The sequence below is a fragment of the Candoia aspera genome, chromosome 14, assembly GCF_035149785.1.
Source record: "Candoia aspera isolate rCanAsp1 chromosome 14, rCanAsp1.hap2, whole genome shotgun sequence".
Lineage (NCBI taxonomy): Eukaryota > Metazoa > Chordata > Lepidosauria > Squamata > Boidae > Candoia > Candoia aspera.
In genome coordinates, this window is record NC_086166.1 from 17328669 (window position 1) to 17614273 (window position 285605).

Consider the following 285605-nt stretch of genomic DNA (forward strand, 5'->3'; position numbering starts at 1 on the left):
GATGGTTTTGTTAACAATTTTGTAAATTGCTGTGAGTCTGTATAAAAGTAGAATAAATACATACATATTGAATAGAATTGTTTAAAACAGGCCAGCCAAAATAATGTTTTATATAGCATCACAAAACACCCTGGATAAAATTTTACTCTCACGGCTACCAGCTCAGCCCAGCCTATAAGCCTGGGACTACAAGCCATCTAACATACTGAGGCTGGCAGGCGGCAGAAGATACTTTTTCCACAATATTACCTGGTTGATTTCTTGGCTGCAAACTCCATTATAAGCATTAGAAAAGTGCAAAAACAAATGCATTGAGATAAAATGTTTATTTTAAATCCAAGTTTTGAAATAAAAAACTCTGAAAAAAAAGAATTCTAGGCCAAAGGATTAAGAAAATAGGAAAACACAAAACCAGAAGAAATCCCAACAGGCAAGAGACTAAAATACCTGAAAGTTTAACTGATTTTCCACCATGTGGTTTTCCAGAGCCTGAAAAACCAAACAGCTGAACAAGATCACTTTAGACTGAACTTTCATCTTTGGTTCCTGCAACAGGCATGTAACCTGTTTACCTTGGTTTCAGACAAGATTATGTGGGCTGTAAAAGCCTGTACGCTGCTCTGCTCTAGGGAGGATGGTTTCCCTTACTGCCCTAGATTCTAGTTCTTGTAGACTCTGGCTGTGAAATCTCACGGCTGCATCAGTGTTTTCTGGAACATAATCCAGAGTGCCAGGATGGACCCTGGCTCATGAACTGCACAAGAATCCACCTTGTTCCATGCAAGATTGCTCAGGCTCCAGGTCAGTGGGCTTCTGGGAGAGTCTTTGACATGGATATGAACCTAGAAACTTCGTAAGCTGTCTGGATAAATGGCTTTGTCTGCATAGGAGTTTTACAAAACAAACAAAAAAAAAAGGAAAGGGGGAAGAAGAGACATCAATATACATCAGGGGCCTAACTCAGTCGTGATTATCATGTCTTGCATTATCTGTTATCTGACATTTCAATATCATCTCCAGTCATGGCCCTTTATAGAAGTCAAAGTCCTTGATTTCGAACCTCAAAGAGAAGGATTTAAGGCCTTTCTCTACATCTACTTTTAAAAAATATCCTGTTTGTTCCTTGCAGGAGAGCCTGGAGGGGAAATTCAGTAGTGCAGCCCTCCTAGAAGGTTTATGCCCACAGCCAGATGAAATCAGTTGCTCAGGTGTTGCTGCCCTGCCCCTCCCACGACAGCAGGGCCCTGTTGTCCTACCCTCCTTCCTGAGCATTTAGGTCAGACGGAAGAGGAGAAGAGTTTTTGCTGGAGGGCTGCTCCACGACAGAAGATTAAGTCTGTTCTATTGCAGCCACCAGCAAGAAGCCTGGGGCCTGAGGGCCTTTTAGATTCTTTTATTTCAGTATGCATTTTTTGATTGTCTGAGGAATCCTTCTTTGACTATAAATAAATAAATAAACAAACAAATAAACAAACAAATAAATAAATAAATAATTGCAACAGAGCCGAAGGCGAACCAACTTACCGAGCTACTGAGGAACTGGCCAACCTGCTTTGCCCACAGACACCTGGAAGAGGGAAGGGAAGGGGTTAAGGCCATGATCCTCCTCCTCCCCTTAAAGCAACCCACAGTGGCCACCTTGTTGAGGTCCTGGACTGCAAATAGGAAATCTACACTTGACCATAGTTTAAGGCATTCGCTTTGCCTCTTAACTTCCCCCCAAAACAGGGCCTGGAATTACAGCCTCCCCACTTTGGGTGGGGGGCACATGCAGGCTGCTGCTTCCTGTGCTAAAGTGTTGGTGCAGCACCACTATCGCAGCACCCAGTCCACAGAGCTCCAAAGCCAGCTACACGAGTGGTAGCTTCGGCCAAAACAGCTACACTTCAGCCCGAGGCCGTCCAGATGAGGACTCTGCAATGTTGGGGGCAAAAGGACCCAACTGGAAAGCAAGAAGGCTAATGCTAGAACAGAATGGCTGAGTTGGCACATCACGTCAGAGGAGGCTAAGGTGGGGCTGCGTGCTGTGGTGCAGCTGTTGTGGGAACCCAGATCTTGTCCCTGCATCTTGTGGGCACCAGGTCACCCCATTAAGCCATCAAAATATTTATTTGTTTGTGTGTCATGAGAACACAGTAACTGAGGTGTAGGATGTAGCCAATCTATCCATGAACAAGAGCATCTCAGGTATCATTGGCATATTTATCTTTTAAAAATATTTTTCTAATTGTATCCAGCTGACAGAAGAGAGAGGTTACTGTTGTCATCACACCACTCTCAAAGGAGTTCTGCAGGGATAAACACAACACACTGGGGAATGGGGAGGAATCAAGAGAAACGTGTACCAAATGGAGGGAGAACAGAGAGTGCGCCACACTGTGCATATTACCCACTATCTTCAAGGGGGTCACACTCTGAGATGAAATGAACAATGCAGACCATTTATGCACTGCAGCAGGTTTGCAAAAACGATACACCAAAATGTATGAGTGGTCATTTGTAAGAGAAATGTTATTCTGAGAGTAGATTGCAAGAAGTGCAGCTGTTTCAGCCAAAGCTACCACTGATGTCACTGGCTTTGGCTGACAAAAAGAAGGGGACTTAGAAAGCTAGAAGTTACTTGGCCTAGGCCACCAGGATGGGCTGATGTAATAAATTACACCTACCATTTGAATATGGTTACCAGCTTCTGGAGGAAGTCTGCCCCCTCCCTATTTTGAAGCTGAAGAAGTGGACAAAGGTCACTGTTTCATTATTTTGATTTATATCTTGCCTATGGAGCTTATCGGGGCAGTTGGCTGGCAAGTCCATTGCCCAGCGAAATGTCAGCACCATCTTTCAGGGACAGAACTAAACAGCTTGTCCAGCCAGCTACACCAAGAGTTTGCTCTGAAGTTCACATTTTCAGTGCCAGATTCAGTCTGAGTTGGACAATCCCACCCAGATTCCAAATGGCCTTGCTCCACATTTTCTGAAGATTTTGTCTCTATGTTCACTGTACATGTAATCTGGATCAGTCATTTGGGAACTGACTATGACATATTTGGGAGTGCCACTTTCCAGTTTAAACCTTTTTATTGGGAAAGTAGTTTGTTCACTTCCTTTCTAAATCCAGAAGTGACCACCTAAAACCACGTTCAGAGTCCCCACACCATATATACATTCTTGGACAGCTCTCCTGTCACTGTCACTCCATTTTGCTGCCTGCCTTTTTTGCACACAGGACTGCAATTCAACTCCTTTCAAGGAACCTTGGTTGCCAAGAAGGCACCACACTTTAAGGCTGACAATCGTAAAATGCGACACTCACTTGTGCATGTTTTCCACAATAATGTTGATGATGGCCATGCCAACAGATGGCAGGATTCTGCTTTCGGATGTCAGGAAGAAGCACAACAATTGGCCCACGTACTGAGTGCTGGATCGGGCCCATCTGAGCACCAAGAAATGGGCAGAGTGAGCAACAAGACAGGCATCAAATCTGATGGCTATGGAAGCATCTCACACACAAGTATGACAGGCGTGAGCCCTGCTAGGGTGACTTGAGGCCTCAGTCAGTGGCTTCCAGCCTTTTCCTTTAGGCAGATTCCAACATCATCACACTGCAGCATGTGTGATTACCCTCAACGTGGCACGTATAAGATCCCAACGTTTTTAAAAGAAGCTACATTTTAAAAAATGACTGCAATCTCACAAGATCAACACGCCTCACAAGAATTTGATATTCCCCTCTGAAATTTCAGGAGATCCTGGAAAAGCGTTGAGAATTCAAGAAGGCCAAATTCTTGTGAGGTTTTCAGAATTTTAAAAACGATTTTTATGTTTGTTTATTTATTTATCAAATTTGTCACCGCCCATCTCTGACCGGAGGGACTATTTTGTTGTCTATACCATGGAGTACCTGCAATATTCCTATGGACCACATGTTTGAAACCACTGCCTTAAATCCTTGTTCAAACTGTATTAGACTTACATGAGCTTTGCAAAAGGTCTAAGCAGAAGAGCATATATGGGTAGTCCCCACTTAACGACCGTTCAAAGTTATGACAACCTTGGAAAGGGTGCTTTACAGCCCATAAAGCACTTCTGGCTGTCGTGAAATGTCATGCACAACCCCGCGGTCAGGTGACTGAATTTCGGGCGCTTGGCAACTGGCTCGCATTTACGACTGGTTTCCAAGCACCCCACGATCATCTGCTCGCCACTGGATGGCTTCTCTGCTGGCTTCCCCAGAACGTCAGTGGGGAAGCCAGCAGGGAAGGTTGCAAGCGGAGGGGACGGAGCTCTTTGGAGCTCCTAGGAGGGGGCGGGGCCTGAGCGGAGAGGCAGCGCGGCAAGGTAAGGAACGTGGGGTCCCGGGGGGGTGGGTGAAAGCCTTTGAGATTCCTGCGCCGTGCAAGCAGGCATGAAGGATTTAGTTAAATCCTTCGTGCCTGCTTGCACGGCGCAGGAATCCTTTGGCAGGGAGCTCTTTAAATAGCCCTCAGAGATGAGAGGGAGCCGAGATCGCAGCAGGATTCTCAACCCAAGTGCAGAGATACTCACGCACGGCCTGCGCCAGGCCTCCCAGGGTCTCCCCCACCCCCCGAGGCCCCTGCGCTCCTTACGTGGGCCTGTCCACTTAATGACCCATGAGATCGCTTAACAACCGCAACTGGGAGCGCTGATATTGTGGTCTTTGAGCGAAGGAATCATGTGCCGTCTTGCTTAATGACAGCTTCGCTCAACAACCAAGATTCCAGTCCCAATTGTGGTTGTTATTTGAGGACTCCCTGTATATCCTCATTTGGGAAACCTGAATAGGTTAGAGCATGAGGAGTAGAGACATTTGAAGGTGAACTCCAACTATTTTGGAGACCGCCAGGTCAGGGAAAGTTGGGCCAGAGAGATTTTTTGGTTGATCGTTTGCTTGTTTGTTTGAGGAACAAATTCTTCCTCTGAGCCAGGTGAAGTCACAGCAATTGCCATCAACAGAGAATGCAAATCATCCTCAAGGCATTTCTGGTCATCCAACAAGGGATGTCTTGTCCTGAAGATTTAACTTTCAGGTTGCTGGGAATACATTCCCAGGGACACAGTCCCTAAGGAGGACCAAGGCTCTAGGGCTCCAAGTCACAGAATCCACTGCTTACAACCTAAGGCAGGCACACTGAACTAAAGACCCAGAGCCCTGAAACATAGGGAACGGGCAGCAGGGCTTCCCCGGACATACACAAACAGAAGCGGTCAGCCATTTGCCAGAGACGTGGAATAAAGTTCCTGTCTTGGGCAGGGCTGGACAAAAGGGGCTCCATGGCCCCTCCCAACCTCTGCAATTCCATTATGTTCCCTCCGTGGCTGCCCTGACAGGTATCCTCAGATGAAGGGATCTTGAAAACCACACAAGCCAATGCAGGTACCAGGCCAACTTACAATTCTAACAGTTCAGCTTCCCGATAATGGAGATCGGACAGAATCAGGTGAACGATGTGGTACAAGATGTCTTCTTGATCATCCAGAGATTCAAACAGGAGCTGCAGCACCCAGAAGTTATTCTGTGGGATGGAAGAGAGAGAGGAGGAGCAAAGAATGCTGGCTCAAAATTCAACAACACATGCATTGACACTCCACAACTGTGTCAATCTCACACACTGGGTTCAGAGTGGGAGAAGGATTAATTCAGCCCATAACACACCAATCCACAGAAAAAAAGACTAATTTCCACAGAAGGTAGAGTTCTTTCTCCTCCTCATTCATTTTTGCACATTTGGGTATAAATGTGCAATGCTTGCCCTATAAATACCCAGGAAAAATGTTTGTCCAAATAGCTCTTCCAAAATCCACAGAACAAGATTTTGGGTAGCCCTGGGTAAGAATCTGATGTGGGCCAATCCTTTAAGAACCAGTAAAGTTGGGATTGATTGATTGATTGATTTATATTCGATTTCTAAAGCTGCCCATCTCAGCAAGTGACTCTGAGATATGGGTGATCAGATCCCAGCTCTGGTCTTATTCCAACCTGAATTTACCAAGTGATCTCAAAAATCAAGAGAAGACTTGGCTGCTGCTGCTGCTGCTGCTACAGAAATCAAATATTTGCCTGACTGAACTGAAGAAAAATAAAATGAGTGAATAGGCAAAGACTTGGGCAGAAGGCAACCCTGAGTACTTCTAAGAACCTGAGGTTTCATTAAACCAAAAAAGCAAGGTTTCTTAAATGAAGGAAGGAATTGCATTCTGGGCCAGTTCACATAACATACTAAGCCAAAAGACTGCCGAAGCTGTTAATATGAGAGCCAGTCTGGTCTAGTGCTTAAGGCAATGGGCTAGAAGCCAGGAGTCTGTGAGTTCTAGTCCCGCCTGAGGCACGAAAGCCGGCCAGGTGACCCTGGGCCAGTCCCTCTCTCTCAGCCCAACTCACTTCACAGGGTGGTTGTTGTGGGGAAAATAGGAGGAAGAAGGAGAATTTGGTATGTTTGCCACCTTGAGTTATTTATAAAAATTAATAAATAATAAAGGCGGGATAGAAAATAAACGAACATCAGTAGCCTCACCCTCAAGTAGGTGTGGCTAACAGTCCATCTGTTAAGCTCAGCTAACTCAGAAAAGGTCAGAGAATGAATAAAAACAAACCATGGCTTGGCTAGCCAGTTTCTTCCAGGTATACATAGCTAGAGTCCTCTCTTTGCACGTATAGCTGGCCACCCAAACCAGATAACCCAGCCACAGCATTTGCCCTGCCATCACTAAGCCAACCCTCTGATAAGCAAGATATGCACATCCAGAGTTTAAATCATTAGACAAAGACTCACACCCAAAGCCAGGATGATTTCTAAAAAGGAGTTCAGAGAAAGGTACTCCTTGGAGATCATCTGCTGTGCTGCCTGGATTATAAAAATCATACTTGATTCCAACTGTAGCTGGAAGGAAAGAGAAAAAAAGTTGAGACTAGGTCTGTGGTGTTTATATTATCTATTTTACTTGTATCACACCGTTCTGCTCAATTTGATTAAATTGGTTAAAATGCATCCAACTTACAGATACCCTCCCTCGCTACAGAAAATGAGACTTTACTAAAACCACAGGACCACAAGGTCCATTCCAGAGGCTGCAATTTTTCAAACCTGAATAGAAAAAACAAGTTTGCATTTTGCCTATTCATTTGTGTGAACCAGAATTTTTGTTCCTATTTCTGTAATCCTGACAGTACAGAATAAAAGGACCACTGAGACACAGCACTAAAGTTTACTTTAAGGTAAATCACAACCTGGTGATCTCTGCTGTGGTAGAACAACACCTCCCAGAATTTCCCATCATCAGGGCCACTGAGAACATTAGGCCAGGGAAGGTGTCTTTGGGTTCTTAATTCTGGGCTCTTTCTTGACAGAGGAGTCTCTTACGGTGTAAATATGTCACAGTAATTCCTTATTTGTAATATTCTTTTGGTAGGGATGGGAGGAATCCTACTAAGGCAACTCTTATTTATTAGGAGATAACTATCTCATCTAGGCATTTTTCAGATTCTGTCTTTTTCCTCTAGAATTCAGAAAAGCTAGGAAGAAACCCAGTTGAGTATATTTAACTGATTTCAAAAATACAGTAATGTAAAAACTATGAGGTAACTTTTATTATGTTGCCAGTACTGTCATACACGAGCAGCTTTGGTATTTTTTTTTAATTGTATGGCATAGCAGTTCAGTGTTCATGCTTTTTTTTTTCTTTTCTTGCTGGGAAATCCTTGTGAGGTCCAGCAGCCAGATGTGTAGACTATTTAGCTGTGACAAGTCACGTTGCCTGGGCTGCACCACAAGGAGGCAAGAGCCAGTTTGGTCGAGTGGCTAAGGTGCTGGGCTAGAAACCAGGAGACTGAGAGTTCTAGTCCCGCCTTAGGCACAAAGGCTGGCTGGGTGACCTTGGGCCAGTCCCTCCCTCTCAGCCCAACTCGGTGCAACGCAGACTAGCCTCCTCGTGGTGCACCCCGGGCAACGTGACTTGTCACGGCTAAATAGGCTACACATCTGGCTGCTGGACCTCACAAGGATTTCCCAGCAAGAAAAAGCAGCATGAACACCAAACTGCTATGCCATACGATTAAAAAAAACCTTTGGTATTAAGATTGTATTTTGGAAGTGGGACATCAACTCAACAGAGGGTCCTTTCTAGCTTGAACAAGGATGGGGAAACTGAAACACACCAAATGTCGCTTGACTACAGTCCCTGGCCAGCTTAGCCAAGCCAGCTGAGGAGGAGGAATGCTAAGCAATGTCCTTCAGAAATCTGCTACAGTATCTCCATGTCCTTTTGAAAGGGAACCAAAAGGAGATGAAGATAGTCAAAACAAAGGGTTATCCACCAAACATGTTACACAGAAGCTGCAGACTTTTTTTTTTTTTAGGAAAAAGAACCAGTAGCACGACAGCAACAGCACTCCATAATTTACTTGTATTGTGAAAACACATGAAGGCCATCCAGTTCACCAGGCCTTTGGAGAAGGAATTGGCAGGAATTGCAGTTGATGGACTGTCTCTGGCATTTGTGGTTTTACAGTTTGGGTTTTTAAATACATTTTGTATTTAAGGATTTTACTGTTTTTGGTGTTCAGAGCCTTGCAATGGTTGTGGCACAAGATGAGGGTGAATGAGTGAGAGTGAGAGATTCTGTGCCCATGGACTGAGTTGTAGCTGCCAACCCCCATCCTCCTTCTATCCCATCCCCTTCTCAAAAGTTGAAAGCCTGTCCCTCTCCAGCAGGTTTCAAGATTTGCCACTAAAGGCAGACCAAACTCTGATCTTGGAAGACGGCACATTAGGAAGCATTTACCTCAGAAAACCCTTCTGAGAAGACAATATTAGCACTGGTGTTCTTGGAGAGTTCTTTCACAATGTAGCAAGAGTCTTGGAAGATCTTCTGCAAATGAAATCACAGCCAGACAAAAAAGGTACCTGAACACACAGCACAGCACTGACTGGACCAAAGTCCTCTCTAGTGCAGCAGTTTCCCAAACCACGACAGAAAATGGGGACATTAAAACAGGAACAAACACATGGTCACCTCATCTCTTCCAGAGCAACCTTGAGTTGGTGAGTTTGCCCCCATTTCTGGAAGTGAGTCTCATCATTTCACTAATATTTTGCTCTATCAGTTCTGATTCTTTCACTACCTGGACTCCCTGCATAATCCCAGGTTCTAGTATCATATACTAGATATACACTCTCTTTACACCAGGCAACACTTTATATACCCCACTGCCTTCATTTTCTAAACTAAAAAGCCCCAGATATCATGACTTTTCTTTACATGAAATTCCTCCATCCTCTGAGTCATTCTGCATCTCCCCTTTTTTAAAACATTGCCCCAAGAAGGGAAGGGGAACCAAGACTCCAGCAGATATGGTCCACATATGTCACACATTGTTTTCTGTTTCATTAGAGGCAGGGAGGAGAAAATTCACAGGAAGCTTAATACTATACCTGAAACCATACTCTGGTTTCTGTGATTTGCAACACAAAATCAACCCATACCACTTCAGGCAAGGATGGAACTGAATGCTGAGCTCTTATTTGGAGGAAAGGATATAATCACTTTGGCAAACAATACAGTTTTGCTGTGAACAAAATGGCCCATGGGCTCTGGAAGATAGCCCTTCCCAGGAAAAGTATTTCAGGAACCTTCCCAGTGGATACGCGGCTTCCCATTGAAGATTTCTCACCAGTTGGAATTTCTGGGTTGGTTCCTTCAAAGAGATGGCTGTGAGATGGCCATCCTCTCCCACTGTCGGGTGGCTACTGAAAATCTTTATCACACTACTCCAGCATCTGAGCTAAAACAGAAAACAACCAAGGGCATTGTCAGAATAGAATCAGTTCTCTATGAAGAATCTGATTGAAGGACACTGGAGGCCTCTCCCTGGAGGCCACACTGGTGCCACTTTTAGATCCCTTTTGTGGCCAAGGGAAGCCTTAGCTTTTTAAGCTCCCATTTGGGCCCTTGGGTCTACAGAGTACCCTTTCACCTGTTAAGTGCTTCTCTTTGGGTATTACTTTGTCTACTTTTATTTGCCTTAAATTATTACTTGAGCTCTACAGAATGTAACCCATGGCAAAATCCTCCAGACTGTGGACAGCCTAGAAATGTTTTAAACCAATATATGAATTATCCTCCCAAACTTCCTGGATAGGGCACAGCCAAGTGGCTAGCCTACAACTGGGCAAAGGAATGAGGGGTGGCTGCACCCCTGGCAACACTAAAATCATTGAGGGAGAGGGAATGCAGAGCAGCTGGAGTAACATACACTGTGCGCACAATTATTAGGCAAGTGAGTATTTTGACCATATCATCATTTTTATGCATATTTTCCACCTCCAAGCTGTATAAACCTGAATGCTTATTGGATATAAGCTTATCAGGTGATGTGTATTTGTGTAATGAGGGAGGGTGTGGCCTAAGGAGATCAACACCCTATATCAAGGCAGCTTCTTTTCCTCAGGCAAAATGGGCCAAAAAAGAGATTTAACTGACTCTGAAAAGTCAAAAATTGTAAAAAGTCTTTCGGAGGGATGCAGCACTCTTGAAATTGCTAAGATATTGGGGCGTGACCACAGAACCATCAAACGTTTTGTTGCAAATAGTCAACAGGGTCGCAGGAAACGTATTGAGAAAAAAAGATGCAAATTAACTGCCAAAGATTTGAGAAGAATCAAACGTGAAGCTACCAGGAACCCAGTATCTTCCAGTGCTGTCATATTCCAGAACTGCAACCTACCTGGAGTGCCCAGAAGTACAAGGTGTTCAGTGCTCAGAGACATGGCCAAGGTAAGGAAGGCTGAAACTCGACCACCACTGAACAAGACACTTAAGTTGAAACGGCAAGACTGGGCCAAGAAATATCTGAAGACAGATTTTTCAAAGGTTTTATGGACTGATGAGATGACAGTGACTCTTGATGGACCAGATGGATGGGCCCGTGGCTGGATCAGTAACGGGCACAGAGCTCCACTTCGACTCAGACGCCAGCAAGGTGGAGGTGGGCTACTGGTATGGGCTGGTATTATTAAAGATGAGCTAGTTGGACCTTTTTGGGTTGAAGATGGACTCAAAATCAACTCCCAAACCTACTGCCGGTTTTTAGAAGACACTTTCTTCAAGCAGTGGTACAGGAAAAAGTCTGCATCTTTCAAGAAGACCATGATGTTTATGCAGGACAATGCTCCATCGCATGCATCGAAGTACTCCACTGCGTGGCTAGCCAGTCAAGGCCTCAAAGATGAAAGAATAATGACATGGCCCCCTTCCTCACCTGACCTAAACCCTATTGAGAACTTGTGGGCCCTTCTCAAACGGGAGATGTACGGTGAAGGAGAACAGTACACCTCTCTGAACAGTGTCTGGGAGGCTGTGGTTGCTGCTGCACAAAAAGCTGATCGTCAACAGATCAAGAAACTAACAGACTCCATGAATGGAAGGCTTGTGACTGTTATTGCAAAGAAGGGTGGCTACACTGGTCACTGATTTTTTGTTTGAAATGTCAGAAATGTTTATTTGTAAATCTTGAGTTGTTTGTTTATTATTCTCACTTTAACAGATGAAAATAAACAAGTGAGATGGGGGAATTTTCGTTTTTCATTTAGTTGCATAATAATTCTGCACACTGATAGTTGCCCAATAATTGTGCAGACATAGATATGCTCCTAAGAAAGCCAAAACCTCACTTTTACTTTCGTAAATATTCAGGTTTGAGATTTATTAACATTTTGGATTGACCAAGAGCGCTGCAGTTGTTCAATAATGAAATTCATCCTCAAAAATACAACTTGCCTAATAATTGTGCACGCAGTGGAAAGTGGAGAAGCAAAATTAGCAGCCTCCTGCCCTATTTAGACTGTTGCATGTGACTACAGGGCCCCCAAAGCAAAGATCTTCAAGAGCAGAGCGAAGTCCCCCAAAACACAACCAGGAAGCAAGCCCCAGGTGCGAAGGTTGCACCAGCAAGCCCCAGGTGCGAAGGCTATCCTAGCAGACAGCAAGAGTGCCGAAGAGTTCTGGGCCACTAGATGGCAATGGAGTCACTCAGGCCAAAAGGAAAGATGACACTTACATCCTTATACAAGGACTGGTTCCAGTTAAGCAGTTTGAGTGTCTGCCTGAGCAGAACAACCAGCTCCAAAGGGGTTCCTAGAGAAAAGAAGAGAACTCAGGTCCTAACTCCCTACAGCAGGGCCGGGCAACTGACAGGCCATACAGGAACCCACCAATTCTAGTTTGGCAAACACCCAGACTGAGCCAGAAAAATTCAGTGGGAAGTTGTATACATATCTCAGCTGCTACATATATTTATTTCTTGTAGTGTGTTTGTATTTGGTCTTAAATGATTTATGACTGTTCGCTGCCAGAGTCACTTGTTTGAGATGCGTGGCCATAAAAACCGAATAAATAAATAAATAAATAAATAAATTTTCAGGGATGCTTTTTGAAAGTTTAACCCGAAAAAGCATACTCACTCCCCAAACGTGTGGGCTCACATGCATATACTTTACTGAACTGCCACCCCCCCACCCCCCACCAGCAGCCTGTGGAAGCCAAAACAAAACACAAACAAGAAAAACAAGAAAACGAAAGGCAGCAGATGCCAGTGCAAAGACTGCCAGCCTGATACATGAGAGCTACAACCATTGTTTGGTGCTCAATAAAGTCAACTAGCAGAATCCAGAGTGAAGTCATGGGATACTTGCCTACAGAAATCCACGGAGGAGCCGAGTCCTCCAAGTTCTTCCCTGAAGGAATCTGCCCCGTTCGGAAGATCTTCAGGTAGACCTCAAACTCGGCTGGGGTGAGGCGAAATGCCGCGCAGCACGATGTGGAGCAGGAATCAAAGAGGCCTTGTGCAGCGCTCACGAGGTCTCCCTTTTGGCACAGGTAGAAGGGCACTCTGTCCCTCCGCTTCTGCAGCCTGGTTGCACAAAGAGGTACAGCAGTCATTAAATCAACAGCCACACTCCAGCAGGCTGGATCCGGATTCTGAATCTACCCATTTTCTGGGCTCACGCAAGACACTGAATCATCCACTAACCAAACAGCTTGAGTTTCCAGATGTCAAGTAACCCAGCTTAGCAGGCAGGCCTTTGCATGATTAAGTATGTGGTGTGAACACCGCTCCTGTCAAGACAGTCACTCATCCTTCCCTTTGCCGTAGCTGGAACCCTTCCCTTCAGTCCCCACTTTTGTCAAACGTAATGGACCCCGAAGGAGATAACTGCTGTTTCACAACTGCAATGTCTCCCTTAAGGTGCCTGTCCTCCCTTTCTTGGCAGGAAAGAAGGCACAGCTGCTCACCACCTCTTCTTACCACTTCCAAGGCTCCTTCTCTCTCACACCATTTGGAGGGGGGGAACTTTCCACTATATCTCCATCACCTCACTGCCGATTCCCCCTCCAGACATGTCAGGCCTGAAATTCCCAGAATTCCCCCATCAGCACCAGACCCCCAAGATCTGCCAGGTAAAAAAGGTGCTCTGGCAATGGCTTCCCCACGCTCCTGACTGGCTGTTGTAATGCCACCCAACCTTCCGAAGGTTGGCAGCTGCTTCCAGGATAGGGAGTACAGAAGCTTCTCTGTCTCATGCAGGATCTTCTGGACTGAAACACGGCTGTGTGGCACATAGCAAAAAGAAACGCTCCTCAATCCCTCCCTATTCAGGCAGAAGAGCTTCCGTTCTTTTGGAAAAACTGCAGTCAGGAGAGAAGAAGCAGAAGCTGGATACTGGGGCGCACACTGCTTTATATGCCAGGGTTAATGGGGAGAATGCCAGGCAAAGGAATTCCTCTGGAAGATGGGGAGCAGCAACTACACCAAGGCAAGGCCAGGGCTGGTTAAGCCACTGAGGGCTTCTGGAGAGGGGGCTTGAGTCTCCAAACATTTTCCCTACAGGCTCAACCCTGCCATGATTTTGCCCGGTGAGCTGGATCCCTAATCCCAACCCCAACTCCAGGGATGACTTTGCAGGAAAGCAAAACCATTGCCTTGGGAAGCATGGTGAGCCTGCTGGAGATCCTCCAAGGGATCTTCCCCCTGCTCTCCTATAGCTTTCTCAAGATTTGCTTTCCCCTTTACTCACTGACCACTGGGAGCAACTTCAAACCCCATACCATTGGGAATCTCTGCATTTCACTGCTTTCAAATAATGGATCAGCTCCGTGTACCTAAGGAAGAAGATTAAACATTCAGAAACAGGAATAATGCATGTTTCCTTACTGAGATGCTCTTCCCCCAAGACCTCTGGAGGACTCCTGTCTCCCCTTGGAGAACACAGCTACAGCAGCAGCCACCCTTACTCTCTGGAGAAGACTGGCCCTTATTTTCCATACCTTGCTGGCAGACTAAGAGAACCTCAATCTCAAGCTATGAAAAGCAAAGTAAAAAACTGCCTTGTTTTACTTATTTATTTATAAATTTATTCACCGCCCATCTCCCCCTCATGGGGGACTCTGGGCGGTTTACAATAAATGACGGGGCATAGAACAGGAAGCAATAAGCAGGATGAGGAGAGAGAGGAGATAAATGGAATCACCCCAGGAATTCCTGCCTCATTTTGTTTATATGGCAGCAACAGAAGCTGTCAGTTATGCCAGTATCTCTGGATGTTAGTCCAAGAAGGGAGGAGATGTGAGGTCAACACCACCTGAAACCCTCTGAGGACAGAAAGTCTTACTAGGAAAATGTCTACACTTCTCCAATGTCTCCAAGAAAGCACTGTGACCTCTCTCAAGTATGGAACTGAGGTGAATTTGGGCAGGGCAGGCATCCTTAGGGCTTTCAGCAAAACTGCCCAGACAAACCTGTGAAGTCGGTTTCCTGATCTGGCCTACCTGAAAGGGCTGACAAATATATATTGAATAAGAAATAAATATAAATCATAGTTTGGGGCAGATCTAAACTGAAAAATCACCAAATACTGAGTGTCAGCTAGGGATGTGCCTTTGCCATAGCATATCTCAGCACTTTGGAAAATCAAATTCTGGAACAGAACTATCCTTTGATATCAAAGGCACTTAACATTTCCATTGTGCCTTTCCTCCATGAGCAAAGAAGTGACATTCATAATCCCACCCCCTGCCCCCTGCCCATTTTATCCTCCTATGGATTTACCGCTGATGATCTTCCATCCTATCAATCCGGGCTTCTATCACTGACACCGTTTCCCAAAGTTGCTCATTCTTTTCTTTCTGTGTCCCTTGACTGGAGATGTTTTGTCCTTTCAAGATGGAGCTCAGCAAACCATGATCCCAAGGCATGAAACTCAGGCTAGGGAAAAAAAATGAAATAGCAAGCTCCTTTTTTATGAGTTGAGAGCAAGATGGCACTGTGCCAAGCATCTTCTCTTCCTTTTTGAGCAGTGAGTAAAACTGGACGCCTTCTCGAACATGACTTGAGCAACAACAGCCAAGACTTTAATCAAGATACACTCTTCTCTTCATGTGTGTCTCGCCACAGTATAATGTAGGATACTGAGAGAGAAGAGAGAGGAACAGATTGACCACCCCCCAGGAAAGGAAAGCCAAGATCAAATCAACTCTGGAATTTCAGAGACCTGGAAATGACAAAAGGACTTTGTTGTCCTTCCAAAGATAGGATGAGACAAAGGGGGGAAATGGTATTAGGTGGCCACCCTGTTTTTTAGGACACAGGACAAGAAAATTAGAAACAAGGTTCCAGAATGTTTATAGTTTAATTATAAACCTAACACCTTTTAAGTCCAGAAACAGCTTTCTTCAAATGCCACATAGGTCTCTAAAATATTCCACAACTTCTGTGCAGCACTGCATTTTTATAGGCATCTTTTTGTCTTTTTTATTTCCAAGTGATTGTGCTGTATGCTTTCTTGTTTCCCAGAAACTTTATACAATAGTTAGCACGAGAAGCCTGAACTGACTATAACTGTATGGACTGTTTGGTCCAAACCCAAAATTGAAGAAAACATACCTAATTTCGCTAGGGTAGCAGTGGCCTGGAAACGGAATGGACTGGTAAAAGTTCACAAGTTTGTTGTGTAAAGTTTTTGGGAAGTCGTTCAGTATCAGAAGCTTCTGAAGTCGACTCGTGATCCTGAAACATCAGGAAAAACCAAAATGATTTCTTTGAGCAGAAGAACAGCTTCCAAAGGTAGCTGAAAAAGTCTGCAAAGCTGAAGGGGGAAGCAGATTTCCTTGGGTTAGCCATGGCCAGCGTGTGGTAGCAGGAGAACCTCAACGTTCTGTTTCTGCTCTATTCCTTGGACAGAACCAGGAACTGGGGCCACAAATCCATTCTCACCTATTTTGGCCAAAGTTTCATTTAGGAAACTTGCTCCCACCCCCACCTAATCAAGTACCAGCACATGCATGGGAGGAATTTTTTAGAGGGTTGTATACGGACCCTGCTTGTGATATGAAGGAAAGTCAGATTAATCTGGACAAAATTCCTCACTGGCCTCGTTACAGCACAAGAGGTATCCCGGCTGATCGAATCCCTTAAGGTTCACAAGGCTCCCGGTGCTGACTGTGTCTTCCCCGAAATATTTAAAAGGAATTCTAGTTGGTGGGCACCTTTACTAGCATCTCTCTTCACATATATAGATCAGACTGGTTATATGCCAAAGGACTGGGGAATGGTGATTATTGTTCCAATCTAGAAAAAGGGCAACAAAAATGACCCTTGTAATTATAGGCCCATTAGCTTATTGAGTGTAATTAGCAAGTTATATGCTAACCATCTAAACAATAAATTACAATATTGGAATTTGTCAGAGGGCATAATTAAAGATGAACAGGCTGGATTTAGAGAGAGGAGATCAATAATTGATCATATCCTGGTGCTTCATCATCTTGTATTAAAATATATATATAAAAAGAAATCTTCCCTCTTTGTGGCCTTTCTTGATTTTAAACAGGCTTTTGATTCAATAGCCAGAAGTGTTCTTTGGGAAAAATTAAAAAATACAAATATTGATAGACGCCTCCTCTATCTAATACAGAAATTATATTCTAATTCTACTTTAAGAGTGAGGTGTAATCCCCTTGGGAGCTTATCTGGCTCAGTAAGTGTGCAGAAAGGAGTATGCCAGGGATGCATTCTTGCCCCCTCCCTTTTTAATCTATACATTAACTCCTTGATTGATCTCCTTCACTCCTTCAATCTGGATTCTCATCCTCCCAATCTAGCACAACGTAAAGTACCAATACTTCTTTATGCTGAGGATGCCATTATCATCTCACAAATCCCAATTGGATTGAAAAGAGCTATAGCAGCAACATTAAATTAGGGTAAAGGTTTCCCTTGACATTAAGTCCAGTCGTGTCCGACTCTAGGGGGTGGTGCTCATCTCCGTTTCAAAGCCGAAGTGTCCATAGACACTTCCGTGGTCATGTAGGGTTAATGACTAAACAGAACGCCATTACCTGCCCACCGAAGCGGTACCTATTAATCTACTCACATTTGCATGTTTTCGAACTGCTAGGTTGGCAGGAGCTGGGACTAGCAATGGGAGCTCACCTCGTCACACAGATTCGAACCGCCGACCTTCTGATAGGCAAGCTCAGCAGCTCAGTGGTTTAACCCGCAGCGCCACCGCATCCCTTAAACATTAAATTACTGCATACAAAATAAGCTGGTTCTTAATTTTGATAAATCAAAAATCCTGGTCTTTGCCAAAAAAGCTATTCAATATTCTTGGAGAGTTAAAGGGCATAACCTAGAACAAGTCAATGCATTTAAATACCTGGGAGTGATTATCCACTCAAAAGGCACTTGGAATGCACATTTGATCTATGCGGTGCAATTAGCCCTTAGGTCCTCAAATGCTATCGAACGCTTTTTTTACACAGGAGGAGGACAGTTAGGCCCTGCAGCCTTAAAACTTTTTGAGGCCAAAATGTTGGCACAAATTCTTTATGGGGTGCAAGCAGGATTTTTTTTTGGAAAAAGCGTCACAAGAAATTCTACAAATAAAATTCCTGCCATCAATTTTAGCTGCACCTGGTGGAACATCAAATGCCCAGCTGAGACTGGAAACAGGAATGCCACAAATTCACATTAGGGCTTGGAAGATGATGTTAATATTTTGGTTGAAAATTCAATTTTTCCCAGTTGGTTTGACCCCTATAGTCCTGATTGATAACTTTTCCTCTCCCTGGAAACAGGTGACAGAGCATAAGTTGGCTCTATATGGGCTTTCCCCAATATTTCTACAATCCTTAGGTTATGATCAAGCCAAGCAGGTGGTTATTAATAGAATAAAAGACATGGAATTCCAGTCAGAAGTTAATAGGATACCCCAGCACAGTAGAAATCAGATAAGATGGGGTACATGGGAACCATCAAGTTATCTGAAAGACCCAACCTTTCCTAAGATTAGAATAGCATTTTTTAGAGCTAGACTCAATATCCTTCCATCAGCACTCCTGCAAGGCAGGTATAATAAAACTCCCTTAGCAGAAAGAATCTGTATATGTGGCATTAAGGAGGTTGAAAACATCTCTCATGTTTTATTATGCTATAAATATTACAGGGATATAAGATCAATATATATATTCCCCTTAATAGAAAGATTCCCTGGGAGACCTGGTAGTTTTTATGAGAACCATCTTCTTCAGGATTTAAATCCAGCCATCACACGTGCAGTAGCTAAATTTTGTGCTGCCGCAATGATAATAAGGCAAAACCGGTTAAAGAAGTAGGGATCTCTGCTTATTTTTCTATTTTTACGAAGATTTTGATTAGCTACTTTTAATGTTTTTTTAAAATAATTTCTTGAGGATATACATTTGACAAAATAATATAGTATTAATATATCTTTTAATGTTTAGATAAACAAATGTTACTATTTTACTAGCGATTTAGAGATTATATGGTAATTGTTTGATTTATAGTTGTCTATGTATAATCCTATTCATTTGATTTAGTTTGATGCTGTTTATTCTTATTAATTTTATGTTGCTGGTCATTGACCAAATTATCTATCTATCTATCTATCTATCTATCTATCTATCTATCTATCTATCTATCTATCTATCTATCTATCTAACGAGGCAAGGTGCATCTCAGGAAAGTTTCTGCCTTTTGATAACATTTGTGAGTTGGAAAAGGTGCTCCCAGACTCCTTCTGGGATGGAAGTCTAGGCCTTCTTGACTCCAAGAAGATGCTCTGCCACCAAGCAGTGGAAAAGTAGACTACAAATACAAACATGTACAAATCAAGCAGCACACACACCCCATAACCAACCAACCAACCCATGTCTCACCTTCTCATCAGAAGAGGAACAGCCTGTTTCATCGATCCTGAAGGATCCAGGTTTTTTGAGGAGCTGGCCAAAAACGGAAAGCAAATAACAAATCCTATCACTCATATTCTCCAGTACTGTAAAGGCATGCAAAAGTTTTGATTCACATTTTTCGGAGCAGAAAATTTCCCCATTTCAAGCTGGAAATGGGCTCTTTCAAGCAGTGTCTGAACAGACCCAGTGACTGTCAGAACGACACCTCTGTCCTGTCACAAGCCACAGATCCAAGTCCTGGCCTTTTCTAGTTGTCTGTCCATTAGCCCCAGCAAGAAAAGTTCTGGTTGCAGTTGAATATTAATATTTAAAATACTTCGTATTGCTGTATGTATTTGAATCCAAAATTTTCCAGCTTTTTTTAAGTCCACCAAGCATGATAAAATGACTCTTCATGTTTTCCACATTTCCACCACAGATTTGAAGTACCTTTACACATTCTAGATAGTTTTTCTGGTGTCGTATAGCAATGGTGCATCTTTTTATTTATTTCTATTCCACCTTTATTTTTTATAAATAACTCAAGGCGGTGAACATTCCTAATACTCCTTCCTCCTCTTATTTTCCCCACAACACCACCGTGAGGTGGGTTGGGCTGAGAGAGAGGGACTGGCCCAGGGACACCCAGCCGGCTTTCGTGCCCAAGGTGGGACTAGAATTCTCAGTCTCTGGTTTCTAGCCCATTGCCTTAACCACTAGACCAAAGTGGGTCTTTTAAAAATTATCTTTTAAATTATAACATAATGTGAATTTCAGTCCTTTCAGACACATATTTTACCATTATTCCATCTGTATGTTATAACCAAAGTTCTTAGCCCAATTTAGTATACAATCTTTAACACATTCTTCTTCCATTTTAAATTTCAGTAAAAGCTTAAACATTTTAACAATCACTCGCACATAATTCAGTTTCAAGTTGTCTTATGTAGTTCAATTCCAGATGTCCTTTTGTGTACTTTAAATCTTTCTCTTTAGCTGTACATATGAAAACCACTAAAACAAAATCCCTCTGAAGTCAACTGAATCCCATCCCAAAAACTCTGTTAAAGATTGAACCACCTTTTCTCTGGGGTCTTTGCCAGGGTGCTCGGAACTGCTCTGAATCTCACACTAAATTCTTTTACTCTCAATTCCAATAATGCCAGATTGTCCAAATCCTTTTCCATCTGTTTATTATTTCTGTTTTACTAAGATTTCAACTTCATTTTACTTCTCCAATCAATTGACCTACAGATTCTTCCATTTTTTTAAACCTCTTCTTTCATTTCCTTTCATATTTACAAATCTTTCTTCCATTCTCCCTTCAGATGCAACCAAATCTTTCTTGTGAGATTCAGATAAATCCTTCCCTAATTCTTCCAACATTTTTTGTAGTATTTCTGGAGTAATCCCCTTTTCTGTTGGTTGCTCTAACGATCCTCGACTCCCTTCTCCAAGTTTTACTGCTTTCCTAGTAGTCACCATTCTTTTATCTGTAATCCAGAAAGCGAAAGTGAATCAATTATAAAGGTGAAAGTAAAAGGGAGGCTTTTCTCATTTTGTTTTCTCTTTTGTCTTTTCTGTATCCTTTTTCTCCCACAAGAACTTTATTAATTTTCAAAGTAGCCTTTTCTGTATCCTTAAGGCTTTAGTCCTTTCTGGCACTCCGTAGTTCTGGTCACACAGTCTGTCTCAAATTTCCTTTATCTCTTTATTTTGCAAAATCCACCAATTGTCTCTTCACTATAATTCTAAACATTCAACATTCCCACAAAGGTATGGTTTATTTATTTCAAAATTATTTCAAAAGCACTTTCAGCAAAATATGAATGTTTCAAATTGTAATGACCAGAACGCTCGAGCATTCACTCAATGACAGTCCGTAGGCGTTGGCTCATTTAACTGTTTAATGAAGTGTAGCGTTTGATACAAAGTAAAAGTTATGAATGGCATTTCCCGTGCATTCTGCAGTTTAAAATTACAAAAGCCTCTAATTCCCCCCCCCACTACCCTCAAAGGTATGCACCTCCCCGTGCCAGCAGATGGCTTGGATGGTATGCTGGCCATTAACCTTGGGCAGAAGCATCTAACCCAAACAAAATAATTCACACTCCAGTCAAACTCCCCCTCCCTGCTGGTGACTCGCAGTCTGCTGACACGGGTTGCTTGAAGATGGATGCAAGTTCGATAAAAGTGTTCTAGGAACATTTGATCGGGGAGTCTGACATACTGCCCCCGTGGAATAAAAACTTGAAACAAGTTAGCAACAAAGAATGTCAGGGGAAGAGGAAGGGGGGGAGAAGGAAAGGGAGAGTTAGTTAAGGAGAAGTTTTATCAGGATATTTAGAATGAAACTTGCAAGTTAGTGCAGGAGAATTTACATAACAGCTTCAGACCCATTCATGGTCAGGGAAGTGTTTCCATTTAATCAGGTATTGTAAAGAGCCACATTGAATGCGAGAGTCCAGGATCTCCTTGACTTCAAAGTGTTGCTGACCATCAATCATGAGGGGAGCAGGTGGAGGAGGAGTAGGATGCCATTTGGAGGAATCCTGGGCAGGTTTCAGCAAGCTGTAATAGAAAACAGGATGAAGCCTCTTTAAGTTATGAGGAAGTTGAAGTTGTACAGTCACTGGGTTTATAATTTTAACAATTGGGAAAGGACCAATAAATTTGGGTCCCAATTTCTTGGATGGCTGGTGGGACTTAAGAAATTTGGTAGAGAGGTACACTCTGTCGCCTACTTTCATGTCCCACTGAGGTCTGTTGCAGTTGGCAAATTTTTTGTAAGTTTGCTGCGCTTCACTTAGTGCTTGCTTAATCACTGGCCGGTTAGAAGCGACTTTTGCGCACCAGTCACCAGCTGAACAATCAGAGGACGGCTTCAGGGGAAGCTCTGGAATTGGCACAAAGTCCTGACCAGAAACAACTTGAAAAGGGGTAAACCCTGTGCTCTGGTGAATGGAATTATTGTAGGTTACTTCAGGAAATGGAAGGTCTACCCAATCGTCTCGTTGGAAGTTTATATAGCAGAGTAAAAATTGCTCTAGAGTAGCCTGAACTTGTTCAGGATGGCTCGCAGAGCTTAATGATTGTTGCACCCCAATTAATTTTAAAAAGGATCTCCAGAATTTAGAAGTAAATTGTACTCCGCGATCTGAAATTACACGCTCAGGACATCCGTGCAAGCGGTAGACATGTTGCACAAAGAGTTTGGCCAATTGCTAGGCTCAATAAATCCCCTGGCTAGGTTCTTATCTATGAACTCTCTCAACACTTTCTTTTCCATTTCTGACATGGCATACATTTTTGGCTTTGGCAATTTGGCTTTAGGGTCAATTTCAATGGCACAGTTTTTCTATGGGCAGGCAACTGATCTGCTTCCTTTTCATCAAAAACGTCAGAAAAGTCTCAATATTGGCTGGGGATCAAAGATTCAGCTTTGGTGGCTAGCATTTGGCATCGCTTAATCAGGATCCCAGCGAACTGGCTTGGGGGGCTGCTTAATCTCCCGCTCTGAAGTAGCGTAAGCCCCATCAGTGAACTTCAACTCACTAGTCTCTCATTGTACTTGTGGTTTCCTGCTCTTCAACCAAGGGAGAACCAGAATAATCTAATAATTTGCAATAGGGGCCACTATGAATTGCAAAGTCTCTTTGTGGCCACCTATGCACATGGCAACAGTTTCAGTACAGAATTCTACAGGTCCCCCATGAGCCAAAGTTCCATCCATCTGGGTAAAAACTATGGGTTGAGTTTTTTCACTTTAAAATTCAGGGTACTGATGAGAGCTGGGTGCATTAAGCATTTGGTGCACCCCGAATCTAGCATACCAGTTAAATTGGCTTTGTGCCAGGTTCTTGGGTTTTTTAGCTCAACCTGAATGAGTAAAGCGGAACAGTCATCACTCACCATTGGGTCCTCGTCGTCCTCTTCCTCGGAGGGGGGAGTTTTGCGCCTGGGATTCTCCACCTGTTTGTTGGCATGACTCAGAACAGCTGCTCCTTGTTTCCCACCAGCTGTGGAACTCCTCCTCGGAGTCTCTTCCAAAGTCCTCAGGGATTTCAGGCGCTGGTCCCTCACATGCCATCACAGCAGCCACTGACCCTTTGTGCTTTGCTGGAGGGGACTTGGCTGATTTTCCACTAGGTTACTCCGCTGCCCCAACTCCTCCTCGCGGGCACTCCGAGGCTCTATGGGTGTCCTTCCCACACTTGTAGCAGCTCCCCCTCTTCCAGCCTTTGTCCTTGGCTTCCTCTCCGGATCTGAAGGGTTTCCTTGGGGCCAATGATATCTGGTTGGGGGCCACAATATTTCTGCTGGCAGCTTGGGCTCACAGCTGTCTGTGGAACTGACACTATTTTCCATCTCTTGCCAAACAGATCCATTCTCTTAGTGTGAGTGGATCACCTCGGCCAAGGGTCCATTGTAGGATTTCAGGTTGCAGCCCCCCTTTAAAGTAATCCACTTTAGTAGCTTCGGACCAGTCAGGTATTTTGCCCGCCAGAGCCTTGAACTCCATGGCATACTCCGCTACATTTTTCTCCCTTTGCCTCAGCTGCTGCAATGCTGTCTTCGCTCTGAGCTTATCTAACAGGTCCTCAAACCTCTCTCTCATGGCCCTCATAAATTCCTTCAGGCTGTGTAGTTCAGGGGCCATGGCATCATGGAGTCGCACAAACCAATCCGCCGCAGCACCCCTCAGCTTAGCTCCCACTTGGCTCACCTTGGAGTACTCAGTCAGGAAGGAGTCCCCAAATTCTCACATGTAGATCAACACATTCGTCATGAATGACAATTGCTGGGGATCTCCGTTAAATTTGACTTAGAGATCTCTTGGCACACTCCTCACAAGGGCTAGACTTACGTGTCCAGCTCCCAGATCATCCCAGGTCACTGACTGGCCTCCGCTCCTTCGGGCCCCAGGCGGCGAGGGGGATAGTCTGGGCAGCATTGCGGGTCGGTGCCCCCCGCTTTAGTCAGGCAAGGTTTTCCTGGAGTGTGTGGCCAACCTCTCATCTTGATGGAACACCAAGTAGTTGATTGCCTTCGACATGTGCTGCATCATCTCTTCCATAGCAGACATTCTTGCTTCCAAACCCCAGACTTTCTGGGTTGTAGCCCCCTTCTCACTCATGGACCCTCACCCAGGCCTCAATGGGATGGGGAATCCTCACTTTGCCCCCACTCTTGGCTGTCGCAGCCGGTCCCGAGTCCAGGCATGGCCCCTTCGTCTCTGACATCCGAGGTTCATAGACCAGATCCAGAATGATGAGCGCAGTCTCTAGCTCGGTGGCATAATCTGTTGCAGCCTCCGGGCTCTCCTTGACCACATCGCTCCCACCATCTTCTATCAGCTCCTCCATCTCCTCTACTGCTTTGGCATAAAGGATGGTTTTGTCAGTGTCCTCTGAGGGTGAGGACTCCTTGGCCCTCGGTCTCAGTTTTCTGGACATTTTCCTCAACTCTCAACTGGGTATTAAGTCACCAGGTAGAGTCTCTAGATGCAGCATTCGTAACTTTATGTAATGACCAGATTTAACTGTGTCTGTTTAAAACTTTCTTAGAACAGAGTCTCATTAAGCTCTTTGCTGCTGATTTTTAACTCTTAAAACTGTTATTTTACTCTTTCCTTTTCTATGATCTGGAATGAAGGGTGACTCACCAAGTGGTTTTTGTCCTACTGGTCTGAAGATCTTTCTTTAACTTTAAAATTACTGTATCCAAATGTGTTTAAGAAAGTGAGGTTTGGGGCAAATCCAGGGTCCTTAAAGGTTCTGCTGCGGCTGCAAGCTAGTTGTCTCTTCCTCACAAGCCGACTGCAAGGACCTTCAAGTCCTGCAGTCTAATCATGAGGAACAGCTGTCCAGAGTGCAGGTGGGCAACCTCCCAGTCTCTTCTTATCCAGAGAGGCTCCACTGGCCCAGACCTGTCGCCTGGCCACTGGTCTGTGCCACAACACCGTCTCTGCTCCCTCAGAGACATCTTAGTCCACCATAGTCCTCACCTGGAAGCCTATCTTGACAATTATTGGTGGAGTTGTGTATCATCTATAAAACATTTTATACCAGTTTTCTCTTAAATTATAACTTGGGGTAAACTTTATAAATTTGTTCCATAATTCTTCCCACTGTTTCCGCAAAGACCATTTCTGTAAAATTGCATCCATTTTATCATGCAATTTTTTATTTGCTCTGTCTCCATGTCATATCTGAGGAACAGTTTATATATATGCCTGTGAAGTCCAACAAAAATATCTGTTATATTGTGGATGGCTGACTCTTGCATTCCTAATTTTGTTGGTAAATAGGTTTTTATCACATAATCTGACCCAATGCTCTTCTCCAGGCCATGGAGTAATGATCTTAGGTTATCAGAAGCCAGATTCCATTGGAAGGGTACAGAAAAGCACCCTACTGTTAGCAGTATAAGGATAGAGTTCCCTCTTGCTGACATCTCCCAGCAGAGGCTAGACAACTCCTGATTCTTTAATTTCACTGACTTCCACCCTTTGAAGTCTATTGGTCAGGTTCTACAAAAAGTCAATACCAGATAATTGGGAGGGTTCTTGGTCTACTCCACCAATGGCATCTAGACTGGAGAATGTCTTGTTTTGGAAATTGATCTTGCTCACACATCCTGCTCAGGCATGATTGGTTTAACTGCAGTTTATTGAATTAAATAGAGTTGGCTGAGTTTATATATTATAAACCATAAACCAGGGTTGAAAAACCCTCAATGGCTTGGAGAGCTAAGCCACAACAAAACCCATTATGTCTTGCTTGATGGTAATAGGCAATCCCCTGTACTCTAAGCCTCAGTGTAAGGTCTGCTATTCTCAAATCTCAAACAAAGTAACTTCACTCATTCTCATTGCAGAAAAGGAAAGCTCTTTATTTAGAAGATTGAAGTAACAGTCCAGGGGAAAGCTGCAACTGTTGAATTTGGCGCGCAATTTCTAATTAAAACATTCCTCTCTCAGTGAGTTCATTTTCCCCCTCCCACATCTGGCTGAAGCCATTACTTTGGCCTTGGTTCCCAGTGTTCCGCTCCTGCTGGAATCCAACTGGATTGACTCCCTCCATGCAGCACAAACAATCATGACAAGTATTTAGGCTTCTCAGTCTGACTGGCACTGACAGGAACCAGCAGTCAAATGCACTGAGTTCATTTGATTGTACGATCCTGACACTCAGCCCTTTGTCATTCCTACCTTCAGAGCTGATGTAAGGATTTCTGAGACTGTGATGTCTAAATGACCTTACTATCACCTTATACCATTGTATGGTATCAATATTTAGTGATTCTGGATTGTTTTCAACATTTTATAAACTTTATACCTGAGAAAGTAAAATGTGATCAAGAAATAAATACAACCAATATACTTCCTTACAAGGGACATGATAATACAAGAGTTGAAGTGATTCCTTTAGTACATGGGTTACAACCTGTAAGCCACATTTACAGTAGTCAAGTTGGGGGGGGCAAATTTGGGCAACCATGTGTTGCATATCAGGAAAGGGCTGGGACAGGAGCTACTCTGGAATCCTCCAGGAGTCATGCCACCAAATATTGGCAAGCAAAGCACCGAGAATCAGAGAAACAATTTCCCACTGTTTTTCAACAGAAACTAAGATAACCGCCTAGAGCCCCTCTCTCAGGGGGAGATGCGTGGTGGTGAAATTTGATAAATAAATAAAAATATGAAAGGTGTTAAAATGCGTGGCACCTTAAATATTGAGACATAAACTTTATAATCACATAAGATTGAGGATCTCAACTGAATTAATTAGCTGCATGGGGAATGGTCTCATAAGAAGAATATGTGCACATGTGACTATACACTACTATTACAATAATAAAAGATGTTCTCATATTTTTGCTCCAAGTGTCTCTGGAAGCCGTTATGAGAAGACATATAAACCTTCTTTTAGGTTTAACACCCACACATCACCCCAAACCTCAGAAATGTTGACCTTGCCATTCTCATCCTGTTCACCATCTCCCCCACCCCACCTTTTTGTTGAAAAGCAGCACTTGGTTCCTAAGTACTGCCTGGAAGACCAACATTGGTCCATGGACCTCTGGCGCTGCCCTGGAAATGGTCACAGATGGGCTGTTGGGTTACTTACGGTGCAGGATCCTTGTGAAGAGCAATATCTCTGGCGGCTCCCAAAAGCATGATGGCCTCTGCTTTGGGTGGCTCTTTTTCAGCCTGGTTTAGGAAGGCCGTGACAAGTTCAAAAACAGAAGTATAGCTAGGAAATCAAAACATTTCAGAACCATGACTGGTTTACTGATTTGTAAAACTGTCAAAAGTCAGAGGATAAGAAATCAGTTAATCAAGTTTTATTTACAGCCATAGACCAAAATTCTGCACAAAACATCGAACAACTAAATATATAATAAAGCTAAAATATAAAATGTATAGTTGTTTTGTAACATAGAAAGTAATCTATCAGGTCTACAAATCTATAACTATCTATGAATATCAAAAAAGAGATTAGAAAAATTTGCATCTGGTATCTGTCCTGCACATAAGCATTAAAAAATCTTTCAATTCAAGATCAACTCATAATTTTATTAACAAATCAATGCAGGCTTTTTGGCAGTGTTATGAATGTGGTTTGCTATTGTCTTCCTCCAGGATCCTTTTTAGATTTTCCCAGCCTAGCCTACACAGCCTGCCCTACATCCCTGGAATTTCCAGGTGGTCCACCACCCAAGTATTAACTGAGGCCAGCCCTGCTTAATATTTGAGATCAGCCAAGATCACCTAGGTGCTGCATATACCTGTAAATACTTGGATAGGGCACCACTTGAAAATTCCAGGGATATACATAGACAAGGAAATTCTAAAAAATATCCCGGAGGAAGACGATGGCAAATCACATCCATAACACTGCCAAGAAAACTGGATTGACTCCAATGGCAATTCCTTTACATAAAAAAGGTCTTAGGATCAGTCTCAACAGCCTCTCTAGCAGAACCAAGGAAGACTCAGTTCTGAAACTCTGGAAGGCTGGGGCCAGTTCACTTAGTGGATCTCAAACATCCTACTCAGCTGAAAGTGATTTCTTACAATCCCCAATTGGTATCCCAAGAATTCATCTGCATAGCAGATTCCCAAGTACATGTTCAACCTCTGACAGTGTTGCCCAGGAAACCTCTCTGAACATTACCTGTACATGACAAATAGATGCTGACAGCATTCCTCACAGGGTTCAGGGTTCAGCTTCAGAGGACAAAAACATCTGCGGTGATCTGAAGAAATTCTCTCTCCAAACAGATACTTATTATATTCTATTGAAATGTTACGCAGGAATTCCTGAAGGAGGGCTCCTATGGTAGAAAATAGGGGAAATTTTAAAAAATTAATCAAAACATTTATCTTTCCTTATTTATTTTGCAATATACACACTCTCACTTTAAAAGGTCAGGTGCCGCCTTGTGACATCTTCCTGAGTTGCTGGATGGTGTCTGACCTTAGAGATTCCAGACAGGCTGCCATTCACACCATTCAGGGTTCAAGACTATCTGCTGCTCCCATCTGCCTCCTTACCAAGTGTGATTCAATTGCTCCCAAAACAGAAGAAGCAGACTTACTTGCTCACTGAGAAGGCTTTCCCAGAACAGGGACTCCCACAGATGTAAAGTGGGTGCCTTCCTCTCTGAGTAGTAATTCCAATTATTTTATGTTCTGTTAGACTACTACTACTATCAGATCAAGCTATTCTGTTTTGGATTCAACCGCTGCAATCTGAGGACAGTCAAACTGTTCCTTGAATTGTTTGTTGATTTAGGTCCATTTGGACTCTTTCACAGAACTAAGAAATTCAAGGAGACATATATTGGGGTCACCGCTCATCTCCCCCCGATAACAATCCTGTGTGTAGGTTGTGAGAGGAGGTGCCTGGCTCAAAGTCACCCAGTGGGCTTTGCAATCAAAGAGAGACCTGAAGCTGGGTTACTCAAGTCAAATTCCATGTTCTAACTACACACCATTATGGGTTACCTCTGGCAACCAGTTGGGTGGGAGAATGTCCAGGAATCTTACCTAAACTCCAATGAATAACTTGTTTTTAAATTAGTGAATCCCTGGCAGCAATTAGGCACCCACTGCCACCTCCCTTACCTGCATGTTGAACATCTGCATCTATTTCTGTCAGTTCCAAGTTAAAGATGCCAAGGCTGCCGGTGAGGACAAGATTCCGCTGATCCTTCCAGTAGCTGCTTTTGTTGTGTGCGTTGCAGTGGCACAGAGAAGGAGTCACCCAATCTCGGCACTAGGACAGGAAGGGGAAAGGAAAACTCAACTTCCAAAAGACAGGATATTTCGATCCCATTCTGATCTCTCCCGAAGGCACGAGGCTAGACTGAGGATTTGCAATGTTAAAAAACATGCAAGCATCTGCTCTGAAGGTCCCCTTGTTTTTCTTCCCTAAATTTTTATTATTTTATTTTATTATTATAGCCATGCTTAATGGTTATTTGGTTATGCTATTCCTTATGTTGGCATTTATTTATTTAATTTATATTGCTGCCCATCTCAAACTAGTGACTCTGGGCAGTTAACAACAATAAAAACAGTCATGATATAAAACAATAAAAACAATAACAAAAGTTAAAAATAAATATAAATACAGCCGAGTGATCTAAAGCCATGGTGTTAACATAACCATGAAATGGGGCCCTTCCCACATTTGGGGCCCCTGGCCCGGGCACAAAGCCAGGTTTTCAAGGCCTTCTGGAAAGCCAACAGGGTCAGGGTCATCCTAATATCAGGAGGGAGGATGTTCCAGAAGGCAGGTGCCACAGCAGAAAAGGCACGCTTCCTGGTCCCTGCCAGCCAATATTCCTTGGCTGATGGGACCCGGAGCAGGCCCATCCTGCCAGACTGGATTGGACAGGCAGAACTAACTGGGAAAAGATGGTCCCTCAGGTAACCCAGTCCCAAGCCATGAAGGGCTTTAAAGGTGACAACCAGCACCTTGAATTGCATGCGGAAACACACTGGCGATCAATGCAGCTCCCGAAACAGGTGTTACATGTGCCGAGTAGCCGACGCTATTTACAACCTGGGCAGCTGCATTTTGTACCAGCTGAAGCTTCCGAATGCTCTTCAAGGGCAGCCCCATGTAGAGCGCGTTGCAGTAATCCAAACAGGAGGTCATGAGTGACAGTGGGTAGTGCCTCCCGGTCCAGCAATGGGTACAACTGGCACACAACTTGAAGGTGTGCAAAGGCCCTTAGCCATGGCTGCCACTTGCTCTTCCAGCAGGAGCCATGAGTCCAAGAGGACCCCCAAATTGCACACCAGGTCTGTCTGGGGCAGTGCAATTCCATCCAGGACCAAAGATGGAAGAACCTTGGTACCAGGCGGCCCAAACACCCAAAACCACTCAGTCTTGCTTGGGTTCAGCTGGAGCCCACTGCACCCCATCCAGGCCCCCCCAGACTCCAGGCACTGAGATAGGACATCCACAGGATCACTTAGACAGCTCAAAATGAAATGATGCCATCAGTTTATTACTGTTGCTCTTTTTGTTGCTTGGTTTTATTTTATTTGAAAAGTAAGGCCATTAGTGGCATATCAATGTTTTCAAAAACAGTTTGGGCAGAGTTGAAAAGAAATCACTTTTTTTCCATTTAAAAAAGCATTAGAGGGATAACGGAGTAGGCAAAGTTTAGACTTTTTTCACAATGTTTTATTTTATAACATAGATGTTTTACTGTTCTTCTATTGTATCATTGACTGCCATATCACTATTGTTAACCTACAAGAATCTATGGGCAGCCATGGGAATCAGTCGTGCAAATAATGCATATTCAGAGACTAAGGGGGCACCATCTCTCCCCCTGTCAGGGGCTCCTTAAAGCCAGGACTTTTCCTTGGCTTGTGCAGAAGCCACTAATAGCCACACAGGCAGGAGGCATGATGTGTCACCACGTGTTTTCATGGGCCTGAGGGGTTATCCTAAGTCCAGGAAAACGTGCAGTTTCTTTTAGGCACAGCTGAAAGTTGAGAGAAGCCACCCATGCCACAAGTGAAGCATGCCTGACCACTTCAGATCCGAATACCACATCTCTCTAAAACCCCGCAATATACAATGATCGTGATTTCTACCTTCCTCCACGTTCTGCGCCTCCTTGCAACAGCACTGTACCCAGCAAGCTGCTAACGGAACACCGTGACTTGCCAGGTTTTGGGGCCTGAGCTGGGCTAGGATACGTCTTGCTCACCCTCACGCACAATAATGAATTAAACCAACAAGCTGGCCGAACCAAAAGCAAGGGTAACCCCAAAAAACTGTTTTTATTGTATTCCAGGAAAAGATGACCAGGTACGAAGTTGACAATTTCTGAGTAGTAGGAGTTCAGCATCTGTTTATCCCCAGTCAGATCTCAAGACCTCGCTCTCTTACCGGCTTCCTCTTTCAGAAGAGATTTGGATCTCCTCTTAACTGTAGCCCTCCTAGCATCCCTTTATGTTCTCAATATTACTGCTGTCCAGGTCAGGTAAGTCCCCCAACCAACTCTGAACTGAGCCAGCGCAAGTTTTTTCCCCACCCCCAAATACAACAATCACTCCCCACCGCCAGGTGAGGCTGGCCCCGACCTCGATGGTCTTCAGAAAGGCCCAAAGGCCTGGCTTTGTCATCTGGCCTGGGACTCAGAGTGGTGTGGAGCCCATAAAATGGCTGTACTGTTCTTGAATGATGTGCTGTATTGTATGGTTTTTAATCATTTTTAACATTTGTAATGTTGCTTTATTTTTTGTTTTTTTTGGTACTGTTTAATTGTAAGCCTCCCAGAGCCACGAATGTGAGATTGATTGATTGATTGATTGATGGAGTGAATGAACGAACGAACGAACGAACGAACGAACTCCAAGACAGAGGAATAGGGTTACATAAACCCAAGCACTAGAGGGGGATCAGTGAGAATTGCAGAGGAGGAGCCCCGCTTAAGTGCTTTCACATCAACAGCCCTCCTTACCTCAGCAGCAAGCTTATCGCAAACATAGCAGTAACACTGGCAACACGTCTCTGCGTTTCTCCCAAGAGGGCACGAGGGCTCACATTCAGCACGCCTGGAAACAGTAAGAAGCAGGTCTGGATTGTTAAATGCAAGCAATGCCCAACCCCCATTTCGGTTTTGTCCTACAGCAGGTAAGGCAGCAAGTAAGGCAGGGACAATGTGACTGTGCTCATGGCCTAAACGGAATGACAAACAGGACTATTAGTATCGTAGATGTGCATGATAAAGAAAAAAACAAATGAGAAGAGGCACATGGGAAATGTTAAAGCACTGCATTAAAACTGGGAAAAGTAAAGGACATGCAATGGTTTTTGGATCAACCCCTGGCATTGCATCAAAGTCCTAGGGAATCACTGCTACTCTAGAGTATACAGACAAGTAGACAGCTTCCTTTGCTGGATGCTGTCCTGCAAACTCACTTGCAGTCTTAGTCCCTCTATCTGCACTGACACACCTTGCAGGATTTCTCTAAGATGTATAACAACAGAGCAAACAATAATAACAATAACAACAACAATTTATTATTAAACTTGCATGCCACCCGATTCTCAACAACTGACACATTCAGTGTGAAGCACTTGGGAACTATTCAAATGGCGATGCAGGTGATATGCAGATCCCTGTGGTCTCTGGAAGTACAGGAGCAGAGGCTGAGCAGTCATTGGTCAGGGATACTGCAGATACCAAATTCCAACACTGAGCAAGGACTGGACTCCAAGACCTCAGTGTCCCCTTTTAACTTCAATGCTGAATGTCATTGACATGGATGTCCTGAGTTTTCACTGCTGAGAATTGAATTGAATTAACCATTCAGTCATATCCGACCCTTGGCGATTTCCATAAGCCAGCTCTCTCCATGATTTCCAATCATGTTGATCTCATGACATGATCAGAGTAACTAAGTCTAAGTTTTGTTATTTTTCCTTCTAGTGACATGTCTGGTTTTAAGCACTTCAACACTTCTTTATTATCTTTGCAGTCCAAGGGATGCGCAAGAGCCTCCTCTAACACCGTAGTGCAAACGAATCAATTTTCCTTCTGTCCAACCTTTTCATCGTCCAACTTTCACAGCCATATGTAGTCACAGGGAACACGATAGTGCGGACTAGTCTACACTTAGTCATCAAGCTGACATCCTTGCTTTTCCAAATTTGATTCATACTCATCATTGCTGTGCAACCCAGCATGATTCGGCGTTTAGTTTCTTGGCTGCATTCGCCATTTTGATTGACCAGTGATCCTAAAAAGGTGAATTCTTCCACACATTTCACCTCCTCTCCATCAATTACTATTCTGATGTTTCCATTCCTTACAGTTGTCATGAGTTCGGTCTTTTTGATATTCAGAAAGAGGCGAAACTTCTTGCTTTCTTCAAGTTTCATGATTAGGTGCTTTAGGCCTTTCTGGGTTTCTGCTGAGACCTCTCATCAAAACTCCTGAAATGGCGTACCTCCACCAAGACATTTCACCCAGATTTGGGTTCCCCAATTATCAAATTATTAACAAGACAGACAACACAGACTTGGCTCAAACTACCCATGGATTATGCACTCTAGAACATACCCCAGAATTCTGTGCAACATGTGAGTTTTTTTGGCACTGCCCTGCAAAAGCAGGTAAGCCAAAGCCAACTGGTGTAGAAGGGCGGGAAACCTGGAGTCACCGGATGTTGCAGCACCGCAACTCCCACTGGCCCTAGCCAGTATGGCCATGAGGGAGTTAGTTCAGCAACGTCTGGAAGACCATATTCCCCTCCCACCCTAGATCTTTGCTGGAGATGCGCAAGAAGTCAGATGGCCAACTGTCTGGAAGCATACAGCTGCATTTTGCACTGCAAATTTTGTGTAGATGGATTATTGGATCTCTAAGTCCCCCCCCCACCCCCAGCATATGACTTCATACACAGAGATACAGAATAAATAGCGTGGAACAGAATACCCGCAGTATCCTTGCCTCAGCCCTGTAGAACCTGATGTGTGATTACTGTAAAAAAATGAATCCCATGCTTGGATTCATTAGGAGGGATGCTGAAAATAAAACCACCAACAGAGTTATAGCCTCATATAACTCTATGTCATGTCTACTATTCTGGGATTCACAACTGAAAATAGTCATGATAGCTGTTTGCTCCCTCTAGACGTTTTGCTACAGGAAACAAGAAAGGAGAGTATTTGCCTCTGTGAGTTGCCTGGATACCCCTAACAGACCACTGAAGAACTGAAGGCTGAAGGAGTGGCCTTTGGCCCGATCCCCTCAGGGCTCTTCAGATGTTCTTTTGTTGTTTATTTGTTCAGTCGCTTCCGACTCTTCATGACTTCATGGACCAGCCCACGCCAGAGCTTCCTGTCAGTCGTCAACACCCCCAGCTCCCCCAGGGACGAGTCCGTCACCTCTAGAATATCATCCATCCATCTTGCCCTTGGTCGGCCCCTCTTCCTTTTGCCTTCCACTCTCCCTAGCATCAGCATCTTCTCCAAGGTGTCCTGTCTTCTCATTATGTGGCCAAAGTATTTCAGTTTTGCCTTTAATATCACTTCCTCAAGCGAGCAGTCTGGCTTTATTTCCTGGAGGATGGACTGGTTTGATCTTCTTGAAGTCCAAAGCACTCTCAGAATTTTCCTCCCACCACAGTTCAAAAGCATTGATCTTCCTTCTCTCAGCCTTCCTTATGGTCCAGCTCTCGCAGCCATATGTTACTACAGGGAACACCATTGCTTTACCTATGCGGACCTTTGTTGTCAGCGTGATGTCTCTGCTCTTAACTATTTTATCGAGATTGGTCATTGCTCTTCTCCCAAGGATTACGCGTCTTCTGATTTCCTGACTGCAATCAGCATCTGCAGTAATCTTCGCACCTAGAAATACAAAGTCTTTCACTGCTTCTACATTTCCTCCCTCTATTTGCCAGTTATCAATCAAGCTGGTTGCCATAATCTTGGTTTTTTTGAGGTTTAGCTGCAGGCCAGCTTTTGCACTTTCTTCTTTCACCTTCATCATAAGGCTCCTCAGTTCCTCTTCGCTTTCAGCCATCAAAGTGGTATCATCTGCATATCTGAGATTGTTAAAGTTTCTTCCAGCGATTTTAACCCCAGCCTTGGATTCCTCAAGCCCAGCATGTCGCATGATGTGTTCTGCATACAAGTTGAATAGGTAGGGTGAGAGTATACAGCCCTGCCGTACTCCTTTCCCAGTCTTAAACCAGTCCGTTGTTCCGTGGTCTGTTCTGACTGTTGCTACTTGGTCGTTATACAGATTCTTCAGGAGGCAGACAAGATGACTTGGTATCCCCATACCGCTAAGAACTTGCCACAATTTGTTATGGTCCACACAGTCAAAGGCTTTAGAATAGTCAATCAAACAGAAATAGATGTTTTTCTGAAACTCCCTGGCTTTTTCCATTATCCAGCGGATATTGGCAATTTGGTCCCTAGTTCCTCTGCCTTTTCTAAACCCAGCTTGTGCATCTGGCAATTCTCGCTCTATGAATTGCTGAAGTCTACCTTGCATTACCTTACTGGCATGTAGTTTGAACATTCTTTAGTGTTTCCCTTTTTTGGTATAGGGATATAAGTTGATTTTTTCCAATCTGATGGCCATTCATGTGTTTTCCAAATTTGCTGGCATATAGCATGCATTACCTTGACAGCATCATTTTGCAAGATTTTGAACAGTTCAGCTGGGATGCCGTCATCTCCTGCCTTGTTATTAGCAATGCTTCTTAAGGCCCATTCAACCTCACTCTGCAGGATGTCTGGCTCTAGCTCACTGACCACACCGTCAAAGGTATCCCCGATATTGTTATCCTTCCTATACAGGTCTTCCGTATATTCTTGCCACCTTTTCTTGATCTCTTCTCCTTCTGTTAGGTCCTTGCCATCTTTGTTTTTGATCATACCCATTTTGGCCTGGAATTTACCTCCGATGTTTCTAATTTTCTGGAAGAGGTCTCTTGTCCTTCCTATTCTATTGTCTTCCACTTCCGCGCATTGCTTGTTTAAAAACAATTCAAACTTTGCATTTAATTGGGCATATCTCCCCCTGTCACTGTTGCCTTTTGCTTTCCTTCTTTCTTGGGCTACTTCTAGTGTCTCAGGAGACAGCCACTTTGCCTTCTTGGTTTTCTCTTTCTTTGGGATGTATTTTGTTGCCGCCTCCTGAACAATGTTGCGAACTTCTGTCCAGAGTTCTTCCGGGACCCTATCTACTAAGTCCAGTCCCTTAAATCTATTCTTCACCTCCACTGCATATTCCTTAGGAATATTAGTGAGCTCATATCTAGCTGATCTGTGGGTTTTCCCTAATCTCTTTAGTCTGATCCTAAATTGTGCAAGAAGAAGTTCGTGATCTGAACTATAGTCAGCTCCAGGCCTTGTTTTTACTGACTGTATAGATGCCCGCCACCTTTGGCTGCAAAGGATGTAGCCAATCTGATTTCGGTGTTGTCCATCTGGTGAAGTCCATGTATAAAGCCGTCTCTTAGGTTGTTGGAATAGAGTGTTTGTTATGCAGAGTGAGTTGTCTTGGCAAAATTCTATCAGCCTATGTCCTGCTTTGTTTTGTTCTCCCAGGCCATGCTTACCTGTAATTCCAGGTGTCATTTGACTGCCCACCTTAGCATTCCAGTCTCCTGTGATGAAAATAACATCTCTTCTAGGCGTGTCAGATGTTCTTAGCAGGGCATTATGGGAGAGACTCCCAAGCTAGTAGGGTTGATGCACAACACCCAATGACTTCTACCAATGAAATAGGTGCAAATGCCATTTTTTTCCTCCCCTCAGACCAGATACATACTCAAAGGGGTAGCCTGGACAATCATATCTTGCATGAGGCATCACATCTGCTCGTCTGCAGAAAGTAATTCTCAGATCACATTCCTCATCCAAAACTTCATCCACATCATTCTCTGGCAAGGGATATTCTCCTGAAAAAGATCAATACTAGAGGTTCAAGTTGCAATTAAAAGTATCTAAAAATTTAGAATTAAAGTGGTTTGTCCAGGATTGAGTCAGGGCAATTCAAAAATCACTTTAAAATGTTTGGTCTTGGGCAAATTAGGTATCTCAGAAGTAAACAAAGGTTACTACTTTGGATAGAGCACAAACTGAAATATTTACTATGATTACTGATTACACAATTAGCAGCATGCAAATATAACTCACCATATGGCTCTAACCAAGTTTTGTAGTTTATGTGTTAAATGATCATAAAATGTTACTATCAACCACATGACAGAACAGGACTTCTTACACATTCAACACTCTGAAAATGTATTGTCTTTCCAGAAGACAATCTTCAATCTTATTTCAACCCATGTATTTTTTTAAAATTCACAGCATCTTTTTTTACCTTTGTTTAGCAACCAGTCTAAAATAACAGAGATTGGCTGTTTCTTTTCATAATCTACTTCTTTGGAGGTAAACCCTATTGGATTAAATGGGACTTACCATTTTGCATATGCGCAGGGCCATGACTGAAACGACATTGAACCAAGAGCTTTTGCATGTATCATTACATTTATTTCAATTTACAAGTGGCAAGTTAAGTTGAGAACTAAAAATGTTCTGGAGTATTTGAAAACTTCCTGTTTTGCAGGTTATAGGTTGGTGAAACAAAAGTACTTCCCTAATTAGATTTTTGGAATCCTTATTCCAACACCCAATATACTTTATTTTACTTTTAGATTGCTCAGCAAATTATAAATGATGGAGAACAGATTTGAATCTGAATGTTGGAAGCTCAAACTTTATACTTTTATCAAAACAAAAAATTGCGTATCTCTGTCCATACCCAAGTGTCTGCATCAATACTGAACCATGCATTGTGGATAAAAATGACAGGAACTCCTTTTGTGAGTGCATGTGTATATACATTATATATATATAACCTCAACCAAAAAGGAAAAGGTAAGGAAGGACTGATTTGCATGGCATTAAAAATTACTGCATAGTTAGACTTGCTGTAATGTGTGAACCTGGACCATAGGTTAACCTATGGTTACAGAGGAATGCTCAAAGGACAGTTTGTGCTTATGGCTTATTTATCTCAGCTTCTTAGCTACAACTCCCAGTGGGTAAGTTCCTCAACCATGGCTATCACTAAGCCAAGTTTAGCCTGTTGTGGAAACATGCTCCAGAACATCCACAGATTGCAACTATATGCAGAGAATAGGTTAATATCACTCACTGATTCAGTCAGAAAGCACTAGCTTTTATTCAGACTTAACAAATGGATGCTTTAGATTTGCAACATCTAAAAACTAAATTGGGTGCAAGATATTCAAGAAAATCACACAGCTCTGCAAATAGCTACGCAACTGGGAAACAAAGGAATCTCTCTGAGGTGCAATGCATTGATCCACAATGATGTTTTTTCGAAGTATTTTACAAAGTCGTACAAAGAATCCGAGACGCTTTTGAAAACATAAAATGTGAAAGGAAAGTCCCAGCGGTAACTCGCAGCAATATCATGGCAGAGGAAGGGAAGCGGTTACCTGAGCAGCCAACGAACAAGAGAGACCGGTCCTCGGAATCCTCGGCATCCTCCTCATCGACCAGAAGGACGCCCTCCTCCTCCTCCTCGCCCAAGGAACACATCGGCAGCAAAGGCCGGAGGGGGCGGTCTGCCCACCGGAGCGAAAGGCGCGCCCTACGCGCAGGCAGAGGGAGCGGGAACCGGTCAGAGGCGCCGCCACAGCGCTTGGCTTCCTCCGCACAGCTGGCCCACCAGCTCCAGCCCGGCTCCGTCCTCCAGAGGCCACAGGAAACGCCGCCGCCAGTCCGGCTGTCCCTGCGCCCCCGGCCCGGTCAGCTTCGGCCCATGCCGGGCAGAGTCCGAAGCGCGCCCCGGCCCCGTGCTCGATCGCTCCGGGCAAGCCGGGCCCTCAGCCGGAGACTCTGGCAAGCCGGCTCCCCGGCCCAGCTCCCCACAGCCGGCCCCGGCGCACCCCCAGGACGCCGCGGCGCGCGGGGCTCGCAGGAAAGGCTCCGCGGCCCCTTCTCGAGGCCAAAGGGACTCGCCTTCCCCCCGGTCCCCGGCGCTTGCGAGGCGATCTTGCGGCCCCAGGAACGGAGCGAGGGTCAGCCCGGGAAATTCGGAGTCCGGACGCCTCCCCTGCCCGGACTCGCGAAGGCGCTCTCGGTCTGGCGCTTCGCGCTTCGCGCTTCGAAAAACGTCACTTCCGGCCGTCCCCGCCTCCTCCCCTCTAGTCCCCGCCGGGCTGCCGGCCGACCTTCCTCTCTATGATCTCCTGCTGACGCCGCTCCAAAGGATAGAGACACGAAAAACGGAGGGAGGGGAAGTGCCTCCCAGAGGTCGCGTCAGGCCACACCCCGCAGCGCCCTCCGCCCGGCCGTGCTGGCGCCGGCTGCGGCACCCACCCCCGCGCCGCTTAGTGATGGCAATGACGGCCCCAATTGCCATTGTGACCCGAGGACACCTGTATCGCGCTTGTCCTGTGGAAGTTGCCTTGTGAGTGAGTCTCCTCATTTGATCCCCACAACTGCCGTATGAGGTAGATGGCCAAGGTGCCAGGAAACACCACTGTGGCAATGGGGGATTTCAACTGGCCGGACGTCAACTGGGAATCCAACTGCGTGTCAAGTGGAGATCCATCTGGTTCTCAAAGTGCTTTGCAAAAAATGTCATTCAAAGGAGGGAACCAGAGGAGCAGCTGCTTTGGACTTAGCCCTTACTAACAGGGGAGACGTAGATGAAGAAGTGGAGGCAGCAGGGGCCTGGGAGAGAGTGGCCAGGTGACCCTCGGAGTCACCGGATGGCAAGCAGGGAGAGCTGAAGGTAGCCAGATCAAGCGAGCGGACCTCAACAAGTTAAGAGAAAAAGAAGGAAGGGTTCCCTGGATGGAAATCCTGAGGAGAAAAACATTTCAGGAGAATTGGGAAATTCTCAAAAATAAAATAATTGAGGGCCAGACACAAAGCATGCCAAAGAGAGCGGGAAGAGAGAGAAGGGAGACGCCTAATGAAACTGGCATGGTTGCACGAAGAGCTCTGTGGTAAACTGAGAAGCAAAATGGGCAAGTTTAAAGACTGGAAAGGGGGACCTGAAACAAAGGCAGAATATCAGGAAACAGCCCGAATCTGCAAGGTGGGGGTCAGGAAGCACGAGAAACAAAAGGCTCCCTTGGGTATGTCTGGAAGAAGAGAAAAGTCAAGGAAACGGTTGCCCACTGGCTGGAGAAGATGGCAAGATGGTGACAGACAACAGGGAGAAGACTGAACTGCTTAATTCAGTTAATTGCATCTGTCTTTTCACAAAAGGAAAAAGCAGTCCGACTTCTCGGAAGCGGCACTAAGGGGAGCAGAAAAGAAACGCAGATCAAAATAGGCAAGGAATTGGTGAGTTGCTCTGAAAGAATTCAGATCTCCTGGATCAGATAGATTACATCCCAGGATGTGAAAGGAACTGGCAGACGTCATCTGAGAGCCACTGACTGAAATCTCTGAGAAATCCTGGAGTATAGGGAAGTGCCAGAAGACTGGGGAGAACCAGCGTTGTTCCAGTATTTTGAAAAAGGGAAGAAAAGTGGACCCAGGAAACTACAGACCAATCAGCTTAAGATCAATACCTGGGAAAATCCCAGAAATGATCATCAGGCATTGGGTTAACAAGCACTTCTAAAAGAACGGGGTGATTACCAAAAGCCAGCATGGATTTGTTAAAAACAAGTTATGCCAGACCAATCTGTTGCTTTCTTTGACAGTGATGACTAGATTAGTGGACCAAGGGAGTGCTGTGGATGTAGTGTACTTAGACTTCAGCAAACCATTCGATAAGGGAGACCATGGCCTCCTCCTTGATAAGCTGGAACAATGTGAGATGGGTGGCCCCACTACCAGATGGATTCGCAGTTGGCTGAACAACCATAGCTAACCCGTGGCCCTTAACCGATTATGTCCATGTGGAATGGAGTATGCAGTGGGATACCTAAGAGTTTGTCCTGGGCCCAGTACTCTTCAAATCTTCATAAATTACTCAGATGAGGGAATAGAAGGGATGCTCATAAAATTTGCAGATGACACAAAGCTGGGAAGATAGCTTATCACCCAAAAGACGGAGATAATATTAAAAAGGAACTTGATAGACTTGATCATTGGGCCCTATCCAACAAAACGTTATTCAGTGGCGAGAAATGTAAGGTTCTGCACTTAGAAAGGAAGAACAAGCTGCACAAGTACAAGATAGGAGTATCTGGCTTAGCAGTAGGTACTTGCGCAAAGATCTGAGTGTTTTGGTAGACCACAGATTAAGGATGAGCCAGCAATGTGCCACAGCTGCCAAAAGAGCCAATGCAGTCTATCTATAATGGCAGACACTCTTAAAACTAACTTCTGGGTTCATTGTTCACAAATATTCTTGTCCAGTGTCAAAGTATTTTGCTCCATTCTGTATTAGCAAGTCAAATTTAAGTGTTCGTCTCCTTTAATTGTAATCTTTAGTTCCTTCTGGTTCCCTCTAGTGTCCAACTTTTGAAGTCCCATCCTATCATGTTTTTTTTAAAGAATTCAAAACAAGCATTTTCCCAAGGGAAGAGTTCTTAAAATTAATTCCATACTCTTATTTCAAATCCATCTGGGCCCTTAGTCTGTTTGTAACTTTCCAAAATCAAAGTTCTTATCACTCTTTTGCTGTTCATTATTTTTTTTAACCCTTAAACTTGTATTTAAAACTTATTTCACTAAGGATTGAAGGAAAATCACCCAGTGTATTCAGACTTGTCAATCCAAATTGACAAGCATTATTGAAGAGACAGTCTACTCACCAGCTCTTCATTCTACCACAGTCATCAGCTCCACTTTTCGTGGAGCCGTCTTCAGTTCGCCATTTCTTCCCCAGAAGTCTCACAAATCAATTAGCACTACAGAGCTCTGCAGCAATATTGAGTTTCTTTTGTGCCCAAGGCAAGGAATGTATCCCTGCAGCATCTGAGGCCCAGGTGATGGCCCAAATGCTGTACGGAGCACACGTAGGCCCGTTCCCCAGTTATAAACCTATAGGAACAGTTTAAAGTAGGTTCCTATGATCAGTTTTCCAGGCACCAAAGTGTGTAGCAAATGCATTGTTAAGGCTAGAGGTAGGATCACTGAAAGCAGTGACAGAAAGCAGGCATTTAATTATTGGCCCAAGGGCCATTTTTTCCCAACAGGATTGATTCCTCTAGTTTTGACAGATCAATTTCAGTGCTCCTAGTATCTGTCAGCATTCAAAAAACTTTCCTTCCTTGGCCTTCCTCTCGTTCTTAGCTTTCAAATTATTAAGACTAGGTTACTTGACACTGAACAACAGAATGAATTTCACATTATATCAAACAGTGCTGTACTTAAAATATCCTAGATAGGAACCAAGTAAATACTGTATTTAATCACACAGGTCCCTTGCTCAGCAGTGAGATTTTTTACAGCCAATGTCTTATTTCCCCTTTGTTGGAACATGTGTCAAGACAGTTAAGTTTTGCCTTCTTTTTCTCAAGTCACAAGCCTAAAGATACATTTAACGCAGCTAAATTTTGGATCAGAGCTATTCAAGCAGGCAAACAAATTACCACAGAACTAGATCTGGGGAAGCAAGGAACAAACATCTCCAGGTGAATTATGCTACGTCCTCTGCATTAGAATTTTACATATGGTTTTAAATTGGTTTTATTATGCTATGTTATTTAGTGTAATTCTGCTATGCAATTTTTGTATTTTCCTATTCTGATTGTTGATCAAATAAATCTTTGTCTCTCTACCTGTCTTTGTAAATGCAAGAACTGGAGGTATAATGGAAAGAATATCAAGTACCATCATCATCAGTGGCACATTTCCCAAGCATATTTTCTCTGGTAACTAATTACCAGGGCAGACCTTACAGGTTGGAGGTGAGGTGACTGAAGGTTACCCCCCCCCCTCTTTCAGGCAGAGAGACCAGGATCATGCCTTACACTGCATTATCTTGCTTCACTGGTTTCTGAACTCAGCCAATAAACCACAGTTCAGAGACTATGGCTAAGTGTACATTAGCCAATATTTTCCCCTCCCCAAAAATCCCAGTGCATTTTAGTGATTTTGCCATTTTTCAATAACATGAGAAATAGAAGAAATAGCCTTGGTCTTCAAGATTTTATTTATTTATTTGTTATCAGCTTCATCTTCGTAAAACTAGGATGAGACCTGCCAAATCCAGCTGTTAAGCTGGAAAGCTACATACAAATGTGCTTTTTAAATCACAATTTTTCCACTTGTGCCACATTAACCAGGAGCACAAACTCCCAAGAGAACATCCTGGGAAAAAAAATCACCAAACTTCTGAACGAGATGTCAAGACTTGTATTTTATGCACCACAGCTGAATTGCAACCCTCTTTTGTAATATGACTTCAAAATCTCTTGAAAACTAAGAGATCCAGTGGTTATTTTCAAGATCTTGGGAGATCATTACAGGTATGCATATGTTCATCCCACTTTCCTCTGCATTCCTAACATTTTGTAGATGGTATTGAAACCTGCTGTATCCATCAGAGAGGAGACAACAATAGAACAAGACAGCAAAACCACCCAAGCTATTTTCAGCTCTCTTCAGAGCAAATTTAGAGTGCAAGTTTGCCTGCTCCTCCATGTTGGAAAGCCTTTGGGACTGTAGGAAAATTAGCAAAGCAGGAGAACCCTTTGAACTATTTCTCACATGCCAGACTGATCTTTTATGGGACAACAGTCCAACAGGTCAGCTTGTCACAAGACAAGACAGGAGGGTAGCTGGTTGTTCCCTCACTTTGGCTCTGCCTTGCAAAGCATAAACTCTCTGTTAAAAGGCTAGGCAAGGTGATTAGCACTGGCCCTACACAAAGTGGAGTCCATATACCCTGTCCTCAAGGAGCCATGCACTTGAACCTGAAGTTCTTGCCTTTTCTGGCTCCCCACAGACATCCAAGGCAGGAGCGTCCACAGGACAGTAAGAAAATATGGTAGTTGAGGCCATGCAAGTAGAAGCCCTGCCCTTTTTGTGTTTTGTGTGATGCATGTAAAAAAAGGGCAGGGCTTCAGTTGCAGTCATGGCTGCTACCTGAAGCCAAAATGGAATCATCTACCCTTCCTTGTAGCCATCCAGTTGAACCCAAATTCTTACTGAATTTAAAAGAAAGAGCAAAAAAGGCACATACAGTATTGTTTGGATAAAATGTCAATAGCACTGGTAGACACTAATAAACCCAAACTGAAAAATAATTGCTATGATTTCCCAAAGTAGTTTCAGAGAGAAGCAAAGGATTTGCCCTTCCACAAAGGTCTGATTCTTGAAGAGCTGGAGGGTGGGGGATGTCCTGATGTTAAATCGTGAGGAGGTTTGGGAACTGAAGATGGCAGGGGAGATTTTGCTGCTCATCATGGTCTCCTTATAATTCAGTTACTGGATTGTTCAGGTTTGGGGATACTTTAAAAGCTTGCAAACTTTGCTGGACAATATCTGGCAGCACGTGCAAGAAAAAGAGATGTGAACACATGGGAAAAAAACCCTTTGTCTCACTTTAGCTCTCTGAAAGTTCATTCTCTCCCTCAAGCTAAAGCTCGAGTAATGGCCAAAGGTGGATGGTCACAGTTGGATGACCAGTGAACAAAGCCCAGGCTTCACCAGACTCCTGTCTTCAGGCAGGATGATCATCACAAGGCAAGGCAAAGAAGTGAAAGTTGCTGATTCCTGTAATATTATGTAGTTAGCCCTTTGAGCAGAGAGGTACACTGGTTTCTTCTGTTAACATTTAGAGCCCATGTAATGGGATGCAATTTCTGTCTCCAGAGAACTCACGGCCATCAGCCCAGTTACGTTTTCCTTAGCCATAGAGTGCAGAAAGGCAACTAAATTCTAATTCAGATCCAACTTTGTCACCCTCAATGTGCTCTAGAACTGTACGTGACCTCAACAGGTTCCAACACAAACAAGATCGACAGCCTCTCCCTTCTTGTATTTCTCATTCATTAGCAGCTGTCAGAACCGAGGCTCTCATTCACCTTCCGGTGGCTTCTGCTTCTGATGGAGATGCACAGTGGGTCCTGATGGTGGGTCAAATTGAAGTCAAAAGGATACCCGGTTCATCTGTTTCTGAACCCATAATTTTAAAAGTTGGCAGTTCATTTCTGCTGTATGCAAACGTTAAATTACAACTAGGTTGCTCATTTTCTTTTCTGAGAGCTCTGTGGGTCCAAAGGTTGCCATGCAGGTGATACTTGCTCTGGTATCGCATACAAAAGCTCGGGAATTCCCCTGGGGCATTTTCTGGGAGGCTCATATAGACTTTCCTTACCCCTGCTTTCCAGAATGGGTTTACATGGGGCAATTCATACCATGATGCTATGCCAGAAAATGCCCCAAGGCTAAGTGGACATGGGGCGTCTGGGGGGAGGGTCAAGTGACATCATGACCTCATTATGGAAACAATGGGAATTAAATAATATGCAGCAGAAGCCACAGTGATGCTTGTGCTGCAAGACATCACCACAATCTACATGCAGAAATTACATAATTCACATCCTTTGTGAGATGTTGTCATGACAACTGTGGCATCCACCAGATTCTTATGTTATGCCAGGGTGTGGGAAGGGTGCCACTCGTTTGCCTTGGCAAGGATGGTTTCAGATGCCAGAAAGTCTTGCTCACAAACAGTGGAAGAGGAGGTCAGTCTGTAGGATGTTTCTGAGGATGTGTGGAAGGGGGCACAAGGAAGGTCTTTGGAGCAGCAGCATTTTTAGGGTGCTCCACAGTGCATCACAGTGCAAGGGACACAGGAATGCAGGCTGTCTGCTGTGGGGAAGAGGGTGGGCCCCTGGAGAACCTAAATCCAGCCCATTTCGTAAATCTTACAACAGGGATGGCAGCTTCTTCTGGTCAGGAGCAGATTGTTAACATTATTACCTTGTTTAACGTCCAGGAACTGCAAGAGCAGAGTGATAACAGAGGAATGTGATTAGAGGGGAGATGGTTGGTGGGATTTGATGCAACACCGGGGTCTTAAGCTCCACTAGAAGTCTCAACACACATCTTAAAAATTCCCAAATGATGGATCAAAATATTCCTCCAGTGACATCACTGCTTCCTGCTACACTCTTGTGGGCTTCAGAAGTCGAAGAAGTTTATAAAGGCACGCCCAGTCTCTTTGATTCCATGTGGGCATGAGGGCTAGGACTGGCTCACTCATGACCCATTACCCAGCGAGGAAAGAGAGGGGAAAATATTGGATTGCAGTTGGTAGTACCTTCCCTCTTCCTGGCATAACATAAGCAGTGGGAGCAAATAAATAATGAGAGGGGAGGAAGCCAGAAAGCCTGGCCTGGCTTCATTAAAGCAAGGGTCTGTTCACCTGCAACTCACTTTAAGCCAGCCCTGGCCTGCTAGCTTAAGCAGGCTAGCTGGAATGAGTCCAGTTCAATCTGAATCAGGAGCAAGTTACTTTGGAATATGGAATTCCTGGGGAAATTCTTCCGAGGGAGTGGCTTTCCAGCACTTGGAGCACACTGTGCCAAGAGGGAAACAAGCATCTCATGGCTGGACCAGGTGCTGGCTACTCAGATCTGAATGGAAGAAGAGGAGAAGCCCAGCAGTTGTTTGTTTTGTTCAGTTCACAATAACGTTGCAATGGAAGGTTCCCATCCAACACCAAAGGCTCATGAGTGGGGTTGGCCCAAAATCTGGTCGGTGGGGAGGTGTCTCAGCCTGTTTACTCTCTCACGTCCTTCCCAGACTGATCTGGAAAACGGAGAGAGAGAGAGAGAGGGTCCAACAGTTCTCATTTCAAACAGATTTTTAGAACTACTTTGCTACAGATGAAATTTGAAGCATGCTTCCTTGGCAGCAAGCCACAGTAGATTCAGTGATCTACTGAATGTCAAAATGTACATTGCACTTGACTTTAACAGCTGGACTTTCCACTGTGAAAAATTGGGCAACTAACAAACGTTGACTTGTCACTTCTTTTCACCATGTTTGGGGAGAATTACAAGGGTTAATTGTCTGGAGAATTTGCCGGTGAGGAATGAATCATATAAATAAAGATGAAACACATACAGGGGTGCACAGTTTTTCTAAGTTGGGGATGATTTTATTTTATTTTATTTATTTTATTTTATTTTTAGAAAAGGGAATTCACTTGAGAGGGCTGTAGGAGATGGCCAGGGATAGTAGGCCGGTTCCCATGTTTCAATTATTTTGAGGGAGTAGGTGGGGGTTATGGGGCTTAAGGATTGTGCAGTTACCTCTGCCCCAGCCTGGGAAAAAAACCCAACGGTGGAGGGATTTGGACAGTTTATGGATCAAATGAAACCTTTAAATATCAGTCCTTAAATGCTATCCTGAACCCGCCCCCATTCTGAAAAAAGAAAACGAGCTAGAAGGCCACTTGCACTAATGCAGCTTAAACACTTAGTACCCAATCAAAACCACTTTGCATGTCTGAACGCTCTCCACTCTTCCATTTAAGAATGCCACTGGGTTCAGACACAGCTGTAGTCCAGCACATTTTTTTCCTATTTATCTCATATTTTGTTCTGGCTTTCAAATATTTTGCCATTCCTTCTCTGGATTTTTTCTCCTAATAGCCAACACAACTACTCTGAGGCATCCTTAGGGGAGGGGCTTGTCAAAATCTGCAAGTTAGCAGGTGTGTCATTGCAACTGATGCTCTTTCATGCAAAGGGGTGGGGCTTTGATCACAGTGCCACACCACCTATCTTTAAGATTTTTACCCCCTCATGGATGCCCCTGCAATACAATGCCGCCAGAGTTGTTGAGAATCAGGCAGCATACAAGTTGAATAAATTATTATTATTAGAATTATTATTAATAATAATAAGAGCCAGTTTGGTGTCATGGTTAAGGTATCAGGCTAGAAACTGGGAGACCGTGAGTTCTAGTCACGCCTTAGGCACAAAGCCAGCTGGGGGACCTTGGGCCAGCCACTCACTCTCAGCCATGCGAAGGAGGCAATGGCAGTGGCAAACCACTTCTGAAAAACCTTGAAAAAGCCAAGAAAACTGGAGTGACTTGTCCATGCAGTCTCCGAGGATCAGACACGACTGAGCGGATTAAAAAATATATATTAATAATACTTTTTCCTTTTTACTATAATCCATGTGGAGTTATTAGTAACTGAGGAGACATAATTGGCTGGATTGTATATTCTCCAATAATATAAATATATGCTTAATAATTGTGGAAGAATGGACAGCCTCTAATACAATTCTGGAAAGTCTTGCTGTGTTCCTGAAAGCTACTGGTATATTTTCTGTTCATTTAGAACTCTGAATTTCACTGCTTTCACAATGAGACTGCATGGGATCCACAGAACTTTGCAGCCCAAACTACTCTCTTTCCAAATATTACATCGTAAGTTAGTATTGAAAATAATTTCACAAGGAAGGGCAGGCAGGCAGGTTTACGGTACCTTTAGGGACGAACGTGAGAGAATGACTAAATATTCAGAAACGAGACTGGCCCTTTTTTGGGCCGTCGTTGAGGAATTCATGGCCCAGACCATTGCCACACTTGCCACATGAGACCTGGAAGGAAAGTAGAGGGAATTAAGAGTAAAAACTCTCTGCTCTCATATTGTCAGGCCCAGCCCAAGAATGACAAAGAATCAAGCCAACCAAACTTCAGTTCTTTATCTGCTCACACCGAGTAGACAGAATCTTGCCAGACTACCTAACCTCAGGGGGAATAATCTGGGAAGGCTCTAGGGCAGGGCTATTCTGAACCTCTCAGTCTTCTCACATTCCATCCCTGGACTGTGTTTTCCCTTGTCTTGGCCCACTCCTTGGAATGTGCTCCCTCCTTCCTGAGAACCAGCAGCATTACTGAAGCCCATCACACATATACCAGCGGCTTCTATACTAGGGCCCCTTTTCAGAATTATAACCCATAATACAAAATAATATTTAGCCAGCAATGTCCATTCCCAGTTTTTCTACAATGTTTGTTCAAAAGGAAATGCTATTTCCTCTGCACCTCCCTAATTATAACTTTCTTCTACTAATTGCTTCCTTAGTATTAATTAGTTGGTTCTTTTGTCTGCAGTGGAGGGAGGGACTTTAATTATTGACAATATTTAATTATTGAGCAATACAATCAGGAAGCTTCTAATTAAAAATATAGCATCTCCAAAATACCTCAAAAGCACTTTGTTAATATTTTCTGAACGTACTCCCCAAATTAAGTTTTTAGATCTGATTTTAAAAATAGGAGAGGAAAGACAATCAAGAAATGTCTAAACTGTAATCAGCTCGCATCAACATTGGCTGTAAAAAGTAAGTGAAAACATGAGGATAATTCTAGCTCATACCATTATTATGGAAGCTACCCACATTAGAGACATTGCTTACATTCTGAATAGACAGGTCCTCAGCCTCAAAGCCAGATCTTGCAAACCACCCCTACAATTTTAAATGCAGCTCTGGGCATCTCCAGATGTACCACTGAGCTCCAGCTCCATTTAGGATACTGATTCAAGAACTGTGTCCTTGCATGCAAGCTATGAGACCATTTCAACACAACACAAGCCCTCACCTTGAAAGCTCCTGGGCGTTCTAAGTACTTGGAGATGCTGTCATTGTGGATCGGACGGGTAAAAGCTGGCCATGGGGATGAATGAACAAATTTGGACTGGCTGGAGAATAATTCATAGCTGCATTTGGAGCAAATGTATATACCTGTGGGCAAAGATGGAGGCAGGGAGGAAGAAGGGTATATACAACATAGACAAATTAAATAGGCATGCATTCACATGTCTTGGATGTGCAGAGGGAAACATCTCATTACACTGATCTCAAATATCAGCCAGAAATTATTTGGTAGCCATCACAGGTTTTCTACAAAGTTGTCATTTTTTCTTCTTCTGTACAAATTCATAATTATTGTTCTCATAGCCTGCAAGCAACAGAATATTGGGGCCGATTGACCTACTTCAGCCTTCTCCAATCTGGCACCTTTCAGACTGGCTTGTGGAATTCCAGGAGGATTTCAGCACATCTGGAAGATGTGACACACAAACTAGCCAACCCTATTTAGCTACAGCATGCAATGCTATGGCCATCTTCCCATACCTGACACTATCCACACTTCCTCGCCTTGGTAAACACAGTCATAAAACTTACTGTATGCCATCCTCTTTCACATGTTTTGGGCAGTGGGAAAACTTCTACAAAAAAGTATAAATAATAATTAGCTGAGCAGCACCAAGCTGATTCTAATTTGGACAGTATAATCAGATACCCCCAGAGCAGAAACTGGCCAGATTCTGCCATGACTCTGCAACTATTTAGAGCTGAAGAGTTGGAAGGCTGATACTAGAATCATGTCTTTTACTTTGCCAAGGAAGAATGAAACTGACACATGCGAGGAAAGGGGTAACCCACACAGGCCCAGTTTTACATCCTTTGTTACATGAAGCTATGGAAAATAGTTGAAGAAACTGTTATATTCTGGAACATGAAGGGGTGGCATAAATCAGGGGCTGAGGATGTGCAATCAAGGGAGGAGCTATTGGCTGTCGGGACATAAGGGTGCCACCAGAAACTGAAAGTGGGGCTGCTGCCTGGCAGGCAGCCACGGAGGACACTGGGCTGGGTTGGGGAGGTCTCTTAGCTTGGCTTTCTGTGTCCTCATTGAAGTCTGTGGGAATGAAATGTGTTCCAAAGGGAAGGCCCAAACCGTCAGCTGCTGTCAGAACTGAATTCTGCACTAAGCGATGATATAAACTTAAAGAGAGACATGCATTTGGTATAATAGCTCTCTCCACAGAATGTTTTTGAAATACTTCTCATGAATGAAAAAAATGGAATTGTTGTCTCGGTTGCTATGAAGATTCCACAAGCAGCAGGAACATCGTTATCTGCAAAGTGCTTTTCTGGCACAAAGGACAACAGAGGCTGCCCCTTCTGCCCTCCACCCTGTTTTCACAAGAAACCGCTTGAACAATTTTTCCAAACTCACTTTGGGGACAGCGACTGCCACGGTGGCCCAGAGGAATGGCTCCTGCAATGTTAGAGCAAAAGGGCAAGACTTCACAAATTGATCTGCTCAGGTTGAAGCTTCCACAGTTGCTCCAAGATAGCAGCTTAGGAGAATGTTGCAGGCATTTCTGCTACAGAAGACCCTTCTTTCGTGGTTAACAGTGCTTAATTAGAAACAGGGAGACCGTGAGTGCCAGTCCTGCCTTAGGCACAAAGCTAGCTGGGTGACCCTCTCAGCCCAAGGAAGGAGACAAGGGCAAACCGCTTCCGAAAATGTTGCCAAGAAGATGGCATGGATACTTCCAGCATCGTCAGGAGTCATGACTGACTCAATGAACCATAACAACCACAGTTTCCCTGGTCACCCTTCCTCCAGATGACCACCAGGCTCCCTATAAACCCTGACCTTTTTATTCTGTTGCTGACACTTTCAACATTTTAAAATGAAAAATTAAACCAACAGCTGATCTTTACCATCACTTTTTTATGAGAATATCTCTGAACCCTAAATTGGGTCCACAAGCCTTTTAGGAAAAGAAAACATGCCAGGCCACAGCCCAATCTCTGTGGGGAAAGTGTCAAGAAAAGAAAACAGCATTAAGAAGCCAGAATGGCTCAAAGCCTCGAAGGAGGAAGGCCAGAGAAAATGGCATCTTCTGGGAAATGGTACTTGGTGACCAGCCATGCCTGTGGGTCAGCCCTTCAAGGTAGGCCAGCTCCTTTCTTGTAGGTATGATAAACAGAACCTTGAAAGCCTGACAATGTTTCTTTTTCCTTCACTCTTATACCAAAGAGAATCAAGGCGAGGAATCTTGAGCTTCTTCCTCAAACCATCCTGTTTCTGGGCCAAGCTGGTGGCTGCTGAATTCTTCTTCAAGGCCATCTCCATACTCCTCCACACCATATGACAGCCATGTTATAAAGAGGGAACTACCTATTTCTGACAGCTATTTTGTGAAACCAGTCAGGACAGGTCAGACTTCCAAATTTGCCCACTGGCTCAAAACTAAGGTTTCTTTCAGGATAAACATTTACCTTTTTTTGTGCCTTTGAGTCAATTTTTGACTCCTGGTGACTGCCTGGACTAGTTCCTGCAGTTTTCTTGGCAAGGTTTTCAGAAGTGGTTTGCCATTTCCTTCTTCCCAGAGCTGAGAGTGAGTGACTGGCCCAAGGTCATCCAGCCAACTTCATGCCCAAAGAGGGACTAGAACTCCCAGTCTCCTGGTTTCTAGCCTGGAACCTTAACCACTAGACCAAACTGGGTGTCCTCAGGATAAATAATGAAGGGGACTAATCCATTGGGTGTTTTGTAACTTTGTCCTGTCCAGCTTGCACCTTCTGGGAACCATCTATTCCTCCCTGCAAATTCCCATCAACAAGGCTGATCAGAGACACACAGAAGGTGGGGAGCCAGGGAGATGCGGAAACATCCCTTCAGAGAGCATTTGGAAGAGACAGGGCAGGCTCCTTCGAGACTCACAGGGGTATCAGAAGGAGGGGAGGAAAAGCACAACCAGGATTGCAAGATTCTTTTACTTCAGCCATAAAGTGTCGCTCCAGTCTTCCTGTGGACTCAGCTTCCTCATTCTGGTCTAACCCTCGTAGGGCTAACAAACCCACCCCTCTTTCCCAATTCACCCATGGGCAAGGGGGAACATGGCAACCTTTGTGCCGCAGACATTTCTCTGGATTTGCTGGGACAAATATTCAGCAGCAGCACATATACACGCCCCTCCCCAGCAAGACTGCACTGGGGACAGGGCATGAACTCCAGCTGTAACAGGACTGTGCAGTTACACTTCTAGCAAAGTTCATGGTGTCACAACCACTTTCACCAGAATATCAGTGCTGTGAAAAGGATGGGTGGATCACCAGTCTCTTAGCCTGTCCTACCTCACAGGGTCGAAGTGTGCATTAAAAACAGAAGTAGATCATTAACTCCTGACCCCTCGCAGGGGCTGGGCTTGATCCGAAGGGTCCCCCTTCCCATCACAGGAGCCGCCCCTTTTGCTCAGCCCGGTGGACCCCGAGCCTCCGGCCCGGCCGTTTCCTCTGCTTTCCAGGCACGTGCCCCTGCGCCGATCCTGGGAGGGAGTTAAGCGCGTCCTCTCCGCCCGGGCTGCGTCGGGAGGGGGGCGGCGGTGTCAGCAGAGGAATGGGCAGAGCTCCGCTACTGGGTAGATAACGGTGGGGAAGGGGATCTAGCAACTTTCTCCAGCCAGCAACTGGAGGGGAAGGGGATCTAGCAACTTTCTTCTAGCCATCCGGAAGATGGGACTTCACACCCCCCAACTAAGAGAATCTTTCTCCAAGCTGGTGCCCTCCGGCGCTGCTGCATTTCCGACTCCCGGCAGGGAATGATGGGAACTGGAAGTGCAGCCCCTTCGGGGGGGAGCACAGTCCGGGGAGGCTGGGTCGAAGAGGAGCTGCCGCCCTCCCGGGGCGCCCTGCGCAATCCGGGTTCCGAGCCCCGAGCGCCCGCTCCTCCTTGCCGCGCCCTCTCCTTACCGGGCTCGAAGTGATTCTGATAAATCTCCCCGCCGGTGAAGCTGCAGAAGGCCATGGCTGCCCCGCTCGTTCGCTCCCTCGCTCGCCCGCCCGCCGCCGCCGCCGCCGCCGCTGCCGCTCCGGCCGCTTCCCTTCTACCGCAGGCCGCCGCCCTCCCTCCTCGCGGCCGGCTCCTCCTCCGGCCAGGCTGGCGCGGCCCGCCTGCACTTCCAGCGACGGGGCCAGGGGGCGCTGCCGCGCAGGTAGCCCGGGGGGACCGACCGCGGCGAGCGAGCGCCTCCCCAGCCCGGCCAGGCTCCGGGGCCGACGGGGCGGAGGCGGCGCGGCCGGCCTTGGGGTGGCCGAGCAGGGGCTTTTCCCCCGCGGGCAGCTCCCGGCCATCTTCTCTGGGCTACCTCGAACAGCGTCCTTGGGCTGTTAACCCAACCAAGCTTTGTTTGACCACCTTGTATTGGCTGCGTTCATCGCGCTAACTTTATAACCCGCAGGGCAGCCAAACAAACCTCGTTTAGGGCTCGTTACATGTTTAAAAGGAGGCACATTTAAACCAGGGTGTTGTTCTCACTAATGGCCAACATGCAGCTCCTGGATGGGAACCCTGGAAGTCACAGGGACATCCTGCCCTTAAACGTCAGGTTTCCACCACGCCTGTCAAGGGAGGGTGGAAGGCCTCTCAGTCTGACTTCGTGGACACAGCTGGGCAGCATTCTTGGCAAAAGAAGAGAGGGCAGCCAGGCCACTGAGAGTTTCTTTGAGAGGGAATTTCCCCATCTGCTGCTCTGCCAAGCAGAGCCGAACTGAGAGAACAACCAGCTGCCCTTCTGCCCTTGGCGACCGCTTGGCCTGTTTAGGGTGCCCAGATACCTGAACAGGCAAAGGGGTGTTGGAATTATCAGGGGGTCAACTCAGCACTGTCTCATAAGCATAAGGGGGTCTCTCTAGCAAATGCATCTCTATTGTGCTTGTGGGATGTCACATGGGTCACCTGATTTCCATTTCCTCCTCCTCCTTGGGCTTGGGGATTAACAATCTCCATTACCCTTCTGGCAGACCTACAAGCAGGAGGTGCTGCTGCCTGCAGCTCCTCCCCTTACCATCTCACCTGCACACAGACTTTCTATTCCACACAGAAAGTGTCTACAAAGAACCAGCAATGATTAAATGCTTTCTACTATGAAACTACCTGTATCCAGATCTACTCAATAAAAGTAAGCTATCTCTATTTACTTCATCTAACTACTGTGTGAAGACTGGATTTATTTCTGAACGTAATTAAGCTTAATGTACCAGTTCCTCTTTTGGTTCACACTTCTACTCTGCAAGATTGCTGTTTACTGCTTGGAGTTCCTTTATTAACCTTTAAAAACTCCATCAAGGAGGACACAGGCATTTGGGAAGGAGGGCAAATGAGGAAAAGGAGGACGTGCTAACTGTTGAACTTTCTTGGCCTCTGAGACAAAAATTATAGTGAAGAACTGCAGAAAATTGTACTCAGAAAATTGTACCTACCTGCATATGAAATTACTTCTTCCAGCATCAGAAAGACTGGTTTCCCATCGCAATATTTTTCCAAGAAATCTTTATTGAAGACATACGCTAGCAGTAACACAGAATTGACAATGACGTGCTTTCCAGATTTTACCATAGGAACGTATGATGAGTCAAGTGATCGACAGACTCCAGTGATCACAGATTTGGAGGGGTTTGATTGAAGCCAATTGCCAGAATCAGGAAATAAATTAAATAACGTAAGTCTGGCTGTCGAGTCTGTTGATGGACAAGGGAAAGAAAGAAGCAGACAATTTACGAGGTCACAATATATGAAAGTTTGAATGACTACTGTTCTGAAAACAGTCCAAAATTAACAACAACAACAAAAAAACCCTCAAAAAACCAGACAATATTTGATTTTAAGGCAGATGGAGGACATGAGACAAAAGGAGGACATGTACACCTTTTGCCAGACATCTGGTAACCCTGTTGGACTGTTGTCCCATAAAAGATCAGTCTGGCATATGAGAAATAGTTCAAAGGGTTCTCCTGCTTTGCTAATTTTCCTACAGTCCCAAAGGCGAAAGCGGAGAAGCAGGCAAACTTGCACTCTTAATTTGCTCTGAAGAGAGCTGAAAATAGCTTGGGTGGTTTTGCTGTCTTGTTCTATTGTTGTCTCCCTCCGAAGGATTCAGCAGGTTTCAATACCATCTACAAAATGTTAGGAATGCAGAGGAACAGTGGCACTCATTTCACATGCCAGTAAGGTTATGCTGAACATCCTGCAAGGTAGACTCCAGCAATTCATGCAGCGAGAATTGCCAGATGTACAAGCTGGGTTTAGAAAAGGCAGAGGAACTAGGGACAAAATTGCCAATATCCGCTGGATAATGGAAAAAGCCAGGGAGTTTCAGAAAAACATCTATTTCTGTTTGATTGACTATTCTAAAGCCTTTGACTGTGTGGACCATAACAAATTGTGGCAAGTTCTTAGTGGTATGGGGATACCAAGTCATCTTGTCTGCCTCCTGAGGAATCTGTATAACGACCAAGTAGCAACAGTAAGAACAGAACACGGAACAATGGACTGGTTTAAGATTGGGAAAGGAGTGCAGCAGGGCTGTATCCTCTCACCCTACCTATTCAACTTGTGTGCAGAACACACCATGCGACGTTCTGGGCTGGATGAATCCAAGGCTGGGGTTAAGATTGCTGGAAGAAACATGGCTAAAAGTTACCATAACTACTTAGCCATAGTTTCTGAACTGTGGTTTATTGGTTGAGTTCAGAAAGCAGCAAAGCAAAACATGCCGTGTGAGGTGCGATCCTGGTCTCTCTGGCTGAAAGAGAGGGGGGTAACCTTCAGTCACTTCATCTCCAACCTGTGAGGTCTGCCCTGAAAATTCATTACCAGAGAAAATATGCTTGCGAAATAAGCTACTGATCATGAAGGTACAGGATCTTTATCGAGATGCCCTCCAAACAGTCACTCATGCCCTTGTCATCTCCTGCATAGACTATTGCAATGCACTCTACATGGGGCTACCCTTGAAGAATATCCGGAAGCTTCAGCTGGTCCAGAATGCGGCCGCGCGGGCAGTTATTGGTGCCCCAAGATCGGCACATGTGACACCGCTGCTGCGTGAGCTGCACTGGGTGCCAGTTTGCTTCCGGGTCCAATTCAAGGTGTTGGTTATCACCTTTAAAGCCCTCCATGGCTACCCTTGAAGGCTACATGGCATGGGGCCAGGTTACCTGAGGAACCATCTCATCCCCATAACATTGACGCATCCCGCCCAGTCATGCAGAGAGGGCATGCTACAGACCCCGCTGGTAAGGGAATTCCGTCTGGTGGGGTCCAGGAGGTGGGCCTTCTCTGCAGTGGCACCTGCCCTCTGGAACATTCTGCCCCCGGCGGTGAGGCAGGCCCCTTTACTCCCGACCTTCCGGAAGAACTTGAAAACCTGGTTCTGCCGCTTCGCCTGGGGTGGGAGGGACAACAGTTCTTCTTGGGGGTGGCCGGCACCGTAGATCCCTCCCCAACGAATAAGATCTTCGTTCCTTGGATTTTATTTATTTATTATTCAAATTTAATTACCGCCCGTCTCCCCCAAAAGAGGGACTCTGGGCAGTTAGATTTTGTATCTATTTTATTCTTATTTATTGGTTTGTTATATTGTAATTTATATTTTTATGGTTTTAATTGTTGATTTTACTGTAAACCGCCCAGAGTCCCCCTTTCTGGGGGAAATGGGTGGCAACAGAAACTTGAAAAATAAATAAATAAATATTCATTGCATTGTTCCTCCAGTACCTACATTTACAAACAGGGCGACATGTTTCTCTTCCACATTGGCAGTGCTGAGTAGGCTGGCTGTGCTGTGAGCTGGAGTGTCAGAGTGCTTGAAACGGCTGTATTCACAAACCAGATTGGGCAAAGATTTAGCTGACGCATCCATACATTCATTTATTCAGATTTAGAAAACACCCAACTCCAAACAATTCTGGGTGCTTGACATAATAAAAAGGCTGGAACAATAACAAGAAACAGAGGGTATGCATCAAGAAAGACTGTACAGGACAGAATAAAATCAAGCCATACAAAATCTCACAAGGGCTCACCCACCTCCCTGCCCCAAGGTCTGGGAGAGCAGCCAGCTTTTAAGCGCCTTACAGAACATTATCAGGATGAGAACTCTGTGGATCACTGGGGGATCCTACTCCAGAGGGCAGGTGCACACATGCTGTGTGGCGGTATCCACAGAGAAGTGTGTGAAAAAGTCCCAGTGTCAGTGGAAACTGCGCCATTAGGCAGAGCTTCGATTGCACGCTTGCGCTCCCCCCAGGTTGGGCAAAAATTTAGCTGAGGAGGCATTTGCACAACATGCTTTCTTTTACATAACATGCTAAGCTACTAAGTTGGGCAGGGATTTTTGGAGCTTAGTGCATTAGTACATTAGGTAATATAACCAATTTATTAGGTATATTAGGCAATATATACACCCAGAAAATGGTACAATTCAGTAATCAACAAATGTTGTGCAAATACAAGCAACATATTCTCCCCTCAAGCCTTGAACAGTTGCCTAAGACTGGGAGATTAAGCCCCCTCTCCCCATTTTGAGATTTTGGCTCTGAAGCAGAGCTGCTGTACCAGCAGGCCAGGCGTTCTCTTGGGGCCTGCAAGCAATGGCTCCTGTGTGCCACAAGGCGTCTCAAGAACAGGAATGGGGGAACGCTCACTTGCCCCAATTCCTCCTTAAGTTGCATAGTGAAAAAGGAAGGCATTGGTGTTTATCTGGACAGAACAGGAACTGCAGGCAGGGAAGGCAGAAAAGCCATTTTTGAGAGAACCAACGATGAAAACCTTACAAGGGATCTGGACTGCAGAGTTGCCTCCATGCCTGTTTGTTTCCATTGGTTGTGTGTATGTTTATTTTAAGCACTGCAAGGGAAAGAGGTGCGCTGCCAAGAGGCGGAGGGCCCTCTGACAGCTGTCCTGAACTAACCCACATTGCAAAAGGGGGAAGGGGAGGGAGACAGACCCCTCTGTCAGGATTGGCTGGCTCAGCTTGTCTGTATTGATAGGCTGTGGAAAGTGAGGGAGGGGAGAACTGGAGTGCCACCACAAGGAGGAGGGTGGGCGCTTGGGATAAGGTCAGGAGTCTGGAAAGATGCTGTGTTTAGCATCCATCACCATAGGATACGAAGCTGGGGGTGGGAATGGCTTTCCATACATAAGAACCAGGGCGACCCTGATGTTAATTTCGATCCCTGCAAGACCACAATGAGTTTTTTCCATGTTTCTCCTTCCCCTCCTGGAGGCTGCAAGCAGCATGGCTCTGAATTACCTGGGCGTCGAGGGGACTTGCCAGGCTTCCCCTAGATTGGTGGGGCATGACCTTGCTCAGAAGCATCCCTCGCACTGCAGCTGGACCAAGGCTGCAGCATCAGCAGCAGAATGAGCAGGCGGCTCTCCTCAGCCGGGCACTCTCTGCAGTTTGGGCACGATCTGCAGGGGCTTCCCCTGCCTCTCCAGGGGAAGCTGGATCCCGGCAAAAGCCTGGCTCTGATGAGGCCGAGGCACAGGCGAAGCGCAGTGACGCAAGCCCATCCCAAAAGGGAGTTAATCTGGTGGCCAGCAGTCGCCAAGCCATGTGAAGAGGATCCCTGCTGTGTTGCGGCCCCAAGGGAAGCCTCCATCCTGAGCCTGGATGGTCAGAAAAGGTTGGTGAGTTTGGCGAAGATGGGGGCAGCTATATGCAGGCTTCTGTTCTGTTCTGTTCTGTTCTATTCTTCTCATTGAACATGTAGGCTGTGTGCTTCAAATATGCACTTTGGGGAATTTGGAGGCCAAATAAGAAAGACCTAACTTCTTACTGGACAAAGTGTTGTGAAGGGGAAAAGTAGAGAAGGGTTTATAGGCAGGCAGGGATTGTGTGTGTGTTTGTGTGAGACACACTCACAGAGAGAGAGAGAGAAAGAGAGAGAGAGAGGGAGAGAGAGAGAGAGAGGGAGGGACCTGTAAGTATCTTACACAAGGACAAATTTCTTTGAATGTCATTTAGTTTTCATGCTAAACAAATCTTAGGAAAGGGAATGTGATGCTCATTCCATAAAATGACCAGCTGAGAAAATTGAAAAAGGGAAAAGGAGGCCCTTAACTCCCCTTCCAGAAGCTTAAACGGTTTTGTGCCAGAGGTGATGTCCTCTTCTTGGGGGAGGCATTTCAAACTTGGTCCCTCCCTCCCTCCCTCCTCCTCCTCTTCCTCCTCCTCCTTCTCCGAAAAGAATGGCTTTTTCCTGGCTCCCCACCATCACCAGATAGTCTGCTGCACATGTTGCCTTCAGGACTGGGTGCTGATTCCACCCAGGAGGCAGAAGGCAGGCAAGACGCCTCCTTTGCACCCTCCCAGCTGACTACCCTGCAGAAGCGACAGGGTTTGAAGGAGGAAAGGCCTCTGTAGGTGAAGAGGGCAGCTTGCCTGCCCTTTCTCGCCAGCACCCTCTCTTTCTTGATGGAGCCTGACCAGGTGAGTCTATGGGAACTATGGAATGTAGGGGTCCTTGTATCCTGTCTTCCTCCTCATTAGCATGGGCAGGAAAGTAGTAGGACTGCTCCTGGCTTTATCAACCACTTAAACCAGGGATGCGCAACTTTTTCCAGTCCAAGCAGGAACATCTGCCAGCAGGAAGTGGAGGGCAATATAACCAAGATGGTAGGCACAATTGTGCAATCAAAGCTCTGCCCCTTTAGACTGCCATCTTGACTATTTTGACTCCCCCCCTCGACACCTCTGAGTGCAAAATGGGATTTGATTCAGACAATCTCCAGCCCATGTGAGATGATGGGGCCCATGTGCCAAGGCTGAACCTCAACGTATTTTCATTTTTGAGAGCATCAGAGACTAGTTAAATAGGTCAGGATTCAGTAACCAAAGGCCCTCTGGGTTGTGCTAAAGTATAACTCAGTTTATTATGGTTGATCACACAGTCAGCTAGATGTTTAGACTGGGTTTGGCATTTTTGTCCACCCTATTGAATCCTTCCTAAGGACCTGGGATTGGCAGATGTTTATTTAGTAATATTAAAAATATTGTCGCAGGATGTAAGCTATTCCAAATAAAGCTGTCTTTTGCAATTGACGGTGATTTATTATTATTATTATTATTATTATTATTATTATTATTATTATTATTATTATTATTTTGGAAGGATGTAGTCATCTTAACTTCAGAGTTTTCTTCCTTTGGGATAAATATGGTATTAAAGAAGAAAATACAACTAGCAACTTCAGCCAGCAAGGCCAGTGGTAAAGGATATTGGGAGTTGTAGTTCAACATCTGGACCATGGGTAAGACAGAAGTATAAAAAGAGGCAGAGTGCTAGATCTGAAAAGATGACTTTGGCCTTCTGAACTCCTGTTAAGATAAGAACTGGAGTGCTATAATCCTAGTTTGCTGGGGTAATCTCCCCAGATGCCAGTGACTGTGTTCATACAACATACATAATTGGGGTTCTGAATTAAACCATTTTCTGGGTCCACCCAATTTGTTAAACTACACAAATGGGTTGGTTTGCAACATATTAAGCCATGCCCAAAACCATAGAAACAAGCAAAGGTAATCCTAAACAAGCTTATGTGTTGCACAAATACAGCATCTAGATCTTTAATGGAGGTGGCTAATACGTTGGTAAATGTGACCGTTGGGAAGAGTTGTTCCCAGGGAGAGAAGAGGGCTATTTCCCTCTTTTTCTTTATTGCCTGATGTGACTCCAGAATTAATTCATGCTCTGCTCCTCTCCTAGCTGTGCATTCTCTGAAAAGTTCAGTTCTACCACATTGACCATGGATTGACCTATCTTCCGCAGCCATACACTGGGTCTGCGTTGGAGGCTACAATGCCTCACCAAGCCTTTGGCTTGCAAACCTCCAGGTGGATTTAATTTTAATTTTACACTCTTTCGTCCCATCAGAAAATTTTAGTGATGCCAAATATGGATGACCTCATCTTACCTCTTATGCATTCTGGTTTGGAATCCCAGCCTCTCACAGAAGGACCACAGAAAGAACTTCCAGCTGAGGATGCCAAGAATGTGCAAAGCACTGCCCTCTAGTGGTTGACCAGCTCTAGTCTCTTGAGGGCGCCAACCAGATACTTGGCCATAGGGGAACCTGCGCCTGAGAGCAAATGTTCCCCTCCACGTCTCCCTGCTGTCGTCCCCTCTCTCTGGACCCTTTTTAAGACAAAGGAGATTTGTCTGGTATGGCTTATTGCAGAAGGAGATACTCCAGGGAGATGAAAAGCACCTTTTGTGGCTGTGTTGCCAAGAAAAAGTGGGCGAGACCCCAAGATCTCCGGCTGTTTGGAATTCTCTCCATGTTGCATTTCTGCAAGTAACTTTAGTTTTGAGTATCAGTTAAATGACAGAACCACCAGTAGCACTGAACAGGGCCTGTGTGAAGGAGGAAGTAAGAGGGAAGGACCCCTTCACTTGTGCAAAAGGCTAACGGGAGGTAGAAGTCAGTTGGAGGTGGGGACTCCAAGACTCAAAACTGCTCAGCAATTTCAATTTCAGCCTTGAGGAAGGAAAGATGCCTGATTAACAGATTTTGAAAAATGAACAGGTGATGTTCCTACCACACCATCGGTGCTGTTCACAGACTCCCTGCTTCTTGGCTACTGGCAACATGGAAGCTGGAATAGAAGCTTTGGCTTTGAACTCAATCTAAAGATGAAAAACCAAAGTGGGGAGCCACCCACACTCCACAGTCCTAATCCAAAGGCCTGAAAAGAAACACGACCTCGTCTGAGTTTTAGAATGGGCTTCCGTTCACATCTCCGTTCATTCTTGGAAGAGCTGGGGATGATGGAGGTACAGGAGACTGCTGGGAGCTTCCTAACAGTTGGGGGTGCCAGAGGCACTTCCCTTGGTTCTTCAACTCGCTCTTTGGAAGGCTGCTGCTTATTTCTGCCAGACTGGCAACAAGGGAACTACTGGGGCTAGAACTGGCCAGGTGCTGATTGTGAGCCTGTTATCTGGGCATCAACCAAAAGACCTGGGCGGCTACTGCCAACGAGCTGGGGGCAATGCTTTCCTACTTGATTGCATGGATCGCTACCTGCCCTTAATTGCACCCTCCTGGGGGCCCTCCCGGGTGGCCTTCCTGCCTCTGCACCCGCACCAAACTGCAGGAACCTTGAAACAGAAGGCCAGAAGAGGCACACCATGTAGCGACTCGCTCTGGTGCCCCAGGTCAGCCTCCAGGGGACCCTTTCATCTTCTTTGCAAGGAAACATTTTATGACAGCAAGAGGAGGTTAGTGAGCCGGTCATGCCTATAGGGGCTGTGCAAACCTGGGATAGTACGCAAATCCGATGGCTCCAAGAACAGGAGAGAAGGTGAAAGAAAACAACGGCCTGGATCAATCCCGCAGTGTATTTCTTTTTCCTCTTTCTACCGGGCTTCTTCTTAACCATCCAGAGTCACTCGGAGTCAGGCAGCAGGTACATTTAATACGCTGCTGTTCTTATTGTTGTTCATATGACAGAGAGCCCAAAGAAGCAAAACTGGTTCAAAAAACTCATTTTTTCATTTGTACTACAAAATTAAAGCACTCTGACGCCACTTAAGTTTATATAGTATGGATTTGAATTTGGTCAACAAACCAAGATTAAATAAGCCATAGCTACTTCACCCTAATGGTCATGTTTGTCCAAAATAAAATTCCTCACATGTTTCATGGGCAAGGACTGTTTACATGAGACCCACCGCCTTGGCACAAAAGTGGTATCTCCAGAAATCTTTTGTTGCTAGCCGAGCCAGAGGCTTGCAACTGGCCGATGTTACCAGTGACATAAAACATTTGCAGCGGAAAGAGCCCTTCTGTTTGTTGAGTTTCATGCAAGTTGTCCTGTGACAACTGGTCCATCTTGGGATGGACATTTAGGGGGCGTTTAAAGCCTTAACTTTAAACTCAAGCTAACTTTGGGAGAGTATTTTTATAAATGGCTATTTTTTCAAACGTTAACTGACTTTTAGCTGACTTTCTGTACATCTTAAATATCATTCAAGGACTTTAGCAAGAAGGTACATTTCTATTTAGGGGTTCACCCATTTTCACTATCCCTCAAAGGCTTCCAAGCAGTGCTGGGTGTACCTTTTAATGCCCAAGAACATCGCCTTGAAAAACAAAATCTCACAGGAAAGCAATCTGATTGGAAGCAACACCAGCAGCAGACCCAGCTGGTTGGGTGAACTATCCGCACCCCTGGATTGCTGGATGACTCATGTTTCATAGGTGTCAGGTACAAGCCAAGATAATATCACCTCTGATATGACCCTGTGATGTCAGGTCCCCCTTGCTTCCCCAATAGATGCCCATGAGCTTTCCTCTGGTAGCCTGAAAACATGATGTTTGCTATCAGACTGACTGCTGTTTATTCAGAAAAGAAGTTTTAAATAGATGAAGAACTAACAAACCAATCAATCAAGAATTTGAAATGGGACAAATTACTTTCCTGGAGAGAGACTACTGGAATTTTCTCTGTAAATTCTTGTGATGCCTTTAGAGGGTTATTTGACCAAATACATGCTCACATAAGTTTTTGACAGATGTTGCAATAAAGTCCTGGGAGATTTCAGGAAGTGACTGATGAAAAATCAAACTTACATAATATGGCAATTCCTTTATTAGCACCAGCCAAAGGGGCAAAAAAGTAGGCAAATATCTGGGTTGCCCAGAAACGTCCCCCAGCCAGGGACATCCATGGGTGGGGGTGGGAGTCAAAAATAGTCAAGTTGGTGACCACTTCAATCCTGTCATCCCAACCGCCCGCTTGACTTTTTTTTTATCCCCCCTGTAACTCCTTACTATAAATGTTAGGTTTTCTTTCTCAACACAGCTATCATTTTTCTTAAGACTAATGAAAACTATTCCAAGAACAGAGAGTAGGTTTGCACTCATATTTGATAACGCCCCAGACTTGAATAATTGGTGACAATTTAGAAGTGTCTCCTTCAGAGAAACACCTTTATAATTCCTCCGGAGTTTCTGGCTTCCCTTTCAGCAGGTGTTTCTTCTGAGGGCCCTGAAACCGAAGCAGAAAAAAAGTGGCCACCAAATTCCCAGGCTGCTGCATTCACATGGACAAACAGTGTGTGTCAAGGGCTTGTGCGGGATTTCTATGGAAAGGTCTGCCTTACTTCTGAGTATACCTTCGTGTATTCTAGACATGTCCTCTGTTGGACTACGAGATTTGAGCTGCAACCTCACTACTAGACAGCAGCAAACATTTCACATTTTCCAGACCTCTGCTGCCCTCTGGGGATCATCTGGCTTTTTGCAGCCCAGATGTTGCAGCTCTATTGTTTGGCCATCTTCAGGGTCAGAACTGCTCTCAGTGTCAGTTAATGTGATGGCTCTAGCTAAACAACTGGGGCATTTTAGTCTTCCAGACAGATATGAGAAGAAAGGTTCAACTTTACAGTACTGCTTGACTCATTTTTCTGTGTTTTCATTCCACATTTCCAGGGAGAAAGAGGTTTTTCCCCATTTAAAAAAATGGAGATTAAATTCCAGTTGGTTTTGTGTTCTCTGAAGAACTTTTGCAGTAGCCTGAACCTTCCCGTTCTCAGTTTTTCTTGGTGACGCTGAGCGTTAGAAGGGCATGAAAGGCAAAACATGTCTCCTTGTTCATTCTCTTCACATCACATCAATTTACAAGCACTTTTTCTCTTTTTTTAAAAAAAATCTGTATCAGTGAATGGTGGCCTATATTGGATTGGGACCAATATGTCCAAGATGGCAGGACAAAGTAGCTTGAGGTTGAATAAAGGGCCCCCCAGGAGAGGGATGAAAGGAAGCAAAGACCACATCTGAAGCCCGGAGGGGGGCTAGGTAGTCTCTCCATATTTCCTCCCGCCCCCAGGTCCAACTGCCGAGTGGGAAGAATCCTAGTAAAGGTAAAGGTTTCCCTTGACGTAAAGTCCAGTCGTGTCCGACTCTAGGGGGCGGTGCTCATCTCCGTTTCTAAGCCTTGGAGCCGGCGTTGTCATAGACACTTCCGGGTCATGTGGCCAGCATGACGACTCGGAACGCCGTTACCTTCCCGCCGAAGCGGTACCTATTGATCTACTCACATTGGCATGTTTTCGAACTGCTAGGTGAGCAGGAGCTGGGACAAGCAACGGGAGCTCACCCCGCCGCGCGGTTTCGAACCGCCGACCTTCCGATCGGCAGCTCAGCGGTTTAACCCGCAGCGCCACCGCGTCCCTAGAATCCTAGATTGTTAAAAATCGAATGTATTTTTATATGCAACTCTTTTCTTCCTTGGATTCCATGTGGCAAAAAAATAAAAAAAGATCATCTGCTACTGAGGCATCAGGCAGAGTCAAAAAGGTGAAGGTGGCAGCTGTGATGGTGTGATCAAAGCCATCTCCCCCTTTTACACGCCTCGCATCTTGGCCTTTTTGACCCAGTCCCCCAGCCCTGGTCCCCTGTTTTCTCCTCTCTAACAGGACTCCATGGCTGCCTGCCGGAAGGGGAGAAGCCAAGCAACGGAGGTCCCTGGTAGGCACCACCACCTCGTGAACCGCCTCCCTGGAAATGGCAAACACTGCCCAAGCCTACAAAGGACACCGCGAACTTGGGTTGGCGGGAGGTTTATTCCCTGGCGGCAGAACCAGCCACGGAGGGCGGATCCGCACAGCCGGCTCAGAGGGGCTGGCCCTGCAGGGCCAACTGCTGCCTTGCCTGTCACTGGCCTCCCTTGGGCCCTGCTCCGGGCAGGCCGGACGTTTGCATGGGGGCTGGGCTGCGCTTTCCCATGGAAAACCCCTTTCTGGGCGGATCCTTTGACCTGGTTCTGCTGGGCTGAGGCAGAGGCTCTCTTGGGAGGGGGCCCTCCTCAGCGAAGGGTCAGCCGGCCACCCCAGTGCCAGGCTTGGAGGGTGTGGCAACGGGGCCTAAGAAAGGTGCTCCATGTTATTGTTTAACAGCAAAGGAAAGACTCTGATGAGCAGGCTTTTTAAAGCTGCAAAGTCTTGACTGAAAAACGTAATCGTTATGACTGAATCTTGTCAGGGGCAGAAAGGGAGATTAAGCTGCACTAAAACAATTCTAGAATGGAAACAGGGGTTTCCCTAGGTGTGCAAAAACTGAAAATAGATCTACTTTAGAGGGATGTGTCTGTTACTTTTGGTAACTCAAGCTTTTTTGTATAATGAAAATAAACAGAAAAACTGCATTGGATTCCAGAATGAACAGCTAACCTCACTGGTTCCTTTCCTAATTAAATGGCCAGTTTCCAACTGCGAAAGAACATAACCAGTTTGGATCCAATCCTGAAGTTAATTTGTGAATGCACGAGCAGAATTCTTCCCCCGTAACTCCCCCTATCTTGGCTGACTGAAACAAATCATGTTTTCTTATACTCCCTTCCCATCAGTCTGTTTGTCCAGCTTGGGTGTGGTATTTCAGAGCAAAACTCACCATGAAAGCCCGCTTCTCTTGGGCAGTCTGGAAACGGCCATGGCCAAACTTGGATGTGGTGTCAATGAATTTCAGCTCAACAGACTCCAGAGCTTTCCGGCTGGTGTGGACCAGAAGGGACTGGGTAGGCATGAGGAAATGGTTAAAGCAACACTAAGGCGAGTGGCAGCAAACGGCAATGGAACACGAAGGGCTGAGCCAGGCAACAGGTTCAAGCACTGGTTAGATTCCCATCCCTTCTTTCAGTGAAACCAGTGCAGCACAGAGGTTAAAGTGTTGGACTAGGACTGGGGAGACCCAGATGCAAGTCCATCCTCAGCCCGGGAAGCTCAGCAGGTGTCTTTGGGCCAGACACACTTCTCAGCTCATGGGGGTGGGGGTGGGGTGGGGATGCAATGAAGGGAGATCCCCATTTATGCTGCCTTGATCTCCCAGAGAAAAGGCAGGATATAAATGTAATAAATGAACATGCGCTGGGAGCTGGAGTTCATAGACGGAGGGTGGCTACAAATCTGTGGTGGAATCTTCCATGCCCCTCACCAAAGTATATTGCTCCAAATGTGTTTTAACTTGTGCACAGACCCTGCAAAGGCCTTTCATATGCAAACCTGGAGTCCAAAACCAGCTACAGTCTGTGTGCCTAGAAACTTGATTAGGTAATAATGAATAAAAATAACCTTTTTGTTCCTAACTTCTATTACCTCCTGTGTTTCTGAGAAAGAAATTCAGGCCAGCCCACAAGAAGCACTTCTATAGGGGGTTCACAGCATTTCCCATCCTATCTTGTGGTGATCCATGCAAACGTCTGGGGTGCTAGGCAGTGGCGCTGCTGAGCCTCTCATCAATTGCATGCTTCCACTTTTGCTGCCCACCTCTCAAAGCAGCTGAAATGTTCACTTGCTGAGGCTCAGAGACCTCCCAAGCCTCACCCTTTGGAGAGCAGCAGAAACCCTTTGCCTACAACTTTGGAGCAGTCAACCACCATAGGCCAACCCCCACCCTCTTGTCCTTCTTCCTCAGACTCATCTGCTGTCCTTCACAACGCCGCAATGAGGCCCTCACCTTCCTCAGGGTCAGCACCCGCTTTGTGGTACCCACCACACAGCCTTTCACCATCACAAAGTCATTGTTGACTTCTCCATACTGAGGGAATCCACCCTGGAAGACAGAAAGGCAGAAAGGTCATCATGGGGGGGAGGGTGGCATTTATTCATTGATGACCCCAGATAAGATAGAGGTCCCAACTTTTTTGGACCAGCAGGCACATGTGACACTTTGGAAGCATGTCATGGCACTCAAAATAAATGGGTGCCACAGAGGAATTTGTCCATGCACAAAATGGCTGCCTCTGCAAGAATGGCCAATTGTGAACATGCTAGTGCCACGACCAGCACACTCTCTAGTGAACCTATTATGCCCCCACAACTTATCATTGTCCTTTTTCTAGCTGCAGTTGTTCCTTAAGCCGCAGTTATTTTTTAAGAACACCAATGAACTAACATGGAACCCTGGCATTATGGTACTTGATGTGCAAATAATTCCAAAAGCAGCAGGCGGGTGCTTGCGGGTTTTTAAATTTAAAATAAACTTGAAACTTTTTAAAAACTAGAAAATGGCAGGGAGGTGTCTGCAGGCATGGTGCCCATAGATATCAGGTTGGTGATCACAGACGAGGGGGGTCTGCAGGGCAGGTTAAAAGAGTCAAGATGGCAGCCGCAATCATGTCGTTGAAGCCTCGCCTCTTTTGAACGTGTGATGCATGTGTGGCACAAAGAAAAAAGGGGATTGGGCTTTGACTGTGTGGTCCTGGCCACCATCTCAACTGTTTTGACCCCTCTCTGGTGGACAATCCTGACAGACACCTGAATCATCTTCGCACAAAATTGCCTAGAGCTGGGCTGAGTCCTCTGACCTGTCTAACCCAACCAGGATAGCTTTCACTAGTAGCCACAATTTTCCATCTCTGGCCCTCTTCAAATGAAACAAGAAAGGGAAGCATTGCAGTTTACTCAGGGAAAGGGATTCAACCTATCCCGACAAACAGCATCTCCTGAGCTGAAGTAGCAATCAGAACTTGGTCAAAGAAACAGCACCTGAGCCTCCAAATGTTCTCTTGCTGATCGTTCCCAGAACAACATTAGAAAGCATTTGGGAGAAAATGGATTTTGAAGGTGGATTTTGAGAGACAAGATATTCCTTTAAAATGCGGGTTTTCACGCTGATTTTAAAAAGATGGCAAACGCAGAGAAGGGTTCATGATGGAGCACCCAGAGAACCAGGGCCTCTTTGCAAGGACACCACATTCTCTAGCTAGAAGAATGAACCTTCCTTCTTGCTTCCTTACCAGTGGGGTGATGGTTTTCTCTGTTGTGTCATAACTGGTGGACCCGTTGTTTTTTACCACTTTGCCCTCTTCTACACGAACCCCATGGCTGATGCGATAAATCTAAAGGAAAGAGATTTGGCCAAAGTGGTTATTTCTCAGATAATCAGCAAATTGCAAAATGAAGGCTGGCAAAGTCCACCTTCACCACTGATGCCTAACCCTGCCTGTTTTTGCACACCAGATTTCTGGGACTCATCCTGTAACTCTGCTCTTATGGGCAACATGAACACAAAGGAGGGACAAAAAGCTGCATCATCCCCTGGTTCCACCTGCCCATCAGATTTGCTCTGAGCTGCTAAAAGCGGCTGCTTATGGGCTCTAGAAGAAAAAGGCTCCTTTGAGTTGACTCCTGACGACTTCAGGGACATAACCATGCAGTTTTCTAGGCAACCGAGTACAAAAGTGACTTGCCTTTCTCAGGAATATTTTCCTGATTTCCCAATGTAACCTATAGCCTTTGTAAGTGTGCTTTCAAAGTACAGCATGATACAAAGGCTACCACTAAAGTTGTCTGAATAAACTATAGGGAGGAAAGCAAGAAAGGAAAAGGGTAGATTATATGGGACAGATTATATTTGGGTTGCAAATATTCCTTAGGTTTTGTGTAATAAATTATGTAATGATTATATTAGAAAGGGAGACTTCAGTTCACTTCAGTTGTTAACACTTCAATTGTTACCTATCAGTTTTGTAGTATTCAGCGTTCCCCTACAGAAGGCAAAGTGAAAATGACATAGAGAAGCTCCCCTAAAAACCTGGATCTTGTCCGTGTCAGCTGCAAAGCCAACCCACCCCACCCACATCTTGCAAGATGCAGAATTAGAGCTGGGGCATCGCATAAGCTTTCCCAGAATTCTTCCAACAGCAAATTCAGCAAGGAATTTAGGAAGTTGCAGTCTCGCTACATTTGGCTAATGGGTCTAATCCTGAATTCTCCACTCCCAGGTGAGCCTTGCCACAGACTCGCTAAGCCCCGGCAGGCTGACTAGCTTCACACCTGCCAGTCTGGCAGCCACACCTCTCAAGGAGCTGGTGGGTGAGGAAGGAAGATGGATCAGTGGGCCGCAGCCCCTCTTCCCAGTTCCAAGGCACTCTGATTCCACCAGACACGAGCACAGTTGTGGGCTGTTGTCGTGTTTGGGCTTCAAACGACGGGGAGGAAGTAATACCTTCTTGTTGAGTTCTGTGCGGTGGTGGTAGCCCTTCTGGCCAGCCCGGGCGATCGAATAGCCCACCCGGGCAGGATGCCAGGCTCCAATGCAGGCAACCTTCCGCAGCCCTTTGTGAGTCTTCCTTGGAAGTTTCTTGGTATGCCACCGACTCGTCACCCCTGCAGAAAGAAAGCCTCGGGGTTACAGAGAGGGACAGTGAACTTCTAAGGCTCTGAAGCAGGGATGGGGAACTGGTGGTCCTCCAGATATTGCTGAACCCTAACCCTTCACCAATAACCACACTGTTGGGACTGCTGGAGCCTTGGTTGTAGCTACCGTGATCTCTAGAAGGGCAAAAGAATGTAGATCTAATCTTGGGATTGAGAAGAAATGAGTGAAGCATTAAAGGAGGAGCCTTAGAAAAGATTACTGAGAAAGCGGAAAGCATGAGAAACTCGACCCTCCCCGCTTTCGTCTGAAGGTGAAGTAGGCTTTCAAGACCCCGTCACTGTATTCTAGCCTACAATAATAAAAAGCATTTCTTTAATTCCTGCCACGCCTCTTTCTTGACATGACCTTCCTTGATGGCTGACAAGAGGACCACAGGATCAGCACCCCTTTATCAAAGAAGAAAAGGGGATTGAAAAAGAACAGGCACGCAGTTTCACCATACTTGGAATTGTGGGAGCATGTCGTAGGCACTCTTGGAAAATGGCTGCCACGATTTTTTATTTCCTGTTGCATTTATGCCCCACATTTTTGTTTATTCCAACAGTCCTACCAGCTGTCACAAACTGGAGATGTTTCTTCCCCCCTCCTGCTCTTTTCCCAGAGTGCTCTCTACCAACTAATGGCAAGCTGACGATTTCCCCAACAAAGCATGGGGTGCAACTAGTTGCTAAAGGGGTAATTGCCTCCTTTGGTGCTCAGCAGTCTCCTGGCCGTCTTCCAAGGGGCTATTCAAGCAGAAAGCACGGCCCGCTGTGATGCTCCACGCAAAGCATTAGACGCTGGTATTATGTACAGAACCGTCCTGAGCTCCCACTCTGGCATGCTGGGCAGCTCGAGGGTAATCTGCCTTTGGGTCGCTGGGTGTCTGGGGGCTGGCCAGGCCCCCCATGCAGATAGTTGTGGCAGTCATTTTGTGAATGTGTCCACCACATGCTCCAGTGTGCCTCCGACCCCCCAAAAATCTATTTTTAACTATAGTTTCTAAGAATCCATACAGAGACCATCTCAGGGCCAAGAGCCATTTCTGTAAATAAAGTTGCTGCAAGTGCTTTGTTTTCCAACATGGTAGCGTTCTATCTAATCATGTTTAACTATTTTATTTATTTTATTTATTTATTTCTCAGATTTGTGCTACCACTCATCTCCCCCCAAAGACTCTGAGCACTACAATAAGTTAATTAATTCAGCATTAAAAACAGTAATCATAAATAAGACATAAAATACAATACAATATAAAATTAAAAAATAAAAATCCAGATGGCTCCAAAAGACCATAAATATGAGGGGGGCACTCTAAGGTGCCAGCCATCCCCAGGACTGACTCCCCCCCTCCCCACCCCAAGCACAGCGGCAGAGCCAGGTCTTCAGGGACTTCCGGAAGGTCAGGAGGGATGGAGCCCGCCTGACCTCCGGTGGCAGGATGTTCCAAAGGGCGGGAGCCACTGCAGAGAAGTCCGTTTCCTGGACCCCGGCAAATGAAATTCTCTTACCAACGGGATCCGCAACATGCCCTCTCTGCATTATCGGGTGGGACAGGTTGACGTAACGGGGATGAGACCCCGTTACCTGAGGGACCCCGGTCCCATGCCACGTAGGGTTTTAAAGGTGATAACCAACACTTTGAATTGGACCCGGAAGCAGACTATTACCCAGTGCAGCTCACGCAGCAGAAGTGTTACATGTACCGATCTTGGGGCACCTAGAATTGCCCGCGCAGCTGCATTCTGGACCAGCTGTAGCTTCCGGATATTCTTCAAGGGTAGCCCCACGTAGAGTGCATTGCAGTAGTCTATCTGGGAGATGACCAGGGCATGAATGACTGTTCGGAGGGCTTCCCGATCCAGGAAAGGGCGTAACTGGTGAACAACACGAACTTGCGTAAAGGCCCTCCTGGTCTGGTGTGTAATCTGACCCCCAGATTACACACCAGGTCTGTCTGAGGCAGTGCGACCCCATCCAGGACCAAAGAAGAGCCCCTAACCCACAGCCACTCCATCTTACCAGGGTTCAGCTGAAGCCTGTTGTTCCCCATCCAGACCCCCACAGCCCCCAGGCACCTGGAGAGGGCACACAGCATCACTTACTTCCCCCAGGATGGAGATGTATAATTGGGTATCATCATCAAACTGATGATACCTCATCCCATGGTGACAGATGATCTCACCCAGTGGTTTCATGTAGATGTCAAAGAGGAGCGGAAAGAGAACCGAGCCCTGCGGCACCCCACAAAGGAGGGGCTGAGGGTCGGATCTCTCGCCTCCTATCACCACTGATTGGGACTGGCCCTGGAAGAAGAAGGCGAACCAGCACAAAACCACGCCACGCACACCCAACTCCCTGAGCTGCCCCAAAAGGATACCATGGTCGATGGTATCAAAAGTCGCTGAGAGGTCAAGAAGAGCAAGGATGGATGCATTGCCACCATCCCACTCCCACCAGAGATCATCCATAAGTGCAACCAGTGCTGTTTCTGTCCCATATCCGGGCCTGAAACCTGACTGAAAGGGGTCTAGATAATCTGTTTCCTCCAGCAAACTCTGGAGCTGCAATGCCACCGCTTTCTCAACCACCTTCCCCAAAAAGGGGATGTGGGAGACAGGACAAAAATTGTCCAACACAGTAGGGTCCAGGGATGGTTTCCTGAAGAAGGGGTGCACCAGCGGCTCCTTAAAGGCAGCCAGGAACACTCCTCCCAAGGATGTATTAACGATCGCCTGGGCCCAACCACATGTCACCTCCCAGGCTGCCTTCACCAGCCAGGAGGGGCATGGGTCTAGATGACAAGTGGTGGCATTGACAGTCCAGAGGATCCTGTCCACTTCCTCGGGTCCAACAGGATAAAACTGTTCCCAGATAACTGGGTAAGCACGTTCCCTCGGCATCTCCTCAGACTGTGCCTCACACTTGGAGTCCAACTTCGAACGGATGTGAGCGATTTTATCCTGCAGATGCACAGAAAACTCCTCCACAAGGCCCTGTAGGTGGGTCACTGGGCCCACTTTCCCCAAAAGGGATCGAGTGATCTTAAACAGGGCCACCAGGTGGCATTCTGCAGACGCAATAACTAAAAGAATCTTAAAAGAATTTGAAGTTAGGTTGAGTTGAGGACCTATCAGGCCCCAAGGAAGGTGTGGACACTATGTTTCTGACCTCTGGTCTAGAGTTTCTTTCTGAAATGAGAAAAAGATCTACTTTTTCACGTATCTTGAATTGCTTCTGGAGTCATTCATTTGACGTGCAATCTGTAATCATACCACTTCCAACCTGCCTTTGACCTTCAAGGTCTGTTTCCACGTCTGCTCCCGCCTACCTTTCATCCCGTGACCCTTGGTGACTCCAATGACATCAATCATCTCATTCTGGCTGAAGACATTGTGCACGGCCACCTGCTTCTCCAGCTTCTCACAAGCCCAGTCAACTTTCTCTGCCACAGAGCCGCCGTTGAGCTGGATCTCCATAATATGTGCTTTCTTCTGCCGCATCGGCAGGAGCTTCATCTATAACCAAAGGAGCTCAAAAATTATCCTGTGCAACAGAGAGGATGCAAAGGTTCAGGCTCAAAACTTAACTGGCCACGGAGGTAATGCGCAGAGGTCTAGCCACTCAAAACCCTCCACCTGCTTGCAGAATTTGGCTATTGCAAGAGATTGGGGCTTTGTGGCTATAGTCTCATGACACCCTTGAGAAGTTCAGTATGTGGGAATAGGTAAACCTAATGTATGGGACTGGGGAGTAGCACTTCATTTGGGATTCACGTGCCCTCACCTGGCCAACTGTGTTGTGGGAATACCAAAGTTCAGTCAAAAAGGGGACCTACTCAGTCCCCCGAGGAGACGAGTTGAGGCTATAGAGTTGGTCTGTAGTGGAAAGTCTCTAGTACAGAATCCACTGCCAAGCATTCCTTCATTGGCTGCAGGGGGCAATCAAGCCACTGCATCTGGCTTAGGCTGCTGGCAGACCCACCTCCTGCAACCACTCCCAAACACAGCCAAGAGAGAAAATCTTCAGCGGATGCCCTCAAGCCTCAAAGCAGGCTGACATCCCCCCCCCCAAATGTCAACAGACAGTGCTCCAAGCACCGCTCTGTGGGAGCACCACCTGTATGCCCTGCCTAGCAAGTGGAGAAGGACTCTCAGCTATGCTGCTGCCCAGGGCCTCCCAGTCTGGGCCTCCGCTGGACAGCCAGTGGTATGCGCTGAGTTTCTTGTTCGTGTTCCTCCTGCCCCTGCCCCTGCCCCTCCTGGGCTGTCTTATGCCATCTGTTGGGCTTGCAGTAATGCGGAGGTGTATATTTTTTTTGCTGTCACTTCTCTTCCTCTTTCAAAGTTAAACTCAATTCATCTGAGCTGAACTGGATATAGAACAGCTGATAAAATAATACTCTTTACAAACTTACAGCGAGACCAGATTCCGAGAACTGTTTTTTGCAGTTCTGTCATTGCACTTAAGAATGAAATTAGATTGCTGGGAAAGGTGCAAAGAAGGGTAATCAAAATGATGGGGGGGGGTGGAGCAACCCCCCTTTGATGAAGTATTGCAGCAGTTAGGGCTCTCCAACCTGGAACTAACGAGGGGAGAAGACACAACAGAGGTCTATAAAATCACACATGGCTCAGAGAATGACCGGGCAGGGGAGAACTTTTTCCTTCTGTAGCAATGTTAGAATCAGTGTCATCTCACAAACCTCAGGGCAGCGAGATTTAGGACTAAGAGAAAATAAGTCCTATTTCTGCATTTCCCCACGAGTCATCCAATCATTGCTGTGCCAAATTAATAGCAATGAGGATAGGCCTTCAATTTTGTTTGGGGGTGCTATGAAGATGCCACAGTGAGGAAATGGCTTTAATTGAAATGGTGCGCTCTGCTGCCAGCAGTTGTGATCATGGCACTGATTTGGTGGTTTGAAAAGAGACCTGGGTGACTTCCTGGAGGAGCAGGCTCCCAACGGCTACTAAGATGGAAGGCTCTGAGTCCCTCTGCTCCTTGGCATCAGGCCTTCAGGAATGCTGCTGCAGAGTGACAGTGAAGGGGCCCTCGCCCCTCTGGTCTCAGCGTGGGGGCTCCCCCAGTGCATCCAGTGGGCTATGGGGGATAGGAAGGCTGGGCTAGCCAGTCTGCACTCTTTTGAAAATGCTGACCCCTTAAAGCAGCAGCAGCTTTTTTTTTCAAACTGAGGAGAAAGCCCCCCCAAATGATAGTCTGCTTTAGTGACTAGCAGGGAAGGGCTGTGTCCATGTGACGTCTGGAGCATTTCTTCTTAAGCAGGACCCAGACTCTGCAAGGCCGAGCCGCAAATCCTTTAACTCTCTTTTGGCTTCATCTAAACATGTTGTGTTTGCGTTTCTTAACGCCAGAAGTGAGGGATGATGGAGTTTTTAAAGGTTAATGGAAGAACTCCAAGCAGCTAACAGCAATCTTGCAGAGTAGAAGCGTGAACCAAAAAATGAGAACTTGCACATCAAGCTTAATTATGTTCAGAAATAAATTCAGTGTTCACACAGCAGTGAGATGAAGAAAAGTGGAGATAGCTTGCTTTACTCAGCAGATCTGGATACAGGCAGGTTCATGGTAGAAAGGCACTTTGTGGACACTTTCTATGTGGAGTGGAAAGTCTGTGTGCAGGCGAGATGTTAGAGGACGAGGCCTGCATCATGCAGGCCTCCTGCCTGCCTGTCTGCCCATGAGGTAAAGATGGAGACTGTGAATCTCCCAGACTAAGGAGGAGGAGGAAGAGGAAATCAGGTGACCCGTGTGACTTCCCACAAGCACAATAGAGACACGCCTACCAGATAAGCCCTCCAACTATGTTCGTGAGACAATGCTGAGTCGACCCCTGATAATTCCAACAAGAGAAAGACATTCTGTCCATGCTCAGAGGGACTAGCAGCTGCAGCTGTCCTGCAGGGACAAGTATTCTACCTCTGAAGATGAAACAGACTATGTCTGGCAATGAAGGCCCTACACAATCAAGCACAAACAAGCCAGTAACAAACGCTGAACGAGTTTGGCCAGACAACTTCTCCTAGATACATTCACATGAGTGCTCCAAAGACATGTGGAAAATATTCACCTGGGTGTGCACAATTACACGGATGATCTTGCAGTACTTCTTCATGGACACCAAGTCCTTCTCCAGCTGCTTCTTCCCAGCCGCATCTTGCCATTTCTTGCAGTACTTGGTGAATGCCTTCTTTTTGCTCTTGTGCCTGAAAAGAAGAGACAGATTATATCAGGGAAGATCAGCTACCAGATGGAAGGAAAAAAGGAATTGTTTCCACATTTCCAGCAAGGCTTTAGCAAGAAAACAGTGAAATCTACCCGTCTTTACGTGGCCAAGGTTGAGAAACACTGGTCTAGAGTATGAAAACACTGAATTGATATCCTGATTTAACATGACGGACTGATTTACAATTCAGAGGCTGTGTTCCCACAGCAGTGGAACAACAAACCACCCACTCCATTTCAGTGAAGTCTCACACTGTGTGAGAATTCAGCCTTGTTTTAATTATGCTGAATATACTTAATAAGGTTACTTGTCCCTCTTCCCTCACAGCTTAGTAGCCATTCTTGGGGTGACTGAAAAGGTCATACCAAAAGCTGGAGGAAAATACCTATAATCCTGCAGAACCACTGATTTCACTGATCCAAAACATTAGGCATGTATTTACAGCAGTTATATTTTTAGCCCACTTTTCACTGAAAGCAATTCCAAAGTATATAGTCAATCAGTCAACTTTTTTCCTGTTCAAATAGGGCACTGTAGCATGACAGCAGCCTGGCTTTACCCTTGCTTGTTCACGCTGACCCCTCACCAGTTCTTGTAGAAGCGTCTTCGGCACTCATCACTTATGTGTTCTGCAAAGATGGTCTTGAAACTTCTCAGCCCCCTCGGCGTCTCGATATAGCCCACCAGCCCAACAATCACCAACGGCGGAGTCTCAATTATGGTGACAGCTTCTACTTCCTCTCTCTTGGCGATTTCTGGAGATTGAAGGGAGAAAAAGACTGAGGATGTGGTCCAGGAAGGCTTAATGGTGGGGCTCCCACATCCAACTATGCCATACGGTGGTTTCTTTGCCAAATCACGATTTACGATTTTGTGGGACTCATGAATCCTGTCATTGTAAAGAATAAACCATGGGTTATGGCTTAGCATGTTGCAAAAACCCAGCCCATTGTGGTTTGTTCAATTAACAAAAAGCAACCATGGATAAGCACAATACTTTATCCAGCTCGCTGTATTTCCTATGACCAGTCCATTGGTGAGAGCCACGGTAGGACCACTTTCCATACCAGCCTTCTCAAACGTGGCACCTTCTGGACATGTGTTGCATTCCCAGCACTTTGGGAGAGGCTGGTCTGGGCAGAGCTTTTCTGCAACCCCCCCCCACAAACTAAGTCGTATAGAAATGACCACCCTGAGCGTTTCCATTTCCCACCAGTATCAAAGGTACTTCCATTCTGTTTTGTGTCGGTCAAACCTAGGTACATGGATGTCACCAGGAGTTGAATGGAGGAGGAGGAGGAGGAGGAGGAGGAGGAGGAGGAGGAGGAGGAGGAAAGATCTGACATTAAATCAGAAAACAAACTCCTAAAAGAAAGCGTAGTTTGACAGAGAAACCAATGCCCTAGGGAAACAGTGGTTCACCCTTTTCTTCATGAGCAAGTAGCAGCTGGATAGATGGCCACTTGTCAGGCATGCTTTAATTTGGGCTTCTTAACAAAGCAGCTCTTTGGACTTGGTAGTCACTGAGGCCCCTTCCAGTTCTTGAGTTCCATGAAACTATTCCTTTTTCTCTAGGTGAGAAATAGGAAGAAGCCAACTCAGCACATACTTAGTCCTGGTCTGTGAAGTTCCCGCAGGATGTGAGTCATGCCAGCTTTATAGCCCAGGAAGGCAGTCAGGTGGACTGGTTTGCTGGGATCATCCTTGGGCCAGCTCTTCACTTTCCCTCGATGTCGGCGGCTCCTCTTATGAGGAAGGAAGCCAAGGTGGCCGTGCCTGGGAGCTGAAAACTTCCGATGAGACTGGAAAGGCAGGGGAGAGGAAGGGAAGAGCGACTGGTTACTTCTATGATCTTACGAAGATTATGACAGCCTTGTCAGAGAAGGCAGGAAGTAAAATTCCCAACACATCTGGAGCACACTAGGTAGGGGATATCTATGTGAATGACACAATTTCCCCAAATTCTCGTTGGCCCAAAGGGTCCTGAGAGCTTTGGCTGATTTGAGGGCTTCAAAAGCCTTGGAAATTAATTATAATATGACCAAGGATGGGTCATTGCCAAACAGCCCCCAACACATTCTTACTGATAATTTTGTCTCATCCTGACCTCAAGCTATAGGTAAAAAAACTCGAGCAACTTGGATTCTCCTTAACTCAGCACTGCACACTTGGGCACGAATGTGCAACAGCATGCTTGAGGCAATGGATTAAGGATAATGATACTCAACTAGACCAGGCATCTCTTTCTAAAGATATATTACCAACTAATTCCTTTACCCTCTTTAGACCTGCCAAATATTTAAGCCAAATTATAATCTCCAGATGTCGCTGGCACAATTTAATGACTAAGCAGAAGGGAGATATAAGGGCATCCCTTTTGGATCAAGTTTTTGCCAAATGGCAGAGGAGCAATTGAAACCATAAGTCACATTTTATTGCCTGTTTCATGTTGCTATACATTTGGAGTTGATAACCTCACACTTGAACAATTTCCCCAGTTGTCCCAACCTATTTACAACTTTACTTTTTTTTCTTACATTTTTTTATCACACCTTCATTATTTTTATAAATAACTCAAGGTGGGGAACATACCTAATACTCCTTCCTCCAATTTTCCCCACAACAACAACCCTGTGAGGAGGGTTGGGCTGAGAGAGGGGGACGGGCCCAAGGTCACCCAGCCGGCTTTCATGCCTAAGGCGGGACGAGAACTCACAGACTCCTGGTTTCTAGCGTGGTGCCTTAACCACAACACCAACCTGGCTGATGACAGCATTTAAGGGAAAAGACCTGGAACAGGCAGATACTGTCAGGGAGAGGCAGTCCTGCAAACAGTTTCAGGTATATCTGCAGGAATGTCTGCAGGATGAGGGCAAAAAAGGCAAGTTGGCATCTGCAACAGTGCCATCACAGCTGTGCCTGTTTTTATGCCTTAACCACTGCACTAAACTAGCTCTCATTACCTTGTTAGTCACTGCCCTAAGAACTGTGATAGCACCGTTCGTAACAGGCTTGTGTGCCCAGTTCTGCCCATGACTCGCCTGGCCTGAACATTCACACCAGGGGCACTTTTCCTCTCTCCCAATGCAGGCTCCCACCTGGAGGAGATTATGAACCACTTTGAACAAATCTGGCCCGATGGCTCAGGAGCATTTCAATAATCCCAATTTTGCACCCCATTTCCAAGATGCTGTGCCCACCCACCCAAGCTTAAGCTGTTATCAACAGAGCCCTGCAGTGCTTCAGTTTCAAAGAGAAACAGGTGCTCCAGAGCATGGACCTTCTCTCAGCATCATGCTGCAGCTGTAGAGGGCAGCCACAGGATCCTGGGAAAAGAGACTGTTGCTTTAGGAAGCTACTTTTGCACAGTTCAAAATACACTTTTCCCTTTGAATCCAAAGGGTTGCACAGCTCTAGCGATTAAGGCCACTCGGTGCTGTTTTTCCTGCACTTGAAAAAATGGTTTCCCCCATAAAGCAATCCATTTTGCCTCTTCCTGGAAGGGAGCCTTTCCTCCAAATTAAATCCAATGAGTTGATTGGACTCACTTGGTTCTGTCTGAAATAGGGTGGGGTAGGATGAAGATCACCAGCTACCTATCAACATGGCGAATTAACTCCATGGAGAGCAGAAATGAAGCCAAGGACTCCCCAAACTGTGGAGCAGTTTGCGTAGTCAGGGAGTCCTTGGCTTCATTTCTGCTCTCCATGGAGTTAATTCGCCATGTTGATAGGTAGCTGGTGATCTTCATCCTACCCCACCCTATTTCAGACAGAACCAAGTGAGACATTTTTCAGTTTGGGATCATACAGATGGACCATCCACAAGGCTGTTCCTCAATGTGCTGGCCCCCCAAATACAGCTTAGCAGGTTATGGCTCGCAGGGCCACAACTGGGGGGGGCAAGTGGGGCATGTGCCCCGGGCACCGTGCTGGGGGGGTGCCAAAATGAGCTCTGGTGGGGGCGCCAAAATGAGTGTGGAATCCAAGTTTGCCCCGGGTGACAAAGACCCTGGTGGCTCGTTTGAACTTTGGGAATGCTAACTTTTCCTCTTTCTTCTCTAAGGCAAAATGGAGGGATACCATGAAACCCAAAGGTCCAGTTTCTAACAGCTTTTAGATCAAAGTAGGCCAGGTTGCTGATCTAGGAACAGCTGCCCCCTGAAATTTTGGAAGTCTGTCATAAAAAAGTAGAGGGTCCTGGGGCCAAAGTCAGGAGGACATCATCTTGATGATAATGATGATAATTTATTAAATTTATGCCTGACTCCCAGCAACTCCAGGTGGTTTACAAATTGTTAAAAACATCTAAAAACAAGAAAACAACACAAAACAAAAAGGGATAAAGATGACAGAGATAAGAAACCCAGATGGGAACAAAGAAAAAGAAGAGGTCTCCAAACCCCTAACCAAAGGCCTGGGAGAAGAGCCAGGTCTTTAAGACTCTTCAGAACGCCATTAGGGTGGGAACCACCTGGATTTAGGGGGGAACCTCATTCCAGAAGGCAGGCACCACAACAGGGAAGGCACACTTCCAGAGTCTCAATAGATGGCACTGTTTAATCAAAGGAACCTGGAGTGCACCAACCCTTTCAGATCGAAGCAGCTGGGCAGATACTAGGGAAGACAGACGTCCCTCAAGTAACCAGGCCATGAAGGGCTTTATAGGTTATAACCGGCATCTTGAATCGCACCCGGAAGCAAACTGGGAACTAGCGCAGCTCAAGAAGCAGGGGTGCCACAGGAGCATACTGAGGCATGCCCATCACTGCCTGTGTTGAAACTTCTGGGTAGTTTTCAAGGGCAGCTCCATGTACAGTTCGTTGTAACAATCGAGCTGTGAGTGACTACTTTGAAAGGCCTCCCAATCTAGGAAAGGGTGCAATTTACAAACCAGATGGAGCTGTGCAAAGGCCTTCCTGACTACACCTGCCACATGCTCATCAAGCAGGAGCTATGCATCAAGGAAGACTCCCAGATTGTGCTCTACTCTTGAATGGGGGTGCAACTCCATCCAAGTTTAAAAATGGAATCTCCCCAGATCTAGGTGGTCCCAACAGCCACAGCCCCTTGGTCTTGGTAGGAATTGAGTCAGAGACAGTTCCTCCCTATCCAAACCTGCACAGCCTCCAGGCACTGGGACAGAACCTTGACAGCCTCACTCTGCCAGCTTAGAGTTGAAAGATATAATTGGGTATCATCAACCTATTGAGGATAGCAAACCCCAGTGCTTGACCTCACCCAGGAGTTTCATGTCCTGCAGATGTTGAATAAAAGGTAAAAGAATGTCAAGCCCTGTGGCATCCCACAAAGGAGGGGCCTAGGGAACAATCTCTTCCCCAACCAACACCAACTGAAACTGGTCTTGGAGGAAGGAAGAGAACCACCATAGAACATTGCCTCCTATTCCCAACCCAGGAGCTGGCCCAGAAGAATACCTTGTTTGATGGCATCAAAAGCCACTGAGAGATCAAGAAGCATGCAGATGGATGCATCATCTCCTGGCTCCCCCCTTTCCTGGCACAGTCCAGCACCCCATTCCACATCATAGTGAGACAAAGTGCAGAATGCACAGTGGCCTCCATTCCACTCAAAACATGGATAACTTGGGTCACTGGACCAAATGCTACAACAGCTCTTGCCCTTTACATGCAATCTACATAAGCAGCATCCTTCTTTCTAACATATACATCCTTTTTTCTGTTTCTTGGCTACCAATGTCTGTCATGATATCATGATGTTGTGTACTTCACCCTTTCATACTTGCATCACAGATCTAACTATATCTATCATCTACCTACCTACTTATCGCCTCACCCACTTCCTTTCTACCAAAACCATTTTGTATGAGCACCATGAGAGTCAGCCTCAGGCCTTAGTCCCGCCAACTCCCAGAAAACATCAGGACAGTATGACTACCATGTCTGGGCTGCAAAAATCCAGACAAGCATGAGATATCAGCAAAGAGTTCTGTCTGCTGCTGTCCAGTTTTTTGCAGTTCAAATCTGGTTGCTGTAAGAGAAGCAGAAGAGATTCTAGAAGATGGGACCTGTTTCCTGTTGTTGAACTTGTACTTTGCAGCTCTGGTGGGGACTTTATTCCCCCTCTGCTGCTTAACATCTAAATCTGGGGCTCTCAAGCATTCTAACCCAAAGTCATTTTGAGAGGATTGAAAATCCCTGAGGCCAGTCATTCATACAATGGCAGGGAGAAAACAGAACAAGAGCTGCGGAAAGAAACACACTCTGATTTTATGGAGGAACCATTTCACAACAGAAAACATCACGTTATCAACAATAGCATCTTTTTTTATTCTACGTCCTTCAAAGCACTTCAGGTGATTTATCACCCATTTCTCTGAAAATCATTGGAGAGCGCAGGCCACGGTTAGAGAAATCTATGACCTAATCGAAGAGGGAGTGGGAGTGGGCGCTCTCAGTGTCTAGATTTACATCCCTCTCTCTCCGCTGCCTGACCCAAATCTAGGTGTAGTTCTGGATACCTTGCTCTGGATTGGGTTCAGCATGGGTTGAATTAGGGCTAAGGAAATTTAGCCCAGACAGGATGGTTTCTCAAACCTTGGAAGTGTGATGTTCCTTCACTGTTGCTGAATTATATTCCCTTAAAATCCTTTTGATCAAGGACTGCCAGTCAATACTGATGGAGTTCGTAATACCTTTACTACATCTACTTTACTACGTAGACATAGTAAAGATGCTACTTTACTGTGGCTGGCGTGCTGGAGGGAGAAGAAGTGGACTCAGTTTCTGTACTACTACAGTTTGTAAATGTGTAGTATGCCTTTGATACCCAGGTGGCCTTTGTTACCTGCAGGGGTGCCAGTCCAGTCCACCATTTTGCATGGGCATAAAATACACAAAAAGCACTCCAAAAATCCCCAACAAAATAGAACCACACACCAAAAAACGCAGGTACACAAAACTCTTTAGTGCCGGTGTCGAGATCTGATCTGTACCAACTGCAGATATGCAAAACCACTGAGTCACAGAACCGCATGGGGGTCCCCTGTATGTTCAGAAATACAGTATGCAGAACATGGTGGCCTGCACAGCCGTGACGAAAATCTTTTCAACTGTCTTACTGGAAAGAGCCTGTCTTCCCCAGAGGTTAACAGCTCCAGGGGGAAGGGAAAAGCCCACCTCAGTTCCTTGTGTAGCAGATTTTCTTATAACTTGCTATCCGTTGCTTAACATCCTGACCATTGCGCCTAATTTAAACTTTAGCACTATGTCATCGTCAGCACTTGGTGCAAGACTGACTATTGCGGAAAAAAGGAGTCGCACAAATGGGAAGCAACAAATGGGCACCAAATGGGCAGGGGCAACAATCTGGCATGGAAGAAGAGCACTGAAATTAGGACGCAAGAGAGAAGGCCTTTGCCTGTTATCTGCCAAGGCGGAGGGGAGGAAGTGGGGAAACCACCCCTTTCTCATGAAAGCCTCCTGCTTCTCTGACACCAACCACCACCACCCCAACCCCAAGAAGGCCAGGACCCTCGTTTGCCAGTACCATGATCCGACGTCTTCAGCCGAGGCTGACGAGAGAGAAAGAGGCTACCAGCAAGTGCCTCAACTGCCTAATGCCAAAGATGTTTCTCCCTCCCCAAGACATAAATTTAGCAGCTGGCTTCATTCTGGTGCAATATCCATTTCACGCTCGGGCAGGCTGACAGGGGTCGAGCACCGATGCTGGGAGGGAGACAAAAGGCCACTGTCGACAAAGGACTCTCAGTGTGCCACCCTCCACCAGCCCCGCAGGGCAACTGCGTGGGACCCAATGCCATTCTACCTCTCAGTGGAGCCCACTGCCATAGCCAGGAGAGAAGCAAAGCCCCCAGAAAGGGGAGCACGTTCTGCTTCTTTGCCGTTCAGCCCTGAGCCAGGCCAGACAAAATGGGCATAAGGAGGCTCCCCTGGGATGGGGCGGCTGCAGCCTCAGAATGGGCTCCTTCTAGAAAAGTGTCGTGCTCAAAGGCTTCTCTTTTATTCTGTGAAGACACACCCTGTGGCGGGCGGCAATTTCTCCCCATAGCAAGTCTTCCTTTCGAGTCTGAAAAACACCCCCACCCTGGCAAAAGGGAAGCACTGTCTCTGCCATGCTGTCAAGACACAAGAACCCTGAGTGTTTTCTTCTGTAAAGTTGGATTTTTCAGATTAAGAAGATTGGCAGTAGGCTATGCAAGCCTTGATAAAGGTTTTTCCTGGAAGTGGAAATGTTTAAGTCCTTAATTTCAAAATGTCAAGCTCAGCATCAAGGGACAGATTGCAAAACCCAGAAAGAGATATTGGAGCCAGGAATCTCTAGCAGAACATTTTCTGTGTTTAGTTCTGTTCCAGGATAGGTAGAAAATTCAGCAAGGTCACATTCCAATTTTGCCCCCCTTCCAAAAATGTGTTTAGGATTCAGAATCCATGCTGATATATCAAAGCAAAACCATAATTCTACCCAGCAAAGTACCAGAATTCTGCCTGGAGTGCAATATAAATGACAGATTAATGGGGATTTTTTTAAAAAAAAAATTGCAAATCTAAGATTATTAAGACAGTCGCATTTTTAAAAACTATTAATTATTTCTTAATCTGAAGTACAATATTTAGAATTTAAATAATTTCCAAAAAGAGGTAGATAGTAGTTCAAATGTTTCAGAATTAATATCTGCAGGGAGCAACAGTTGCCCCTCACCCAAGAAAGTAATCAAACAATTAATTAATCCCTTAAAAGCCTATCTAGTTAAACAAGAGCACTATATTTTACATGTTTTAAACAATTTAACAATGGAGTGTAGCAAGAAGCCCTAACTCTTTAAAAAAAATCTTTTAAAAGGTCAAGAAAAGTGAGGGCATGAAGGCCTGTATTAATTTAATCAGACCTGTAAAGGGGAGGTAGTGGAAGTCATAAACACTGGGGAAATGGTGGCAACCTATAGTAAAAAAAGATGGCGGGGGAGGAAGAGATGTTTAGTGGCAGGGAAACCAGCCCTAGGAGAATGTCCCAAGATGTGTCACATTGAAGTTTTTACCAAACAGTTAAAAAAGCCACGTTAGCCTGTGAATAATATCGTGGCTGAATGTGATAGGCGAATGGCCACTCTCAACAGGGCCCTTGTGACCGTCTGCATCTTCTGCATTTCAGGGCCTTGTATCTTTTTACTGCTCCTCCCTCCCTGGACCATAGGTATCAATACCAGATTTATATATTTTTTTATTTATGGATTTTAACTCCCGCAGGTTTCCTGCCCCCTCCCTCCTTCCCCTTGATCCCCAGAACAGTCCATCTAAGCAGAGTTTAGTTTTTCTCTGCCCCAAAAAGGAGGAAAGCGGGCCTCTTTCTTGGGGTTGCCTAATGGGAGGCGGCATCTGAGCTCTCTGGAGCTACCAGGTCCGCAAAGAACAGGGTATCACGGGCACGGCAGCAAAGAACAGAGCAGCTGTTTGCAGCCCAGGCCTCGTGGCTGTGCGGCTGTTCCACCATGAGCAGGACGGGGCCAGCACTCGGCCAAACGTCTTTACCTGCGCAAGGCCCCGGGTCCCTTCTCCTACATCTGCCACTGAGTCCGGCTGCTCAGTGGCAGAGTACCTGCTATTCCTGAATGGTGGTATTTGGAACGTGGACTTAGCCCTGCTCCAGAAGAAAACGCAGGTTTAGCACTACTGAGCTGTTGAGAACATGTGTTAAGGGCGCCATTTCTTGGCTCTATTAACATCTATAGCCATAGTTTTACTCAGCGACCACATATATTTATTTTGTATTGTTTAAATTGTTTAATGTTTTTATGGTTGTACACCACCCAGAGTCAGGTCAAGTCAAGTCAAGTCAATGAATCAGTGGCTTACTACTCTTCTGGAACAGGGCTAAGCCCAGGCCAATGGGACTAAAAAGCCCGAAGGCTCCTTTCCGAAATACAGTGAAAAAAATACTTGCGCAAATTTTGCCCTACGGCTAGCCAGGCTAAAGTAGGCTTCTGTTAAACTTGCCTTTTCCGCAGCCCCAACCCGCATTAAGCTAACATTTGGCAACGGAGAAAGGCGGGGCAAAAGCACCATTTGCCAGCATCTTGCCTGTGGCAGGACAGCTTGTCCAGTGGGACAGCAGATCTCATGCCAGGATGGGAGCACCGCTGTGAGCAAGAGCAGCGCAACGGCCGTGCAGCTGTGCCGCAGCTGGGAGCACAGCGCAAAGGCCGCTCTCTGCTGCCCCCTGCTGTGCTCGTTGGCGTTGCAAACCTCAAAATTAAAGCCGGGTCCGGAACGCCCCCTCCGCACGCGCTGAGCGACACCCATCAGCGCGCACGCGCAGAAACGCCCCCGCGACCGATTGGCCGGCGGAAAGATAAAGCCTTCTCGCTAGCTCGCGCGTGCGCGCTCGTGACCCGTTGCCATTTTGTCCGTTCCGGAGGCTGCGGCGATGGCGAAGGACGCAGAGCGGGCCGCGTATAACTTGCCGCAGGTCGACGCTCCAGAGCCCGACCGCCCGGTGCCCCCTTCCGGCCCGAACGTCCTCATCGAGAAGCTCTTTTACTACGCGGTGGACAGACCGGTCACGCTGTATAGAGGTGAGGCGGGGAGGGGGAGGAGGGGCTGCAGAGAGGGTGGGGCGGTGACTTTGCGACTACAACTCCCATCACCCCCAGCCATAGCGGTTGGAAGGCGGGGCGGGGCTTCCCGGCCATCCGCTCAGCAGTTCAGGGCGGCGGAGGGAGGGTTGCTGCGCGCAAGCATGGGCACCTGCACGCACACGCGCGCGCTCCGCGAGGCGGGCCGGGCCGGGCCGGGGCGAGAGCGAAAGGCCCGGGGGGTCATTCCCAGGCGTGCGGACTTCAGCTCCCAGAATTCCGCAGCCAGCGTGGCTACCGGTGAGAATTCTGGGGGCTGAGGTCCACGTACCTTGAAGTCGCCAAGGTTGGGAAGCACTGGGATGACCGGGCCGCGGTTCCGCACTCGCTCCAGCGCTTTCCCCGCTGGACCGCCCGGCTCTGGGGCTGGGAGGGCGGCCGGCCCTGGCCCACGTCAGATTCAGCTCGACCCATAGCGCGTCTTGTGCGGAAGTTAGGAGCATATTTGGGCAGCCGTTCGGGCCGCGGTGACTCGGTTTGCTTGTTCACCAGTGACGGGTGTGCTCAGCCGGACAGAAACGAAGCACCCCTGCGACTGGGGGAATTTCTTGTGGTGATGTCCCTGAGAAAGTGTTACCCTGTTGCAGACAGGTTTCAGTTCCTAAGCTGGATGCCCGTGGCCACTTACAGAGATTCGGATTGGGACCAATCTCAGCCACTGTGACGGCCATTCTCTGCCGTTCCACAATCTCTTCCTAAAAATAAGGTCTGAGTACAGTGAGGCTTTTTTGTCTGGAAAAACGTTTAGGATTGTGTGTTTTTTTAAAATTTGTCTGGGAGATTACATGATGAATCAGAGAAGCTGTCTTAAGGACCTAGAGATCACTTTAGTCTTTAACCTCACTGCTTAAAAGATCTCTCTAGCACCTGTCTTGAATGGGCTTTTTTTCCTTTCTTTCTGCAGAGTGGATTGAGCGCCAGCGTGCAAGGAACAAGATTTATTACTATCACCGGGTGTTCCGCCGTGTGCCGGACATTACAGAATGCTTAGAGGATGACTACCTGTGCATCTACGAAGCAGAGATGCAGTGGAGAAGAGATTTGTATGTCTGTATCTTTCTGCAGTTCCAGTCTCTTGCCAAATGATCTTTTGTGGGAGGCAGGGTGGAGGGCATTGTTGTCTACGTTTACCTGCTTACATTGCTCAAAGATGTTTTGTAGCCTGGTAGGTAACTGTTCGACTGCAGTTACCAGCATGGCCAGCAGTTAAGAGATACTGCAAGCCAAGCTCAGAAATGTACGGAGGGCCACAGGTGCTCCAAGAGAAGCGTTTTAAAATTGCCTATGATCAGGTCTCTTCCTGGGCCTATAAAACAGAGTGGTGGGACAAGTAAGAAAGGGGTAGGGAGAACCAAGTAAGGAAAGCTCATCTTCAAAAAGGCCTGCTCTTCAGTCATAAAGGGGTGGACAGGATTATGAGAAGTGGTTCCTTTGGTAAAGGAAAGCTGTGAAAACCACCTGGTTGATCCAATCTAATGAATGCAAACATTTTTGGAGGTAGAACACTGTGTAACAGTAAGGCTGCGCCTTGTTGAAAGACTCAGAAGTGCATCAAACCTCACATGAGCACAGCACCTGCGTGCAGCTTGTTAAAAGAGCCTTATCTTTCAGATTTATGCATGAGCCCAAAAAAGATGCTGCTGCTTTAAGAGTTGTAATGACTGAACTCATTTAAGTAGCTGTATCTTTTTTCAGGTTTGTGCAGGAGCCTAAAATAATGCAGCTGCCTTAGGTAGCAGTAGAGGGGTACTGAGCGTGCCTGGCTATGGAGGACTAAGTAGTGGGTTTTAACATTCCCAAGGTCTGTTTTCCTGCTTTCATAGGCAAGTTGACCAGGAAATTGTGAAAATAATGCGGGAGAGGTTAGGCGCTTGCAGAGTCCGGGAAGGTGTGAATGCTGATGAGAATTGTGCAAAGGATCTACAACAATTCAAAGAAGTGGCCAAAGCTTACAGGGACCGATGTAAGTCTACCACTATGGCATTTTTACGTTGAACTATCTAAATTAAATCCCCTATTCTAGACCAGGGGTTCTCAAACCTTTTGGTCAGAGGGCCCATTTACATTCTGAAAAATGATTAAGAACCCCGAAGAGCTTTTGTTTAGGGGGGTGGTTTGACTTCACAGGCACCCTGAGAGGGTTTCAGGGGGCCCAGCCCACACTTGCTAAGAACTGCTGCTCTAGACCTGGACTGACTGCTCTGCGGAGACAGCTGGGGACTTTGGCTGCTGTACTTGGTTTCCCTTAAATGTGCTTTTAAAGCTGGTTTCTACTTGGGTTCCACTTGCTGTAATATTTAATGAATTGTACTCCACAGGAGATTGTTTTTAATGAGGAAAAAGGAGAAATACATTACATAGGAAAATGTCGGCAAGTATCCTCTTCAGCAGGGAGCTTGTTCTTTTAAAGCTGCTTTGCATTCTAAGAGCTAAAAAGCAGCTTTTCTAATTGGTGACCCAGCCTGGTGAGGCAGAAAGGGACCAGAGGGAGAACTCCAGCCTTGGAGAGGTCCTTGCTTGGCAGAGTCGCTACACAGTAACTTTTTTGGCAGATGGAGAATGAGCAGTCACGTGGCTTGTTTGAATTTATCATCCTAGATGATGAGCTGGGTGCTTACGGAACTGCTCGCAGGTGCTTGATGAAGCAGAAGCATCGTATGATTGCAGAAAGGAAAGCCCAAGCAGAGGCGTAGCCAAAGAAGGAACAAGCTGCTTATTGACTGGGAATCAAGTCAGAGCACTGGCGCAGTGCTGGAAGACTAGACTTACAAATAAATATATAACCTTACCATTTCCCTTATTTTTTTTGTATAAAGCAAAGATGTTTCAGCACAGCAGAATTGAAGTCTGTCTTTTGTTAGTGGCTCCTAGAGCCGAATGCAGAAGAAATAATGTGGCTCTGGAATTGGGCTGGAGAATTCCTGGAACTTCAGCCACTCCAGCTTTCAGCCTAGACAGAATCTGGAAGGGGCTCACTGGGTAAGTTAAGGCTGGTGCCCCTTGCCCATCTTCCTAGTGCCTGCCCTGCTGCTGCACTTAATTTTACATCAGGGCTGACTCAATGGATCATTACCACAAATCACAAAACGATACCAACTATCCCTCCCCCTTTTCTCCAGCATCTCTCTCAAGCAGCCTTTCTCAACCTTCTGACCCTGGAGGAACCCTTGAAATACTTTCCAGGCCTCGGGGAACCCCTATACTTTCAGGGTCAAATATAGGCAGGAAGTTACAAAATAATTATATTCATTTCATGTGTAGGCCTGTATATATGCATTAAGTGTTCTTAAGCTGAAAATAAAGAATGAACTTACCTCTCTAATGTGAAGTTGCCTGAAATTGAAATATTTTTTTAAATAAATAGTGATCTCCCAGGGAACCCCTAGTGACCTCACAGAACCCTGGTTGAGAAACCCTGCTCTGGAACATTTATATTTCAGTCCCTGGGCAAGCCACCTGAAACTGCTCTGTTCACAGAACATTTTGCACATCCCTAGCTATGGATTTAACTTCAATTTAACAGACTGAAAATGAATTCATTTACATATGGTTGTATCTCTACTTCACTCCTAATCCACTATATCCAGAGCAGCCAAGACTGTTCACTTAAATTTGTCATTTGTATCATGGTGCAAACGACAAATTCAGGTTTAAGAGACCCTCAACGTGGTCCAAGGTTTTACTGTATTGCCAGTGCTAAATTTGGCAAGCAATTGGCACAGTACCAGTGAGACCAATACTAGAATTTGGTGGGAGAGGTTGCCTTTGAGTCAGTGTTGATTCCTGGTGACTGCCTGGACTAGTCCCTGCAGTTTTCTTGGCAAGGTTTTCCGGAAGTGGTTTGCCATTTCCTCCTTCCCAGGGCTGAGAGAGGGTGACTGGCCTTCATGTCTAAGGCAGGAATAGAACTCTCACCCTCCTGGTTTCTAGGCTTAATCACTATACCAAACTGGTTCTCATTAGACTCTTTCGTGCCTTTTTAAAAAGAGGAATGCATCTTTTACAACTCGTTGAATCTAGCCTTTTCAGTTTTTTTTCCCTTGGAGTCTGTGTTGTATTCTGACTGCAGATAGCACTACTTGAAACAAGCTGCCTGACATTGTGCATTGGAATAGAATTACGTGCTGCTGTAGGATAAGCCACGTGGGAAAAAAAGGGGGGGGGACCAAGAGTCTGCAAGTTGGAAATGCCATACCCTGAGGAGTGCCCAACCAAAAAGCCACTGGACCAAAAATGGCAGCTCAGAATCTGCTGGAAAGCCACTGGATAATAATTCCATACATGGTAGCCCTGTGAAAACCTTTTGAGAGGAGCTCTGATTTTTAACCAATGCTAATCCTACTGCAGCTTTCCACAAGCCTCTGAACAAGATCTCCAAAGCTTTACCATCCTTGATCCAAATGATATTTACTCAAAATGTATTTTCTCTGAACACAGTGGTATTTCTCCCAAAGGAACCCATATACCCACAAGGGAAAAACAGCACATGCTAGGCTGGTTTAAAATTTAACTCAACTTTATTGGTAACGTGCAGGATCTTTTAGGTGGTTGCCACAGCAGCTGCCTGAGTTCTTTGCACTGACACTCTGGTATGGGTCTTTGCCAGATGGTCGGTGAACTCCTGTAGAAAAGGGAAGATGAGTTAGAGAACGGGGCGGGGGGAAGATCCTATTCACCCCAATCTATCAGGTTTATTAGGATAGAATGAGAGGACCCTCCTGTTCAGCTCCATCGAGGAAAGGCATAACCTGCGGGAAGCAAGCCAACTGCTAAATGCTACAGGGAGAGTGTCCCTTAACCCTCATGCCACATTTTCCTTACCTGATAAGGAGATTTAGTGAAGACAGTTTCTTTCCAGAGATCAGGGGTCAGGTAACTGTAGGTCTTCGAGATGGCATCAAAGGTGGCTTTGGCTAAAATAAAAACTAAAGTCACCCCAGTGGCCCACAGCACTTCCCAGGAACGCACACGCACATATTCAAGCCTGTCGAGTCCGACAAGGAACAGATACGCCACTGCAGCCAGGCTCACTGCCGTGCAAACACAAACTCACTTGCTCTCCCTCTCGAAAACGACAGTCGCACCACGAGTCAGGTGCAACTGGGCAGAGCTGAGAGAGTTCCAAAGAGCACCAGCACCAGCGCATGACTCTGGGTTGGGAAATCCGGCCAATTTTTATCATGTCCACGGAGCAGCCAGCCACTCTTATTCTCCATGACTCAAGTAACACTTAATGTTACATCGCCTGCTACTGTCTGTCACCTCAGCCACCAGATCCTGGTCCCTCCTGGTTTCTCAAGGTGGCCCGGGAGATGACCGAGGGGTGGGCCCATGCAGGGGCGGATTGGTCCCCTTCTCAAGAGGCCATTGCTGGACCCCTCCATTCTGGACAATCAACATCCATTTTCCGATGTGGAGGTGGCTGGATGGCAGCTACATATGATCTTGAAGGAAACACCATCTGGACCGGTTTCAAATCGGCATACTATGGAGACAGGACTGGTCACACTTGACCTTTGGTGGAGCCGGGAGGGAGGTGGTGCATCCATCCTTGTGCTCTTTGCTCTCTCAGCCGCTTTTGATGCCATTGGCCATGCTACCTCTCTGGACTAGTTGCAGGGGCTGGGAGTGGGAGGTACTGTGTTGCAGTGGTTTGCCCCCTTCCTCAGTGGCCATTTCCAATTGGTGTTGACAGGAGTGGCCAGATAGTGCCCACAGCCCCTCGGTGGCATGCCTCGGGGCTTGACTCTCTTCCCCCTCCTAACATCTACATGAATCTGTCGGGTGAGGTTGTTATCAGTTCAGGGTTTGGTATTATGAATACGCAGATGATACTCCACTCCGCATCTCAACCCCAGGCTGCACAAACAAAATTGTCAATCTGCTAACCCAGTGGCTGGAGGCTGTTCAGGTATGGATGGGGAGGACCAGACTCCAACTCAATCAGAAAAGACTGAGTGGGTGTGGCTGTTTGGGCTCCCTGGGTCAGATCTTCAGCATCAGTCTTGGGTGGGACTTCCCCATTTGAGCCTGGTGTGCAGCTTGGGGGTCTTCCTGGACTCACAGCTACTGCTCAAAGACAGCTGTGACCAGGGGGGCCTTCACACAGGTTAATCGTGCGTGCTAGTTGTGCCCTTTCCTCCACCGGGAGGCCTTCATACGGTTACTCACACCCTGGTCACCTTGTGGTCAGACTACTAGAATGTGCTCTACATGGCACTGCCCTTGACGACCACCCTGAAGTTATAGCTGATTCAGAATGCAGTGGTGCAAGCAGTTAACAGGCAGTTCTCATTAGGCCTGTGTGCCATCGCTGTTACGTGAGCTTCATTGGCTCCCGGTCAGATTTTGGGTGCAATTTAAGGTGCTGGTCGTCACCTGTAAAGCCCTTCATGGCATAAGGCCTGGTTATCTGTTGGACGCTTATCTCCAACTGTTTCTGCGCGCCTAGTACATTTAGGCAAAGTAAATGCACTCCAGGTCCGTTCAATTAAAATTTGTCAACTTGTACCAAGAAAGCGTGCTTTTCCTGTTGTTGCCTGTGCCCTCTGGAAGGGTTTGTCAGAAAGCCCCTTAAGACCTGGCTGTTACCAGGCTTGGGATTAGTTTGTGAGGCCCGTCGTGCTTTTTATTCTTACAGCTGCTTTTTAGTTATGTTTTGTTATCATGCGTTTAACTGTTTTAATCATATATTTTGATGCTGAAAGCTGCCCAAGTGGGAGGCTATGATAAATCTTAACAACCACCTCCTAGTCTTCAGAAAAGGGGTAATCTGGGAGGAGTTTTAAAAGAACAGGATTAAGGAGAGAAATCATCTTGAGCCACATGGCCACCATTTTACATCTAGATTTAGTTGATGAGCTAGAAGATTCTTGTTCAATAAAAACTAACCTGCAACATTCCCAATCTACCCACATCCCCCCCCCCCTACTTCAGAGGGGCCAGGGCCACCAAGCCTGCAGACACGCAAGAGGCGGCCTTTAGCCTCGCTGGCTCCCTGCATTCAAAGCACCTTCCAGCCTGGTACGCCTCAACTCCTCCTAACAGCTCCAAATCAAGGGTTTGCCAATTATTTTACAGGCTACAGGTTCCACATGGCTCCTGAATGATATGCTGGGGTGGTATTCCAAAAGCCAGAAGAGAAACTAGATTTGACTTTAGTTCGTGAACATTTAAAATGATTCCTGAATCTGAGAACTTCTCCATGTATACCATGAACAATTACTATTTGGTAGCCAACCTCAGGAAGTTTGGGGGATTTCTTAAGCAGGGCTTTTCAAACTGTGTTCCGGGGACCCCGCGGTTCCGAGAGAGACTAAGGACAACCGCCCCCAACCACTTGAGCTCAGCCAATTTCCTCTTGGTGCAGTTTTGTTTTTTTTGTTTTGGTTCAGGGAATTTTTTTTAAACAAGTTTCACAGTCTGGAAAACTTTGAAAACCCTTGTTCCGGCAGCCGCGTAAGGCTCCGGACCTCCACTCTACGTCTTCTCTCGAACACTAAGAGTTGTGACGCCAAGTCCCGCTGGGGTACTCTTCCTTCCAGCATGATGTATGCTCTGCACAAGGAGAAAACAGCCCAGAAACTAGCACAAACATGGTTCCCCAACAGCCTTGGGGGGCCTGTGGGGGGCCTGCAAGACGGCTGCACTGGGCTTAGGACGCTGCTTATTCTTGGTCTTTAACGGTCTTCACTGGCTGTTCTATTTGTTTTGCTTGGTTGTATGCGCCCAGAGCCACATTTAGGGAGATGGGCAGCTATATCAGTTTATTACATAAACAAATTATTGTCAGGCTAAGCATTCTGGGGCACGGGGTTGCCATTTCCCAAATTACAGCCGTCTACTTCAAGATACCCGGTGACATACCAAAATTGCCCAACGTAGCAGTGCAGCCCCTTGCCGACGTATAGCAGTCATCAATTCCAGCCATCATCAGCAGCTTCTTGGGAACTGGGGCAGACACAATTCCTGTGCCACGCGGCGCAGGAATCAGGCGAACCAGGACAGACCCACACCGGCCCGTCACCTGCAAAACACAAGCCAAACAGAAGTTCATATACTAAAGCAGCCAAGCCAACTCAAAAGCTCCACAAAACAGAAATATCACCTTGCACGGCACAGTGTGAGGCTTGCCAATCTTGTTTCCCCAATAGCCCCGCCTCACTGGAACGATGGAGAGTTTTGCCAGGATGATGGCCCCACGAATGGCAGTGGCAACTTCTTTAGAGCACTTTACCCCGAGACCAACATGGCCGTTGTAATCCCCAATGGCAACAAAGGCCTGAGGAGAAAAAAAGTAACTAATTATTCCACAGCAGAAATGCAAGCATTCTTTGCCATAAACGCAGACATGCCCACCATCTCGACAGCCCACCCAAACCCGAACTCTGTAAACACACAGTCACCAGTACTAAGCACAGCTTACTGCAGGTAGTCCTTTAATTATGACCATTTGTTCGGCAACTGTTCAAGTTACGGCAGCACTAAATGGATGGTACTTACGCTCAATCCCTGAGGTTACAGCTGTCGCAGTGTCCCCAGTCATGTGATCAAAATGCAGGTGCTTGGCAGCCTGTCTGCACTTAAAACTGCAGGGGCGCATCAACTCCCTCCACCTGCCTATCTCCCCGCATCTCTGCCCTTTTGGCTGCCCTGCACAGCAGCGTCACTGGGGCTGAAGTGGAGGCCTGAGGCCTTCAACAGTCTCAGCCTGCCAGCACCACCCCTGGGCCACTACTTCAGGCCCAGCACCACCGTGGAGTGCCACCTCAAGCGCTGCGCCATGGCCAACCACCTCAGCTCCACAGCACAAAGCCCCTCCCCCTCCCCGCAGCCCCTGCTGCGCCCCAGTAGTGGAGTGGAGTGGTGCACCATTCTCTAAATAGCTTTGAAAAGCTTCTGAGGCCTTCCAAAGCATCATGAGAATGGCGCACACTATTTGGGAATGGTGCAAGCAACCTCGGGAAGAAGGCCTGGCACTGCCAGCAGCTGCCCTGCATAGGGCCAGGCCAGCGCGCCTTGTCAACTGGACGCAGCAGGGCCTGTGGAGTGCAGGGCAACAAGGGCTTTGCCCCATGGCGGCTGGCAGCAGCACAGGGCTCGAGGAGGCATTCAGCAGCAACGCTGGGGCTAAAGTTGAAGCCTGGGGGCAACAGTGGCCAGCAGAGACTGCTGAAGGCCCCAGGCCTCCATTTCAGCCCCAGTGCCCCCAGCGCCACTGCTGCAGCTGAAAGGGCAGAGATGGGGGGAGAAAGGTGGGTGCGGGGAGTTCATGGGGAGACAGTCCCTTACTTTACCAAGGCTTGGGGCCGGGAGAGACCAAGCCGGGCATGGCTGGGATCAGGGTGGGCCCTCACCTAATGACCGGTGGGATTCGGTTGACAATGGCAACCGAGAGTGTTGGGACTGCCGACACCAGGTGATGCAGTCATGCGGTGCCTCACCTAACCGCCCAGAGCCCCTCTTTTGGGGGAGATGGGCGGTGGCTAAATTTGAACAACCAATCAACTACCGCATTGCTTAGCAATGAAAATTCCATTCCCAATTACTGTCATAACTCAAGGACTACCTTTATCTAACAGCAATTCTGCCTGTTTGTGAAAAACCAATTGAAGGCTTGGCTGAGTCAACGTTCATACTAGCCAGCATGGCGCACAGTTATGGAAAACAAAATGCTCTCCCTTAGAAAGCAGATAAAAACATAGGCTTCTTGCATCTTTGTACGCAACACAACCTAGCCAGGGTTGCCACCCTTTGAAAAGGGAAACAGATTTTACAGAAACCAGGTCTCCTAGATTATGTCCATCTATCTGAAAAGACATCAGACAGAATGTATCAGGAAAAGTTCATTCTTTACCTTACACAAACAAGCTGACTTTCTCAACCTAATACTCCCCAGCTAAACCAGTTGGGGCCCAGATTGGAGAAGTTTGCTTTAGCGACAAAAAGCAGAATGGTTTGGCTAGCAGTGACATCAGGAATTTCTGCTGCCTTAGAAGCTGCACATCCTAAGCACAGGAGGCAAAATGCAGATGAGGTTACCTTGAACCTGGTGCGCTGGCCTGCACGTGTCTGCTTCTGCACTGGCATGATTTTCAAAACCTCATCCTTCAGAGAGGAACCCAGGAAGAAGTCAATGATTTCAGACTCCTGCAAAGTCAATATTGGATTGAGACCACCTCTGCAGACTGCAGGAATATTTCACAACAGCACTCTCTCTTCACTGTTTTCTTGGTCCACTGAGTCAACCCTGGCTCCTGATGATTACAGGAACAAGTCAATGCAATTTTCTTGGCAACATTTTTGGAAGTGGTTTGCCAGTACCTCCTTCCTAGGGCTGGCCCAAAGTCACCCAGATGGCTTTCATGCCTAAGGCAGGACTAGAACTCCATCTCCAGCTTCTAATCTAGTGCCTTTAACCACTATGCCAAACCAGCTCTCACCAAGATGGTTTTTCTCAAGCTCCTTTTAAAGCCATCTAAGCCAATACTTTTTAACAATAACTTAAAGAGAACAAATTCTTTCCAACTTCCCATGTCTGGACTGCCTCATCAGTTTTATTGGGTGACTAACACATAGGCGCACACATGCGCTTACCCTGCTCCCCATAAGATGTTATGATCTTAGAAAGCTGACAGAAAGCAACAGGTTTTCCAAGTTCATTAGATTAATACCTTGATTGGAAGAGAGAAAAGGTAAATCTCTTCCAGAGATTTGATCTTCATGTCCTTCACCAGTCGGCCAAGTTTGGTGACAGGCATCCACTGCAAAAATAGAAATGAGCCTATTAAAGAATCCAAACTTTCTTCAGCAACAATGTATGTTTCACATATAAAAGCCAACTAGCTGAAGCCTAGTTACAACTTTAACAAGATAGTAGTACAAGGTACTTGGAGAAATGTGTGCGTTTTAATGATCCACCACCTCCCTTACTATTTGCAAGTTTTGTTTTTTATGCAGGAGACATGCAACAATTATATGTTCCACCTGATCTCAGAGAGCAAAGTCCAGTCTACTATGCTACTGTTCTGTAGGGAGACCAGAACCTTTAAAGTCTGTAATGTCATAAATGGAGAAAAACCTATTAACATAACTAAGGCCTCTCTAATTATAGTGAGCTCTCCTGAGTTCTGGTCTGGACTGAAATAGAAGACCAACAGTGCATACGTCAAAAAGGCCTTAAGTATTCTGAGCCTTGATTTTTTTCACCCTAAAAAAATGAAAATATAAAGACAATTCTTCCTTTATTACCAGCCAGAAGATAGCGTGCCTGGAACTACATCTAGAAAAGCAATTTCCATTTGCTTTAATGAAATTACAGAACTCCTTACCGTGTATGCTTATCAAAATTTAAAAACTCAAAAAATAAAGACTCTTAACCATGTAATTCTTACTTCTTTGTCCTCAGCTTTGCCTCGAGCCCCACGGCCACGGCCACGGCCACGTCCACGTCCACGACCGCGGCCCCTGCCTCCACTGCCAAAGCCTCCTCGGAAGCCCCCCCTGGCAGCTGCTCCTCCTGCTCCTGCCCCTCCCGCAGCACCGGCGTCATCCGCCATTTGCTGGAAAAAAACGTTGACATTTGCAACAGTCAAGTGTTGAATTATTTCAGGCCGCACATACCAGAGTGGTGCAGAGAACAAAAAATGGCCAAGCAATACAGGACTGGGAAAAAAAATCCTTTTTCAGCCTGTAAAAATCATGTTGCCACCCTGAATTAATTGACTCTAAAAAAAGCTAATAACAAAAATAAAATAATTCCTCTACCTCAAACCATACTTCTAGAAATACAGGTTATAACATGGATAGAAAGCGGAAACTGGAACCAGCGTCAAAACCATTAGGTCCCTCGTCTCCTTTGCAGGTACTGTATATCAGAAGCCATCATACCTAGTCCCTCAACTGTCTGCATGTCAGATTCCACAGATGTGTGAACTGTTTAACACATGATTCAGGTAGTGTCTGTGCTCAAACCAAAACACACATTTCGGGTATTTTGGTCTGTGTGAGCAACGAAACAAGGCTGTTTTGTTCTATGCAAAAATGGATGGAGAAGGCAGATTGGAAAAAGCCAGGGACATTAAGAGGAATGTGCGGTCTAGTAGGCAGTAAAATCTAAAGAGAGGGAAGGAAGGTTTAGGGAGCAGACCAGTGAGATATGCTAAGCTGGAAGCTGGGTAACATGCATCAACCTTGCTTAGCTCCACCCATCCAAGTTTTGGTTCTGCAAACCATCTTGACCCAAAATGGTTCAGCAGAACTCCTGAAACAAGATGAACTGGAAAAGGGAAGACCCACCTGGCACCAAGCAATGACAGGACTGCAAGCCAAATTTAAGCAACCTCCAATCCACGTGATTGGGTTGGGGTTTCCCTTAAAATAAAGCAATGGTACCAATCTGATCACTAGCTCTACAGCTCTTGCAAACAAAATGTAACAGTTCAGGAACGATGAACCTGCTTGCACCACCAAACGCCCTGATAAGCATCAAGCACCTTTTGTAAGTCACTGCCTCCCCATAACGCTCCGTCCTCATTGGGCCCAAACCCCAAACCTCTGAAGCAGTGTTTCTCAACCTCAGCAACTTTAAGCTGTGTGGACTTCAACTCCCAGAACTCCCCAGCCAGCACGCTAGGGAATCAAGCTGCATGGCTGCCTGGGGAATTCTGAGATTTGAAGTCCACACAGCTTAAAGTCACTGAGATTGAGAAACACCTCCCTTCTTACAAACCCCAAACGAAATCCCTCCCTCCTCCGTGTGAAAACGGCCCGCTTGTCCAGCAAAGGGCCAATTTACGCGTGCACCGACTTAAGCCACCGCCCCCCCCCACCCCGAGGCGGCAGGAGCTCGCTCACAGGACTCCAAAGCAGCGGAGCCACGTCGGTGCCGGATTCTTGCCCAGCGCGCGCGGGGATCACAGCGCAGATCCGTGCGGCCGTTCATCTCCCTCAAAAGCGGTAACCCCCAAAACCGCCTCCTCGGGGGGCAGAGAACCGTCCCAGCCACCCTCCCCACAAGCGGAGCCAGCGCCGGGCCTCCACGGAACCGATGGCGGCGGATGTCGCCCACCAGACCTGCCGGCCGCTACTTACGTGCGATAGAATAGAAGGCCGAGCACGCGCGGGGAAGGCTTTTCAGCTTCGGCTCCTCTCGCGAGAGCCGTTACCTCTCAAAGCGCGCGCGCGAGGTCCCATTTCCGACCCTCCCAAAAAGATTGCGCAGGCGTAGAGAGGCTTGCTAAGCGCTGCGCTCTTGGAGGGTCGAGCGCGGGATACGCGAGGGAGCGGCGGTGAGCGCGCGGTCCTTGTTCTTTCCGGGAAGGTAAGGCGGGGGGGGCGCCCTTCCCGCTTGGGATCATGGGCGGCTCCAGCCCTGTCCTGCAGCGGGCAGTGCTGACTTTTCTCTCACTCTGTGTAAACGGGGGAGGGGGGGTTGCGTTCAGCTGCCATCATACGACCCCCGAAGAGTTCCGGATAATGCACTGCAAGACTTCATTCGTGGTGCGTCGTATGTGTCGGAGCACTTTGGTCGTGTTATAAATGGCTTTGCTTAACGCCTTTGTTGCTGCCTCTTTAAATCCATGCTTCCTCGAATTCACGGCAACATTCAGACTTAGCCTGTCTTAATAAAGGCTCTTTTAGAATTAATGGGATCGTCTGTTCCACGTGGTGACTAATTGTATCACTGGTTTTAATGGTGCTTCTCCCGAATATCTTATTCTGCCTGTTGCTTTTGTTTTTTTTAAAAGCAACTTCGAAATAACTGCCCTTTAAGAAAAAATTAAATTGCATGATAATAATGCTTCAAGCAAATGATATAGGTGGGAAGTGCAGTTCAAACTGCCTTTAGCATTTATGGGCTATGTAATCCCTCACCTGTAGAAAGAGCATGCTCCATTTCTTAGTACTTTGAAAAGAACACTCTGTTTAATTTTATATAACAGGTCTTTGAAATGCAGAGTGGATGGCAAGCCTACATCATGATCAACAGCTGTGGTTGCTGTGGCTAATGAGCTGGTGGATGTTACAGTTTTGGGGACCATGAGGTTTGAATGAAAAGTAATGCCTCCAATATTCCAAGTCTTCAACAGCTGGCAGTACTGATGCATTAGAAGCTCTGATGTGTTCTTTAGCATCTGTTCTTTCACCTCAGTTGGTGGGAAGTTGCTGTAAGAAAAGGTGTTGCTATTCTTTGTGAAATGGAAGCCTTCACTGAGTACTCGTCAGTGCGCTTTAAGCAACGTGCTGTGATTGAATTTTTGACTGCTGAAGGAGTTCCTCCAATTGAAATTCATCGCCAAATGCAGGTTGTTTATGGTGGTGACTGTGTTGATGTGAGTACTGTGCGTCGCTGGGCCAAAAAATGTAAAGATGGTAAACCAGGAAGAGCTGATTTATGTGATCAAGAACGCAGTGGCAGACCTGTGACAGCAACTGACCAGTTTCATGTGAAAAAAGTCGATGAACTGATTAAGGACAATCAGCAGATCACTCAAAGGGAAATTGCTGTCAAGCTTGGCATTTCACAGGAGCGAGTGGGTCACATCATTGATATTCTTCAGTACCGGAAGGTTTGTGCAAGATGGCTTCCTCGTATGCTGACAGCAGAGATGTACGCAACATATACAGGCGGCAAGTGCAATTAAAATTGCTTTTTTGCATTTATGGGCTATCTTACCCCTCAAACTGCATTTCTTGGTAACTTAGAAAGGAACACTCTTAATTTTATATAACAGATCTCTGAAATACAGAGTAGGTGGCAAACCTACATGATGTTCAATAATTGTGGTTGCTGTGGATAATGAGCTGAAGGATGCTATCATGTTCAGTAATAAATCAAATTCAACGCTTCATGTCCCAGTTGCATTACTTCACTGGCTGTTGGCTGACGGGTGCTGGACACTGGAGGGTTTCTTCTGCTTATGCAGAATTTCTCTGCCTATATCTTGGTTGGTTCAGGAGATAACCTTTGATTTAAAGTTCTCCCAAGGCTGGATTTGGGAGTTCGGTAGTTTTGTGTTAGAAACTTTCAGCTGCTGAAAGGTTGCTTCGCGCTGTGATGTCGTGGTTTTAGGGCACTGTCTGAAAATAGTCTCTGGCTTTCTTCATGGCCTTGGATGAGATAACTGTGCCCATAGCAAAAGGGAGCATTAAGCTTATTGCCTTAAGCATAGTCTTTGGGCAGTAAAACCCAGGCTCCTATATGTCCCATGAAAACACAACATGGTTGAAATAAGATTCCACCTTAAAGTTCAAAATACTAATGTATCATCTTTTTCCCCAACAGACTCTGTAGAGACAGATACATTTTGAGACTTTTATGCAGCAAGATTGTAACATTCTACATATTGCTGTGAGAAGGTGTGTTGGAGAAGACTCGACATTTAGGTGTTCCAAGCTATATATTGATCAGTTGGCAGAGGAATATGGATGCTTTCAGAATTAACCATAACCTTTCAACAAGAAGAATGAATATGTGAGGAGAGTGAAATCTGCAGTTTTAAGTTGTGAAATATAAAATAAAGATTTTTGTGATGTGTATATCTGTTTTGTTTGTGAATTATTTATTTGCCTAGTTCCTGAGCTTATGTAACCCAGTCCATACCAAGCAGCTGTCATACCCTACTTCTCTAAATAAGGTCAGAAACTATAATATCAATAACAAACACAACCTAACACAAAACTCCATTTCCTTCATTACAAGTATAGATAGGCCAGAACATTTCTGCCATGAGGTCTGCTGAAAAAAAAACAAAACAGGTTTTGCTGTGACTTGGGAAGCTTCCTGGAGGAAGGCAGTAGCGCAAGATGTACACTGTTCCCCCCAAATTGATACAGGGGTGTGTGTGGAGAGTCATCAGCAACTTAAAGGACACCTGTGTGACCAGATAGATAGAAGCAGCCTTGGTTGAGCCTGCAACGTTAATGATGGATACTGGTTAGCCTTTGGATGGGAGACCTCCCAGAAATCCCACGGTGGAAGGCCAGCCAGAAGTAGGCCATAGCAAATCATGTCTGTCTATCTGCAGGAAAAACATACATGGAAGTGCTGTGGGGAGTTGATCATCTGAAAATGAAAAACTACTTTTATCTCCTACCATTTGGACCTAGTCCTTCCAGCTGTTGGGTAAGGACACCAGGTTGGGGAAGTCTGCGCTTTAGGAATCACACAAAACTCCTGTTCGTTGTTGCGCTGTTGTGTCGTCTTTACCTTGAGAACGCGGGGCGGGAAACTTGGAAAAGGGACCAGGAAACTGCTCATTCGAACGTTGGTTCGCTCCTCTTCACGTTTTCGTTCCTCTATGCTTGCTTACGCCACGGCGACGCGCCGGAAGTAAGCGCTTCTTTCCCGGGTGCACGTGTGGGTTGTCCGGGTGGCCAAGGCGAGGGGGTTGGCACCGGGGAAGGAGTGGAATCGGGGCTCGGAGATGGCGGTGTCGGGCTCTTCGGCGAGCTTGAAAAGCAAGTGAGGAAAGGGAGTCGTTATGTGGGGCGGGGGGGATTTGCCACGGGAGCCGCGACTGTTGCCGGTGGGGTGGGGCAGGGAAGTGTGCGCCATCGCCATGGCGACTGCGTTGCAGTTTGGGAGCCGTTGGCTGGCTGCGCGCGCTCGGCTTGGGGGCACGTTGTACTTAGTTGGGGCGTGTTTCTGAGCATACGCAGAGGGTTTTTCTCTCCAGAGCTGGCATGCAAGAGAGCTAGCTTCCCTGGTGAAGGGAGCAGGGTTCCCAGCTCCGGCACACCTCTTGCTCTTGGGTCGGGCATCTCGATGGGAGACAGCGAGGTCAAAGGAGTTGGGAGCCCAGAACCAAGTCGATGGGTGACAGCGCCTGGCCCACCTTGACTGATCTCAGAAGCTAAGCAGAGTTAGGCCTGCGGAGTGCTTGGATGGGAGACCTCTGGGCGATCCCAGGGCTGCAGGTAGGGCAGGAGAAAGGCAAAGCATCTTGGAAGAAGTCAGGGGCAAACTACTTCTGTACTGTGGGCAAGAAGAGTTTAAGGATGTGGCCATGAAGGCACCAGGAATCGAGCCTGACTTGAAGGAGACCCTCCCTTTGTAGCTCAGACTGGACTGGCAATACAGTACTGGGAATGTTGTACTAAGGGGGTGGCTCAATTCCCAGCCCTCTTTGAATGCTCCCTCCTTCCCAGCCTGCTAAAGGAGGAATCCGGGTGGAATCTCTGGTGGGCAGCAGCAGACAAGTTTGTCCCTCTCTCAGAGCAGCAGCCCATCTTGGCCCGTTTGCATAGCCCATGGAGCCACAGATGAGCAAATCCTGTTTTAAGGATGAGCTTAACAGCATGTTCAGGATGTGGGTCAGCGTGCCGTCTGAAGTCAAGCCGCTCAGTTCACTCAGATAAGTCTGTCACATGAACACAGCTGAAGTCTGGCTGCTGCTGTAACCAACCAGCTGCTGACCAGAAGCTCAACAACCGGCATGGAAGTCTGCTGTTTCCAGTGCTGGAAATAATATGTAGCCATTCATTTATTCATTTGATTTAAGGACTCAGTTTTAGTTGTTGTTGTAAATTGCTGAGAGAGTCCCATGGGGTCTGGTATATTAACATGGAAGGCAGGCAGGCAGGCAGGCTTTATATCTACTTTTTCTCCTCCTATTTCCTCCCCACCCCCCAGTGACCCTGTGAGGCAGGTTAGCCTGAGGGAGTTGTGACTGGCCTGAGATGGCACAATGAGCTTCCATCTCTTAAAAAGGACTTGAATCTTGGTTAAATTCTTAAGCATTGGGGTGATATCACCACAAGCTCTGCCAATAGATTCCACAATTTCCCTATGTACTCTTAGGAAAAAACCTCTTCCTTTTTCTTTCTATCCTGAATCTCTTACCATTTACCCTCACTGGATGACCTCACATTCAGCACCTTGCACCGATTTATGTATCTCTGTATTCACCCAGATTTTTTAAACTAGAAAGCCCCAATTGTAATCTTTCCACTTCAGAACATAAGAACATAAGCGGTGCCCTACAGGATCAGACCCTTGGCTCATCTAGTCTAGCAGTCTGTTCTCATAGTGGCTCACCAACTGCCCAAGGAAGCCCACAAGTCTCCTGGCAGATGGCCTTCAGAGGCAGTCCCCCTGCCATCAAGGCTAAGAGCCATCGATACCCAGGACTTGGTCCAACAACTTTGATTGATTTCCTATTGGTAAACCTGGCTGCTTTTTCTGCTTCTAAACTAAACCTATTTAGGTGCAATGTCCAGAACAGCACAATGTTTCAGAAGGGATCACACTAGTATAAAGGGCCATTCCTATATTGACCATTGTGTTTTAAATATCTTTCCTAATAAGCATTGGAATGAAAAATAGGGACTCTGTCTTTTTATGCAGCAGCTGCATAGTAAGTCACTATTTTATTGATTTATCTATAATCATCTGAAGATCTTTCTCAGTAATTGCTGGCCTTAGACCCTAACAATATATCTGTGATATTAGGATGCCGCACTGCAGTGTGCATCATTTTCTACTTCCTGATACTGAATTTGGTTTGCCCTTGTAGTGTCTGTGGCCAGTAGAGAGAGATCCTTTGAAGCTCTTCATTACCATGTTTGGCTTTCAAGGTCCTAAATAATGTGATCCTTATTGTGCTGCTGTTCTTATCATGACTAATAGTCTGAGGGTTATAGAGTTAGAGGCTGACGTTTCTGGAAGGAAGCAGATTAGAGAACGCTTGGCTAGAACATCTGAAGGCTTTTCCACACTACAGCCTTAAGCTGCTGTGCAAACTGGCTGGAAATGAAGCTGGTTAAGAAATCTGTTTCTGGATTCCAACCGTTTCCCTTTGACCACAGACAGGCCTGATCTTCTGACTGGAGCACAGTCCTTGGCTGATGGGCTCCCCTGCTTCCTTAGTCTTCCTGCACTAGTAGAAGGAAAATAAAAAAGACGACGCTGTTTTGTAATTTTTCTTGTTGCCTAGGCTAGAAGGGGATTCACCATCCCATCAGTAACTTGGGAAAAGAAAAGCCCAGCTTTTTACTGTTCCACTGAATCTGTTTAAAAAACCGCTGTGGAGGGCAGTGACCAGTGGAGCAGGGGCAGCTTCTGCCAAGTGCACAGTAGGTAGTGAAGTGGAGAGATCGGCTTACAACGAAGCAAAAGGGCAGCAGGTGAACCAGGGCAATGCCGCTTCTGCTGGCTCAAGTTGGCAAACTCTGCCTTTGGCATGTATCAGGAAAAGACTTAGCGAGGTCACCTTCCTAGAGGGCTGGGAGTAAGTCAGGGATAGCCTGGTGCATCCCTTCCCTCAGATAGCGGCCAGGGACTCATGCTGGCACTGGGGCAAGCTGGCCATGCAGATCAGCCCAAGAGGAAGTTTCAGAGGTAAAGTCTCCCTTAAGTCCAGCTTGACTGAGAAGACAGATTTAAAACACAGAGGAATTTAAACATTCATCGAGGAAACTTAAGAGATGCATTTGGGCTAGTCCTTTTTCAGCCGATCTTAGTTGGGAGGATAAAATGAAGTGGTTGAAACAGTGGAAATAAAAGTGGGGAAGAAACATAATGAATGTTCATGATGGTTTAGAGTGTACAAAAGGACAAGTTCCTGCTTCAAGAACCTAACAGTCATCAGAGGGAGGGATAACTCAGCCTCCCCAGCCTGGGACAGTCTCCAGAGTTCATCTTTCAGAATTCTCAGCAGCAGCCATGTTTCCTGGGGAATCCAGCAGTCCAAAGTCAACACATCTGAACAGCCCTCAGGTTGGAGAAAGCTGAGATATGTCTTTGAGGTTACTTCTGGCAGAGAAGGCTATGGAGGATCTGCTAGTTGATCTCTGTGTCACTTGTGGTGAATCACTGAAAGCTCTTGATTCCTACTTATTGTTGGTTTGTTTGCTTGTTTTAATTAAAAGATTTGTTTAAGTGGGGACAGGGAAACAGTTGGGCCCTGCTGTGGACACATTAGTGTCCATGGCAGCAGGTTCTCTAGCCCAGGATTAAGTTTAGTCTAATCCAGTAATTTAGTACGTGGATCTTCTTCCTGGTTAAGGATCTTGCAATATTCCTTGAGGATTGCCACTTCTCTTTCTCTCTTTCATACACACTAGCATAAATCACTACATACCACCACCCCATTGCAGCAATAGGAACGGTTCTGTTGCAGTATGAACTTAACACGTTTCATCTGTTTTGCTGGTGGAAAAAGGGAAGCCATGAACTTCAAAAAGAGCAGGGATTTTTCACCCTCTTGGCTTCACTGCTTCACCCTAAAGCAGCTGAATGTTGCTGCAATCTCATGATTTTTACCCATTTTTCAGAAACAGATGGCAAAACCCATCCCACGCATCCCACTGATCGGCTAAGGTCACATGTAGGGAAGGGCAGTGCAGGACTGAGGGTGGATTGCATTGATACTATGTGTGGGTGGTATTACTCTTTGCACTTAAGCTTTGTAGCTCAGGTAGCTCAGGTTAGAGGAATAGACCCTCCACTGCTGTGTTATTGGTCTCTGCTTCTGTGTAACTGTGCTCTAATTGTTAACCTGATTGAACTACAGTAAAATCTGCTCACTTTCTGTAATCGTTGGTGTGTCTCTGGTGCCCTTTCAGTTATGCCGTGTACAGGAAAATTGAGTCTTTCTACACAGGAGGACCGATTCAGGTAACAGTCAACTCCAATTTACCTTTAGTCTTAGTTGTATTTATTACATATGGCCACAGCTGGAAGACCTATTATGCTTTCTGTTTCTGGCTTAGATTACCCAAGCTGGGGATTATATGTTTTGTGCCTGTGGAAGCAAGGTCAATGTAGTGGACATTGCAACAGGAGATGTCATACACAGTATTGAACAGGTAATAAGACATACCTTCTGCTAAAAAACATCTATCCAGGACAGATGTGTAATTGCATAGATACTAAAAATGCAGTTGAGCCACCAGTTCAAATCTTTCTTTTGTTGTGAATTCAGGAGGTCACTTCATGGAAGTTGGGTTTTTTTCCCAGCTTCACCCATCTATTTACATTATGGTACAGTATTGGAAGTCGTAATTACTGAGAAAATTAATATGAGTTATATTACTATTGTGCAATTAAAACTATTGAAGAGCCCAGTTAAACAAGTGGTCATCAAAGGGGGAAAAGGGAGATGGTGCTGAGGAATAATGGATTAAGCAGCGTACAGAATAACTAGGGTAATCTATGCTATATCATTATTGAAAGCAATTACATTTATCTGTTCTGCTAGAAGAGGTACTCAGCACAAATAAAAATATAAAAAAACCAAATAATAATTTATAATCAATGGTCCATTATTATTATTAATTAATCCGCGTACTATTAATAATTACAACATAATGATTACGGACGTAATATTTGAAAACACAGTTACTATTTAATAAAAACAGTGGTTCAGACGAGTCATCTGATGGTTGTTCTTCCTCTCTTTGTTTCAGGATGACGAAACAGAGATCACAGTATTTGCCCTCAGCAGTGATGATGAAGTGGGTGATCACGGCATTGCAAGGGATTCTTCTAGCGCCGGGGCAGGGAGTTTGCCCAGTAACACTAACGGGCACTGGGCACAGCCAGCTTGCCTCGCCAGCGATATTCCTGCAGCAGTGCCAGGGCCATTTTGCATGCTATATATCCCAAGGGAGAGCAGCTGGGATCCTCCTTCCTGCTGTACATGTCCCTCTTCCCATGTGTAAAAATACAAAATCTAGCTGTCATTTGAAAACATTCCTATATTTAGATAAGTGCTTTAGTTTGTAGCTAGGAAAAAAATCAAGAGAAATTACGCAGTTCTTGTACTAACAAAGCTGGAACTAATTTCAAATTCCATTTGAGAAATGAAAGTGTATTTTTTGGTGGTTTCCCCCCCCCCTTCTCTTGCATTAGATCTTGGTAACAGGAAGCCAAGCGCTACTGCTGAAGCAATGGGACTGGCTAGGAAATAAGTGCACACGGACATGGAAGGCTGTGCATACAGCGCCTGTGGCCAGCATGACCTTTGACCCTTCTTCCACTTTATTAGCCACAGGTATGGCCTGACCACTGGGCAAGGAATCTCTTAAGGTGGCCGGAATCAGAGCAAGGCAGGGATAATCTCGGGGGGAATAAAGAAGCTGAGCCTCTGAGTGTTTCCTTCCTTTGCAGCTAAAACTCACATGCTGGCTCAGGTTGTTCAGTGCTGACCTGACTTCTTTGTCACTTCCCTTTCCTTTCTCCTCCCAGGTGGCTGTGATAGCACTATCAAGATCTGGGACGTTCCCCGGCAGTACTGCACACACAACCTGAAAGGCTCTTCCGGGGTTGTCCAGTAAGGAAGCGGCCTTTTAACTCACTCTTTGCAATTGGGAAGTTTAGTCTGGGGAACTCAGAATTCTTTACAAATGGGTGGCAAATCCTTTTTTTTTTCTTTTGCGTCATCTGTATTAGCTGCTTGCAGTAAATGTTATGCCACCTGTACTGCTGTTTTAATTCTACAGATGCATTTGCTTCTATCTTATACTTCATTTACTGTAGCAGAGCACACATTTCCATAAGTGAATACAGCCTTCAATTGCTTTGACGCTCTGCCCGCAGAAGGGCTGCGACAAGATGAAGGGTCTTGTGGATGTCAGCAGTTAGGGAGGAGGCAATACAAGAGGGGCTGGGGTGAGGGCTGCCTCAGCGAGGTGGGTCACGCCTGTTTTCTGCCACTGACAAACACAGATACCCTCGTGTGCCTTACACTCATCCTCTCTTGCACGTGAACACAAACCTTTCTCCTCCTGCATCAGAATCATTCCAGGAGTGAGTGTAAAAGCCTTCTTCTCTCTGCCATTCTGTGATGCAGGTGATGCTGTCATTGCTCTGGGTGCTTTGTAGGGTTACCCATGCAGGAAGTCGGGTTCCTTCTCTTCTGGGAACTTAGTGGGTATGTTTTGAGGAAAAGGAAGCAGAGAGGTTAGCAAAGAGGTGCATTTTAGTTACCTCTACGTGAACTAGAACAGGTGAGGAGAGACCATTTGTCTTAGCTTCATGTCTTCCTTACTCCTAAGTGAAGTCCTCTGGCTCTGCCCACTGAGTAGCCCTTCTCTTGCTCCACTTCAGCCAATCCCATGAGGGCAGTTTAAGTACGAGATAGAAGGACCTGAATCTGTGTTTTTCGATTTGTTTATTAGATTCATATTCTGCCTTTAGTTTTTACAACTCAAGGTGATATACATAATGCTTCCTCCTCCCTCCCGCCTCCTTTCTCCACAACAACATCCCTGCAAGTGGGTTGGACTGAGAAAGAGGGACTGGCCCAAAGTCACCCAGCCAGCTCCAATGCCTAAGGGAGGACTAGAGCTCACAATATCCCAGTTTCTAATCCGGCACCTGAACCACTATAGCGCAGGGCTCTTTTCTACATGGCAAGCCATTTTAGACCTTGTGCAGTGGACTAGCAGAAAGAGTTGTCGTTGCTATCCTTGCAAAGAAAGAGCTTCTCTGGTTTGTCTCTTTGCCAGCCTCGTCAAATTCCACCCGGACATTTCTCACCCTCAGCTGTTCTCCTCCTCCATGGACAACAGCATCCGGCTTTGGGACCTGAAGTCCAGCCAGTGTGTCGGCCAGCTGGACAACCACTACAGCTTAGTCACCTCTCTTTCATTCTGCCCCGACAACGAGACCCTCATCAGGTAAGAACCCCGGAAGGCCGCCCCACACCCTTTCCTGAAAGGGGCAGGTTTGACTGTTTTTCATCCTTTGGGCAGCCCTGAATATGAATGCTCTTTTCACTTTTCCAGTAGTGAAAAGCTGTGTTAACTGGTTGTCCCCATTTTACATTCGGGGTCTGGGTAGTGTGCTGTCGTACAGAAACAGTTAAATGATACAAATTTCACACCATTTACTTAGGAAATGCCATCACTGAAGGCGGTGAGATGCAGCTGCTGCTAAAATCAAGTGAAAGCAAATGTACAGTTGAAGAAATGGAATTACAAGAAAATAAAATGGAAGAATGAAAGTGTTTACCATTACATACTTCCGCAGGGATAGTACACACACAAGATTTTAATCCAGGCTCATGCTTAGGCAGCACCATAAGGTGGCTGATCGATCCCTCCACGCCTGAGTTTCTTCACCTGTAATGTGGGCATTGTCACAGTTCCACACTCCCAGTGAGGCTTTTAAAGTGAAGCAAAGAAACTATTTTGATCTTGTATTTATAACTGCACCCAATTTCTTATTTGCAAATGTCTAGTAATGATCCTGTGGCTGATTTTGCACAACTCTTGCACTAGATTGATTACTTATGGTTTGGCATCTTGTGGGAAGCCAGCTCTTGTCTGAGAATTGTGTGTACCAACTCATGATGTAAACCATAATATGGTTTCTGACTTGGACAGAGCATGTTATGTGCATACAGGTGTGGTGTTGAGTTTACATGTTGGGTGAACTCAGCCTGTGTTTGATTGCAGTTCTGGCCGTGATAAGATTTGCACCGTGTGGGATCTGAAAGCGAAAAAGGCCAGGAGCACCATCCCTGTCTATGAGGTGAAGTTTGTGCCTGATTCGGTTGCATTTTAGGGTAACGAGGGGGAGATGAACTTCCAGAGAAACGGGGGCTGTTTTCTTGCCTGGAAATGCAATGGGCTGGGAAGAGAAGAGTTTGCTTGACTCTTTGGGGACAGCCTGTATGGATACTCCTCCCACCCCCTACCCCCACTCCTCCTGGTCATAGTCATGTTATCACCAGTGTCTCACAGCAGTGCATGGGGGTCAAAACAGTTAAGATAGCGGGTCCAGCCATACGGTCAAAGCTGCCATCTTGACACGCAGCCATCCCAGCCCCACAGGTGCCTGCAGTGCCTTAAACCATTTCTGCCACCTGCGTGGCAGTGAGTGTGTGGAGTAAGACCAAGCCAGATGGCCTGGTTTTCTTGAGCCCTCAGCGGTCCTGGTGTAGGAAACCACACCTGGGCAGGGCAACCTGGGGTTCCCTAGAGGCTGCTAGGCTGCAGCTACTGGCCCCTCTCTTCATTAGCCATGCTAGCTGGTGCTGGGAATCAGTGCAGCGACACCTGGAGGGCTGCGGCTACCGCCGAAGCGGGCAGGTGGGTTGTCATTCCCCCCACTTCAGCCCAGAATTTGCAGAATTCTTCTCACTGGCCTACCCTCTGCGGGACCCAAGAGGGGCTGGGGGGCTACACTGCTTCAGGAGAACCGGAGCCACCTGGTAGCCTCAGGGAAACCCTCAGTTCCAGGCTGTCGATCGGGGAGGCCCGGCGGCTGCTGCAGCAGCACCCTCCCCGACCTGCGCTGCCCTCCTCTCTGGCTGCACAGCTCATCAGGGGCTGAGATCTCTTGCTAGGCGGGCAGCGTCCTCGCCTCACCGGAAGGCAGAGTTTTAAGCGAAGCCAAAGTGGCAGCCGGCAGGGCAGCCCCCAGGCACCCAAGGCAGCCCCAGAGTGCCTGGCCGACGGGATGGCACTCCTGACCCGGAAAGGTAATCCCGCAGGTCGTGGAGCCAGCAGAGTCAGGTGGTAAAGCAGGCTTGAGAGAGGAGAAAATGGTGAACAGCAACATTTTTAAAAATAACTTTATCAAAAGTTTTTAAAAGGAAGATAAAAACTAATACAAACTAATATAGAGTAAGAAAGAAAAAGAAAGAAATCAGAGAGAAAGCTAAAAGTGCAAGAAAGGAAAAAAGGAAAAAAATAGAAAAGAAAAAAGATACAAAGAAGTGGTTTCCAATCTTCTTTAGAGCCGTTATATGTACAATTATAAATTCACCTTTCTCCAGAGGTACGTGTCTCTTCTTTCTATAATCTTATCAAAACGATAAATCACAAGATCATTTTTTCTGTTTTCCACAAAAAGTTCATAAAGTCAGCAATAAACGTAGATAATTGTCTTTCCTCTAATCAAAGAAGTCAATTTAGCCACCTCAGCGAATTCCATCATCTTCACCAGCCATTCCTCCATGGTGGGTAATGCCAAATCTTTCCATCTTTGTGCATACAATACTCTTGCTGCAGTTACCATGTACAAAAACAAAGTTCCGTTACTTTTTTCCAACTGTTTGTCCATCAGTCCCAAAAGAAAGACCTCTGGTCTCAGTTGTATATTAATCTTTAAAATCCTCTGAATCAGTGTATCTATTTGAATCCAATTTTTTTTGGCTTCTTTACACATCTACCAAGCATGATAAAATGTCCCTTCAAGTTGTTCACATTTCCAACATACGTTTGCAGTGCCTTTATACATTTCAGACAATTTCTCTGGTGACATATACCAACGGTACATCAATTTATAAAAATTATCTTTAAGATTATAACATAGTATAAATTTCAACCCTTTCAGCCACATATTTTCCCATTGTTTCATCTGTATATTATAACTAAAATCTTTAGCCCATTTTAGCAATTACATGTTCATCATTTGTACATAATTCCATTTCAAACTCAGTCTTACAATGTTCAAAACCATAAACTCTTTTGTCTAGTTTAAATCTTTCTAATAACTGTAAATAAGAAAACCATTGACAACTATGTTCCTCTGCTATCAGTTCTTCTCTTGATTTTATTTTGTATTCTGCTTAACAAAATTCTAGTATCTCATAAGTTAGCCATTTGTGTTTGCCTATTTCTAGAGTAGTGTATAAAATGCTTCCTTTTGCCGAGAACCACAAAGGTTTTTCGGGCACAACCTGGATTTGTATCTATTCCATATTCTTGATGTGGCACCTCTAACATAATGATCTTTAAAATCCACATTGACTTTATTGTACCACAAATATCCATGCCATCCAAATCCCAGGTCCTCTTTAACTCCTTAACTCCAGGTCCTCTTAAGATCCTCTTAACTCCAAAAGCCTTCTATTTCTTCGAAGCACCCACTCTTTCATCCAAACCAAACAGCAAGCTGCAAAATACAGTTTCAAATCAGGTAAAACCAGTCCCACTCTTTCCTTTGCATCCTGTAACACCTTCTATTTAACTCGTGGTTATCCAAAAGACAGCACCAGCCAGAATTTGCTGTCTGGCCACTGATCGCTGCTGCAGTGCCATCCCTGCTCCTTCAGGGACTTCTAGTCCACCGTAGATCCCCACCCAGAACCTGAACTGCAACATTTTTAATGAAGAAATCAATGGCCTTGAGTTTCCTGGCCTCAGCCCTTCCATAAGCCCTCCATCCCAGGCAGAGAGGAGGACCACTGCTGCCCAGAGAGGTTGAGCAGAGGAGAGTTCTGGCAACCACTGGCAACCCTTCTTTGTGGGGCGCATAGGCCAGTGGGTGAGCGCTGATGGATAGAGTCCTTCCTTTTCTTCGGTCCCACCCAAAGGACCTTATTCTGTGTGTGTCAGTGGATCATTTCTTCCCCATCTACATAGGCCTCACATTTGGTGCTTCCAAGCAAACTTTGGCTATAGCAGGCTGAGAGTCAACATTTGTGAATTTCACTGCACTCTGTTAGCAGTTTATATTCTGTCACACCTCTGCTGATACTGTTCCTCAGACTGGCTTCTTTTTCCATCTTAGACCATTGAATCTGTGGTCTTATTACCAGAAGAACTGGATTTATCGAACTTGGGTGTGACTAAATCAAGCACTCACTTTCTCACTGCTGGTAGCAAAGGTGAGTCAACCCCCTAGGATGGACTTCCCGTGCACGTTCTGGGGACGAGGGGTCGCCTTCTGTCTCTGCTTGCTGAGAAGAGACTGGAAGCTGACCTTTGCATCGAGGGTGGGGGGGTGGGGGGAGTTGTATCCAAAGTATGGCTTAATGGGGATGGGCAGCCAGTGGTCTGAGGCAGACCCCCAATATCCCATTTCCAGAATAAGGGGTGGTGCATTTTCTGACAATTTTTTGTTATTTGGAGGGGCTATAAGAGGTGAAGTCCTTTCAGAGGTTCAAGGCAGTCATTATACCCCTCAAAAATTCTGAAACCCAAGAAAAGGGGATGATTCTTCCTATCCTGCAGATGGTTTAAGGGGCAAAATTAGACTCAGAATTGGGAGGACCCTTTAAAGTCTCCAAATCCAGTCCCCTGCGGGTCTCCTTGACAGTCATTTTTTGTTTGTTTAAATGCACGCCATTCCCCAAGGGTCTGGGCTTCCAATTTTGCCAGCTCTATAAGTTCTTGGATGACAGGAGATTTGTGTGCTATACATTAGGGATCCTCCGCATGTGGGATGCAGACACAGCTACCTGCGTGCACAGCCAGTCCCTGCCCCATCTGCCAGCTGAGTCCAAAGTGGAGGTGATTGGACAGCACAGCCTCATGCATTGCAGTCTAGTGCCAACAAAAAGTGAAGTAGTTGCTGTGAACGTTGAGCGCAACATCTGCTTGTATGATGCACAGACGCTTGATCTCAAGAAACAGGTATCCATTCTCATTATTTCCCAAAGTAGCAAAGCTGCAGACAAGGTGGTGGAGGGGGAATGCATGCAACTGCGTATTGGCCCTAGAAGTATTATTTTATGTAGGCCACTACGTTGTAACCAAAAGGTTTTGTGAACTATCACGTAACAACAGGAAGCAACAATGTGGCATCTGCAGATACTATGACCCCCATCTACCTGATTGCACCCTTAGGATCCCAAAGTTAAACAGAAAGTTTTTCTTTTTTTAAATTAAAATAGTAAACATTTCCAGGGATCATCCATTCTCACAAGGAATTTTATATGATTTTGGGCAAGGATGACAAAATTTCAAGATTTCAAATTAAATTAAGAATTTCAATCATGCCCGTGTCTTACAGGTTTTGCTGAGCTCACAGAATTTCATCAATATTTTAAAAGGACCTACCTGTGTACCACAGATCCTTGCAGACCACCAATGCTGTAGACTGGCAGAGCTGAAAATGTCCACTTTAAAATATCCTGCTCTAGGAATTGCAACTGGGGCAGTGGCAGGTGTGGGCTATTCAAAAGAACAGAAAATCGTAGTGCCACCTTTAAGTGTGGCATACTATAACTCACTCCCAAAAATCATTAAGCCAATTAAAAGGGTTTCCACTCTGATTTCAGCAATCCTATGCTTGGACAGCCTGCCAGAGCAGCATTTTCCTGTCCACTTGGGTCCTCTTCCAAAGTGGACAAGGTCTTTCTCCTGAGCTTTCTTTTCTTTCTTCTTACAGTCAGCCTTCTCACAGTTGACAGATTCTTTGCCCAACCAGTATGGTTCTTACATTTCTCCCTCAGTTTTCAGGTTATAACGGAGAAGTTTTGGATGTCCGGTTCCTGGGACCAAAGGACTCACACATAGTTGTAGCGACCAATAGCCCCCAGCTGAAAGTATTTGAGTTGTCATCTTCAAACTGCCAGATTCTGCAAGGCCATTCAGGTGAGTGAGAGGAAACACTGGCAGTTTCCATCTTTGACTGTTACAGTATCATGGGTGTAGAGCTGCACTTTTTGGCTGACGGAGAAAAAACTCAGCTTGATTCTTAACTGGGGCCAAACAGAGAGAGTGTTGCTTCAGGGTATAATGTGTAGGGCTTCTCTAAAGCTGTAAACCAAAGTGGGGGAACTGTGGCTTTTTGCCAAAGCAGCTTAGTGTCTACTAGTGTAGTTGGTGATGAGTAATAGTGGGAATTATAGTATGGCCACATCTGAGAGTCTGCAGGCACTTTACCCCTGATGTAAATGGCTCAGGGGCCTGGGTATTTGAAGGATTCCCTGCACCTTCATAAGACTGCCTGGATCTTAAAATCATTTACAGATGCGCTTCTTCGAGAAAGTCTCCCTACCCTGCCCCTCCCTCTCTTATACAAACACATGCACACAGACACACATCTGCTTGTCTGTTGAAGTCCAGGTAGATTTTCCCCAGAAAAGGAAGCTTTTCTGCTGCAACAGCTCCCTTCCTTCCAGGGAAGCTAGTCTGTTGCTTTTCAGATTTTTTTATACACTAATACTGGCAGATGTATGTCAGTTCCTATCAGCACAGCAAGAAACAATTATGCTGACGGGGAGGTTTATAGTATTTACAGTACTATTTGACACACTTGGATGGTATCAGCCAACAGAACCTGGCATATGTATCCCAGCTATGTCTAAACAGCTTTCGGTCCGCTTTTGTATGATGAGTTTTACTTTCATGATCAGTGTGATTGTTACTCTGTTTCAGCTACCCTGGAATTATTTTGTTCAAGAATTAGCATACTTTTAAATTGTACCTTATATTTATAACCATGGAAGGACTTCAAAAAGTTCTTTCTCATAGGCAAATTTCTCTGCAAAAACAATGCTGATGCTGATGTGCCATCACAGTGGTGTCAACTGTTAGCAACCACATAGGTAGAATCTTCTCCAGGACACTCTGTCCCCAGCCTGGTCCTTCATATCTTCCAATGATGCACCCGCTGCCACTGTAATTGAGTCCATCCACCTTGCTGCTGGTTGTCCTTTTCCACATTTCTCACCATTATATTCTCCAGAGAGCTAGGCATAATGTGTCCAAACTACGATAATGTGTGTCTCAAGTGAGAACTCGGGATTGATTTGTTCTATGATCCATTTGTTTTCTTGACTCTCTGATATTCTCAGGAGTCTTCTCCAACACCAGAGTTCAAAAGCATCAATACTCTTTCTATCCTGCTTCTTTAAAGTGTTTAGCTTCCACAGAGTGTCACAAAGAAAACCATTGCCTGCATGATTCTGATCTTTTTCGATATACAAACCCCCCCCCCCCAAACAAACTTATAAAGATTGTAGACTTGAAGTTTCCACAGACTTTTATTAGATGAGTTGTGGCAAGAAGACAGATGGATATGTTCAGGGGGCTCAATAGATGAAAACCAGGCTATCAAGATGAGAATCCATCAACATTCAAAAACATGGCCACTCAGCTCTTCTGTGGCTTGTTTGCCACACTCTCTACAACCAACTCTGCTGCTTCCCAGCTACTGTTGCTAGCAGAGTACAGCTTCCCTTGTACATCAGAGCCTTACTCCTTTCTCTGATTTCACCTCCTTCCCTTTTCAGATTTATTCGTTTCCATCCCAGAAACTGCTCTGTGCCTGCTGCCAGATGCCTCCAAAGTAGTAGAGAAATGTTTGCAGACATTCCATGATTTCTTGAAAGCTTAACAGAGGGCTAGGACCCAGGAAGTTCTTAGTCCAATTATAACAATTATTTGAACATTTGCTGGGTACCAGATATTGATATAAAATGATTGCTTAAAAGCTATTTCCTTGCACAGAAGTATATAATCCAGTTACATCCACTTGCAGATGTGTTTATTCATTTGATGTCATCATCCCCTGCAACTTTCTTGCAGATATTGTTCTTGCCTTGGATGTCTTCCGAAAGGGGAGGTTATTTGCTAGCTGTGCAAAGGTATTGACCATTTTATTTTTTAATTCGTTTCAGAATAACAGGAATGTTAGAGTTTGAACTAGGAACCTCATACATGGTGGAGGGTGGGATGTAAGCAAATTTAACAACTGGAAGACAGTACCATACCTGAGTTCACATACCTTGCTAAGCCAGAAATTGTCAAACTGTGGGTTGTGACCTCTTGGGAAATCATGAACAAATTTCAGGAAGTTGCAAATTTGGGTGTCCTTGGACGGGCAAGCCTGGAACCAGCTATCTGTTTTCTTCTCTGGCCAATTGTCTTGGATGTCACAGTAGCAGCTGGCCTTGGACTTCCAAGACTTTTTGAGCTCTCCACTCCCCAAGACACCTTTTCTTTCTCCTTCTCTCTTGCATGGGTAGAGCTGCAGCTAAAGGCAAAGAGGCATGGCAGCAAATATGGAAAAGAGCTGAGAGTTGGGTTCTGGGGATTTTATTCTACAGCATTGGTGCCCATGAGTTGCTATGGATCACAGCTGCTGCTGTGCTGGGAAGGGAGCGGAGAGAAGGAAAAGACATGAGGAGGAAGAAAAGGAAGTGACAGTGGTCAAGCAGAGGGCCTGGCTTGGGAGGTCTGGGAACTCCAAGTCCCACCTTGGATGAGGCCAGTAGCTGGAATGGACAAAGCCTGGGGTATGTTCTGACAGGCTTGATGGTTTGCACAGAGAATTGACCCATGTGAAGAACTCCACATAGTTGGAGAAAGTGTAATTCTTGCAGCAGCAATTGAGAGCCATGTGAATATGCTTATTACCATCATTCATCAGTGGTCACACACAAATTCATGTATTGATTATTGTTTTAGGGATATCATGGCACCATAGAGTTCGAGAATCCCTGTGCTAAGCCATGAAGTGGTTAATTTAGTGCTGACAGAGCATGTTGTCAGCCACTGTGTTTATAAATGAGGATTATTTTGGCTTCATGCAGTGTTTGTACTCACTAGTTATGGCTCATTCAGCAAGCCGTGGTTAAAATAAACCAGGACTTAGCACATGTGAACTCACCTTGTTTGTGGTTAGGCCTCCCTTTTCAGGCATGGTTGACATTGTTCTCCATGAATGATGGTCAGGATGGCGGCCCTGGCTTGGACTTGTATAAATTTTGTAACAGGCAGGTGCTTTCTCTTTCTCTTCTGGCCTTCTACTCTTCAGATATTGCCAGAGGGCTGATGCAGCTGAAGGTATCTCCTCCAGTTCCAGTAAACTTTGAGGGCCCCAAGGCTGCTGAATGCACCTTCCCAACTGGGTTTGAGGACACACCTTTGGCCTCCTTTTGGCTCTGCCAATTGATATATGGAGTTTGGGTGGAACCAAAGTGCTGATGCAAAAAAGCTTTCATTTCACCTTGGACACATTGCCATCCAAATTCTGGCTAGTCAGCAGAGCAACAAACTAAAGTTACAGTTTGGGCAAAGCACTAAACAAGTCATAGGTGGAGGTTCCCTACTTAGTTTACCAGCCAGATAGCCTGCATCAACATGGCAAACCAAGATCCGGAAGACAGTTAGCTTATTGTTTTGTCTAGTCTGCTATATATGTATAGGACTGATTTATTTTTACCACCAATACAAAATTCAGTCCATCTCATTATGAGTGGTAGGAAAACTTTTCAGATACTTATATAGCTAGTAAAGTTAGCATAATTTTTCAGTTTAGGTTACTAATTATACAGTACATCAGAAAAGTGTATCACTTTTAAGGAAGTGAAACATTTCCCTGGTCAAAACTTACTGGAAAACCCATCTTGTGTGTTATTCCTTTTTTTAGGAAGGAGGAGATGCAGCAGTGTGAGGGTTCCTGAGGACACCTCTCTTCTTGGCCTTGGTTGCTCTGTAGTTGCCATGTACTGTAGGTCAGTTTTCCCCTTCTTGGGGAAGGAAATGGGCCTTGGTAGCTGGCAATGAATGGTGACAGTTACAATAAAATACCATTGGAGGTACCAGGCTGAAAAAGCTAAAATTTAGAGTATGCATATTTCAGATGTTCCTTGACATCTGCACTAATACTGAATTAGTGGCACTTCATCTTCCCTTGTAGAGTTTAACTCAGTTTAAGCTCAGCGGTTGAGGAATATATTATGAAATATGTAGATAAACTATCTCCCATTTATTGTGGATTTAGATTAAGGGCAAAATGCATACAGAGATAACTCTGGAGATGGAGACATTCAGAAAGCATTTGAATTATTGCACTGCAAAACTTTACCATCCTCCACCCAAGTATTTGAAAGTGCTGGTGCCCTGGGAGAATTGGTGCCATCTACTGCACAAACTGTTCCTGCAGAAAATAAATTCCCTTTCAAGGGGTTCCCTGGGCCTATGGGTTTGTTAGTTTACAGGACTTACTGATTTATAGGGAGCTTATAAATACAAATAGGTTCTCTTGGTATTGTACAATAACGTAAAATAGTATAGAGATCTGAAAACAAAAATGTCAATATGGTGATACAAATGAAAATTTAAATACTGATGTTACAATCTGTGTAAAGGGGAGGTAACTACATTTGCACTCCTGAGCCATGTTTTAAAGCCAAGCCTGGTAGAGAAAGGCATACAGTTTCTTCATACTTCCCTCTCATTTCAGCAGGGCCCTGCTGAACCAGGGAGCAATAGCTACAAGTGCTCGGTGGCCCAGTGGAAAATGATTTGGGACTTAAGGGAGCAGAGTAGTACTAGTGATTTTGAGGGTGTCATGGGAAAAGTGACGGGAAGATCAGCAGTGCTAAGCCTCTTTGCAGGGTGCAAAGGCAAAGCGGGTGTATTAGGCATTGAAGCCAGCTGAAAGGAGCTGTGGGATTGGGGCCTACAGCTTGAGGTCTCTGAGGATGGGGTGATGTGATGGTGGTGGTGGCATTCATCATAATAAACTGGTAACGTTGAAATGACAATGCGTGCATCCCACAAAGGACACACCTTAGTACTTCCATTGTAATGTCTGATGAAGGTATATAAGTTACATTCTTTGCATCATGCTGTTATGACACCCATGCTGCCACCCCCCCCCCCTTCTTTTGCAAACACCACTGAGGTGGCAGTGTGGGTTGTGGACATCAGAGTACATTGGAGACTTGTTTGCGTGTTGCTAAACTGTAAGCAACGTCTTCCATAACCTTAGGATCTCAGCATGATCTTTTCAAGCCTTCTTTGACATTCAGAACAAAACAAAACAAAGCACCTCTTCTGCTTTCAGGATAAGACCTTCCGGATTTGGCGGATGGCAGAAGACGGCGAGGTTTTCTGCGTGGCTCAAGGGCTGGGCCACACGCATCAAGTGGGTGCCCTTGCGTGTTCCAAGTAAGAGGAGTCTTCCCTCCTTCTCGTCTGCCTTTGGGAACAGCCACAGCCCCTCGTGCATGGTGGCTGGGGTCCCTTGTAGCCTTTTCTTTCTTCAGGATGGGGTTCAGGTGGTGCTTGGCCCATGTTTTATTAATTCAGGGAAGCTGCTTCACACTGACTAGGATTGGGACGTAGCCACCTGTCCCTGCTTATAATTTCAGACTGTCAAGTATTCCATCACCCCGGAAATGCCAGTAAAGAGGTTTTAGCTTCTCTTTTGGGACATGCTGTGTTGGGCCACTTATTTCTTAAACAGTCTTCCACTAGAGCAGGGCCTTAAAGACCTGGCTCTTCACCCAGGCCCTTGGAGAGGACAACTGACACCCCTTTCTTCCTTTCCGTTCCCCTCTGGGTTTATTTTCTTTACCATCATTGTTCCTTTGTCTTGTGCTGTGTTCATGTTTTTTGTATTGTTCTCTGTTTTTCAAATATTTTAACAATTGTAAACTGCTCAGAATTGCTGGGAGTAAGGCGGCATATAAATTTAATAAATTATGGTTGATCACACAGTCAGCCAGATGTTTAGACTGGATTTGGCATTTTTGTCCACCTATTGTCCACCTATCCTTTCCCAAGGACCTGGGATAGGCAGATGTTGTTGTTTAATAATATTAATAATTATCTTTTATAAATAATTAACAAATTATTATTAACAGCAGTTTTCAAACTGTGGTCTGGGGACTGTGAAGTCAATTAAATGTTTTAAAATACCTCAGTTTCAGTTTCTAATACAACAAATACCGATGGATATAACGTCCATAAACCAAAGCTCTTTGGGTTCCTCTGTTATTTTTAAGAATGCAGGGGGTCCTGAGAATATGGCGTTTGAGAACCACTGAACCAGGGGTTTGACAGAGGAGACTCTGCAAAGGGAAAAAGGAATAGTTCTTCCTGTAGAAAGCCTCAGCTGAACTCTGGGATTTGTTACCATAAGATAACAGTGATGCCACCACTTTGGGTGGCTTGAGAAATAAGATTAAATGAATTCAGAGAGGATTTGGCTTTTGTGCTATACGTTACCTCCAGGAATGACATACCGTGCCTTTTATTACCAATTGCTGGAGGGCAAGTGTTGGAGATGTTGATCCCTTCCCACTTTTGGGGAGCCCAGAAGAACGTCTCTGGCCCCGTTGGGAGCGAAACCCTTGAAGCCCCCTCTGCTATAAATGCATTATTCAAGCACCCCTCACTGTAACTCCATTTCAACTGCTGCACTGGAAAGTGATCCCGCTGCTTCTGAAAGTCCTGTTAGGGTTGGTTTCAGGTCCAGGAAAACGTCTGTTGAAAGCAATGAGATTATTGGCTAAAAGCAAACAAAGCAATCAAGTCAAATCAATTTTTATTTGGTTATAGACCAGTAGATAAAACAGAAGATTCACATATAATTAGAATAAAAGGAAAAACACTTAAAATTCTAAAAAAATCTAAGAAAAATTAGAAGAGATACTACGGCATACTGTACAAATTATAGAACGATACTTAGCTGTGGTCAATGAAATAAAGCCAGATTGGTCTGATAGTAACAACTTAAGAAAAAATGAATCCAAATGACCTGGATGTTTAATAAAGAATGGAAACAATAATTCCTGGCGAGCATCTACATAGAGAGGACAATACAAAATGACATGTTCCATCGTTTCAGTTATTCATCTGCCACATGGGCACGGTCTGTTCAAAAAGGATGTTTCGGTATCTCGCTTCAATAACAGCTGTTGGTGTCCTGACTAAGCAAGGACCACGCCAAGACGAGGAGAAAGTCTCTGGTGTTCTATTCACTGCTATAGTAGACAGAAAATCCTACCAAACTGAAGAAGCGTGGGAACACCCAGACAGATAAACCCCAAAACTCAAGGCGGATCTGCTCTGGGTTTCTCTGAATGACAGCTCAAAGTCTAAACTACACATGCGTCTTCCCCCCTGGATAGGGGCCCCGTCCTGCTCAGCATCCGTACTCATGACAGTTGGAAGGGCATTGACTCTTGCCAAAGATAAAGCCCTTCTAAATTTTGGAATGCTTATGCAGCTGAGATGTCTGGCTGGTTGGAGAAGATGTGCAGAATGGCCCCAAAAAATGTTTTTAGGTAGAACTAGAGAACCCTTAAAAAAGGAAGATAGAAGAATTGATGCATTCGAATTGTGATCTTGGTGAAGATTATTGAAAATACCGTGGACTGCCAGAAGAACAAACAAATCAGTTTTAGAAGAAACACCACCAGAATGTTCCCTAGAGGCGAAGATAACTAGGCTTAGACTCTCATACTTTGGGCACATTGTCAGGAAAGACCGATCGCTTGAAAAGGACATCATGCTTGGTAAAGTCGAGGGCCAGCGGAAAAGAGGAAGGCCTTCAATGCGATGGATTGATACGGTTACCGCACCAATGGATGCAAACATTGGAACAGTCAGGCATTTGGTGCAAGGCCGAACAGCATTTCGTTCTGTTATACGGGGGGTCACCATGAGTCGTAAACGGCTCGATGGCAACTAACAACAACAACAGGTAGAACTAGAAGCAAACACACCAGATGATGCTGCAAGTGAGAGGTTGCAGGTTGCAGTTAATCCCAAAGCCATGTGCTGTGCAGCTGAAATCTTCTTGTGGGCGCATACCACAATTTTCAGGGCAGAAATCAATAGATTAGGTTTTTTCATTTTGTACTGATACCAGGACAAAGATAATGAACTAGGCTGGAAATTTTTTGAAATTCTTTGTGTTGCTTCCCTTTGAAGTCCAAAATGTGTGTGTTTATATAAGCAGTACCTGTTCTGACAGATCACGGGGAGGAAGCTCCAGTTGTCAATACATAGCAATCCTTCAAAAGCTATTCAGGTACTTAGCTATTTTTAAAAAGTCTGGAGGGACAGAATTTCTTGTCAGTGACAATAAGCTGCAGCGTGGGATGCATTTGTTCAAGGTTTCAGCAAGGCAGCCAGCCATGTTAATCCATGTCAACCTTTCAAGTTAGGCCAGGTCAGGAAACAAACGGCAGAAGAACTACTGGGACTCTGTTGTAGTATAGTATAATAACAGAATCTTCAAAGTCTTATTGAGTTTCCCTCTTATACCAAAAGAGAGTCAAGGTGGGGCTATCCTGACTTTCTTTCTCATCCCTTCCTCTTCCTCAGGTCTGAGCTAGTGTTTATTCAACCGCTTTTGTGTTTGTTCTTCGAGGCCGTCTCCACACTCCTTCACATTCCATGATGATGAGCCTGCTTAGCCCATAGTATTTTCTTCTAAAGCTTTTTGCCTACAGTAAAAACCTGTGTTTCTACTGAATGTATCTCCCTCCTGTTGGCATGTCCCTGTAGATAACGGATAGGCTGAGGCCATATTTGGAATTTAAAAGGCGCACGCGCATGATGTACTGTAGGCACACACTCAAAACTGCTGTCACAAAAGCCTGTTCACAAAAAGCTGCTGTAATGGGCATGGCCAGTCACCAGGCACCCATAGACTAAAAGACAAATTGACACAATAAACACACGTACATGTATCAATAAGTGTCTCTGCTATTCCAGGGAATCTTTTGTGGGGCCTAAGTTTCTATAAATATTACTAATCGTTTACTATACGCTGAGTATACAGGCTGGTTGGGGAGTTCTGGGAGCTGAAGTCCACAAATCTTAAACTTGCCAACGCTGAGAAACGCTGTTCTGTAGATTACTCCCAGCAGCCCCAGCCACAATGGTTAAATGTAGCCATTTTGGATTTGGAGCTACTTTTGGGACTATAGTTCAGGCGCACCTGGAGAACCATAAGTTCCCCGTCCCTGCTTCAGAGGCTCAGGAAGCTCCTTGTCCCTCTCCATAACCCCAAGGCTTCCTTTCTCTGGGTGCACAGAGTGTCTGAGGATGCACTGCTTTCCCGGGGGTTAAACCCGAAGGAAGTTGGAACGATTAGGGGCTTTTGGAGTTCGTTGATTCAGTACTTGTTTTAGGCAGTCCAGCTTGGCGCCCGTTCTTTGGATCTTTGCCCGTCGTGGCTATTTTCATTGCTCAAGGAATTTATCGAAATTGGCCTAACTGGCATCATTAATGGCTTCCTAGAGGAGGGCAAGATGCCCCTTTCTTAAAAGGAAGCAAAGGTTAGTCTTCTTGAGAAATCTACCTGGAATCCTTTGCTGAGGGAAAATAACAGCCAGTCTCCAAGATCCCTTGGTTGAGTAGGTTGATAGAGTGGTAACTTACAAGGTCTTGGAAGAACTTTGGCAACTTTCAGATAGTGGACTTTTGGAGAATTCTGGAAGTTGGTCCACTTCCCTGGAAGTTGTCGTAATTGGGAAGCCCTGCTCTAAACCCGGATTTTGCCCTACAGTGCAGGCAGTGCTCCCACTAGGCATTTTCTTTAGAGGTCCTCACCTTTTGGTCTGGCACTTAATCATTTTTAGCAGTATTAAATAGTAATCATATGCATGTTGGGTGCTTTAATGTGTTAAGCTGCCCTGAGAGTTTTAGGAAAAGCAGTATAGAAATGAAGGAAATAATGATCATCATCACCATCTGTATCCCTCTTTTTTTTATCTGGTTTGCCTTTTTTCCAGAACAAAAGAGAATTTTCTGCTCACAGCCAGCCAAGACCGCACAATCAAAGTGTGGATTCTTCCTAAATTGCCCACCGTCAAACAAGAAGAGAACCAGGTCGTGGTGTTGCAGCCTGTCAAAACAGAAGTGGCACATGATAAAGTAATGCATTCAGATGATTTGAAAAGCTGGGAATCTTGAGTGCAGATGCTGGGAGAGATGATGTGTGTGTGTGTGTGTGCGTGCGTGCGCGTGCGCCTTCAAGTCAGTCTTGATGGTCTGGAGAAGTCCCTGCAGTTTTTTGGCAACATTTTCAGAAGTGGTTTGCCATCACACACACACCCTTCTTCCTAGGGCTGTGAGAGCATGATGAGCCCGAGGTCACCCAGCCAGCTTTGGGACTAGAGCTCACAGACTCCTGGTTTCTAATCTGGTGCCTTAACCACTACACCAAACTGGCTCTCAGATGCAGATGCTGATTACAACAGCAAATAGAGTGGGGATGGGTGTACGTTTCTGTGCTATGTGAACTCCTGTCAGAGAGCCTACAAAAGGTAGTTTTAATCAATAAGCTGTTGTTTCCCTGGATATTTCTGGATCTGCTATCAGGTTCAGGATAAGCAATGAACATATCTATATCTAGATCACTCTATGCTTAATTTCTTGACCATAATTTGGAGATCAGGAACATGCCAGTATCTCCCATCTCTTTTTCCACTTGAATTCTCCCATCCTTTTTCTGTCATTAACTTTAATGCAGTATTACGTCTGCATGCATCTGAATACCAGTCAGCCAATTCTGGTCTGGTTTCAGACCAGAATTTGTGTATTTTGGCATTAAATGTTCTTTATTTTTTTATATATAAAAAAAGTAAAGATGTTGATGAAATGAAGACACCACCACCATGATTTATAGCAGGAGCTGGAATTGCAAACCTTGTTTAAAACTGTGGTGAGAATAAATATTGGAAATCATGCTTACCACAGTTATATACCAAAAATGAACAGCAGGAACAGGGAGCAGCTGCGCCTACAACATCCTTTGGTTTGTGGTCTAGAGACTAGAAGTATTATATCTACACTCAAGTCAAAATTTGGTTACCATGCGGATCATACTAGGGTGGAAAGTAGATTTTAAAAAGCTAAAATGAAAAAAAAAATCTCCCTTTTTCATTTTAGCTTTTTAAAATCTAAAAACCGTAATTGCTTATTCTCATGGATAGCCAAAAATATGGACTTCGGAATGGGTATTTAAAAATATAGATTGTTTTACTGCTTTCCTTTCCTATAACTTCAGTCAGTCAATCTTTATTGTCTCAGACCAGAACAAGAAGTATGTTGTTAAGTGGTCTGTAACCACCTATAAAAGTCTAGTTTAAGAAACCAGTAAACAAAAAATCATTATCCAAGCTGAAATATAGCTATAAAGTGGCCTGACTAGATTCATTTAAATAAAGGTAATCTATATTTAGGCTGTAAATGTGACAATATCAGATTACATAAAATTACATAAAACACATCTGTATAATAGGAGCTTGAGCTGTCAAGGTTCAGCAGATCTTACATGCTGCAGAGCAGAACTTAACAGTGTGTGATGTTATAAATGTTCCTATAACTTGCAAGAGAGTGCAGATACATAACTGTTCTCTCTTCATCTTTTAGGACATTAATAGTGTGGCAGTGTCTCCAAATGACAAGCTGATCGCCACAGGTTCCCAGGACAAGACAGCCAAGCTGTGGAACTGTGAAGATTGTGTCCTACTCGGAATCTTCTCTGGACACAAACGGGGCATCTGGTGTGTGCAGTTCTCCCCAGCAGACCAGGTCTTGGCCAGCTCTTCAGCAGATGGGACTGTGAAAATCTGGGATCTGCAGGACTTCAGCTGTCTGAAGGTATAGTTGTGGGCAAGAAACTTAGAGCTTACATTAATGCATTTTCCATTAAGTAGACAAATAAAACTTGCATTACGTAGACATTGCATTAAGTAGACAAAACTTGCACTTGACTAGGATGTTTCAATGTGTCAAGAAGTTAGGAACTGTTTCTTTGAGAGAAGCCAGAATCCACCCATGAAAAGGGGCAAGCAAGAAAGAGAAAAACTCTGCAGAAAAAAGATACTCAAAATTATGAAAGGCTGACCAGTTCCCTACATCAATGAATAAATCTAAATGTTTAAAAAATGAACAAGGAACCAAAATAAAACCAGTTGTGTCTCTAAATAACAGCAAAAGCAGATATTTTAAAAGAAAATTAAAATAGCACTATAGAAGTGTTCTAAGTTGGCAGTGCAGGGATATTCTTGAGATGTACACAGGAGAAAACACACATTCCCTGTCACTCCTGAACATATGGGACAGCCAGGGGTCATTTTCAAAACCTTTGCATGCAGCTTCCTGATTCTCCCCGTCAGCCATTGCTGGGAAAGGAAGAAATAGAAATGGTTTCTGAGCACTGTAGTTTTCATGTGGTTTTGACAATCAAGTTGCTTACTTAAGTAAAGAAACCGGGAATGTCTTTTCTTACCTGTCTGGAGAGAAACACAGCTCATCGCCTCTCAGTGAAGAGAATGAAAAAAGCCCATCGCTTTAGAGGAGCTTCAGCTGTGCTACTGATGTACTCCTTTTTCTCTTCTCCCACAGCAGACTCGGTGCCTGGTCAGGCAAGTTAATGGTAAAATTATTGGCTCAGCACTCTCACCGGAAGGAAAAGAGGAGTATTTTGTTTCATTCTGGAGTTTCTCTCTCCTCCTGATTTGGCTGCACAGGGACAGAAAGTTCTAGCCATTCTGAAAGTCACTTAGCCTTTTCCCAAAACACCGCATACGTGTTCTGGGCTACATTCAAGGCCTGTCATTGGGGAGATTGCCTCTTCTGAAAGAAGAGGCAATGCCTTCATGTTGCCTTGCCTTTCACTGTTCCACCTCCTCCCCCAAGACGGTGGCGAGTCCATGTTTTCATTTTGTTTTCTTCTCCATGACACCACTGCAGAATTTCGGTTCTAGGTTGACCAAAACTGGTAAACGTTACCACATCTAACAGATCCCTTTTATTATATTATAAAGAGAAGTAAACTTGCTATCGTAACTTCAAAAGGTTGCTAAACAGGGCAGTCATTAAGCGAGGTCTACCTGTATATATATTTCGGTTACGAAAAGTGACAACCTTCCTTGGAAACAGTAACCCTTGTGGTTCTTCGCTTCTGTTGATTGGAATACAGATTTTGTTCTATTTGGAAGCAGGTGAGTATCTTTATAGCACCTTTCCTTATCATTTTCTGACCCATGCAGCTATTTATATGCCTAAAGTAATTATACTGTCATTACTACTTGTGCTTACCTCTCACCCTTCCTTCCCTTGCCAGACTTTTGAAGGTCATGATGCCTCTGTGTTGAAGGTCATCTTTGTGAGCGGAGGAGGACAGGTGCTTAGCAGGTATGACCACCACGGAAAGAGACATTTGCTGAGGCTAATGGCAAACTAGCTCAGTGGCAGAACCTGCAACATCTCCAAGGAGGGCCAGCAAAACTCTAGCTTGGAGAGCTGGTGCTGCCCAGTGGGCTCAATCTGAGTTGTCAGAGGCATTTTCCTGTGTTCTGATAAGACAAATCAAAAACTGTTATCTGTAGGTGACAATGGGCAAAACGTTTTTTCATATCTTGGCAAGTAAAAAAATATTAAGTTCCTTACTCTTCCAGGCACAGGAATGTTGTTCCCTGTTTCTGCCCTTACCCAAACATAGCTGTTGAAAAGAAATAACACTTCTAAACTGTTATTTGCAGAACAAATCAAATGTTAAATAAATAGGAGAACAGTTTATAGTTGGTCTCCTTCCAAAAACACGATATTTGGGGAAAAGGTTTTCCATGATTTCTTATGCCTCCTGACTATGCAAGCAGATTGTAACTTCCTGGGTTCATATGAAAGGACTTCCTGAAAACTGTTTTCTAGGAAAGGGCTCCCTGGGAGGAGAGGTGCAGAGATGCAGACCTGGTCCACATCCCCAAATAAAATAAAGTTGGGACAGTGATCAGCACAAGGGTTCCTGATGCCCTCCATTCAGACATCCCAGTTAGCCAGCACATTGGAAGGACAGCAGGCTGGGTGACTAGTCCTGGGGTTTGGGCTCTCCTCTGGCTGTTGGTTGCATGATGAGGTTTCTCCATGTTTTCTGAGGAAAGGAAATCTGCATTCTCCTTTTGTTGGCCCCAAGATCTATATGGGATTTTTTCTCTTTCAATTTTACTTTACTGGGTTTGGATTCCCATTTAGAATTCTTCTCTTTCCTTGACATACTTTTTGGGTGAAGTGGGGAGAGACCCACTTCTTGTCCAAATCAGTATCTGGAAGGTGCATTCTGGCCCTGGGGGAGGTGTTCAAATTCCCACACTACCTGTCCTCCTCAAGAAGAAAGAACATTACTGGCAAATACAGAATTCCTGCTTTTGCGTGCAGAATTTTGTTTGGGTTCCAAGAGTACATATTTTTTCCTCTACCACCTCGACTATGGAAGATCCTCAGATCGTGATAATTTTTATTAAAACTTTTAAACAAGAAGATTAAAAACTAACACAAACTAATAAGAAAGTAAGAAAAAAGGAGGAAAATAAGAAAATCGAAGAAAAAGTAGAAAGGGCAAGAAAAGAAAAAATGTTAGAGAAAAATAGAAAAGAAATGTATAAGGAAGTCGCTTCTGATATTCTTCACAGCAGTTATAAGCACAATATATTTTAACCTCTCTCTTTAACAATATATCATATTACTCTTCTTTCTATAACCTGTCATGTCTAATCACCAAATATCCTCAGATTTTGGACTATGCCTGACCTCCTCATTGCTCCTGTTAGAAGGATTCTATTTTGACATAGATTTGTAGGTAGCTTTTCTTCTGTTTGGTTTTTTCTCTTCTGCCCTTGCTGGGTTTTCATTCTTTTTTTGTGTCTGTTTTACAAGAGAGTAAGCTATCTTGAGTGACATTTCCTTTCCAAAGACAGGTTGTGATGCCAACTTATAAACGCCATGAACTGATGCCAACTTATAAATGCCCCAGATCATTCTTAATTCTTGCTTCTTGCTGCTCTTTCCCAAAGTGGTGCCGATGGACTCCTGAAACTCTGGACAATCAAAAACAATGAGTGTGTGAAGACCTTAGATGCCCACGAGGATAAAGTATGGGGCTTGCACGCTAACAAGAAAGATGACATCCTGGTGACTGGCTCCACTGATTCACGGGTCTTGTTGTGGAAGGTAGACCCTTCAAAGTTGGCTGATCTTAAGGCCCCAATTATAGCCTGGCTTGTGTGCTTCACCTTCTTTTTTTTCTTATTTTTGGTTTTTATCATTCTCCTTATCAAACTTCCCTAGGACTAAGTATCCTTCACAGAAAAGCAAAAGGATCCTGTCACAGTATTTATTCCAATCTGTAATAAAGGGCTGCCATTTCTCAACGACATTGATCAATGCTACTTGTTCATTTCTTCATGGAGCCAAGCCCATCAGTTCATCAATCTGTGCCCTAGATTTAAAATTTGGAAACTGAAATCATCCAGGAATTCCTTATTTCCCCACAAATGTAGAGCCACAACTGAAGAGATCCTATTGTGGTACCTGTGAACTTGGTTGATGTTAATGGTAGGATACCTGCGATTAATCTTAGACCTGGGAAGTTTCACATGGGTATAGGTGGAACCTCAAATAGTCTGGTCCTAAACGAAATAGAACTAGGATCTTAAACTGAGTTTGGAAACAAATTAGTACCAGGGCAACCGATGCAAACTTGGTATGAAGATACTCAGTCTGTTTTATTTCTGCACAGCTGAAATTTTGAGAGCATCTTTGAAAGAAATACACAAGAGTTTTGCAGTGTTATAGTGTGTTTACAACTAAACTCAAGCCAAGCCTGCTTTCTGCAGATATGGCCACATTTTGCCAACCAGCATTTGCTGATAGATGGTACTGTTAGTTACTGGGGTCGCTGCTGCTTTTGGGCATGGCCCTGGGGTCTGGAAGTAGACACAGCTGCTTCCCTGGTCCTTCAGGGGAGCAATCCACCCAGAGATGCCATCCCATCTAGATCAACAGTAGAGAAGAGAAAGGCGCTTTTTTTTTTTAGGATGGGTCCTGCAATTTCAGTGTCTTAAATTGTTTTTTTCCCCAAACGGTATAATTTTTTCCAGTTCTTTTGCTTTTCGATAGTTGATTAATATAGGTAAAGGGTGGAATGAAATAAAATTTGGTAAGAGAATATATATGCAATGCTTTCTTGGTTGAGTCCTCTATTTTAATCCCTCTTAATATTAATCAAAAATCTGCTATGATTTAATTTTGCAAGCTGTCAGAAGTTTGGTAAGTTTCCTGTACTTTCCTGTACATAATGGAGTCTTAGATCTGTCCTTCTTCCAACAGTGCTGCGTTTACTTGAAAATAAACTCTGGATTGCTAATTACAAAGAAGCTCCAAAGAAAGTATGGCATCGCTCCAGCTCCTGCATTTAATATAAATATAGTTCTTGTTAACAGGAACCTTAGCAACTGACGTAGCAGACAGCAGTTCTCTGAGTATTGGATCTCTTCAGGCTGATATAAAGCATTCAGTACTTGAAATAGGCTGGTACCACTCAGTGTGACTAATAAACAGATGGTGGTGGTTTTATAGCAATTCCATTTAAAAATAAGACCGCCTTCGTAATATAGTCTGCTAAGCGCTTCCTCTTAATGAAGCTGCTTCATCTAGACTGATATTTTTGCTTTACAAGAGCAATCAAATTTTGGTAGCATGAATTCACCAGGAAGATCGCTCTGTATTTGCTGATGCATCTCCCACTTTTAGAGTACTGTAAGGACTGATCTTCTCATTCCAGGATTGATTGATTGATTGATTGATTGATTTGCACTTTTTGTGCAATAGCATATTTGAAAGGCTCAGTTTCAGGTAGGTGCCAAAATGAGTCTATAATGCCAACTAAAATTCAGCTGTTAATTCTCCAAGTCCATGGGACTCTCCTGGGGGGTAATCCCATCCAAGCAAATCCTAAAGCCTAGTAGACTGGTTTGAACACCCCCCTACTCAGTCTCCACCATTTCCTCTTGTGTGGCTTTCAGAGATCAGGATTTCTCAACTTTAGAACAGTCAAGAGCCACTGAGGGGATTTGATACCGTATTTTCTTCCTGATCAGATTGGGTCTCCAACTTCAAGGGGAGGAAATAGAAATAGAAATGTCCCAAGACTTTAATGTGAATGAGAACTGTTAACACTGTGAAATAAATTTTGAACTTTTGTTTGCAGATACACATTATTTTCAAATTTGGCTCCTATTCTGCTCAGAACTTTTATTGAGGTTATCCTGTGTGTTTAGATGTATTTCCAGAAGTACAGAAATTTGGCCCTCCAAATCTATACTCCTGAGCACAAGATTAAGCTCTCTGGAACAGAGTGAAACTTATTTCTGATAGGATTTTATGGGAACACTCATTTTAATTACTATATAGCTTGGAGACAATTGTAAGGTAGCAAGTTGGCAAGGCTGCTTAAAGACCAGTCACTACAGGAAAAATATTAAGAGACATAATTTAAGGTAGTCAAAGCCACTAGTGGATGATGACGGTCATAAAATAATTAATTAGATAAGTACTTAATAGATATGCAATGAATTGGATTATAACCTACTATGAGATTCCCTGAATGGTGGTAGGCTATAATTTAAAAAAAATGAATAATGAAAAATTGAACTTTTTCATTTCAGATATATCCATGTTATTGACTATGTTGCAATCAGTCAACATATCATTGAATTACTTAATTTTTAAAAGAGGGATTTTCATATTTCAACCCCAAATTTCAAGCAGGGTATTAGAGCTGAATTGACTGATAGAAGTAGCAACATGGGTTGCTCCAAATTTCATCTACTGAGGGAACTGAAGAGAGAAGAACTGACAAACATTTTCTCCTACTCTCTCTTTGTGGGAGCAAGCCTGGATCTAATTCCAAATTAGTTTATACTGTATGTAAAAGAGCCAATGCATTGTAATTATATCTCAATTAGAGTATTCCAGAGATGAATGTATAGGTTCGAGATCAAGCTGTCTTCCAAGAAGACAGGAAGCCCAGGAAGAACCATTTCAAGGATAGCAAAATGCTTCTACCAAGGACACAAGTTGAAGAAATTATGACACAAATTTATTTATACCCAGATTCTGTTTTCAGTCCTCCCTAATGGGATTCCTTGGGGAATAACCAAATGAGTCAATCACCATGTTAAATTTGTCCAGTAAAAATGGTACTTGTGTTACTTTCTACAAGCAGCAAGATCAGGTTACACTGATTAAAGGAAGATTCTGTCTTTCTAGCTCTTCTCCTTCTGCAAGGTAGTATCCCGAAGGGGCAAAACTGTTCATGCCCCAGCACCACTTTGAGACCGCAAGGTACCCATTGTCCAAAGTTCCTGGAGAGTGATGCTCACTCAGTGGCATTGCAGGTGATGGAGGGGAAAAGGTGGGGCATGTCAGATGCTCCCCATCTATTAGACAGCTGTCCTGTCCATTGGTTTCCTTGCAAAGCTACCCAACTAATTCATATAATCATCTCCAATATATTTTGAAATGTAAAAAATTCCTAAAATAACACTCTGCACTCAAAAAAACCTCAGTAGCGTATTGACAAATTAATGTGATTGCACCTTTTCATTGTTATTTGCGCTGTTCAGCAGTTTGAAACAATATTGTGTTCTGTTGCTTTGGTTCCAAAAATCTGGCAGGATCTCATGTGGTTCAAAAGCTTTATTATTTTCTGAAGCACCAACCATTCCATTTGGCGATTTTTCTATTTGTGTTTCATGTCTTTGTATATTAAAAGGATGTCACTCAAGCAGAACTTGAAGAAGAGCAAGCAAAGCAAGAGGAACAGATCCTGAAGTGAGTATCTTTGAGCGGTTTTTCAATATTTTTATCATGCCAGCAAAACCTGGTGTCTTCGCGTTGTTAGGCAACAGCGGCCATCATCTCCAGCTGGCATTGCAGGGTTTGCTAGAGGCGATGGGAGTATTCAAACATCTCAAGATCCCAGCCTGAGGGAAGACTATGAGAGTTTCCTCTAATCGAAGCGATCGTGGTCAGTCAGCCATAAGCTTTCATCTGAGTTGATTCCATATAAATCTGCATACAGTTAGCATTCTAAGTAACGATCCATGCTTTGCTTTTAGATATTTTGGAAAAGGCATTCCTTCCTGCATAAGTGTGCAGAGAGGGGTCTCTGAAATTGTTTTGGGAATCTGTCATGCGTTGTGAATACTTATTTTGAATGTGGCTATTTAGATAAAAAAAACATGTCTCCAAATTGCTGACTAATTGGTGGCATCTATTTGCTTTTTTAATGGATTGATTAATTATCTGTGGTAAATATAGTGTACAAGTTTTCAGGCTTGCAAATAAGATTATAAAAAGTATGAATTTGCATAAAATGTCTTATTCATTTGCCTGCCATAATGGATGAATGCTGTTTACTTGGATTGGGGAACCTCAGCTAAAAAATACCTGAACAATTGCCAGCGTATGACAGCTTCCCCACAATTCTTGTTCTGCCCAGGCACGTGGCTATTTGTATTGTACAAGGATTATATAATCTGATACTGACCAGGGTCTCGGTCCCCCTTCTCCCAGTGTGGCATCTTCCAGAATTCCCTGCTAATGCATCAGGTATACTCCCAGAACAGTTGGAAAGTGGAAAAGCCGGGTTAGATGCTTCTTGGCGGGATGAAAAGACTTGTTAACTGTACCAGGAAAAAAAATACTTCAGGATCCACTAGCCCAAAGACCATGTGGTCTTTCCTGTTAACATTTTGGGAAATCCTTGCCAAATTGCCCAGAGATCTGCTAGTGCATTTTAATTACCTTCTGCTCATCTTTGCTGAATTATTAGAAAGAACAATCCTTCCCTGTCCTTTGGGCTGGCAGTGGGGAATTGTCTACTTGCTTCGATCTGTCTCCAAATTGCTGGCTTTCGTAGGTTAGTGGCTACAGAAATGAGTTTCTCTGGACCACTTTGCATGTCATTCAGACAAACATTAATCTAAGGTTGTGGTAAAAGTGGAAAGCTGAACGACCAAATGACAAAAGCTGAATGACAAAAGAACGGGGATAGAACCGGGTGTAGAAAGAAATCTCACCATGAATCCAGGAAAGATGGAGGTCCCTCTTCACCTGTCTTTGATGGGTCTGCTCCTTTTGGTTTGTCCCTGCAGTCATGAGAATTAGCAGCTCCAGTCTGAGTCTCCCTTCTTGCTTTCTGTTTTCCAGAGAGCAAGAGCTGGCTAATTTGCTGCACAAGAAGCAGTTCCTGGAAGCCCTGGGCTTGGCGATCTCCCTGGACCGGCCTCATACGGTGCTGACGGTGGTCAAGGGTGAGAGCTTGGGGGCTCGTGCTTATCCGGCCTCAGCCTTCCCACAGTCCCCCGAGTCCTGCTGGGTGGCCTGAGACTGCACCTGCACACCCAAGGAGGCCCGATCAGCCTCCAGAGGTGTATTTCTAAGAGTGGCAGATGTCGCTTTTTCAGGGCCAAGCAAGGCAGTTTTTCATTTTTTCCAGCTTTCAACATGCATTTGTTGTGGGTATGAACCATCCAGAGATTGTGGATGGGTGGGTAGGTGTGCAGCTAGAAGGCAATCTATCCTAATTACCAGTTTGCTGGATGGTGCAGTGTTCGCTCTTTAAGAATAAGGTTGTTCCCAGCTTCCCTTCGGTAGGGGATTTCCGCACCCCAATGTGTGCTTGTGTGAATGGTGACTCCCTGCCTGTTCCTGCTAGTGGGAGAAAGAAGCAAAAGGAGGCAGATTTACAGAGCATGCAACCAGAGTCCCGGCTAGATGTGAAACTGTGTTTGGCTCAAGAGCCATTCTAAACATTGCCGGAAAATCATGATTGTTAAAGTTATAGAACGGGTAAACAATTAAATACACAGGAAGCAATAATATTTATTCTATTTAATTAAATCAAATTAATTTTGTCCTGAGATGGCCCACTTTTGTTGTGATCCTATTTTCTTTTGAAGTGTATCCCCTGGTGCATCATCTAAAGGGACAACCATGGTTCTCGGTCCCAAAACATAGTGCCACTTAACATACAAGGGTGTTAAGGGGTGGAAAGGGACATCTGCAGCATACTGCATGTATTCAGACGAGCATGCAAGAACTTACAGCCTGGTTGTGCAGTCACACTAGTTTGTCCAACTCAGTCCTGGAAAGCCACTTGCCAAGAGTGTGATGAATGGTGGGTGTCTTTCCTAAGTAGGAGGAACTCTCCGTTTTTTGTCCCACTGGTTTCTGTCTCCTGGAATTTTTTTTAATTATTATTATTATTATTATTTATTTATTTATTTATTTGTTTATTTATTTATTTATTTTTCAAATTTAATTACCGCCCATCTCCCCCAAAAGAGGGACTCTGGGCAGTTTACAATAAAATCAAACTATAATCATAAACGTTAAAATCTCATAAAACCAGACATATTACAATTATTATAAAATGCAATAAATACATATAAAAACCAAGAGGGTATAATTTGATAGCGATTGGTTATTTTGTCTCCCTCAGCCATTCTCAAGGAGGCCAGTGGAAAAGAAGACTTGGCAAAGAACTTGATGAAGTTGCGGAAGGACCAAAAAGGTCAGTTTGCACCCCAGTGGGACAGCTTCTGTATGCACATGGATCTTGCGATGTATATAAGTGCGTGCAGGCATCTGAGTGCCTGTCTGTGTGTGTGTGTGTGTGTTTGCAAAAGACAAACGGCAGTTCACTGCAGGCACTCCTATTTCCAGACTTTTTTTTCTTCTTTAATGAAAACTAGCCCCTTGGAACAAAAGACCATTGAGCAGCTTAAACTGTGACCCCTCCTTTTTTCTGGCTAAAGACTACCGCCCCCACTGCAGACTGTTTTTCACCCTGACTGGACACAAGAAGTCAGCCTATTTATTTGCCTTCACAGATAGAAATGTTATCAGGGGGAATGCCTCCTCCAGCCAAGAAACTCAAGCTAAGAAGCTTTGCCTTTCAGATCCAGGAAGCATTAGTCCACCTGGAAGAACTCCACTGTTCTTTTTTTTTTACAGTAACTTTATTAAAAATTACAGTTACAGTGATAAAAAAACTAATAGAAACTAAAAAAAGAAAAGAAAAAAAGATGGTGCAGAAAAAAAGAAAAGAAAAAAATAGAAAAGAAAGAAAGAATAAGAATATAGTAAAGAAAAAGGAAAGAAATATATAAAGCAATGACTTCCCCCTCCATCACAACAAGTATAAACAATTTTAGTAACTTATCACCTTCTCTTAAAATACAACAAATGATCACTTCTTCCCATATCCCATCTCTTATCTATAAACAAATCCTTAAAAGCTTGTCATTTCAGTCCTGATCAGCAAAAGTCCATTGAGGGTTACCAGAGTTAACAGCATAACTATTTTAATCTTGATCAAATAAACCAACTTTATATCCCTTCCTTTTACTTCTAACAATCTTCAAATAATGTCGTAGAACTTGATTTCATTTTTTCTTTGTTCCTTCTCACAAAATTCTTCAAAGCTTTAACAAGCCTCTTTTCTAAATCCAATGTAGGAAAATTATCCAGGTCACTCTCTTGGTTTGTTATTTGTATATCCCTTTTAATTATTAAGACATCAACCAGTTTCTTTTGTATGTGCAGTGTAGCATCTTTTTTCATATCATTCTTGTAGCCCATCATTTTTAAATCCACTTTCAGATCAGCCTCAGTCTTGTCCCCATAACATCTTTAAAACACAGTCTGTCTATAGAGGCAGACACTCTTAAAATTAACTTCTGGGTCCATTGTTCAGAAATATCCTTCAGTACATCCAATGTTAAAAGTATTTTGCTCCACTCTGTAAGTCAAAGTTAAGTGTTCTTCTCCTTTAATTGTAATCTTTAGTTCCTTCTAATTCCATCTAGTGTCCAACCTTCAAAGTCTCATCCAATCATGTTTATTTAAAATAATTCAAAACAAAAGCATTTTCCCATGGGAAGGATTCTTATAATTAATTCCAAAATCTTATTTCAAATCCATATGGACTCTTAGTCTGTTTGTAACTTTCAAAAATCAAAGTTCTAATCACCCTTTTGCTGTTTATTCCAAAAAACATTTTTTAAAGTCCTTAAACTTGTATTTAAAACTTCTTTCGCTGAGCATTGAAGGAAACTCACCCGGTGTTTTCAGACTTCTCGATCCAAAAGTTCCTAATAGCTGAAAAGCAGTTAACAAGCAATTTCCGAAAGTGATTAGAAAGGAAGTATGCAAACCCTGTGTCCTTTGGAAGGCACCAACCGCCTTTTCAGCAAGATGGCTCTTCCCTTGTCTCCCAGAGCTCAAAACCCGCTGGAGACTGCTGTCTTGTGGTCTCCTCGTGAGGAGCAACTGCCTGGAGCTCTTGTGGGCAATCTCAAGTCCTCCCCTTGTTGGAGACGATTTACGAAGAGCCGGTCTACTCGCGGGCCATCGGCTCCGCTTTTAGCAGAGCCATCTTCAGTCCGCCATTTCTTCTCTTGAAGTTGAAGAGCTCCACTGTTAGGTAGTTTGTGGTGTTGTTCCCAACAGTTCAAAAATGTAAGCTGCCTGTGGTAGCATGTCTTAATTGAAAAACAGTCTATAAGTGTGTGAAAGGATTAAACAAGTGCTTACGAGCAAGGAAATAACATGTGGTGGAATGTCTCCCTGAGGAGGGGGATGAGGCTAGGGAAAAGGATTAAGCTTTTCATTAATGGTAATAGTAAAACCCTTGGGAATATGGCATCTGCCAGGTATCATCTGCGGCTGATTAACAGTTGGAAGGAAAGAAAGAAGGAAAGGAAATTCACTTTCACGGTAGAACTAAGGCTCAAGGATTGCCATTGTGGGAGATTGTAGCCCAGGGCTTAATCTTGTTTTATTCACCAAGCAGCTTTTGGCTGATTGGGAGCCATTGGTGTGCATTTCAGCTTCCTTGCTTTAAAAGATGCAGGGAAGAGGCATATCCAGATCTGGCAATCCTTAGCAGGGCAGGTATAAACTCAGCATGCCCTCATCCCTAAAGGATCTTTCTCACCCTTTTTTCCCCAGAGGCTGTTCTGAAGTTTTCCACCACTTGGAACACCAACACACGGAACTGCCACGAGGCCCAGGCAGTGGTCGAAATCCTCCTCAAGCATGAAAGTCCAGAGGATCTCTTGAAGTACGAAGGGATCAAAACTGTGGTGGAGTCTCTCCTGCCCTACACAGGCAAGTGCCCCCTCTCTGCGAATCAAAATACAACTTCCAACTTTCTCAATAAATGACGGCCCTTTTTTTCTCCAAGCAAAGAAATCTGTGCCTAAATAGGATGAAAGCGGCTTTGACCTTAAAGCTGGAACGTGTTTTTCCCAAAATATAAAATACACAAGCCGTGGCTCAGGTCTCCTTCCCACCCCGCTTTGGGACAGCCTTATCACGACCTAACAACACTCAGTATCTGATTAGTCCGCATGCCTGGGCTCCTCATCGCTCCGTTAGCCACTGACTTGCTCCTATAAGCCCACGTGCTCACAAATAGTTCCTCCAGCTTCAAAACTTGAAATGATTTTGTGCAACTTTAGTAGACCCTGTTTCGCCTGTATAGGCCATGCAGCCCATTCTCTCATTAATACTTAGTTTATTGCATGCACATTCCAGCTTCCTTTGAAGAGCCCAAGATAGCATGTCTAGTTCCTTCTCAACTTTATCCTCAGAATACCCTAGCAAGGTGGCTAGCCAAGACTACTCAGGTATAAGCATGATGGTTCAGGAAGGGTTTGAACTGGGGTCTCCCTCGTGCTGGATGCAGTGCGGTGTGATGGGGAGATGCTTCCTTAGAAAATGAGCTCCCGAGGATTGCAGCCTGCCTTCTTGCCAGGGGGGAGAGAAGAGCCACTTGTTGATTGAGGAAGCCACGTTCCCCTGGTTTAAGCCTAGGCTTTAGGACTTTGTGAGCAGAGTAGAAGTGACTTTTTTTTTTTAATTTTGAAGGGTTTGTGGGATAGCGAAGAGCAGGACATGGACAGGGTGTTCTAATACTTCCTCTGTGATCCCTCAATAATTTGTTCTGTGGGTTCAGCAGCCTTTCCCTTCAGCTCTGCTGACAGACATAAGGGAAGAAGCATTTCAAATCCTGCAGAGAGACTCTGCCTTCATGACCTCACCGTGAAAGAGGCTGGGAAATCCTCACCTTTTCCAAGATTGTGTATTTGCCCCTAACACTAGCATTAAAGGAACACCCCTGAAATCTGTGCAGTTCTAACTTCCTTGGTCTTGCCCAGCTGTGTGGAGCTTGACACCTTGGTGCCTTAGGCTGTCTGAAGCAAACAGAATATGTGGGACAGCGAAACCTCTCCACTCCCATTTTCAGCCTTTCAGGTCAAGGGAAATTCGAGTGGAGAGATCCTATTTGCTTTTAAGCCATTCCAGTTGCTCAGTGAGACTATTTATGTGCAAACCAGACTTTCCCACAGGCAAAAGTTAGTTCCTGCACCACTAGCCTGATTTCAAGATGGATCTATATGCTCCACAGAGGCCAAAGGGGGCTTGGGGCCTTAGGGTGGAGGTGAATTCTGATCCTTCAAGAAAGGCCCCACCAGAGTAGAAAAGTTCTTATATGTGGAGTTCCCTAGATCCAGACCCAAGAAGGCATTTTTTGCCCAGCTTCCTATAGCTCCAAGGGAAGGGGAATTCCCAGTTAGACTACATCCTGGGGTCAAAGGTCTGTCTAAGAAAGCAAACATTAAGGTTTTTCATTATTATGTGATCAAAGAATAATTATGTGACTTTCAGTTTTCATAGAGCGGCTGCAGCATCTCTGTTGAGGTTTTTTTCTCAGGCCTTGGAAAAGGTTCCTAAATAGCTGCATTTGACTTAATCCCCAGCTGGCACAGCCAAAGGCTGGAAGATATTATGGGTCCAACACATCTGAAGGATATCACATTAAGAAAGATGCAGGGGCATCCACAGCTGTGTGTGTGTCAAAGAAGTCAAAATGGTGGCTCTGATTGGGTGATTGAAGCGCCTCATATCTTATAAGTTCTTTTCAAATACTACTGGACCATAGGATCCAAATTCACAAAATTGCAATTACATGCAGAGTATCTGAAATTAAAGAAGGAATTGCCTGGAAATATGTGATCATGGAACAATTCAAAGAAATTTGACCAAGTTGGCTGATAATTCTTCACTTTGCTACTTGTTGGAAAAAAATTGAATTCAAATATTGACAAGAGGCACATATACAAAATTCTTTTCTGCACTCCACCAGTAAATTTAGCCATTCAGTGTTGCCCCCTGCTGAGAGTGCCCATATCTCTTGGTTATAGTAGATTTCCTACAGGAAGGATGTAGTGGTTGCAGAGTTGTATTGAAAGTCCTACTTATTTCAGAAGAAAGACTTAGCAATAGTGTGAAAAGTCTAAACCATATGAGTATTACACTCCATCTTCTGAGTTTATGCCCCCAGCAGCCATAGTTTGGAAACACCTTATCTACAGGGTACCCGATTCTCCCTTTTAAGAAGCTTCTGTGTCTTCTAGAAGATATTGGAAAGAATTCTGAAATGGTGGCAGCCACGTTTCCTACCTCTCATCACTCATGGAGGTAGCCAAGCCTCCCTAATCCCACCACGGCTGAGCACCCCCTTAACCCCACCTGACATTGCCTTTGGCAGCATGTTGTCAAATGAGAAGGACGCAGTCTTCCCATGAAAGAACTGTTGATCAATTTGGACACCAGCCTTGAAAACCATCAACTTCAAGGTGGGGCTGAGTAGGCAGCCAACCATTGTCAAGGATGGCATGCACTTGCCTGCCTCTTTCATTCCTGCTTTTTCTCTTTACAGAACGCCACTACCAGAGGCTGGGGCGGTTACTCCAAGCCTCCATGTTCCTCGATTTCATGTGGCAAAACATGAGGCTGGCTGAGGCTCCAAGGTGGGATGAAGAGATGGATACATGACTACTGAAGCTCATCTGGCAGTTACTTGCTCACGTCGCAAAACAGGTTGACACTCCCTCACCAGCAATGTTTTAAAGAATGTTTTATATAATAAATGTTTATTTGTATAAATAAACTTGTCCCACATTTGCTGGGCCATACAAATTCTCCACCCCGGTGTCTTAAAAAATAACACACTTAATTCCTTAACAGTACCAGTCTTTCACAGATGAACAAAGCTACATAGGTTCACGTCCACTAGTTTGGGAGGGTGATGGAAAGCATGGCTTAGTTCACCTAGCATGCTAAGCCATGACTTGTTTTAACTATAGATGACTGAACAAGCCACAGGTGATACGGTTGAAACAACATGTTAAGCCAAAACCAAACAAACCCAATGATGGTATAGCACAATGCATTAATCAGGCCTCACTTCTAGAGGAAGATGTCATGGCCATAAAGGCAGGGGGGTCATTTTGGAGATGCAATAGAACGGCTGAGTCCCAGTCAGCCTTACTGGGCATCCTCAGGGGTGGTAGAAAGGTTTGGGCAAGATGAAACAGACGTAAGATGGGAGAACGGCAAAGGAGTTTTGTCTGGCTGTACCTGCCCACATCTCTCGCAGCTGCAGCGCACAGGAGCGTAGAGCGGGCCTCAAAGAAGGAATGCAGCAGCCGTTAGGTTAACACCAGCTTGGAACAAAAAAGAAGGGAACACACGGAATCTGAAAGAAAGCAAGGCAGCAACAAGGTCAAGCAACCATGTACGGGGCCACCAATTATACTACACAACATTGTTTACTAGTGTTGGATGTGGAATTATAAGAGCCTACATGGAATACAATAGTAACAATAAAAGGCAATGAAAAAGGCCCCAAACAGCCAACATATAAATAAATACAAAGAGAAGGATAAACGAGCAACCCTACTAACTAACATCCAAAAACCTGGCTAAACGCTTTTCGGCTTCTAAGCCTTCATCAGGAGTCACAAATATAGGGTTATAATAATGCTGGGAAAAGACAAAGGAAAAAGGTATAAATAATCACATACCACAATCCACTAAAATAATACACATAAACCTAACATGAATATAAAAATAAAAATAGTACTTACTTGAGTAGTATAATTAAAATATAGTTTGTTATAAACTCCTGTAAAATAGTTCTTACAATTCCACATCCAACACTAGTAAACAATGTTGCGTAGTATAATTGGTGGCCCCGTACATGGTTGCTTGACCTTGTTGCTGCCTTAACACCAGCTTGGCCCAGAAGCAGAGGACAGAGTGAGGAAGACACTCAAGACTCCTCACCTTGATCTTCTTTGGTATAAGAGCAGGGAGAGAGCATCTCTGTCAGGCTTTCAAGGTTCTGTTATTATATGCTGCAACAGTAAAGGAGAGTTCCAGTAGTCCTTGTGGAGCCTGTTTGCTGACCTGGCCTACCTCGAAGGGCTGGTATTTCTGACAAAGAGCAGGAGGAGGAGAACCATCCACCACGCAGTCTGTAAACAGTCGCAGCAGAGCACCACTCCTGAGCTCCCAGGCTTACCTGCATCAACTTCAGTGGCTCTAGGGCCCATTATTATTACCTGGGTAGCATTTTTATAGAGGACGTCAGTTAGCCAGATTGTCGTAACATGCTTTATTTGTTCATTTAAATTTAGATGTCTAACAGGGAGTTGTGCTTTCTTACAGTTTTAATACACTAACTGATAACTGTTCATGAATAGTTAAAAGTTATTCACCACAAGAGAAGAGTTATGGTTCTTCAGGTAACAAACGTGATAGTGCAGCATGCACCACTGCATGTTTACTTGGGAGGAAAGGCTGTGCATGAAAGGCAATATGTTGAACTTCTTTTAAATGGAAGAGACAGTTTGACTTTCCAAAGAAGTTGCAAATTAAGGCAGTAGTTTTGTTCATCACAGGCAGATTGCTTAGGATCTGGATATATAGCATATTAAGTATATGCAATTTTATTAATTTATATTTCTAATATGCCTAATAAACCCCAAGCCTCTGTTACTAAAGTTACTAAAAATATTAAAATACATTAATAAGTAACACAAAAAATACAGTAAAATAAAAATATTCAAATGCCTCCGTTCCAGTACGTTAATTAATTTTAAATAAATACCTTCTGCTGACCCCAACTTGGATACAGCAGTCAACAACTAGTTGATAGTTGAGTAGAAAGTAGGACTACCAGGAAAGCCCCCAAAAGCCACCCGGTCCCCCAGTTCTACCAGCCCCATCTCTCTCGTTCAAGCAGAAATGGGTTAAGCTCCGTTCTGTTCTTGGCGCCATGCAAAAGAACGTGCCTGCTCCATCCAGCAAGGCCAGATTGTACCCACTGCAGTCAGTGATGCCACCCAACCCGGTGAAAAATGCCCCCTCCTTTCCATTCAAGTGATTGGCTTCTAAATGAAAGCTTTTAAAGTGGACAGTGCTTTCAGCTAGCACTCTCTCTAGGAAAATTGAGGTGTGTCTCTCTGTGGAAGAATGTCCTCCTTTTAGCCAGATCCTCTGATTATGGAAGGACATCCAAATTCTAACTCTGCATGAAGAACCCTCTGCACACAACAAGCATCTTCTACATAAATCTCAGAGTCCAATGATGCAAGATGGCACCTTTGCTTTCTATTTGCTCTCTGGTACCCCTTATGGATTGCAGCACTTCGTGAAAGTTTTCACTTTCTTCATCTTCAGCATTCGTGGTTGGTGCATAAATTTGAATAGTAGCAGCATTAACTGGTCTTCCTGGTAGGCATATAGATATTAGTCTATCACTGGTGGCGTTGTACTTTAGAACTGATCTTGAAATATTCTTCTTAATGATGAATGCCATGCCGCTCCTCTTCAATTTTCCATTCCCAGCATAGAATACCACATGACTGTCAGAATCAAAGTGACCAGTGCCGGTCCACATCAGCTCACTAATGCCTAAGATGTCGATCTTTAGGCATTCCATTTCATTCTTGACAACTTCCAATTTTCCTTGACTCATCCTTCGTACATTCCGTGTTATTAATGAATGTTTGTAGCTGTTGCTTCTCATTTTGAGTCGTGCCACATCAGCAGATGAAGGTCCTGGAGGCTTTACTCCATCCGCGTCACAACGGTCGGCGCTACTCCGAGAAGGCAGCTCTTCCCAGCAGCATACTGAGTGCCTTCCGACCTGAGGGGCTCCTCTTCCAGCATGATATCGCCAAACGTTCTGTTGTAAACCATAAGGCTTTGCAATCAAGGTGCTCTGTTAATTATTGGCAACTGGAACGCAAAAGTTGGAAATAAGAAGGATCAGTAGTTGGAAAATACGGCCTTCGTGACAGAAACAACGCTGGAGATCGCATGATAGAATTCTGTAGGACCAATGATTTATTTATTTGCAACACTTTTTTCCAACAACACAGTCGACGACTACATACGTGGACCTCGCCAGATGGATTTCACAGACATCACATTGACCACGCTCGTGGAAGGAGACGATGGAGACGCTCAACACCATCAGCTAAGACAAAGCCAGGAGCCAACTGCGGGATGGATCGTCACTTGCTCATGTGCAAGTTCAAGCTGAAGCTGAAGGAAATTAAGGCAAGTCCAAGCGTGCCAAAGGATGATCTAGAAAACATCCCACCTGTATTTAGAGATCACCTCAAATATAGATTTGATGCACTAAACACTGATGACCGAAGACCAGAAGAGTTGTGGGAAGACATTAAGAACATAATACGAGAAGAAATTGAAAGATCATTAAAAAGGCAGGAAAGAAAGAAAAGATCCATATGGATGTCAGATGAGACTCTGGAACTTGCTTTTAAACACAGAGTAGCTAAAGCTAATGGAAAAAAGAATGAAGTGAGAGAGCTTAATAGAAAATTTCAAAGGGCAGCTCGAAAAGATAAGGAAAAATATTATGATGAAATATGCAAGACCTAGAGTTAGAAACTTCAGCAAAGGATCGTTACCTTGTCGTGGTGCTGGAGCTTGAGCACCTCAATGATGCCATGAGCTAAACCGTGAAGGGCCACCCAAGACGGGAAGGTCATGACAGAGAGGTCAGACTAAATGCGATCCCTGAGGAAGGTAATGGCAACCCACCTCAGTATTCTTGCCGTGAAAACTAAATGGATCAGTACAACCAGAGATATGTCGGTATACCATCGGAAGATGAGACCCCCAGGTCGGAAGATGGTCAAAATGCTACTGGGGAGGAACAGGATGAGCTCAACTAGCCCCAGACGTGATGACGCAGCTAGCTCAAAGCCGAAAGGACGGCTAGCGGCCGACGGTGCTGGTGGTGAACGGCGAATCCGATGTTCTAAGGATCAACACACCATCGGAACCTGGAATGTAAGATCTATGAGCCAGGGCAAATTGGATGTGGTTATTGGTGAGATGTCAAGATTAAAGATAGACATTCTGGGCGTCAGTGAACTGAAATGGACTGGAATGGGCCACTTCACATCAAATGACCACCAGATCTACTACTGCGGACAAGAGGACCACAGAAGAAATGGAGTAGCCTTCATAATTAATAGCAAAGTGGCTAAAGCAGTGCTTGGATACAACCCAAAAAACGATAGAATGATCTCAATTCGAATTCAGGGCAAGCCATCTAACATCACAGTGATCCAAATATACGCCCCAACCACAGATGCTGAAGAAGCTGAAGTAGAGCAGTTCTATGAGGATCTGCAGCACCTACTGGACAACACGCCTCAAAGAGATGTTATTTTCATCACAGGAGACTGGAATGCTAAGGTGGGCAGTCAAATGACACCTCGAATTACAGGTAAGTATGGCCTGGGAGAACAAAACGAAGCAGGACACAGGCTGATAGAATTTTGCCAAGACAATTCACTCTGCATAACAAACACTCTCTTCCAACAACCTAAGAGACGGCTTTATACATGGACTTCACCAGATGGACAACACCGAAATCAGATTGATTACATCCTTTGCAGCCAAAGGTGGCGGACATCTGTACAGTCGGTAAAAACAAGGCCTGGAGCTGACTGTAGTTCAGATCATGAACTTCTTCTTGCACAATTTAGGATCAGACTAAAGAGATTAGGGAAGACCCACAGATCAGCTAGATATGAGCTCACTAATATTCCTAAGGAATATGCAGTGGAGGTGAAGAATAGATTTAAGGGACTGGACTTAGTAGATAGGGTCCCGGAAGAACTTTGGACAGAAGTTGGCAGCATTGTTCAGGAGGCGGCAACAAAATACATCCCAAAGAAAGAGAAAACCAAGAAGGCAAAATGGCTGTCTGCTGAGACACTAGAAGTAGCCCAAGAAAGAAGGAAAGCAAAAGGCAACAGTGATAGGGGGAGATATGCCCAATTAAATGCAAAATTCCAGAGGTTAGCCAGAAGAGATCAGGAATTATTTTTAAACAAGCAATGCGCGGAAGTGGAAGAAGACAATAGAATAGGAAGGACAAGAGACCTCTTCCAGAAAATTAGAAACATTGGAGGTAAATTCCAGGCAAAAATGGGTATGATCAAAAACAAAGATGGCAAGGACCTAACAGAAGAAGAAGAGATCAAGAAAAGGTGGCAAGAATATACAGAAAACCTGTATAGGAAGGATAACAATATCGGGGATAGCTTTGACGGTGTGGTCGGTGAGCTAGAGCCAGACATCCTGAAGAGTGAGGTTGAGTGGGCCTTAAGAAGCATTGCTAATAACAAGGCAACAGGAGACGACGGCATCCCAGCTGAACTGTTCAAAATCTTGCAAGATGATGCTGTCAAGGTAATGCATGCTATATGCCAGCAAATTTGGAAAACACAAGAATGGCCATCAGACTGGAAAAAATCAACTTATATCCCCATACCAAAAAAGGGAAACACTAAAGAATGTTCAAACTATCGAACAGTGGCACTCATTTCACATGCCAGTAAGGTAATGCTCAAGATCCTGCAAGGTAGACTTCAGCAGTTCATGGAGCGAGAATTGCCAGATGTACAAGCTGGGTTTAGAAAAGGCAGAGGAACTAGAGACCAAATTGCCAATATCCGCTGGATCATGGAAAAAGCCAGGGAGTTTCAGAAAAACATCTATTTCTGTTTTATTGACTATTCTAAAGCCTTTGACTGTGTGGACCATAACAAATTGTGGCAAGTTCTTAGTGGTATGGGGATACCAAGTCATCTTGTCTGCCTCCTGAAGAATCTGTATAACGATCAAGTAGCAACAGTAAGAACAGACCACGGAACAACAGACTGGTTTAAGATTGGGAAAGGAGTACGGCAGGGCTGTATACTCTCACCCTACCTATTCAACTTGTATGCAGAACACATCATGCGACATGCTGGGCTTGAGGTATCCAAGGCTGGAGTTAAAATTGCTGGAAGAAACATTAACAATCTCAGATATGCAGATGATACCACTTTGATGGCTGAAAGCGAAGAGGAACTGAGGAGCCTTATGATGAAGGTGAAAGAAGAAAGTGCAAAAGCTGGCTTGCAGCTAAACCTCAAAAAAACCAAGATTATGGCAACCAGCTTGATTGATAACTGGCAAATAGAGGGAGAAAATGTAGAAGCAGTGAAAGACTTTGTATTTCTAGGTGTGAAGATTACTGCAGATGATGACTGCAGTCAGGAAATCAGAAGACGCTTAATCCTTGGGAGAAGAGCAATGACAAATCTCGATAAAATAGTTAAGAGCAGAGACATCACACTGACAACAAAGGTCCGCATAGGTAAAGCAATGGTGTTCCCTGTAGTAACATATGGCTGCAAGAGCTGGACCATAAGGAAGGCTGAGAGAAGGAAGATCGATGCTTTTGAACTGTGGTGTTGGAGGAAAATTCTGAGAGTGCCTTGGACTGCCAGAAGATCCAACCAGTCCATCCTCCAGGAAATAAAGCCAGACTGCTCACTTGAGGGAATGATATTAAAGGCAAAACTGAAATACTTTGGCCACATAATGAGAAGACAGGACACCCTGGAGAAGATGCTGATGCTAGGGAGAGTGGAAGGCAAAAGGAAGAGGGGTCGACCAAGGGCAAGATGGATGGATGATATTCTAGAGGTGACGGACTCGTCCCTGGGGGAGCTGGGGGTGTTGACGACCGACAGGAAGCTCTGGCGTGGGCTGGTCCATGAAGTCACGAAGAGTCGGAAGCGACTAAACGAATAAACAAAAAAAAAGAGTTAGAAAATCAAAGAGGAAGAACACAATCAGCATTTCTCAAGCTGAAAGATATATACCATATACCAGTATAGCTAAGGAGAACGTAAGGCTGTTTTATTCCCAGGCTGGGGATAAGATGAAGGGAACAGCTGGAGGATGTAGCAGAGAAAAGGGTTGCTGGGTCTTGTTTTCTCTGTTGTTTGAGGCAGCTGGGGAAAGCCCCCGTATTCTGTGCCTGCCCCTGCAGGGTTGGGCACTTCCTGGTCAGATAATCTTTTTTTCTTTGAATCAGTTGCAGTTTGGAAAGTTCCCGACACTAAAGGTGTATTGTTGAATTGTGAAAGAAAGAATTTGTGTCTGTGTCCTTCCAGAACTTCAGATTTTGAAGTGCCCACTTGTGTGTGAAACTGAATTTGGGCTACCCTACATCTATTTGTTTCATCAGGATTCAGTGTTTTATTTGAATATTTTGAAGAGGGACTGTTGAATGTTATAATCAAATACCAGGAAAGATGAAATATTTGGCAGCATCGTGGTTTCTAAGCTTATTTAATTCAGGGAAGTTTTCCTCCCAACTTGTCTGCTGGAAAGTTGTGGATTTGGGATCTATGTGCTCATGTTAAAGGAGCCAGAGTTTTAAAGACCATTCGTGAATTCTAGAAGGAAACCACTTGCCTTTGAACACAAACCTGAGGCTTCATGCATCAACTGGAAGGTAAATTGAACCCAGGTGAAGGCACCAGTCAGTATTTTTCTCAGTGCCTGGTATGTACAGATAGACTGCTTTTCAACAAGGAGGTTCTATGTACTGCCTGTTTAAATTATATTGAAAATCAGTATCCTGTTCTTTGTAACAAACACAGCACCAGCAAAACAACTTTGGGGATCTTATAGAGCTTCAAAGCAAGTGGTAGGTGTGCCTTAAAGATTAGCACACTGTTTTAAGTTAGCTTGTAATGTCCATCAGAGTGGAACAGAAGACTTTGATGTGTCAAAAATGAGGCCTCTGGATGAGGGCCTGTCAAACATGGGATTCTGCTCACTGTTTCTCTCCTATTAATCTGGTCTGTCTACCAGCCAGCTTAGCCTTTCCCAAAACTGCTGTCTTCCAGATAGGCTGTGTTTCCAACTCCCAGCATTCCAGGTAAATTCCCCGAAGGTACCGGGTGGGAGAGGGTGACCCTCAAGCAAATATAATTTCATCATGACTAGCTGCCAGGGTTTCAACCTGCTTGCCAGCCAGTCTCAGGAGAGTGTTGGTTGTGAAGTTGTGGCAATCAAGGCAATGGGTGTTGCACGTGATCAGAAAGAAGTGCTTCCTATCACAATTCAGAATATTTTGCAACTGTGCAAATGGACACAAGACATAAACATTAGAACTTTAAAAAAGGCTGATCCTTAATTGTGTACATATAGTAATGCCAGGACATCTGGGGACACCAAATTAAAGAGTTGGTTTAGGTCTTAGCCAGAAAGGTGTTTTCCCAAGGAAATAGGATAAGAAATTATCGCAACTGAGATATTGGGGAAATATTTGCACTGAATCATGAGGAAATCAGATGGCACAAATAAAACTCCTGAAATATATTGTCAATATTTTGTAATATTTTACTGACCTTGGAATAGACTTTTGACACTCCTTCCTTTACTCAACTAGGTCAAAGATGGTTCTCCATCAGCCTCAGCCAGTTACAACCAGAGGCCAGCTTTCTGAAGCGGAACTATAGTGAGATGGTTATGATAAAGGAAGGGGATCCCTGCCACCTTACATGAACTCCAGGATGCCCATACATTCCACACTGGCAGCTAGAACTAGACACACATGACCTTTCCAAACTCTCCAAAGAATCTGTGGGCAGAGGCATAAAAAGCTCGACCTCGGCTCCTGGTCATGACAGGGATGTGGCTCTTTGGTTTTCTGGGCAGCAGCACGCAAAGGGGTTGCCTTTGCTCTCTTCCAGGAGATACTCCCAGCTTCTGAATACAGCCCACAGGACTGACAGTTCCTGGCGATTGCCCATCCAGGTACTAACCGCGTCTGACTGGTTAGCCCCAAAGCATAGGCGTGGAGGTTAGCTGCTACCACCTGCTATAGAGTGGACAATTTTGGGGAAAGGAAAAATCCCCCCATCATTTCCTAAGGGCAGGCCTCTCCCCCGTGGTAGGGACAGACACATGCTCTTCTTTTTCTTAGCACTCGTCTCACACGTTGCAGGGTCTGCACTGCACTCACTTAGTTCTTATGGCAAAACTATCAGTGCGTGATGCAACAAAAGGTTTTGTTTCTCTGCTGGCTTTCCACAGCCAGAGGCTGATTTAGGCTGAGGAGCAGGGACTGGCCTAAGGACGCTTAGCTGGCTTCTGTGGCTGAGGGTGGACGAGAACCCAGGTCTCCCCACTCCCAGTTTAGCACCTGGCTAAGGCATGAATGAGAATCTGGGTTGCCCCACTTTTACCACTGGACCAGACTGGCTCTCAGTAGTCACAGAAGCATCAATGCCAAAAAAGGGCTCTGCTGGTGTCTTGATGTCTCCCCTTGGGACTGAAAGGCAGAGTGGAAGGGCTTCTGGCAAGAAATGGGCTGGACCTCACAAAGATTGGGAAGAATGTCTTGGGAAACCTCTTCCAAGGTCATCCGGAGGACTTGAAGCTAAATCCGGGGGGGGGGGCGGCAGGGGGAAGAGAGATTATTATCTTGAGCCACACCCAAACAAATAAAACTCCTTGAGCCACACCTGAAGACCAAAGGCAGCAAATCTTACAACAAGGAAGGGAGGGGGAAGGAGGACTTGGGAATACACCATGAGATGCAGCAGGGAAATGTAAAGGCAGCACTAAAGGGCTCAAGTGCCTGAACACCAAGGCATGGAGTATGGGGGACAAACAGGCAGTGTCCTAACAGTCAGGAACCATGCTGAGACGAGGAGTAGGTCTCTAGTGTTTATTACTGCTACACAAGACAGAATCCTAACAAACTGAAGAAGCGTGGGAAAAACCCAGACAGATAAACCCCAAAAGGTAAGGCGGGTCTGATCTGTGTCTCTTTGAATGGCCACCTAATTCCTCAGTACTACGCATGCATTTTCCCCGCTGGATAGAGGCCCCCTCCTGCTCGCCATCAGTATTCATGACAGGCAGAACCTGAAGTCCTAATACAGGAAGACAAATAGAATATTGTAGGCATAACTGAAACTTGGTGGGACAGATCTCATGATTGGAATAGAAGGATAGAATTTGTTCAAAAGAAAGAGACCTAACAAAGGAGGAGGTGGAGTTGTATTATATGTAAAGAATCAGTACCCTGTATGGAAATCCATGACCCCAAGAATGAGAGCCTTGATGAAAGTGTCTGGGTGAATATCACGGGGAAAAGACACAAAAAAGACATAGAGGTGCCACCCAACCAAGCAGAAAATGTAGATGAAGTATTCACAGGCCAGATGGCCAAGGTACCAAGAAACACCACTGTGGCAATGGGGGATTTCAGCTGTTCGGATGTCAACTGGGAATCCAACTGTGTGTCAAGTGGAGATCCATCTGGTTCTCAAAGTGCTTTGCAAAAAATGTCATTCAAAGGAGGGAACCAGAGGAGCAGCTGCTTTGGACTTAGCCCTTACTAACAGGGGAGACGTAGATGAAGAAGTGGAGGCAGCAGGGGCCTGGGAGAGAGTGGCCAGGTGACCCTCGGAGTCACCGGATTGCGAGCAGGGAGAGCTGAAGGTAGCCAGATCAAGCGAGTGGACCTCAACAAGCTAAGAGAAAAAGAAGGAAGGGTTCCCTGGATGGAAATCCTGAGGAGAAATAAACAGAAATGGGGAACGTGTGGGGGTCCCTGAGCCACATGGGTGAACTACCTGGAACACACTGACAGGTTTTGTGACACAGTCACTCAAACCAGTCCACCATTCCCATGAAAACTGCAGGCAAGCGCAACAGGCAAAGTGGTGGGCCTCCAGCACACACACCACATGGGAGGTTGTGGGGAGGTGTGATGGAATGGGAGGGCGACCTTGGAGAACAGAGGGAAGACATGCTGCCTAGGGAACGATCAGATAAAAGGAAAGAGAGGGTGAGAGAGGGTGATGGTCTAAAGAAGAAACTTAGGAAAGACCAGCCCTGAACACTCAAGCGATAAATAGGGAGGGCGGGAAATTTATACTTTCAGACTTGCAAGATTCTGTTAATGTGGCCTTACAATAAAGTAGAATTAGCTCACCCAGTCACATTCCCTATCTGGTTTACCTGGAAGGGCTGACATGAATCTTGCAAGTCTCAAAGTCCAAATCAAGGACTTTCGGAGCATGTTTGTGGTTTTCCCCAGCCTCCTTTGGTTTGATTTTTAAAAGTATTTCCACAAATCTTCTAGGCTCCCCTGAGTACATTGATTGAGTCTGTTGCTATGTACTTTTGGCTGCACTGTGAAAAAGTTAGTAGTAAGAGTGGATGTCTGATGATGAACTAATGGTTTAGTGACGGGGAAGCTCCGATTGTTGAACTCCAGTCTCCAACATCCCTCAGCATCGGCCATGCTGGTTGGGGCTGAGAGGGGCTGTAGGTTGGCAATGAATCTGAAGGCCCCCCTTGGCACACACCACAGTGGCCCAGGGAGTAAAGAGAGTTAAGATGGTGGGTGCAACCACACTATCAAAGGCCTTCTGTTTCTAGGTGCCCCCCCCATGGGTGCCCCTGCCCAGTCCATTCTCGAAAGCCTTCAATTTGCCATTTTTCCCATGATGTCTCCTATGTTTTGGAATAGTTGTGGACTGTATCTGAACATGACCAAGCCGGTTGTATTCCAGATACTAGCAATAATATGATTTGTTGTGGTGAAAACAGAAGGGAGTACTGTGTACGCCCCCTTTTGTTGTAAAAAAAAGTCCAATATAAATCAAGCAATCGATTGGAGGGAAGGGGTGACGGAATGTGTCTACGAAGGGGGAGGTGATGTGATGGGCGACAGTGATGCTGCTGGCTCTCAGGAAGGAGGAAGCATATTCCGAGGAGGGGGGCGAGACAAGGGAGAGCCCAGCCCAAGGCTGGACCGTGGGAAGAGGAAGAGGTTCAGAATAGCCACGCCCTGGAATCGCCCGGGGTATATCCACTAGCTTAGAGCAATACATTGTCTGCCTCCTGAAGAATCTGTATAACGACCAAGTAGCAACAGTAAGAACAGACCACGGAACAACGGACTGGTTTAAGATTGGGAAAGGAGTACGGCAGGGCTGTATACTCTCACCTTACCTATTCAACTTGTATGCAGAACACATCATGCGACAAGCTGGCCTTGAGGAATCCAAGGCTGGAGTTAAAATCGCTGGAAGAAACATTAACAATCCCAGATATGCAGATGATACCGCTTTGATGGCTGAAAGTGAAGAGGAACTGAGGAGCCTTATGATGAAGGTGAAAGAAGAAAGTGCAAAAGCTGGCTTGCAGCTAAACCTCAAAAAAACCAAGATTATGGCAACCAGCTTGATTGATAACTGGCAAATAGAGGGAGAAAATGTAGAAGCAGTGAAAGACTTTGTATTTCTAGGTGTGAAGATTACTGCAGATGCTGACTGCAGTCAGGAAATCAGAAGACGCTTCATCCTTGGGAGAAGAGCAATGACAAATCTCGATAAAATAGTTAAGAGCAGAGACATCACACTGACAACAAAGCTCCTCATAGTTAAAGCAATGGTGTTCCCTGTAGTAACATATGGCTGCGAGAGCTGGACCATAAGGAAGACTGAGCGAAGGAAGATCGATGCTTTTGAACTGTGGCATTGGAGGAAAATTCTGAGAGTGCCTTGGACTGCAAGAAGATCAAACCAGTCCATCCTCCAGGAAATAAAGCCAGACTGCTCACTTGAGGGAATGATATTAAAGGCCAAACTGAAATACTTTGGCCACATAATGAGAAGACAGGACACCCTGGAGAAGATGCTGATGCTAGGGAGAGTGGAAGGCAAAAGGAAGAGGGCAAGATGGATGGATGGAAGAGGGCAAGATGGATGGATGATATTCTAGAGGTGACGGACTCGTCCCTGGGGGAGCTGGGGGTGTTGACGACCGACAGGGGGCTCTGGCGTGGGCTGGTCCATGAAGTCACGAAGAGTCGGAGGCGACTAAACGAATAACAACAAAGAATGTTCAAACTATCGAACAGTGGCACTCATCTCACATGCCAGTAAGGTCATGCTCAAGGTCCTGCAAGGTAGACTTCAGCAATTCATGGAGCGAGAATTGCCAGATGTACAAGCTGGGTTTAGAAAAGGCAGAGGAACTAGGGAGCAAATTGCCAATATCCGCTGGATAATGGAAAAAGCCAGGGAGTTTCAGAAAAACATCAATTTCTGTTTGATTGACTATTCTAAAGCCTTTGACTGTGTGGACCATAACAAATTGTGGCAAGTTCTTAGTGGTATGGGGATACCAAGTCATCTTCTCTGCCTCCTGAAGAATCTGTATAACGACCAAGTAGCAACAGTAAGAACAGACCACGGAACAATGGACTGGTTTAAGATTGGGAAAGGAGTACGGCAGGGCTGTATACTCTCACCCTACCTATTCAACTTGTACGCAGAACTAAACCTCAAAAAAACCAAGATTATGGCAACCAGCTTGATTGATAACTGGCAAATAGGGAGGAAAATTCTGAGAGTGCCTTGGACTGCAAGAAGATCAAACCAGTCCATCCTCCAGGAAATAAACTGCTCACTTGAGGGAATGATATTAAAGGCAAAACTGAAATACTTTGGCCACATAATGAGAAGACAGGACACCCTGGAGAAGATGATGATGCTGGGGAGAGTGGAGGGCAAAAGGAAGAGGGGCCGCCCAAGGGCAAGGTGGATGGATGATATTCTAGAGGTGACGGACTCGTCCCTGGGGGAGCTGGGGGTGTTGACGACCGACAGGAAGCTCTGGCGTGGGCTGGTCCATGAAGTCACGAAGAGTCGGAAGCGGCTAAACGAATAAACAACAAACAGAGCAATACAGGTTGCGTCTGGCGAGATTCTGTCTATACCGTGTAAGCAAATAAAGAACTGAACTTTGGCTGGGTTGCCTCCATGTCGTTCTTGGGCTGGGCCTGACAGAAGGCCTTTCAAGCCACCAGACTTGTTTGGTGCCATTTTTCTCCATCTTCACAGTTGATTTGGGGAGAGGAAAAGGCATTTCTGGGTGTGAAATGTGTTTGCTGAGCGATATTTCTCTTCCAAGAGGAGAATTGCTCTGCTCAGCCCTGTGTCCCTGTATTGCAGCCTAGTCTTCAGGGCACCACCCCTGGCTTTGCCACTGGGCCCCCACGGACACTCAAGCAGTGGGTTTAGTTCCAAGCCCAAACAACTGCCTTGGTCTCAAGGGATTTGTCAGGTTATGGAGAGAGGAACCCCATGCGAATGTCTACTTGTCTGGCAACTGTAGCATTACAGTACGCCAGTCGCGTGTGACATGTGTTCCCTCCATGGACATGGGCTAAAGACCCCAGGCCTTTCAAACTGCACCCTGGACACCGATGGCGCTTCTTGCCCATCCTCTCGACTGGAGAATCAAGTGCAATCACGCCATTCAGTGATTTCCAGCATATGCTGGCGGTGAGTTCTCACAAGGAGGTTTCCGGGACCACAGGAAGCAAGTGAAGAGTGGGAAGCTGCCCCTTCCTGCCCTGAACGAAGGACCGGGCTGCGAAGGGCAACCGGCATCTTGTCCTCCCTCTCGGAAGACTTTGGGAAGAGGCGATGCCAAGTTGCTGCCAGCAGGAAACTGCAGTGGGTGTCCGGCCCAGAGGCAGGCTGCCACTAAGGAGGGCGGGCAGAGCAGCCACTGCTTCCAGATGGCACCACGAGAAGGCAGGGCGATCCTTGGAGTCAGGAAATGGCGCGGGAGGCTTTCGAGGGTGCAAGTAACTGGGTGCGTTTTTGCCACGCCTCCCCTCAAAGGACGCAGGGCAGCAGCAGCCACGCCCCTTGCAGGGACTCCCTGAGACGGGTACTGCTGCTGGCCCCGGTGAGCCTTGCCAAGCGGGTCTGAACTGCGTGCGGGCGCCTTCTCTCTCCAGCTGCCCTGCTTGAAGGGCTCCGGGGGGGGGGGGGGGGGCAGGCTGGCAGGAGCGACTCCTCTGCCACGTGCAGCGAAGCATCTGCTCCGGCGCCTCCTGCGGCGCTTGGCAAGAGCGGGCGCCGACCTCGGGGGCCCAAGGGGCTGGGGGAGGCGGGCCGGCAGCTGGCCCCTCCTCTCCCGCGGCTGCCGCCGCCGCCGCCGCTAAGAGACCTGCCTGCCAGCGCGGGGCCCCAGAGCCTCCTCTCCCGCCCGAGCCAGAAGGATGGGCAGCAGCAGGTTCCCCTTGGAGGTGAAGACCCTGGGCTTGCTGAAGCATGGCAGGCAGCAGGTAGCTGAGGCCCGGGCTCTGCCGCGTGGCCCCCTGGCGATCTGCAGGGCGGTCTTGGGAAGCGCGGGCTTCGGGGGTCGGCTTGGGTACTAATTTCCATTTTTTCACCTGAATTGTTTTAAAGTAACAACCACATCACTGAATATGTTTATTTGGATGATGTTATAATGATTTTAATGTATTTTAATGATGGTTTTGATTAATGTTAATTGCCACAGGCTGGGGTTATACATGCAAATTTGGGGGGGGTGCCTTCGAGTGATTGTTGATTCTTGACAACTGCCTGGATAAGTCCCTGCAGTTTTCTTGGCTCTTTCTTCAGTGGCTTGCCATTGCCTCCTTCTCAGGGCTGAGAGGGAGTGACTGGCCCAGGGTCACCCAGCCGGCTTTCCTGCCTCAGGTGGGACTAGAACTTGCAGTCTCCCGGTTTCTAGCCCTTAACCACTAGACTAAATTATACATGCAATAAATACCATGAACTCATTTGGAAACGCTGTAATTCAGACTGTTGCTTTAGTTTGGCGAAAGGTTCTAATTAAGATCCTGCATGGAGCTGGGGGTTGGATTTGACAGCCTCTGGAATTCTTCTAGCTCTACAGTTCTAGAATTCTGTGCTGTATAGAATGCAAATGTTTGCATTTTGCTTTCTTGTAGTTCCTCACCTCGAGGGGCTTATACAAGCAGAAAGGTGGGAAATGACTTGAATCACAAACACACACACACAGACACACACACACACGGAGGAGGAGTATAGCCTGCAAATGCTGGAAAACTTTTGCTTTAGAATTTTGAGTTTGCTGTTTTAGCTACCTGCCCATCTCATCTGGGATGTTTTCTACGTGTATTATGATGAAATATGCAAAGACCTAGAGTTAGAAAATCAAAGAGGAAGAACACGATCAGCATTTCTCAAGCTAAAAGAGCTGAAGAGAAAATTCAAGCCCCGAGTTGCTATCCTTAAAGATTCTATGGGCAATGACGCGGGTAGATGGAAGGACTATACAGAATCACTGTATAAAAAAGAGTTAGTCGATGTTCAGCCATTTAAGGAGGTAGAGTTTGATCAAGAACCAACAGTACTGAAGGAAGAAGTTCAAGCTGCACTGAAGGCACTGGCGAAAAACAAGGCTCCGGGAACCGATGGATTGCCAATGGAGATATTTCAACAATCAGATGCAGCAGTGGAAGCCCTTACTCTTCTACGTCAAGAAGTTTGGAAGACAACAACCTGGCCAACTGACTGGAAGAGATCTGTATTCGTACCCATTCCAAAGAAAGGAGATCAAACAGAATGTGGAAATTATTGAACAATTTCATTGATTTCACATGCTAGCAAAATTTTGCTGAAAATAATTCAACAACATTTGCAGCCTTACATCAACAGAGAACTACCAGAAGTCCAAGCTGGATTTAGAAGAGGATGTGGTACGAGAGATATCACTGCTGATGTCAGATGGATCTTGGCTGAATGTAAAGAATATTGGAAAGATGTTTACCTCTGTTTCATTGATTATGCAAAGGCGTTTGACTGTGTGGACCATAACAAGTTATGGTTAATATTACAAAGAATGAGAATTCCAGAGCACTTAATTGTACTCATGTGGAACCTGTACACGGATCAAGAGGCAGTCGTTAGAACAGAAAACGGTGATACCGAGTGGTTCAAAATTGGAAAAGGTGTGCAGCAAGGCTGTATACTTTCACCCTACTTATTCAATGTGTACGCTGAACAAATAATTCGAGAAGCAGGAATGTATGAACAATGGGGTATCAGAATTGGTAGAAGACTCATTAACAACCTGCGATATGCAGATGATACAACTTTGCTTGCTGGAAGTGAAGAAGACTTGAAGTACTTGCTGATGAAGATCAAAGATTGTAGTCAGCAATACAGACTACACCTGAATGTGGTGAAGAAGATGAAGATACTTACATATGGACCAGTAAACAATGTCACAATGAAGAAGAAATTAAAGTCGTCAACAATTTCAGTCTACTCAGATCAACAATCAATGCCAAGGGAATTAGTAATCAAGAAATCAAACTACGTATCATGCTGGGAAAATCTGCCATCAAAGACCTATCTAAAGTTTTCAGAAGCAAAGATGTCAGTTTGAAAACAAAGGTGCGTCTGACTCATGCCATGGTCTTCTCGATTGCCACATAGCCTGTGAAAGCTGGACATTAAAAAAGGAAGATAGAAGAATTGATGCATTTGAATTGTGATCTTGGTGAAGATTATTGAAAATACCGTGGACTGCCAGAAGAACAAACAAATCAGTTTTAGAAGAAACACCACCAGAATGTTCCCTAGCGGCGAAGATAACTCATACTTTGGGCACATCGTCAGGAAAGACCGATCGCTTGAAAAGGACATCATGCTTGGTAAAGTCGAGGGCCAGCGGAAAAAAGGAAGGCCTTCAATGTGATGGATTGATACGGTTACCGCACCAATGGATGCAAACATCGGAACAGTCAGGCTTTGGCGCAAGGCCGAACAGCATTTCATTCTGTTATACGGGGGGTCGCCATGAGTCGTAAATGACTCAACGGCAACTAACAACAACAACAACAACACCCCTTATGGATACAAGGGAGAGCAGGCAGGGATGCTGGGCTGCTCCAGAGATCTCTGCATAGCCCTTCTGGTTATGCTGCTGCATTTCTGGAGGATTTCATGAGGGGAGGGACGCGGGGGCACCGTAGGGCCCCCAGGCATGGGCCCCATACCAGAGGAGGGAAGCGAATGAAATGGGTCCCTAGAAGGCTCCTCTTCAAAGCCCAAATGGTTTTGCTGCTTCCTTAAGGAGGGGCTTCCTGGGTTCCCAGAAGTCTGGTGGAAGGTCTCTGGGAAGACAGTATTGCTCTCAGGGTCTGAGGGGCTGCAGAATCCTTGGTCACTCACGTTCCCTGAGCTGCTGGACCAACCTTCTGTCTCAGAAGTTGAACTGGAACCTCCTGTGGTGGCAACTGTATTCAGAGAACGAATCCCTTTGCCTTCGAGTGAGCCCGTGTCTTTGCTTTGCATCGTCTTCCGGTTCAGATAAACCTGGTTCCCCTTTTGCTGGGCTACGACATTCTTGCTGCTGAGACCAGGGGCTTCAGTGAGGTTTGGCAGGGAGCTGCACAAGGAGTGAGAGGTGAGACCCAGGAATTTGCTATGGGGGTTTCTGTACGGCTGGAGAAACATGGCGGGAATGTAGCCTGTGGTTCCATCGTACCTAGAAAGCCAAAATGGGGAGGGGCAGGAGAGAGAACCGCCAGCTCAGTTGCAAGGTCAGACTGGTCTGCTTGATCACACTCAGAGCCTAAACTCCTTTTTCTGGTTTGAGTCAGCAATTGCATCTAAGTCTGTTGCTTCTTAACAGGAGCAAAAATGTATATATGCTGTGGGGGTGAGGACTTCTCCCCCAATCTCTTCCAATAAAAGCTGATTTCTTCTGTAATAGGAGTTATGCCAATGTCCTAATATTATCTCTGTTGCAGAATTTCTACTTTTTGGAAAGAATTTCTGCATATGAATTTTTGAAGAAATTTTGAACTCTCCTTTAGCTCTAGAGATATTTGGATGCTGTTCCTCAAAGAGGAGACAGCAAGAAAGAGGACGACTCACAGCCATTGTTGGAGACTCGTTCCAGTGGGCCATAACTCCCGTCATTCCTCAACACAAATTATGCTGCTGAGGCTGAGGCTGAGGGTTCATCAACCCGTGGAGGATCTTAGGTGGCCTTTCCCTGCTAGGCTCTACTAGGTTTTCCTCCCTGACTGCAAGGCTGAACTGTTTTCAGTCTTCCAGTATCCCATGCTTCACTGATTGTCCTCAAAATCCACAGAGCAACACAGCACTCATAGGATCTCTGGAGAAGTTATGCCCAAAGGCATATGTCTAGTCATTTCATTGCTTCTGATACAGCGAACTGTAGCTCCTGAAAGCTGATCCCTTTTAATGACATTTGCTAATCTGAAAAGGTGCTACCAGACTCCTCCTGATGTTTGCTTAAGAGATCCCAAGACTTCGTCTGCTGATCTTTCAAGGTAGCAAGTGTAATATTCAGTATTTTTTTATCAGGCTTTTCAACAACCAGTAGACACTGGGTGGTGGTCTGTCTGCAGAAATTGACCAGTGTTCCATTACTGTGCCCAAACTGAGTCCCTCCCCCCCACCAACCTGCTGGCTTACCAAACAAGCCACCAGCCGTTGTCTGATTTCTCAAGCACTTCTACCACAATCCCAGTCTTGATGGAGAGTTCATCTGGTTCCTTGGCTCTGTAAGCTTGGGTGACATAATACAGCATCCCTGGAAGGAGAAGGAGACAAATATGTAAGCCAGCTCTTTCTTTTGTCACAGCACAAAAGAATACTATAGCTGTGCCTAAAGATGCATTTGAATCGTTACATGCAGAAGGCATCCAGATTCCACCTCCACTGTCTCTGAGTTAAGGATCATAACCATAGAGCTAAAGTCTTCCAGCTTAGCTGTGAGTGTGAGTTCAAAGAAGCCACTCTCTATCTTATTGCACAGCAGCTGCACAGGTTCCCATCCAGCTTCAAAACAATGGAAATTCCTTTGGGAAAGAGCTCTAACTAAGGAAACAGCTTCTAGTTACAGGTAGTCCTCACTTAACAACCACTCATTTAGCAATGATTTGGACTTACGACAGTGCTGAAAAAACCGACTTATGACCGGTTCACACACTTACAGCCATTGCAGCATCTCAACATTCATGTAATCACAATTTAGGCGTTGGCAATCAGTTCGCATTTATGACTGTCGCAGCATCCCATGGTCACTTGATCACCATTTTCAACCTTCCTGGTCAGCTGGCAAACAAAATCAATGGGAAACTGCGTGATTCACTTAACAACCACATGGTTCATTTAACACCGTGGTGAGTTGCTTAACAACTGCCACAAAAAAGGTCAAAAAATCAGGTCAGAGTCGCTTAATGACTGCTTTGCTTAGCAACCAAAATTCCGGTCTCAGTTGTGGTTGTCAAGCGAGGAGTACCTGTAATGCCAGGATAGGCAGTTTGATATTTTGAGAACATGTCACTCTGCTATCACAAAAAGGGGTGGCGTTCTTTTCACAAAATAGCTGTCAGAAACTGTCCAGCTCGTCATTGAGTCTATTTTGATTGTAATATTGTAAAAATGCCTGTGGCTCATGTGGGCTTTGCCTGCCAACATAATATTCCTTTTTTTAAAAGAAAAAAGACTCTAAAACAGATGGATGAGTCTGCAGGCATCCTGGGGCCAGCAAAACCACCATGCCAGTTCCTGACCTGAAGACCTGGCTGTGAAGGGGACTGACTTAGCAACCTTCTGGAGCAGAGAGAATTGGTTGGACCTGCAGTATAGAATGCTGTTTCTTTATGTCTGTATCTACAAGAAAGCGTTAGGAGGCCCTCGGGCGGGATTCACCGTCCTCGTTGTTTTCCTCCTCCGCATCAGACACTTCTTTGCTGTCCTCTAGGTACGGAGCTGGGAACCAGGCTATTTGCTTCCGGTTGTTTTCCACCAGCCACCACCCTGAGACAAAAGAGCACGGAGGGATCAAGAAACGGGCCTGTTGCTCTGCTCCCCAGCATTCCTTGGGTGAAAAGACAGGAATGGAGGAACTGCAGATTTGTAAAAATGTCCTGTTCCCACCAAAGGCACTTGGCCTCCTTAAATAGCCATAATTTGGACCTTCAAAGCAGGTTGAGGGGAAACGTGTACTGACACAGCCTGGTTAATGGTCAGCTAGGATTGAATCCAGACCCCTCCTGGAATTCCCTGGGCTTCAACAAGCCATTCCCTTCCATTTGCATTGAGGTGCTTCAAAAGTCTCCCTTCAGTCGAACTGGATTACTGGTGGCTTTGTGAACTCGGATGGGAGACCACCAAAATGGCAGGGCCAAAACACTTCTCTATTGTTGCCAGGGAAACAACCCAGAGGTGGCATGAAGCCATCAGGAGCCCGATTCAAATTAAAGGAGGCTTTTTTAATACCTCACTGAAGATGGAAGGGAGTGGTTTGCTGAAGCCCAGGTAGTTCTGAGAAAGGATTGGCATTCCAGCCCATACCGTCTCCCTGCCCATCCATGCCACTTGATAGACAAACCCTCCTGGAAAAGCTCTTCCCTGCAGTAAATCTGAATGGTTTTGAAATCCTTACAGCTTTTTTGCAAGGTAGGAGCGCGCAGGATGGAAAATTTCTGGCTTATCTAAGAACACTGCAGAAGCAGGCTTGGATCAAGGATATTGTTCTTATTTATTTATTTATTTAACAAATTTATATGGCCACCCAACTCACACACAGTGACTCCAGGCGGCTTACAAAATTAAAATCCACAATATAAAAACACGTCAACCTCCCACCCGCCATGGTGGCTACAATACAATCAAATCAACCACTTGATTGGCTCCGTCTCAGTTTGGGGTCCCCAGGCCCACTGCCAGAACGTCTTCAGGGCCTTTCGGAAAAGCATCAAGGTGGGGCCAATCTAATCTCCAGGGGAACAATGTTCCACAGGGAGCCACCATGGAGAATGCCCTTTTTCTTGGTCCAACTAGATGTACCTCCCTAACTGAAGGGACCCGTAATATGCCCTGCCTCCCCGCTCTGGTGGGCCAGGTGGATGAGACTGGGAAGAGGCAGTCCTTCAAATAACCTGGCCCCAAGCCATGGAGGGCTTTAAAGGGGGCCACCAGCCAATTTTCTGCAGATGCAATTTGTGCAGAGAAGAATTTCCACTTCGCTGCACGAATCACAAGGTAGGCTTTAATAGCAGCTCTTACCCATGTTCAGTCTAGTTCGTTCTTCATTTTCCGCCAGTGATGCTCTAGACATCTCTTAATCCATTCCATCCCTCTTAGTTCCTCTGTATACAATGGGGCATGATGAGGTCCACAGGTTGAGAGAGGTCGCTCTGGCACAGTCCTATCTCAAGCCTCCATCACCCTCCTATTCCAGGCGGCGACTAGGGTCTCAGCAGGACCATGCAGCAGATCCTCAGTTATAAACCCCCAGCTCCCTCTGGAACCCATCAGGGTCCGTCAGTCGCTGGGGCGGACTGTTCTAATAGGTCCAGCCTCTCTGCGGAAGGGTGTGGCCCTCGAGAAGCTCATAGCCACCATGCTGTGACCTGACCATGACAAGGGGACCAAAGATAGGCCTACCAATTCCAGATCACAAAGGCACCGCTCTGACAGGAACGCCAAATCGAGTGTGTGACCGCTATTTCTAGTCGGGCCCTGGATGACCTGGGACAGGCCCGTGCCCGTGTGGGATTATAGGACATACTGTTGTGCAAACCTGGCCAATTCAATTCAATGAACCATGGTTTAAGAATGCCCTCAGATGCCCACATGCAACCAGGCCACGGCATCAGGTGCGTTTTTGTGCTCCATACCCGTCCTGTCCTTCATCAGCACTTCAAGCTTTTCTGCCGCGGTGGCTTCAAAGGGCTTGTTCTGGGTGTCTTTAGTTCTGAAGGGTGCAACACACTGGTAAATCTGGGAGACGACCGGCTGTGTGATGGTCAGGCTGGATATCCTGGGTGCCTCTTTCTTCCTCTCTCCCATTTCAGAAGGCAAAATAATGATGCTGCAGGATGAAAATCATGAAATTCAAATGGATGCTGCAACAGCAGTTTTTCTGAGTATTCCTAAAGTGGCAGCTTGTTACAGCAGTCCCAGGGCTGGCTGGGTGCTCAGTGCTGTTGCATTCATGGGGAGTTTGCTTTTTAAGCAACATTCAACAAACCCCCAAAGGCTCCAGTTTCACTCAGTGGCACATGGCTTGCTGAACCACATTTTATCCTCACAGATGGTGCAAAGCCAACCCAGTTAGTCAGTTAGGGTCCTGTGTGTCATGCGAACCACATAAATTGGTTGAGTAAACTACAGATTGATTTACAATTTAACTAAAATGTGTCATTTAAGTACATAAGATGGGCAGCTATATCAATTATCTAAACAAATAAATCTGAGTAAATAAATTACATCCACAGCTGAACAGATTATTCATTAGCATGTTAATATTTCAACTGATGAAAGGAAAACTTTTATAGTATTGTGCACAGAATAATAAAATGATAAAATATGAGTGTTGTATTGTCAGCAGTAAAATGGTAGAGTTGGCTTCCGACCCAACCCAGTGTTGGACTCCTATCATCCCCAGATACCATGCCAGTTGGGGATAATGGGTCAAAATCCAAGATCTTTTGAAGGCACCAGATTGGAAAAGACTGCTCTGATCCATTTTGTTTCTGCTAACCTATGCTTTTTTTTAAGACAGTAATGAAATCATACTGAAATCAGTTTAAACTGTTTCAAAGTTGTTTCAGTTATACTTTATGGAATTAATAGCAGCTATTATTTACAGTAGCAAGTCCACATGCAGAGGCAGTCCATCAGAGTACAGTGTGCTGGGGGTTGGAATTAAAGGGACATCCATGCCTTCAGGCCTGACTTGAGGGTGTGCCAATGACACTTGGCTTCAACACCCATGAACGGAGCACTAGAAGAAACTCTGGACTGATAAAACAACTCTTTCGGCCTTCTGAGGCCAATTTATGAAGGTGCAAGCTGTGGCCTAAAGCTATTGTGTTGTGTGTTTTCTTAATATCACAAACAATGCCCTGCATTTATATCTTGTTGGCTTTTGTTTTCCCCTGCAGGCTGGACTTGAAGCATTTTGAAGCAGGCTGGCAGAAATCCAGGAACTTCTTCCAATACGTTATTGTAGAAAGTTATGAAGCCAATTTGGAAGAATTCCAGTGATTGTTGTGTATGGAAAGCAAGTCCTCTTTAGAGTGAAATCAAAGTTCATACTTCTGAGTCTCTTCCTCCCACACAACACACAACACAAGGTGCTGGTTGGCAGGAGAGTCAGTTTCCATCGGTCTCTTATTCTGGCAATGGCCAGATCTGAAATCAGGTTGTTTTCCTCTGATGAAATAAACACTAACTTTCATATATCTAGCCTTTCCTTTGAAACAGCTTATATGAGAGTTTCCCCTCCTGTTAGCTGCATGTTAATAACCTGATAGGTAGGATTGAAAGCAGGTGCCTGACCCACCGGCACTCATAAATTCTGTGGTTGGAGGGACTCAGGGCTGGTTCTCCTGGTCCTTCTCCAGCACTCTCTGTGTTACCAAAATTGATGGTTTTATTAAACGCTTCCGTTTCATCACCCACTCTGAAACAAAACATAGTTAACTTGGCTAGTATGGTGATTCCAAATAAGAACCAGAAACACTTGGCATGCTCTCTAAAAATAGCTGAGTTTATATATCACATTATGCTAACTTGGTTTGTTTTTTACTTAGTACTTTGCAAATCTCGGGTATGGGTGTAGTGGCAACACATACAAGACCATTGTATTTCAAGGAGTTTAAGTGACATATTTTGATTTTCTCCTTCACAAGAAGTTTATTATTTTGAGTATACTAATGTTTAGCTGGCTTGTTTTTTATTTCTGTTTAAAATGGAGAGAAGAGAAAACCCCAAGATTGTTTTTGTTAAGCACTAGCTTATCGGTACAGCTTCCCAGGCTCTTGGATGATGTCATAAACAGATGCTCCAGACTCTGGGAACTCTTCAGGCAAGGTCGGATCCTGCGGCCTCAGTAACATGGAAACAGGGTCACCAGGTTTTAGGGCCAGACTTTGATAAAACCTTTAGGATTGCCTTTTGAGTTTGGGAGCTTCCTGAGTGCTGGATGCTATGGATATTAAGCCATCCTGGGGTATCTCTGCTGTCTTTATTAAGGGGCTCTTGACAGCCTATGGGAGATGGGGTATCAGCTTGCTTGGTATGTTATGATTTTTCTTTATGTTATGCTGTTCATGCTTCTGTTTAATTTGCCTAAACTGTGTTTCGGTTTAAATCTATTTGCTTAAGTTAATAATGAAGGTTAAACTCTCTTTATCCACTGGTGTGCTTATTGTCTCTGGATCTAAAAGAATCACTTGTCTGGGCACCTGATCATTGCTTGGACACTTGGCAGAACAATGGGTTAGTGTTGTAGATGAAACACATGCTTAGGACAAATTATTATATCCCACCTTTTTTTGAACAACTCCATGTGGTGTGCATAATGCTCTGACCTCCTCTTTTCCCCACAGCAACACCCCGTGAGGTGGCTTGGGCTGAGACAGAGGGACTGGCTCAAGTCACCCGGCCGTCCTCCATGCCTAAGGGAGACCTAGAACTCACCCTCTCCTGGTGTTGAGGTGGCACCGCTCCACCAAACTGGCCCTGATGTCTGGCTTAGCCAAGAAGCCCTAGAAATCAGTTCCACCATGAACAGGGAAATCCTCACCTGAGGCCTCACCAGAGACAGCTTCTTTCCTCCCCAGCACCCTCATATTATCATCTCCTGAAATTGTCTGGCAGGCCTGAGTCAAAATATATGTCAAATAACATAGCAGAAGAAAGGCATGCTGAAGATGAAAGCAGGAACATAGTTTGAACCATGGCTTGCCTCTAGTTCTACCTTCTAAGAATTCAAGCCACAACATGATTTGATGTTTGAACTGAGCCTTCTAAAATGTGCATGTTTTTTTCTTGCTCTTCAGGAAAACCCCCTTTCTTAAATATACCTGTTTTCTGGAAAGGAAGGCTCCAGATCCTGGCTCTGGGCTTCAAGAAACTTAATCACATCTTCTCCTTGGGAGATTTTGGCTTGAGTCTTCAACAACTCCTGGCAATAAACCTCCAGCAGCCTCAGACTCTCCATGCACCTGCTCAACTTCTGATTCTTCCTCAGCATTGCATTTGCATCTGTGAAGGGGAAAAGGGGGAAAAACTTTAAGGAGTTCAACTCCTTGGCATGGTTCCATGCAACCTGTGTTTTTTCCAGCACTGCAATTTATGTGGGGTGTAATGTCTTGCTCTAAAAGAGCCCAGGGGTGTAGAATTCTGCAGAGGGCCCAAGTAGGAGGTGGAAAAGCACAAATAGGCCTTTTCACTATGACCTTAAAGGGTATCAATGCTGCAAACCCATTCCTTTGGAGCAGGGGGGGAAATGAGGCTAAATTATATATTACATTTGACCAATATTTGCGCAAACCTTTCTTCTTGTGACTGAACAAAGAACAGGGATCCAGGATTAAAAGAAGCTGTTTTTAATTTGTGTTTCTTCTGAGCCTATGACAGCACCTCTGTTGTCACCTGGGGCAAACGGAGCCTGTACTTTTAGTCCTGGGAGTGGACGGTTGAAGAATTATAAGCCTTATGAAACTAATTAACTCCTTAAGTCCTCTCCAAAACCAAGCTGATTATTTTTTTCTGTGAGAGAATCATAGGCAAAACTTCTGCAAAACTTAAAGCACTCATTTTCCCCCTTACCCTCCCAACTCTCCCCCAAAGCCCATAACACTTGGCCCTACCCACATCATCAGCTACCCCAACACATTCTGTGGCCATCAGAGGCCATGTTGTTGTTGCACTCCCCACCCCCACCCCCATTTACTTCCCTCTGCATGAAGCCATAATGTACTTCAGTTTACATGAAGGCACTACTGTATGTTTGGTTTGTAAAGGGTGGCTGATGATTTAGCATCTCTGTCATCAGGACTGGAATTGCAATCTTATTAGGTCACAGGTGTCCAGCCTTTAATTGCATAACTCCGTAAATCTTTCTGATGTTGATGGGAGCAGCAAGGATGGTAAACAGAAACTTTCACCAATCTAATTAAAGCTAAATCCAATTAAAGCCTGTTCTTCCCCTTTTACCTCGAAATCTTGGGAGAGTCCGATCGGATTTTTTCAATAAACCACTCTCAATGGGGAATTTTCTCTTCAGTCCTTTCTGAAAAGAAGAATGAGAAATGAGCTGATGCTGTTCGGGCAGCTCTGTGGGGAAGAGACAGCATAACTGTCCCTGAGCTCAACCCAAACTTACGTGGAGGGTCTTAAATTCTTCAAATGTCCTGTAAATGAGAACCTGATTTTGGTCAGACCAGGTCACAGAAAGCAGGCAGGTCTGAAAAAGAAGGAACAGAATCCATGCCTTAATCTGTTTAATTCATAAAATGCTCTATTTCTAGCACAAGTGGGGCTCAAGCCAGCTATCAAGAAATACCAAAATAAAAAGAATACAATGGTAATCAGAACACGTAAGCAACTCAGCTCTACAGTGGAGACCAGTTTCAGCCTCTGAAGTTAAGGAAAGGGGCGTGACGGGGGCATTTGTCAGAGATTGAGAGAGTGGAAGTCCAACGCATATAAAGGATGCCACCTTGCCAAGGCTGGGTTAGCACTACAGTATAGCCCAAACTGCCATTCAGATGCTAAGATGGAAACTGGCTAGCAAACAATTACCCCTGTATGTTAATTCGCAGTCTGGAAAGCTCGGACTGCAATCACGGCCATGCCTGTCCCACCATGAAGTTCCCCAGAGTCATGACAGACAGTAGCTGGCATTTGAGCAGTTGTATAAGAAAGACATTTGTCTGCGCACATGTCCCAAGGGAACGGACAATGCCATCCCAGTGGAAGGAAAGGGGTCAGAGCAAGAATGACCTGAAGGCTGGGTCAACCTGACTTTATTTGGGAGCACAACAGCCCACCAGTCCAAGCTGGACACGGGCTTCTGGCAAGCCCACCCCAGTTCCTAGGGGATTTCAGAACTAGGGGCTTAGTTTTCCAAAATGAAGGGACCTTGGGGATAATGACTTCTACACATAGCTAGATGAGATGGTTGTTGTTGTTAGTTGCCATCGAGTCATTTACGACTCATGGCAACCCCCTGTATAACAGAACGAAATGCTGTTCGGCCGTGCACCAAACGCCTCACTGTTCCGATGTTTGCATCCATTGTTGCGGTGATTGTATCAATCCATCGCACTGAAGGACTTCCTCTTTTCCGCTGACCCTTGATTTTACCAAGCATGATGTCCTTTTCAATCTATCCTATCTTCCTTGTTTAATGTCCAGCTTTCACAGCATATGTGGCAATTGAGAAGACCATGGCATGAACACGGATCTCTTCCAGTCAGTTGGCCAGGTTGTTGTCTTCCAAACTTCTTGACGTAGAAGAGTAAGGGCTTCCACTGCTGCATCTGATTGTTGAAATATCTCCATTGGCAATCCATCGGTTCCCGGAGCCTTGTTTTTCGCCAGTGCCTTCAGTGCAGCTTGAACTTCTTCCTTCAGTACTGTTGGTTCTTGATCAAACTCTACCTCCTTAAATGGCTGAACATCGACTAACTCTTTTTTATACAGTGATTCTGTATAGTCCTTCCATCTACCCGCGTCATTGCCCATAGAATCTTTAAGGATAGCAACTCGGGGCTTGAATTTTCTCTTCAGCTCTTTTAGCTTGAGAAATGCTGATCGTGTTCTTCCTCTTTGATTTTCTAACTCTAGGTCTTTGCATATTTCATCATAATACACGTAGAAAACATCCCAGATGAGATGGGCAGGTAGCTAAAACAGCAAACTCAAAATTCTAAAGCAAAAGTTTTCCAGCATTTGCAGGCTATACTCCTCCTCCGTGTGTGTGTGTGTCTGTGTGTGTGTGTTTGTGATTCAAGTCATTTCCCACCTTTCTGCTTGTATAAGCCCCTCGAGGTGAGGAACTACAAGAAAGCAAAATGCAAACATTTGCATTCTATACAGCACAGAATTCTAGAACTGTAGAGCTAGAAGAATTCCAGAGGCTGTCAAATCCAACCCCCAGCTCCATGCAGGATCTTAATTAGAACCTTTCGCCAAACTAAAGCAACAGTCTGAATTACAGCGTTTCCAAATGAGTTCATGGTATTTATTGCATGTATAATTTAGTCTAGTGGTTAAGGGCTAGAAACCGGGAGACTGCAAGTTCTAGTCCCACCTGAGGCAGGAAAGCCGGCTGGGTGACCCTGGGCCAGTCACTCCCTCTCAGCCCTGAGAAGGAGGCAATGGCAAGCCACTGAAGAAAGAGCCAAGAAAACTGCAGGGACTTATCCAGGCAGTTGTCAAGAATCAACAATCACTCGAAGGCACCCCCCCCAAATTTGCATGTATAACCCCAGCCTGTGGCAATTAACATTAATCAAAACCATCATTAAAATACATTAAAATCATTATAACATCATCCAAATAAACATATTCAGTGATGTGGTTGTTACTTTAAAACAATTCAGGTGAAAAAATGGAAATTAGTACCCAAGCCGACCCCCGAAGCCCGCGCTTCCCAAGACCGCCCTGCAGATCGCCAGGGGGCCACGCGGCAGAGCCCGGGCCTCAGCTACCTGCTGCCTGCCATGCTTCAGCAAGCCCAGGGTCTTCACCTCCAAGGGGAACCTGCTGCTGCCCATCCTTCTGGCTCGGGCGGGAGAGGAGGCTCTGGGGCCCCGCGCTGGCAGGCAGGTCTCTTAGCGGCGGCGGCGGCGGCAGCCGCGGGAGAGGAGGGGCCAGCTGCCGGCCCGCCTCCCCCAGCCCCTTGGGCCCCCGAGGTCGGCGCCCGCTCTTGCCAAGCGCCGCAGGAGGCGCCGGAGCGGATGCTTCGCTGCACGTGGCAGAGGAGTCGCTCCTGCCAGCCTGCCCCCCCCCCCCGGAGCCCTTCAAGCAGGGCAGCTGGAGAGAGAAGGCGCCCGCACGCAGTTCAGACCCGCTTGGCAAGGCTCACCGGGGCCAGCAGCAGTACCCGTCTCAGGGAGTCCCTGCAAGGGGCGTGGCTGCTGCTGCCCTGCGTCCTTTGAGGGGAGGCGTGGCAAAAACGCACCCAGTTACTTGCACCCTCGAAAGCCTCCCGCGCCATTTCCTGACTCCAAGGATCGCCCTGCCTTCTCGTGGTGCCATCTGGAAGCAGTGGCTGCTCTGCCCGCCCTCCTTAGTGGCAGCCTGCCTCTGGGCCGGACACCCACTGCAGTTTCCTGCTGGCAGCAACTTGGCATCGCCTCTTCCCAAAGTCTTCCGAGAGGGAGGACAAGATGCCGGTTGCCCTTCGCAGCCCGGTCCTTCGTTCAGGGCAGGAAGGGGCAGCTTCCCACTCTTCACTTGCTTCCTGTGGTCCCGGAAACCTCCTTGTGAGAACTCACCGCCAGCATATGCTGGAAATCACTGAATGGCGTGATTGCACTTGATTCTCCAGTCGAGAGGATGGGCAAGAAGCGCCATCGGTGTCCAGGGTGCAGTTTGAAAGGCCTGGGGTCTTTAGCCCATGTCCATGGAGGGAACACATGTCACACGCGACTGGCGTACTGTAATGCTACAGTTGCCAGACAAGTAGACATTCGCATGGGGTTCCTCTCTCCATAACCTGACAAATCCCTTGAGACCAAGGCAGTTGTTTGGGCTTGGAACTAAACCCACTGCTTGAGTGTCCGTGGGGGCCCAGTGGCAAAGCCAGGGGTGGTGCTCTGAAGACTAGGCTGCAATACAGGGACACGGGGCTGAGCAGAGCAATTCTCCTCTTGGAAGAGAAATATCGCTCAGCAAACACATTTCACACCCAGAAATGCCTTTTCCTCTCCCCAAATCAACTGTGAAGATGGAGAAAAATGGCACCAAACAAGTCTGGTGGCTTGAAAGGCCTTCTGTCAGGCCCAGCCCAAGAACGACATGGAGGCAACCCAGCCAAAGTTCAGTTCTTTATTTGCTTACACGGTATAGACAGAATCTCGCCAGACGCAACCTGTATTGCTCTGTTTGTTGTTTATTCGTTTAGCCGCTTCCGACTCTTCGTGACTTCATGGACCAGCCCACGCCAGAGCTTCCTGTCGGTCGTCAACACCCCCAGCTCCCCCAGGGACGAGTCCGTCACCTCTAGAATATCATCCATCCACCTTGCCCTTGGGCGGCCCCTCTTCCTTTTGCCCTCCACTCTCCCCAGCATCATCATCTTCTCCAGGGTGTCCTGTCTTCTCATTATGTGGCCAAAGTATTTCAGTTTTGCCTTTAATATCATTCCCTCAAGTGAGCAGTTTATTTCCTGGAGGATGGACTGGTTTGATCTTCTTGCAGTCCAAGGCACTCTCAGAATTTTCCTCCCTATTTGCCAGTTATCAATCAAGCTGGTTGCCATAATCTTGGTTTTTTTGAGGTTTAGTTCTGCGTACAAGTTGAATAGGTAGGGTGAGAGTATACAGCCCTGCCGTACTCCTTTCCCAATCTTAAACCAGTCCATTGTTCCGTGGTCTGTTCTTACTGTTGCTACTTGGTCGTTATACAGATTCTTCAGGAGGCAGAGAAGATGACTTGGTATCCCCATACCACTAAGAACTTGCCACAATTTGTTATGGTCCACACAGTCAAAGGCTTTAGAATAGTCAATCAAACAGAAATTGATGTTTTTTCTGAAACTCCCTGGCTTTTTCCATTATCCAGCGGATATTGGCAATTTGCTCCCTAGTTCCTCTGCCTTTTCTAAACCCAGCTTGTACATCTGGCAATTCTCGCTCCATGAATTGCTGAAGTCTACCTTGCAGGACCTTGAGCATGACCTTACTGGCATGTGAGATGAGTGCCACTGTTCGATAGTTTGAACATTCTTTGTTGTTATTCGTTTAGTCGCCTCCGACTCTTCGTGACTTCATGGACCAGCCCATGCCAGAGCCCCCTGTCGGTCGTCAACACCCCCAGCTCCCCCAGGGACGAGTCCGTCACCTCTAGAATATCATCCATCCATCTTGCCCTCTTCCATCCATCCATCTTGCCCTCTTCCTTTTGCCTTCCACTCTCCCTAGCATCAGCATCTTCTCCAGGGTGTCCTGTCTTCTCATTATGTGGCCAAAGTATTTCAGTTTGGCCTTTAATATCATTCCCTCAAGTGAGCAGTCTGGCTTTATTTCCTGGAGGATGGACTGGTTTGATCTTCTTGCAGTCCAAGGCACTCTCAGAATTTTCCTCCAATGCCACAGTTCAAAAGCATCGATCTTCCTTCGCTCAGTCTTCCTTATGGTCCAGCTCTCGCAGCCATATGTTACTACAGGGAACACCATTGCTTTAACTATGAGGAGCTTTGTTGTCAGTGTGATGTCTCTGCTCTTAACTATTTTATCGAGATTTGTCATTGCTCTTCTCCCAAGGATGAAGCGTCTTCTGATTTCCTGACTGCAGTCAGCATCTGCAGTAATCTTCACACCTAGAAATACAAAGTCTTTCACTGCTTCTACATTTTCTCCCTCTATTTGCCAGTTATCAATCAAGCTGGTTGCCATAATCTTGGTTTTTTTGAGGTTTAGCTGCAAGCCAGCTTTTGCACTTTCTTCTTTCACCTTCATCATAAGGCTCCTCAGTTCCTCTTCACTTTCAGCCATCAAAGCGGTATCATCTGCATATCTGGGATTGTTAATGTTTCTTCCAGCGATTTTAACTCCAGCCTTGGATTCCTCAAGGCCAGCTTGTCGCATGATGTGTTCTGCATACAAGTTGAATAGGTAGGGTGAGAGTATACAGCCCTGCCGTACTCCTTTCCCAATCTTAAACCAGTCCGTTGTTCCGTGGTCTGTTCTTACTGTTGCTACTTGGTCGTTATACAGATTCTTCAGGAGGCAGACAATGTATTGCTCTAAGCTAGTGGATATACCCCGGGCGATTCCAGGGCGTGGCTATTCTGAACCTCTTCCTCTTCCCACGGTCCAGCCTTGGGCTGGGCTCTCCCTTGTCTCGCCCCCCTCCTCGGAATATGCTTCCTCCTTCCTGAGAGCCAGCAGCATCACTGTCGCCCATCACATCACCTCCCCCTTCGTAGACACATTCCGTCACCCCTTCCCTCCAATCGATTGCTTGATTTATATTGGACTTTTTTTTACAACAAAAGGGGGCGTACACAGTACTCCCTTCTGTTTTCACCACAACAAATCATATTATTGCTAGTATCTGGAATACAACCGGCTTGGTCATGTTCAGATACAGTCCACAACTATTCCAAAACATAGGAGACATCATGGGAAAAATGGCAAATTGAAGGCTTTCGAGAATGGACTGGGCAGGGGCACCCATGGGGGGGGCACCTAGAAACAGAAGGCCTTTGATAGTGTGGTTGCACCCACCATCTTAACTCTCTTTACTCCCTGGGCCACTGTGGTGTGTGCCAAGGGGGGCCTTCAGATTCATTGCCAATCTACAGCCCCTCTCAGCCCCAACCAGCATGGCCGATGCTGAGGGATGTTGGAGACTGGAGTTCAACAATCGGAGCTTCCCCGTCACTAAACCATTAGTTCATCATCAGACATCCACTCTTACTACTAACTTTTTCACAGTGCAGCCAAAAGTACATAGCAACAGACTCAATCAATGTACTCAGGGGAGCCTAGAAGATTTGTGGAAATACTTTTAAAAATCAAACCAAAGGAGGCTGGGGAAAACCACAAACATGCTCCGAAAGTCCTTGATTTGGACTTTGAGACTTGCAAGATTCATGTCAGCCCTTCCAGGTAAACCAGATAGGGAATGTGACTGGGTGAGCTAATTCTACTTTATTGTAAGGCCACATTAACAGAATCTTGCAAGTCTGAAAGTATAAATTTCCCGCCCTCCCTATTTATCGCTTGAGTGTTCAGGGCTGGTCTTTCCTAAGTTTCTTCTTTAGACCATCACCCTCTCTCACCCTCTCTTTCCTTTTATCTGATCGTTCCCTAGGCAGCATGTCTTCCCTCTGTTCTCCAAGGTCGCCCTCCCATTCCATCACACCTCCCCACAACCTCCCATGTGGTGTGTGTGCTGGAGGCCCACCACTTTGCCTGTTGCGCTTGCCTGCAGTTTTCATGGGAATGGTGGACTGGTTTGAGTGACTGTGTCACAAAACCTGTCAGTGTGTTCCAGGTAGTTCACCCATGTGGCTCAGGGACCCCCACACGTTCCCCATTTCTGTTTATTTCTCCTCAGGATTTCCATCCAGGGAACCCTTCCTTCTTTTTCTCTTAGCTTGTTGAGGTCCACTCGCTTGATCTGGCTACCTTCAGCTCTCCCTGCTCGCAATCCGGTGACTCCGAGGGTCACCTGGCCACTCTCTCCCAGGCCCCTGCTGCCTCCACTTCTTCATCTACGTCTCCCCTGTTAGTAAGGGCTAAGTCCAAAGCAGCTGCTCCTCTGGTTCCCTCCTTTGAATGACATTTTTTGCAAAGCACTTTGAGAACCAGATGGATCTCCACTTGACACACAGTTGGATTCCCAGTTGACATCCGAACAGCTGAAATCCCCCATTGCCACAGTGGTGTTTCTTGGTACCTTGGCCATCTGGCCTGTGAATACTTCATCTACATTTTCTGCTTGGTTGGGTGGCACCTCTATGTCTTTTTTGTGTCTTTTCCCCGTGATATTCACCCAGACACTTTCATCAAGGCTCTCATTCTTGGGGTCATGGATTTCCATACAGGGTACTGATTCTTTACATATAATACAACTCCACCTCCTCCTTTGTTAGGTCTCTTTCTTTTGAACAAATTCTATCCTTCTATTCCAATCATGAGATCTGTCCCACCAAGTTTCAGTTATGCCTACAATATTCTATTTGTCTTCCTGTATTAGGACTTCAGGTTCTGCCTGTCATGAATACTGATGGCGAGCAGGAGGGGGCCTCTATCCAGCGGGGAAAATGCATGCGTAGTACTGAGGAATTAGGTGGCCATTCAAAGAGACACAGATCAGACCCGCCTTACCTTTTGGGGTTTATCTGTCTGGGTTTTTCCCACGCTTCTTCAGTTTGTTAGGATTCTGTCTTGTGTAGCAGTAATAAACACTAGAGACCTACTCCTCGTCTCAGCATGGTTCCTGACTGTTAGGACACTGCCTGTTTGTCCCCCATACTCCATGCCTTGGTGTTCAGGCACTTGAGCCCTTTAGTGCTGCCTTTACATTTCCCTGCTGCATCTCATGGTGTATTCCCAAGTCCTCCTTCCCCCTCCCTTCCTTGTTGTAAGATTTGCTGCCTTTGGTCTTCAGGTGTGGCTCAAGGAGTTTTATTTGTTTGGGTGTGGCTCAAGATAATAATCTCTCTTCCCCCTGCCGCCCCCCCCCCCGGATTTAGCTTCAAGTCCTCCGGATGACCTTGGAAGAGGTTTCCCAAGACATTCTTCCCAATCTTTGTGAGGTCCAGCCCATTTCTTGCCAGAAGCCCTTCCACTCTGCCTTTCAGTCCCAAGGGGAGACATCAAGACACCAGCAGAGCCCTTTTTTGGCATTGATGCTTCTGTGACTACTGAGAGCCAGTCTGGTCCAGTGGTAAAAGTGGGGCAACCCAGATTCTCATTCATGCCTTAGCCAGGTGCTAAACTGGGAGTGGGGAGACCTGGGTTCTCGTCCACCCTCAGCCACAGAAGCCAGCTAAGCGTCCTTAGGCCAGTCCCTGCTCCTCAGCCTAAATCAGCCTCTGGCTGTGGAAAGCCAGCAGAGAAACAAAACCTTTTGTTGCATCACGCACTGATAGTTTTGCCATAAGAACTAAGTGAGTGCAGTGCAGACCCTGCAACGTGTGAGACGAGTGCTAAGAAAAAGAAGAGCATGTGTCTGTCCCTACCACGGGGGAGAGGCCTGCCCTTAGGAAATGATGGGGGGATTTTTCCTTTCCCCAAAATTGTCCACTCTATAGCAGGTGGTAGCAGCTAACCTCCACGCCTATGCTTTGGGGCTAACCAGTCAGACGCGGTTAGTACCTGGATGGGCAATCGCCAGGAACTGTCAGTCCTGTGGGCTGTATTCAGAAGCTGGGAGTATCTCCTGGAAGAGAGCAAAGGCAACCCCTTTGCGTGCTGCTGCCCAGAAAACCAAAGAGCCACATCCCTGTCATGACCAGGAGCCGAGGTCGAGCTTTTTATGCCTCTGCCCACAGATTCTTTGGAGAGTTTGGAAAGGTCATGTGTGTCTAGTTCTAGCTGCCAGTGTGGAATGTATGGGCATCCTGGAGTTCATGTAAGGTGGCAGGGATCCCCTTCCTTTATCATAACCATCTCACTATAGTTCCGCTTCAGAAAGCTGGCCTCTGGTTGTAACTGGCTGAGGCTGATGGAGAACCATCTTTGACCTAGTTGAGTAAAGGAAGGAGTGTCAAAAGTCTATTCCAAGGTCAGTAAAATATTACAAAATATTGACAATATATTTCAGGAGTTTTATTTGTGCCATCTGATTTCCTCATGATTCAGTGCAAATATTTCCCCAATATCTCAGTTGCGATAATTTCTTATCCTATTTCCTTGGGAAAACACCTTTCTGGCTAAGACCTAAACCAACTCTTTAATTTGGTGTCCCCAGATGTCCTGGCATTACTATATGTACACAATTAAGGATCAGCCTTTTTTAAAGTTCTAATGTTTATGTCTTGTGTCCATTTGCACAGTTGCAAAATATTCTGAATTGTGATAGGAAGCACTTCTTTCTGATCACGTGCAACACCCATTGCCTTGATTGCCACAACTTCACAACCAACACTCTCCTGAGACTGGCTGGCAAGCAGGTTGAAACCCTGGCAGCTAGTCATGATGAAATTATATTTGCTTGAGGGTCACCCTCTCCCACCCGGTACCTTCGGGGAATTTACCTGGAATGCTGGGAGTTGGAAACACAGCCTATCTGGAAGACAGCAGTTTTGGGAAAGGCTAAGCTGGCTGGTAGACAGACCAGATTAATAGGAGAGAAACAGTGAGCAGAATCCCATGTTTGACAGGCCCTCATCCAGAGGCCTCATTTTTGACACATCAAAGTCTTCTGTTCCACTCTGATGGACATTACAAGCTAACTTAAAACAGTGTGCTAATCTTTAAGGCACACCTACCACTTGCTTTGAAGCTCTATAAGATCCCCAAAGTTGTTTTGCTGGTGCTGTGTTTGTTACAAAGAACAGGATACTGATTTTCAATATAATTTAAACAGGCAGTACATAGAACCTCCTTGTTGAAAAGCAGTCTATCTGTACATACCAGGCACTGAGAAAAATACTGACTGGTGCCTTCACCTGGGTTCAATTTACCTTCCAGTTGATGCATGAAGCCTCAGGTTTGTGTTCAAAGGCAAGTGGTTTCCTTCTAGAATTCACGAATGGTCTTTAAAACTCTGGCTCCTTTAACATGAGCACATAGATCCCAAATCCACAACTTTCCAGCAGACAAGTTGGGAGGAAAACTTCCCTGAATTAAATAAGCTTAGAAACCACGATGCTGCCAAATATTTCATCTTTCCTGGTATTTGATTATAACATTCAACAGTCCCTCTTCAAAATATTCAAATAAAACACTGAATCCTGATGAAACAAATAGATGTAGGGTAGCCCAAATTCAGTTTCACACACAAGTGGGCACTTCAAAATCTGAAGTTCTGGAAGGACACAGACACAAATTCTTTCTTTCACAATTCAACAATACACCTTTAGTGTCGGGAACTTTCCAAACTGCAACTGATTCAAAGAAAAAAAGATTATCTGACCAGGAAGTGTCCAACCCTGCAGGGGCAGGCACAGAATACGGGGGCTTTCCCCAGCTGCCTCAAACAACAGAGAAAACAAGACCCAGCAACCCTTTTCTCTGCTACATCCTCCAGCTGTTCCCTTCATCTTATCCCCAGCCTGGGAATAAAACAGCCTTACGTTCTCCTTAGCCATACTGGTGTCAAAGTGATGTTTTCTCCCTTATTTCCTTGGGGGAAAGTCAGGGGACTGCAGTGACTGGGAACAGAGGCAAAAAGGCAGGAGAGGGATCCGGATGGGCATCCACGAAGAGGAGCAAAATACAGTATGCTAGATGGCAAGTGCAGCTTTGCAATCAAAGCCCTGCCCCTTTTCTATATGTGTGCAATAGCACTGCATATACAAAAGCTTTGGGACTTCAGTTGCAACACTGCATCCATGTTACATATTTTGACACATGCATCCTGTAGAAAACACTGGGATTCAACAAGGGGGACCTCAACTTTCATGCTGGTATAATTTTCTGGCAGCTGAAGGGTGGATGGGTGAATAGGGTTACCAGATGTCCAGCAAAAGGAGGACATGTCCTCCTTTTTGTCCTCGTGTTCTCCTTTTTGTCCTCATGTTCTCCATCCAGCAGGCATAAGCCTTAAAATGTACTGTCCAGCTTTTTGAGTATCTTGGGTTTTATTTGTTTACTTATTTGTTTGTTTATTTTGGACTGTTTTTACAACAGTTGTTGTTTATTCGTTTAGTTGCTTCCGACTCTTCGTGACTTCATGGACCAGCCCACGCCAGAGCTTCCTGTCGGTCGTCAACACCCCCAGCTCCCCCAGGGACGAGTCCGTCACCTCTAGAATATCATCCATCCATCTTGCCCTTGGTCGGCCCCTCTTCCTTTTGCCTTCCACTCTCCCTAGCATCAGCATCTTCTCCAGGGTGTCCTGTCTTCTCATTATGTGGCCAACATTCAAATGTTTGTGTATTGTGACCTTGTACATTGTCTGCATCTTTCTTTTCCTTGCCCATCAACAGTTTCGACAGCCAGCCCCTTCAAATCTATGATCACTGTGGTCTGTGGATCACTTGACTCATCATATATTTCTATGGTGAAATTTGGAAAGCACCTCATTGTTCATTTGCACAGAGGCCTAAGTACATTTTTTGCAGTTTTTCACTCTAATTTTTGTCATGGAGGCCAAGAAAGTTAAACAGCATGTCCTCCTTTTCTCCCCATTTGTCCTCCTTTCCAATTGTCCATATCCTCCTTTGCCTCTTCAGATATCTGGTCACCCTATGGTCACTACAACAAGTCCTTCAAAATTGTCCAGGAAATGGTCAAGAACCCCATCCTCCCTGTATCCTGGAAATACGTACCCTTCTACAGGTGCTACTGGGAATGACGGCTTAGTCACAGTAAAAGGCACTCTGCTCTTCAACTTCCCCCTTTCCAGCTGAGGAGCCTGACCCTCTAGCTAACCTTATTCAGTTCCAGTGTTTTAATCTTTCTACTGTGGAGTCCCAGGTGCTCTCCGAGCTTGGAGGTTTGCTTGCAGACATTTCATTACCCAACTAGGTAACATCATCAGCACCAAGAACTCCACAGTTCCACCCTGAGCTACAGATATTCTCTTCTATTGGATTTTTACCACTTCCTCTAGCCCAAAGAGGAAAAGCTTGGAGTCTCAACTCTCCTCTCTCAGAAACCCTGTATAGCTCCTTGGTGGCTCCTGCTGCCATGACCTGTTTTCCAGGGAGATGGCTGTACCCACAGTCTTTTCCCCTGAGCCTCAGCCACAGAGATCCAGCAGCCTTTGCATCTTCCTGAAAGTACAAAGGGAAAAAAGCTGATAAAAATTAAATAAATTCTATAGCCCTTTCCTGGCCCAGTAGTATGACCGGGGAAAACTGGCCCCACTCTCCTTTGCAAAGAGAGGGCTATCTCTCAAAAGATAAATAAAAATGAAACTTTATTTTTAAACAAAAGGAAAAAAGAAAATTTAGAAATCGTTACATGTAAAACATTTAATAGCAAAGGAGATTGCTCAAAACACAGAAAGCAATTTAAAAGAATCTCCAAAAGAGAAAGGAATATGTGAGATGCTGAGTAGATCACAATAAGATTTTGATCTGCTTGTAATTTAGAGGAAATTCTGTTTAAAGAAGCTCCAAGTTGTATAAAACTTTCACAAGTACTGAGCTTGTACAGAGAACATAAATATTACAATGTAAAACTTTTACTAGTAGACACAGAGAAGAAATTAAATAGCACAGTTCTTAGTTAACCTTTCCTTATTTTCCCCTAGAAAGTAGATTATCTTTGAAGCAGATGTTATCTTTGGAGCAGTGTGCTCCATGGAAAATCCTGCTTCATGGGGGTAGATGATTCAATCCCACTATTTTCTGCCTCTCCTCCAGTTAAATCAAAATCAAACCAAATCTTTATTTTGGTCATTGATTAAAACAGCTCTACTCCAACTACTTCTAGCTACTGATTTTAAAAAAGAGAAAATCTTCTCCTAACTAGTAGAAAGGGAGAGGTTGGGTAAAATGTGATTGTTGCCTATTTGCCCAAACTCATGTGCTTTTGCTTTTAATGGAGAAGTTTGCCTATTTCCTGTTGGAGAAGTAGCTGTCAGTCTTCTGGCTGGGGAATCTCATAACACCTTCATTATCCATCTACCAAGGCCAAGAATATGGAAAATAAACAAGATGAGCTTGAATTCTTAGTACAGGAAAACAAACATAATAGGTATGACAGAGACCTGATGAGGTAATCGCCATGACTTGAATATAGCAACTGAAGGATATGATGCATTCAAAAGGAAAAAAGGAAATGGAAAGGGAGAAAACGTTGTATTGTGTACTATAAATATCCATTCCTGCTCGGAATCCAAGTGAATGAACTTGGCAATGCTATGGGGAGGGTCTGGGTTACAGTAAGGCATAAGCGATGCTGCTCTTGGAGATTACCATCACTGCCTCCCAGCCCAGGAGAAGATACAGCTGCTGCCTTCCAAGTGCAAATTGCAGAACCTTCAAGGAGGTGTGGTGTCATAGTGATGGGAGTTTTGAATTAACCGGACATCGCTCTGGAGACAAACTGGCAAGCATGATCTGCCCAGGAAATTCCCAACTTTCTTGCGGATGACTTTCTCCTTCTAAAGCACAAGAGATTAACCAACCTTGACTTGATGCTAATCAATAGGGAAGACTCAGCTGAGGAATTTGAAGTACAGGAACACTGGGGGGGGCTGTAATCATGTATCCCTGGAATAAACTGATTTTAAGGGAAAGTGAATGTGAATGTAATCAAACATTCTATCTTGGATTTTAAAAAACAGATCTTAATGAACTCAAAGCAATAAGGAAGATCCCATGGCAGGAAAAGCAGCTCGAGGGGTGGGAGACAATATTAAAACATGACTGCAATAGCAGTCACGGTTAAGAAGGAAGACAGGAAAAGGAACCAATGCGGCTGCATGAAAAGCTGTGCAGGTCGGAAAACTCAAAAGGGCCGTATAGGAAATAGAAAATGAGTCAGATGAGAAAGGAAGAATAGTTCTATAGAGCTGGTACCAGGAAACTGAAATCTCAGAATGCACTGAGGTTACTGCTGGCTTGTATTGATACCTAAAATGTTATGTTGCGTCAAAACAGAATGACCAGTGACTTAACTATAGAATTCAGTTTTGTTCTTTATATCCTGCTTTTCTGCAGATGCCTTTAAAATGATTTACTGGTAAACAAAGCTCAGTGCACCCTGGCCCCCCGTTTTGTAACCAGTGGAAACTTACTTTCAAGCAGCACCCTTCTGCCTAAGGATTCATTGCTGAATGTGGACAGTGTTCAAGCTGACAGACTGCTTATTAAGCTTGAAAGACCCATTATGACATAACCAATTTCAGCAAGATGATACGCAGGAGTCAGCAGAGGAGAGAAGACAATGGCTTTCAGTTAGTTAAGGTCACATCTAGGCTTTATAGTGTCTGAAGAATTCTCTCCTCAGTGGAGTTTGATAATAGTCAGCGTGTTTGAGTTAACATTTGTGCGGATTTGGTGTCACCTTCAGGAGATTTCCTGCATTACTGCAGGAACAACATTCCACCTTAAAGGCAACCTGATGACTACTACCCAAGCCCTCAGCTCCATACAGCTAAAATGGAAGAGAAAAGCAAGAAGAAAAAGCGCCATTTGATGCTGGTGTTCTACTGGGTGAAGAAGAGGGTCCCAGATAAGAAATCATGCCCCATGTCTCCCAATTCTTATATGTCTTCCTCCACTTGCAAGGAGCCCCATGTTTCACCCTACTTCACCAGGAGCAAGGCAAAGCCCCCTCATCCCAGGAGAAGCACCAGGCATAAAGTCCTACCTCAGGAGAAAACAACCATATATTCAATACCTTCAAAATCTGTCCTTGTCCGGAAGAAAGCCTACAGACGCTACAAGCAAAGGAGACCAAAGAAAGCAAACAGAGAGGTAAGAGTGAAAGGTAGAAAACATAAAGAGGGAGAAATATGAGGAAGCACTGGGAATTACTGGGCCTGTAGTCCAAACCATCTGGTGGGCCACAGATTGGAGCTGGTTTACAGGCAAGAGACGGAGGGAGAAGCGCATTCAGCCTGACGGCCTGCTTGCTTGCTTCCCTCCCTCCTCCATCCAGGGAGGGCCTCTGTCCTCCTTGGGCCGAGGCAGCTGTCATTGTAGCCTCAGCTGGCAGCTGGAACTGCTTGTCCTTTTCACAGATATGGGGATGCCTGATCCCTATTCCAACTGCCAGGCTATCTGGCCTTGGGAGTGGCAGGGGCACGAAGCACCACCCTGAGTCTAACAATGCAAAGTGAGCACACCACATATTTTCTTTTCAGATAAATTATTGTCTTTGATTTTTTTTAATGGGCTAAAACCTATTTTTAGGCTTCTCTGATAATTTTGTATGTTCCCACTTAAAATGTCAGAAGCTATGTGGCCAGTTTGGGGCAATGAGACCACTGCATTGCAGGCACGTACAGGTAGTTCTCACTTAGCAACTGCATCAGACAGCCACCATACTCAGTTACAATGGTGATGAAGAGGTAACTTTGCGACCAATGCCTGCATTTATGACCTTCGCAGGTCCGTAAAGCAAAGGAAAGCTGATGTTTCACTTAGCGATTGCTTTCCTTAACAACCGAGTTGCTGGTCCCAATTGTAGTAGCTAAAAAAGGACTACCTGTAGTCAGAGAAAATCCAGGGCAAGGACTTTCCAGTAGGGCTCTCATATCTGGGCTACAAAAATTCAGAGAACTAATGGGTGCTAGCTAAGGAAACCTCTAACTCTTTGCTGCCATCTAGTGTTCCTCTGGATGTATGTTGCCCAGGTATGGAAGCTGTATTTTCTATGATTACTAGTTCTCCATGGAGCAGCCAGGGATCAAACCTAGAATCTTTGGCATGCAGAGCAAGTGCTTGTCCACTGAGCTGCAGGTTTTGATTCCTGGTCTTTGGGATTGGCCCCAGACATTTGGCTGTCAGAGGCTAAGGACAAGATAGCACCTATTTGTCTTTCTACATACTGAGGCCAACTGGCAATTGAATCTTTTCAACACTGGTGATGGATGGCATCCTTTATCACATCTGAGGCAGGAGGTGAATATGTGAGGCTCTTGACTGGTGATGTGGCAAAAGAAATCCCTCTAAGAAAAGGAAGCAGCTGAGGATATTAGTCAGGAAAAATAGTCAGGAGCTCTCCAGGCATTTGTCTCATGAGGCCATCGCTTCAGTCTGTTTGAAGGAAGGGTCAGCTCCTGTTCCTTTCTTCTCTCCTTTGGCCAGTGGCAAATCAAGCCTAGCAGGATAAACAAACAAGTGAGTGGGTCATGTTGTTGCAGGCATCTCAGAAAAAAAGTATTGCAGGAGTTGACAGTATTTATTTATTTTCTATCCCTCCTTTATTATTTTTATAAATAACTCAACCCTAACCCTAATACTCCTTCCTCCTCCTATTTTCCCCACAACAACCCTGTGAGGTGGGTTGGGCTGAGAGAGAGGGACTGGCCCAGGGTCACCCAGCTGGCTTTCCTGCATCAGGCGGGACTAGAACTTGCAGTCTGCCCATTTCTAGCCTGTCGCCTTAACCACTAGACCAAACTGGCTAGTAAGCCAGTACTAGTAAGATAGTAAAATCTATCACAGGTATTCTATTTTAGAAAGAGGGGAGTTGCAAAAACTGAAAATCTAAATCATTTTCATGAAAGAAATTGTCTCCCCAATCTTTTTCTTGATCTGTGATGTAGAAAATCCAGGATTCTGTTTGGTAACACTGTTCCATAAATTCCAAAAGAATAGCTCTTTAGCTTCTCAGTAAGGCTTGTTTATGTTAAGCAGCTCTTCCATTTTTTCAGCACCTTTTCAGCAAACAGGTAAACACTTTGGTACTTGTCATGGTTGCTTTAATTAGATTAATATTAACCTGATCTCCAAGTTAAGTAGCCCCAAATAACCCATTCAACTAATCCCCTCATCACTTGCAGCAAAGGCGTATCGACGTGGAAAAGAAATTCAACAGTTTTAATGGAGGAGCTCATCCAAAATAAATACACTACAGGCTGTAGCATTAATAAGGAGATATAATTCTTTATGCTAATGAGGGTTATTTTGTGATATTATGAACAGGAATTATAAATAAGTACTAGTATTATAATTGTTCCAGCAGACAGTGCCATAAGGCATAAAGTAAGATGAGTAGAGAAATTTAAATGCCCAGCGGAAGAAGCACCAAGAGTCATTGCTTGATTTTGGGAAATAATTGACATGCACACAGAGAGAGAAACAAAACCCCACGCACATTTAAAAGATCGTTATTTTAACTTGACTGGAGGGAAAACCAAAAAACAAACAAACCCTAAATGTATAATTTAACATGTAAAATGTAATTATTTCTGCCAAAATAAATGCAAAATAAAATCCCCCTTCTCTTATCCTTGTTCACACTGGAATTCCTGTTTTTTGTCTTTCTATATTCCTTTCTCCAAGAAGTTGAGGCTAGCTTACACTTTTTCTTTGCAACAACTTTGTCATAGGCTAAATTGAGAAATTTGTTTACAGCTACCTGGATAAGGTTCATACATTTGTTGTTGTTTATTCGTTTAGCCGCTTCCGACTCTTCGTGACTTCATGGACCAGCCCACGCCAGAGCTTCCTGTCGGTCGTCAACACCCCCAGCTCCCCCAGGGACGAGTCCGTCACCTCTAGAATATCATCCATCCATCTTGCCCTTGGTCGGCCCCTCTTCCTTTTGCCATCCACTCTCCCTAGCATCAGCATCTTCTCCAGGGTGTCCTGTCTTCTCATTATGTGGCCAAAGTATTTCAGTTTGGCCTTTAATATCATTTCCTCAAGTGAGCAGTCTGGCTTTATTTCCTGGAGGATGGACTGGTTGGATCTTCTTGCAGTCCAAGGCACTCTCAGAATTTTCCTCCCACCACAGTTCAAAAGCATCGATCTTCCTTCTCTCAGCCTTCCTTATGGTCCAGCTCTCGCAGTCATGTTATTATGGGGAACACCATTGCTTTAACTATGTGGGCCTTTGTTGTCAGTGTGATGTCTCTGCTCTTAACTATTTTATCGAGATTTGTCATTGCTCTTCTCCCAAGGATTAAGCGTCTTCTGATTTCCTGACTGCAGTCAGCATCTGCAGTAATCTTCGCACCTAGAAATACAAAGTCTTTCACTGCTTCTACATTTTCTCCCTCTATTTGCCAGTTATCAATCAAGCTGGTTGCCATAATCTTGGTTTTTTTGAGGTTTAGCTGCAGGCCAGCTTTTGCACTTTCTTCTTTCACCTTCATCATAAGGCTCCTCAGTTCCTCTTCGCTTTCAGCCATCAAAGTGGTATCATCTGCATATCTGAGATTGTTAATGTTTCTTCCAGCGATTTTAACCCCAGCCTTGGATTCCTCAAGCCCAGCACATCGCATGATGTGTTCTGCGTACAAGTTGAATAGGTAGGGTGAGAGTATACAGCCCTGCCGTACTCCTTTCCCAATCTTAAACCAGTCCATTGTTCCGTGGTCTGTTCTTACTGTTGCTACCTGGTCGTTATACAGATTCTTCAGGAGGCAGAGAAGATGACTTGGTATCCCCATACCGCTAAGAACTTGCCACAATTTGTTATGGTCCACACAGTCAAAGGCTTTAGAATAGTCAATCAAACAGAAATAGATGTTTTTCTGAAACTCCCTGGCTTTTTCCATTATCCAGCGGATATTGGCAATTTGGTCCCTAGTTCCTCTGCCTTTTCTAAACCCAGCTTGTACATCTGGCAATTCTCGCTCCATGAATTGCTGAAGTCTACCTTGCAGGATCTTGAGCATTGCCTTACTGGCATGTGAAATGAGTGCCACTGTTCGATAGTTTGAACATTCTTTAGTGTTTCCCTTTTTTGGTATGGGGATATAAGTTGATTTTTTCCAATCTGATGGCCATTCATGTGTTTTCCAAATTTGCTGGCATATAGCATGCATTACCTTGACAGGATCATCTCGCAAGATTTTGAACAGTTCAGCTGGGATGCCATCACCTCCTGCTGCCTTGTTATTAGCAATGCTTCTTAAGGCCCATTCAAATTCACTCTTCAGGATGTCTGGCTCTAGCTCACTGACCACACCGTTAGGTCAAAGCTATCCCCGATATTGTTATCCTTCCTATACAGGTCTTCCGTATATTCTTGCCACCTTTTCTTGATCTCTTCTTCTGTTAGGTCCTTGCCATCTTTGCTTTTGATCATACCCATTTTTGCCTGGAATTTACCTCCAATGTTTCTAATTTTCTGGAAGAGGTCTCTTGTCCTTCCTATTCTATTGTCTTCTTCCACTTCCGCGCATTGCTTGTTTAAAAATAATTCCTTATCTCTTCTGGCTAACCTCTGGAATTTTGCATTTAATTGGGCATATCTCCCCCTAGCACTGTTGCCTTTTGCTTTCCTTCTTTCTTGGGCTACTTCTAGTGTCTCAGCAGACAGCCATTTTGCCTTCTTGGTTTTCTCTTTCTTGGGGATGTATTTTGTTGCCGCCTCCTGAACAATGTTGCGAACTTCTGTCCAGAGTTCTTCCGGGACCCTACCTACTAAGTCCAGTCCCTTAAATCTATTCTTCACCTCCACTGCATATTCCTTAGGAATATTAGTGAGCTCATATCTAGCTGATCTGTGGGTCTTCCCTAATCTCTTTAGTCTGATCCTAAATTGTGCAATAAGAAGTTCGTGATCTGAGCTACAGTCAGCTCCAGGTCTTGTTTTTACCGACTGTATAGATGTCTGCCACCTTTGGCTGCAAAGGATGTAGTCAATCTGATTTCGGTGTTGTCCATCTGGTGAAGTCCATGTATAAAGCCGTCTCTTAGGTTGTTGGAAGAGGGTGTTTGTTATGCAGAGTGAGTTGTCTTGGCAAAATTCTATCAGCCTATGTCCTGCTTCGTTTTGTTCTCCCAGGCCATCCTTACCTGTAATTCCAGGTGTCATTTGACTGCCTACCTTAGCATTCCAGTCTCCTGTGATGAAAATAACATCTCTTTTAGGCGTGCTGTCCAGTAGGTGCTGCAGATCCTCATAGAACTGCTCTACTTCAGCTTCTTCAGCATCTGTGGTTGGGGCGTACATTTGGATCACTGTGACATTAGATGGCTTGCCCTGAATTCGAATTGAGATCATTCTATCGTTTTTTGGATTGTATCCAAGCACTGCTTTAGCCACTTTACTATTAATTATGAAGGCTACTCCATTTCTTCTGTGGTCCTCTTGGACACAGTAGTAGATCTGGTGGTCATCTGATGTGAAGTGGCCCATTCCAGTCCATTTCAGTTCACTGATGCCCAAAATGTCTATCTTTAATCTTGACATCTCCCCAATAACCACATCCAATTTGCCCTGGCTCATAGATCTTACATTCCAGGTTCCAATGGTGAGTTGATCCTTAGAACATCGGATTCGCCGTTCACCACCAGCACCGTTGGCCGCTAGCCGTCCTTTCAGCTTTGAGCTAGCTGCGTCATCACGTCTGGGACTAGTTGAACTCATCCTCTGTTCCTCCCCAGTAGCATTTTGACCATCTTCCGACCTGGGGGTTTCATCTTCCGATGGTATACCGACATATCTCTGGTTGTACTGATCCATTTAGTTTTCACGGCAAGAATACTGGGGTGGGTTGCCATTACCTTCCCCAGGGATCGCATTTAGTCTGACCTCTCTGTCATGACCTTCCCGTCTTGGGTGGTCCTTCACGGTTTAGCTCATGGCATCATTGAGGTGCTCAAGCTCCAGCACCATGACAAGGCAACAATCCTTTGCTGAAGAAGGTTCATAGATAGTAGTAAGCAAATTGGCTGAGATCAGACCATACACACAAAACCATTAAAACCTTGGTTGATAAACCACAATCGCAGGTGGTCCCACAAATGGCCAAGCTAAAACCATGTAAACAAGGTGCAGTCCTGGCATACTGCATGAGCTCAGCCACAAATTTCTGAAGTTGGAATTGCCCATTTGGTCACTGACACCAACCCAAGCCAAAGCAGACAACAGCTGCTCAGCCTGTGTTGGACACATCCAGCAGAGAGAAGCCCTCCACTGCTCCGGGTCATTGGCTTTATTGTCCAACTGCTCTGTTAGGAAATTTTTTCGTAACATTCAAGTGGACTCTGCCTTCCTGTTCCTTAAATCCATTATCCTGGATCCTTAATTCTGGAATGAAAGAAATGAGGTCCTGACTTCCTTCTGGGTGACCTCCTTTTAAGTATTTGAAGAATGCTAATGTATTCCTCACCCTGCCTGCCCCGCCCTACCCCTCTCAAGGCTCCTCATACTCCTCTCCCTAAATCTGTCTTCAAAAGTCTTCTTAGTCCTCTGCTCATCCCCACTGCCCTCTGAATCCACAGGAGTCTGCAACTGATGAAACAGCCTTCCTGGCCTTGTGATACCAACTCTGCTCCTTTTGTACTTAAGTGCAACACCATGATGCACGTACAAATGGACAGAGCTTGTGCTGTGACCTTCCAATGCTTGTTTCTTCACTTCCACATCATCGTGTTAGGAATGGACACTTAGGTCTGAACCTTTCCAATTTCCCAGAATTCTCTTCAAAGTGTGATACCAAAAACTGGGCACAGTCCTGGAGGAATTTCGAATTCAGAGCTCCCTGAACCAGCAAATCCAACACCAGCTGGGCTCTCTTACTCTTCTCTAAGCCACTCAGAGTCACCGTGTATGAGTTGGGCAGCCTTATAAATTTGTTTAATAAATAAATAAAGCAAGCAAGCAAGCAAGCCAGGGCCATGGAAAACTCTGCCTCTGAGCACGACCTTCCTTTTCCATTATTTTCTCGGAAAGTCTAAACGGCCTTCCCCCAAGATGGCTGGATAGCAGTCCAGGCCTTCTGCCGTGCCATAAAGAGGAGCTTTCGGCTCTGTCGGATCGGGGATGCTCAATTCCTGCATCCGATACCCTCCGCTTCCTCGTCGCCATGGCAACGGCGGCGGTCCACGCCCGGCGGGCCGCCTCCGGCCCAGCATGCCTTGCGCGGGGGCAAGATGGCGGCGCCCAGTCCCAGCCCGGGGCGGCCCGGTCACACTTTCCCCTTCCCCTTCCCGGGCTCTCCGAGCGACCATCCCGCGGGCGAGGAGCCGCCGTCGGAGGAGAAAAGGCGGAAGAAGCCGCCCTGCCGGGCCTGTACCGACTTCAGGAGCTGGATGCGGGAGCAGAAGAAGCAGGCGGGCCCGGTGAGGAAGCGGGTGGCCGGGCTGCCGGGGCTGAGGAGGAGCCGGGGCTGAAAAGGGAGGGTCACCTCTCGCCCCCTCCCCGCTCTGGCATAGGTACAGCTCATTTTCCCCGCCGCTGGTTGGAGGCTGAATGCCCCTTCGGCCGCCCCCCAGCTTGTAGGGTCTCATAATTCCAGGTTGCCCCCTTACTCCTCTCTGCTGAATGAATGATACAGGCAGAGAGGCGCCCCCACCCCCATCCATGCGTTCCAGTTCTTTACTGGGGGAGTTCATGTCACTGGAGCCACAGGAAAGAAGCATCTCTAATGCTGCCAATTTCAGAGGTTGTAGAAATCTTGCAGACCTCTATGCTGTGGGAATCAACTTTCGTTTGTGGCTTTTTGAAAACATCTGTTTGGGAGGATTCTTAAAAGGGGACATAGGAGCTTCCTGGGCCTGTGCTATACAGTATGGTCTGTACAGCTTTCTGAACCAGAGGAGGAGAAGGAAGAGGAAGTAAACTTGCCTGGCAAACTCCATCTTCTGAGAACCTGCTTCAGGTCCCCCTTCCATCAAAAATCTGCTATATTGTGAAATTTGATTTAAGATGTCGTATGTTCCTAGCTAATGATGGCATATTTAACAAACCATAGTTAAAAAGCATACAGTGATGTCTACATAATGTGTAGGTGATTTGTCTCCTTTCACTTCTACTTATGAGTACTGTGTTCTTCCAACTAGGAAACAAATGTCAAGGAATCAACATCTGATTGCCCCCTAGACAAAGAAGAACTGGGGAGATGTTCATGGTCATTTCTACACACGATGGCAGCATTTTATCCTGACCGGCCCAGTAAAATCCAGCAGCAAGAAATGATACAGTTTATCCAATTATTTTCTAAAGTTTTTCCTTGTGATGAATGTGGAGAAGATTTCAGGAATAGGTGAGGGTTTTTTTTAGAATGCCTGAGGTTTGTGTGTTCTTTGCCTTAAAGGAATTAACTTTCTGCTATGAGGTGATTTAACTTTAGCATAGTAGAAACTCTACCTCTGTGACTTGTTTATACTGTGAAAATTAAGCAGGCTTGTATAAGGTATTTTATTTTGTATAATTATGCCTTATTTACTATTTGACAATGAACTATCAAATAAAGAAAAGATGAACCTGCCACGACTATCTATTTTTAGCTAATAAACCATTCATGTGCTTAATGTTTCATTTCATGGAAACATTCACATTAAGCCCAAATTAATGTTATTAAGCCCCAATCTTGAGTCTAGCTGTACAAGATCCAGGTAACAAATTTCCCCAATTTATTGGTATTGCCCCAATACATTAAAGTGTATTCTTGGGGTTGTAATAGTGTTGCAGACATTACATATAGCAGAAAGAAATCCATGATAGGGGGTAAACTCATTTCACAACTGTTGCAGCTGTCTGTTTCCAACCAGGAACCTTGTGATGAAGTGGGGTGGAATGCAAAATAAAGCAGCATCTGACTGCATTTGGTTTCCTTTGACACACAGAATACGAAAAAATCAACCTGATGCCAGCAACAGACATAATCTGACGCAGTGGTTTTGCCGGATTCATAATGAGGTAAATAAGAAGCTGGGGAAACCTGAATTTGACTGCTCTCTTGTAGACGAACGATGGCGAGATGGATGGAAGGATGGATCCTGCGATTAGATCTGCTGGATATTTTTCCAACTTGATTAAAAAAATCAACAAAACACCACAAAATCAATGCTATTATGGACCTTTCCTAGAGACAAAATTGTACATATGTATTAATGGAGGTGATGGAAACAGGCAGAAGGGTTTTGATATGTATTTTCTGTTTCTGGTTTTGAAAATTTAATATTGAACACATCTCTGTGTTATATGATGCCTCTACCTGTTGATTGTGCTGTTTCCTGACCATTTCAGTTATTTCAAATACCAGCAAACGCTGCCTTCAGAACTCTAGACGATACTTGAAGAAACCATTCTGAACATGAAGACACTGTACTTACTCAGCTCAGTGCTGACTTAGTCCCTGGAAGTCTGAGATATTCCATTTGCAACTATTTGTAGCCATCTGATGATGATGATGACGACGACGACGACATCATTTGCCTTCATTTTGCTGCTTGCATTTTTGTGTTCAGCAGATTTTTTTCCCCTCTCCTTAAAGCCTAGAATACTTTTTCAATTCTATTTTTTAAAAAGTGCTACAATATAAATTGTTAGAAAACTGTGCCTGCTTACATTTCTACTGCATATACACAGTAGGAAAAGATCTCTCATTTTAAGGTGTGAGCAGTGGGTATGTTCTTTTCATTTTCCTCTCTGGCCAGACTCAGCAAAAGAGGACAGTGTAGATTAGATTACTTATGATTAATGAAATAAGCACACGGAAATCATGAAGGGGGGTCATGTTTTATATCAAAATGCACAGCTGCTAGGAATGGTGGTCTGTGAAGGTTATATTCGCTCCACATAATGGGAAATTGCCGAGTTCCCATTTCAAGTAAGTGTTCTTTTTATCTATAAGAACTTTGTGTGTCCGAAGTCTCATGACCTGGAAGTAGGAAATAAATGTGCTCTGAGATAGCACCTTGTGAATTGCGTTTTGTGGCATGATGTCCTGACCCATGCTGGCTACAATAAACTGTCAATGGTTGCCTTGTGAGGAGAGCAGAAGGTTGGAGTAAAGAGATAAGAAGAAAGGGCATGAACTCTCTCCCTTACAGCTACAGAAAACTTTCAGGTTTTATGTTATACCACAGCATATAAAGTCACAAATGAAATTCAGATACTGTGCATATGGGAAGCCATTGGATGTTTAGAGGTAACCATGACTGTTTATATACCATGAGCTTTTGAGAAGCTTCTTCTGGGAAGAAATTTATGGTTTATCTTAGTTTCCTGTTTTACCTTAATATGGGAGACTTTGGCTTGAACGTACAATATTTAACTGCAAAGTTAACTGTGACTTATCGAACCTTGTTAACTATAGTTATAGATTTTATATAACTATAAAACTAGTTTTTATAGTTATATAAAATCTATAACTATAAAACTAGTTTTTATAGTTATAAAACTAGTTTATATAGTTCTTATATAACTATATAAAAAGAGAATTCATCTCTCTGTGTTGGCTATACTTTTCATGATCTATTAAATGTGTAGCTTTTGGAGATCTTACTGGGATGTGTTAACATGAATATTATCATTACATTCATTTTACTCAGGTTGGCTAAGATCCAGTTTTATTTGCCCAAGCAAAGCGGGTCCCGTTAATTAACTTAGAGTGAATAGACACGCAGTTGTGCAAAGCAGTGAAGAACTGCTGACCCAGACTATTTTTTAAAAAACAGGACTAGGGTCTTAGTAGGGTATCTGGCTACCATGTCCTCAGAAGAAAAAATTCATTGTTAAATCCATTTGTTACTGACTTATAAACAGAATGCTTCCAGATATAAACAGAGCTGCAGGCACCAAACGGTCTGCCTTTCTTCCTCTATTTACTGTGCTTTAGTATCTGGAAACTTACAGCAGAGGAATAAGGCGGCTGGTGATGAAATGGCATCTGGTCCTTGTCAAAGGGCGTCCTTCCTAAAAGCATTTAAAAGTACAGCCATGCCCTGTGGTCAAGGATTTGGCAAACACTACACAGCTCTACTACTACAGTCAAATGGATTTTTGATGAAGGAAACATCCAGCATTTTGCATCTAAGATAATAAAAAATTTCTGTTTACGTTTGGTGTGCTTTTCATTGGTCAAAAACACTGATTATTTGAATGCACTTGATGAAGGCAATTTTAAGTGTGTCTCAGAATTAATTTATTTTGTTCCTGCTGACCAAATAATAAAAGTAAATATTCATTGTTTTCCTCTCTTATTTTTTAAAAAGTAACCATTTCCCAGTGTTATAGTTTCTACTAGTCTTGGAATCAGGATATTATCTCTTGACTTCAGATAATATTTTTCATTCAAGGATGATTGATATACTGAGTTGAAAACAAGCATACAAAGAATACCAAGCAATAGGACAGACTGGGATTGAAAGAAAACATCCCAGAAGTTGACAGTGGCAAACCACTTCTGTTGACAGGAAAATGGTGTGGATGCCTCCCTTAAGTCCCCAGGAGTTGTGCTTGACCTGAAGGAGAGTGACTTGCAGAAAATAGTTTTCCCAAATTGTCCCTATGCTTCAGGAACTTGGTGAAAGAACCTGAGATTGACACAGGTTGCAGTGTATTAAAACTGTTTCTATTGACTGTTAAAGCCTGCTTTGATCTAGAGGGCTGAGACTTGTCTGGGCAGTAAGCCCTGCGGCAACTTTTAGCCATACATTAAACAGCAGCACTCTGTATCCCCAGCCAAAAGGACTGCCTGGGAATGAAAGACACTAGGAAATCCATACTGAGAATATTTACCCAGAATTCTTTGTGATCAGTCAGCATGAATGGAGCTGGTGATGTGAAGTATTTGGCATTTTGCATGTGAACCACTATATACTAGGTGCTGGCACAGTGTTATCCATAGCATAAGGAATTCATGATCTATTCAGTCTCCTGAGCTGAAGGACAATGTATCCCTTTCCCTGATTTTTTAAAATAATCTGTCCTGCTAAGACATTAATTGCACTTGTGTCAACGAGAGACAGGACATTCCCCAGAGAGAAAAATCTCAGATTTGCATTTTAGTTTGTGCTCAATTATCACTACATCCCAAGCAGAAAAGGCAGGTTTGTATCCCACATACAATCACTACCTCATACCATAGGGACTTGCCTGTAGAGTCTGCAGATGCCCCTGGAAAAGTCTCATGTCCAGGTCCAACTAGGGCCGTGTGCGTGTGTGTGTGTGTGTGTGAGAGAGAGAGAGAGAGAGGAGTGTAGGAATTTTGCTAAAGAAAAAGAAGGGATCCACAGGGACAAAAACAACTTCAGTGAAGTTAATGCGGCCCACTGACAAAAAGCAAACCCAGGGATGGTTTGAACCCCATCCCTGGGAAATTGAAAGTTGCTTCTCATGGCAGTGCCCACCTTTGGGAAGTTTTGACATAGTTCTGGTTTTGCAAAGAAAAAGAATGGGAGCTCAGCCCTGGACAACCCTAACCTTCCAGCTGCAGGACTACAACTCCCAGCAATCCTCCCCATTGCCCGTGGTGGCCTCCCCGCTAGAGTAACAGGCCATCAGTCCAACAGAAGAATTACTTGGTCTCTCAAAGATGGCTCCTTTTTCCTGGCTTTATCCTTTGAACCCAGAGGTCTTGCCATGCACAGGAGTTCTGGAAGTTACAGCACCGTGGAAAAGTCCTGTTTTTTCTTCGGCAGAGTAAAAAAGGCACTTCCACAAAAGGGCAGAAATATTTAACCAGTTTGCAAGTTAACACCTCCAAGCATTGCCCATCAGTTCTTCATTAATAATGGAAGCCACTGCAATTGTGGAAAACAGTCCACACCCTATGCGGGAATCCCAAGGAAGTCAGCCAATCTGCAAGCTGATCAATCAGATTTTAGCCTGCTTTCCATTAAAAGCAAGTTGCAGGGCAAACCATGTGCTGTAAAACTGTAAAGTCAGACATGCAAGAATGCTGTAAGAACAGCGACAGCATCGCTACAATGTGTAATTTCAACAAAATAACTACATGGTCTTGACATCAAAAACCAACAAGACTGGGCATCAACCTTAACAGGGTTCTCCTCTTCCTTGCTCTTTTCAGGATATACTCCCGTCTGTCAACGGGCTTCCTAAAACGTGATGCCAGACCTGGATGAATATTCCAGGTGGAGTCTGGCCAGTGCAGGTTAGACAGGAACTGTCAGTCCTTTGAGGTAGGTCAGTTCAGGAAACAGATACTACAAGGACGATGGAAGTCTCCTTGATTGTTGCAGGGTATAGGAACAGCCTGCCAGAGTTTCCATCTGTCCCCCCTTATGCCATATAGAATCAGGGTGGTGCTAACTCTCAGACTTCCTCCTAAGATGCTGGGCTGAGATCTCAGGGCTCACAAATTGTCTGAATGTTTTGTTGAATATCGACCTCAAGCTATTTATATATGATAACTGTAGCAAGATTATTATATGCACAAAGGTGGAAAGGTTCGGCATTACCCACAGTGGAGGAATGCTTGGCAAAGATGGAACATGCAAAGATGGCTAAATGGATTTCCTTGATTAGAGAAAAGACAATATCTACGTTTATCGCTGAATAGAAACCCCTTATAGACTTTTTGCATGAAAGAGAAAAAAATGAACTTATGATTCATGGTTTTGATGATTAGAAAAAATAGATTATAGAAGAAAAGGGAGGGGGTTTTTTTAACCATAGAGTAAGAGGTAATTTTGATTTTTGTACTTATAATTGCTATAAAGAAAATCAGAAGCGACTTCTTTCTATTTCTTTTCATTCTTTCTTTTTGCACTTTTTTCTTTTCTTTCTTTACTTTATATTAGTTCTTGTTAGTTTCTATCTTTTAATTTTTTTAAAATAAAAATTATATTTAAAAAAATACTGACATCAAGTTGACCACTTGGTAGTTACAAATCCCCCTTTTCCTCTTTTTGAAGACAAGAACAACATTTGCTGCTCTCCAATCCTCTTACCAGCATGCCTGTCCTCCACAATTTCTCGAAGAGCACGGAGAAGAACTCTGAGATGGCAACCGAATGCCTTTGAGACTCTTGGGTGTAACTGGTCTGGTCCAGGAGATTCACATCCATCAAGGATAGCCAGGTGCTCCCAGCCATCTCTTTCCTTACCTGGGTTGCGGCTGCTCTGCTCCGCTTCGCTTGGACGCATTTCCCCTTTGGGGAGAAGACCGAAGCACAGCAGCCATTGGGTTGCTCTACCCTCTCCGTTACTTGTTACTGCTCCAGGCAATGTCTCCCTCCCCCACTCCACCCCCAGCCTTTCATTTTTCATCTTCTTTCTAGTGGTACAGCTACAAAAGCCCTTTTGGTTGCTTGAAGCCACACTTTCAAACCTAAAGCCTTTTGCACTTGAGCCTTTCTTGGCAAGATCTCAGAAGTGGCTTGCCCTGGCCTTCTTCTTCCCAGGGCTGAGAGGGAGGGACTGGCCCAAGGTCACCCAGCCGGCTTTCCTACCTCAGGTGGGACTGGAACTCACGGTATCCTGGTTTCAGTCTGGTGCCTTCACCACTGGTCCAAACGGGCTCTCCTTTTAAGCCTTAGCACAGGCAAAAGCTCCCTACATATCCACATCAGTTGCCTCAGCTGCCCCATTTTTTTCCCCTCATTGGAATGGCATATAGTTGTACTTCCATATTTTCTTTTTCAGACGTTCCTAACTATCCCAGGCTCCCTTTGGCCAGAGGATTCCCTTCTAGGGGGTTTCTGTCCATGGGATCACCTTGGCCTGAGGAATTTCTGTCCATGGTAGTTCTCTTAACTTGTTGAAAGTGCTTCTCATGAAATCGAGTGTGCATGTACAACTCTGCTCCACTTTTTCTTTCTGTAGGATATTGATCCCAAGATGACCTCATTTCCCGAAGTTCCCATTCCTTTTATCTCTTTTTATCTTTTTAGTATTAGTTAGCTCAAATGTGAGAGAGCCAATTCTCTTCTTTAACTTTCTGGAAAAGGAAACAATGAGCTCACAAGGGAATTTTTGGGACTGCAGGCTGGAACAAGTTGGTTTTCCAATAGTTGTCTGTGTTGAAGCCTCCCATCTTGCTCCGGATCCCATCCTTAAAGATTCTCCACTCTGGTGCAAGAAGACACTCTCCAGGCTTTCTGCCTGGCTTGGCAACCTATAGTTCACCCACAATGCCTTTCTTGTTCTCTCCTCCCCTGCACCTTATATTCTTGCCCAGATGCACTTTGTCAGACTCTTAGGCTCCAATTCCTGCACCTCAATATAGGTGTGCACTATCTTCTTTAAAAAAATAGTCCAATTTCAAACAAACATACATAAAATAATAAAGATGATTCTTTTCGCTATTCCTAGAGCATGAAAATCTCCTCTGATGTTACCTAGTCGGGTAATGAAATGTCTGCAAGCAAACAACCAAGCTCAGAGAGCACCGAGGACTCCACAGAAAATCCCAACTTTGTTCAGAGCATGTTAAGTTTCGAATAGTTGGTATATAATTTAAAATGATATGTATACCTTTAAAACTCAAAGTTTTCTCAATAATTCTGTCACCATAAGAAGTATGAAGAAGAACATGACCATAACATATGAACTAAAGTGCCCACAAATTTCCTGCAACACCAATGCAAATAATCATTAGTCCATCCCTTACAAAATATTCTAGACTGTGTCCAATAAATACAAAAACCTGTAAGGATTGCCTATTCTAAAACACCCTCAGACTCATAAGCAGGATCACAAAGATATCTGATTTATTAAAGAATAGCATGCAGGATCACAAAGAAAGCTGAGAATGGAAAAAGCACGCCAAATGCAAACTAAAAACCCTCGGTACAAACGAGATCCCTCCCCCCATAGAATCTTCCCAGGCTCACAATCCCAGGTGCTCCTAACGGCTTCTGATGGTCCACGGGATGGTCCTTGAACAGAGCACATAACCCAAACACATTCCATTGTAATGAACATAGATACAGAGCTTGGCACAAGGTTTCACAGCAGCTCCCTCCCAAACAGAAACGCACGTCAGCACCATGGCATGTGAAACGTTACAACGTACAGTGCACATTGAAACAGTGAACATGACAAAACCAATCTTTTGGTGGATTAATTTCAACTTTAGATCACAGAATATAAACTTAGTATTCTTTAAGACTAAGACTTGATGGCTGAAAATGAAGAGGAACTGAGGAGCCTTATGATGAAGGTGAAAGAAGAAAGTGCAAAAGCTGGTTTGCAGCTAAACCTCAAAAAAACCAAGATTATGGCAACCAGCTTGATTGATAACTGGCAAATAGAGGGAGAAAATGTAGAAGCAGTGAAAGACTTTGTATTCCTAGGTGCAAAGATTACTGCAGATGCTGACTGCAGTCAGGAAATCAGAAGACGTTTAATCCTTGGAAGAAGAGCAATGACAAATCTCGATAAAATAGTTAAGAGCAGAGACATCACACTGACAACAAAGGTCCGCATAGGTAAAGCAATGGTGTTCCCTGTAGTAACATATGGCTGCGAGAGCTGGACCATAAGGAAGGCTGAGCAAAGGAAGATCGATGCTTTTGAACTGTGGTGTTGGAGGAAAATTCTGAGAGTGCCTTGGACTGCAAGAAGATCCAACCAGTCCATCCTCCAGGAAATAAAGCCAGACTGCTCACTTGAGGGAATGATATTAAAGGCAAAACTGAAATACTTTGGCCACATAATGAGAAGACAGGACACCCTGGAGAAGATGCTGATGCTAGGGAGAGTGGAGGGCAAAAGGAAGAGGGGCCGACCAAGGGCAAGATGGATGGATGATATTCTAGAGGTGACGGACTCGTCCCTGGGGGAGCTGGGGGTGTTGACGACCGACAGGAAGCTCTGGCGTGGGCTGGTCCATGAAGTCACGAAGAGTCGGAAGCGACTAAACGAATAAACAACAACAAGACTAAGACTAGAAAAGCCAAAAGACCACTACACTCCCTTGCCAGCAATCAACACCCAGATAGGCAAAAATCAACACTAGGATTAACACCAGATGAACCATCAAACAGCACAATACACCCTAATCAAGGAACTATTAACTCAGGCAATCAACCAAGCGCAAACAACCGCCCAATCAAAGAACTCCCAAGGAGAGAACAACACCCCCACCAACACAAGCAGGGCAAGCCACGTTATATAAACAGAGAGCAAGGCCCTCTCCCTGTTTGCACTGAAGATGTTGGCTAGTCTGGCAATGAAATGTCTGCAAGGAAACAACAAGGCTCAGAGAGCACCAAGGACTCCACAGTTCAACCCTGAGCTACAAATATTTGCTTCGATTGGTATAACCAACATATCATTCACATAAAGTAAAATCTTGTATTCAAGAGAATCAACCTTTATCCTGCTTACATTGAAGAGCTAGCCTAATTATCGCCAACTCGCTTCTGTAATACGCTTGTGCTAGGATAGGAACAAAGGAAACAAACAGACAATTACTAAATAAGGGCAAAACCTGAGGATAGCATTATGATTGGACCACACCACCCCCTAATGAGATATACATCATACCTCAGGCATGTATAACCGTTCCCAACACCCTCACCGGGGTGTGCCATGCAGCTTCCTGCGTGAAGCCCGTATTGGACACCCAGCCACTTCTTTGATCAAATAAACTGCTGTTGATTTTAGATACGTGTTGTCTGAAGTGTCTATATTGGAAAGTAAGGGTACTTCAGCCATTGGGACCCTACATTTCTGGCGCCCAATGTGGGGCTCGAAGGCAAATTCCTTTAGGTCTTGGAACTGATCCTTAAGGTCAGTTCGCCTTCATCTGCGGATCCCGGGGAAAACCGCCCTCGGTGAGCAACGACGTGGTGGCACGCCCTGGACCAATTGTTCGGCCACCTCGTTGAATAGTGATGGGCGGCAGACCTCGTGGATTCTGAACCTGAACGCCAAAACAACACATATTTTCAGGGACCAGAGGACGTATTGGGAACCCAGGATACTCAACACAGGTAAGACATTTATATTTCTCCAAAAGTGAAAGGGAGGGGGCGGTGGTTGAAAAGGCCGACGGGCCCATGCCTCGAGCTGACGGAAAGGCCCAAGAAACTTCCGAAGAGTGGAGAAATAAGGACATAAAAGAGGAAGATGGGTAATGAAGCTTCAAATTTGAGGAAGAGGACTTGTGGGAAACCTGGGAAACAGGCAGGCGAAGAAAACACCCCCCTATCATGTGTAGTAAAACATTTTAAAGAATTATATCCCCAATTGGCATATCAGACAAACTTGAAGCCTGATAGTTTGAAGTTCTTATGCAGCCATGTTTGGCCGCACTACTTCCTAGGGACAGGCCGCCAAAAATGGCCGCCCGGCAGGACCCTATTGGAAGACATTATACATGATATGGAGGTCTTTTTTGCGACCCAAGGGAAAACAGAGGAACAGGACTATCTGGAATTCTTTTCTGATCTAGCTGAACGAAAGGATCTACAGCACAAGTGCAACCTTAAGGAAGGGGTGGATAAAAGGGTGCTTACTTGTCCCGCGAGGGTCTGTTCAGACCCCACGGATGAGAGGAAAGGGAATTTCCTCAGCCATACTGTCAGCCTACTGCTCCCCTCCCTCAGGATCCTTTACCCCCTCCTGCCCCAGTAGAGCCCCAGGCATCCGGGGAGTCTTCATCGATCTTTCTAGCCCTCCCCACACTCATTCTGGCCACTCCTATGCCTCAACCTCGATGGCTCACTTATTGGCGCCCTTGAGGCAGGTGCCTACAGGGGATGGACTGACTTTCATCCACACCCCTTTCTGCCCCACTGATCTTTTTAACTGGAAGGAAAGTCTTCCCCCGTACAGGGAATCACCCCAAAGGTACGTGGATTTAGTGAAGCGGATAATCAAGACCCACTGCCCCACTGTCCCTGATCTCTTCACCTTGTTGTCCGGCCTTTTAGGAGCCGAGGATAAACGCCAAGTCCTAAAAGCTGCCAGTGAACATTATGCCGCTTTACAAGCCACGGCAGCAGAGCGGCATAACCCCGACGCTGCCTGGCCGTTGCCCCACGTGCTCTTGAACCCCACATACGAGGCGGACGCCAATAACCCGCATGGCCTTATGGCCCTTAATCATGCTAGACAGGCCATCCTCCAGGGCCTCAAAACAGGAGTCCCCAAGACGGTGAATTTCCACCGGGTTCACCAGATATTACAAGAGCCAAAGGAACCCCCCACTGACTTTCTTAATCGCCTGAAGGATAGTTTTCGCTGGTACACTGATTTAGACCCAGAGGCCCCTGGCAACAAAGTTATCTTAAAAATGACCTTCATAGGGCAGTCAGCCCCAGATATAAGAAGAAAATTTATATGGGGACAACTTTCAGTGTCCTTTGTGATGCTCCTTCCCAAACTTACTCGGGGCGACAGGTTCCCATGACCGGTGATATCAGAGAAGATCGGCAGGCCATTGTGACTACCCCCTTGCCGGTGGAGGGCCCCAGGATTCCACCCCAGATGGATCACCCCTTCTTAGTACTGCCTGAGTGCCCCATCAACCTTTTGGGCCGGGACCTGCTCACTAAATTACAAGCAACTGTCTCTTTTTCCCCTAACGGACCCGTTTTGGCCTTTGCTCCTGACCGGTCCTATGTGCTCTTCCTGGGTAAAAGGGGCAGAGTGAGCCTGGCCCTTGATGAACTACCGGTGGATTCAAAAATTTGGTACTCCGGAACCCCTGGATTTGCCAAGTTCGCTATCCCCCACCACGCCAAACTGTTGCCTGGGGCACTACCTATTGCCATCCGGCAGTACCCCATTTTGCAAAATGCTAGGAAGGGGATTCAGCCCCTCATTTCCTTGTTCTGACAAACTGGATTGCTGATACTGTGCGGGTCTCCATGGTCCACCCCTATTTTTCCGGTTCCTAAGCCCGACAGGACCTGGAGGTTTGTCCAGGATCTGAGGGAGGTAAATGCCCGAGTAGTTCCCCTTCACCCCGTGGTTGCAAACCCATATACCATTTTGACCACCCTGACCAGGTCGCAAGTCTGGTATACGGTGATAGATTTAAAAGATGCTTTCTTTTGCATCCCCGTGGCCCAGGAGAAGCAGCCCTTGTTTGCTTTTGAATGGCAGGAACCCTATACCCGTCAGACCACACAGTTGACCTGGACCCGGCTACCCCAGGGATACAGGAATAGCCCCACTGTATTCACGGCAGCCTTAAGCCGAGATCTTGCGGAGTTTTCTGCTGCCCCAGCCTCCCTCCTCCAGTCTGTAGATGACTTGCTGCTGGCAGCTGAGACGAGAGATGTGTGCACCCAGACCGGGATTAGACTTCTGAACCATCTGGCCGAGCAGGGTACACCGTCTCCAAGGGAAAAGTCCAATGGGTCACCCAAGAGGTTCAGTACCTGGGATACGTGATAAAACAGGGCTTTCGTTCTCTACACCCTAGTTGCCTGAGAGCTGTGGCAGCCTTACAAGGGCCCCAAAACCTCAAACAGCTGAGATCGTTCTTGGGCGTTACCAGTTTCGCTCGTCTGTGGATACCCGGCTACTCCCTAAGCCCTTATACGGCCTAACCCAAAAGGATGTGGCATGGGATTGGACGGGAGAGTACAGGCAGGCCTGGGCTGGTCTTAAAAATGCATTAGCTCAGACCGCAGCTCTCGTACTTCTGGACCAGGGCCGACCCTTTTCTCTCTATGTTACCAAGTGACGGGGGTTTGCACTGGGGGTGCTGATCCAACACCTGGGGGCAGAACGGTTACCCGTGGCCTATCTGTCGCGGACCCTGGACCCTGTGACCCTTGGCTGGCCTGCTTGCTTAAGGGCTGTGGCAGCCACGGCTATTTTAATCCAGGAGGCCCAGAAGATAGCTCTAGGAGTGCCTATGAAGGTGTACAGCCCCCACTCAGTAGCCACCCTGCTGGAACAGAAATTACCTGCCTGGGCAACAGCGGCCCGGGTATCCAAATACATGAGCTTGATCTTAGAGCAGGAGAACGTCTCCCTGTGCCGCACCAATCAGCTCAACCCCGCCACTCTGCTGCTTGTACCCGAAACACCAGATCAACCGCACGATTGCCTCCAGGTCCTTGAGACTGTGGTAGGCATCCGCCCTGATTTAGCCACAGAACCCCTCGAACAAGCTGATGGGTGCCTATGGACAGATGGATTGTCGTTTGTGAAAAACGGAGTTCGCCACACGGGTTTCGCCATCGTTACTGAAGATGGCCTGCTATATGGGAAGAAACTGCCGACCCATTTCTCCACCCAGGCGGCCGAATTGCTGGCACTTATCAAGGTGCGCGAGGTATCTAAGGGATTGAAAGTAACCATTTTTGTGGACAGCCGCTTTGCCTTCCTAGCGGCCCATACGCATTGTGCTTTGTGGAAGGCCCGGGGGTTCCACGGGCCTGATGGGAAGCCATTAAAATTCAGGATCCTACTGGAGGAGCTTATGAGTATGGCACAAAAACCAAAGGAACTAGCCATTGTTCATTGCCGCGGCCATCAGACAGGGGACTCTTGGGTCACAAAAGGCAACCGGGCAGCTGACTTTTTTGCTAGGCAGATGGCCCACAAAGGAATTGCCCAAGAACCCCAGCGGATCCTGTCACTTCTCCCCACCTTTCTACACGAGGACCTCTCGCCTCTTTATGATCAGTGTGATGTTTTAGAAAAGGGAGGCCGATGGGAGAAAGGGTGGTGGGCCGTCCGCCACCGAATCCAACTACCTAAACATCTCCTGTGGCACATCGTGAGGTGCGGACATTTGTCCACACACTGGGGGCCAAAACCACTGGCCTGATGGCTCCAGCAACAATACTGCAACCAAGGGTTGAGGGCCATCGCTCACCGAATCTCAGCTGGGTGTGCACTATGCCAGGAGAACAACCCCCGGGGTTCCTCCCCCGTACCGTCAGGACACCTGCGGACAGCCACCTACCCAGGGGAAGCATGGCAAGTCGACTTCACCGAGCTACCTTGACATGGCAGAAACAAAAATTTACTGATTTTTATAGACATGTTCTCAGGGTGGATTGAGGCGTTTCCTACCTCCTCCCAGAAGGCCTCAGAAGTAGTGAGACGTCTGACAGAAGACTTAGTGCCCCAGCACGGGCTCCCCCAAGGCATTGAAAGTGACAACGGCCCTCATTTCATTGCCAATATAGTACAGGGGGTTGCTAAAAGCCTCCAAATCCCCTGGCACCTACACTCCGCCTACCGACCCCAGGCATCGGCTAAATAGAGAGGGCCAATCATACCCTAAAGACCCAGATAGCAAAACTCTGCCAAGAGACGTCCCTTGCCTGGCCTAAAATTCTACCCCTAGCAGTAGCTTGTGTTCAAGCCTCGTCAAGCTCGTGGCTCGGTCTTTCTCCTTTTGAAATTTTGTACGGAAGGCCCTTCGTGTCTGTACAACAGAATCCACAGGAACTCGCAGGTGGGGAGGGAAACGTTTCTCTGTATGTTCGTAAATTGTCGCAGGTTTTGTCTGATCTACATTCCCAGGTCGCCGCCGCACTACCTCTCCAACATCTGTCATCCATCCCATGCGTGCCACCCGGAACTTGGGTTCGAGTGAAGGAACTGAATCCAGAGGCTACCGAACCCAAGTGGTCGGCACCGCAACAGGTTCTACTCAGCACCCCTACAGCAGCGAAAGTTGAAGGTCTTAAGTCATGGGTACATTACTCCAGGCTTAAGAAAGTTGAACCACCAACTGAGGAGTGGCAGTGTTCCTCGTTGAGCCCGCTCAAACTTAAAATACGGCGCAGACGCTCCAATACCCACTTGGCCCTCAGAGAACTCTTTAATGGACCTCAGTAGTACACTTGACTCAGGTGGGGCTTGAGCATCTTTGTTTACGTGGGAGGGATAGGGGTTCTTGTGTGTTGCATGTTCCCACGTGTTTTCCTGGGATCAGACTCCTCAGACTTGTGGTTCGGGCAGAGGGGCTGTCTTAATTTCTGGGACCCTTCTACCTTTTATTGGCACCAGGATGTTCAAAAACCCGAAGAACGTAGGGTGGTACCCAATCTTAGGGATCCTCCTCCAAATACCCTGGAGCAGCTCGGAGTGTAGTGTGTGTTATAAGATCCAACGTGTCGGGAAACAAACATATCATGCTTTCGAATATCACACCCTGATCGAATCCCCCTGCTACTCTAAATTAGAGGAATGTATCGACAATGGCAAATGATACTACCAGGTGCATTTGAAGACCAGTACAGGGAGCGTTAGTGGAGTTCAATGCCCTAAATCGATTTCGAGTCACCAACAACCTTATTGGGCGTGTAAGACCGCGAAGGGCCAGTGGGGAACAGGCCAGCAAGTGCTCAGGGATATAAAAAGGGAACAAGTTGTTCAAAAAAGCAAGGCTAAGTCTAGCCCCTTGCCGACCCAGAGACCCCCACTGCCCCAGCCCTGGAGGGAGTTGCTAGAAGAAATCCCTCTCCCACCCCCGAGAAAAACCTATATATAGATTTGGCCCAGAACATAACCCAAACCTTAAATCTTACATCCTGTTGGATCTGTGGAGGCTTAGCCAATGGGAGACAGTGGCTGTGGCACCCCATCCCGGTAGACTCTGATGACCTTAACCTCACCTTGGTCCAAAGGCCTCTTACAGGACAACAACAATGGCGAGTTGATCCAGGGATTGAAGGCCTGCACTGAATCCAGTGGGATGGGAAGATCCCTGTGGGATCAAGTTCCTGTAAATTCACCCTCGTTACCGAAACTCAGTCCCAGAACACTACCTGGGTGCCAGAGCTAGCCAGTGAAACCACACCCTTTGCCAGCTCCACAATTAGCCACCTCTGGGAATCCCCTTGGAACTCGTTGACACCTTGGAATGCTCCCCCTGGGTTTTACTGGATTTGTGGGGAGGAGGCCTTGGAACAGCTACCTGAGGAATGGGGAGGGTCCTGTTACTTGGGGGCTCTGAGGCCCAACTTCTTTCTCCTTCCCCGAGACAAGGGAGGTGAGCTAGGAGTCCCTATCTTTGACGACCTTAGGCGAGCTAAACGTTCCGCCCCCATTAGCACTGATTTAACGGCAGAGGAAGGCAGGTCTGGGGAAAGGACGACTGGCCCCCGGAACGTATTATCCAGTACTACGGCCCGGCCACTTGGGACCAGCATGAGATAGCCTATGGGTACCGAACTCCCATATACATGCTGAATCGTATTATTCGGCTCCAGGTGGTTTTAGAAATCATCACCAACCAAACGGCTGAGGCGCTGGTACTGCTGGCCCAACAAAGCACCCAGATGCACACTGCAATCTATCAGAACCGCTTAGCTTTGGACTATCTTCTAGCAGAAGAAGGGGGAGTATGTGGCAGGCTCAATCTTTCCAACTGTTGTCTAGAGATAGACGATAATGGGAAAGCCGTAACCAATATAGCAGATAACATCAGAAAGCTGGCCCATGTTCTGCTCCAAACATGGGCCACCAAATGGCCTAATTAGTGGGGAAGCATCCTCAACGGAGCCTGGTGGGAAAAGGCTGTGTTCATCCTCCTGTGCGCAGCAGCAGGGCTCCTTTTCCTCCCTTGCATAATCCCTTGTTTTATGCGCCTTATCGCCCACGTAGTCCAAGGTATGCAATTTGCCACTATGCCCTCGGACCCCAAGATGGTCGCACCAGGGGGAGGCAAGCTTATGCTTGTTAGGGCTCTGCCTCCAAGAGACCCCAAAAGGATACCCAAAGATGTCCAGCGAATGTTGCAGAAAAAGGGTCCTTACGGAGCTGTAGCTCCCCCGTAACCGGATAAGCATGTCCGGAAAAAGTAAAAGGAGGAATGAAGAGCTAGCCTAACTATTGCCATCTCGCTTCTGTAATACGCTTGTGCTAGGATAGGAACAAAGGAAACAAACAGACAATTACTAAATAAGGGCAAAACCTGAGGATAGCATTATGATTGGACCACACCACCCCCTAATGAGATATACATCATACCTCAGGCATGTATAACCGTCCCCAACACCCTCACCGGGGTGTGCCATGCAGCTTCCTGCGTGAAGCCCGTATTGGACACCCAGCCGCTTCTTTGATCAAATAAACTGCTGTTGATTTTATATACGTGTTGTCTGAAGTGTCTATATTGCAAAGTAAGGGTACTTCAGCCGCTGGGACCCTACAACATCAGATGATCTAATTTGTACCACTAACAGTAAGGCTAAATTTAACAGTAAAGGAGATAATGAGCATCCTTTCTGAGTAACATGTTGCAGTTCAAATGGTACAGAAATTATCTGATTTGTAATACAGTAACTCTAGCAATAGGTGAAGAATAATATATTGATATCCATCTAAGAAAGAATGTAGGAAATCCATATCTAATCGTAACCTTTTTCAGGAAATTGATATGAACTGTTTCAAAGGCCTTTTCAGCATCTAATGATATGAACACCATGGAATTTAAATTATTGTTTTTATTGTTAGTGTTACTAACAGCGTGCAGTATATTATCCGAAGCTTATCTAGATTGTAAAAAGCCAGATTGAGATGGACTGAGATGAATGAATAATATCTGACCAAACTGGGTGTAATCTTTTAGCTAAAATAGCAGTTAAAATTTTGGTAACCACAATATTGTAATTAATAACATAGGTCTATAACTGGCACCTTGACTGGGATCTTTCCCTTTTAAAATCAGTTATATACTGTAATCTTCATTAAACAGGTGTGCACTATCTTTACATTCCTCTGTTGATGAAACTAGCCATTGTGGCTTCCTGTAAACCATGGTTTATGGCTTACTATTTATGCAAACTCCTCCAACTGTGATTTCTCCAGTAAATCATGATGAAACTAACCAGTTAATGCAGTGCTGTTCATATCATTGCAAAGAGCTCATAAACATTGAATATTAATTCAGACAATTATCAGGGGTACTTCAGGTATGGGAACAGAACGCTTTACAACAATCTTGCAAAGCGAGCCAGTGTTTTGTTTTACATTGTGTTATCCAGTCACTAGACTGAGAATGGTGACTGTATACATTTTTCAGCTAAATAAACCAGGTTCTCCCATTGCATTTAACAAACAGAAGAAGCCTTTTATTCAGCTACAATCAGTCCTTGAAACCCTGCAACAGATTAGTCAACAGTCCTTTGTAGAATATTTTTCTTTGCCAGTTTCTCCAGCCTTTTCTCTTCCATAGATGCACCCTCTTCAAAACATCAACCAATTTTCAGCTTAGCTATTTACCGATCCTTCTCACAACCATTCACATTTCATGTGTCTCATTTCAGGTTGAAAGAAACGTATTTGATTTCCCCTCTTCTTCTGGAAACAGCAGTCTCAAGCCGCCACGTGGAAGGTGGCCTCATAGGAGAAGCCTGATTTATTTACCCATTCAGTAATGTTTGATTCATATCGCTTAAGGCCAGTTGGGGTCCAGATAAATAGCTGCTTTGGGGAAGGTAGGGGAGGGGAGGGCCACCAGGGTCATCACCCAGGTCTCTTCCTCTTTGAGGGGCACCAGGGCCTTCTCTTTAAATGTAATTGCTGAAATGCCATTAGCACACTGCTGCTTTAGGACCCTCTAAAACAGACTTAATTTTTAAAAAGAACTCCTCCAAACAGTAGCAGCGCACAGCCCCCCAAGAAGTGTTAAAGGCAGGCCCCCTGAACTCGCTCAAGGGGCCCCGCTACCCTTCTTGTCAAGTGAGGGGCCTTTGGCCTCTTTCTCTTTCTAAAATGTTACCCAGCACTGCTGAGCTACCTTTAAAAAGTGAATCTCCTCATTTCCTGCTAGAAGTCAGGAATAGATACAAGTCAGTGACTCACCTGTAACTGAAAAGAAGGGAGAAAAACATCACCATGAATTGCGAAGGTGTTGCTTTTCCAGCTCTCTCCTTCCCCTATAAAAAAGGGGCAGACCCTCAAGGGGCTAACAAAGAGGGAAGGAGGAAGAAATCGTTTTAAATTTTCTCCACAAATTTAAAATTTTATTTCTTCACTAAGATAGGCAGGCTGTAAATCTGGAATCCCAACTATACCTGATCTTTACAGGCAGAGGACCTGATGATGTCTGGTGCAATTCTTGGCAAAGAGTAAATGGAGGCCCAGGAAAACAATGATGCGATTGGATCCCGCTGGGCCCATCACTGGGGAGGGGGGATGTGTTTTCCTGAGCACAGGAGTGACGTCATAGTTGTCATGGCATCAGTATCTGTGGAATGAAAATCATTGTCATGATATTAGATGGGGGGGGGCAAGGGTGCACCTTCAACGTGGAAACCCTCTGGTATATTGTGTGATATCCACAGTATGTGTCTGGGGCAACTACTCCCCCCATGGGTTCACCTCAGGTTTGTTAGTATGCACTGCAGCCGGCTGCAAAGCAGTGTTGTAAAATCCGTGATTAAATCTCTTTACTGGTTCTTAACAATGCGGAGAAAGGAGGGTGGTGATGCTGATGCTGATAATTTATATCAATGTTCAAAAAGTGTTGCATGAATGATTATCCTGTCAGAATAATTAACTACAACCTGTCAGGTAGCCCAGCATTTATCTTACATTCCAGAGACAGCTAATCTACTGCAGATCTTTACGTGCTGAATTAGTAGGACTGGATTTAATATAGGCAGGATTTAGTAGGTCCTGGGATTTATTTATTTATTTCGCAATAGCTAGGCACGTGCATATTAAAAAAGGAGGCGTTTCTTCTTCATTGCACATAGGGACAGGGTACAACACCTCAAGAATTTTTCTTTTGTGGCTGTAATAAGTGAACAGTTAATAATAAACCAGCTGGAAGTGGAATGGGTTGCAATAGCAAAGAAATAAAAATGTGCAAGTGGTTTTGCCTTCCTGAGACTAAGAACGAGGCAAAACTCTGTTCTCCTATCCCACCAATATCCGCATTTTCCAGGTGGGCCATCTCACCCCATAGGCAGCATTCTCCCACCACAAATTGCTCTCCCAGCCCATTCATGCACATCCCGAGGATGTGGGGCAGACGGAATCAAGCTCTCCCTCAAAGGGGACTGTATTCCCAGCTAACACCAGGATCGTGAGAATAATCTGGAGCTTCAGTGTTGAACCTTGAGCCAGACATCCAAATTCAAGAGCCTATTAGCCTGCAGGGACCAGTTGTGCATTCTCTTTCTCTTGCCTACCTTGCAGGGTTCTTACGAAGATAAAGAAGGGAAAGGGAAATATTCACCCTCTTGAGCTTCCGAAGGAAAGGCACACTAGAAAAAAAGATGTCTGTAGGCTGAGTCATGGCAACTGGATTTCTTTCTTTTTGGTTGAAACGCTTCGCTGCTTGTCCAAGCAGCTTCTTCAGTCTGGGCAAAGGTTGGCGAGGGGACCCCGTATATGTCTTCCAGGGTGGCTGCGCTGTCCCTGCACCTGAATGGCTGTTAATTGTGCCATGGAGGTGTGGATGGCCTTTGGGATGTCTTGCTCCTAACTTGGGGATGAGCGAGGGATCTAGGAGTAAGACATCCCAAAGGCCATCCACACCTCCATGGCACAATTAACAGCCATTCAGGTGCAGGGACAGCGCAGCCACCCTGGAAGACATATACGGGGTCCCCTTTGCCCAGACTGAAGAAGCTGCTTGGACAAACAGTGAAACCTTTCAACCAAGCAGCTTCTTCAAGCAGATGGCCATCTGCTAGGATGCTTCTTCTCTTGTTGGGCACTGGCTTCCCAGTCCAAGGTAGTGACGCTCGGTTGACCTTGCCAGGGCTTGGTAACAGGACCGGCTCTGCTTCATACTTGGATGGCAGACCACCAGGGAGCCCCCAGGCTATCGGCAAGTCAAAATACACCCTGGAAGAGACGTGCATGTTACTGCCAAGAAAACTGCAGAGTTCTGGTGTTGTGAGGAAGGAGCTGGGCTAAGACCAGGTTTAAGGCCACCCTCAGACATGAAACTCACTTGGGCCAGGCACCCTCACTCGCAGGTCCTGGTTGTGGGTTAAAATGAAGGGAGGCCTGCCTGCATGGATGCCACCTGAGGCCTTGGAGGACAGTGAGCTGTATATCTAGTGACCAAACCGTGGTGGGGGGGCAAACTCACTTCAAGGCCAGCTTTAACAGCCTCTTATTATACAGCTGTGATGCAACTGATGGAAATTGCACAATTGAGGACACACAGTCATGTCATTGTGGCTTGTCCAGACTCCTATGCCTTACTATGGGTAAAGCAGGCTGCCTTGGCATGTTCTACAAACTGATGTTAAAAGCAAATACACATGGCTTTGGACATTGTGCTAAGCCCCCGTTTGCTTAATAGTGGTAGACTAAAGAAAGCTGATTCACTGAGTTCACACAGCCACTAACCATGGAACCAGCCTTCCAGGAATCTGCCGTCTCCAAGTAGGTTAAAAGAAGGACAGGCCCAGGGATGATCTACACACGCCGGGAACAGGCAAGGGTATCGTGTGAGGGCCTAGTGGGGAAGGGGCTGGACTAGGAGCGGGGAGACATGGGTTCCAGTTCTGCCTCAGCCCCAGAAGTTCCCTGGGGGATTTGGGCCAGTCATCTCTCTTAGCCCAACCTCCCTTACAGGGTTGTCATTGTCAGGGAAATCCAGAGCTTATATTGCGCTACAAGTGGATATATCCAGGCACCTATCCACTCAAAATACGAATACTTTGCATAATGTGTGAACATGGACCTGCCCTTGATCTGTGTGGTTACTGAACACAAGCTATGTTTGTGGGTGGCTCTGACTGGCCATGACGCAAGTGAGATGTTGGGCAGGCTAGATTAGACCTTTTCTTGGAAAGAACATGACCCATTTTCACATCAAAGCCGCGGTCTCTCAACAAGCTAAGCATAGTTTGCTGAAACCATTATTGGTGGAATTCACACAACCAGGATTTGCAGGCCAAGCACAAACAAGCAAACCCACCGGGTTTCACGTGTAGAGTAACCCAACAGGGGTGGCGTCAGCGTCAGCTGCTCTGAGACCACTCTCTGCTCAAGTTAGGCTGGACTACAAAGCTCATCGCTGGCTGAAGATGATGGGCGGTGGTAGTCGAACAGGGGCTGACCAACGACGGCAGTCGGCGTCTTAGCTCGCCTCTCCTCGCAGTGCCGGTGGAGGCCATTTCCCCGGCCTCGTCCGGCCTCCAGAGCCACCTCCAGGCTGGGCAGGCAGAAAAAAGGGCTCGCAGGAGCTCGTCGGGCTGGTCTCACATGCTTTAGCTCCATGCAGACGTTCACCCTGCGTTCGCGTGGATGCTGGAACCCAACAGCAATAATCTGGTGGGACGAGGCGGGAGCGAGGGACCCCCTCCCGCCGGAGAGGGGGGGCGTGGGGGAGCTCGAGGGCACTGCGGAGTCGCCAGGGCAGCGCCAGCAGGAGCGCGGACTGCGCGGCGGGCGGGCGGGCGGTGGCGCCAGCTCGCTCGTCCCCGTCCCCGCCCGCCGCCGCCGCCGCCGCCGCCGCCGCCCCCTCCTCTCTTTGCCTTCGCAGCTCGAGGCGGCGGCGGCGGCGGCGGCGGCGGCGGGACGATGGAGGGCGCTTCCTTCGGAGCCGGCAGGGCGGGCGCGGCGGTGGACCCCGCGGAATTTGCCAGGCGGCCCCAGACCCTGCTCAGGGTCCTCGCCGGGGTAAGAGCATCCGCGCCTTCCTCGCCCCCGGAGAGGCCCTTCGCTGCCCCCGGGAAGGGAGTGGCGCTGCAGCCCGGGGCCGTTTGGCGCTCTTCGCCTTTTTTTGCGCGCGGGGGGGGCAGCTCACGCCGCGCGTCGTGGCCGGTGCAGCCCCTCGGGAGCGCCGGAGCTCTCCTCCCTGGTCCCCACCTTTTAAGGCAGATGTGCAGGACGACAGCTCCCATCATCCCCAGCCAGCCTGGCCGTCAGGGGGACCCCAAGTGGGAGCCCGAACGGTGCGGCCCCCTCCCTCCCCCGCCCCCGTTTCTCGGGCGATCAGGCTGCTGTTCCCCAAACCGTGTAACGGGTGGGACCTGCGTAGGCGGACCCCCGACCGCCCCGCGCCGGTCCCGCGGCTGCCTCGTCTCCCCCGCCTGTTCGCCCTCCCGCTTCTGAACCGGGCGCAACAAGCGGGCGAGGCCGGCTTGCCGTTCCCCGCCTTGCGAAGTCAGCGGGGGCATCGGCCCCCCGCCAGCCCGCGCCGCAACGGCCCAGCCAGCCGGCTCAGCGCTTCCCTGGCTTTCTCCAGCCCTGGAAGCCAGGCGCGACGGCGGCGCCGGGTTGCGGAATCCTGCGCCGCGGTGGGAGCCGCTGCGAGCCGGGCTCCCCGGGAAGGCGACGGGGTGGGGGGGACCAGACAGACAGACATGGCTCCTCCGGTTCTCTGGGTGTTCCCGCGGCGCCCGCCGGCCTCCCAGCTCGGCGACACGGAAACGGCCGGGGCCTCTTGCGGGGCTGAGGAGAAAGGGCGGGAGCCTTGTGGTTCCGGCAGCAGGGCAGGCGGGGCAGGCGTGGGGCTTCGGCAGGTTCCACCGGGCATTGCTGACCCACTGCCCCACTTCCCGCAGCGATGGGGGCCTCGCCAGCCCCACCTTTCAAGGCCCCGGGGAAGGGAGCAGCACAGGCAGTTTCTTCTGGGGTCTCCCCAGTCCATGTCAGCCTCAGTCTTAGGCTTGCTTTCCTGCTGAGGACCCCCAAAGCTGCTGTGATTGGCTGCATATTTTGAAGGGCAGAAGTAATTTCCTCATTATCTCTTTAGGTAAGGAAGGTGTAGGGCATTTCAGCCTAGTTAAGTGTGACTCTCATCTTTTAGATAGTGTCATTAATATGCTAATCATGTGAATATACACCAGTAAGATAATGCATTTAAAAAGGAAAGGATTGGAAATCCACTCCTATATTGGAAAAGACGCAGGGGGGTGAGGAATTCTACAATTATTTGGTTTAACATTTTAAGTCAAAAGAGAAACCCTGTACTAAGATATACAGTAATTTGAAGGCAGGACTTCCTCCAAAACTTGCTTTTGATGTGTTAATTCAGACTGAAGTACTGTAATAATACAGAGGAGGCTGTCACCTGAGCATACACAGAACACTCTCTCTTGCTACTGCTTTATAGCAAGGAATGCTTGTCATGGGAAACAAAAAAGCTTGTGGGGGCTTGAAAAAGCAACAGATTTGTGATGGGGTCAGCTTTTGAATTCACTTCCTCAGACCTACTGGCCACGTTCACATGGAAACTCAGTTACAGAATTAGCCCATTTTCTGGATCTGCACAATACCATAAATGCACTAAATGGGATGGGTCTGTGCAATACGATAAGCCAGATTAAAATTAGCCAAGAGTAGCATTTGAATGCATGCATTCACTAGACCTTTCACTGACCTATTTAAATGGTTTGGCCTTATTCAGCTATGGATTATCTTCAGGAAAATACATGTGTTTATGGATATGGGGTGGGGGGAGAAGTAATCTATGGTCATGAAATACAAAAAAGGAAAGAAAGTTATCGGTGACAGTGACACAGTGACATTGTTGAAGGTGTCTGTGTTGTTTCTAAGAACAGCAACATTTTCATAGCCAGGTGCCATATTTTTTAAAAACCACCTTTTCAGCCTTTGAGGATTCTTGCTCATCTCCCTGTATTTTGAGAGGCTCAGTAGATCCAATAAAACAGGTTTGATAAGCCTGTTTGAAGTATTTTACTGCTGGGGCTGTGTGTAAAAAGATGGTGCAATCTAGGGGTTTCCAGCAGCCCCAGAGAGGACCTGGCCACTTAGACACAGCTAGCAAGTTGATGTTGATCAAATCCAACTTCCTGCCAGAAAGAGTCTGTGGAAGCTGTTAGGACATAAGGCAACCTGGCCCCTATTACCCGGCAGCCCCGAAGCTGACTGGCCCATCCCTGAGCAGCGCTTGCTGTTAGCAAATCTATCTTAAGGGGACTGAATTTTTCTTCCATTTTGTGGGCACCCTCACAAAATGGCTGCCATGGGCTGGGCTTATTAATGGTTGGGCTCCCAAAATGGTCATGACCATTTCCCAAATGCCCACCTATCAGAAGGGAAATGAGTAAGGTTTTTTGCCCTGTCAGCCTGACTGAATTTTGCCTTTTTTCTGGGCAAGTGACTGGACTTCCAAACCAAGTTAAAATCAGGGGAGCTACGAAACCTGTGGAATGAAGCCAGGCCCCAGTCCGCCCACCCTTGTTCTATGAAGCTGGCTGCCTCTCTCAGAGTTGTGGCATCTGCAGATTGGGTATGCAGCCCCTCTGCATGTTTTCCAGGCCTGGAATAAACATGTCGAACCACACAGAGCTGGGATTGTTCCCAGCCTTGCTTCACCCAAACTGTTTCTCCAGGCCATCGAGGTTTCTCTGCGTCATGAGGGACTGTGTGTTAGCTGTTGCCAGTTCCATGCAGCACACAGCTTACTACCCTGTCAATGATGTTGCAGGAGACCTTATCAGATTCTTAAGATAATTAAGGATATTCTTGTCAACAACAAGATGCAGTGATAACTGAGTCGTCTAACCTAGATTAATAAGCACCTGCAGTGGACGAGCTTCCATTATGTTCTATCAACCTCAAGGGGTAAAGGAAGCCATTCGGGAGGCTTCAATTTAGCCATTTCACACGCTGGAATCTCCCTTTGAAATTCCTCTGCTTGAGAACAGCAGCTTTCAAGTCTTCATTGCTTCTCGCAGTGAAGCAATTCTGCAAGATGGACATGCTCCTTTGCTACTGCCCCCACATGGTCTTTTCTTACCCCAAATTTGCCTCCTGTTCGTTTTTTGGGTAGGAAGGGACATGAAGCTTGCTTGTTTCTTCTATGTAAAAATGGCTGTAATAATATCACCGTAGCAGGCAAACTCCATCGTTGGTGCAACTGGCAGACTCAAGTCTATCAAGCAGAAACTAGGTTCTGCCTTGAGAAGTTTGCAGGTTTCAACAGCAGACAAGAAAGAAACAGGGGGACAGAAGTGTTGGATTAGAAATCAATTAGGGATGGGCTAGGGAATATAGTAGGGACGCGGTGGCCCTGCGGGTTAAACCGCTCAGCTGCTGAGCTTGCCGATCGGAAGGTCGGTGGTTCAAATCCACGTGATGGGGTGAGCTCCCGTTGCTAGTCCCAGCTCCTGCCAACCTAGCAGTTCGAAAACATGCAAATGTGAGTAGATTAATAGGCACCACTTCGGCAGGCAGGTAACGGCGTTCCGTGTAGTCATGCCGGCCACATGACCACGGAGGAAGTGTCTACGGACAAACGCCAGCTCTTCGGCTTTGAAACGGAGATGAGCACTGCCCCCTAGAGTCGGACACGACTGGACTTAATGTCAAGGGAAACCTTTACCTAGGGAATATAGTTCCACCACTGAGGCTACCAGCGTTGGGGTGCTCTGGGTAAGGTACCTTTATAGAATCACAGAATGTAAAGGTTGGAAGGGTTCTTAGAGATTATCTAGTCCAACCCTCTGCTCAGCGCAGAAATCCACTGCAGCCATGGATAGCATCCGTGGCAGCCATTCGGCCTCTGCTTGAACACCTCTAATGAAGGAGAGTCCACTGCCTCTTCCCAAGGGACTCCGTTTCATTGCTGAGCAGCTCTTACCATAATGAAATTCTTCCTGATGTCTCACTGAAACCTACCTCCTTGTAAGTTAAGCCCATTATTCCTTGTCCTAAACAGTTCTGTCCTGTCTGCTACATGATAGCTCTTTACACGCTTGAAGTCACCAATCATGTCTCCTCCAGGCTGAACAGACCGAGTGCTTCTAACTGCTTCTCAAAACTTTTTCCCTCGAGGTACTTCATCTGCTTATCCTCTGACATGCTCCAGTTTGTCAGTGTTCTTCGTAAAATGTGGTGCCCAGAACTGGATGCAGTATTCTGGCTGTATGTGGTCTGACCAATGCAGAATAGAGAGGAACAAAGATTTCTCTTGACTTTATTTTATGTTCTATCCCGCCTTTATTATTTTTATAAATAACTCAAGGCGGCAAACATACCTAATACTCCTTCCTCCTCCTCTTTTCCCCACAACAGCAAGCCTGTGAGGTGGGTTGAGCTGAGAGGGAGGGACTGGCCCAGGGTCACCCAGCCAGGTTTCATGCCTAAGGAGGGACTAGAACTCACCGTCTCCTGATTTCTAGCCTGTTGCCTTAACCACTAAACCAAACTGGTTCTCTTGATCTTGACAGGAGACTTCTGTCCAGGATTGCAGTTGCTTTTTACGCAGCTGCATTACACCCTTGGCTCATGTCCAGCTTGTGATCCATCAAGACACTTAAATCCATTTCACACGTACTGCTATCCAATATGCCCCGCCCCGCCCAATATTCAGTTAGATTCTTTCTACCCAAAGGACTGTGCTTGTCCCTGTTGAAATTCATGTTGCTGGCTTCTACCCTTTCTTCTTGCTTGTTGAGATCTTCCTAAATCTTAGTAAGGTATTTGCTATCATTTTTTTGTGTCATCCTTAATTTCAATAATCATGTTTTCTAAGCCTTACTCTAAATCATTTATAAATATGTGGAACAGCTCAGAGCTCTGTGGTACGCCCCTTGATACTTCTCTCCAGTTTGATGTGGAGCCATTGACTTACGTTCATGGGGAACACTTGTACAACCAACCCTGAATCCAACTAATGATCACACAGTTTGGCTGAGCTTCACTGCTAGGCTCTCATAATCTTTCCATTCTTCTGCCTCTTCCCCCCCTCCCACTGCATCTTGGTTGCTGTGTGAGTAAGACAGAAGCAGATGAATTTTCTAAAGCAATTTACCTGCTGCTTTGCTTGAAGTAGGTGAGAAACCATCTTTACATTTTCAAAAATGAACTGATACATAGAACTCCATCACATAAAATAAATCAAGCCTTTAAGATGTTTCAGGTTTGTTCATTCCTGAGATTAGGGAACATTTGTACAAATCTGCCCTCCTCTCTTTTCAACTGGCAATTAGAGGAAGAGGTGAGAATTTTAGCCTCTGATAAGTGCCTTTTTGTTTTTCTTAAAATAAAACTTTCAACCACAAAGGTTTAATTCACTAGAGGGCAACTCTTGGAAAAATGACAGATTTAAAACACAGCAAAGATTTCCTTGCAAAAGCAAATTTTCTGTGTGATATACTCTTTTCAGTCCCAAGAGTGCCCTAAGATTCAGCAGCACAATTTGGATTGTCATCTTTAATTTGCTAAAGCATCTCCCACCTCCTGCCCCATCCTCAAAAACCTGACTGAATTTTGGTTTATCTGACACTCATTAGAACATGCCCTCAAGGACTTATGGAAGCCAAAACAATTTTTAAGATTGTGCCATTGAAAAAGATTGCCTGTTTTTATAGTATATTTAAATGCTTAAAGCTGAGTTAATTTTGCCAAACTTGAGACATTTGGTTGTGGTTACTGCAACATAAAAATAAAATAAAAATAAAAAGATAATAAATAAAAAATAAAAAATAAAATAAAAGCCAAATTGATCTAGTGGTGAAGGCACCAGGCTAGAATACAGGAGGCTGTGAGTTCTAATCCCACTTTAGGCATGAAAGCTGGCTGGGTGACCTTGGGCCAGCCACTCTCTCTCAGCCCAGCCCACCTCAAAGGGTTGTTGTGGTGGGGAAAATAGGAGGAGGAAGGAGTCTTAGGATGTTCCCCACCTTGAGTTATTTAATAAAGGGATAAAAAATCTAAAACAACAACATAAAACTGCCACTAAACATAAAAACTGGATTCTAGAATTATGAAACTTTAATTCAGCAATAGTGGAAAAGTAGTGGAAAAATTACCTGAATATCTCCTTTTGATATTTAGCCTATCTTTAAAACAGCTTTCCAATAAACTGTATAAAAACAGGCAAGATTGTGAATCTTCTTAATATTCCACTCAGACAAATGTATCTGAATGTCACGCGCACTGCTTTGAAGAAACCTTTGAGAACTTCCTTCTGTCTGCAACCCCTCTGTGGCCGATCACCTGCAGGTGATTTTTGTTCACCGTAGGCAACCAGACAAGTATTTGTAATCTTCCTTATGATTTCCTGGCAATAAACAGCATCTCGGACTCGCAGTTACTGGTGCCGCTGGCATATTGCCCAGTTTCTCGGACCCAACTCTGACGCTATCCCATCTGTGGGGGGGCTCCACTGGCTGTTGCTATGGAATGGATGCTGTCCCTTAAACCTGGAGGCTTCTGTGCTTGTACAGGGCAATGAGCAGATCAGTCTGTCCCATAAAATCAGCATCCCAAGGGATTGTTTCATGCAGGATCTCCCTGGGATTGGTCTTTTCCCACAAGAAAGTTAATGCTCCATGGGAAGAAGCAGTGGAAAATGAGCTCAAATACTCTGTGCCCAGGAATTCACTGGCAGGTGCATTCACTGCCCCTTTCTCTGACTCAGCAGGCCTTCTTGCCTTGGAACAAGCTGCGCCTACAAACCATGTAGACCTTCTTGGCTTGAGGCATGCCAGTTCTGTGCCAGTCAGGGCATATCTTAAATGGTATATGCTCCAATTTAAGATATGTGTATCTAATCTTGAATAGGATGTTTGATCCCTAAGCATTAACCGGTTCCCAATCAGATGAGTTCCTTTTGGGGGGTGTCTCTTGAAGGTGCCTTGTTTTCAGTGTCCAAAGGCCTCCTAAAGTATTATGAATTTGGAGAGGGCCAGAGGCTGCTTCCCACTTCCTGCCAACTGGCTATTGTCTGCAGCGAGGATGACATTTAGTTATTTGCTTTCTCAGTGGTCCTTCTTTGCAATGTAAAATGAAGTTTTTGCTTAACAACATCAATAGGACAGGAGCTTGAACCACACACACGCACACGCACACACAGACAAATTCAAATCTGTATTGCAGTCCTCCGCTGCCTATCTTTGGCCTTTCAGCTCCTTTTCCACACTGTCCTTCAGTCTTTTCCCCACTTACTGGCTTTATATTAGGCGTCTGTAGGTACGGCTGGCACTTCCTGTATAAATGTTTTCCTAGCCGCATTGTCCTTTTGCTACAGTTTTGTCAGGTTTTATGGCTGACCATCCTAAGTGAGAGGAACGTGCCTGGACGTTTTATGGCATCACAGCAACTCTGCCAACACCAATCAAGGGGGCCACAGAGTTACTTGCCATCTGAAAATGTCATTGGTCCTTTATCCTCTTGTTAGGATTATAATTATGCTTTCATGATTAAAGTGAAAATCAATTGTTTTGCCCATTTCAAGAAATGCTTCCTTCCCCTTCCCCACCGCCCCTACACACTTGGCTTGAGTTTCGTTCGGTGTGTTTTAAACAGAACAGAGGGTGTTTTTCTCTGGATTTTTGTGCTCAGGAGAACATGTTTCTAGGTGGGAGAAAAACAGGGCTTAGTGTGAACAGATGAGCAGAAAAGCTGGGCAGATGCCAGCCATCCTGTCTTTATTGGGATTTTGAAGGGCAGGTAGGGGGGTGTTGAGGTGGGTAGGGAGAAAAACAAGGCTATCAGTTGCCATCTCTTTACACTGTTTTATCCAGGGAAGAATTTATCTGTCCAGCATTCATCTGGTGCAAGGAAAAGGAGGCATCAGTGAACTGGACTGAACTCCTGTTGTCGTTGAGAACAAGTAGACACGTACATGAGAAAGCGATAGACAGACTGTGTCAAGGACAGGCAGCCTTTGGGGACACTGGGCACAATACATGGCCCCTTGTCATCCCCAAAGGAGCATGTTGTGAGCTGTCTCACAAAATGGCTATCACAGCAACTTCCTGCTCAGTAAACAGCTGCTTCTCTGGTTGACTAGCCAGACCCCCCCCCCAAAACTACAACACCCCAGGAATTTGCCAGACAGCCTGAGGCCCCAGGTTGCCCTCTCTGACTCCAGCTTCCCTTGGCCTTTTCTAGAACAACATCAATAGGACAGTTCTGCACAGCAGCCCTCCACCATTATTATTTTCTTGGAAGAGAAGATTAGAGGTATTCCCTGAAATAAAACTATAAAACTAAAATAAAACTAGAGCCAGTTTGGTCTAGCACTTAAGGCACCAGGCTAGAAGCCAGGAGGCTGAGAGTTCTAGTCCCGCCTGAGGCATGAAACCTGGCTGGGTGACCCTGGGGCAGTGCCTCCCTCTGAGCCCAACCCACCTCACAGGGTTGTTGTTGTGGGGAAGGAGTATTAGGTATGTTCCCTGCCTTGAGTTATTTATAAAAATAATAAAGGCGGGATTTTAAAAAAATCAAATAAATAATAAATGTGATGCTTGCAGCTGAGACTTTGCTTTGCAAAACACCAGTGTTACAAGTTTCAAAAATTAAAGAAATGCTTTGAAAATGTCTAAGTCTGGTAGGGTAGGAATCCCGGCAGTGAGCCAGGGCACCATCTCCTCTATCTCTGCGATTAATATGAATTTTTCACAATCTGATTATTTTACTAAAATGGAGGCTCAGAAGCAACACAAGTCAAGGAGCAGCAGGTGAGGGGATTGAAATCCACGCAACATAATGAAGATCCCTGCCATCTTGGGACCCGTCTCTGCTTTGTTCCTGAGCTTGCCCAAAGCTTGCTGTTCCCTACCACCACCACACCACCATGTGCACAGAACTGGAAGGCCGCTCTGAGGTCATGTGGTCCAACCTGTTGTTCAGTGCAGACGTGCTGAAACACTTGTCAGTGAAAGTGGTGTAATTCTTCGCTCCTTGAAGGCTGCAGAAACGGGGCTGGAGGGGACTATAGGCCAAGGACTTTCATATGACCATCTTAGGCTGGATCTTCAATTCCAGCGAACTTTTAAAAGAGAGCTCCAATTCCAAACACTGCTACTGCAATATTTTTTTGTGTAGAATAAGATCATGTATAAGAATTCTATACTTAAATGTTGAATATAGGCTTTGCAAACCTACTGAGAATCTTCCCACCATAAATCCCACCAAATCTATTATCGTGGCCTTAATTTGCCCTGAGGATATTGAGTTTTCTTTCATCTCTTCAGGTGTCTTCAGCTGAGGCCATCCAATCTGCACCTCTGGTAATTAAACTGGATATCTAATCTGAACATTAATATAAACTAGATATCCAGTTTGCTTGTCTATGATCTAGGGCACACATCTGTGTTAGGAGTTTTAGACAATGACTTTTCTGCTCACAATGCACTGGGCACTGCAGCATTGGTGCTGTAATTAAAATGTGCCCATTTCTAACCTTGCCTGGGCTTTGAACTTAGAGGGGTGCTAAACAAATAGTTTTTGCAGCTTTATAAGGTTGTTGGAAATTTACTGGTTCCTGCAGATCTCAGGCTCTTGACTGATGCCTGAACTGGCACTGATTTGATGCAGACCCAAACTGCTGTAGGAAACGTCAAGCAGGTAAACGAAGATACTTGGAGTGGAGAGGAGGAGATCTGAGGGGTGGTCCCCCCCCCCCCAGTCATGCTGTCCAGGTGTTCCCCTTTCTGACAGCTTGTGTGTTGCTTTTCAATCCCTGGCAGTATTTTCACAGTACAGAGAGCCATCTTTACTTAGCCAGCACATCATCTCGGCCGTGCATGGGGGCTGCTTGTCCTGCCAAGAAGCTTGGCTTTGCAGTGGCTCTGAAAACAAGGCGTGAACTGGGGGAGGACTGCAGGTAGGGAGAGCAAGCAGCCAAGGGCAGGGAGGGCATGAAATGGATCTCGCCTTAGTTTGCACCATGGAGGGGGGAAGGAAAAATTACCCAGTTTTATTTTTTATTGCTGCTTGCCAGCTCTTAGCTTATAGAATTGCAGCTAAAAATGCCTACGCTCAGCCTAGGCCATTTTCCCCTCCTCGCCAACTCATGGACTCTTCCTCAGCCTTCCCTGTTCTACCCTCCCTCTTCTTGTTCTGAGTAAGAGTTTAGGACTTCTCCTGGCTTCAGAAAGGAAATCAAGTCTCCTTTGACTTACATAGACTTGTTCATATAGTTTTCTTGGCAACAATGGGGGAGTAGCTGGCCATTCTCTCCCCCTACCCCAGTTTTCCAACCTAGCCTATTGCTTTGGGAGTGAAGCCAATTCAGCGGCCTGCTAGGACCACTGAAATGGAGCAGAGCTTAACACAGCTTAGAAGCTGGCACAGAAAAAGAAAATTATCTTAGATAGCTTCAGTGAGCATGCCAGAGAAACACAGGTTCTTGCTCTTACACATTCAGCCCTCCCAAGCATAAAGAATCACATGCTTAGACACATTAGGTTAAGGAGTAAAAAGCTTACTGACTTTATTCTTTGTTGCTTCTGCTACATCCATCTTGGTGGAAAAGGTGAAGTTCCTTTGTTCTTCTTTCCTTTCTAAATACTTAGTTTGCCCTAAACTCTCAGCCCTACAGCTGCCGAGAGGTGTGTGAAAGAGAGGGACAGAATCCCTCAAGGCCCAAGCACATGGCCCTGATGAAGGGAGCAGCATCCATGCTGCCTCCCCCTGGGTGGAGAAGAAAGGGGGAAAGAGAGAGAGGAAGTGGGAGTAGCAACAAACAGCTTCCTCTGAGTTGCATTGTGGGGCAACTTACATGTTAATGAGGCATGCTGGATTTGCCAAAACCTCCAACACCCCTTCTCAAATCCTGCATGAATCATGCCTACACAAGATTTAACTCACTTCGTAGGCCTTGATAGACACCCCTTGCCAGTGGCTTTGTCAGGATGTCAGCAATCATGTTCTCCGAGGGACAATACTCCAAATGTATTAGTCCTGTCTCCTGGGCCTCTCTAATCGTGTGGTAACGAACATCCATGTGCTTGGTCCGCCCTCCCACCTTCTTTGATAGAGAGAGTCTTATACAACTTTGGTTGTCCTCAAAGACTCTTATTGGAGCAGGAACACTAACCCCCACATCATCAAGTAGGCACTTGAGATATTGTACTTCTGCGCATGTCTCAGCCACTAAGACATACTCCACTTCAGTAGTTGAGTGTGCCAATATAGTCTGCTTGTGACTAGTCCAGCTCACAGCCCCTCCCCCAAACAAAAACACATTCCCACTAGCGGATTTGTGATCAGTTTCATCTTCTGCCCAATCTGCATCGGTGTACCCTACTAGTTCAAGGAGAATCAGTTGCTGGAAGCTTAAGCTTCAGGCCTGCAGTCCCCTTCGGGTATCTTGCCACCCGCTTAACACCTCTCCAGTCCCTTTGGGTGGATGTGCTGGTTTTTCTGCAGAGGATCCCCACTGCAGTTGAAATATCTGGCCTTGTTGTGGCTGACAGACAGAACAGCTTCCCAATGGCCTCTCTGTAGCCATTGTTCTGAGGCAACAGTTCACTAGTGTCCTTGACTTTGTGAAAGTCTGGTTCCATTGGAGTTGGCACTGTGTTTGCATCTTCCAGCCCCAGGCTCTCCAATAACTCAAAAATCTTTTGCTTCTGACTAAAGAGAAAACTTCCATCCTCCTCTCTGTCAATTTGTATCCCCAAGTAGTAGCTCGCCTTTCCAAGGCATTTCACCTCTACTTGGATACAATTTCATCAATGTCCCTTTGATATGAGGATCAGATCATCTACGAATGTCAGAATGAACACGTCTCTGCCATTCTTGTGTGGTGTGTAAAGGCAGGGATCAGCTTTGCCTTGAGTGAAACCTTGCTTTATTTAGCATCTGGTTTAATTTCACATTCCAGGCACTTGCTGCTTGTTTCAGCCCATAGATCGCCTTCTGAAGCTTACACACTAAAACCTTTGGACTTCTCCCCTTTTATTCTGTTTGGCCTTAAAGACCCATTTGCAGCCAATTGCCTTTTTGCCAACAGGTAACTTTGTGAGTGTCCAAGTGTTATTGTGTTGCAGAGCCTCAAACTCTTCTTGAGCTGCTTTCCTCCACTTACTTGCTTCAGCTGGCGGGAGCTGTTGCACTTCCTTCCATGATGCATGCTCTTTCAGCAACGCCACTCCTGTGAGGTAGGACAGCCGCTTGGCTAGAACTCCCTTGTTGGGTCGCGATGAGCGCCTCAGGTCCAGAACAGAACTTAGGTCTGGATGACACTGCATCTTTGCCCCTTCTGTTCCTCCTGGTTCCTCATCATCTGACTCAGGCAGAGTCTCCATCTCGATGTCCTCTCTCTGGGCTTGCCTGCTCGCTGCACCTGGAAACACTGGGTAAGGTACTTTGAACAAGTCATCATCACCTCTCCCTTCTGCAGTGCTATTGGTTAGAGGATTCTTGTTTGGCTCTGTTTCATCTGTTGCTTTTGTTGGTAATCTATTTTGTAGGTAAGTAACTGTCATTGCTACTTCCCTCCGTCGGTTACTTCCAACAGATGCCTGAATTGGCCCACACAGCTTGGTGTGATTCTGCTCCAGGGGCTGCTTAGAGCGCCTGGTGCTTTGTTTTGAAATTGCAGGCCTTGTGGCCTTTCCCTGCATGCAGGCTTTGCGCCTTGCATCACTCTTACCACAGTCCTTGCATGCCAATCCATTTTTCTTTACTTGAAGAACTGCATTTGAATCTCTGCGTTCAAATCTTCTGTCCCAGAAAGTGGCTCTGTTGTCCTCCCTTCCTCGGTGACTAGCCAACATGCCATGTCTGGCCTCTCACAATTGAGAAAAATCGAACCTCGATTTAGGAATCCTGTTAAAAAGACACCCTTTTGATCCATTACTTTGCATCTGTCACCCTTAAATCGAAGGGTATGCCCCTTCTTCATGAGGGCAGATGTGCTAATCAGGTTCATTCTCAATCCTGGAACATATAAAACAGTTGCAATCATATTTTGCTGTGTGGTTCCATTTCCACACCTTAGGAGGGCGTGCCCCTCCCCTTCTACTGGGATTGTCCTTCCATCAGCCAAACTGATTTCTTCCTTTGAACTTGGGTTCAATTCAATAAAGAAATCTGGATCATTAATCATGTGCATACTGCATCCACTGTCTATAATAAAAGAAGAGCAACTTTTATTAATGGCTGAAAATGCAACAAAAGTTGTTTCTGAAGCCTTTTCTCTGTTGGTTTTCTGATCTGCCTTCCTGTCCTGACTCATGACACTTCCTGGCCCAACAGTTTTTCCTTAAGTGCCCACTCTTTCCACAAAAATGGCACTTGATGGCTTTCTTTGTCTTTGAAGCACCTTTCTGCTTCTGACCTCTATCTTTGCCCTGAGGCTTTGAAAAATAGCTTGCCTCTTGATGGGCTTGATTTGCATTTGAATAGAAAGCCTGCCTAGAGTATTCAGATTTTAATTCCTGAATTAAATTTGAGAGTGGCTGGGTAGAATTCCTGTAACTTGCAACAAAGCTTGAGAAACTTTGAGGGAGAGATCCTAATAAAAATCCAACTTGAATTCTATTATCCAAAATCACATCACTACAAGCAAGCTTGTACAATAATGACTATACTTTGGAAATATGCTTGTCAATATCTCCATCTGGTTGCAGCTTTGTGTTGGATAACTCTCTCACCAAATTAACTTGGGAATCTCCTCCCTCCCCAAAGAGTTTAAACAATTCCTCCACCATTCCTTTTGCAGTCTCTCTGTGCTGGATCTGCACCAACATCGATCCATCCAAGGAACTCAGGTCACTGGCCACCCAGTTTCAGGTCACTGGCCACCCAGTTTGCATAACCCTCTGAATCTGGACTAGGAGGATCTTTCTTTAAAACATTATACAGATTCAGAATCTTTGCCTGTCTCTCCACCCAAATTCTCCAAGGATAAAACTCTCCTGGTTTGAATTTAGAAATCACCAGATTGTAAGGCAGTACACTGGCCATCTTTGTCTAAGCAAAAAGATTTAAAAATCACTTCAAAAGAAAAAAATTCTCACTTTATGCCTAAGGCTTTTTCTTTTGTGAAGATAACCCCTCAGTAGCTAGACTGGGTATTCTCTCAAAAACAACAATGCTCATGCAAAAAACAAAACAAAAGAAAAATTTTGTTTGAAAAAGAAAATTTCTTTCTGAAAAAACCTGGGCCCATAACCTGATGAAGCCAATTCAACAGCCTGCTAGAACCACTGAAATGGAGCAGAGCTTAACACAGCTTAGAAGCTGGCACAGAAAAAGAAAATTATCTTAGATATCTTCAATGAGCATGCCAGAGAAACACAGGTTCTTGCTCTTACACATTCAGCCCTCCCAAGCATAAAGAATCACATGCTTAGACACATTAGGTTAAGGAGTAAAAAGCTTACTGACTTCATGCTTTGTTGCTTCTGCTACATCCATCTTGGTGGAAAAGGTGAAGTTCCTTTGTTCTTCTTTTCTTTCTAATTACATAATTTGCCCTAAACTCTCAGCCCTACAGCTGCCGAGAGGTGTGTGAAAGAGAGGGACAGAATCCCTCATCAAGACCCAAGCGCATGGCCCTGATGCCTCCTCACGGGTGGGGAGAGAGAGGGGAAAGAGAGAAAGAGGAAGTGGGAGTGGCAACAAACAGCTTCCTCTGAGTTGCATTGTGGGGCAACTTACATGTTAATGAGGCATGCTGGATTTGCCAAAACTTCCAACAGGGAGTTCCTCATGGTTTCTCATCCCAGGAGCAAGGATGTTCCATCCTGCTTGGCTTCCTGGGGTGAGCTAAGCTTGGCTAGTTGCTGCCATCCAGCTGGGTCCTGATCTCCTCCACTCAGAAGACAAGAAGGTTCTTGCTTTCTCTAGACGACTTTGTTTCTCCAGCCTCCCAGGCCTTCTTTCCACACAGCTCCCAGGCCCTGCCCATCACTGCCTGTCAGAAAGCGCACAGTTCCTCCTCCTCATGGCCTCAGGGATTTATGTCATCTTGGCTGTTGTTGTTGTTGTTGTTGTTGTTGCTTTTGCCGCATATGCTAGAAACACATACGTGGTTCTTTAAACTGTTATTTGAAACGTCACCCCACAGAGGTTAGAATGTTTATGAAGGTTCACTGATGCTGTATCTGGCTGAAGTAATGCAGACAGAAGATTGGAAAGAGCAATAGAAAAGGACAGGTGCATTGTATGGGTGGAGTTTCCATGCAGGGGTGTCCATGGGGGGGGGGCATGTCAAAAAAGGCAGGTTGGTGGCCATGTCCAAGCCTTCTGTACACACTATCCACATAAAAGGGGTGGGTTGTGTGATTTTAATATTTGATTATGTGGCTGAGGCACCCCCTTTTAGCCTGGTTTTAAAAGCAGCTTTTTTCTTGCCTTCATGGAACAAGGATTACAGTGGAGGTGGCAAGAAAAGAGCTGCCTTTAAAACAAACAGACCTAATGCTTGTTTCCATAAAGTACCTTGATCTCTCCTTGACTATCACTGAATGGCAACCTTCCGCCAAGAGGCAGGGAAGGTACAGGCAAGTTGATCACCACTGTGGAGGACCTCTCTGCTTTGGGCATACTCAGTAGTCACCCATCCTAGAGGCATTCACAGTTCTCATCCCAGCTGGTCGAGTTAAAAACCACAATTTTAATACTGATGAGCTTGGGGTTTTTTTCCCCCTCGTCCCTCCCCAAACCTTTTCCGCTTGTGACCTGTATTTTACAGAGTAATCAGAGGGCAAAGACCTTCTCCATACACACAAAAAACATGCATTCTTGATCCTCCCTGGGTATATTTTAGTATATTTTCTCCAGCATTTTTAAGTTGTTTTTGAGGTTGGACCAGAAATGAAACATGGTATAATATGAACCCTTTTGGAAAGACCTGAGCTTTTAGTGGCACACTGTTCCTCTCTTTCTCTCACCTGCCTCCCCTCCATTGCAGGTGTTCTCTATTGTGGTGTTTGGCTCGATCATCAATGAGGGTTATGTGAACACAGATAAGTCCCCGGTGCTGCGCTGCATCTTCAATGGCAATGAAGGAGCCTGCAACTATGGTATTGCAATAGGGCTGCTGGCGTTCCTGGCCTGCAGCTTCTTCCTGGTGATGGACCTCTACTTCCAACAGATCAGCAGTGTGAAGGACAGGAAGCGCCTTGTACTCTTGGACCTTGGCTTTTCTGGTAGGTCCTATGGGATGGAGCAGGAGGCCTGACTCATGCAGTGGCTGGGTTCACACAAAATGCTTAACCCCAGACCTGGGTTCACTAAGCATTCTTGTGTCCACATAACATGTGGTGCCAAAATAAATGAACAATATTACGGCTTTGCATAATGGCCTGATTCCCAAAACAGGTTAAATCACAAACCATGAGCCTGAAGTAGTACATCCAGTGAGCATGGTTTTGTGTCGCAACTGTCCATGAACTTGGTTGTTTATGGCGAAGCCTGCATGGCTTGATCTACTTCAGATATATGAGGAAGGACAATGCTTAGTTGTCCTCAACTCCTATGCAGACCCAAGCAAAGAAAAACAAAAACAGGTCAAGCAATATCACTATTGTGTCAAAATCTGTCTTGCAGCTTCTCAGATGTTCTTTTTCCTCTGTGGAAGAAATTCCCATCTTCCCACCTTATTCTCAAGGTGCTTGAGAATGTCTTTTACATTTCTCTTGGGGGTGTTTTCAAGCTGATTGCATTTGTGTGTGATTACAATGTGGTGGGGGTGTTTTCTGATGCACACCTTTCTACAGCATGTTGATGCCTTGCCTTGGAATCTAAGGGAAGGGTGGGAAGCCAGGGAGGCTGCAGAGCCCTGCGGAGAGGCTTGTGCGATGAAAGACAGGATGTTCACACACACACTTGGCCCCTTCCTTATTTGATAAAATAAAGCAGAGGTTCTAAATTGTAAAACAAAACTGTAGTGGAAATTCTAAACTAAGCATATTACAGTATTGTTAAAAACAACCAATGAGGGCATCCGGCATGGGGGGGGGTAGTAAAAGAAGAGATACAATGGTGGTCATGGCCAAGTGATTGAAGCCCTGCCTCCTAGCAAAGGAGAATTCACCATGTCACCTGGTAGCCTGTTGCACTGGTTGACAGCTCATACGATCAGGAAGTTCCTGCTGATGTCTAACCTGAGCCTCCTTCCTTCTGTTTTTCACCGATGGTCCTGGTTCTGCCCTCTGGGATAACAGAGAATAAGTCTTCTGTGTGGCAGCCCTTCCGATATCTGGGGACTGCTCTCATACCTCCCCTCAGATACCTTTTCTGTCGGTTGTTCATACCCAGATCCTTTAACTGTTCCTCACAGGGATTGGCTTCCAGACCCCTCACCATCTCAATAGCTCTCTTGTGAACTTTCTCCAATTTCTCGCTGTCTGTTTTGAACTGTGGTGCCCAAAACTGGACACAGTACTCAGAATGGGGTCTGACCAGGGCAGTGGAACACTTTATTTCCTATGATTTGGACTCTTTGCTCCTATTTATCCACCCCAAGACAGCATCCACCATTCCAGCCATTCTTACACAGGGCGGCAATGCAGGACTGCCTTTTTCCCTGTTCGGTTTCATCCCGTTCATTTCAGCCTGGTGCTGGAGCTTGCAAAGCTTGAGCTTGTGAATCTTCTCTTTTTCATCTCAAGTATTAACCTCCCTTCCCATCTCTGTCACCTGCAGACTTTATAAGCCTCCCCTCAAATCTCTCATTCTGGTCGTTGACAGCCCAGGGCCTAGGCTGGCGAGAGGTGGCACAGCACTCCATACGTTCCTTGAAGCTGAGGTGGAGAGATTTGGGTGTGGCCATTTAGCCAGCGGAGGGCCCACCTAACAGTTTAGGTGGGCTGAGGGTCAGCTGAGGGCCTACCTAACATTTAGCCCATAGTTTACCATTTTATTAAGAATTATTTTATGTGAGACTCAGAGGAGCCCAAAACTAAGTTCCAGGCATGCCGCGTCTAAGATAGTCCTCTGATTTACTAAGCTAGTAATTCTGCCTAGAGATAAGGTTAGTCTGGCACAATTTGTTTGCCACAAACCTCTGCTTAGTCCTCTTCATTTAGCAAGTGCTCCCAAACATCTTGTTTAATAATCTGTTTGAGGACCTTGCTCTGTATGGACATCAGGCAGACAGATCTGTAGTTTCACAGGTCTTCCTTGTTCTCCTTGTGGGGGATGATATTTGCTCTCCTCTAATCTTCCAGCATGTCAGCGGTCCTCCAGGGGTTCACAAAGGTTACCGTAATGGTTCTGCTACCACCCGCGCTAGTTCCTTCACTACCGTGAGCTGAAATCTATCCACTAATTCAGTTTGTATTAACTAAATTCTCTCTTATTCTCTCCTTGTCTATCCTAAGCTGCACTTCTCTCCTTCCCCCACTGGTATAATAATGGCCAGCTAGAGCTGCATTTCCCTTCTGAGAGAAGACAGTCGCAAAATAGAAGTTAAGGAGTTCTGCCTTCTCACCATCATTTGTTACCTCTTCATCACTTTCTTCTTGCAATGGACCTATACTCTTTGGCTTTCCGAAGAACCTTTTTTGTAATTTTTGCCTCAGCTCATTCTGGACCTTAGCTTTTCTGAGAGATTTCCTATAGTTTCTGGAGACAACTCTGTATTCTTCTTTGGTCATGCTCCCCTTCTTTCATTTCCTGTACATGTCCCTTTCTCTCTTCAGCATCTTAGGGAGCTCTTTAGATTGCTCCCATTTTTCCTTCTTGTGGGGATTGCTTGCAATTGTGCATTCAGTATCCCGTTTTGTAGGACTTCCCGTCCTTCCTGGAGCCGTTGGATCCAACCCTCCTAGGCTGACCATATTTCCTTGAGACAAAAACAGGACATTGGGATGGCAAAACGGGACAGGGTTAAACTTATGTAATATTCCATATTCATGAAAAAGTAAGACAATAAAAAAAGTTTTAAAGAGTTTTTAAGATCCATTTGCTGGTCCTTAAACAGGTTACTGTTTATATAAAAAGATTTTTGTTTTCATTAAAGTGAGTAAGTTTTATTACATGAACATCTTGAGCTAACAATTATTCTTCAGTGACAGAACTCATACAAAAATTTAGGTAGATGTAGAGGGGGACTGTATTTTATCGCTTTCACTATCACCATCACGTCTCATACATGAACGGATGTTTTTAACCGAAGCCAGAATCTTTTCAGCATCCTTACGTTTCTGGCTACGTAGATGTTGGTTGATGTCACTTCTACCTCCATGAGCAATGGAAAAATGGGTATTACAATGTTGGCCTACCACTTTTGTTCCATCACTGCAGTTTGTCCAGTTTAATAAATTTGAATTCCTTCTGAAGATCGTCATTAAAACTGCAGGTTCACCTCTTCGTCTTTGGCATTGCAAGGGTAGACCTCAAGCTATAAAAAAATATGAGTTCAGTTCGCACTAGGTACAAGGCAGGCACTAGGACCGGCACGGAAGCCAGCAGGTTCAGGCATGGAGCTCCAGCCCGGTAGCCCTTGGAGTGATCGGAGGAGGCGCAGGAAGGCGGGCTCGGGCGGCCGGCTGGTTCAGCAGGGCAGGACTGGAAGCGGCGGTGGGCAGAGAAGGCGCGGGAAGGCGGGCTTGTCTGGTGGTCCGACTAGGCAAGGCTGGGAAGGTCTTCCCGGCTCTGGCTTCGACTGGAGTCAATAGGCGAGACCTGGAAGCTGACCCTGAAGAACGGTTGTCCCCAACCTGTTCCTCTTTTTTTCCGTCCTTTTATTCTTCCTTCTTCGCGCGGTTTGGAGATAGCAGCCAATGGGCTTGCTTTCTTTTTGGCGCTCTTCCGAACTGTCAAGCTGAGCTTTGTTGCAACTGTTCTGCTGTTGCTGCAAAGCTCAGACTGCATTCTAACAATAACAGCTCCATTTTTAAAAAAACGGGACAAAATTGACATGGGACAGTTGGGAAATGTTAAAAAAAACAGGACTATCCCATTCAAAATGGTATGTATGGTCAGCCTAAACCCTCTGGAGCTTATCAACACCTGCTCTTCTGAAGCCCAGGATGCAGGTCTGACTCTTCTCAGCTCCTTCTCCTCCAGGTATCATAGAGACAAGGATAACACGACCGCTTCCCCTGAGGTTCCAGGCACCTTCACTTTCTCAGCCAGTTCCTCTGCTGGTGAGGATTAGGCCCGGATAGCAGACCCTCTCGCTCCTTCTTTCGCCTCCTGACAAAGGAAGCCGTCAGCGAGAGAAGACAGGAATTTGTTGGATCTCTGACTCTCAGCAGAGTCAGATTCTGAAGTCCTCCATTATCACTATTGCACGCCTCTTTGAAAGACTCCGTCATCTGAGGCCCAAAGATCTCACCCGTATCTTCTCCCTGCGCAGGTGGTTGGCAATAAGCTCTCGGAACGGTGTCCCTCTCCTTTTATTCTTATTCAGATACTTTCAACAGGATCTCCTTGCTTTGATTCCACAAATGCAGTGCGAATGTATTTTTATTTTACATACAATGCAACACCTCCATACTTTCTGTTAGGTCAGCTTCGCTAGATAGATGTTGCATGTGCCAGTCATGACTATCATCCCATCCAGTTTGCTCTTGACCTGTTCACTTGCTCATGAGCACATGCTCTGGAAACTGGCTTCCTTATATGCCCCCTTGAGCTGCCTCAACTAGATCACAAGAGCAGTGCTCCAGTCAGCAGCTTCTCACATTCCTTAGCTTTTCTCTCTCCTGTCTCTTCCACCTCCCCTGCCAAACTCCTCTTCCTGTTTGCTTGCTCAGGAATATCAATCTCATGCACAATGTATATCAAAGCATTAGTGTTTGTTTGCTTGTTCTACTACCAACACCACAGTGCGGAGTCCTGGAACTGCATCTCCCAGAGTTCCTTGCCCGGAGTCCCACACACCAAAGGGCCAAAGCAGGACTCTGGAAATGCAGATGAAAGGAGCTCTTCAAGGCCCAGAAGGAAAGCAGGGGAAGTGGGGGCTTGGCTTGGGGTCAGAGCAGGCAGGCCTGGACTGGGGCCGAGGCCGGGGCCTGGCTGTGTGCAAAAAACCAAGGGCACTGACCATTTTTTCTGCTTGACAGGCTTCTGGTCCTTCCTCTGGTTTGTGGCGTTCTGCTTTCTGGCCAACCAGTGGCAGCAGACACCCGCAAGCAAAGCGGCATCGCAAGGAGGGGATGCTGCCCGGGCATCCATTGCCTTTTCATTCTTCTCCATCATCTCCTGGGTAAGAAAAATAAGTTCTGGGCTTCTGCTTAGCAGCCTTGCACACACTGATTCAGGGGCATGACTCTCGAATACACTAGAACATTGTTAATAAAGAAATCCAGCAGCTGCAGTGTCAGGAGCAGGCCACACCTACAGCAAATCAAGTTCGTAACTTATACCTTTCTCTTGCCTTGGTGGAGTAACAGGCTGCCAGCCCCTCACTTTGCTGCAAGGGGAATGGTCGGCTCCTGTCCCTGGCCATTACCATGGACCCAGCTTTCAGATTCAGACCTTGCCCACTCCAGCCCGTACTATAGTCAGAAGATTTCCAGGTTGGCTCTTTACGTCTTCCCAGCAAGCAGATTTTCAGAATCAACATCTAGCTGTGCCCTAAGTGTTAACTTTTTAAAATGTGTTACGTCTCTACTCTTCACAATCCCAGAAAAAAAAAAAGGAAAGGCATGTGTGTGTGTTGGGTGGGTGGGTATGTCAAAAAGTCAAGTTGGTGTGCGTACCTGCGCTATATGACACATAGAAAGGGCGGCAGGGGGGCTCTGATGGCACAGGCCTGCCTGCTATCTTAGTGACTTCGTGGGGCATCTGAATTCCAGTGAAGAATTATTGGTGGAGCTGGGGGTAGGTTGCTTCAGATATAGATGAAAATTTGACAGTTGCCACATGCTAAGTATCATAAGAATAATTTCTCCAAAGGGAGTCAGCTAATCAGATCCTCTAGTTAAAGGTAAGGGTTCCCATTTAGCCGTGTCTGACACTAGGGGGCGGTGCTCATCTCCGTTTCATGGCTGAAGAGCCGGCGTTGTCCAAAGACACTTCCTCAGTCATGTGGCCAGCATGAGTCATGGAATGCTGTTACCTTCCCACCGAAGCGGTACCTATTTGTCTCCTCACATTTGCATGCTTTCGAATTGCTAGTTTGGCAAGAGCTGGTGCAAATGCGGGAGCTCGCTCCGTCATGTGCTGCTTGGGTCTCGAACCGCTGAACTTGCAACCTTCCAGTCAACAAGCCTGGTGTCTTAACCACTGAATTTACTTAATAATGGTTTTATTAAAAAAACACAATAAAATACCTCTGTTAAAATCTACTAAATCATTAGGCCCTTTCTGGAGTATCTCTTGAGAAGCTGCTGCTGAATTTGACATCTCCTGTGTCATGCAGATAACTTGCAACGGAAGGGGTCAAAAGCAGCTCTAGGGAGTCAGTGGGAAAACTGCACAAGGGGGAAGAGTTAATCTTTTTCTCCCTACAAATCAGGAAAAAAATCTTGCTTGCATTTCTTTAATGAAACAAAGCTTAAGTGTTTTCTGAATTTCTTAACTTCCAAAACTTTGATTATAAAAAAATGGGTATTTTAGGGAAAGCCTGTACAGAATCACATATAATTAAAATAATGTACAGAAGGGCATTATAATTTAGAAAGTTATTTTTAAAAACCAATATACATTAGGGAGAATTGCAAAGGAAAAGGAAAGGAAAATAACTATAGATATTAAACAGAAAGAAAAAAGTCTACTGTTCCCACAGGACCAGCTAAACAGTTGTACTGTTAACATTCTGTTAATTAAGCACAGGAGTGGTAGTTTTGTTCACTTAAAACAGTCTAGTACATCTCATACTAATCTGTTCATGCAAATGTATTGTTAAATAGTTGTAATCCGAGTAGAGTATAACTGTCAATATAAGAACGTCCTCAATGTGGTTGACAGTCTTACCACTTTCACTGCTGGCACAAAGAAAAGTCCTCAGACGCTCTTCTTTGCCCTTACAGGTTGCCCTGACTGTAAAAGCCCTCCAGAGATACCGAATGGGGACTGACATGTCTCTCTTTGCCACGGATCAGTTTGGCCCCGATCCCATGGCAGGATATCCAGGACATCATCCCACCAGCGGTGGCATCGAAAGCACAGAAACCTATCAGAGCCCACCGTTCTCCGAGACCCTGAATACCAGCCCCAAAGGTTACCAGGTGCCAGCTTACTGAAAGGGCAGGTGACTCCCCCTCCCCATGAAGTTTCAGAGCAAACCGAAACCAGACCCAGAAAAATGGGCTGACATCCCTTCAAGGTGCAAGTATAGTCAACAGATTGGTTGCAAGTGTATTCAAAAGTACTTTTTTTTTTAATGTGGCGAGTTATGTGCTGGGTTAAACTTACTCTTAGCTAATGGTGCAGTGAATTCTGTACAGTGGTTCTTGTCTTATCTGTCCAAGGATATTTTTATATTAAAAAGAAAAAAAAGCAAGTGTTCCCTCTAAGCAGGAAACTCTAGAACAGTCATTAACTCCTACGTCTCTGGCTGAATCAGTGGCATTTGCTCATTTGACATTTGGCTGAAAGCACAGATAAAGCCTGGCAAGAGAGCAGGGGCGCTGCAGGGGAGGGGGTGTCAAAAAGACAAGGGGGCGGCACCACTGCGTGATCAAACCCCTGCCCTGTGTCAGAGGTGTCATGAATGCCTGAGAGACCAGCCAGCCAGGGTTCCCATCTCCCCTGGCCAGCTGGTACTTCGTCACGTGCTTCCAGGGAAAACCAAAAAACAGTTCTCCCAGACATTCCTGGAAGCTTCTGTCTTCTCTTTCCCTCCTTTACCATTTTATTTCTTTACAAACTTAGAAAGTTGTTTAAAAGAGATGTGCCAAGTTTAAATACCAAAAAGAATAGCTGTGTTATCTTCTCTTATGTATATTTGGGTGTATATACCTTCTATACTTCCAATACTAAATGAGTGTATAGACTGTACACGTGTGGTCCTGTTATCCCAGGACGCTTCGATGTTTAAATTGTGCACTGTAAGTTAAACAAACACATTGTTCCTGGCCAGGAAGCAAACCAGTGAATGTCTCCCAACAGCAGGAAATGTAGCATTTGACCAACTTAGGTGCCATCTCAAAGAGGACTCCATGGCTCCTACAATCTCCTCTCCTTTGAAGAACAAGCATTTCTTGTTGAGAAATCAGAGGGGAAGGAAGAAGGGTTGGGAGAATACACAAGGACAAAGGCGGAGACTTGAGTTCCAGGCGCTAGGTGGCACCCAGATATTGGTAAAGATTACAGAAATTTGGCATGCTCTTTTTCAGTATGAAGAGACCAAAATGTTATTCCTGCCATCCCTTTAAAATAGCCGTGTCTCATGTTGAGGCTACCTATGTTTTCTTCTTAAACAGAGATCCACATTGGCATAATAAACATCGTTAACACTGGGGAAATTCCCTCTCCTTTGCAAATCAAACACGTTTCATAGGGACAAGTAAAACAGATTCTTAAGCCTCAGAAGCAAGCAAAAACATTAATATAGCCCCCCCACCCCAAAGGACCAGTAATACTGAAGGGAACAAAATGTGTTCAGTTTTGAGGCTACTGAGCTGATGTAAAACCAAGAAAATGGAAACAGTTTAAAAGAAATTATTTTAAGTATTTTCAGCTGCAATAGGGGACCCCAGTATTGTTGTAGAGATCTGAGTATATAAGGAACTTCCCAAGTGCAAAAAACTTGAAAGTGTGATAATCAATATTAGCTGCCTAAGATGCCCTGGAGCAGGAAAGGCAGAATAAGAACAGAGATAGTAAATAACCAATACACTAAATTTTCAGAGACTGTTAAAATGGCCGTAGTCATATTTCAGCCTTAAGACGCTTCAGATTTGATTCTGAAAGGTGATCAAGTCAGCCCTGGCAGTTTAAAACCCATGCAAGATTGAAGATGATTTTAAAACAGGGTAGAATTGTAGCAATACAGTATTTTCCTTAGAGAGAACACTGGCGCGTTAGCAGCCCAAACTTGTGTTTAAGCATTTTAGGAAGAAAATAAACCATGCACATACAGAAACAGAACTGTAAAATATTTAAATGTTTCTCTCAGTTGTACATGTGAAATAAATGTCTGTTCAGTACAATGTATTTTTTCTAACTATAAAGAAACCCATTTCAGAGTATGCTTGTGATAACTGTAAGGAAAAAACCAAGGGAGATTATGTTCTGAGTGGTAGAACTGTCTTGGTCACTGTTAATGTGTTACAGATTACCGTTCTGAATGTATGCATGTATTGCCTTCCCTTCAGCTTCCCCAAGCTTGAGGGGACAGGAGGGAATTGGTTCGGTGGTCTGTGCAAAGCTGTATCGTGCAGCACTCACAGCTCAGACTGTAGTGGGAACAGGATGGACCAAAATCTGTGGGGTTGAGCCAGAGCAGCCATGTCGTCTTGCTGCACGATGAGGACTAGCTGCGCCGCCCAAGGCAGTGGCTTTTGCTAAAGCCAGAGGTTCCACTATACCAACCCTCAGACTGAGTCTGGCTCAGTGGCATGGCGCATCGGGAGGAGATGTAGCAAGGTCACCCCAAGATCAGTGGCTGGGCTTCCCTCCCTTTGCCTCAGACACTGTACTGGAAGCAGTTGCTTGTTGGCTCCATGTGCAAGATGTCTGGATCCCCCTCCCCACGGACAAGAGCCAAGTGGCTGACAGAATCCAGGGGCAATTCTTCAGCACAAACATGTAGCAAATGTGCGCTTGAGGCAGAGCAGCAGCGCTCCTTTCTGTGGCAGTGTCTCTCTCCTCACCTGGGGCAACTGGGCCCACCCCTCCCCCACATGTAACCAGAGATGCTAGGACCTTCCCAATCCTAAACCTGTTTTGTGGGGCTGTATTTACTTTCCCAAATAATGTGCCAAAACGAGAGCGCTACAAGCCAACCAGGGAAGAATTACAGGGAGCAATTAACTTTCCCCCAAGTAAAAACTGTCCAGCGCACCGGTCATGCTCTTCAGAAGCCAGACGCTGGTTTCCAAACGCTCTGGGCTGTACCCTGCCCGGCATCACCAAGCGTGAGGATTTACAGCAGTGCCTTGCAGAGCACGCCACTCACGCAGCTCAGCCCGCACCGCCAGCTCAGCCCAAGGCGTGAGAGGAGGCCTACACGTTTTTCCCCAAAGTCCAGTGGAGCAGAGAGGCAGCGCTCCCCCCCCCCCCCGAGCTGAAGCAGCAACACAAACCACGCAAGTTCCACTTGAGGAGCAGGACCCCGTAAGAGAGTCAAAAAGCCAGGGAGCCATTTCAGTGCTCCCAGTTGTTTCAGGTGACAGGGAAGCAAAGCAAGACCAGAGGCCTCGGTGGTCCAGCACCCACCCCCAGACAGGCCCCCAACGGCAGATCCTGGAGGCGACACATGGCCACGGGGAGCAGCAGCTCACCCCAATGGTTTTCTTCACTCCCTTTTCAGTCTCATCCCATGCAGTAGCCATTCCTACATATCCCATCCTTCTTTGAATTTGTTTCCTACCCTTTCACTCTGGTTTTTCGCAAGACAAAATCCCATGCATAAATTTACACACCTCTAAAACAACACACACCCTCTTACCGTTTCCCTTCTGCAGAAACTAAAGGGTCCCAAATGCTATAATCCAAGAGTGGGCCAGAAGCTTCAGCCTTCCAGCTGTTGCTCCCAACACCTGCAACCTTTGGCCAGGATTGTCCCTCTTAAGGAATGGCATCGCTCTTCCCTCATTTTGGCTGCTCTTTTTGGCAGTATCTCTGCCTGCAGCTGTCCCCCAAGAGCACTGCAGGGATGGGCATACCACGTTTATGGAAAGGCAGACAGCATAAACTGTTACCACCTCAGCAGAAGGATGTTTCCTATTGGGTTCCCAGGCAGGGACATGGAGCCCCAAGGCCAATGTGAAGGAATCCGAGCCCGTCGCTTTCAAGCTGCTGGAAGTCAGCCAGAGCAGCATCCCCAGCACTCCTACTAGTTCCTCCTATGTCCCAGCAAACTGCAAATTGGGATTTCAAAGATGGTCATTTTTAAGCCTGGCAAAGGTTTTTCATTCTTAATGCTGGAGAAGCAGAAACAGGTTAATTCTCTATTCCAGCTACACAAGGCCTCCCCTTTCATGGTGCAGCATTTTTGCCTTGTCTTACAAAAGCAAGAAAACTGCCCTTGTTTTGCCTGACAAGTCCATCATTTACTTTTAATACAATGCAAAAGGCAACCTTCTCCATACAGATGCCTGCCTGCCTTGGGTTCTGGGTCTCAGCAGCCAGTCGGTGGCCTGCCCAACTGTGGATAATGCAAATCCAACACAATTGGCAGAGGCCCGGTTGGAGAAGAGCTTTCCCCCTACAAGAGAGAAAAGCCTGGAATTTGCTGCAATGCCATTTTGGCTTCACCTTATCTTTTGTCATGGTTAAACAGGGGATCAGAGAGGCAGATGCTTCTGTTCACCGTAACAGCAGGAAAAAAGTTGCCACTTTAAGTAATCCAACATGCACTGTGACAGAAAAGTGGACCATGTGAATTTTTTTTAATGTTTACATTTCTATGTATATAATTATAGCTATACATTTTGAAAAACAGATGATTAGTCTGTGATTGTGCTAATTTAATTGTTGGTGTTGCAATTACAACTTATTTTCCAATAAAGAGTTTAAAAGGAAGAGCATGAAACTTGTTAAAATGTTCCTGGGGAAGGGCCTGGGTAACCCAAACAGCTGGTGCAGACTTGTTGACAGCCATCCTCTTGGGCAGGCATGACAGCACTACCAACACTGCTTCTTTTCAGCCATGCGCCAAGGCATTCCAGGATGGCAGGCAACCGGCCTACCCCAGCCTGGCACCCCATGGGCCAAAACTGTCTTGCCTCTTGTGTAACAAGGAGCACCAGTCAAACCAAACCAGGGTTGCAACTGTATGCAACAGCTGCTGCTTTTTCTTCCACTGATGCCCCTGGAATGCTCAGCTGCAAAACTCTATATAAGGTGAGCCACTTCTGCTATTTTCAATGGAGAGCCCCAAGGAATCAGGAGGCTTGGGGCATAAGGGATCTAGCAGCCCCATAGAACGCCCAGGACGGATGGGTTTTGCCAGCCCACTAAGGTTTCATCACAGGGCCTTCGTGAAGTGAGGAAAAGGGGGATCTCCACCAGCAGGAGCAGGCCCAACTGCAGCTAGTGTCCAAAGGAGATCCTGAAAGTTGTTAAGTGTGAGAGGACTTCCTTGAACTGATTTGCACTTTCCATACATTCACTGAAGTTGAAAAGAGCCCTAAATTCTATTGTACTTGCACTGAACAATGTTGAAGGAACAGGAAAAAAATGGCTGAGAAGCACAGATTTTAAGACCTAGAAACAGTAATATAAATCTTGTCTAATAATATAATAAACCTCGTCTGAGACCTTGGGTAGGGGGTCTTCTTACAGGTCTTGCCAACGTGAATGAATAAAGTATTCCAGTTCATTTCAAAAGAGCCCCCAGTTTTGGCACTGAATGGCCAATTTGATACAGTGATGTGCTCTGTTATTAGTGACCTAAAAAAACACTAATAGCACATTTTTGCTCTTAAAAATTGAGGGACTACGGTATCAAATCTTCAGGAACTAACACCAGCCCACAAAAGTAATGTGGCAGATCCATAGATTGAGCTTTTCTCAGTTATGCTGTGCAAGACGTGAAATGGTTTCTGGATTCTTCCACTTTAAATACAGGCAGTGGGAAGTGGCACAATTCAATTATATGCCACATACATACACACATACGCAAAATAAAATTTATTTTTTGAAGGGTCCTATGCTGGGTGTTGAACACTCATATGTGGCTCTGTGTATGAGAGTGAGTGAGTGAGTGAGTGAGTGAGAGGAGAAAAGCACAGAAAATGATAAATTATATTTATAATGTCTGTTCTTGAATGTTACTATAAAAAGCTAGCGGTGCCTCTGATCAAGTTTACAGTATCAAGGCACCCTTCTGTGGAAGAAACCCAACTTCATTCTACCTGAGATGACCTGGGGAAGGAGCAGGACCGAGCTCACTGGCATCAGCCCTGGGCACCCAAAATTGTTGTTGCAGAGATGCAGGCAAGCAGCCCAGAGCTCCCTTTCCTGTTCAAAAACCACGTCAGGATGGCGTTGAGGCATCAGGTAGCAGCAGGAGGCGGTCACTGCTGAGCAGCATTTAATGAGCCACAACCACTCAAGGCAATGGAAATAACTGAACTCACATCACTGGGTAGAAATGCGCACTTACAGTGAGAAATAAAGAAAGCACCGAACAGTAGCTTTTCCCTGCATGCAATTCTAAGAGAACAAAATGAAAAGGCAAAGGTTTCCTTTGGGAAACAAACTTGGGAGAAAAAGGGCACCTGAAGAGCCCTCCTGAGTTCCTGGGCAGCTCTTCTTCATGAGGACCCTTCCCACTTGGAGAAGCAGCAAACTCCTCTCCGCAAAAAGCTGAGTTAAGGAAGGAGAAAGACAAACAGAGAAAGACCACACAGCACTTCTCTGCCCGAACCTATAGCCGTTCTCAACTCTCCCATCTTCTGGAATCCCTCTGTACAGTCCCTGTGAGCCACTCCGTTACTTCCCGGCAGCCAAACCCCAACTTCCCCTTCTCAAAAAGTAGCCACCCCCCGCCCAACATCCCCGCTGCGGCCAGCAAGTAGTTAAATGCTCACCTGCAGCAGCAAACTAACTGGCGGTAACCCTGCTGCTCCATCCTACTCCGGCGGGCAGAAGGACCCCGCCCAGTTTTTATAACAGCTGTGACTTCCTTCACCCTGTCGCTGCTTAACCCACCCCTGCCTTTCCTCCTCAGGCCCCCAAGGCCCTTGGCCCATGCACACCGCTGGCTACTCTCCCCTCGGTAGAGAACCTTCCCGAGAAGAGCAAATGTTCAGAGGGAGACTAACTTTATTGGTCACCCGGAACAGCTAACTGATGATCCGGCTAATGGCCTGCAAGGAAGGGAACTCGTCCTCCTCCAGGTGCAGGGCCTGGTGAGACAGGAGGTCCTGCTGGGTCAGCACCTGCTGGCAGGTGGGGCAGACGCAGCAGTTGAGGTCAGAAGCTGGCTCTGTCTGCCAAACCGTCTTCCGGTTCTTCTTGGATCTGCTCGAGGAGGAGGGGGAAGAGCCAGCTGGAGCGTTGGCCTTCAAGTCATTGTAAGCAGAAAGCAGTTCCTGCTGCTTGGCTGTGTCTGGCAGGAGGACCAAGAGCTCGTTGAAGATCTTCTTGAAGTTCTCGCCCAAGAGCTCCTGGCAGCTTTTGTAATACTGTGCTGCTGAAATCAGACCCTAGGAAGGAAAACTGGACAGTCAGAAAAAGGTTTTGGGAAATATGCAAAGAAATGAAAAAAGCTAAGCCTGGACTGGAGCTAAAACAACTGAAGTGGCACAAGTACATCAGGTCACAAACACGATCCCTGAATGCAAGAACGAAGAAGGGAGACCCTGCGAAAGTCCCTTCTCCATGGCTAAGGAAGCCATCCAGCAACAGGCCCTCCTCCCACTTGCAAAAGGATTTGGTGATTCCGGCAGGAAGAAGCAAGAGAGCAAACCTTTGTGGAAGACCCAGCCTTTCTCTCCCGTTAGAGAAACTGCTCAGAAACGGGATACAAAACAGCCCGATGACCATCCTGGCTGGGAGTACCGTCAGGGCCAGCTCCAACTCCAACTTCAAGGAATCTGAGGAGGAGACCTGTGGAACAGCAGCCTGCCTTGGACAGCAGCAGGGAGATGCCCAGGGCTGATCTGGCTGCAGAGCAGCCGGAGCAGCTGGAAGCACAGAGGATGCGGGGCCTGGCATGGGACCTCGCCCAGCCCTGAGGCACACAGGGCTGAGCGAGGGGCAGGGCAGGGCAGGGCAGGGCGGCTTGCACGTCTCCCTTTAGAGCAAGGGCATTCCCACCAGCGGCTGCTTGCCACCAGTGGGGGCTCTACTCGAGAGCCTCTGCTAGCAGCAACCCCTCACTGGGAACATCTGCTCCGCCACTGGAACTCTGGCTGCTTGCCTCCTGGAATCCTGCTGTTTGACCTCAGAGCGGAGGGTGGCCTCCGTCCGCAGGCTGGCCCTCTGGCCTCCCTGACGGCGGCTCTGCCTGCTGCTCGGGACTCACGTGCTTAGACGTTCCCTCAGGCAGCTGCTCAAGGAGGTTGCGGCTTGCATTTGGGCGTGCAAGTGCCCACACGCTCCATTTGTGCTGCCTGCATTTCCCATCCCAATAAAACGATCACAGCTTTATCCGTGCGTGCTGTGTGCGTTGGCTGGGGCCAGGACAGATACTTTGCTATCAAAACTTTTATCACTCAACTATTTCTCAGAGTACAAAGTCAGGAAGACACAGCCAAGCAGTGAACAAATCAAATGGCGCTCTGCTTGTCTATGCGCACTGGATCACAGCGTCACATGTGTGAGCTTCTGGAACCTAAACTCAGTCAGATCTAGAACATCCCCAATTACAGTTTGTGACGGATGTCCTAATCTACTTACAAAGTAATTCACAAATCCGAAGTACAGAATCACTTTCCATTTCTTGCCCTTTTTAATGAAGCAGAAGCAGATGAAGACAACAGGCAGATGAGCAAATTTTGGCAGCAGATTTTCCTGCCACTTTCTAAAATGACAATCCTATTTTGGGTGCCTCTTCGTTTTAAATATCGCTTCTGGACCAATCCCTGGTTTCCAAATTAGTGTTAAGGGACATCACCTTCTGCGAGTGGAGAAAGGCCCGGTTGGCAGAAGCCCTCCCCGCAGCCACCCTCACCGGTGAGGACCACGTGCCTTCTGCCAGGAGCAGCTTTGGAGCAAGGTTCCTTTCAGTGGGCAGTTCTGATTCTCACTTACAGACCAGGATGAAGGGGCAAAAGTCTCCCTTCCCACCTTCAGCTAAGAGGTTACGATGACCACCTCTCAGGCAAAGCACCCTTGCTCTGCCTCCCTGTCTAAACCATGGGAGGGTGGGAAAGAGTAAGACCCATGTAAGGAAGCAGCTCTTCATCTTCAAGCAGGAGGATCTTCAGGCAGCTCAACAATAGAAACGGTTCAGACCACAACACTAAGCTGAAATAGTTCAAGTTCTAAAGCACAAGAGCTGAAGCCGAGCTCAGCTGAGGTTCTGAAAGGAAAGAAGAGGCACCAGCCAAACCTCCCCGGGGGGAGCAGAAATGTCATAGCTGAAGAGCCCCCCTCAGTAAGGGCGACTCCCCCAACTTCAGGGGACAGGAACACTTGCAGAACGGACTTATAACACCCTGCCAGTACAGATGGGAGACAGCCACACCAAAAGTCCCAGTTGTACTACCAGCACAGGCAGAACAGAGTTCGAAGCTAGATGTCCTGAAAGCGCTACCGGTTCCCCTGTCCTTTCAGGGCTCTTTCAGCTTTCCCTCAGAGTCTGTGTGCTGCTCACGGCTGAGGCACAACAAGCTCTCACCCGGTTTCTGAGCATAATGCCAAGTCCCCAAGGATTTGGTGGGAGATTGGTCAATTAGCCTTTTTTCACTCAATCATGCATGTGATTGAGCATGCCCAAGGGAACACTTCCATGCCTCTTAATGCCAGAAGATATTAGCTTTCAACAAATTGCTAAGCCCAGTTCTTCTAGAGGCTTTTGGTTGAACTAACACATTTATATTTTGAGACCCTGTATGAGCTTGTGCTGGACTCTGAAGAAGCCAGACAGAAAGAGTATTGAGATGTTTGAACTTTGGTGTTGGAGAAAACTCCTGAGGCAGCCATGAAAATAAACAAATGGATCATTGAACAAAGCAATCTAGAGTTCTCACTTGAGGCACAAATGACCAGGCTCAAATTATTCTACTTCAGAGACATTATGTGAAGACCCAGTGCTCTGAAAAGTCTATAATGCTGGGAAAGGTGGAAGGAAAGAGAAGAGGATGACAACCAGGAGCAAGGGGGATGGACTCAGTTTCAGCAGTGACGGGTGCACCACTGGAAGACCTGAAGGACCACTTCAGAGACAGACTGTCATGGAAAACAGCTATCTATGTGGTTGCTAAGAGTCGACACCAACTTGAGGGCACATAATCAATCCAATCAGTTTGTGCACATTTATGCTATTGTATTTGGGGCTTCTTATAATTAAGCCGGGAGGGAGGGAGGGAGGGAGGGAGGGCTGTGAAACCCACATTTTCAAAGGTAACACAGGTGTGGGGAAGGGTAAGGGGAAGAGGAATGTCACAGAGGACTGTCAAGGTTCTCCCCACCTCTTGCAGATTCTCTTCCCGAAAAGGGCACCAGGCTGGCTTTTTTTTAGCAGCCAGGGTTATCTCTGATCCTGGAGCAGGGAAGAGTTAGAAATGGCTGGGAGGGCAAAAGGGAGAACCGGTGAGCAATGAAGCAGTCACTTCTTTGATGGCAGAGATAACATAATTTTCAAGGACTTCCTTTCCAAATCCAATTCTTGTAGAGAATGAGGAAAGACTGGGAGAGAAGCACAAATGAAGGAATCCTTCTTCTTGGGCCCAGTAATTATTTTACTGTTCACAAGTGTTTTCCTCAGTTCCTGGAACGGTTGGAATTTTGCTAATTTAGACTAGTCTGGAAACAGGGCAGGAGGGTCAACAGCCCTCTTAATGTTGCTGTTAATTTTGCAACCTGACCTAGACAACAAAGCATTCCTGGTGTGATTTGGTGAATTTGCCCCAGAACCTGGGTTTTCTTTGTGCCAAGTTTGAGTAAGAAAAGAAGAGGGCCTGTACCAGCATCAGTGTCTAGTAGCAAACATTCAGTTATTAGATTTACATCCCCCTTTCATTCCTGAGCTCAAAGAGCAAGGCATTCCCCACTGTTCTCTTACAGCTGCAGTGAGTGGCCCAAAGTCATCCAGTAGCTTCTGTGGCTAAGGATGGAGTAGAACGTGGGTCTCTCTGTTCCCAGTCCAGCACCCTCACTGCTACCCTGCATCAGCTCTCAGACTTAATGGCTTTAAATCTGGTTCAAATCAAACCTTTATTATGGCCTTATTTGGGCCAGAAAGCACAACAACAAAATACACAGACCTCTAGTTATTAATAGAAGCTTTTAAAAATGCAGTAAAATTACATAAAATACATTATTATAGTAACTGTACTACAAATAGCAGTGGCAATCACCAAAATTTGTGCTAAACGTCAACCGTAGGCATGACGAAAACAACAAATGGTAGCACACAATTGGGCAACTGGGAAAGATATGCCAGCGTCCTGGTCAGATAGCAGCAGTAACAGATGGACATTGTGCTTTCTACCAGGGTAGTTCTTTAAAATGGAATAAATATATATCTTCCTTGAATCCCACAAAGGAGCATCTGGCTTAGGGATTCCACTGCTGAACAGGGATGTTCTTATACCGCCCCACAGAACTGCAGAGGGTAGAGCATCCAACCTAGCCAAGGGGAAAGCCCGACAAAATTTCCAAATTACAACTGAAGAGAGATAAGAAGATGGCACATGCCCATTTGAGGAGAATCCATAAACTGTAGGGTTGGATACCAGGCTTAAGATGGTTTGAAAATCAATATCCCAGATACGTTGTTTAAGATGACTCCTGGCTGGCTGAGTATTAATCAGCATGCCAGCCTCACATCTACCAATAATAATCTATAATTTCTCACAAAGAAATGCTCCAAGAATTAATGCATGCATTAGCAAAAGCACATAAAAACAGAAACACAATTTGGCAATATTGGGGAAAAACCCGCAAGCATCAGCTATCCCAATGGAATTACCTGGAAAATTAATTTCTTGACTACTCACCTGCCTGAACTGCCCCGAGTATGTCTTAAATTTGTTGAACTGAGATTCATCTTCTTGAAGAAATTCTTTGATTGACTGAATTAGCTGGATGTTCCGTTGCTGGAAGTTTTCCAGGATCAGATAGGGTCCCTGACAGAGTTTGGTCCTGTTTTCAGAAAAGAAAAATGTAGGTATCTGTGCAAAGTTGCTTATAGAGAAGCACTAGGAAATCTACTGGTTGTTCTTCGAAGGTGTGATGAATATCCCCAGCCAGAGCCCAGAAGCAGAGATCCCCAGAGTCGGAAGAGGCCGCCACTTGCACAGTGCCAGAATCCAAATGAAAGCATCTCAGACAGGTGCCTGTCCAGCCTCTGCCTGAAAACATCCAACACTACTTTATGTCACCTAGCATTTTTACTCTATCGTGCCATGGTTTCCTCCTGTGCAATATCCCTTCTGGCATTTGAAAAGTGCTGTCACAGATCCCCCTAATGCATTACAAGAAAGGGGAAGGCTGCTTCAGAAAACAAGGCCAAAGGTATTTGCTTGATTTTAATGAGCTGCATCCTCACTTTAGAATTGTTGTTAACAATAAAAAAAATAGGCACAAAATGTTAGGGCGGTGGAGCAATGGAGATCTGAAGGGCAAACGGTGATGTGGAGTGCACCAAGGAACCCACGTGGCACCTGTCCACAAGCTCATGCAGCTGCTGTCACACAACCCCAGAAAAAGATGTCTTTGTTTTGAGGAGGTGCCGACAGAGGCATCATGAAGTATAGCCATGAAGAAAGAGAGAGAAAACATCTCAGCAGGGACAGCAGCTGGTCAACTAACTTGGTCTGAACTTGGAAGTGAAGCAAATTAGTACTTGGATGGGAGACCACATAGAAACACCAAAGCTATAAGCTAAGACCAAGAAGTTGAAAACACATTGTAGAAGCCCACAATGGCAAACCATTTTCATATTGTTGACAAAAATCTGAATGGATGTGTCCAAGTAGTCCTCAAGATTCAAGCTTGAAAGTCTTTATCATTTTATATATAAAATAAAAATAAACTGTTGGAGGTCTGGGAAAGGGCACTCTAATGTCTAAGAAGCCTCCTTACTCCTTTTTTATCTGTTTTGTTTTATAACTCCTTTCAACAGAAATTCTTCTCAGTGCGCCTTACATAAAGGAAGACTCTCAAACTTAATTAAAATATGAACAATGTAAATCTAAGCAGTAGTAACAAATAAAACAAAGAGGCCACAAAATGTTAGCAGCCTGATTTAAAATATGAATATAAAACTGATAAGCATAAAGAAAATCTCAACAGCCTTGGAAAGCCAAGAGGCTTCTGCCTTGTGCAGAAAACACCAGAAAGACCCCTGTGGGGAGAGCACCCCTCTTTGACACTTCTCCCGCAGCTCCCAAAGGCCTTCCTCCTCCGTCTCCATCCGCACCACTTGAGGGCAAGGGGCTGAGCAAACTGGCACAGGAGCCACTAAGTAAAGGAGGAAATCAGTGCTGAGCACACGTTACCCCGAAGGGCTACTCTTACACTTACTCTTTCACAGGAGCCGGGGCATTTTCTGAGATACTGGTGGGCAGAATAGGAGTGAAGCCAGGGGGTGGTTTACTAAGAGGCACCGACAGCCCAGGAGGGGGTGGGGGGCTATTAAGTAGCACCACAGAATTGAAACCTGAAAAATAGGAGGGAGAAAGTCGTTAGAGCCAACACTGATGGTACCCGCAGGCTGCGTTTTATTCATCGCTCTTTTGCACTCCTTGTATCCTAACAACGACCCCAGTTCAAGAAAGATTTTATAAAGCCAAGCAGTATAAGAAAATCAGGTGCGAAGCATATGTGACTCAGTGACGGAAGATGTCTGAGCCACGTGGCAAGATCTCAGGGCAGCTCCTGCTGAAAGAATCCCAGGCAGATGATCTGGAGAGGTAGATGACTGAGTGAACGGTCAAGATCTGACCCAGTGGCTATATCTACTACATGCCTGACCAGCTCTCAATCCAGGGCTTGTGAAATGTCTCCTGTCATGACCCAAATGTTTTCAGACCCGTCATAAAGAGTTAGAAACTTATGCCGTGGCTTCCCAAAGCCAAATTCAACAACCACGGCCATATTTTGCTTTCCTACAACTCTGCCAGGCCCTTCCCCAACCAAGCGTGAAGGAGGAGCGCCTACGGCCTTTACCTGGGGGCGGAGGCATCCGAGGTGGCCCGGCGTTCCCAAGGGCTGGAAAGTCTTCCTGAGGCAACAGGCCCTGGCCACCCACTGGCGGTTTCTTAAGGCCGGAGGGCTCTTTGGAAGCACTGCACAGCAGCACGGGCTTTTCTGAGTGACCATTCACCAGAGCAGCAGACGCACTGGGGAGACTAGGACTGGCAGCGACGGTCAGGGGGTGCTCAGCATCTGCTCCCTTCTCTAGGGAGAGGGAGGCTGGCATCTCCTGCAACGGCGGTGGTGAGGCTGCTCTCGGTTTCTCAGTCCCAACTTTCTTCTTTTTACCCACTTTGACAAAAGTCTGAGAGCCGGAGGCTGCCAGCAACGAGGACACGTCCACCATCGTCGGTGCACTTCGGGCCTCCTGAGTGGCTACGCTGCCCCCACTGTCCTGGGCATCACCAGGAAGCATCACCTTGCTCTTTTTGCTGGCTTTGCTGCTGCTGGCAGAGGCACCTTTTCTGGCCGGCTGGCCGGCACTGCTGGTGGCGGCTGTGACAGTCCTGGCCACGCTTTTACTGGAGCCGCTGCTCCAGGCCGAGGCGAGGGTCGACACCGTCTTACTGCTTGGCTGGACTCTGGAGACCAGGGCGGGGAAGTCCTCCTCCTGAAACGCCGCCTTCTGGGCTGTAGCCGTGTACGACAAGGGCATGGCGGCCGAGAGCACGGGGGGGGCGGAGGAAAAGGAGAGGCTGGGAAAGTCCTCTTCGTCGAGTTTTACTGACGCCAACTGAGAGGAGCTGAAAGAGAAACTGCTTATGTGGGACGACACCTCTCCGCCCCCCCCCCATCTTGAGGCAGAGATGCTCATCCGTAACTCCATGGGGGGGCACAGGCAGGTGTGGGACTCCTTCCAAGCCCAGCTTGAGCCTCAGTGGACCCAGAGGGTAGAGGTGCAGCCTAGACCCAGGGCGGCATCGGCAACCACTGGAGACTTCAAGGCACTCTGGGTGGCTTAAAAAGGCCCAAACGTTTGGTGGACGTCCAGAGGGGAGCAATTTTGACACGGGGGGTGGCCCTGACCAACACGCGAGGCCGAGTCCTTTCCCGGCCAGCAGGAGAAGGCAAACACAGCCTCACCCTCGCCAGCATTGCCAGGCTCCAAGGCTGGAGGGAGCTCCCTAGAGGGAGCCCAGGGCACAGGCTGACCTTTGCCCCACAACTCAGACCAGCCGGCGCGAGGAAAGGGATCAAGGTGTGGAGGGAGGAACAGGGGTGTCTGTGCGGACCGAGTGAAGGGCCACCACAGCTAGAGACGGGAGAGGGGTCTTGACGCTGCCTTAGCCATCATGCTGTTTCTGCAAGGCCTTCCTCACAGCGGGAGAGGAGCATTCCTGATCTTTCGGCCAGCTTGTTTCTCCACGCAATCCAAGACTCACCTCTGCACAGAGTTCGCAGCTGACGAGCCAATGGCAGGAAAGTCATCTTGGCTTAAGGCAGCCTTACGAACCACTTCCTTAGGAACTTAGGAAAAACAGAAAACAATCTAACCAAAAAGGCCACTGAGAACTTCTTGAGGGCTTTATGGCAGCAAGGCAATCATCCCTCCAATACAAAGGAGCCCAGCGTCTGCGACAGAGCACACCGCAGCTTTTCTGGGCAGAGGGAGGCTCACCTGGGGCTTCGGATGAAGGCTTCAACCCACGCTTAGAGAGAGCTGTGTCAGGATCTTTGGCATCTTCCTTCTTGGCCCGGGAGTTGTCCTCTTTGTCTTCCACCCGTTTTTTCTCCTCTTGCCTTTTGGCAGCTACTGATGCCCGAACAGCTGCAGCAATGTCTCGGTCTTCCTCTTCTCTGCAGAGGTTTTTGAAACAACACAACCAAGACAGGTCACAGAGAGGCTTTCTCATACTTCCCAGGAGGGGTGTGCCATCTGAGGTGCCATCACTTCTTCAGAACAAGCAACACCAAGGTATCAGGGGCAAGGCTCAGGGAAAGCAACCTTTTATGGGAGGGGGGAACACCAGGAAGAAATTATTAACCCAGGCAGCGCTCACAGCTGTAAGAGCCAACAGCCAGTCACGGCTGCCCCCTAGAACACAGCAGAGCAAAATGCCCCTTTCGCCCAACTTGCCACCGCCTCTTGAACGTGTGTAGGTGTGCCCCACAGTCAACACTTTGCAGAGAGTGGTATCAACCTCTGCAGCATCCTCTTGCCCAAAGCCTTTCATTTTATAGTATCTGGCACTGGGGACCCACCAGCTGCCCAAGCACAGAACAGCCGTTACTCTCCACATGCATCTGGAATGCAGCCTCATGCCCAGCCCAGACTCCAAGGACTTGTGGGGGGGGGAAGCCTGTGATGTGCCTGAGGCTGACTCTGCTGGCCCTCACCCTGAGTAGCTGAACGCACTGTCAGATGAGGAGGAACCTGATCCCAGGCAACTGCCTGGCCCCCAGGCCTGCTGCTCTCTGCACTGCGCGCACAAACGGCACTCGGCAGGTCTCCTCATCTGACATGGGCTGTCCTGGCCTTAATTAGGTTGCACCCAGCAACAGCTTCCCAGCCACAGCCCACTGCAAACAACCTTCTAATTTAGATTCTGTGTGCCTGAAGCCTTGAGCCTCTTGCCTCCTGAACCTCCGTCACTCTCATCCTGGACCAGCTGACACCCACCCACAAATGTCTAGGCTCTTGGACTGTGACACGACAACACTTCTGCCCGCTGCTTGGACATCTTTGCAGACAAGCTTCAGACTGTGTTTGGGACTTCCCTAATGGGCAAGCAATTGCACCCATGCTCTGTGCTGCGGCCACCAGGGCTTTAACACTGAAGTAAATTCCTGAAACCTGATCTCTGAGTGTGCGTCCTTGGCCAGGAAGAGGAGAAGAAAGTCTGCACAGCCCCAACCCATGTCCTTGGTTGTAAGCCCCACTAGATGGACCAGAGTAGGAAATCAACTCCACAGGATGGCTAAATTTACTTTCATTGAGATGGGCAAGAATAACGAAATCTTGCAAGTCTGATTGTGCTGTACTACTCCCCACCCACCCCACTTCTTGTACTCCAGTGAATCGGAGGCGTCTGCCTAACCCACTTCTGAATGTTTTAGACCAACAAACGTAAAGCATCTGTAACAGTTATCTACAAAATATTCTTAAGTTACCAAAAATACCACAGTTCATACTTTTTAAGAACTCTTCCAGGTGTTTCAGTAGGAACTTTCCCTTCATCTTTCTCCCTGAGCCACAATATTACCATATACAGTTCTTGTCTTGGACATGCAATTGTAAACTATCAGGAAAGGGCTAAAAAGGCGAGCAGGCCAAAATATGAACAACTGTGCAGCCAGCCTCTTTCAGCAGGCAAAAATCACGAATGGCTTTACCTGGACAAAGGCTGCAGACCACAGAAGTGGCATGCAGTCATCAAGCTCAGTATAGGTTATGCCCTGAATAGCAAAATCATGATTAAGGATGGTTAGAAACTGGAATGGGAGACTATAGTTTGAAGGAGGTTTTCCATTAAAGCAGGCATTTTCATAAGTTAACTTATAGAGCACAAGGCAGAAAAAGTATAAAACGGATCATGCTGTGAGAAGTAAATTGAAATGTTTTTATAACAGGCTTCCTTTATATTGACTCTTCCTGCACAGGTCCCAGCCTTTGGATCTGACTGCATCCTGAAGCAAAATGGGTATTTCCCAATTTGCATTCCAAGTTCCTGCCTACCTAAATGGAAACGCCAAAACAACTGTTGCTCTTACCTCTTGTATCGCCAGCTGCCTCTCCTGTTTTGTTGCCCACCTCGTGGTCCTGACCTGCCTCCTCTCACATGCCTGTTATACCTATCAACTTCCTCATAGTCTTCACCACTCACAACACCTGGAACATAAACACACCAAAAAAATTCAGCTTTCTTTTTTGTAGAATTTTTTTGGGTTCTAGAAAACAATTTCAAGTTTGACTTATATGCGAGGCAAGTTAATTAACGTATTTATTCTGCATCTCCTAGTCAGAGGGGGGAGCAGAAGATATTGTCATCCTGGCATCCACAATTTCACCAGGCAAATCCCTCAAACCATAAGCACTGGAAACTTGAAATACTAAAGCTAAGATTCCAAAAAAAAAACCAACAACTGCATTTTTCACTAAACATCTGAGCAGGTATTCTGTGTTTTTTCTATACTATCAGAAAATAGAGTTCTCAAAGGAAAGGTGAAAGAGTAAATGAAAAGGCAAATCAGAAAACCATGATGCCCAGGCATGCCAAAGGAACTGAGCAGGCATTTCCACATCACAGGGAGTCAGCCACTAGCGTCTCCCTCCCCCTCCCCGCCCCAGCATACCCTCGCTTCTCCGCTGATGTCTTGGGGCGTAGCTGAACTGCAGGTCAATCTGCCGATTCTGCCTGGCTTCAGCCCGGTTTTTGCTGTGACAAGCCGTCTTGTGTGCTTTGTAGTCAATTTCAGTCCGAAAGGCGTGGGTGAATTGCTCGGTGCTGCACCGGCCCTCTTCGCAGAGGAAGTGCTTCTCCCGGAAGTGCTCACGGAGATACTCATAGTCACTGCAACAGGAGAGAGAGACACGCATTGGCGCGTGGGGGCTCCATTTCACGCTCAGACGGAGATGGTGACGGAAAGGGAGGCCATCCCAAAGCTATTCCAAACCGGGCTGGTTTCTTGAAGGATTCTGCAACCTCATTAATGGTTTTTGAGCACAAACCTTAAAGTACCCACCTTTTCACAGGTATTTTTATCATGGAGTTAGAAGGGACATCAGAAGTCAGGCAGTTCAACCTCCTTCTTGTGCAGGATCTGCTAAACCTTCTGGACAAGGGGCTGTCCAGCCTATGTGTGAAGACTGTAAGTTTACGAGGCAACTATTCCACCATTTCAGCTGTTACCATCGAAAAATTCCTCCCAATACGCTACCTGAATCAAAAGCCACTGACCAGTTCCGTACCTTCAGAGATCTGAAGACTGCTGTCATCTCTCTCCTCAGTCTTCTTTTCTACAGGCTACACATATGTAGCTTCTTAAACTGTTCCTCATAGGACCTGTTTTCCAGCCCCCTCACCTTCTGAGTAGCCCTCCTCTGAACTCGCTCCAGTTGTCAACTCTGATACCAAGCACTGGGCACAGTATTCCACAGGAGGGGGAATGAGGGAGAGCAGAGTCCAGTAGGTCAATTACTTCTCATTATCTGGACTTTAAGTGTCATGAGCACTGCTGGTGAGCAGGAGGGGGCCCCTATCCAGGGGGGAAAACGCATGCGTAGTAGCAAGGAGTTGAGCAGCCATTCAAAGAGACACAGATCAGACCCGCCTTGACTTTTGGGGTTTATCTGTATGGGTTTTCTCACGCTTCTTCAGTTTGGTAGGATTTTCTGTCTACCGTAGCAGTAATAAAACACTAGAGACTTATTCCTCATCTCGGCGTGGTTCCTGCTTGTCAGGACATCAATCCTACCCAACTGAAGAAGCATGAGAAAACCCATACAGATAAACCCCCAAAGTCAAGGCAGGTCTGTTCTGTGAATGACAGCTCAAATTCTCTCTACTACGCATGCGTTTTCCCCGCTGGATAGGAGCCCCCTCCTGCTCACCAGCAGTGCTCATGACATTAAGCTTCTATTAGTACAACGCAAAACAGCATTTGCTTTTCAACAACGGCACCACACTGCTCACATTCAACTTGTGATCTACTAGAACACCCAGATCCTTTTCATGTGAACTAACCTATATACTTGAATTAGTTTTGATTTTAAGTACCTGCACTACACTAAGATAGTGGCATTTATATAGTTCTATTATATCTTTCCTGTTACCTTCACTGTTTATCTTGTTTTTCAAATTTTAAATAAGCGCAATCTCTCCAGAGAATATTGGCAATTAGTCAGATTAACACCACAATGAACAAGCAAATAAAGGAGGGGAGAGAATGAGGCTAGGTTGATTACCAGCATGAAGACTGTCAACCACAGCACGGCATGGCACATCATTTTGTGAGCTATTACTGTCTCCCACCCAACACTACCTCAGGTGGATGCTGCAAAGTGTTTCAGGGTCAAAGATGTAGTCTGAGCAACTGCTGTGATAGAAAATGTTAGGACAGCCTTCTTTCCATCAGGATTTGCAGAATTGCAGAAAACTCTGGGAGCTGAAGGATGCCCAAACTGGTAAAGGCTGTACTGGTGGTAGAAAAAGCACCCCAGACATGTCACCCATCTCCCAAAGGGACAAGGCTTCGACCTGCAGGCAAGCCACCTGTATCGAAAACCTAAGTGTAAGGGGCTGTGACCGTAGACAGTAAAGAAGATGATCTTGGTGGAAACGCACAGGACCATTACTTGGGCAAAAGGAGCTGAAACATTTTTAAAGTCCAGAACAACAAGATAACACTCAGAAGCGTCTCAGGCAGACACCTCCCTAATTCACTGAATTGTAAGGCGGAAGAGGTACAGCACCAAGACTGATGTCAGCCCCACTGGGTAGACCAGACCAGGAAACCAACCCCACAGGAAGGCTAAAACTACTTCTGCTGAGACTGGCAATCTTGCAAGCCTGATTATGTTGTGCCTCCTCCTTTCCATAGTTCAGTGAATTAGGGAGGCGTCTGCCTGGGCCATCTGGGTATTTCTGTCAAGGTCCTCTTCCTTACTCTCTACAGTGACAATCTTGGGGGCTCAGCTGGAGTCACAGACCTGTAATATTCTTGAGCTCCATCGGAATCACAGAAGTGGCAGAAATAGTGGTCTCTCCTCAGGTGCTTTAGTAACTCATCGTTATCCAAATATCGCTCATCACAAAATTTACACAGGGGATGGCCACGGTGAGATGTGTCATCAGGATCCCCATGGATTCTGTGCCGAGCAAGATCCTTGCGTGAATACCATTTGCGCTCATACGTAAAGATCTGAAATACAAGATAGGATATCCTTCATTTTCAGCAGAAATAGGTTCCCCAAGACTCAAGCTTGCCTCATCCCCTTTCAGCCTGCGTAACTCTCAGCCACTTGCCTTCAGATGCTTCACACAGAGTTTGCAGCAAAAGAGCTCATGCTGCTTCCTCATGTGCTGCTCCAAGTCTACAATGGTAGGAAATGCCCGGGATTCCAAGCAGAGTGGGCATTCATGCTGCAAGAGTTTCCTGAGAGAGGAAAAGATGCTAAGGGACAATATTCACAGACTGCAGGATGCCTCAAGCACTCTTATTAGTTCTCACATTAGTGCATCTTTCCCTCCGCAAGCACACTAATTTCACAGCAACTTTTAATTGTTTTTTCTTCCTTTCCTATGGTTGTGGCTGTTTACTAAATAAATACATAAACATAGAATTTTGCATAAAGAAGAGCTAATGAGTTTATTTTGCATAATTCCTTTTGCACAGTGCAAGACTGGTTTCCTCACCAGAGAAGCCTTGCTTAGCTGCCTCTCTGACGCCTAAACAGATAAAAGAGGCTAGTAGCCATAGGGCAAAAAATTCCAGGTACAGGTCAGTCCACCTTCTCAACATACATACATACATACATACATAATAGTTCACATTTGAAAGCAAAAGTACTTGTCAGAATTCTTGCACTGGCACATATTTTTCTTAATAATCCATACTAATCAGAGCTCAGAGAAACTTGTTCCTTGATCTTTTCCAAGTTGCTACAGGTTCTGGCAACAAAGTGCTGCCCAGAGCATCTCCTGGAAGGGTGCTTCATTCACTCTCCAATAGCTCAAGCAGCCCCAGACAATTTCTGAAGTGTACGTGACATGGAAATCATAGCTGTTCCTCTGCTGACTGGCCAGTGTACCTGTATTATCCTAGGAGAATACTACTCCCTTTGGGGGAGATGGGCAGTGACGGAAGTTTGAAATAGGAAGGAAGGAAGGAAGGAAGGAAGGAAGGAAGGAAGGAAGGAAGGAAGGAAGGAAGGAAGGAAGGAAGGAAGGAAGGACATTTACCTATAGAGAGCATAAACCTTTCCATCAGTAAAATAGATATCATATTTCTTCTCATGTTGTAACTGGCTGAGTATTATTGTTGAAAAGGGTGGCAGCTTCTTCCCAAAAACCACCTGTGGACAGAGAAGTGCAAAGAGTTAGGGAACACAGAATGTCCAGGCCCCTAAGAGCTTGCACAAGGAGGATCCACGGTGCACCTGATAGCAGAATTAATATTCACAGCGAGATCGTCGTACAGAGGAAGAATATGGGGAACTCAAATCCCAGATGAATGTCATCCTAACCTATCCTGCCCAACTGAAAGAGGAAAAACAAAACTGAACAGGCCCACAGCATATTTCTCCTGGCAGACCCAAAAGAAGGGAGGCAAAGGCCTCACCCGGCTTAGCTATTTAGCACGCAGGCACCTTGAGAAGTTCAACTTTTGCTTTCAGTGAAGTAGAGGCTTGTCTCATGGCTGAAGTAATAAGGTTAAAATGTGGGCAGCTGTTGTTGAAAAAGCACAGAGCATGTGGCAAATAAGTTCCTCATGCATTTTCACACTTTCCAGCACGGTAGGGGGAACAGAACTGCTCACAGCCGCTGCAGAGTTTATGTCTTCAAGGACTTTGAGGATGGAATCCTCTGCCCTCTCTGAGCTCTTCTCCACTGGAAAGGGAAAAGGAGTAGCCACTTTCTGTTTCCCTGCCCAGTGGATGAACTGCTTTCTTTATGCAGGACTGGAGAGTGAATCCCTCCAGGCCTCCTCCTGTACAAAGGAAGAGTGCATGTCTCTGTTATGAGGGGAGGCAGAGCATGATTGCACTTCTGCTCCCACTTGGAGAAAGGCCACGCAGTGGCAGCCAAGAGCGCCCCTTTTCCAGCTTGAATGGACTGCCTTCCGTGGGAGGGATTTTGTGGAAGAAAAGGATGCCCTGCCTGGCCCTGTATAGCAGAGGTGAGATTGTGTGGGTCATATCCACCCCGTGGGCCAAATGTTTGCCTCCCCTGCCTTAAAATGTCATTCTCCCCAACGCAATACAAGAACTCACACCTCAAGTTAGCAGCAACAGCTCTCATACATTTTAGGAATATCGGGGTTTGGAGGGGGCTTTCACTATTCTGAAGGGACAACCGAGATTACACCTCAACAATTTCACTGGAGCTTAAAATAAGTTAGCAAAGATCCATTTGTTATTCAACCACCTCCTTTAGAGGTAGGCTACCCAGCTGATGTCCCATTTCCCGCAATTTAAACATTATGTAAGAGGAAATGCCTCTGGCTAGTGACACACTGTTCTAGGAATAGATGGAATGCATCATCTAATCAGATACAAGGAAAAAAACCCAAGGGAACAAGCCACAAGAAATGATTGGGGAGATGCCTCCCTGGAGGAAAAAGATCAGGGGCAAAAGAAGCTATACGGAGGAGAGAACATCCCCAAGCCAAGGCCACCCATGCCTGTCCGAGGAGACAGATAAATTCATAATTGGCTTGAGCACCTTTTGTGTACTTCTCAGGCCACAAATGATGGAGCCCACACAAAAAACACCCCTCTACCAGAACAGACCCAGAAAGAGAAGCAGCGCTGCTGAAAGAAACCTCTTGTCCCTCAGGCTCACCAGCCTCAACCAGAGTGGTCCAGAGACTGGAAAGGATGGCTCCACCCTTCTTTTTTCTCTTCCTTAAAGATGCAGCAGTTCAACAGCAGAACTTAGACTGATTTGTAAGAGGTCCCAGGCCTACTCCAGCACTTCCTAGTGGCAGGAGAGGAGAAAGAAACAGGGAGAAACTCTGAAGAATCACTGCCAATTACAGTGGGCAAGAAGGGGTTTGACCCAGACCATCTCTTGGATGAGCTCTCCCGGTCCAGATGCCCTTCAGGGGTGCCCCGAGCACTTCCGGCCAATGTGCCTCTAGACCCTTGCTGCCAGGGTCTCCCAAAGGAAAAGGCCAGGAGGACGACAGCTGCAGAGAGGAAGGAGCTACTTCCCCAACGCGGCAGGGAGATCTGGACTGCCCAGCCCTCCAAGGCATGGCTGATTGGATGCCAACCACAAAACGGGGTATTCTCCTGGTTCCCAATTTAGCCCCGTTTGCTACTGCAAGCATTCAGTGTCCTGCCCACTGCAAGGTCAGCCCAAGGAGAGCTGAAGATCCCCACAATCTACTTGGACACGGAAAAAGAGCAGTAGCAGCAGCTCTGTACTACAAACCCAAAGGGGACAAACCAGATCACAGTTAAGGAATTAACAATGAACAGCTGCCTTTAAATTAAGCACAGGAAATACACATGGAAAACACACAGGAAATATCCCAGCAATTTTCTCTGCAGCATGGAATCCTCTCTTTAAAGAACTATCCCATTCTTTTTCCTGTTACCAATTCTCTTTTAATTAAAAAAAAGTTGCATTTACAATGAAAAAGCTGATAAGGGAAATACCTGATCTATGAAGATACAGCTATACAACTGAGCACCAGAAATCATTCTATTTATTCATATATTCATATACTATTTATTATAAATAACATAATCATAAGAATATGATTATGTATTATAACATTATTTGCTGAATACGTAAATGAGATACACCTCTCTGCGCATGATGCGGCCCACCTCAGACCAATGGCCCCTCAGACCTTCTGGGGCAGTGCTCTCTCCTGCCCCTCCCACCCGCTAAAGACCTTTCAGGTCTGTTTCCTCTCCTCAGATAAAAAACACAAATGTATCTTGTCCTACAGACTGGGAGCTGAAAAGCCCCTAATGCCGCCAGCGGGTAAAGGCCTTTCCCGCCAGAAGAAAAGAGCTCACTGGACCTTGATCCTCAAAGCAAAAACAAGCTGCTGTGCCCAGAGCAAAAGTGATTCACTTCTGACTGGATGGAAGCCAAGGAGAAAAAACACATTGTTCCCTTTTTTCCCAAAGGACCTGCATAAATAGCACCCACTCCACAGTAGGACGTCCCCAGCTAGAAGCCCACTGACCGCATTTACCCCACTTGTGCTCGTCCTTCCTTGCTAAATTAACTACAGCACCAGGCAGATCCCCAAGTACCCCAGGAGTATCGATGAAAAGGCCAGTTCTGCACCAGGGGCTGGCAAGGCCTTCTTATGCACCCTCTACTCATTTAGTGACCGCAATCCAGTCCTTAAATCGGAAGCGAAATGGTCACTAAGGGAACACGTGACTGAGAGAGTGCGACACTGTGAAGACCGCTGGTTGCTGCCATCTCATTTAGATAAAGTTCTCTTATGCAGCAACGCCAGCGCTGCACTCACTTTGTTGCCAGGTGCAGAAATATGGGCGTAAGGGTCAGAAAATGATTTTTTTTTTAAAAAATTGTTGTATTTGCAAATAGTTGCTAAACAAGGTAGCCGCTAAAGAAGTGGCTGTATAGGGGCTTTTCAGTATGGAAGGGAATGTTCACTGGCTTACAGATGGATCAGAAACAGGGAAGCTGACCCTGATGATGCCCCAAGATATGAATTCCAGCAGCCCTAATTAACAGACTCAACTGTTTGGAGACGATGCAATTTTTACACTGTAGGGTGAGATATAGGGTCCCAGAAGCATAACGGAGGATGCATGTACTCAAAACGTTGAGCATTTTTTGAATTGTGTAGAGAGATTATCAAAAAAATTCCCTGCATAATTTGACAATCCTACAAAATTTGAAGGATTCAGGTGAGAATTCAGAGGAACACTAGCAGAAACTTGCAAGGTACAATTCTCAGTAAGGGTAGGCTTAATCTTGAGTGAAGCAATGCCAAGGATCAGGAGATAAGGGGAAGTTGGACTGGAATAATGGCACAAGGCATTAGCATAGCCTTCTCCACCTCAGTATCTTTTAAATGTGCTAGATGACAATTTCCAGTTTGCCCAGCAAGAACAACAGTCTCTCACATCCCTAAAGCATCATGGGGAAGGCTACAGGAAAACCATACAAATTATTCTGAATTTCTTAGAGAAGCAAACGTCCTTATGCTAGGTATAACCATAATAAAATTTATCAAAAAAATAAAACATTTCTGAAAATGTATTTTTATTCTATTCTATTTCATTGGTTAAATTGGGGAATTCTGGGAGTTGAAGTCGACACATCTGAAAGTTGCCAAGGTTGCAAAACACTGCATTATAACCACCGGAAGAACAAGAAACCAAAGAAGCTTTATTGCACAAAGAAATCTGCCATGACTTAACCCACCAACAGGATGAGCCAGCGCCTCCATCCCCGTAGGGGTAGGAAACACCTAATCATTAGATTAAACGACTGCCTCACTCTTTCATTTCTAGTTAAGAAGTTATGAGGAAAGCAAGATTCTAGCAAATATTCCAAACTAGAGTACTGTGGAAGCCCAGGGTGGCTATGAGAACAAATGAAGCTCTACCGTTTGCCAGCAACTGTCCATGCACTTCGAACACTGCCTAGCTATGGAAAGGCTTTCGGCCAACAGGAAAGCACAGAACACAAAATTCTCCCTGTAATGTCTGTCTCAATCTATTGACACCACCCGTCCATCTTCACAGGAAGAGATGAAGTGTCCGCGGCAAGATGCTCTGCCGACCTCTCCCAGACGGGAGACGGGGGGGTGGGGTGGAGAAAAAGAGCTCCAACAACGGACCTTTCTCTTTCCACTAAAGGGAGGCTATTTCACAGTCATCGTGCAATGGCTTCCACCCAGTGTTCACACATTCTAGGAAATGGCGTGGCCTTTTCTCTACAGCTCCCAGATGGTATCATGAGCTTGGAGTGTCCTCCAATAATGTAAAGTATGTGGTTCTATTTTGATCATCAAAGAACTCACTCTCTGTCAGTCTTAAAACCAAATTTGAGGTCTTCCACCAGCAATACAAAAGTTTTCTTCTGAAGAAAAAACACAGAAGAGCAAAAGAAGAGAAAAAGTTAACACCAGTGAGACAAAAATGGATGCTGCACTTGTAGATAAATGTAGCCTGATACACCTGTCCATGCTTACATGGAAACCACCCAACACACCCTCAGGGCCGCCTATTCAAGGCTTTCTGGATGATGAGTCATAGAGTTGCAATGCTCTTGGAGTGAGGTCATTTTGTTCCCCCCATCCCCATTCAACTGGAATTTGCCTTCTTGAAACATAAATCCATTATTCTGTGTCCTTTCTATGCATTAACAGAGAACTAGGCCTTATACTTCTTTTTCTGTTACATTTCTTCAGGTACATATAAAACACTGTTGTATCTTCCCTCAGTTTCTTTTCATAAATGTGGTTTTTAGTCTCTGTTCATGTTCCCTGCCCTTTTATTAACCTATTTGTTTCTTGAAGTCATTCTTAAAGAGCACTATCTAAAACTAGCCACAGTATTCAAGGTGAGGTTTAATCACTGTAAAATAAAACTATTGCTCCCTCTGATTTCGATATATCTGTTAATGTAGCCTAGAATTGAATTTCCATTTTTAGCAGCCTTGTTACATTGCAGATTCATATTCAGTTTACAATCAGCTACTATCCCAAGCTCTTTTTCACACATACTACTAAGGCAAGTGATTTCCTATGCTATATCTGTGCCTTTGATTTCTTTTTTGTAAATGAAGTACTTGCTTTGGTTTCTATTAATTTTCACTGATGTTTACAGCCCACGTCTCTAACTTACCAAGATCATTTGGGGCCTTGTTTCTGTCTTCTAGTGTGGGATAGACTGGCTATCCCATCCAGCTTTGTATTATCTACAAATCTGACAAGCATTCTCCTCACCCTTCAGCCAAGACTGCACAACAATTAAAAAAAATACTGAAAAGCACCAGTCCCAGGACTGAATCCTGTGACTCCCCTCTTAAAATCTCACTCCACTTGGATCAGAAACTGTTAATGAGCACTTTCAAGGCACTTAACAGACATGCTAGCCATGCCATACTTATCTACCAGAATGTCATTGGGTATTCAGTCAAATATTATGCTGAAATCAAAATAAATTATATCCAGAGCATTCTCAAAATCTACTAAAGAAGTTATTTTATGATTTCAAAAAATGAAGTAAGGCATTTCTGTACAACTCCCATGCTCCATATCCACAACTGAACTGCTGTTGAATTCTTATTTTCAAGATGAATGGGGGAAGTTCGCAGGAAGCAATAATTAGCTATAATCATTCAACTTATCTTGGCCTGGCAGAGGATACTGAGCTATACAGAGACTAAATACGGCATTCAGTCCAAGAAACATTGAACATTCTCCTTTAATCGTGTCAACTACCATTCAGAGTTTTTATTAGTACAAAATTGGGCTTGAATGCCAGAAATCAATGAAAAGATATCCCCAGTTAAATAGCACCAAGCCTGCTTTAAAAAAACTTGCTTTAAAAAAGGAAACACTTCCGCTTAATACAAGCGCAGATAAAATTGCAGGCCATAAGTCCCATCTGACAAACAAACAGCAGACCTGTTTACACAACAGGTAGACCTTAATTTTCTACAAGGATGCATTCTTTAAAAAGATAAAAGTCATCTAACTGATCCCCCCTACCCTGAGCAAGAAAGGAGGGTCTCTGGAACAGTAAGAGACTTGCTAGGTTAATCCAGAGTGTGGTCAAGTCAACCGGGCAGCCCACCCAACCAGGGAGGAGGGCGATCCGACGTGGGGTCTCACTCTCCGCCGTCCCCCGAGCAGCTGATCCGGAGAGCAGAAGGCTTGATTTCACCTTCGCTTCGCCAGGGGAAGAACCAGTTCTCCCCAGAGGGGCCGGGCCGGCGCGGCTTCTACCCACCGGGTCGGTTCAGGCCTGGCCCTCCCGCTCGCAGCCCGCTGGGGGGCAGACGGAGCCTGTCTGGGAGAGGAAGCAAGGGGGCGGCCGGGCCCCCGAAGGCCCCCCGGGGTCGGTCCAGCCTCCCACAAGGCGCCCGGAGGCTCCTCCCGGGGCGCACCGCCACCTGCCGAGGGGGCCGCATTCCAGTCGGGCCGGGCGCGCCCGCAAGCCCAGAGGCCGCCCCGCGGCTGGCGGAACCGGCGCGCGCCCCCGGAGGCTCGACACCCTTCGCCCCCTTCCTCCAAGGCCGCCCCCGCTCTCTCTCCGCAGCAGCAGGGACCGCCCAGGTAGACTGCCCCCCAGGAAGGAGGCTCTCCACGCTCCTTCCAAGGCAGGACCGGGAGCGGCAGCCCCCCTTCCCCCTCGAAAAGTGCCAACGCCGCCGCCATCCTCGCCCTTTGTAACAGCAGCAGCGCAGCCCCCGGTCGCTTGCGCTACCCCGCCGAGGACGATGGGAGTCGTAGTCCACCACAACCAGGCGGCTGCGGCTGGCGCCCCACTCTCCACCGCCCCTTCCCCGGCGGGCGCCGCTCACCTGGGCCAGCTCCTCCCGGCAGACGGCGCAGTAGCGGACCCCGCAGAGCGCCCGCATCCGCACGGAGCACCGGTAGCAGATGGGGTGGTCGCAGCGGCCCAAGGCCACCACCTCCAGCTCTCCGCAGCACAGCACGCAGCTGCCCGGCCCCTCCGCGCTGCGCGACTCCGAGGGAGGCGAAGCCGCCATGGCACCGCACCGCCCGACTCGACGCGGCTGCCCGGACGGCCACGCCGCCGCCGCTGCTGCGGCCTACTAGGCCCTGCGCGCAGCCTAGCAACCGCCCCTCGCCCGCACAAAGATGGAAGCCTAGAGCGCCGCCCCCGCGCCGGGCCTAAGAGCAGACGGCCACGCCTTGATGGGCACCTAGGCCGCAGCTTCCGGGGTTCGCTGCTGACTTTTTTTCTTCCGAGAGCGAGAGCTGCCGGGAGAAGGCGGCAATAGGGAAATCTCGGATTTTGCCGGGGTTAAATAGGGCAGCAGCTTGCGGCTGCTTTGCCGAGGCCCTCCGACTAGGCAGCACGCGGCGGAAGAGTAGACTTTACATTCATCGGCCATTAAATCAGGCCCCTCTCTTCGCCCCTGTCTTATTCCGGGATCCCGCCCCGGGAGTTCCTAGTAGTGCCCCATCCAAGAAGTATCCCTGTTTAGCTTTTGCGGCCCGGCGAGGTCTTTCTGGAATCATGGCATGGCGGCGCCGGAAGGGACCACAAGGATCAACTGCTTTGCAGCGCTCAGGAAAACTGATTAAACCTTCCTCAGAAGTTCGGGTTGGCGGCCCTCCTCGATTTGCAGCACTATTAACCACGTCAGAAATTGCCGTTTCCCCGGCTGTTCTGCGTAGTTTACCCGGAAGTTCGGTACCCAGACAACTTTCCACTTGTTGGTCTCCCTCCTCCACCGCCTCCCCTGCTCTCCGCCCTCTCTGTGCTTAGAGTTGCGCCAGCGCCGCCCCCTCTGTCTCCTAGAGCGACTCCCCGCTGCGCCCCGGAGGCCCCGGAGCCTAGCAGCGCCAGCAATCCCGGCGTGGCGCACGGCGCCCTCTTCAGGCAGGAGGTTGGGTTTGCAGCACAGAATCTGCGCCGGCGGAGAGCGCCGGCTGGCGCCGGACTGGGCTGCGGCTGCGGCGGCCCCGGTTCAAGTCTTCCTTCAGCTTCCCGGTTCCTGGGGTGCCTCCAAGCAGCCTACCTTAAAGGGGCGTTGTGAGCAACAAAGTCAGGGGAGGCCCCATTCACCCTGCCTCGAGTTCCCAGTGGCAAAGCCTGTTTTGGGCCCGGCTGCCCTTCTGGACTCATCCATACGAGTTTCTTGGCAGCAAAATGGTTCGCAAACCGGGATGCATTTAGTGTTGATTTTCACTTCGCGGCCTAGCCCGGGGATCGCCGCTCCACGACTCAGCCAGGGCGGATTAACGGTGGGCGTCTGCGTGTCCCTGGTTGCCGGCGAGCCTGCCCGCCCCACGGAAGCGGCGAAGCCCCCGACGCCTTCCGAGAGGGCTGTCCTCCGAGGCGGCCAAGGGACAGGCCGCCCGCTCGCGGGACGGCTCCTCGCAGGCAGGGCAGCTGGCAGACGAGGCTGGCGGGCACGGAGTTCCGCAGAGAAGGCGCCGGCGGCGCTGCTGCCGCCGCCCTTCTCCGTCCGGCCCTGTCGACCGCCCGCGCCCTCGACGGAGCCCGGCCTCGGGAGAGCGCCCTTCCCCGGCGGAGAGCCCAGCAGCCGGGCCGGGCGGGAGCAGGGCAGCCTCAGCCTCCCCGCCGCGGCTGGCCGCCGTTCCAAGCTTGCCCCCCGCCCCCCAGGGCAGGAGCCGCAAGGCCCAGGAGCTCTTCTCTTAGGGGCACACCGTAGCCGTAATTTGACGAATAGGCTGACCGGCGGAAGCTTCTAAGCGGCAGGGGTGACCGAATCCAGCCGTCGGCCTGCAAAACCAGACACGCCTGGATTGTCTCAGTGGAACTCCATGTCTGTATCTTATTTTATTTGAAACAAAGCCTGTTTCTTAATTACTTCGTCACTGCCACAGGTGTGCTCTTGCGGGCACCACTTTCCCCTATACCCCCGCTGAGGAACTTGCTGCATGTGCCTCGGTTGGCTTCTCCTGGGCAATGGGCTGCCCTGAGGTCAGGAAGAGGTGGATTCCTGCACCTCTGGCATTGTGTGGCTCAGCTCTGCGTTTGATTCCTGTCTTTCCTCCAGAGGCCAGCTCCTGCTGGCATCTGGGTGGGCTTGGTTGGAAAGCTGAGCGGGATCTTAAGAAGACCCAGAAGAAGCACAGCAGAGTCAAGAAAGAAGAGGTGCTGACTTCTGGGGAAGAAATGGCGGACTGAAGACGGCTCTGCTAAAAGCAGAGCCGATGGCCCGCGAGTAGACCGGCTCTTCGTAAATCGTCTCCAACAAGGAGAGGACTTGAGATTGCCCACAAGAGCTCCAGGCAGTTGCTCCTCACGAGGAGACCGCAAGACAGCAGTCTCCAGCGGGTTTTGAGCTCTGGGAGACAAGGGAAGAGCCATCTTGCTGAAAAGGCGGTTGGCACCTTCCAAAGGACACAGGGTTTGCATACTTCCTTTCTAATCACTTTCAGAAATTGCTTGTTAACTGCTTTTCAGCTATTAGGAACTTTTGGATCGAGAAGTCTGAAAACACCGGGTTTCCTTCAATGCTCAGCGAAAGAAGTTTTAAATACAATATATATATATATATATAATAAACAACAAAAGGGTGATTAGAACTTTGATTTTGGAAAGTTACAAATGGACTAATGGTCCAGATGGATTGAAATAAGATTTTGGAATTAATTATAAGAATTCTTCCCTTGGGAAAATGTTTTTGTTTTGAATTCTTTTAAGAAACTTGAAAGGATGACACTTTGAAGGTTGGATACTAGAGGGAATCAGAAGGAACTAAAGATTACAATTAAAGGAGAAGAACATTTAAATTTGACTTACTAATACAGAATGGAGCAAAACATTTTAACATTGGACATATTGAAGGATATTTTTGAACAATGGACCCAGAAGTTAATTTTAATAATGTCTGCCTCTATGGATAGACTGTGTTTAAAAGATGCTGTGGAAGAGGAGCAAGTTTTTCTGGACAAGATGGACTGATCTGAAAGTGGATTTAAAAATGCCAGACTACAAGAATGATATGGAAAAAGATGCTACACTGCACATACAAAAGAAACCGGTCGATGTCTTAATAATTAAAAGGGATATACAAATATCAAACCTGGATAATTTTCCTACACTGGTTTAACAAAAGAGGCTTGTTAAAGCTTTGAAGAATTTTGTAAGAAGGGACAAAGAAAAAATGAAATCAAGTTCTATGACATTATTTGAAGGGACTAAAGATCAAGATTGTTAGAAGTAAAAGGAAGGAATATAAAGTTGGTTTATTTGATCAAGGTTAAAATAGATATGTTGTTATCTCTGGCAACCCTTAGTGGACTTTTGCTGACATCAGGACTGAAAGTACAAGGTTTTAAGGATTTGTTTATAGATAAGAGATGGGATATGGGAAGAAGCGATCATTTGTTGTATTTTAAGAGAAGGTGATAAGTTACTAAAATTGTTTATACTTGTTGTGATGAAGGGGGAATGTACTTCTATATATATTTTTCTTTTTCTTTTTCTTTATTATTTTTTCTTTTCTATTTTTTTCTTTTTCTTTTCTGCACCTTTTCTTTTTTCTTTTTTTCTTTTTATTCTTTTTTTCTTTTTAGTTTGTATTAGTTTTTATCTTTGCAATTTAATAAAATTACTGTAATTCAATAACATTACTATAAGAAAGGAAGGAAGGAAGAAAAGGTGCTGAAGGAATTACAGATTACCAAAAGGCTGGCCATTGCCCTGAGCTGGTGTGCAGGAAACAACAGCTGGAGCACAGGACCTCCATTACACCGAAGAACCAACCAAGAACTATTTCAGACAGGAGTGAGCAACTAATGGACAATTACTGTTTGAGTTAAATAATCTTTCTAAGCCATGCATTCCACGTTACCATGTCTGGGTAGAAAGTCTGTTCCTTCATCTCCCAAGACACAGGAGCTTTCTCCATCGGGCTCAGATGATGCTGCAGTGGCTGCTGAGGTCCCTGGAGAACCAGCACCACCAGGATTGATTGGAAGGATGTGGCTGGGCTGGGTGGTGTCCTCACCACCTGATCCTGGGCCCTGGGGAAGAGAGCCCATCTCTGCGACTTTGGAGCAAGGAATCTCATTTCCTCGGGTAGCGGGTATCAGGGCTTCCACTAAAACCAGTGCCTGGGGCCTTTGAATCTTGCCTGGAGAGGGGCTGCTGGCAAGAATGTTTTCCTTCTTATGACTCCTAATCGGATCCTGTCAGAAGCCAAAGCACCATCAACCGTAAGCTGAAACGATGCTCTGCTGTCAACCACACGTTGCTATATATTCATGTATTCAAGTCATTGCCGTTCAACAGCCCTCAACTGAAATGCACATAACATCCCCGCGAACCAACAGAAAAGACATGCAAATGAACTTGCTGAGGGGAAAAACGAAGTCTGGGAAAGAAGTGCACGAGGTTAATTAAACTGCCTAAAAGCACACTGGATTATGTTGTTTGGGAGCAAGCATCTCTGAACTTCATGCGCCTTACTTGTTAACAGACGTTTGGGGATTGTGCTGTTAATGTTGCTTTGCAAAACAGCAGCGAAAAGAAAGATGAGCGTGGAATGTGCTCCGATTGGGCAGGCACATGGCCCTAGGCCCTGATTTGCTTAACTGGTCATTAAATAAGTTTGGTTAACCATGGCTAGGGTTACATAACATTTTTAAGTCACAAACTGAATAAGCTGCATTATGGGTTAGTGAAAGGATTAGCAACCCTCTCAGACTCCAGATGCCATTACAGGAATTGATGTTTGTTTGTTTGCTTGTTTATTTACTGCTTACATTTATATGGCCGCCCATCTCACACAAGGCAACTCTGGGCGGCGTATAACAGTGAAATAAAAACAGTAAGTTTTAAAAAACCATTAAAGCACAATCACTTCCTGCCAACATTGAAAATCGCACAAGATCACTAATTCTCATGAAATTTTGATGAATTCACCCCAAGATTTTGCATTGTAAAATTTCAGCATTCTCACACAATTTTGGAAAGATTTCCAGCCAGCTTGTTCAATTTATTTTAATTCTAGTTTATTTTAGCTGGTTTGCAGGCATGTTTTTGTCAGGGTGAACTGATGGCATCGTGCCTGCAGGGGTCAGGGTGACTTCTAGCTAAATACAAATTTTGATGTGTATTATATCACTATAGTATTGCTTAGTTTATTTATTTCAGTAGCTAAAATCATCATCATCATCAAAGAGAACCAACTGAGTTATTCTGGACCAAATGAACACTGACAGCTCCCCAGAGGCATTGATCAAAAAGCAAGCAGAAACTCACATATTTGGGGCATGCAATAGAAGCAGACGATGGACTAGAAAAAACCAATGATGCAAAGTTGAAGGTAGTAGAAGGACAGGAAGACAATGGAGAATGTGGATGGACCAGGATGCCGTCGAAAAAGTTACAGGTGATCACTGGGACCTGGATGGCATTTGGGCTGTGAAAAATGCTGTGTGGTGGAATGTGTTCCTGAAGGAGGGGGTGATGTGGTGGATTCCGGCGCTGCTGCTGGTTCCCAGGGCGGGAACGCATTCCAGACAGATAAGAGGCTTCGCAGCCCAGGCTCTGTTGCTGGGAAGGTCAAGAGGTTCAAGGTGGCTCCACCCTAGAGCCCTTCTGAGGTATTTTCCCTCAGGTAAGTTGAGTAGAACAATAAAGACCTAGAGTTGAATTACCGACTCAGCGTGGTTCCTAGCCTGGCTTCCTGACATGCTGGCCTTGAACCAAACAGCCCGTTTAGGTCCTTCATTAGGCTTTAAGCTGTTGTGAGTGAAAAAGGATGCCTGGGACATAACATTGGACGGGGCCTAGCCACGGTTCCAGCCAAAGTCTTTGATGAGACTCTTCATTCAAGCTTTCGGCAGCTAACTAGCCTGAAGACAAATGGTTGGGAGTTTGGTTCTGACAAGGAGAGTTCTGAGCTGGGAAAGAGAAACTGGCAAGAGGTGAAAGTGCAGAACGAGAAGCCTAAAGCCAAGGGTTTCAGGAATTCTCAGGAAGAGCTTCTCCGCTTCTCCTCCACGGCTGAACAATGCTAGTAAGTCACAGGCAAACCCAGAGCATAGAGTGGGACTGTTAGATGTGAAGGGTGGGTGCCTCTCCTGGGAATTTCAGAAGGAAGCAAGGGGAGGTTTATCTGGAGCCCTTGCTTCGCTGGAGAGGAGCCGACCCACTGGGGCTTCTCAGCTGAGTGGGCAGCTTTCTCCTTTTGCCAGTCCTACCTTTCAAAGCTCTTCCTACCTAACTGAGCAGTATCCAGATAACAAGAACTCGCTAGGGTATCACTCAAAGGCATTTAGTTCTCTAATGCCATCTTTTTTCTTATTCTTTCTGTTACTGGTTGCCAATTAGTCAACTAATCAAGGTTACCTGAAGAGCTGCTTCACCAGAATCTGACCCCAAGACTCTCCTTTGATTTAGAGCCCACCCAGTGATGGTCACAAAGCTCTTGAGCTCGCTTTGGGGCAGGCTGCAAGGAAGAGAGAGGCCAGGAATACAAAACAGAAGTGCTTTTCACCCTGCAGAAGATGTGGATATTTTAGCAATTCAAATAAATGCAAAACCTGAAATTGTGTCTGTTTCAGCAGGAAAGAGGTCTATGGAGGTACCCGTCCAGCTAGTGAGAAGACGGCGGCTTTCAGGGAAGGGCAACTGGAGTGAAAAAGACAAGTTGGAGGATGGAGAGGTTATTAACGATGATGACTGCATGGTGTTAATTGTAATTACCCCCTAAAGAACGCCATGGTTGTAATTACTGCTCCCCCCACCCTCCCCATCCTCAGTCTCCATCTGGTTGAACAATCCTTTGGTGACTGTTTTTCATGTCACAAGAGCACCCGTGCAATTTGGGGAGGCAATTAGCACGAAATGAGAGAGCAGCGGCAGACAGGAATGGCCCGTCATGTCACTTGTCTGTGAAACTACGCAAGAACTGAAGTGATGGATCCTGCAGATCAGGGGACTGGAAATATATTGTCATAATAAAGCATCTCGCTCGCTTTCTCTCCTGCGTACAAGCCATGCTCATCGTCCGCCAGATCCAATCAGAAGCTCCCCTGGTTTTCTCCCCAAACATCAACTTGTAGTGACGGGTGGTGAATTTCCCCCGTTCCTTGAGTCCAACCCAGCAATATTTCACAGCTCTTCCGCCAGTTGCAAGGGGGAGTAATTGTATTTTCTGCCAAGGCCACGTTAGCTGGGGTAAACAGTTTGGGTAGAAACAAGGCGCCCACTCGCTCCCTGGCATTCCAGGATGCAGGCTGGGGAAGGCAGAGGGACCTTTCGGAAGAGAGGATTTCTCAAGCTGGGGATGCATCTGAAACTGTCCTGCAGCCTCCTGGATCACCTTCCCTATATGAAAAAGACTTTAGATGTTCTGACAGCTACAAGAAGTACATTTAAAACCTAAACTTTATGAAGAATTCACCTAGACTCATTTAATAAATTTTTGAGGATATATTTTACAATATTGTATTACAATATAGTATTAATACATTGGACCTACTAATGTTTAGGTAAATAAATGTCATTATTGTAATAGGGGTCTATAGATTATAATTGTTTTAATTTACAGCTGCCTATGTATAATTGTACTCATTTGACTTATTTCGATTTTATTTGCTATTTTATTAATTTCATGTTGCTGGTCATTGACTGAATAAACATTATTACTTACTTACTTACATTCACCTAAACCATGTTGACCAGCTGTGAGAAGCAGGTGCAAAATTCTATTAACTATATGTTTCCACATGTAATTTAAGATGAACTATAACTTATTTAAGTTTTGTTTCTCCAAAAAACTTGTTTGTTTTACTAATTATGTGCCCTGCTGGCATTAATAAAATAGACGTGTACCTTATTGCAAGTAAGACTTCATTAAAATGTTACTGATACTTTTAATAACCATTCTTTTTTATTAAAAAGAAAACAGAAGAAGACTAGCTGTGTGCTTATAAAGTTTTCTAAATGCCACACACTACAAAGAAAAAGTCTAATCAGAACATTTCTCAAATTTCAGGCAGCCAAGGCAGAGGACTTTCTGAATTAAATTGGGGCATGCTTAATTCTTACCTTCCAAAATGTTCACTTTTTTAAGAGTTGCTGTTCCCAACCTGGAGCTTTTCAGGGGTGTCCACAAAGCCATTAGGGAATTCTGGGAGTCGTAGTCCCAATATAACAGGAAGACAATCATTTTTCTCCCAGAATACTTTTTGCTGATGTAAATAAAACAGGGTTCTGCAATATAAGAACTCCAGAGGGGAGACTTCAGTGTTGAATGTCCAGAAATGCTGAGCTGCAATTTATCAAGAACTGTAATCCAATCTGTTTAGATTTAATCAAGATAATAGAAAGTAATAGTTAATTTAGTGATGCTGCTCTGACTAAATGTGACTGTCGAAAAGAGATGGTTTACTTATCAAAAGCATTGGGCATGATCTGTTGCAATAACTTCACTGGCAAAATGGTGGAATGTCGTGTTTGCTCCTCCTCTGAAATGGAGTAGGAAATCTGGACATTGTTAATCCCGGCACCTCTGCAAAGTACCCGGTTGGTGAATGTTTTTTGCAATGGAAAGAGTAGGAATGTTGCGCCCTCTGTGAAGCCAACTGACTTTGGTTTCTGCATGTCACAATGTCTTTTGACCATCACACCAGCACCCAGCTGACCTTCACTGCTTTCCCAAAAACCTCTTCCTTGAAGAGAAGCCATGTGACACTCCCAGAACTGGGAAACTGAAACCCTCCATTCCTTCTGACACCCCAAAAGGACGTTATGGGCAAAGCCCTGGCCACCTCCCCTTTAGTGCAGCTGGGGGGGTTACTTCTGCATACAATAAATACATAAGCAAGGAATTATGCTGTAAGCCATATAAAAATGCATGTATGGTGCCAGCTCTCTCATAAACTAAAAATCCCTACAAACAGGCAGTGCCAGTTTGTAGGCTGCCTGACTGGCATTCCCTGTTGCCAGAGAACTAAGGTATGGATTTTAAAAAAGGAGCAGATTTCCTACAGCAACACAATTTCCACCAGCAAAAAGCTATAATGGCAGTGGAGGTGTCTGGGAAAGTCATAGCAGCAAAAGGAATGTCAACAAGGTTTTAATACTGTACTGCATATAAACTGGCATCAATGGGTTTAAAACTTCGGTGTTGGTTGATCTTTCCCAGTTCATAGGTGTGTACTTCAGTTCCCATCATCCCTAGTCAGGATAGCCATTAGATGTACTGACGTACATGAGTTGGAGTTCAGAATTCATTTCCAAGGAATTCATTTGGAGAAATTCTCATGGTAGAGCACAGCACTTTAAAGAGACGGCCAAGAGGGTGTGGGTGCGTTTGTGCATGCGAATGCTCAACCCTTCCTCATACAATCCTTTCTTCTGCTGTCTGCAGCTTTCCTTACTTCTCAAGGGGACACTCGGGAGGGATTCTCCCAGGGGTCTTTTTCAGGAGCAAAGATCCTGCTACTCCTGTCTTTGAGAATTTCAGAGATGGGGATATTCAGAGAAACCATTCACTCAATTTCCTTGACCATGCATTTGATGGACAACTTTGAAAATCCCTGCATGCCCAGATTTATTTAGTGAATAGGGGAAGATGAGAACTTGTTTGCATCTACTTCACATACATGTCTTTAGTTTCTCATTCAACAGGTTTATTTAAATGCATCTACTAAGGCAGTGTTTCTCAACCTTGGCAACTTTTAAGATGTGTGGACTTCAACTCCCAGAATTCCCCAGCCAGTACTAAGGTAAAGGTGGGTTTGACCTGCCTTTAATTGATTGTATGTCAGTGAAGAGCTCTCATTTGACCCCCTTCCTTATTTATGGTATTGTTCCTCATCTGTCTTGCCTGGACTGTTCTGTGTTGAGTTCTAAAAAATATTTACAACTCCTACCAGGACTGTATTGACACAGGCAGGTATCTGTTAAGGAGCTAACAGCCAAGACATTTGGGATAATTCTGAAGTTTTATTACAAACAGAGTATCTAACTTTACAAAACTGCTTTAATCTGGAGTAAAGCCAAAGGAGAGTGAAAGGATCTATTTCTGTGGAAGTGGGTTTGAAATTTATGGTTCAATGCATTGTGTGAATGCAGAAAATGGGTTAAATCTTATAGCTTAGCTTAAGCCCATTGTGTGAAGAGAGTCTGAGAGAGATAAGCTGTGTTTCTTGAGGATCAGAGTGCCGTATGCTATTATAAAAATAAGTTTGATACTTTCACATTCAGATTTGTTCATTTTTTATTGGTCATAAAAGTTTCACAGAGAAAGAAGTAACAGTAAGAAGGATCTACATATCTACATCTATTCAAAAATATAAAATGGATGCAACACTTCCATAACATTAACGTAACATTCTGGTTCTCCAATTTAGACATTTTAACATATTTGGGTAAATTACTTTTACACAAACCTCAAATTCCTCCAGCAGCTGCGGGGAGGAGCATTCTGCTTTTAAAAATCAAGATGGCAATGGCATCCTCACCCACAAAGCCCCACCCCTTTTTTACACAGAGTATGCCAGGCACATTAAAAAGGGCGGGGCTTTAATAGTGCAATCGCAGGTGCCTTCTGATATTTTTTAACACTCCCCCCCCCACAAAAAAAACGGGTAAAAGGACCTGAAAGCTGCTCAACAATTCATCTTGGTTTTGGTTTCTGAAGACTTCATAAATGCAAATGATTAAAAATTGGTTACATTGTATTCATTTTGTTGCTGTTTGTCATCTCTGAAAATCTTTAAATAGTTTAAATACTTTCAGAAAAATGATTATATAAATTGTTCTGCTGGATAACAGGCAAAATTAAAAAGTCATGTACTAATAGATCTGTTGCTGAGAGAGAGAAGGCACTAATAAGGTTTTTATGTTATGTGGTATTTAGCACCATATTTTATTCTTTTTAACAGTGTAATTTAGGAAGATTGTATTCTGCTCGGGGACCAGCTGCAAAGCATCTACATTCAAGATGATGGAAGTCACATCAAACCCCCAAACCCTGTCTTTTGTAATAACAAAACAAGATGACTAGACACTTGTTTGGAGTCTTGCAATTTAAATTAAATGTGTTTACTATAAAGAATTCTGCTGAGATGACTGTCTTGCAATAAGTTGTCCCCTGCAGCTCTGGAAACACCTAGAAAGCTTCACAAAGAAACCAAGGTTATTTTAGCCTTATTATGCATTATGTTATTGATGAAATTTCAAAAATGACTGTCTTAAAGTCTTGGCCATGTCCTTTGATTCTGACTAGCAAGGGAATTAGCATGGAACCAGCATTTTCTATGACTCGGGAGAAAAAAAAGGAAGAAGGAATAGTATTGAATGATGGAGTCAAGCAGACATGAGTGGACTGCAGTCTGCCACACAGCGCCCGGTCAAGCAAGGGGTTCTCTGATGCCTTCCTGACCGATCACCAGCCTGAAATCAGAAGGAGTCTGGTAGAACCTTTTCCAACAAACAAATTTCATTAAAAAGGCCTGAAAGGTTCTGCCTTTTAATAACATGTGTTAGTCAAGGTGCTACCAGACTCCTCCTGATGTCCACCTACCACAGCCTAGTAGGGCTCTCCTCCGACAATATCTGCAATGTCAACTTCAATTAGCCCACATATTAACTGGTTGGGAATTGGTTCTGGTTCACTTTGGCCTCCACAAAAGCCACTGATGTAGCAGATCAGCGTCAGGTTGCAGCAGTTCCAAGTCTCCGGCCACATTCTCCTTATGCACTACATTCTCCCCGTAGACCTCAGTCCCTTGTGGCCTCGTGGAGAGCAGGCTCCATCATATGGCCCTTTGGGGTGGGCTTGGTACGTGTAATTTGCCCACTCAAGGCAAGCCCGGTCCATTCCGAGCTATGTCAGATCTGCAAGAGAGTTGGTTTGACTACTGGCTCCCAGATCACAGAAATACTAATCTGCCTTCTTACATTTAAGAAATGGAATACATTCCATTTAAAATGTGTTTCATTTTATTGACATACAAATAGGGATATTGCAATCCACACATGCAAGAATTTTAAAAAGCTGGAAAACATGGATACATCAGACCAATGAAGCCATTGCCTGAAAGGCTTATGAAGCAGATTTCAACATAATTGCTAATGTAAGTTCAATCTTTCTGAAAGAATAAATGAGATGATGGAGGATGAGTCACTAACATCTCTTTGTTGATAGACAACAGTCCTACCCAATGTTTCCTCCAGATATGACTCCAATCTTGGCCAGAAGGAAAGTCATATTTCAAGGCAGGAATCATACCAGAGGATAGTGAAAAACAAGGAAAGAACTGCAAGAAAGTGTTCCTGTGACATTGATCAATAATTGGTAAGTGGCAGGAAGCAACCTTTAACTGAGACGCGGAGGATGTCATTCTCAGTGTCAACTGAATTATAGCTCCTGACCTCTTATCCTGGGGTATACTAGCTGGGGCTGGGGAGAGATGTAATTCAGCAACATCCAGAGGGCCACAGGTTCCTCCCCTCTGGCTTAAACCAACTAATGATGGTAAAATGCAGCTGGCAAAGAAATTCATATTACAGCAGCACTTGGAAGTAATACCTTAGTTGGCTTGCCTGTTGTTGTTTATTCATTCAGTCACTTCCGACTCTTTGTGACTTCATGGACCAGCCCACGCCAGAGCTTCCTGTCAGTCGTCAACACCCCCAGCTCCCCCAGGGACGAGTCCGTCCCCTCTAGAATATCATCCATCCATCTTGCCCTTGGTCGGCCCCTCTTCCTTTTGCCCTCCACTCTCCCCAGCATCAGCATCTTCTCCAGGGTGTCCTGTCTTCTCATTATGTGGCCAAAGTATTTCAGGTTTGCCTTTAATATCACTCCCTCAAGTGAGCAGTCTGGTTTTATTTCCTGGAGGATGGACTGGTTTGATCTTCTTGCAGTCCAAGGCACTCTCAGAATTTTCCTCCAACACCACAGTTCAAAAGCATCGATCTTCCTTCTCTCAGCCTTCCTTCTGGTCCAGCTCTCGCAGCCATATGTTACTACAGGGAACACCATTGCTTTAACTATGTGGGCCTTTGTTGTCAGTGTGATGTCTCTGCTCTTAACTATTTTATCGAGATTTGTCATTGCTCTTCTCCCAAGGATTAAGTGTCTTCTGATTTCCTGACTGCAGTCAGCATCTGCAGTAATCTTCACACCTAGAAATACAAAGTCTTTCACTGCTTCTACATTTTCTCCCTCTATTTGCCAGTTATCAATCAAGCTGGTTGCCATAATCTTGGTTTTTTTGAGGTTTAGCTGCAAGCCAGCTTTTGCACTTTCTTCTTTCACCTTCATCATAAGGCTCCTCAGTTCCTCTTCGCTTTCAGCCATCAAAGTGGTATCATCTGCATATCTGAGATTGTTAATGTTTCTTCCAGCAATTTTAACTCCAGCCTTGGATTCCTCAAGCCCAGCTTGTCGCATGATGTGTTCTGCATACAAGTTGAATAGGTAGGGTGAGAGTATACAGCCCTGCCGTACTCCTTTCCCAATCTTAAACCAGTCCGTTGTTCCGTGGTTTGTTCTTACTGTTGCTGCTTGGGCGTTATACAGATTCTTCAGGAGGCAGACAAGATGACTTGGTATCCCCATACCACTAAGAACTTGCCACAATTTGTTATGGTCCACACAGTCAAAGGCTTTAGAATAGTCAATCAAACAGAAATAGATGTTTTTCTGAAACTCCCTGGCTTTTTCCATTATCCAGCGGATATTGGCAATTTGGTCCCTAGTTCCTCTGCCTTTTCTAAACCCAGCTTGTACATCTGGCAATTCTCGCTCCATGAATTGTTGAAGTCTACCTTGCAGGATCTTGAGCATTACCTTACTGGCATGTGAAATGAGTGCCACTGTTCGATAGTTTGAACATTCTTTAGTGTTTCCCTTTTTTGGTATGGGGATATAAGTTGATTTTTTCCAATCTGATGGCCATTCTTGTGTTTTCCAAATTTGCTGGCATATAGCATGCATTACCTTGACAGGATCATCTTGCAAGATTTTGAACAGTTCAGCTGGGATGCCGTCATCTCCTGCTGCCTTGTTATTAGCAATGCTTCTTAAGGCCCATTCAAATTCACTCTTCAGGATGTCTGGCTCTAGCTCACTGACCACACCATCAGAGCTATCCCCGATATTGTTATCCTTCCTATACAGGTCTTCCGTATATTCTTGCCACCTTTTCTTGATCTCTTCTTCTTCTGTTAGGTCCTTGCCATCTTTGTTTTTGATCATACCCATTTTTGCCTGGAATTTCCCTCCAATGTTTCTAATTTTCTGGAAGAGGTCTCTTGTCCTTCCTATTCTATTGTCTTCTTCCACTTCTGCACATTGCTTGTTTAAAAATAATTCCTTACCTCTTCTGGCTAACCTCTGGAATTTTGCATGTAGTTGGGCATATCTCCCCCTAGCACTGTTGCCTTTTGCTTTCCTTCTTTCTTGGGCTACTTCTAGTGTCTCAGCAGACAGCCATTTTGCCTTCTTGGTTTTCTCTTTCTTGGGGATGTATTTTGTTGCCGCCTCCTGAACAATGTTGCGAACTTCTGTCCAGAGTTCTTCCGGGACCCTATCTACTAAGTCCAGTCCCTTAAATCTATTCTTCACCTCCACTGCATATTCCTTAGGAATATTAGTGAGCTCATATCTAGCTGATCTGTGGGTCTTCCCTAATCTCTTTAGTCTGATCCTAAATTGTGCAAGAAGAAGTTCGTGATCTGAACTACAGTCAGCTCCAGGTCTTGTTTTTACCGACTGTATAGATGTCTGCCACCTTTGGCTGCAAAGGATGTAGTCAATCTGATTTCGGTGTTGTCCATCTGGTGAAGTCCATGTATAAAGCCGTCTCTTAGGTTGTTGGAAGAGGGTGTTTGTTATGCAGAGTGAGTTGTCTTGGCAAAATTCTATCAGCCTATGTCCTGCTTCATTTTGTTCTCCCAGGCCATCCTTACCTGTAATTCCAGGTGTCATTTGACTGCCTACCTTAGCATTCCAGTCTCCTGTGATGAAAATAACATCTCTTTTAGGCGTGCTGTCCAGTAGGTGCTGCAGATCCTCATAGAACTGCTCTACTTCAGCTTCTTCAGCATCTGTGGTTGGGGCGTACATTTGGATCACTGTGACATTAGATGGCTTGCCCTGAATTCGAATTGAGATCATTCTATCGTTTTTTGGATTGTATCCAAGCACTGCTTTAGCCACTTTACTATTAATTATGAAGGCTACTCCATTTCTTCTGTGGTCCTCTTGGACACAGTAGTAGATCTGGTGGTCATCTGATGTGAAGTGGCCCATTCCAGTCCATTTCAGTTCACTGATGCCCAAAATGTCTATCTTTAATCTTGACATCTCCCCAATAACCACATCCAATTTGCCCTGGCTCATAGATCTGACATTCCAGGTTCCAATGGTGTGTTGATCCTTAGAACATCGGATTCGCCGTTCACCACCAGCACCGTTGGCCGCTAGCCGTCCTTTCAGCTTTGAGCTAGCTGCGTCATCACGTCTGGGGCTAGTTGAACTCATCCTCGGTTCCTCCCCAGTAGCATTTTGACCATCTTCCGACCTGGGGGTCTCATCTTCCGATGGTATACCGACATATCTCTGGTTGTACTGATCCATTTAGTTTTCACGGCAAGAATACTGGGGTGGGTTGCCATTACCTTCCCCAGGGATCACAGTTAGTCTGACCTCTCTGTCATGACCTTCCCGTCTTGGGTGGCCCTTCACGGTTTAGCTCATGGCATCATTGAGGTGCTCAAGCTCCAGCACCATGACAAGGTAACGATCCTTTTGCTTGCCTATGGGGTTCTAAATGAGCACTCTGGCCAATGGAAGAGACAAAGCCCCCAGCAACAAATAAAGTAGGGTGGGATCTGGTCACATCCTAAAGCCCTGAACTGTGCTACCAGCTTAACCAATGTTTCCTAACAAGCTGTGATGCAGGTGCTTCCTTCTGAAAAGGCAAGACATTTCTTACTTGTGCTCAGCATCCCTTCAAAGCCCCCATTACACTTGTAAGTACTCCAGATGGGCCATTTCAACAATGCCCAAAGAGGCATTGTTTCTGCCTGCTACTCAACACCTCTCAGTGTTCCCCAGAGCACATCAAGCAGTGTATGTTAGGTGATGGGAAAAGGGGCTGATCAGCAAGGTGAAAGCCAGATATGAGCTTCTGTTTATTTCTCCCCATTCCCCACAGAAGACATTCCCTGCAGATGCCACTGCTGCTCTCCAAAGAACATTCCCCAACATTCCCAAAGACACAGGGACAGGGAAGGGGAGTCCATCAGGGGAATCAGGAGTCATCCACAACCACACCAGGTCTCACCCCTTTTTTACATCTACTGTGCACACAACTCACATTTAGAAAGGAGTGGGGCTTCAATTGTGCGGATGCCATCCTGACTGCTTTTACTGCCCTGTAGATACTTCTGCTTGCAGGCCACTTCCAGGCTCTGCTCTCTGGGATCTGGGATCCTCACAACAGATTTCTTTAAATACACAAGAAGATACTTGTGTATGTCAGAGCAGCTACTGAGCTACTAAGTGAACGCAGCACCAAGGCCAGCTCCATGGAGAGGGACAGCCGT

At 45.7% G+C, this 285605-nt stretch overlaps 9 protein-coding genes, 1 long non-coding RNA gene and 2 other non-coding genes across 13 annotated transcripts; 6 read left to right on the top strand and 6 right to left on the bottom strand.

Moving 5' to 3' along the window:
• Positions 1–43619: 43619 nt before the first annotated feature.
• Positions 43620–53885, bottom strand: MSRB1 (methionine sulfoxide reductase B1). 2 transcript variants are annotated; one of them, XM_063314579.1, is made up of 4 exons: positions 53801–53885; positions 49848–49990; positions 48727–48841; positions 43620–47033 (listed from the first exon to the last, which is right to left on the bottom strand). In XM_063314579.1, the coding sequence occupies exons 1-4, from the start codon at positions 53853–53855 to the stop codon at positions 47005–47007; spliced, it is 342 nt and encodes a 113-aa protein (XP_063170649.1). In that variant the 5' UTR covers positions 53856–53885; the 3' UTR covers positions 43620–47004. The 2 variants fall into 2 exon arrangements, with proteins under 2 accessions (XP_063170649.1, XP_063170648.1); XM_063314578.1 differs by lacking the exon at positions 43620–47033 and having other exon boundaries at positions 48446–48841.
• Positions 53886–64462: 10577 nt separating this feature from the next.
• Positions 64463–84894, bottom strand: RPL3L (ribosomal protein L3 like). The gene is made up of 10 exons (XM_063314949.1): positions 84810–84894; positions 78890–79082; positions 77867–78035; positions 77125–77260; positions 74365–74551; positions 70842–71002; positions 69631–69732; positions 68349–68444; positions 67287–67406; positions 64463–64884 (listed from the first exon to the last, which is right to left on the bottom strand). Exons 1-10 carry the CDS (start codon positions 84810–84812, stop codon positions 64828–64830), a joined length of 1224 nt encoding a protein of 407 aa, XP_063171019.1. The 5' UTR covers positions 84813–84894; the 3' UTR covers positions 64463–64827.
• Positions 84895–87674: 2780 nt separating this feature from the next.
• On the top strand, positions 87675–90633 carry NDUFB10 (NADH:ubiquinone oxidoreductase subunit B10). The gene is made up of 4 exons (XM_063314576.1): positions 87675–87852; positions 88817–88955; positions 89736–89875; positions 90511–90633. Exons 1-4 carry the CDS (start codon positions 87705–87707, stop codon positions 90603–90605), a joined length of 522 nt encoding a protein of 173 aa, XP_063170646.1. The 5' UTR covers positions 87675–87704; the 3' UTR covers positions 90606–90633.
• Positions 90634–92407: 1774 nt separating this feature from the next.
• RPS2 (ribosomal protein S2) lies at positions 92408–99473 on the bottom strand. Its single transcript, XM_063314575.1, has 7 exons — positions 99306–99473; positions 98586–98675; positions 97954–98061; positions 96020–96193; positions 95779–95938; positions 92734–92825; positions 92408–92533 (listed from the first exon to the last, which is right to left on the bottom strand). The coding sequence occupies exons 1-7, from the start codon at positions 99468–99470 to the stop codon at positions 92453–92455; spliced, it is 870 nt and encodes a 289-aa protein (XP_063170645.1). The 5' UTR covers positions 99471–99473; the 3' UTR covers positions 92408–92452.
• On the bottom strand, positions 92895–93032 carry LOC134505525 (small nucleolar RNA SNORA64/SNORA10 family). The gene has a single exon (XR_010068734.1). It is a non-coding gene; the product is annotated as a small nucleolar RNA SNORA64/SNORA10 family (small nucleolar RNA).
• Positions 99474–102988: 3515 nt separating the features above from the next.
• LOC134505522 (small nucleolar RNA ACA64) lies at positions 102989–103118 on the top strand. The gene has a single exon (XR_010068731.1). It is a non-coding gene; the product is annotated as a small nucleolar RNA ACA64 (small nucleolar RNA).
• Positions 103119–104312: 1194 nt separating this feature from the next.
• On the top strand, positions 104313–144163 carry TBL3 (transducin beta like 3). Its single transcript, XM_063315186.1, has 22 exons — positions 104313–104377; positions 108481–108532; positions 108628–108723; positions 109324–109371; positions 109769–109910; positions 110105–110189; positions 111367–111537; positions 112318–112393; positions 115382–115478; positions 116018–116226; positions 117048–117189; positions 119128–119186; positions 122396–122499; positions 127083–127224; positions 128725–128955; positions 130424–130494; positions 132150–132306; positions 135911–135969; positions 137350–137453; positions 138644–138715; positions 141157–141315; positions 143933–144163. The coding sequence occupies exons 1-22, from the start codon at positions 104340–104342 to the stop codon at positions 144046–144048; spliced, it is 2430 nt and encodes an 809-aa protein (XP_063171256.1). The 5' UTR covers positions 104313–104339; the 3' UTR covers positions 144049–144163.
• LOC134505472 (uncharacterized) lies at positions 140566–140897 on the top strand. Its single transcript, XR_010068727.1, has 2 exons — positions 140566–140759; positions 140795–140897. It is a non-coding gene; the product is annotated as an uncharacterized LOC134505472 (long non-coding RNA).
• Positions 144164–162504: 18341 nt separating the features above from the next.
• NOXO1 (NADPH oxidase organizer 1) lies at positions 162505–173867 on the bottom strand. Its single transcript, XM_063314938.1, has 8 exons — positions 173783–173867; positions 171451–171531; positions 171282–171357; positions 170147–170327; positions 166952–167145; positions 164979–165086; positions 163737–163854; positions 162505–162734 (listed from the first exon to the last, which is right to left on the bottom strand). The coding sequence occupies exons 1-8, from the start codon at positions 173846–173848 to the stop codon at positions 162626–162628; spliced, it is 933 nt and encodes a 310-aa protein (XP_063171008.1). The 5' UTR covers positions 173849–173867; the 3' UTR covers positions 162505–162625.
• A 19552-nt stretch (positions 173868–193419) lies between these two features.
• GFER (growth factor, augmenter of liver regeneration) lies at positions 193420–197471 on the top strand. The gene is made up of 3 exons (XM_063314836.1): positions 193420–193620; positions 194341–194543; positions 195127–197471. The coding sequence occupies exons 1-3, from the start codon at positions 193432–193434 to the stop codon at positions 195287–195289; spliced, it is 555 nt and encodes a 184-aa protein (XP_063170906.1). The 5' UTR covers positions 193420–193431; the 3' UTR covers positions 195290–197471.
• A 19191-nt stretch (positions 197472–216662) lies between these two features.
• On the top strand, positions 216663–241859 carry SYNGR3 (synaptogyrin 3). The gene is made up of 4 exons (XM_063315162.1): positions 216663–216769; positions 232719–232956; positions 237823–237965; positions 239734–241859. The coding sequence occupies exons 1-4, from the start codon at positions 216671–216673 to the stop codon at positions 239944–239946; spliced, it is 693 nt and encodes a 230-aa protein (XP_063171232.1). The 5' UTR covers positions 216663–216670; the 3' UTR covers positions 239947–241859.
• A 2382-nt stretch (positions 241860–244241) lies between these two features.
• On the bottom strand, positions 244242–269173 carry ZNF598 (zinc finger protein 598, E3 ubiquitin ligase). The gene is made up of 12 exons (XM_063315163.1): positions 268882–269173; positions 261586–261698; positions 260650–260779; positions 260334–260545; positions 257978–258195; positions 257396–257513; positions 255303–255481; positions 255067–255151; positions 253658–254427; positions 253013–253148; positions 251485–251629; positions 244242–247023 (listed from the first exon to the last, which is right to left on the bottom strand). The coding sequence occupies exons 1-12, from the start codon at positions 269068–269070 to the stop codon at positions 246661–246663; spliced, it is 2658 nt and encodes an 885-aa protein (XP_063171233.1). The 5' UTR covers positions 269071–269173; the 3' UTR covers positions 244242–246660.
• Positions 269174–285605: the final 16432 nt, after the last annotated feature.

Coding starts and splice junctions, on each gene's coding strand:
- RPL3L (XM_063314949.1), bottom strand. Junction 69,733..70,841: donor GCACAGAACTCAACAAGAAG/GTATTACTTCCT, acceptor TCTTTCCTTTAG/ATTTATCGCATCAGCCATGG. Junction 67,407..68,348: donor GGGTGCTGACCCTGAGGAAG/GTGAGGGCCTCA, acceptor ATGCCTACCCAG/TCCCTTCTGGTCCACACCAG.
- NDUFB10 (XM_063314576.1), top strand. CDS start 87,705: ATGGCGAAGGACGCAGAGCGGGCCGCGTATAACTTGCCGCAGGTCGAC. Junction 88,956..89,735: donor ATGCAGTGGAGAAGAGATTT/GTATGTCTGTAT, acceptor CTGCTTTCATAG/GCAAGTTGACCAGGAAATTG. Junction 89,876..90,510: donor CAAAGCTTACAGGGACCGAT/GTAAGTCTACCA, acceptor TTATCATCCTAG/ATGATGAGCTGGGTGCTTAC.
- RPS2 (XM_063314575.1), bottom strand. CDS start 99,470: ATGGCGGATGACGCCGGTGCTGCGGGAGGGGCAGGAGCAGGAGGAGCA. Junction 95,939..96,019: donor CTCACACTGTGCCGTGCAAG/GTGATATTTCTG, acceptor TGTGTTTTGCAG/GTGACGGGCCGGTGTGGGTC. Junction 92,534..92,733: donor TCACTAAATCTCCTTATCAG/GTAAGGAAAATG, acceptor CCTTTTCTACAG/GAGTTCACCGACCATCTGGC.
- TBL3 (XM_063315186.1), top strand. CDS start 104,340: ATGGCGGTGTCGGGCTCTTCGGCGAGCTTGAAAAGCAA. Junction 128,956..130,423: donor AGGACTTCAGCTGTCTGAAG/GTATAGTTGTGG, acceptor TTCCCTTGCCAG/ACTTTTGAAGGTCATGATGC. Junction 132,307..135,910: donor CACGGGTCTTGTTGTGGAAG/GTAGACCCTTCA, acceptor GTATATTAAAAG/GATGTCACTCAAGCAGAACT.
- NOXO1 (XM_063314938.1), bottom strand. CDS start 173,848: ATGGGCAGCAGCAGGTTCCCCTTGGAGGTGAAGACCCTGGGCTTGCTG. Junction 170,328..171,281: donor GACTCTCCCAAGATTTCGAG/GTAAAAGGGGAA, acceptor TCCCCTTCACAG/ATGCAAATGCAATGCTGAGG. Junction 165,087..166,951: donor GCTGATGAAGGACAGGACGG/GTATGGAGCACA, acceptor CTTTTGTCTCAG/GGTGGTGGCTGGTGGAAAAC.
- GFER (XM_063314836.1), top strand. CDS start 193,432: ATGGCGGCGCCCAGTCCCAGCCCGGGGCGGCCCGGTCACACTTTCCCC. Junction 193,621..194,340: donor AGAAGAAGCAGGCGGGCCCG/GTGAGGAAGCGG, acceptor TCTTCCAACTAG/GAAACAAATGTCAAGGAATC. Junction 194,544..195,126: donor GGAGAAGATTTCAGGAATAG/GTGAGGGTTTTT, acceptor TTTGACACACAG/AATACGAAAAAATCAACCTG.
- SYNGR3 (XM_063315162.1), top strand. CDS start 216,671: ATGGAGGGCGCTTCCTTCGGAGCCGGCAGGGCGGGCGCGGCGGTGGAC. Junction 216,770..232,718: donor TGCTCAGGGTCCTCGCCGGG/GTAAGAGCATCC, acceptor CCTCCATTGCAG/GTGTTCTCTATTGTGGTGTT. Junction 237,966..239,733: donor TCTTCTCCATCATCTCCTGG/GTAAGAAAAATA, acceptor TTGCCCTTACAG/GTTGCCCTGACTGTAAAAGC.
- ZNF598 (XM_063315163.1), bottom strand. CDS start 269,070: ATGGCGGCTTCGCCTCCCTCGGAGTCGCGCAGCGCGGAGGGGCCGGGC. Junction 254,428..255,066: donor GCTGCGAACTCTGTGCAGAG/GTGAGTCTTGGA, acceptor TTTCTCTTTCAG/CTCCTCTCAGTTGGCGTCAG. Junction 253,149..253,657: donor TCGGATGCCTCCGCCCCCAG/GTAAAGGCCGTA, acceptor CCTATTTTTCAG/GTTTCAATTCTGTGGTGCTA.